Source organism: Vidua chalybeata, chromosome 3 (assembly GCF_026979565.1).
Source record: "Vidua chalybeata isolate OUT-0048 chromosome 3, bVidCha1 merged haplotype, whole genome shotgun sequence".
Taxonomy (NCBI): Eukaryota; Metazoa; Chordata; class Aves; order Passeriformes; family Viduidae; genus Vidua; species Vidua chalybeata.
Genome location: NC_071532.1, coordinates 33,881,902 through 34,170,259, shown reverse-complemented (window position 1 = coordinate 34,170,259; position 288,358 = coordinate 33,881,902). Strand labels below are relative to the sequence as shown.

Genomic DNA, 288,358 nt, shown 5'->3' with positions numbered 1-288,358 from the left:
CAGTCCTGTCTCCTAAATGCTCTGCCATGGCTTAGTTACAGAGTGGAACCTGGCTGAGAATTTTCAGATGCCTTTGTGGACACTAAAGGCAATGGAAACACAGGGAAAAAGTCCACACTTCAAAGCTGGTGATGATTTGGACTCTAAGCATTCCAAGACTAATGATGCTGCAATACTATGGAATCCTGTGTACCTGTCAGGCTGCAGCTGAGCTGGGCTGTATTTTAAATGCCCCAGTCACACACATGAAGCTGAAGAGTTGACCCTATCATGGCTTTAGAGGATGCAGGGCAGGTTTCCAGCTCTTCTTCTTTATCCATGACAGTGTTATGATGTCTCCTATGAAACACAGAGATTTCACATTAAGAACTCTTATCAGAGAAATGCAGTATGAAATGGATTAACTGAAGAGCAATCTTATGCCACATATTATGAATGAGGAAAGTTTTATACCTACTCTCACTTTGCCACAAAAGAGGGAAAAAGACCATTAAAAAAATTCTTGCACTAAAAACATTCCCAGGCACTCTTGAGTTTTTATTTTCCTTTTTTAATGAGAATTGTGCCACAGAGGCACTGGCTTATAAAGTTCATTAGGTTTTAAAAATATGTTTCAGCCTCTTGGTCAGACAAAATTAAAAATTGGCAGGAGGTCACGTGGGAAAATTCTGGCAGAGCTGAAAAGTGGTTCCAGTCTCTTCCCATGGTCCTTGGAGAAGGATTCTGGCTTTTCTCTTTCCTTATGGGTGTTGGACAAAGTTCTCCAATTCAGCCTCTGCCAGCAGAGTATTACCACTGGCTTGAATGAAAATTAGGTCATGTATCAAAATGATGAGTAGATGTGTTATCACAAACTATCTGAACTGTACCCAACTGCCCTGGCTGGAATGGTGGTCCTTACAGTTTTCCATAGGACTTTTTTATTCTCATTCAAGCCATGAGCACCTGTAGTGAGCATTCTTCTGGATTTTGCAACCAAGTAGCAGCCTTGGCTTCGTGGTTTTTCTTTTCAAAACCAAACCTGTCAGCTTTCTGTCTCAACCATAAGGAAAGAACCAAGGCCTCTTGAGGCTGTCCTGTCTCTGCCAGTTACTCTCCTTCCACGATGTTCCTACCCTCAAAAATAATCATGACGTCCAAAATAACTTGTCTTCACTGAAAGTTGTGATCAAAAAGAAATATTACTAAATCTATATTCTTACTGCTTTTTTTTTTTTTTTTTTTTTTTTTTTTTTTTTCCTTCTTCTTCTCCTCAGGACTCCACTCCATGGGCTTCAAATCACTACCTGGAAACTGCTGTGGTTGGAGCTGCAGTAGGTTGATGGATAAATCTTCTGTCCCATCCTCTTTGCTTAATCTGGGATTCTGAAAGATTTTCATGTATCGGAGAAGGTAAGTGCAAATCTTTTCCCATTTTTCCATTTTGTGTTTTTATCCCACAGCTTGGTTGTGCTGCTTATGAGGATGAGCCTGTAAGGTTTTGAGACCCAGTCAGACTTGGGGGTTCTGAAATGGAAATAGTTGTTTGTGCTGAACAGAGCCCATTACAGGTTTGGGGCTGGGTCACAGGGCAAACAGGTGGTTGAAATGTGCATAAAGAGGATGGGAGATAAAGGAGAAGAACTGGGAAAGATTTAGGTTGGACGGAGCAGGGGAGGCTTAGCCTGGCTATCTAGTCCAATGCAAATATGATGTTTTGCCTTTCTGTCTTCTGGGATAGAAAGGAATAAACAGTGAAAAAAAAAATTAAAAGTGTGGTGATGGTGGTTTTCAAATTGAAAACTACAAAGTTGTATTATTGGTGCAGAAACCTTGGCTATGTATGGAACCCAGAACTGTTGTAATATTGCCTCTCATAAGCAAGGCATATGTGTATACAAATGAAGTGTCTAGGAGAAAATCTTTTCTAGATTAAGCCAGAAGACTAACATTTGGTGCTGGAAAGATACACTTCTATGGTTTCTTCCTGATGAGTTTGTAAATCTCCTCTGAATTGTTAATTCACCCTTTCCATTTAAAATTTCAAAGGCAAAACGTTTTATTTTACCATTTTGTCTATTGCGTACATGTCAGGATGAGAAAGGGGAAGGAGGAAGCAAGGGATGGACATGGGCTCTTGTGTCTTGCTTTAAGGTCGTGTGTTAAACACAGTCCCTTTGAATTCATCTGTAGAAACTGTGTCAGCATCCACAGGGGGCTGCTGTGTCTGAACAAGACTGCTCAATTTGTTTTTGATAAAGCATAATTATTGATTGCAAGACATGCAAGTATGGGTAATGCCATCTGAGTCCTGGCAGGGAAGGTGTGTGTTATGATTTGGGTCTGTTGTTTTTACCGTCTTGCTTTAAAGTTATCTCCATCACCCAACTTTTTTGACAAACAAAAAAGGGATGTATTTTTGGGATGCAACTTAAAAAGCGTTATTTATCCTGACCCAAAGAACAGCAAAAAGAGCAACCTTGAAAGGTTTCTATAATGGTAATGAAACAATCAACACAGAAATATGAGGAAGAAATTACACCCATTAAATACATCTAGACTGATGAATGATATGATGGCTGCCTATTCAAGCTGGAAATTTTACACATGATTGAAGCTTTATTTAGTCTAATGAAATGTGCTTCCTGAATGCTGCATCTGAGTGACGGCGTGACCTAGAGCACAAAAGAAAGTATTATGTGATTAGACTGAGATCATTCTCATTTAAAGTCATTGTGATATAATTTTACATTTTTAATTAGTAGCATATACTTTTGTGTCCATTGCCTCTTTCATTGCAAATACCTTTTCAGGTCTTGTCCTTCCACAGGCTTGTTTGAAGCTCAGCACAGATTAACAGCAAAGGGGTTTGGAGTTCATTGATCCTTTTTTTTTTTTTTTTTAATCCCCCACAAAGTGGTGAATGGTGGGACGGGTGGAAGCTGATCTTACAGAATAGGCTCATCTTGTGCTGAATTTTTCCTGAGTTCCATAGGACACTCTTCACATTTTAGCTTGAAATCCAGTTTAAATACCTTGTTTGGCCCTTGAAAATATTGATAGTGACATCTTTTAAATCAGTGGAATTACAGTTATTGGTGGAGCAACTGATTCTAGAGATATTCCCCTCAACATCTTGGCTCTGGCAGCTGGGATTTCATGAGGGCTGTGGCATTATACTGACTTACATCACTGGAAGTTTGGATCTACATCCTCTACACCACACATTTCTTACCCCACCTCACCTTTATGAGCTGGGCCTTTACTTTGAAGCTGTTTTGTGTACCAGGCTGGAAGGCAACTCCTCACACAGAAATCCAGTGTTTGGATTAAAAGCTATTAAATCATGTTTGACTCGAGCAAAATTTAACATGGTTCATAATACAATTTTATGAGCTATTGAGATTTCTGGCACCATAAAATGAGTTTGTTAATGGGTTTCAGCAGTTGTTACTTAAAGTGATGTTAAAAAGTAATGAAGGGGGAAAGTGAATGCAAGGGGTGAAGTTGCTTCTTAAGTCTGCACTTCTTTCCCAGAGCATTAGCAGGGGTAAGCAGGCATTAAACAGGTTCAGTGTGCTGCTTTTGTGTGAAAGAGCTTGCAGCAGACCCCGTATTTTCAGATGAATATGAATTTGCTGACCACAATCCTGACTTTTAGCTTGTTAGTGAGGTTGACTGATGAACACCCAGGACCAGACAGATAAGCCAGGCACTTAATCTATCTACTGTATGTGTTCAGTCAGACTAAAGCTTTATCAATCATTTCAAGCTGCATTTCTAGGGCATATTGTATAGCTTCCCATTACCATAAATCACTGAATTTGGAGCCAGTAGCAATTTAACCATCCCATTCATGAGGCATCTGAAAGTGTCCATGTACCTGTAAAAACCTTAATTTGTGCCTGTATGGAAGATTCATAATTCCCTAGCACATTTTCTGGTTTTATTGCAGCCTGTAGTTGAAATCTGGGAGGGCAAAAGAAAAAAAGTCAGGAACAGCCTTTCAGCAATGGTTTTTAAAATATTTCAATTTGAAATTTAAGATAATTTTCTTAGTTCACTTTTTAACTCACTGCATAGATACCATCTTGATCTGGTTTGTGTTTCCTGCTACAATGAAAAGGATGAAGTTAAAAAAGGGTATCATAAATGTATGTGCCAATTGCAGAATAAAATCTAATGCTGAGACAAAAAAATGATCTTTTCTTAAAGGAGACTTCCCCATTTTTTGCCTGTCTTATTATTTTTTAACTTCTGTCTTTACATGTACAGTTGTGTAGGCTAATCAAGTATTTCACAAAAGGCAGCATTTTACAGGAAGGAAGGGCCACTTTGCCTGATCATTTTTTTTTTCTATTTGCAGAATTTAGGCTTCAGATGTGCTCAGACCTTTTTTGTTCTGTTTCAGTTATTGTCTGGCCTAAAATTCAAGACATGAGGTCCAATAGCCATTCCAAAATCTCATGTTAGCATTCCAAATCTCATGTTAGCACTCTGGATTGTGACAAACTCAGGTACTTGGAGCCTTGCTAAGATGGTCACATCTACAGGCATAGTCAACTGTCCAGCCACTGGTTCTGAGGAATAAATTAAATATCATGGCCTAATTTTTAGAAGACTTCATATTTATGTCATCAGAATTTAGTTTTCATCATTTTTACCTATTTTTGTACCTTTTTTCTCCTTGGTGGCCATGGTAAGTGTACATTGGTGTGGAATGTGAGAAGCTGGTGCAGCCCATTTGAAGTCGTGCAACAATTGCTTAAGTTATCAAGCCCAAGTTTTTTCATTATTTTCCCCTCAAATTACATTTTGTGGTCTATTAAGTATCATTTTCTAATAATTGGTTAAGTCTGAGTGCATTCTCTGTCATATATGGCTGGTCTAGATTTGGGCCAGGCTTTGTCTATTATAAACCTGTCAACAGATCCTGATTTCAGCTGTGGTGTAGCACTGAAGGGCAGTTGAGAAGGAGACATGATAAAGTCTTTGGGACAAATTACACATCACAAATTAATTATATGTAATGCTTGGCATAGCAGACATGAATTTGGGGCACAACCATAATACTTGTTTTTACCGCCAACAATTATCATCTGCTTTAAGTCATGTCTTGGATGAGGAGTGGATCTTGTGGTGTTACGGTAAAGGCACTGAACGTGAATAAGCAGACACCTAAGGGTTTAAGCTCTGCATGGGGAGATTAACTACTTGACTGTGGATATACTTCAGGTGCGTTCAGAGAAATTTGGTTTCCCATGCTAACTGCAGCGAACAAGGGGAAATGTTTCCATGGGTTTCCATGAGCTCTTGGATGGGGGCCCAGAGCCTGATCTCATACTTTGCCTAGAGGAGATTTCTGAGAACATGCAGACTTGGGCATCCCAGGGACTAGCAATGCCAGAGTGGTTGTAAAGGGCCACAGCCAGGCCCTTTATTTGCAACTTAAATGACTTCCCCAATGTGTTCTGGGGAGCTTTAGGCAGCTCGTGGTTTGTTTCACCTACTTAACATTACACTGAGGAAGAGTCAAGTCCCCATCTTTTGACAGATCAGCTGGTTAAAAATGTTGATCAGCTGTATAAAAGCAGAGGGTGCTTCTACACTAGGATTGAAGTTTTGGGTTTGTGGACTGTGGGAAAATTAGTTATACAGACTTTTAGGTCTCCTCTGCTGAAATGCAACTCCTGATCACTGTAATTTTGAATGATGCTTAAATGGTTTCTCAGACTATGCAAACCACAGGCACTCCCAAGCTTTGCCAAAGAGTGAAGAGTGCCTGAGAGGCTGTGCTTCTGCACAGCATGTTTCTGAGATTTGTCAGTTCTGTCACACTCCTCAGACCTGCGGAAATGAAGGGAAAGGGGTTTCCAGAGATATTCTGTTCATAATTATGAAGAAACTCACATCCACACCACATAACCTTCTAATGGCTCTTGCACTGCCACATGAATGGTAGTGAGGAGGATGTAGTTTAAAAATACAACAGAAACTTTTTTTCTTATAAAACATTTCAGGAAATCCTGCATTTTAGTGGGAATCTCTCACCTCTGAAGAACGCTGCATTTGAAGAATTTATAATGCTCTATTATCTCTGGGCTTAATTTGCAATGTACTTATGTCAAGTGAAATTCAGTCTGCAAAGATACTTCTTTCTGAGCATTCTTATTGCATAGCTATGTAAATGTTCTTATGCAAGTAGAGACGATAATTACTGCTTAAGGCTATATACATTACAAGCAGGGAATTCCTCATACATTTAAATACATATTTTAGAAGCCAATCTGGATCTGGTTTTAAAATCCAGAGTGGATTGACACCAGTTTACACCATCAGTATCTGGCCTTTTGAAACTCAGAGAACCCATTAAAAATAAAACTTGTGGTGGGGGGAGACTGGAGTTGTATCATATAGCAAGTGAGCACAGGAATGGCTGGCAGGAGAATGATATGCTGCAGATGAACTGGATGGGAGACAGATTTGCACTGTTGTAAAACACATGGGAAAAGTCCCTTCTGTTTATTTATTTTTTTCACCCCCTTATTAGTTTACCACAACCACAAGCCATGTGTTCCAGTTCCTGTCTGGGAAAAGAGGCTGGTTAGGCTGTGTTGTGACTTAGTCAAACCAGGGATCTGAAAGCAGCTGGAAAACCCCAAGAAATCCTGAATTGCTCGTAAAAGAGCCGAGGAGAATTGTTTGTAAAGCACTCAGCACTAGGAACAAGGCCACTCTGGTCATGCTGTGCTCCCTGTTCGGTGTTCGCAGCTGTAATGAAGGACATCAGCTAAAGATCACGTGGACAAAATATCTTCAATGAAAGCTTATGCCTTAAAATTGTTGGATTCATAGTGCACCCAAAAGTTTATGTTCAGTGTTAGCAGAGCAGGGACTTGTGTGAAATATCCCAACCCCTATGTACTTTGGAAAGAATTGTTGTTCTTCATGTGGATAATACTGAAAACAGGAGAACTCCTGCTTAAGCTCCTCCTTTCCTTTCTTGCTCTCAAGGTGAGAGAAGCATGTTGCTGTTCTTTATGCAACACAGATGACTTCCTCTGATACATAAAGGATCTGTGACAGGCTTGAAGCTCCCTCTGGTTCTTTCTCTTTACAGCCACTCCTGTAAGATCAAGCCTCTCACCTGCCCTCAAACAAAACCTTGCCGTATCCTCGGTAGGGATAAAGACATGTTTATGATCTGGATTATAAAGTAAAATTAATAAATTAGCAGTTTAGCAGGCTTAAAATCCAATATATTGCTTTTTATGTGGCTCATCTGTGATAAAGATGTGATGAGTAAAGTTAAGTTCTCATCTGAGCGCTCTCCCTGAGCCTTTAGAAGGCTTAGCACGATAACTGCGAGAACACAGCCAGGTAAGTGGAAATATATCTGGGAATTAGTGTAATCTTACTGCTGCTGGTGAGACAGCAATGAAATTACTTCTCACTGATAAGATTGATAAGGGTTGTTGATGCATGGTTTAAAACTTCTGTTGTAGGTTTAAATATCTACTTTTTATCCAGTGTTTACGTTAAACTTTAGCATTTTCTTCTTTTTTTTAATTAACTCTAGCCTTTTTTATCCTTTTTTTCTCTTCTGAGTGCCTATTTCTGTTTCGCTACCAGTTGTGAACTTAAAAGAAATGTTTGCATTTTGGATTTCTCTATCCCAAGCTTAATCCTTCCCAGAGACTCAAATGAGATCAAGGTCAGGTTTTGTCATTAAAGATGGAGAGGGCACATTTCTTTCCTAGTGTGCCTCAGCCACAGACATCTTATGTGGTTTGGTGAGTGTGAAAGGCTGGAGGGATTTAGTAACTCTGGTATAAAGAAGGAACTCTTATTTTATCATTTCTCCATTAAATTTGAAAGAGCTAAAACATTTAGAATAGAAGGTAATTGATGTGTGTTGTAAAGATAGACCATTCAACAAAGAGCCTTAATATTTACTCTTGGCACTAATGCACTGTTTGTCAAAGAAAATTCTGATTCCCTGCTGAAATATGTTTAAATTTGAATTGCATATATAGTATGTAATTACATCCATAATGACTATATCACATATGTGTGCACACATATTTTCTAGTGTTATTTTTGCTCATATCTGGGGCTGAGACTAAAAACACTTTCAATGACTCTGGTAACAAAAGTGACAGAATTGTTACTTTTTAACCCCAATGTGGAATTTTAAGTCATTTCCTTAAGGGGGAGATTCTGATTTTGGAGAGGGCTATTGTACTGTGCACAGTGCTCCTGGTTTAGGCGACTGGTTAGGCTGGTATAAATAGGGATCTGGATGTGTATATATTCTACCTCTTTCTTTTTTTGTGAAGAAATTAGTTTTCAGCGGTGTTATTGCTCCTCTTTCTCACACAGACTCAAATCTGTACAGTCCACATGCTGCTGAGTCAGAAAATGTGTTTGGGTGCTGTTTGCTAAGCAAGTTGTGCCCATATTTACTTCTGTCTGTGCACTTAAGGAATACAATGTTCCCGAGCATGAGAAGTTGCCTTGATTGGAACACTCTGTATGTAGAGATGCTGCAGTTCAGACCCCTCCAGGTGTGCCAGCCCCTGTTTGAGCCCGTGTAGGTGACAAAGCTGGGGTCTGTATGCTCCACGTGGTGTTCAACCCACAGTAAACAGCCCGTGGCTACTGGGCCTCATGGGAAAGGCTCCTCTGGTGCAAAAATAGGAGGAACAGCCTCCTGACAAGAGCTGGCACCTTCATGACAGCCACGTCCTTTCACACTGTGGTATAATGCAGCTCAGCGTGCTTTGAAGGCCCAGTTTGGTGGTGGTCTGGCCTTATCTCTCAGTAGATACTGATCCTTATCACAGAGTCATAACAAACTGTTTGGTGGAGTTGGAGGGGGTGAGAGAAGCCTTTGGCTTCGTTTAGAGCAAGTCTGACATGAGTATGGAGACATTCTGTACTTTGGGCAGCCGTCTTTTTTTGTGTCAAATTTGAAGCAGTCTGTAAAAATCAGTGCAATGTTAGACCTGCCCCATTTACCCTACTGGGAAAGGAAAGAGCTTTGTTTCAATGGGACGTTCAAAATGTCAGGCTTACAATTCTTGTACTCGAGGACATTGTGTTTAATGCTTTTGTGGCTGCATCTGAAAGATAGGAAATGGTGTTCGAGTGTAATTTCTCAGGCAAATGCAAGGTTGTCTTAGTAACTTGTGACCCCCCGACTCACAGTTTGAGGAGAGAAAAGGTGAAGTTATTCAGCGATTGGAGAAAAGCAGGGCAAAGTGTTATCTCAGAGCTGTGATATTTGGCTTCCAGTGGCCACAGAAACTTGACACACATCAAATGTCAAACCAGCTGATAGCAGACAGGAAGGATTAGAGTTGACACAGCAGAGCTGACCCCTGCCAGCAGCAAGGCCGTGTTTAAATGTGGCCGCGTCACTCTGAAATCGCCCCAGGCGTGCGAGCGGCGCGAACTGGAGGTGAAGGTATAGGGGTGCTGGGACATTCTCCTGCCTAATTGGGCTGACAGCTCAGTCTGCACAGAGGACAGTGTTTATTTACTCATTGTTGTGTGATGAGCAAATAGAAAGATATGTCTGCTTTAGCCCATGCTGATATTGGTGCTAACACTGTCTGGCTCCAGCTGCTGTAAGCCAGGACAATACAACACAAAAACTTCCTATTCACCATCACTTCTAAGTCTGTCCTGGCACAGATATGCAATGACCTCAGACCACAGTTGGGTCTAATAAGGAATTTATCTTCATGGAAATGTGACCTCTTGCTACCAGAGGGCTACAAAAAATACAAGTAACAATGGGTAAATGAAGATAAAGGTTTATCCTGGCCAACTGTTGTATTTTCAAAACAGTTCAACCCTGCCATGAAAAAACTACTGTTTGACATAGGACGCTGTCTGAAACTCTTAAAAAAGTTATCCAGGTCACTGTGGAAAGAACATGCTCTTGTTATTGTTTTCATAAGTGAAAACTACTACATTGATTCTTTCTTGTTTTGAATGATGCAGACATTCAATCTCAGTTTTCAATTCCCAGAATCCACTTTGGATACAGGAAAAGAGATTTCAGGAAATTCAGTTTTTCACCTAGGAATTAGGCTTTTTCCTCTCTTATCTTCCACCCTCTACACTAGGAGTTCACACTCTGTATGTGCTTTTAATCTTGACTTCAATACATTTTACTGTGGCCAGCTTCTAGTTACAGTTTAATAACTTCAGCTTTATTTTGCCCCAGGCCATATTATAATGAATAAAAAGCTTTTCCTATGATTTAGCTGACTTTATGCAGCTGCCCTTGAAACAGCTGCATAGCTTTTCCTACTGACTAGGAAGAGTAGCAGTTTACTCAGCACAGACTGATCAGCTGAATTCTACTTTCAAACTCAGTTTGGCCAAAAAAAAAATCACATGAAAAAGAATGCAGATCCATGACCATGCTTCCTGATACCTTGTGAAATGTTGATCATTCTTAAATTAAAATTATCCTCACACCCAAAAACAATTTGGACTGAATAAGGATCATATTTTTATCTGGTTCTGTATGGTACCTTGTGCAGTGAAATCTTTCATCTGATGAAGGCCTCTGATATACCCAAACCAGCTGCTTCCCATTTTCCAGTCTTATGAAGGAAATCGTGAGTGGACATGTGAAGAAGCTTGCATCAGCCATTGGTTATCTCACCTTTGACCACTCCCAGGTTGGTTCTTCCTGTGGGCGTAGCTTACAAGCAGGACTGATCCATTCAGGGGCTGCATCAAAATCTACAGAGAGATGTCAAAAGTAAATCTGCAGAGCCTGTGCATCGGTTCTGACGGGAATGATGTGCCCAGCTCAGAACAGGCATTGGGCCTTTTACCTTGTTCGTTTTGTGTCTTAAAACCTGGCATCTGGAAAGGAGTCCAGATCCAGGAGGCTGTGTGGATTCCAGCTGAGCAGACAGCGAGGAGGTTGGGTGCATAATACACACCGTGTGGGAACCTGCCTACAAATTGAAGGGTGGCAGACAGGATGGAAGAGGCAAGAGGTCAGTAGTATGCAGCTTAGGGAGCACGTGGTTTGAATGCAACTGTGAAACCTAAGACACCTCATCAATTTGTGAGGCTTCTTTAATAAGGGCCCAGCTTCATCTTTACTCAGGGAATCCCCTCCAGAATTCCAGACACATGAAAGACATTAACTCATAATGCCTAGCAGTCTCCTGAGTACCTGTTAATAATTATGGTTGGCCTTTTTGGCCTTAGAAGCTTTCTGTTACCTGGTGTTGAACCTTTTAGAGTAAACTGGAAATCAGTACAGGATGCTGAATGTGAAAGGTGTATTTGTTAATACTTCTGTGCACTGACAAATCTGAACCAAGTATATGGTTCTTACTTGCTCAGGATTAGCAAATACTGAATTAAAATGAAGAACAAGGGTTTACATGTACTTAAAATAGCAGGTTTAAAAGAAATCTTGTAAAGGAAAGAAAAAAAAAAGAGCAGCAATAAACTCCAGTCTGAGATCATACTATTAAACAGAAATATTATTAAAAAAAACCAGTTTTTAGAAGAATGAAAATGATCAGTTTGCCCAGCTGTTCTAGTAGCAAGGAAAACGTTAATTAAAAAATAAGAGAATTCTGCACACATACTATGCATCTCAGTACAAAAAAGGCATGTAAAAAAAGCAAGGCAGATTAGATCCTGGTGTAGACTTAAAAAGATTATAAGATGTGTAATAAAGATAAAGCACCCCCCCTAAAGAGTGAGAGCACATTGAGTCATGCAATGAACCTTTTATTCATTACAGCTCTGAAAAATTTGGGGTCAGTTCTCCATTCCTTTATAAAGGAGACTTAAATGTAGTGTTTCTGTAATATATGTTCAGTTAAAAGCCCTCCTCCCAGCTTTTCACTGCCAGAATGAGGTAAAGAATCTGGAGATTTTAGAACTAATAAGCCAAGCAGTAAAATGGTGCACATTTGTGTGGAGCCTGATGAGGGATGGGAAGGCACCCAGGGAAGGCTTGGCTGCTTTGGCTGACGGGTGGACACACCAGGACTTCATTCAATGAATCAACCTTGGCAAATTCCATCCACAAAAATTCAGAGAGGGGAAAAAAGGCAAGAAAAACCTGACTGGGGTTGTTACAAACTGCACAGGATGAAAGCTGCACAAGCCATCCACCTGCGAACCAACCAGTAGGAAACTGGGAAAGAAGAACTGAGGCAATCCTGGAGAACAGTGTTGGAGTACCTGGATGTCCTTGACTCCGACTGATGTGGGGGGGGGGGGAAAAATTGAAAAATCCACTTTCTCTGGGCAGGAAAGACCATGTAATTACAGAATAATGTCATACTGCGCTGAACAGAAAATCTCAGTAAGACAACTGCTAGCAAATATTCCAACTCTCACTTCTTTGGGAGCCTCTGAGGTCAGAGAGGTGAGACAGATGTTCCACACCCCATCCTGTGCTGCAGTGCAGGCCTTTCCACAGCATTGGGATGTGCTGTGGTATCAACTGGATCAGAAAAGTATTCCTTCAGATGCAAAGGTCTCAGCCCCTTCAGTACTCCTATATGCTTCATCAGTGAGAAGACTTTGATAATAATGAACCTCATTCAAACATTCTGAACACTGTCTTTAAACATACTGGGTAAGAAAAATTTAAACTAATAAGGTAGGGAATAAAAGAAAACTCTTGCATTCTTAATGTGATTGAAAGTATAGTCTTTCCTTACAGATTTAATTCTTCCTGTGAATATCCACACTGCGTTTGCAATATTTTTAAAAAACCTGGATAGAATCACACTGGAGTGAGTGTTTGTGAAGTTAATAGAAAATTCTGGGCCTTCAACTCTGATATATGTAACTCTAGAGTCCTATGAAAAATTTCATTTTCAAGGAAGCCTTGCCTCTTTATGGGAACTTTGTCCAGCTGAAAAATTTTTACTGGCTCTACTCCTCATTCCCAGTTATGGACCAGATTTGGAAATACCTGTGAAAAACAATATATTGGTTTCAAGGAAATGCATGGATGAAAGCATTGTAATGGAGGACATCCAGATCTGTTCTTACAGAAACGCTTTGTATTTACGTGGTCCGTTACTTACACGTTCTGAAGAGCATTACAAGCATAGAAAACTCCAAAAGGGTGAAAGTTAGCCAAGAAAACCAGCTGTGCATCACTTTGAGTCGTATCCCAAACACTTGGAATACATCTGCATGGCTCATCACTACATCTGTATTGCTCTACTTGCAATGTGACTGGTTTGGTCCTAGAACTACTGAGACAGGGCAGTGGAGGTATATAAAACCATGGCAGTCATGGAAAAAGGAAATTTCAATGTCTTTGTGCACAAAATTGTTTGTGTTCAGAACCAGCAAGATGGGTTACAGATGTACATCAGAGAATCAAGGCAATTCACTTTGCCTTTTACAGAGCATTCTCTTAAAAATAGTTCTCAAAGCTTTAAAAAGATGGGGACAGGGCGAGAAGGAAAAAAAAATTTTTTTTTTTTCCTGAGTGTGACTGCAGTCCTCAAGGCCATGCAAATAATTTGTACCTTTAATCATGAAGGTATCATAAGGCTGATGAGAAGTAAGGCTGGGTCAGAAAAATACAGGGCGGGAAGTTGAGAGATTTGAGTTCAGTCCCAACCTCAGGGCAGAATTCTCATGTGATCGTGGGCTTCTCGTTTGGACCCATGTTTACCTACACAAGGGAAACATAGACTGTTTCACCCAAACTGTTGCTGAAACATTGCTCTGAAATAAAAATGGTGCTGAGTCTTTCTGGAGCGCAGACCTACCTCTTCTGGCTGGAAAAGCTGTGGGCAATTTGCTTTTTCCTACAGAAGGAGCAACACAGGACTTGTTCTAAATTAGGAATAACACCTCCTCCCTCTTCCTGCAGTTTTGCTAGGTGGATTGCAATCCCAAATTCTGAGTCTGGCTTAGTATAGTAAGTATTAGATTTTAACTTTACATTAAACTATGTTGAATACATTACTTTTACATTAAATCCCTGTGAGTATTGTGTAAAGAGACTGTAGGTTTTACATCATTCTAGTGCCCTTTCTGGGTATTCTAGGTCTGGTCCATCTCAGCCACCTTCAAGCACCTTGCTGTTGTGCCAAATTTAGGACCCTCATTACACGGCTAGGCTGGTGAAGTCATCTCCTGTGAGTGCAGGTATCCTATGTTCTCTGGACCATGGACACTACCAGCTTTCTAATTGGAAGGCACTAGTTAGCAACTGATGCAGGAGTACTCTTCCAGGATATCATTGGCTTGGTTTAAGTTATCTCCCCAATGACAACAATAATCTGAAAAAGAGAGATAGAATAAATGTTTACATATGTGTAGCTATAGAAAGGAATCTGCAGAGTAACTAATTTCACATCCTACATTTTCATAAAGTTTTGTACACCAGTCCATTGTAATTGATTCAGTCTTTAACAGAGTTTGTTGGATTAAATCTGGTACAAAAGTTGGCAATTCTGAGTTTGCTAAATCTTTAAATATGGATCCATCTGGGGCCTCTTCTTCAAACAGAGTTGCTCAGCTTTACTGGAGTTGCTGGTTGAAGTCACCATCAGATTTCTGTTCCATGGAAAAAGCACTTGTTATAAATCTCAAATAGTCAGTAATTGATCACAGCCTGGAACTGTAGAACTCTCAGTGCCTAAAATAGCACATGTTTTTGGTGTGGTATGTGGTCTCAGTCCCTGTCAAGAGAAAGGGAGACCTTGGAGAATGTGAGAGTCTTAAGGAGCTTTCCACTAATAGAAGGGTCAAGGGACAGCACTGTCAAAGCATCCCCTCGTTAAAGCTGTGTGGGGAAGCAAACTGCTTTCGACCTCCAGTGTCCCAGCTGTCAGTCACAGGAGATGAACACTCCTTTTGTTCAGATCCCTGAGAAAATCCCCTGATTCTCCTCCCTTTTATGCCCCTGACTCTGGCTCCCATGCCAGTGTCCTTTCTGAGGCCTTACTGGCAGGAGTGATCAGCCATGATCCAGCAATGCCAGCCTGACTGAATTTCCCCAAAGCAAAAATCAACACAGCTTCCCCTCTCCCCTCTGCAACCTCCATCCTCACAAGAAATCCAAGGAACTGCAGGCTTCTCACGGGGGCCTGCAGTACGGCAGCTGTACTATGAGAGTTGTGGTAAAAACTGAGATTGCTTGAACATGTGAGAGACTGAATACTGACATAAGAACTTAAATTCAGTTTTGTGGCTCTAAAAGAACCCAACCAAACAATCAAGTAAAAAACAAACAACAGTTTGATCTCCGGTTTCGTTTTTAACTAGTTTTCAATGAGATCACCCTATGGCTTTTAATTTATTCTAAACATAATTTATTTTTGACGTTGAGCTCTCCATCAATTTGGTCAATAGGACAGTCTGGGATCACTGATACTTGAAGCTGTCACAATTTTATATGGATAAAACCTTTTTGAGTTATTTACCACTATTTTTTTTAATAAAGGAAGAGTAAGACTTCTCTATCATGTTGAACCAACAAGAAATCTTTAGAAGTAGCCTGATAGAGGGACTTTACAAATTTCCATGTGCTAAGAGTGAGTGCAAAGGGATTCTCTGCTCTTGGACCACTGCAGATTTGTTAACATTTTCTTTCTATAGGTTTATTATCAAAAACCTTTCTACTTAATATATATTTTGTAATAACAATTTAAAAGGATTAGTCAATCCTAATATTAAAATTTTACTGCCTTTGTAATGGATTAGCCTTTGTACCCAGCTAGATTCTAAAAGGTGTTACAGAAGCAAAGCAGTAGCAGGATGCCACAAGTCCTTTTAAATCAACTGCCCCACTCCTTGCTCGAGGCAAGTCTCTGTTCTTTGGGGAGAGGCCTTCAGGTGGAGCATTCCAGATATGCATGGCAGAGTTTATGTAGTTTGTTTAAGGCTTTAAAATAAAAAACTGTGTTTTAAATCCCAACAGTCCTTAATACCTTTGAGAATGAAAACTTAGCTGGGGTGGAAAAAAAGATATTCTGATATATGGATTAGCAATCAGCTATAAACTGAAGTTTCAGTTAAACAACCCAATCCCTGTTTTCCTTGTACTTTCTTTGCAGTTCTGTGGCATATTTTCAGGGGAACAGGCATTTAAACACTGGCTGGAGTGGGCTACAGTGCAAGTCTGAAGGAGGTTAGAAGGTACCTACTCATCTTCACTCGTAGGGCTGCTTAACACAGCTCAAACAGGGTGAATGACTACAGGAATTATCGCCTAAAAATGTGTTTATTTAGTGAGCCTATATTTAGAGCTATCCTGTCTTCAAGAGCTTCTAGTAAGCTGTCCTCCTCACTGATGAGGGTGACCCTTCATCAGCCCAGCAAATGGTCAGACTTTGAAACCTATCAGCAAACCTGAAAAAACTCAAGTTTCAAGAAGTCACCGTTGCTCTCCTCTGATTTATTTATTTTTTTTTTTTTTTTTTTTTTTCCTTGTTTTTCCCCAGCTGCTGAAGAATAAAGAATACATTTCTCAGCTGAAGGGCTGACAAACAAACAAGGCCTTGCAGCTGACGGTGGCCCTGGTATCCAGCCTGGTGTAGCAGTCTGCCAGGCAGATGAAGAGGAGGGTGGTCTAGTCACAGGCAAGTTAAAGGCAAGCAGAGTGACATCTGTGACTGGCTCCAGCCTTAAGCTTGTTGGGGAGAGGAGGTATTGTTATTGTTGATGCCAATTAGCATAAACCTCTTTCTTGGCAGTAAGTAGTGGAGGGTGCCTACAGAGAAATCCAGCTGCTGGAATGCCACCAAGTATCTGGTGGAGAACCTGCATTCCAGATGTGTAGCTCTGTGCCCCTCCATATGCTGGTACTGCCTCAGGAGAGGATACAGAAAGCTGTGGTTTTCTGACTGATAATTACACATCTCAGCATTTTAAACCTACAGGTAAAACCTAAAACAGTCCTGAATTCCTCTGGATTCAGTCCATTCACAAAATTCCTCTCACAAGGAAAGGAGGGTCAGGCTTCATCTAGGCAGTGGTAAATCAGGAATAAATCCATGAAATTACACCATCCAGGAGTAGTGGGGTACGTTTAGTCACACCTTGTTTTGAGGGCCAGCATGATTCTGATGTCACAATATTCTGCTTGCAAGATTTGATGTTCTTTAGACAAAGTTGCCTGCTTTTCCTGTTCAGTTTTCCCTAGTTCAGTTAAAGGGAAGACAAGTGAAAGTAAGAACAAGTTGCCAACACGGCAACTGAGGACAAATAAAAGCACATCATGGAGACTAAAATCACAGCTTTTTACTTCGGGGGCCCAGGTCTCCTTTGCTGTGTGTGGGTCTCTAAATACAAGAGAGGCAGGGTCCCAAAGCAAAGTGCCACAGACTGGTGCGTTCTAAGCTCCTGTTGGAGAACAGTTGTGTTCCTATTTCATGACATTTTGGACTGGCTTTCATCAGGCCCCTGCGGGTTCCTGGAGGATGGTACAGAATGAGTATCTGAGTGTTTTCCCTGGTATCAAGTCCCCGAATGCAGCAATTGGTGCTGCATTCTAGCTCTCACACATGTTGCTGTTACAGCATGAAGCTGGTTATAGGCACACAGGGCTGTGGCACAGAGGCACATGGCAGTGCCTGAGCATGTAAATCCTGCTGGGGCGGCATTGCAGTGCTGTTGAGGAGGTCAAACCATGGCATGTATGTGCTGCTTTGGGAGCAGTCCCCAAAGTGTGATACTGCTAGCCTGGGCCTCGACATGGTACTGGAGGGAGTTACTTGGAGAAGCCTGGATATGATCAGGGAGTAAAATGACAATTATATGCTATAGATGCTCGTGGTTCCAGTGTTTGAACTCACCTCTAGAGTCTCTTGTTTATCTGAGTAAAGACATACCTAGGGTGGTACAGAAGGGGGTTTCTGCTCTAGAGCTGCCTCCTTGATCTGGAATCTGTGCAGCATGCTTTTCCCAGGGTGGCCTTTTCCTCACATGTGGACATGGTTTCTCAGATGAGGACCTTTTTGTACCTTCCCAGTGTCTGAATGGAGCCCAGGTATAACAGTGTTTACCTTTTTTTTTTTTTTTTTTTTTTTTTTTTTTTTTTTTTTTTGCACATTTTGTTATGAAACATAAGAGCAGGGTATAATGCCTGCTTTATGTGGGAGCTCACTTTAGCCTCATCTCTGTGCTGTCTTTTCATCTCCCTTGTTTCTCCATGGTTGTTCTGGCTGCCGTAGTGCCATTTTTGTGAGACACTGGGTGATCTCATTAAAGGAAATCCCATAATGGCTGTTGTTAATCTTGGATGCCAAACACTGCCTTTGTCCTTTAACTTTTCCTTTGACATGTTGAAACTGGTCACTACATGACCACTTAGGAAAAGGATGGTGTTTTTCAGGGACTAGGGGCTGATTTAGCATGAGCTGCGTAGGAAACTATGGCTGTCATAAGCTTTAGTGAAATCTAAAGGAAAATTGCCATGATTCATCCACAGTTGTTAATATGACAAAGCCCAGATCCATACAAAGGAACACCTGGCCTGCTAGTGAACATATCTCTGGAGACCAGCATTTGCCCACGTTTGTTGCTCTAGCAACAAGCCTGAATGTGGATCACTATTTTTTGAAACGCCACAAGAAAGAACAGATTCCACCATGGGAAATTTTCTGTCATAAAGAAAATTATATTTGCTCTACAAACACTGAGTTCTCCCACTTTGTAAGGACTGACTGCCACTCTCTGAATCACTAAAAAACACAGAGGCCCATTTCTTGACTCCTGAGAATCTAAAGATGTGCCAAAACATACATGGATTTCATATTTTCCAGTAGCTACAAATCAGACCCTTTCTCTCAAGAAGATCCCAGTTTAGAACAGTCTCCTAGGTCACTTTACAAGCTCAAAGTGAACCAACTTTAGAAAGTAAAAAAATTTCCTTATAGGGTGAATTTTACCTCTCTGCTCAAAGCTTTTTCATCACCTTTCCTTTCTGGGTAGGTTTCAGGTGATGATTTGCACTCTCTCCTCTGCTCTCTTGCAAAATGCCCCTGTAGATGAACAAGTGTGAGTGTTAACATGGTTACCTTTGATTTTAGTTGCTCTGGCTCCCACTCCTCCAACTTTAAAAAGCTTTTAGGTGTATATGTATACATATCTATACATGTGTACATCTATATATGTACACACACATACACATATATCTATGTAAACTTAAAGCAAGGCTGAGAGGAGCTTGGGTGCCATGTGAAACACCTGTGTTACACGATGTTTCATAATCTATTCCAATGTTCTTCTGTTTCTGCTGCCTGGGTTCATACTTTGTAGACAGACCAGCTTTGTTAATTTTCCCTGTTTGTCTTCTGATTCCTGGTTTTACATTTCTTCCCCTGGTAATGTTCTGCTAGTACAATAAGGATTTTTTTTTTTTTTTTTTAAGGCTGGACAACAAGGAGGATAAAAATGGGGAGAGTGAGAGATACTCTGAATCCCAGAGGTTACTAATTTCTGTCTGAACTGGATAAATGGCTGCATATAAATGTGTTTCTTCTTCTTTCAAAAAAGGGTCTGCTTTTTTTCTGCTGACCCTGGGTGAGTCTGGAGTTACCTGAAACTGTTTGTAGCTGTTCAGAAATCGCAAGCTTTCCCACCTGAATTCCTCCCCTGTCAGCTGGAGGGGGTTTTAGGTGGGTGTTTGTTTCATTGTGCCTCAAAGGGATCCGTTCCTGTGCTGAAAGACAAGCCCAGGACAATGTTTTACAGAGCAGAAGATATTGTGAGGGACCAATTATCACATTAAGTGGTTCTCACGGCTTGGGCTGGTACTGTGTGCCAGGTTGCACATTAACTTCTTTCACTGCTTTTTACCCAGTTTACTCAACATTCTCAAGTGGTGGCTTTGTCAATTGTTTCTCCTGCTGATATTTTGACAGATGATAGCCCCCTGATGCCAGCTTAGCCCAGCTAGTAAGAAATAGGCCAATGTGAAACTCTAGACCAAGTGACTGCTTTCATGGTATGGAGGAGCTGTAGGGTTGGTTCTGGTTTGGAATTGTTATTAATTTCCATCTGAAAAATAGATCTCCCAACCCTGCTCTCGTACTCTGTGTACTCCATTAAAAAAAAAAAAAAAAAAAAAAAAAAAAAAAAAACAAATCATGGAGACTTTATTATATTTTTTTTCTCTCTGCCATACCATGCTTAAGTATCCTCTAATGAGTGTCAGGGTACACTTGGGGAGTATGTCTGAATCATATGAGCACAAATGTATTTAAAGATTTATAGTGTTTCATTGATTCCAAAAGAATGTATAATGACCAGGCAATTTTCGGTGTGGTTTTCCTATATAAATCTTACCAAAATTGCTGACACTGTGTTATTAACACTTGGGGCTGGTGCTGCTGCAAAGTGAAGAGATTTATGTGGAGGATAAAGCAGAGATCTTTAGAAAGTGAGGTTTGCTAATTCATCTGGCTGTTCATTAGTTTAAGAGCTTTCTGTAGTTTGTATATTTCACTGACTTCTTGGTTCTTTCTTCTTATGGTTAGAGATGCTCTATAAGAAAAAGATAATTAATCTTTTCCTAGTAGTTAGGGCTGAATTTTAACTATATTCTTCTTAAGTCTTTTCCATAGTTTAATCCTGTTAGGTACTGAATGCTTTCAATGGTTTCAAATTAATGTAGGAGCTGAACCCAGGCAAGCCTTATTGTTGTCAGACCTTTCTTTTCCATCCTTCAGGGGCTTTTTATTGCAAGGAGTGGCACAGAAGAGCTGAGAAAATGATGCTTAGGACTGATATGGTTCTTAATGCATATCATATGTAGACATATGTAAATGTGTACCACACATTTGTTTCCCTGCAACATTATTAATTTTAATAATTTTTAGACAGCAAAGATTTTAGAAAAGAAAGTTTATCTATTATTACTTATACCATTGTGTTCATGTTTTTTCAAACTTAGCTGGGAAGACTAATGTACATGAAACTCATTTTATTTTTTCCTTTCCTATCTTTGCTTAATTTCTCTTTCAAAGCTGAAGGACCATTTAATGGAATACAAAAAGCTCTACTTTCAGAAAAATTTAAGGACTACTAATGAGAATGAGGAAGTTTTTGTTTAACTTCCTTTTTTTTTTTTTACTGCAGAAGCTAAATTCTTTCTGAAACAGACCTAAGAATATCCAGGGAGAAGGGACAGGCTTTTGATGTGGTAGTAGGAGCCTTTCTCATCCTTCTCCTTTGCATATGTCTTCATGTGTGTATTTGTGTGTTTAGAGGTCTTCCTTACAAGGAACATTTTGCAAAGTGCTCCTGGTCTTTTAAATCATTCAAATCAGCTGAGTGTACGTCTGCCTAAAGTTAAGCATGAGTGTGGAATCAAGCACATCCTAAAGTGAGGGCCTGTATCCAGAAGCACTAAGCTCCATGGACTCGGTGTTTATCAGATAAGGAGACTCTCAGAGGTTACAGAAATTTGGGGTCCCAGAGCCCGAGCTCCTCACTGAGTTCAGAGGGAGTTGACACTGCTTTGCGTTGTTCGGGATCAGGCTTTGAATGTCTCAAGAGACATCTGCAGAAGGGTCTACTTAAGGAACTATGATTTAACTTTTATTTCTTATCATGCTGGGGTCTGGAAGAATATTTTGTGCTATCTGGTTGACTGATGGGTTTGAAAGGTCCTACTCCAGGGGGCTCTTAATTCCAACCAAAGGGAAAACATACTGGAAAAACCTCCAGCAAGGACTTTAAAAAAATCTCTTTTCTCACATATTTAGCCTGAACTAGCAATAACAACTTCGATGCAGGGCATTTCCTGAGGATTAATGACTGTCTGGGGTCATCATCTCCTCCCAGTTAGTTATTAATCCCCAGGAAATACTCTGTGCCTTGATCATTATTGCTTAATTAGCATTGAGAATGTGGGGGGTTTAGGTTTCTTTTCATGCATCCTGTGAATTGCTGGGGTGGGGGGTTTCTTTCATTAACTTGCCCTTTTCAGCCTAGATGTGAGCATGGGCTTTGCTTACAGTTTGCAGGTTTGAGAATTTAGTCACAGGGTTAAACCTTCCCAAGCAATTTGAGTTCATGTGAAAGCCCCACTAGCAGCCCACATCTGCAGCGCATCAAGAGGTGTCCCCCCCTCAGCCCTGCTGGAAAACATCGGGTGCCAGCGGGGCAGTAGCTGGAGTCTGGGAGCTGGGGATGCTGAAAAAGGGCAGGGAAAGTTGGGGGGTGGAGGAGTGAGAAGAAAAGGAAAGGAAGGAAGCTCTGAGGAGAAGTTAGGCGCTGCCAATCTCAACAAACACCTTTATCAGCCACCAAAAGAATTTCTCGTGTCATATGAAAATTTTGGAGTTGAAGCAGTCTTCAAGGAAGCTCTACCTGATTCAAATGGCCCTGACTACAGCAAGCCAAATCTATTTAGTTAGAAGACCAGGGAGAATAAATGCAGACTTTATCCGTGGAGGAGAGGAAGATGATGGACAAAGTCCTTTTTCAAACATTGTGTTGTGGGACTGAGCTCAGGAGGGTTGTTCCCATCGACCATCCCATTGCTCCATCATTATTCCTTATCAGACTGGCAGCTACAGCACTGGGAGATTCCCACTTCATGGTGTATTTAGGGTTGTTTATGGGATGTGTGACTCCAAGCACACAATTCCAGGAGTGATGGACAGAGCTTGACCCCAGGGATGCAGGCACTGCAAGTCTGGGTGCCCCCAGGCACAATGGGGTTCCATCTGTTGATCTGTTTGTTATGGATGTAATCTTAAGTATATTTTGAAAAGAAAATTAATTTTAAAAAGGAAATATCAGGTTTTCTGCTCCAAACAAAGGCATAATGGGATTTTTTTCAAGACTTTTTAAAAACATTTTTGTAGAACTCCAGTGGGGAGACAGTTGGAGACATGTAGTGACATTTTCCTAGCCAGCTGTTCTTCAGATCTCATTACCCTCTTCTGCTGTGGGAACCTCTCTCCAAGTCTCCTTGAAGGTCTTTTGGGTCCTGCATGTTTAAGTTAATATTTTAGCAATTTGGCCTTCATATTTGGGACCAGAGGTGCAAATCAGTTTCATGCCTCACAGGAAAATCCCTTACCCTAAACAAATATCTGGCCTCACAAATATTTCTATGGCTGTGGTGAAAATATGCAAACTTTGGTCCCTAAGTGCTAGGTTTTTTTACTTTCCTACCTAAATATTTGTATTTTGGGGGACAATATATTTCTTTTAGTGTTGGAAAAACCATTTGTTTGAGGAAAGGACATATTGTAAAAGGAATACCTGCTTAGTTGTTAGTTTGAAGAGTTTGTTAATTTGAAGAGATTTGGAACAAAAATGTATTTTCTTTTTTTGAAGTCAGCTATCTGAGTATTTTTGACCTTTAAATTTTTGCCTGAAAAAAACCCAAATACATACATATAATGCCATGTAAAATTAATGCAAATAATTATTTCCAGTAATTTTGAAAATAGCTTTAGAGAATCATAGGACCTCCTGGAACTGAAATAACTCCACCAAACCACATAGTATTTATAATTAATTCAATAGATATAAAGAGACTGGTTTTGACCTCAACCCTGATCAACATTAAATCTAATCCTCATTTCAGCTCTGTTCCTAAGTATGGAAAAAGGCTTTTGACAGAGTCAGTGGCCACTATATATTTAAATTCTCCATAGTGCGTCCTGCAATGTTCTCATCAAAATCTTGTTCTTGTAACTGACCTCTGACAGTCAATGTGTGGTCAATATCAAACCATAAAAGGCATGAGAAGGGGAGAGGGAATAGGAAAAGAGTCATTATGCAGATGATATATAAATGTCCATTAATGAGACATTCTTTTGTACTTTGAACTCATAGCAGAGTTTGACATTGAATAGGTCTCAGGGGTTTTAAGGCTTCATCACACATATTTTGCATGGCCTTATTCTTACCAAAGAACAAAAAGAAGAGACCTTGGTAAAAATGAGGAGGCTATAGCCCTAGATAAGATCAAAATAAAATGTATGGGAAGAAATTTCTGTGTCTGCTTGGGAGACAAAACAACAACATAAATATTCAGGGGGGTAGTAATCTGATGTAATAAGGCCAGTCTGAGTGGAAGTCTGAACCTACAGTCATCAAAACCATTCCTGCAAAAAGGAAAAGTTAAGACATCAGAGGAACTGCAGCATAAGGCGAGCATGTGGTGATATCTGACACTGCCTGTGTGCACACCTGAGCCTAGGGGTATCACTGGCATACCTGGGAAAGCCAAGGCTGTTGGAAGTCTGTGGGCCCCTACCCTCTGGAGCCCAGGTCTCACAGGTCCAGGGATTTTCATAGCTCTGTCCGCTGGCCTCTGGCCATCATAGTATCCTCTGTTTGCCTTCTCTCACCTTCTGAGCTCCTCAGAAGTAATTATGTGCCTCTCACAGAACCAGTCTACACTTCCCTGAAACACTGAGGACAGAGAATCCCCTCCATAATGTGTTAGAAGAGATACAGTCCAGCAGTGCCCTGGTTTGGGGCCTCTGGTACAGGAAGGTAAACAGGAGTCAATACAAATAACTGTAGGGGAAGGCAAATCTTTGAGTATTTAGCATGCAGAGTGTCATGGGTAGGAGCTGTCCCTCTGCCTCTGACTTCCTCACAGACTCCAGGTTTCCAGCACACCTGCTGGCAGCTGAGCCTGAATGTGCTCAGATGAATTAGTACAGAATTAGAGCAGGAAATTGTAACAGATCTTAGCTTCATTTCTCAATTTTTCAGAACAAGGTCAGCATCCTGATTAAAGCCTAATGTGAAAACACTCTGGGAACAAATTTCCATACTTTTATCCATATTGGGTAGTTATTCTGTCTCCCAGTTGCAGTGAGATGAGATCTGACTGGAGTTTTGCAAGTCTGGGGAATCAAATTGGGGAATTATCCTAGAGTTTACAGAAGAGGGTACAGACTGTAATTCCCTTTGGCCAACACGATTTCAAATTTCAAAAATACATAATGGTAGGAAAGATGTGCTAAAGTTCCATTTGGTTGCAGTATGGTTTGAAGGAGAATCTGAGCTCCCATTTTCGCACCCTTGGATTACAATGGTATTAAGCTACAGGATGGAAAGGACTATGTGAAATTGCGTACTCACCGAGGTCAGGGGAAGGCTTGCATTGCCTGGAGTGAGGGCAGTGTTTTATTCTCCATCAAACATAGCAGTTTATATTATTTTTAATCTGCTCACCTCTGGAGAAAACTTTCATTCCATACTTGAGATAAGAACATGTTACTTTTCTCTGGCTGCCTCTCCACTCACCTTGAAGGGGTCTGCTCAGAAAGCTTGATACGAAGTGCATGGCTGTTTGATCTACTTAGTGAAAGGCAACAATGCAGAGAGGATGACCTGAATCAGGGCTTCTGGGTTTTATGGGTTTTACGCTCTGATGGTGACAAACCAGGTCTGCATCAAACTTGTGAGATCTATTTCCTGTAACTCTGCTTCTCTGCCTCCTGTTTCCTCATCTTTCTTGTAAAATAGGCATGAAATGCCACAGTGTGTATACGTTCTGTCTGAATTCACCCATTTTAGGGAAGCACTGGATTCCTAGATCCACATTAAGCATACCGGTTGAGAAAAAAGTGGATAGGAATGGTGAAGCCCTTGTTTGTCTTTGAAAATCTGCCCCTGCTTATTCTGTAGTGCTCAAAAAAACCAGATTTGGGATTATTCTTTTTTTTTTTTTTTTCCCATTTTCCATTTTCTACTTGTTTTGGAATGCAAAAAGTTATCTTTCTGATGTGTACATGGTCCGAAAAACAGATATTATCATCATTTGGTTGTAGCTCTGCTGGTACAGCATGTTTTGCTTATTAAAGCAAAGACATGGTTGAAATTAGATCTGTGTGATATGTGTCATCAAGCTTTATGTACTTGCAAATAATAAACAGTTTGCAAAGCGTGGCTTGAGCTTGTGGGTTGCAGCTTACTGTCACTTCAACAGAGGTTTCAGAAGACTGCTGGCAGTGTAGGGTCTGTGTCTAAGCTGGAAAGCACCTTTGAAAAATTAAGAAAGGCACATTTCACCCACGGCTTTCTTTGTTAGGAAAGATGGACTCTGTCTTGTGGCAGCCGTAGTTTAAGTAAACATAAACTCTGGCCCAAATTTCATAACCATCATTTCCTCAAAGCTAGCAGCACTAAACCAAGCTATAGTTTGGTTTGGCTAACCCCAAAGTAGGATGTGGTTGCCAGCCTCTGGAGCCACATGATCAGGTTTCAAGCAGACGCCACCAGAACCATGCCGTTGTCTTAGTCAGGAAGGTCCTGGATATGTGAGTCCTATCGTTATGGGATGTGTGTTGCCATTGTTACGTCTCACAAATAAATGTGACCATAACAACAGGTACGCTCTAATTAAAGCCTGCCTGCTCCTTGTCCTGCCTGGGGACAGTCTGGGAGTGCCACAACACTGCTGGGCTCAGGAGGAAAAAGGTGTTAGAGAGGGAAGATTGCCAAGGGAAAAGGCCAGGTCTTAAGGAGGAACCTCATTGCTCTGTACAACTACCTGGAAGGAGGTTGCAATGAGGTATTCGTCTCTTCTCCAGCAACAAGTGACAGAACAAGAGGGAATAGCCTCAACTTTTTGCCGTGGGATGTTTAGGTTGGGTATAGGAAACATTTCTTCACTCATAGGGTGCTCAAGCATTGCAACAGGTTCTGGTAGTGTCACCATCCCCAGAAGTCTTCAAAACCATGTGGAAGTGGCACTTGGAAATACAGTTTAGTTGTGAACATGGAACTACTCTGTTAATGATTGGACCCAATGGTTTTAGAGGTCTTTTCTGACCTAAGTGATCCAATGATTCTGTGATTCTCAACAGACTTCCTGCTCTGCCATAAGCACAGGTCTCTGCACAGTGCTGCCACACCTGGAGTACAAGCCCAGGACAGCTGCTGTCTGGAGGATTTTCCCAGAGCCCAGTCATAAAGTTCCCTTTCCTAAATAGGAAGGTCAAAACATAAAAATTGCTGGCATGTGGCTGCAAGGTGCCAAGTTTCTTCCCTTTTCCTGCAGGTGCAGAGTATCCCTGTTCAGACTAACCTCCTGCCAGCTGATTTCCACTGGTGATGGGCAAGAGCTTCAGGACAGTGCCAACCCAAAGGCCAGGTCCCTCTGGCACCAGCAGCTGCTGCTGCTCCATTGCTTGAGGTGGAAATAAGCTGATTTTGTCTCACTGAGAAGAAGGCTCCTCAGGTTCTTCTGTTCTCACTTTCTCCCCACCCACTCAGCTTTTCCTTTTCTATTGCAAACACCTCAGTGAGCTGAAGGGATGAACAGATGATGGAGTCAGTGCCCCTAGTTAATGACCAGCACTATATTCACAACCTCGTTTGGTTTTGTTCCTATTCGCTGCTTCAATGGTGCCGATGAGAAGGAATTAATTTTATTGAGGACAACTCAGTGAATTAAATGAAAAACTGCTCACTTGGCTGGAAAGGCTTTGACAGACGGCACAGCAGCCGGTCAGATTTGAAAACCTTTACATCTCCTGGACGTGGGGAGAGAAGGAGGCAAGAGAAAGGAGGGGAGGGAAGGTCATTGCAGATAAGCTGCAAGGCGACTATTTCAAGGCCTCTGACAAACAACAGAGCAAGCTGCAGTCTCTTATTTTGATTCATGGGTCTCCCCTCCCTTTTGTTCCTTGATGCACTAAATCTGTTCCTTAGCCCCCCTCATTTCAATAAACACCCAATAAGAAACTAATCGTCGTATGGTGAATTAGAGAAGAAGAAAAGATGCTCAGAAGAAATGTTATGGTCATGGAAAACTCTTCTGCATTGTAACCATCTGGTGCACCACAATTACTATGAATGGGATAATTGAGTCCCAAATAACTTCTTTTGGGTACAAATAATAGCCGTCACCCTGATTTGTATTCTTCACAACAGCATCGCCCCATCATTTCACATCACATCTGCACATTTCTTTGATTGGGCACTGTGCTACCAATAAGTTACTACACTTAATTAAGCCCACATAATTCTCTTCAAATGAGCAGAAAAGTTTGTGTATAGACCAAAAAAGAAAAGGGGCTGCAAATGAGACTTTAGTGACTCCACTTTGTATGAGGTATTGAGATTGATGGTGATCCCATGCCACCAAGGTTTTCCTTCAACACTGGAAAACTGTGAAAGCATTAGGCAGCTCAACAGCTGTGTACAATCTGAGAAAGGCCTGATTTCAGACAAACATTCTCCCGGAGGTGATTGAGACCCCATTGTAGCATAATCTTGCTTTTCAGAAAGTGTTACAATACATTTGATTTGATTTCTCGGGTGTCTGGCTTTCACAGCATCATTAAAAGCTCTGTAAGAAACTGAGAGATGGAGTCCTCTGCAAAGCAGCATTGTCTGCTCCTCAAGCGTGTTTTGCTCGAGGTCTGGGAGAAAGAATTGACAGACAACAGGCAAACATAAGCCTCGGAGGAAATATTGCAGCAAATAAACATTTAGAGATCAGCTTGCTTGATGGGGAAGGATGCGGATGCAAAATCTTGAAAGAGATTTTTTTTTCTTTTAGCTGCAGTTTCCTATTTACTAGCTGAAGTAGGGAAGAGCACATTCCTTCAGTTTGCATCACTGACGTGTTATCAATTCACATGGCTTATTAGTTCTTCATGAACTCTTCACACCTCGGAATGACAGGCCACACATCCTGGCGAATAAGGCACCAGGAATGTGCTGGCGAGTCCAGTTGCTCAGGATCAAGCCCAAGAAGCCTTACTGGAATGTCAGGGTCCATGGGAGGCACAATAGTAAGCAAAGAACAGGGTTGCAAAGAGAAAAACAACTTAAGAGTGCGAGAGTAAACTCCTGCCTTGCTCAAAGATTTTTTTTTTCTTCCCAAATCAATGTTTTCTCATTCCACCCAAGCAAATCTAGAGCAGCTTGAATATGTTTTTTCAGAACAAGTGGCAAAATATCTCATGAATGCCACAGAGGTCACTTCACACACTTGCTCTGCCCCTCATTTGTTTATCTAAATGCTGACAAATTGCAGCATTTTAACAACATATCTCTGGTACTGAACTTCATGTGCATGGCTTGCCCTCTATCATTGAGCTGATAATGAGGCTAAGCATAAAGCCTTCATTCACTGCTATAAAGGCTTCTGACAGTGATGAATACCAAGTAGAAGAATTAGGTGGTTTATAGGAGAATATGCTATTGTGTAAAACCTCTGTGCCTTTTATCAACCCTTCTGCTCATTTTCAATTCCTTCACATAAGCCGTCTCCACAAGTACTTCTGTGAGCTTTCCTCTCCTTGCTTTTCCTTCTGACGAGGCTGTCTTCCAGCAAGTGCCAGCCATGATGTTGTGTCAGCATTTATTCCCAGTTATCCTCTCTGAAACGCCCTTGACCCCTTTCATGTCACCAAAATGATGCTAAACATTTAAAGTAGTGGTGCCTGAGCCGCTTCTCTGCAAGGTAATTCCTACCCCAGCCCCGTGCGTGGCACGGAGCCGCAGCTGTCTGTCACCAGGACATCTTTCTTACAACAAAAGCAGCCTTGTCTTGGCATTTCTTTGCAAAAGCATCAACTAATATCCCTTTTAGATGGGTGTGTTTGTAGAAGAGGTGACTTCTGGGATGTTTTTTTTTAAATTGCTGGCTGCAATGAATCCGATTAACATTTCATTGTTCAGGTCTGAGCTCGCGGCTGGTTCTGGGAGCTGAGGGAAATGTGGGGAAAGGATGCTAGCAGATCCTGACAGAATATCTAATTTGACTAAGGACCTCCCCCTGTGCTTTTATCCTTTGGGCCATGAAGTTTGTGTTCCTGTCTGCCCCAGTAGCACGCACCTGTGAACACAACTGTGAAGCATTTTATTCTGAACAGGATCTGGACATGTCTCAGTTTGTGCTGGTCTTGCAATGTTTTGCATTAAGCTTCATCTGTGCCAGAAGGACACGAGTGTAGAGGGATGGACACTGCCCCGGGACAATTATTTCCTACCGTCTTTACTTCTTTTTGTTTTCTTCTGCCCAAATTGTCCAGGTGCATGGTCCTTACTACTTCTTGCTGGCTATGCTGCTTTTCTTTCCATTTCCCTTCTCTGCTTTTCCTCTGGCTCCTCTCTGCTATCAGTGTTGCCTCCTGCCTCCCTTCCTGCTGTTGGCCAGAAGCCTGCAAGGTTAATGCTGTCCCTGGGCTGGAAGAAAGGCTTGTGGAGTGGAGGCACTGACAGGGACATCTCCTTCCAGTTTTCAGAGGCAGCTGGAAGCATCCCAGACATTTTCAAAGGTCCTTCAAACATGGCTGGAAGACACAGAAGTGCTCAGTGACCCATGTGCTTGCTGCCTGTCCCTTCTGCTGGCTCTTTTGGAAACCCCTGGTTATTAACTGCTTCAGAATTTCTTTCCCTTTCTGCACCAAGAATATTCCTATCGCTTTAAAATACATCTTCCCTTTAAAAAAAAATGTGAGGACAGAGAGTGGAATAGCATTTTATTAAATGTGCATGACACTGAGGATACAAAAACACCAGCATGGGATGAATTTACTAATCAAATGCAGACTTGGTCTGCATTGTAGTATGACACTGGAAAGGAAATATCTCTTCAAAAGGTTTATTTTAACTCCAAAGGAAAATTAAGGAAGAGAATGTTGAAATACAGAGGAGTCCGGGGGGTGGCAGGGAGGGAAGCTGGAGAATAATTGATGCAAGTAAGGAAGCAGAGCTTCATCCCAGGGCAGTGGGAATAGTGGAGGGTCCATCCTGCGTACAGAGTGCTTCAATCCAATCACTGGAGAGGCAAAGCAATGGTTAGAGCTGGGAGAAGCTCAGCCATTCTCCTACTGCTCCCACTGGAGGAGTTTTGGAGGTTTTGCAGTGCAGATCCTTCATTCCTTACCCCAAATGTCGCTGTGGCACTTGGCATCACAGGCCACCACCGGGGCAGGAGCAGTGGTGCAAGGACCTTCTCTTTCAGGTGCTCACGTGGCCCTGTTGAGCCCCTCAGTGTTGTCCTGACAGGCCTCCTTTAAACCGAACCAGTGACTCAACCTGGGTTCATCCTTTCCCAGTTTAGTTTTCAGCTTGGATCTGCTCAGTGCCACGGTTTATGGGCTGCTCCCACAAACTGCTGGCAGGTCCCAGCCAGGAGGCTGCAGGCGGAATGCAGCCCTGGGAAGCAGCACGTGGGGTGGGCATAGGCTCTGTCAGCTGGTGTGGCTGCTGCTCCCCCACGTCCTCTGCTAGAACCATAATTGCTTTTTTTCACAGGCTTTGGTGGGAAGTTCCAATTCTTATTGTTCATCCTTGATCTGCCTTTCATTATGATGGCTGTTGGGTCCCCTCGTTGCTGTAATGAGAACCAAGAAAATAATAACAATTCAAAGGGAAATGTGAAACTGCTCTTCAAAATCAGACATGTGAAACGCTATAGCTAAAAGATATATGTGAAGTGCTGGTTAGAGGATGCTGGAGCAAAGGCAGCTTAGAAGTTTGTTTTTTTTTCCCTCTTTCCATTATTCTCCAGAAGGATGAATTCTCATTTTTGTTTCATGCAGAGTCTCTGAGCCCTTTGAGCAGTATTTTTGTATGCTGTGAGGTTGAAGAGAGCTATTTTCACTTTAAAACTTTATTTCTTGGAGTCTCTGTTTCTTGGACTCGTGAGACATGGGATTTGGAAATAGAAACACCTTTCACCCTGTATTTCTCTCTGTCTTCAGGCAGGAAAGTCACAGGTTTACAAGTGGGAAAATTGACACAAACTATGTGGGGTAAATACATTGATTCTCTTTCCTCTTCAGAAGACTTTTCCAAATGCTGTTGGTTGGTTGGTTTTATTTCTCAGAAAGCACTGGTGTATTCCACATGGCACATCACGTTTACCATACAAGCCTCGGTCCCCACAAAATGCTCATAGGCAGCTATCCTGCTCCTTTGCTCTTGACACCACCAAGTCAGTTTTCTCTGTAGCATCTTCGCACATGTTGTGAATCCTACCCCCTGAAAATGGATGTGGTGGGGGCCTGTTGGATTGTGTTGTGTGAGAGGAAACTGTGCACGCCACATTTTCAAAGGGGAGGGATGCCTTATGAAGAGGGCAGGGGGGGTTTCTATGGATCACAGCAGGGCAACCCTGTGTGGAAAACCAGCCATTCTTGCTGGCTTCTTATAAGCTGCCCACAGAGCACAGACAATGCCAGACACATGATGTATGAATTTTATTCCTTAAAAAAAAAAGGTAATAAACCCCTTTCAAATTGTAAACTAGGTTATTTTTTTCAGACACTGTTCCTGCAACAAATTCTCTTTAGTCTTATTTATGAGAAACCAGTGACTTCTGTAAATGTAGATGGCTGAGTCCCAAGTTCTCGAGGTTTGCTGGGAGAAAGAGCTTTCAACAAAGCTGCAATGGCAATGGGTTGTCCCTCACACCAATTAATCACGTGGGAAAACTGCCATGCCTCTGTCAGAGCAGGTCCCTTTCTCAGCCGCTGACCGCAGCGCCTGAAGGCAGCAGACCCCATGGCAGGGTGGTACTGGAACAACAAAAACAGGAGTGTCATAACTCTGGCTGGGCTTCCTGCCTGCAGGAATTTCACTCCACTGCTCCTTTAGTCCATGTGGTCTCCAGCCTCAACCTCCCAAGGGGCGGAGCTAGCCCTTGGGTGCCAGGAGCACAGTGGGATTGAGCTGCACTGTGGCTGTCTCAGGCCTGAGTCCAGCTCTGCCGTTTGTACCAGCAGAGTCAGGCCTCATCCACGAGTGCCCTTTGCTTATTCTCTGCTGCTTCTGCTCCTTTGCAGAGAAACCCAAAAGTTTATACACGGGCAAAGTGTCCCTCCACTCCTCCCCCTTGCTCTCAGCAACTGGGATGTGTGTAATGGAGACGATTTCAAAGGGATTTAATCAATCAGGGTGCCAAAGTACTTCATGTGAGAGGGTTCTGTGTAATGGGAAAGCCTTTTAATGAGGAGGATATGTGCAGCTTCAGGTTTCACTGCTGGATGTGCAGGAGAGCAAACCTTGGCGCTGAGCAGCATGTGACTTCACATCCCTGTGCAGCTCTTAAGGATGTTTAAACTTCAGCAGGTAGTTGGACTCACAAAATGTTTAAAAATAAGGAGAAAAGTAGATTGTGTGTAACAGGCTGTCAGTCAGCAGAAGGACTCAGCCATGGCTTTTTAGTCTGTTTTGGTAAGGGAAGGTCAGGAAGGAGATTTGAGCCACAAGCTGATTCAAAAATGTTTTATTTTTTGTAAACAACTCCATCTGGAACTAGTAAACTTTCAAAGTCTGAGCCAGCCCCTCACCACCTCCACACACCCCAGCCTGCCTGAAATGAATCCAGCAGCAACCATTGATTTCCATTGCCTTACAGAGCTGGGATATGACCACATCACCTCTGGGCCAGAAGAGAATACAATCACTCACTCTGAGTCATTACATAAGCTAAAGTATGTGATTTATTAAACCACAAAAAGTAGGTTGTACTGACTTCGAGAGTCTGACCTGAAACCACAGGAGGAGCGACATGCAGAGTTAAGGCTGGGACTCCCTCCTGAACCCATCCTGTGGTGCCTGGGCATTGTGTGTGACCTGTGAAATCACCTCTGCTGTGGAGACTCTCTGAAAGGCAGAACACTGAAGCAAGGATGGCATTTGAGCGCTAAGGCTGGTTTTTCTTGCTTTTGTGGGCTTGAGTTGTTTTCTTGCTTTTGTGAGCAAAGTGATGATCTGATTTTCTTTTCTGGTTTGGTTGGATCCTGTTCTAGTCTTCCTAGACTTGGCCCATTACCTTGGAATTCAAAAGAGAAAATACATAAAATGATAAATAATAGGAAACATTTGGAAATCTAAAATGTTTCAGTGAAATACACAGGCAACTCTCCCAAAGAGTCTGTGTTTTATTTCTCATTTTCAGTCTCAGTGGAGCTGTATGAGACGCCACCTATTAGTGATTCCTTAGGGATTCCTTACTCTGTAGGTCACTGCACCAAGAACACATGCAGTTCCCAAAGTGCAAGCAGCAAACAGCATCTTTGGTCTTCTCTGCTTGCATGCAGTGTGCTCAGGTTGTTGCCCTGTTTCTCATACTCTGTCCCTAGGTCTGGGCTATTGGTTCTGGTTGGAGACAGGATCAGTTCTGGGGCTCGGTAGGACCCTGCCCCAGTGTGGCTGTTCCTGTGCTGTTCAAAGGCTTCTCTGGAGAAGCTGTGTGCTCCTCAGCAGTGCATTTGTTTATGGCAGAGGGGTCTGCAGCAGTGGGTTTGCATTCACAAATGTTGCAGTGCAAGGATGTTACTGAGTGCTCCAATTGTTGGCTTTTTGGTCCATGTTAGTGAGCGTGAGATGTGAGTTACAGATACTAGGTGTTTCACAGTCCTGCCATCCCACTTAGACAAGCAGACTTGCACAAAGAAAACATCAAGAATTTCTGTGCCTTAGAGCACAGAATCCTCCTGGGGGTTAGGTGGTGACCTAAGGGATGGCGATCCCTGGTGTGTGATGTTGGCATGGAAGTGATTCAGACAACACAGAACATCGTGTCAAACCTGAGCAGATCAGGGCTGCAGTCCCACTCCCCCATGAGCCTGAAACCCTGATGAAAGGTAGTTTTGTAGTAGCTGCTGGGTTTGGCTTCTCCTGCTGAAAAAGAAGCTCTGAATAAGCAGCAGATAGGACACTTAAGACTGGAGTAAGATTTTGGTGGATGTAAGAGCTGTTTTACCCACCCCTGTTACTCACATTTGGTTGTGCTATATGGGACTGTTCTGGATGAAAAGACAGTATCCCCAGCCAGGCAGCACTGACTGCACTTCAAGGAAAGGAATTACCCAGCACTCTGCCTGCATTAGACATGTTTTTGAGATTAATCATCACGCAGTTTGTCCTAGCACAACTGCACAGCGTATCCTGGAGGCATTCTGAAATGGTCCCCATTGATGTACAGGGCTTGAAACAACCATTTCCATTAGACCAGTTTTCAGTAAGTCTGAGCTCATCACACCCTGGGAGTAGAAATGGTGCATGCAGCCCTGATGCCAAAGGGAGACTCATCTTAGAAAACTTCTGCTTCTGTGATCAAAATGCCAGTGAGCTCATCTTTGTGAGTGACAGCAACACCACAGACAAGTCAGAGTTCATCCAATCCTTCCTTCACCTGATTCCTTGGTCCCAACATCCTACCACCTTCATAAATATGTTCCTAAATAAGAAAGGAGAAACATCTTTTATTTTGCTGGGATGCATATGTTTGTGTGTGTGTTTTGCTTGGGACTTTTTTTTTGTTTTACAAGCCAAAACACCCAAACAACATTCTTAAATTACAATGCCTTCTACATTACCATAACACTGAAGACCCAGTTGTTGCAGCATCTTCCATTTTCATGGGCTCTGCAAAATATGAAAACAGAACAGTACCTGAATTTAAAATGTAGGTGGCAATCTTATTCTTAGCTTGTCCATAAATAAACCCTTTGTAATCCCTTCTCCTTCATTCCCCTTCAATACAGCCATACTGCATTCCATACTCTACCCCACCTGCCATCTGCTAGGAACAGCATGCTGCTCAGGGCTCCCATTCAGTTTGAATCAATGGGAACACCAGAAGAGCCACACTGGTGTGCCAAAGGGAATATGGCACAGCCAAGGAAGGAACCAGCAGCGTGCACAGGATGATCAGGCAATGGGCAAGTCATTAGGAACTCCAAAATTCCAGTGTGAGGGTGTGAAAATATAGCCAAGTAGGTCTCTTTTCAGGTGGTCTGCTTTTTGGGAAAAAGCCCTTGGGAGATGTTTGCAGGGCACCATTGGAATCACTCTGACCCAGGGCTCTGGTCCCAAGAATGGCAGATCAAAGAAAGCACAAAGCAGAAAGAAATTAAATAGTGAACCACCAAACCTCCTGACAGCTCAAGCTCCTCCACCCTTCCTGGCCACTGCAGGCACAGGACCCTGACTCTCGAAGTGTGACATTTTGGATGAGGCTGAGGGTGGGGCAGCACAGGCTCCTTCTGCAGCCTCCTTCCACCAAATGGAAGAAACCGAACGTGTGTGTGTGATTGGGCACACTGGGGCATGGCAGGATCGGTGTCCCATTCCTGAAGTCCTGGATGAAGACTTGCTGTGTGCTGACACTGTGTGTCAGGAATAAACTCCTCCATGGCCATGCTGTCTCTGCATGGCTCTGGTGGGCTGGGGCAGGGGCTTTCTTTTAGGACCAGGTTGAGTTCCAAAAAGTGCCTGCTGCAGAGAGACAGCTGGCCAAAGAGTTTGGGGAACACATTTTCCCAGTTTCCAGCTGGCAGAAGTGATTCCTGGTCTCTGGAGGGTGATCTTGTCACACCCACCTGGACCTTTCCCTCCCTCATGCCCAGGACCTTTTATCAGGAGGTCCTAAGTGTCACCTGAGCCCTTTGGATAAACAAGGTTGTATTGTACATTGATTATTCTCATGAAAGAGCACAACAGCTCCTTTGAAGTCATTACAACCTCCTGTCCAAGGGCTCCCGGGCGGAGCACAGGGCCTGACTCCTGCTCTCCCTGGCACAGGTTTGCTGCTGCTGCTGCTGGGAGAACTCCCTGCGTTTCCATCAGCACAACAGCAGTGCTGGAATAAAGCTCTCCGTTTGTTTACTGTGCTGAGCCCCTGTCTGCAGTCTGTTCTATTAATTGTGCGGAGTCTTCAGTTAGTAAAATGAATTGTAAAATTATTCTTGGAAAAGAAGTCGCTGCACATGGGAAGCAGTTGCTTTCACAGGCAGAAGTGCTTAATAGTTGTTAATATTCTCCCCCCATGTACTCCAGAGCAGAAGTTTGTGTTTAGGATTTACAACAAAAAGCTTTTGCAGGATTTATTAGTCTTTAAAAGACATAATTTGCTGCTGCTTAGTGTTTGTGTATTTATTTGCATACTTACAGCAAAGAAATGAGAAAAATCCCCACCTCTCCCTTTCTCTACCCTGGGCTGAGGCCCCGTATGCCAAATCTCATCCAACACAGAGGTTTTCTATAAATGGGTAATAATAAAGCCCTGAAAATAGGTTTGGTATTTTTAATGGAAATGCTGACTTGACCTTAGCTATAGAGAGCCACGAAAGGTGCTGCTGTAATAAAGGAATGACTTCATCAGGAAATCAGGAAATCCTCATTCAAACCTCCAAATATATAAATATCACCATTTATTCCATTGTGAATCAAATGATGCCATGTCCTGTAATTAAGGATGCTGGCAGCCAAGTTGTATCATACATTTATTTCCATCACAGTACATTAATGGCTCAGCAACTTTGCCTTCTTGGTCACCTGCTCTGGCAAATGTCCTTGGAGCTTTGTTTCACAGCTTATTTGGTGGTGACAGAGTCTTCATTTATTCCCTACCTGAGGGGCAGGGATTGCACTAATTGCCTCGGGCCAAGTGCTCCAGAAGGTTTTATGTGCCACAGGGCAGCTACAGAACAATAAAAGAAAGTGGTGGAGCAGCTGAATGAGTTCCTGATGTGCTGATGGCAGGTGAACCCTGGCCTCGCCTACAACAGGCCTGGATGGGAATAAGTTCTCAAAAATGGACTGTACTGGCACCTGCTTTAAATAGCTTTTTAAAAAACAGCTGTAAGTGTATTAGTCAGTGGAACATGGCAAACCGCTCCAGCAAGATCCCAGTAACATCAGTGACTAAATCCAAAGATGTCCCAGCAAAGCAAATTCAGACTTAAAAGAGCTGCCCTTGGGTCTGATGAAGGCTTATCCCAAACCAGCTGAGAAATCTTCCCACAGATTTACTGGACAAGTAAGCAGTCACTGCATGGCTATGTGAATTTAACAAACTATGCACAAATACCTGGTATCCCTGTGTCATGATGTTTCCCACTCAGAATAAATTTGTAGGGCCAAATTTTGACCTCACTGAGACTGTCACTACTACTCAGAGCAACATCAGAAGTCTTACTCCTCTCTTCTTTGATTTCTGGATTCTAGCAGCCTTGTATTTCCTTCCCACGGACCTAAACACAAACCACTGCCTTGACGACTCATCAGCAAACATGCTAAAGAAGATGTCTTGATGCAGGAGAGAACAAACTTCTTTTAAGAGTTAGTAATAGAAGAGATTTTTCCAATCTCCGAAAGCTCCGTACAAGTCCTGGTTCAGTCAGTTTGCCCACTCTTTTTTTTTTTTTTTTTTTTTTTTCCCTCCAATATCAAGGGAAAGACCAATGTCTGTTCATCATTTGGATTAGCATTACACCCTGAGATCATGAGGAGTGGTGGACAAATAAACCTCTGAGGGAGTAGAGGGAGAAAACTGCATGTGCTCCTGCTCTCTCTCCCCCTGTTGAGGTTGTGAGGAGCAATGGGATTTGACTCTTTTCCTGTGAGCTCCAAGAAGAGCCTTCCCAAGGACCCTGGAGTAAATAGGTCTTGTGTGGGTGACACTATCAGAGTGGAGGGCTTGTTTAGGGAACTCCCAAATCCCTATCTCAGTTCCGAGGCTTAGTAAGAACAACCTCAGTTACAAGGCTCCACTAGTGCACACCTCAGCACAGGTTTTATGTGGGTTTCTCTTTGGTTCCATCAGCTGAATCCTTCCTGTCCCCAGCCTGTAGCTGAATCCCTTCTTGCCAGTGTTAGTTGCACCTCTAGTCCCTGTTCCTCCACAGTGCCTGGTAAGGTCCTCTCTCCTTGTCTCCTCCTGGCCTGCCTTCCTATGGGGGAATTCCAAAAGTAACACCTTGGGGAGCGCTGTGCAGTGCCCTAAGGGAAAAGGATAGGTTTGGATTTGTTCTTTGCTGTACCTGCCCAGCACTTTGCAGGTGGATGTGAGAGGATATGTGGACATTTTGGAACTGTTCCAAGTCTCCCAAAGGCCTTGAGTGGAACCATTTTCCCATGGAACTGTGTGCCTTGGTGACAGGATGCTGGGGAGGGGATGCCGATGATTGCTACCGTTATCCTTTAACCACCTGGCCAGAGCCAGCTCCCCAAAGCTGGGGATGAGTTGTGCTGTGGAACTGGCTGTCACCTGCGGGTGGGTACTGCCACCACACAGTCTGAGATGTGGGTTCCGCCAGCAGAACACACAGGGCTGCCCTTTCCCATGTCATGTTTCTTCACTCCTTCACAAATTACTTTCAAAGCCTTTCTTTAGAAATCACTGGATTTGTAATTTTACAATGTTATTTTTGTGTGAAAAAAATTTTGAAGGGTTTCTGTATTTCCAGGAGAGCAATGGTGTTTTTGCCAGTGGCTTGTTAGGTTTTTTACTTTCTAGTGCTGATATTTCTGTTGGTAATTCTGTAGCTAGAAAATGAACATGACAGAGTTGCCCTTATTGTTTTCGGGCTAAACTGAACTGATAGCCTGCAGTGATGTATTGGATATTAGATAAAGCCTCTGAAATGTTTTTAGTAGCACTCAGACGCTATTTAATTTACTAAAGAATTTATTCTGCTCTACTCTTCTAATTCAATTTTACATACTGCTGAAAGATAAATTAATTTATTGCTGAACTGAGGTGCTGGGCTGGCAGAGAAAACTGAATTGCTTTCTGAGCTAAATCACAGCAGGGTGAAACTGGTGGGGAAGGAAGAGAGCAGGATATGTCAGATGTTGATTTTATCTGCCATAGAATAAAATGGATTATTCAAATGACTGCTAAGAAGAACAAAGGTTATTTAATTTTGAGATGTAAAACAGGATGAGCATTGCAAAGTCACCTGCAAAGCATGTGAAGTGGTTTGTGTGGGGGGTTTCTGGGTCAGCTTTGATGGGCACTCTGGACTCCTCTCTCTCCACCAGAAGTTTATAGAGATTTATTTTTGTTTTAAAAACAAGAAACTATGGAATATTTAGAGATAGAGTGAAAAAAGAGATAAGCACTAGGACTTCTTCTCTGACATAAGTAACAGGATGACGCTGGTTCATCCCAGCCAGCAATCTGGTACTCCCTGGCCAGGCAAGTAATGCGCAAATATTGGTATTGTGTTGGAATTTCTACATCACTGCCTTTTGCAATGACTGCTTCTTGTCTGTGTTCTCAGTAGTCAATATTTCAAATTAACGGTGTATAAATATTTCTTGAAAGCAAATGTCAAAATCACAGGCAGCAGTGGTTTTTGTGGACAACATTGTAAATTTACATGCATTTGCAGGAAGCTGGAAACGCTCAGACCCTCCTCCAGTCGCAGCACAGGGATTATTTTTTTTTTTTCTTAGTGAAAACAAAACACAGATTCAGATTTTATCACTGGGAATTTTCTATGCTGTTTTTGCTGCAGTCTTTCTATTCCTCATGTGCCTTGGTTCTGGTTATTTACCAAATCCAATATTATACTGTAAGTACCTCTTCGAGCAAAGGATGGGGGTCCATAAAATAGTCCTTTATTCTTCTTACACTGAGTGGATGCTGATGATCAAGATACTTTAATCTGCCTTTGCCATTCGGTGTCTTTCCCACACTTGAGCCTATCTTAAAATCATTAAAAAAATCTCTCTGCAAATGTATAACCTCTTACACAAAAAAAAAAAAAAAAAAAAAAAAAAAAAAAAAAAAAAAAAAAAAAAAAAAAGTTAGTGGTTTATAGAGCTTCCTATCTAAAATTGTTAAAGGGAATTTTAGCAAGGTCTAGTAAATCTGGTTGAATGGGAAATCTTCTATGAACATTGACCCAGATAAAACCTGCTCACCAAATTCCTAACTGATGCAAATCAGAAGTCTCTGGAGTAGTGTTGCTTTACAACAGCTAATATCTATCCCTGTGCATTCGCTTTAATTCCTTCTGTGACTTGTGTAATTTAATATCTGTGAATGTTTAAGTAAATGAATTTTGTCCAAAAGGAAGTTTGCCAAAAAGTTAAAATCACACAGCTATTTTCAAGTGTCTTTTAATGAGAAATTGGTGCAGCTGTCTTGAAATCACTTTGATTTTCATTTTTTTCTCATTGCTTCAGCCTCTAATCAGAGCGTGCGCAAATTATATGACTTAGCGAAAAATCTCACAAGATACTCATAGAAAAGTCACATTTGAAAGACAATTATGGCCAAAACATTGTCAGCTGCTTTTCTGTGGATGGATGGATAGTAGACGTGAAAGTTTCTATTGCTAGATAATCCATAAGGACGTAGGAACAATTAATGGATGGCTAACAGTAAGGGTGAAGGATTTTGGTGGTGCAGTGAGAGGCAGGTCCCAGGCTGGCTTTCCCTCCAGGCTAAGCTCCAGCCTTGAGGGCAGAGGTGTTTCAGCAGGGTAAATCCTGGTCACTGCAAGGGATGGGCTCACCTGAGAGCGAGGGGAGCCCATGTGGGACCTTCAGTGCCCCCCGGGATCTGTGAGGATTGCTGGGAGCTCAGGCAGTAACTCAGGCTCTGCTCCTGGCTACACACCGAGCTCAGGGCAAGGTCCTTTAAACTCAGCCCAGGGCGTGGCAGGAGCTCCCGTTCTGCACCGGTCCGAGTGCCAGCTCCTCTGCTTGGCCCAGCTTGAGCTGGGATACCCCAAAGTGTCACACTGAAGGAATTTTCACAGTCAAAAGGGAAGAACCAAATGAATTATCCCTCAAATCAACTATGGAAACATTTGCTGTGGACGTGAACAAACGCGCTTCTGCTCCAAAATGAAAACTGGGATGGACGCGAGTCCGGATGGTGAAAGCAAAAGCTCAGGACAGTGCTCAGGCACTGCTCCCTCTGCCATGTCCTCAGCCTCGGTGCCAGGCTGCCCCGAGCCCCGGCACACGCTCGTGTGCACAGTGACATCTAGTGACAAAGGCAGTGTGGCGGGGGCGCAGGCAGCGGGCCCTGCAGGGACAGCCACAGCACAGACACTCGGGATTTTGTCACTTCTCTGACAACCCTGTGGGGTGTTCTTCCCTAAAGGGACAGAAATTCCTACCTTGCCAGGTTAGTGTTTAACCCCCCAGCAGCTGGCTCCAACACAGACACTAAGTTCACAGTCGTACCTTGGCAAAATGTACTTTTTATTCCCAGTACCATTTGTGGCAGCACTTCTTGGGCTTTTTTTTTCTTTCCCCCCAAAAACTTCTAATGTTACTTTACCTCTGGCAGGTGGATAAATGGACACAGAGAATGAGGGGTTTTTGGAGCTATTACACAGCTAAAAGGATATGTTTCCAAAAGTCGGTTGAAGAGGAAACTCTTAACAGTTCTTTTAAAAAATTATGCTTTTTAAGTATGAAAGTTTGAAAAAAAAAAAAAAAACCAACTCAACCCCATGCTTTTCATATATATTCTTTACTTCCTGAATTGTGGCTGGGATATCTCTGTATTTTGGGATGGATACACCTTTCTGCTTCAGACTTGTTAAATAAATGGCATTTTATTTAGGCCTGAGTAGGTGCTTTTTGCTTGATCACTTATTTTCACCAGGCAAACACCTCATATTCCATAAAGGCTTCCTAACTGAGCCAGGTCTGGAATGCAGTGATGGATGTCACTGACCCTGGGAATGAGTAGAGGAAAGGAAATGTAAAGAAATAACTGAAAGCATAGAAAAATCAGTGGGATCACTGAATCACAGTCAAGTGGGTGTTTCTTTTTTCTGTGGAGCCACCCTCGCTTTTCATGGCAGCCTGACTGAGCCCAGAGTTCTTCCCTTTCAAGATACATATGGGTGGTTTTCAAACCTTGTTTCTGAAATGTCAACTCTGAGATACAAAGCTCCCAAGCCTCCACCCGTTCAAATCAGAGGTCTCCTATTGTCTCGAACATGAAAATCTGGCTAATTTTAACTTAGAATGAAAATTCATTGGCTTGCATAAACAATGGAAAGTAGAGGCCCCCAGAATAAAATTGCTTGAGAACATGCTTTCTTTTAGGTCTAAATGTAGTTCCTTTGAGTTGAACGGGATCATTTAGCTGTTTACAGTCAAGATGCAAATGAAGGACGTGGTCTTCCTGCATCAGAGCCACAACTCCCTGAACCAACACGGTTAGGGTACTTATTGACCAGTGGCATTAATTTTGCCAGCTCTGAAGGAATTCATGAACACAGAGCAGGCTTTTAAAACTCAGTTTAGATATTCACACACATTTTATTAATTTTTCCTGAAGGCACAAATTAAGAGAGATGTGTTTCTCTCTGTAAGCGCTTGAAGTGATGCTTAAATTCTTGGCTCTACATGATTGATTTTATTAAAATCAAGTAAAATGCAGCATAGCAAAACAGTTTCTTAATTATTAAAGCAATTAGAGGGATCTAAGAAAGATCTTATTCCCACTGCGCTAAGCCTGCATATAAAGCCTTCCTTTCAGTTTCCTATTTCAGTTGTTCCACATTCTTTTAAGACGCCTACTAATCACCGTCTAAGCCCAGGCAAACACAAAAATGGTGAAGTGCTATCAGAAGAAAATATTGAAACACCACCAGCCTATAGTTAGGCCAGTGATAGGTTCCTGCAGTCCCTTTGGACTAATCCAAGTACAGAGAAGGCTTTTCTTCCACCCATGTGGGAGATCTGGAGAGGGAATGGATCCAGTTGAAAGCTGCCCAGTAATATCAAGATACTTTTTTGCCTGATTGCTTTTCTGCCTGTACTAGGCTGGTGCAAGAGATGGGCAGGAGAGCTAAAGTCCAGATGGGAGATACAATCTCTCCTTCTAGTGGCTGCTTGTTCTCTTGGCTAAAAGCATCCACTGCAAGGATTTACCCAAGTTCAGCTCTTCTTTTGACAGTCCCAACTCAGTCTCAGGTGTTAACCTTGTAAGCTTTACAGGGAATTCCTGCCCACCTCCACCTCTGCCAGGAAATATTTTCTGATCTGGTTTGTGCTTTTTTGAGGGGTATTTCCTGACACCCAGTAACCAAAGCGTGTGCTTTGGTCATCTGTGGATTTGGTAGCTCTCCTTAATAAGTGCATCCCACACACCTGCTCTGCCACAGAAGCACTTGGCCAGACACCGTGGGGCTGTGGAATAGCTGCAGTTGTGATAAAGTCCCCAAAGGGTCCTATAAAACTAATGGGGTCAAGAGAGTGTCGCCCTACACTGGTCCCACCATTCCCAGTGTTGTCATTTGTTTCTGTTTAAGTCTTATGCTGAGACTGGTAGTAGTTGCTGCAGTTCAATCACTAAACTGTACCTGTGATTAATAATTGCTGCAATATAAGATGTGTAAAGTTTTACCACTATGTCCTAGAGGGCTTGTAATAAGAATGACCAGTTTAAAGCCCAAGCCAGGAATGTGGTAATGAGTACATATAATAGAAATGTTAATTAAAACACTCTACGGAAAGAGAAGGGAGGGAGGGGAGCGTTCCCATGTTATCATGTGATATCCCTGTGCCCATTCACAGAAAAAAGGAGAGCCAGGGAAGCAGGAAAAAAGAGGTAGTTGTACTTCAGCTACAGCCAGGAGCTCTGGGCAGGTTTAAAATCCATCTTTAATGATCCCAGCCTGATGAGCTCCCAGTGTGTTACTACAGATAGGTCTGAGACACGTCACACTGAGAACACCCTGGGATAGCCAGCCCCAGTCACTGGGAGGGAGCGATTAGCCCGACTCACAGGCTGAGATGCCAGAGCAGCTGCGGAGGATTGTGATTGCGAAGGATTAAATAATGCAGGTGGTTCTTCTCTGGCTCGGTCCTGCTATTGCAGGTCCGTGCTTTCTAAATCAGTACTTTTTCTACACCTGAGCCTTTTCTAGTGAAAGCAGTGACTGTGAGTGACGTGGCAGGCACAGGGCCCTGTGTCCCATTCGGCCTGACAGCCACATTGTGCCAGTGGGGCACAACACCCTGACACATTTCTCAGAAGTGTATTAGATGTGTGTGAGCTGCCCTGGTCTGCTTAGGACTTCATGTGTAAGGATCACTGGGAGGGCTGTGGGAGTCTGGTACTCATCAGGAAATCCCTGTGGATTATAGGAGAGGTGCCCTAAGCCCAGGGAGCCTGAAGGAGCTTGTAAATGCTGTCATCGTTTTCTTACTGCAGCATGACCCTGGCAGGGCACTCTGAAAAAAAAGGAAAAAGATCACTTCACCTACTAAAGAAGGCCAGAATCCATCACCAAAATTCTTAATAACCTATAGAGGTGCAAGGTGCCTTCCAAGATTAAAAAAGCATGAGAGAGTCTTCTGCTTGGCTGAAGAGATCACCTCTGAACTTCAGTTGCCAGAATTCAAAGAATTCCAGGCCTTTGCAAACATACTTGGTTCTCAGATTGGAGATTTGCCTCACCAGGGAGTGGAGGTACTTGGAAAATCACTGATGTTGATGTTTAATTATAAGTCTGTTTTGAATTTTTCTCCTTTTTGTTCTTTTTTTACTTTTACTACTTTTTTGTTTTGTTATATATTTTTTCTAGTGGAAAATCAGTTCCTATAACCATATTTAATAGAAATGGTTTTATGTATGTGAGCTCTAGGATACTTCAGCTTAGCATTGGTGCAGTTTATTCAAATCTAATTTAAATCCCAGCCCTAACCTACTTGAGGCAAAATAGACTTAGACTTGCAATCCAACAGCCATCTATGTCACAGATGTGTTTTCTCCTTCACACAACAGATACTGATTTCACAAAATTCTGAAACAGGACTTAGTTTAACATATGTGCTAATAATCACTTGCAGTAGATTTCAATATACACTCAAAGTTAATTGTGTAGTTAAATGCTTGGCTGAATCATGACCTGTATAAATTATCCATTTAATTATTCTCCAGCCAAAAGAACTCTGAAGTTTTCTGTGGTTGCTTGCAGTTGTGTCTGAAATAACTGTTGGGAATCCAACAGAGAATTGCAGAGAATTGTCTGAGCCAGTTTGTAGCTACTTATCTCCTGCCTCTCCCTGTGACATCTGGATCAGTTTCTGGTAATATCATCCTAAAGGAGGATGAGAAACCCAAAGAATAAATTAAGGGGAAGTTATAGAAGTTTCCTGGGCTGTAGCTTGCTGCCAGATGGTGACTCACGGTGGTGAGAGACAACAACAACAACAGTGATTGTGGATTCATCCCAAGCCAGAAATTAAAATCTCTGCAACTAGGTTTGCATTCACAGATGAGCTTTTGCTAAATGATTTGGAGCAGAAGGTGCGCTACTCAAAAGGAAGAGCAGAAAGTATTCCAGAATTCCTCCTCGAGAAGGGGAGCATTCCAGGGGACTTGAAATACATTTCTCCTGCACCCCAAAATAACATAATGGCACGTAAGGCTTAGAGCTCAAGTTGTTGTTCTCTTTCCCCTTGTAGGATTTTGTAAGCCAGTAGCTCAGAGAAACCTGACACATTTCCCAGGATAAATATTGTTCATCTTGGGGAATAAAACTTCCACTGTTTCTGCTTATGTTTGCTGATTATATGTTAAACGACGTGCACTTGAGCAAAGTGTCATAACCCAAATCCCTCAGATACAAAGATGCTTGAAACAGGTTTATATCAAACTAGTTTTAATTTCTATTCCCTGCCTTGAAAACACTTCATTTCCCAGTATAAAAGCTCTATTTAGTTGAAGCATAGGTAAGATGGTTTTAGTGTTCAGTACTTGATTTTACAGTATTGCTGTAAAATGTATATTTTATGTTGCATGTTCTTCAAAAATACATGTTTTATATTTAGAGTTTTACTATGAAATGGTGAGCCCTTTCTACCTTTGCATCTTATTTTAGCAGTGGCTGACAGGACCACTGGATTTCCTTTCCAGTCAGGTTGTTGGTGCTGTTTAGGAGTCAGAGGCTGCACAAGGGAAAGGTGCAGTGGGGCTGGGTTGTTGCTCTGCTTTCACAAGTTCCTTCTTGAAAACGAGGAAATTGCATTACATTAAAAATTCATCCTGATTTTTGGCAGAGGCCAACTCTCCAGATAATCACAGGAATACAGGGAACAGGCAAGCTGGGGCCTGTAACACAGGGGGGTTTCCTCTTAATTTCCCAGTCTGCTGGTCTTGCAGTAATTGCACGCTGATTTATCTAAAGGGAGGAGAATGTATGTGTGCTTCTTTCTCTAACTGCTAAACCTTGCCCAGAGGTCTTAATTAGGCCTTCATTTTGCCTTGAAGATTTGGGAATTAACGTTATGGCGTCCTTCCCTTAAAACTTGTTTTCTTAATTTAGTGATTTCTTTCAGCTTATCACTAATTTTGCAGTATTCCAGCTTTATTTGCTCTGCATGGGTGTGTGTTTATAGCAATGCACTGTGGACTAGGTCATGATGCAGCTAAGTCTGTGCTAGATTTGACTTAAAGTGTAACATTTTAGCTCAGTTTTAGAAGGAAAAAGCTTTTTGGAAAAAAAAAAATCAGTTCACATCATTCCACTTAGGGTCCTATTCCATTATCGTTGTCTCTTCATTTCTCAGCGGCACAAGTTGTGGATTATTATATTTATTGCATCTGAGAAAGGACAACAAAGCAATCTGAGCCCTGCAGCATGTTACTGAGGAAGGGGGAAAAAATTAGGTAAAAATAATTCAGGGTTTTTTGCTGTCATGTCAGTGCAGTTGCACTTGTTCAGAGATTTGTGCTGTTCTGCTTCTTCGGGAAACTGATGAAGATACCAAAGGATCGAAATAATTGAGGAAAAGAGAACACACCAATGGAAGTGAAATGTTGCTAAGAAATGTTGCTGACTTTGCTTGTACTTTTTTTTTTGAAACAACAGAACTTAGTGACATTTTAAAAATGGAAGTATATAAGTTTGCTTTGCTTCTTTGAAAAATTTGAACAGAGTATTTTCAATTTTACTTTATAAACCATTTTTCAATCCATTCCCTCTCAGTCTCCTAACTGGAAGGGATGAAAAAGAGAACAACCAGGCAAAAGTTGGCACTGATGAAATTATATCACCAAATGTATATAATGACCTTGTAAAAACTGTTCCCTGGCTTCCCTGGCATCTTTTTTTTTTTTGCACATTTCAACATGTTATCAGGGGATTGGCAAAGGTGCAAATCACAAAATAATAAAACTTTAATTAAAGAGAGGCAACCTCTAACACAACTGGGGTAAGGCTGAGGATTTTTGTGGTCTGGATTCCAGGTGATAAACCTTTGCACTTGGCATAATTTTGGTAATACCGAGCAACATATATTTGATGTTACAAATTCTCACCTCTATTCAACATCCACGTGCCATCAAATTTGATAAAGATTGTATTTCAAGCTTTAACAGGGTTAATCTTTAAACTTAGGGCTTTGACTGAAGTCTTCTGAAGCTTTGCATGGGGACTGTGATTTGACTAATGTGAATGTATGTGGTCAAGCCTGAGTTTCTTCCTTGTACAGGTTTTGTTGGCGTTGTCATGTGGTGTTTGTTGTTAAATTTAATTTCCATACATGAAAGGATTTTTGCTATGGACTATTGCTATGACCTTAATATTAGTTCAGATATGGAAAGGGATGGCTCAGTGTCAAGTTGGTGAACAGTTGCTGAATTCAGTTCCTGAATTCTGATGCTATCTAGAGCAAGAAGTGCTGGATAGCTTTGGACAGTTAGTTTAAAAATAATTTATTCTCTCCTTAAATGAAAAACCTCCTTTAATAATATAGGTGTGATTGCAAGACTAAGTGTAAGCTCTGAAACATGCTTTTCTCATATATAAATACATAGTAAGTAGTAGTGATCAGTTATAGCACTGCAAGAATTCAGACACTCCTGCATAAGGAATTTATAATGTATATTGTTTTAATGGCACTCAAAGTAAGGTTTTATTTTGAAAAGAACAAAACTCTGAACTGTATCTATTCACCTGAGTAGTGGCGTTGCTTACCAGAACCTGTAATGTTGTCAGCTGATTCCTCTGATCCACAGATGTGACACCTGACTAATACTGACGTGCTGAAGAAAATGTAGAGATCCTGTTAAGAACATACTTGCACACACACACTGCCCCCAGTAATGCATGTATTAGAGGTACCCTAACAGAATTTAACTTGGGTTCTAGAACCTTATTGATAAGTTCTTCACATTAAAATAGTAAGGTGTAGTAAGATGAAATACACTGAGAATAAAATTTTGTCAGTTGAGAGGAGATGGACATGGAATCAGGCTGCATCAGGGGTTCTAACATAGGGATGGCAACTGAACTTGCCCTTGCTGATATCTCTGTCATAGCAGAGGGCAGGAGAAAGAGGCTCTAAGGAAAAAGGAAAATTACATGGGTGTCAGTCAAATTATAATGAGGAGAGAAGAGGAACAAATTTCAAGTAACAGAGAAGAATTTTTGGCTGTGGCCCAAGTAGCTACCAGGACACAGAGGATGAGGAGCTCAGTTAATTATTCCTGACCTGCTTTTCCAGGGTATTTCCACTGGCACTTTTGGGTGTTGCATAGGCCAAATTCCACTGTGACAAATTTACATCCTTGGACCCACTGCAGCTTTAGTGAATAATGTACCTGTCTTGAGCAATGTACTATTGTGGCTGTAACAGCAGCCACGGGGTTGTTTTTCCACTCATCTGGCTGAACTTCAGCTCATATGGAAGAAAGATATTGTTTTCCCTGTTCTCTACATAATTGATTTGTATATGACAAATGGCTAATCAAGTACAGGTGATAGCTCAGAAACTGAGAGATGTACTTCTATCCTTAGTATTTCTGTGAGGGTTTTTCATGTTTTAATTAATTTGTCTCCAGCATTCCCCCTCTCTACCTGTCCTTAATGTGTGGAGGTTATTGATATTTCCCTGTCTGGCCTTATGGACAATATTTTCGTGTTCTCAGTGATGTGCAGTTTCAAAGTCTTCTCTGGGCCACAGTGAAGAACATGTGAAATGAGACCAATCTCTGCATGTATTTAAACATGCAGGTTGTTCACATAGACCCAGAACAGCTTCTGGCTGGTCCTGCTGTGGATTTTGCCGGCCTACAGGACTGCCTGGTGCAAGGAGCTGCTGCATCAGAAAGGACTTTTCAAAGCAGTAACATCAGAGGCAGGGTCATGGCCAGGACACCAAGTGATTGTTCAGGTTCACCGTGTTGCCTTGAGAGCAAATTAGGAACAAGCAGTCTGCAAGCAGGAGTCGAAGGTAAAACCAGCACTGCCTGCCCTTCACTGTGAGGTGACTGTACCTTGCAGGCAGAAAGCCAAACCCAGACACTGTGCCTCACTTAAGTCATTAAACTGAGAACATCTGCTTGTTAGCATGGCAGGAGAAATAAGCCACAGTTACTTGAGAACTTCATAAAATGTGTTCCACAGGAAGACAGGAAAGGCTCAGTAAAGTTTCTTCTTTCCTGATAGAGCTTCCAGCAGCTCAGACATGTGAAGATAATTAATGTCCCATTTCTAATAAAGTTCTGGCAGTTCAACCTCCTTCCTAGATGCAATCTGAACCTGTAAATTTATCAGCCATGCAGCACCAAGGGGAAATAGTGTTATAGATCTTGTAATCTTTGTGACAGTTATCTAACAAGCCAGTTTACCAAATATCTCAGGAAGGAAGGCTGATATGACTGACATCCCCCAAGTTCCTCCAGTGTTTCTCCCTTTTATGCAGGAAGAGTTTGTTTTTAGCAGAAGAGGCTGTAGGGAATGGTGTTCTCATAAAATGTGAGGCTAAATGTTGAGTAATGCACCTATAAACAGAAAGTAATTAGTTAATATCTGTTCTTGGATAACTACAATAAGGCAGGACAGCAGTGTTTGACTGAATTGTTCAGAGAAACACTCAGCTCTGGCTTTTCAAAAGCATCTGAATGTATTTTAATTTGACGAAATGTTTCCATTTGAAGTTAGAGCTCTTTTAAGGCACCTTTTGGAAAAGTTAATGTACATATGAGTGGTCCAAATAATATACTCCACATGAATTCCCAGACTGATTTTTCTAATGTTCCTTATATGTAGCTTCAATGAGAAACAAAGCAGTAAAGGGATGCTGCTGCCATGGGTCTATTACTGGCTGAAAAAGAAGCAGCAGCAGATTGGTGTGAATGGGTGTAAAGTCATAGAGGAGGTCTGTAGTGAGGGTCTGCAGGGGTCTGTGCTGGCAATGACGAAGTCTGCACTGTTATAAAGTTATCATGTTTATGAGGAAGAGGAAGGGCTCTGTAGAAGGAGAGAAGGTTCTTACAGCAGCCTGTGGCTGGGCAGTAAACCAGCAGATGAATACAGTCCCAGTTTTGTTTTGCACATGAAATGTGCTGCTCTGGAACAAGCCCTTGGGGCTATCGTAGCTGCTTCCATCAGCACATCAGTGCTTGGCTGCGCTCAGAAAAGAAAAGCAAACCAGAAAACATCAGTTCAGCTCCACTGAAATCCATCACTGGTGTCCAGGACACTCTGCTCAACAAGAGCACAGCAGAGCAAACAGGGTTGGAGAAAGGCAACAAGCCTGATGGATGTTTTGGAGTGGTTTCCACATAAGGAAGGACTGAGTAAACTTAAGCTCCTCAGTTTGGAAATCAGGCGTGCTGCAGGGAGGAGCAGTCTGGGGAAATCCTTGCCAAAGGATGCTATAAATGCAAAAAGTTTACTTGAATTCAAGAGCAGATTGAACAAGTATTTGCAAGGCAGAACGTTTGGAGATTCACACATTGAAAAATAACAAGCTCAGAAAATCACCTGAGATGAAAATAGTGGAAAACGGGAATACATTTTGAGGTTTTTACAAAGCACAGAAAGGTTTTCTCATTACAATTAAATGGCAAAAAAATGCTATAAGGCGAATACAGAGTTCTCTCCCAATTAAGTCTTTGATTTTCTTTTAGTTTTGCTTGCAGCATTTAAAAAAGTGTATCAATAAATAAACTGCTTGTGAGATACACTTTTCATTTTGGAAATAGGCAGAGCTCATTTCTTTTCTCCTTCAAAAGCTAAGCATTGCCCAGGAGTTGAAAGGTGTTAGGAAATCATTAGCAGCAAGGCAGAGAACCTGTAAAACCTGCAGGGCCTTCTGGAAGCGCAGCTTGGTAGCAGGGTACCTTTGTGTTTGAGAGGTGGAAATGAATGCTAGAAATTCCCCAAGCTGCCCATGGATGTCCAGGCTGCTGACCAGGACCTGCTTGAATCAGGAACTTTCTCAGTGCATTTCAGCCCTCCTTGAGCAGAGCACTCCTTCTTTTCCTCTGCACACCCCTTCTTTCACTGTGGCTACATCAGGGGTCTCACCACCCTCATAGTAAGGAATTTCTTCCTTATGTCTAATGTATTGGATTTTAACACAGCCAGGCTTCCTCATAAGAAGTTGGGAAGCCTCTTCCCTACCAAGCTCATCTAATGCCTAGGTTTTTACAATCACAGCAATCTTGAGGCACTTTGCTTAGGATTCATCCCAATTGGAATCATTAATTAAATCAGAAGCAAAAATGATGTCTTTTACAGTCAAGTGTATTGTACCATTAATGTAATTTTTTTCCTTTAGAAATTGGTTTCAAACCATGGAAGAGCAGTGTCTGTCTCTACCCCAGCTGGAACCATCACATGACCAGAAATACATGTGAGAATTACTGACAGACCTACTCCATATTTTTTGGAGTGTGTGTGGCCCTCTGAGCCTGAATTTGGGGGCAAAAAGATTAATTACAATGTCTGATCTGGTTATCAGCTGCACCACAGCTCCGTTGCATGACTTGGGTGCCTCGGTTTCCCCTCTTTAGCAGCATAATGAAACATCCTGTATTCAGCCTCCTGCCCTGTCAGCGTAGTCCATGATGTGTTTGGGGGAATGGCTGCCTCAGTGTGTCCTTGTGCAGATGGCCTCACTCCTTACTGAGAACTTGGGGCATAACACTGGATATAACATTATGTAAATACTGGAGTCACAAAAACATCTTTATTGCATTCATGATTCTACCCTGGAGGCTTTTTATTTGGCTAAGATTTGATGAAAGCATTATCATCTGTCTTACACAGACCTCCAGAGCTTTACAGTAGCTGAATCTAGTGGGGAAATAAATTTTAGGAAAATAATAAATCCTGACACTACAGCACCAATAGAGGCAAAAGCGTTGATAGTGTCTGTGGTTGAGAGCAAAGTTGCAATTGCCTGGTGGTCGTGGTGTCCTGTCAGAGCTCTGTAAAATATCAGCAAGTTACCTGTGAGTCATGCCTGGCACTCAGAGCCCCACATCCTGCCCCAAAGGATTGCCCTGTCCCCTGTCAAGGGAAATACCTGGCTTCTGAGGTTACAGAACACAGTAATTCAGAAGGAAAGCTGAGCTCTCAAAAGCTAAAGCCAATTTTCAGGCCTGGCTGTCATTCACTGAGGGCGCGTTCCCACACAAAGCCTGGCCAACAAAGGGATCCTTGCACTGCGCACACCGCATCGCCCTGCCTCCCCTCTCAGGGAAAAGATGCCTCTTTGTGCTGGAGATAAGTGAAGAAGGAGGGTTTGCAGGACAGCAGAAAGCTATACCAGGAACATCTCGACTATAATTCAATCCTTTATTCACACTGGCTCCCAGTGTGGGCCACATTAGCAGCCCAATGGCACATACTGTGGAACAGTATAGAAAATATTGAAACAAATCTGCTGAATCCAGGGAGCTTGGGTTGATTTCTTTCCCATACAGTAAATGAACCAACATTGTGGCTGAGGTTAAAGGAAGGTCGGTTTAACTCGCCGAGATTGCAGCTGGAGAAGGCTTTTTTAGCTGTGCCTGGAACCATCCCCCTGACCTAAAACCCCATAGTTTCAGCGTGCAAATTATGTTCTCGCCCGCACGCTGAGCACCTTAGGGTAGAAGGGGTTCCCTGCCAAGGAGTCTGCCTCGTGTCCCAGGGAAAAGGCTGAAGGTTTTGTGCATGTCCTGCCTCAGTTCTAACTTGCTGCCAAGTTACCGTCACATGAATTCTCTAAATCAGGGTTTCAACATCTCTTTAAAACATCTCCTTTAGCCTGCAGTGCACTGGAGGCCACGGGGGGGTCCAGGTGAGCTCCATGACTTTGGTTGTGAAAACAAACTTAAAAATCTTGAGAGTTCCCTCCTGATCTTTGGATCTCTGGCTCCAGTAATAATTAAGGATCAGTTTTCCTGTGGAGTTAGAGGTTTACTCTGGGAGGGGCTGTGGCTTTGGGTGAACCGTAGGTTCTCTTTCTACCTTTTCTAAATTGTCTTTAATTACAAAACTCACTAAGTAGCCAGCAACAGTGAAATCCCCAGGAGTTCCAAATAGCTGCTATGTGTCTTTTTCTCACATTTGCAGAGATTTAGGACGTCTGCCAAAGTCATACAGCAATAAAGGATCTTAAATAGATGAAATTAAATAATATGCCATCAAAGCTTAGAGTGCCCTCTCCTCCAGTCCTGCTGCTTTATGTGCTCTTCTCCCTCTCCTGACTCACTCTACCTCCACACTCTGTTGTTTGTAGTTGTCTGTTCTTTATTTTCTCTCTCATGTTTCCTGTTTGCCCCTTCTTTTTGGGGTAGAAATAGGCAAACTGAGGGAGCCCAGCCTGCTACCTTCACAAAGTTCTTTGCTGTGGCTGTGTCTTTTCACACATAAATGTGCATTCCTCAGTTTTCTATCACTGTGCCTTTCCCATTCCTTCCTTAACTCCTCTCCATCTTATCTTCATGTCCCATTCTTTGCTCCTGCATGTTTTATGTTGCCCTCCTTGCTTTTGCTGGGAACATCCAGTGTAGGCTGATGGCTTTGCACACCCATTTCCCTGAGCTGCCCATCTGAAACCTGTGAGTGTTTCTCTGTGTGTTCATCTGTAACTGATTGGCCCCGATTTCTGGGCCGCAGTGCTGCGGGTACTCCCATCCATGCTTTGTTCTGTGCAATTAACATGGTTACATGGGCAGTTGTGCTAATTGTGCCGTGTACAGATGACTCATTAGTTCTGCAATTACGCATTTTCCTGAAGAGTTGCTGTGGAGGGGGCCCTGATAATAGTTTGGCAGCCTGAAATTTGACCTTTGCTTGTTTATCATTTCACCATGAGTAACTTGAAGGCCAAGTGCTTCTTTTTAGCGCTATAAATGAAACATTTTTTTGCTTGGCCTGAGACTCCGGCCACGGAGAATGGTTCCAGCTGTCCTGCAGAGCGGCTCCATGTGAGCACACAGATAAGAGTGCTGGATGTGGCCTCAGTTTGGAATGATTTGTGCCTTGCTCAGAGCACTTGAGTTGTCCCACTGAAGTCAGTGGAGTTATTTCTGTTACTGAGGAACAGGAGTGACTTAAGTCCCTTCCTGAATGTGACACCTAAGGGAGCTGACAGATTTTCTTCCTCAAGCAGCGGCCTTTCTTACACTACAGCTGTTGCTGGATGTGAAATCTCACTTTTTCTAACATATCCTGGGAGGAGCAGATTAGGAGGTGTCGAGTTTACCTTCCCAGCTGTTACTTTACACCAGTTGTTTGTGAGAAACATGGGCAAAAAAAAAAAAAAAGGAAAAAAAAAGCAAAAAGCAGAAAAGGATTTTTGAGCCTGTCATGCAGTTTTCCCAAATCACCTGCCTGACTGCATCTCCCAGCTCTTATAGGAGACCAGGAAGGGGGAATTAGTCAGGTTATACTGACTGTGAAAGGGAGAATAGATCTGCTCAAAGATGCTGCTTGATCAAAAGGATGCAGTGATAAGATAGGAGACATAGAAGTCTGGAGAAGTGATGCAGACACCTGTGGCCAGATGGGAACAGAGTTAATATCCCACTTAACCAAATGTTTGGGGCTCAGCTGATAAGCAGGGAAAACAGAAAACAACTGTGCACTGATTTTGCAGCAAAACTGAGCTATAATGGTATTAAGGCTCTTGAGCCAGTCTTGTCCTGAGTGTGATTTCAGAGTTGGGTCAGACAGAGGAGCCCTGGTGAGAAGGTAGAAAATCAAGTTTGTATGAATTGTACCAGATTGAAGAAAAACAACAACCCTGTGTAATTTTTCAATACTTTTCTTTGCCCTAATCTGAAGAGGAGAGGTGGGGATGTGATAAAGACTCATTTCAAGCCAGTTTTCTGGTTATATGAGAGCTCAGCACTAAGGGAAGGTTGGTGCTTCCTCAGAGCCAGGCTTGGTGGCATTGTCAGAAGGCTGTGTGCAAAGTTTACAGGTTTGATAATTCCAGGGCAGGGTCATTTGGAAGATTTTGGAAGGTTTGTCTATTTACTTGAGCATACGCAGTGATTTGAGGTTGGCTTCAACTATAGATTTCAAGCTCTCTCTTATGATAAAGAGTCAATATATGAGTGGTGTAGCACTATGATTGAAAAAATTACTTTCAATTTTTGGTTTTCTTCCAGTTTTTGAAAGTTAAAGGGCACACTTAAGGACCCCAAAGAGCTGCCTACACTGTGTTCTTTAATGTTACTATTACTACTGTCTTTTCACTCATACATGTGTATTTATATGTATGTTAAATAACATTTAAGGTTTTTATTCAGATTAACCTAAGATATTCCATGCCACAGCATGAAAATTAAGATATTTTAACTTTATCAGACTCCCTTGCAATTCATACTGTGGACCAAAATTTCATTAACACGGAATGTTTTGAAATAGAGTGAATTTCATCTCCTGCTGGAAATGCTTCTAAGGTTTTCCAACCCACTTTTATTAACTTATATCCATTAAAAAATTATCATGCTACACTTTCCCATGTTATAATGCCAGTTGCATAACTTTCCCATGTTATATGCCAGTTGCAGCAACTGGCAGCAATGAGATATTAACCCAGAATATGATTAAATTAAGAGAATGGAAGAAAAACAGAAACTTGAAAATAATTTGCACAAAGGAAATTTTTGGCAAACCAATCCCAGATTTATTTTTGAGGGATGGGTTGTTTGTTTTATTGTTATTTGTTTGAATGTTAGCAGCAGGAACCTGGATCAGAGCCTTCAGCAAGGTCCTCTTGTGATTGCTGCCCCACACCAGCCATGGAATGCTTCCAGCATGATCCCACTTAAAAAATTAGGGGAGAAAAATTCTGCAATCCAGAGAAATTAGGGTGTCAGCAGTCACTGGCAATTATGTTAAGTGAGATATTGCACTATTTTCCCCATTGGCCTCTCTTCCAATTGCCAGAGAAACATCAGCAATAGCTTTACAAGATCTTTTAGAAGTGAAAAGGATAAGCTGTGAACATATTTAAGAGAATATTTTTGACTATTTTTCAATTTCTAATAGTCATTACTAGAAGCGCCTGCCTATTAGTATTTCTTAAGCTACAGAAAGGCTTCTCCATCTTCAGTAGGTTGTACTCACACAGGGAAAGTACAATGAAACTTTATATCTCCATCTGTGCAAAGATGATTGGTGACCCATTGACCTCAGTTTTCCATTTCTGGTCTGCTAGTGTTTATGTCCAATTTGGGTTTTGTATTTGGACCAGGAAAAATGATTTTTAGGAAATTCTCCCTATCCTCTGGGAAGATGATTCCTTCATAATTTCTCCATGTCCATCCAACTGGAATGATTTTCTAATGCTTCTAGGTTTTCTTTATTAGAATTTCTGAACAACAAGTTAATCTGTTTTTATGAACCCCTCACAATTCCCGCATAGAAACGTGAGCAATCAGGAGCTGATCCCACAGGGCCTCTCTTGCTTCTCTCATTACTTCTTGGCTTTATGAGTCTTTCCTGTCTTTGGAGACTTTTTTCTATCAGTTTTACTCTGTGTCTCAGTGAGTTTTGCCAGAAATATTGGCAGGGGGAGGTTCAGAGTAGCTCCAAAACCAGGCACTAGCTCTGTATGATACCTGAGCTCCTCCCAGGGCCACACCTGCCTTGCTGGCACCTCTTTAATAAAAGGTGTATTGGTGTGATGGCACCCTACCCTGGTGAGCAGACCCCTCAGCTCCTCAAAATCCTTCACTTTTCCTGATTCCCAACATTTTTGCCCAGCCGACATCCCCTCTGTGCAATGACTGATTCTTCTGCTGAGAGCAGTGCAAGGTGCTTTGCAAAATGAAAAGTCGTTGCCTTGCATCTGGCATGAGCCTTTGTGTGGATCACAAGGCACTGAGACATGTTCATGGCAGACATATCTCCCTCCCATCTTTATCCCCATGGATATGTGCTAATCATTTGGTTGCTGCAGTCCTGACTTTTGGCTGCCCCGGTATCAAGTGACAAAAGGCACACATTAGCGTGATCCCAGATTGTGTCTGTCACCCAGGGTCATGCAAGATAAGCCACCAGCTGTCCACTCTGCCCAGGCACGGTACACTGGACATTAATTAAACGGGATTCAGCACATGAATTCAGGGTGCCAAGGTGCCTGGGCTGAGTCGGGCAAAATGCACTGGCCAGTGCAAAACGCATTATGGCAGCTCCCAAATATTTTCAGAATCCGAGACATGAGGTTTAATAAATTAGAGGATAACCAGATAATCAATTTCTGACGTGTCGGAGAAGGGATCCAAGTGCCTGAAGGCATAGGTATTTAACCAAGGGAATACTTGGGGTTTTGTGGGTGAAAAGCTTGATTTGTAGCAACCAAAAGCTGAGTATTTTCTGGATCATAAAAAGTTGCTTTCTAATCCAGAACCATGCAAAATAATTTTTATTTTTATCTCACTTAACAAAAACCAAAATCAAGCTTCTATCCTCTTTATTTCTTTTCCAGTTCTTGCAAAGAAATCAATTTATTTTTCTGCTCTTAGATGAACAGCAAGCATGGTTAGGGAAAAATATATTTTTGCCAGGAAATGTCATCTTTGCTGTGGAAATGCCTAAGTTTCTCCATGAAAATGGAATTTCCCTTCAGAAGTAATTTAGCAAATAAAAGTGATGGGTTTGTCCAGTGGCTGGAATTATAGCACCTTCCATGTGAAAAGGTTTTTGGCATTAAGCCTCCACCACAGAAAACTGAACAGAGCCCCAAGTAAAACTCACACTTGTTCCTGACATGAAACCAACTTCCCAGTTCAAGGAAGGTTTAAGTGCCTGTTCATATCAATGTCATGAGTTCTTTGGGGATTTATAGGTTTTTTAGAAATTGCAAAAGAAAGGCAAGTTTTTAAAATAAATAGTCTCTATCCTCATTGCTGACAAACACAGAGATGAGAATGTGCTGGGATTCTCTGTGGGACATCAGTATTAGGAGGATGTACCCTTCAATACCCTTCCTCTACCAGTTATTAATTCCTTTACAGCTAGCCCTAAAAGCTCCAGGTAATAACATTCAAATGGTCCTCGTCCCCGAAAAACCTAGCACAATTCAAGGCAGACAAATAACAGGGAGGAAATTTTTTTTTAAAAATGGTTTACTGTTATCAGTGTGTTGGAAGGAGGGGAAGCAGAGCACCAAAATTTCACTGGATTGTTCTGAAGGCAGAACTGACCACAGGACTTGGTGCCACCTTACCCTAAGGTCACACTCCTCGTGCTTGACATTGGATTTTCTTTCTCCCTCACCTTCCTTAAGGATTGGCCTGAACATCTACAACACACTTTGGATTCGTTTTTTTCTGCACGTATAAACACACCACCTACCCCTGCTTTGCTGTCAGTCCCAGTTCTCTTGGCCTTTCTGTGTCCTTCAGAGGAAAACTGAGCCAAGGGCAGGAACATTTTGGATGTTTCCACACTAAAAAGCTGTCCTGAAACCAAGCACTCTTCTGATAGCAATGTAATCTGCACATCCTGATGGATTTACTCCTTGCCCCTTCCCCTGGCTTGTCCAGATGTCCCTCCTTGATGCCTTAAATGAAGGTTATTACTCCCACGCTGACATCAGCCATTGATTAAAGTGCAGCTTTTCAAGCTGGAGGGAGAAGGAGATAGGGGAGGGCAATAAAACCATAGTTCATTGTGTTAAAGCAGGGTGACATCTCACTGAGAATCAGGTGTGAGCTGGATGAACTGAATAATAGGCTCCGGTTAGCACTTTGTGAGCACTCTGCTCAATCAAATTAAGACAGGAGGCGGGCAGTCAGCACTGCACATTCATCTTCCACAAGCACCTCAGAAGATCTAGGATGAAGGTGTGTGTCCAGGGGTACATCCACAAACTCTTCAATCCAAACTCACTTTTCTCCCTTTTCATTTTTTCAAAGCAGTAAGATTTCCTTCTGAAGCTGATTAACTGTTGGAGAAAAAAAATTCTGTTTTTTTTTGTCTTCCAAAATCTCATCTACACTTTTTGAATTACAGGAGTTTTCTTACACAAAAAAAAAAAAGTAGTGTTTCCTGAGTCTTTGGCATTCTTTTCATTCAGGAAATTCAGTGGGAACTTCAGCATTCACATAGAAATAGATGTGCATAAACACACAGTAACTGAATTTTTCCCACCCCAGACCACAAAGGTGTTAACACTTTTAACCACTTTGGACCAGATTTCAAGTGTTGCTGCTGCTGTGGAAAGAGTGAGACCCCGTTTACATGAAATGACCTCTGCCATAATTCTATCCAAATAGTAACCTGGGAATGCAGGCCTCAGTACAGCTATTTGGGTGAGAATTTCCTTGTTGGAATTTGTTACCCTGGACTTTCAGAAGGGAATGGTGCTCTTGTTATGCCTGCAAGACAGGGCAGCCTTTTGGAGCCTAGCAGCCACAGCGAGCAGCAAGAGTTGTGTGCTCCAGCCAAGGAGTCCAGGAGCCCCCTGGAGCTTAGCAGCTCCACAGGGCAGTGGGAGTGAGCGGACCCTGATGCTGCCAAGCCTTTTTGATGTTAGGCTTGTAAAGCAGCCATGATGTATTCCAGTTTGGCATTTCGGTCCTTAAAATTTTATGAATGTAAAGCTTGAAGGAGGGAAGCTTTAACTGGCTGAAGTCTCAACTACTTTACCATTATAGTCATAAAATCATCTATGGTGTAGTGCAGGCTGTGTAGCCCTCACTGATGAGGAGAGCTCCCAAAGTCCAGAGCACTGGCTTGACCCTTCTTAATGACTTCAGCTGTTCTGTGTTTTGTGCCTTCTTTGTCCACATTTGTGCTCCATAGTTTCATGTGAGATTCTGCTTCTGTGTGAGAGCAAACTTAACTCTGACCTACACTCATAAACTCTAAAATTTTACTGCTGGAATTGGGTTTCTGTGCTTGCTTGAAATAAATATGAATATGCTGATATTTTGGGACTATTGCAAAGAAAGGAATTTCAATAAGGGTTTTGGCAAGCTGGAGTTATGCTTCATGGGTGCAGTAAAAATGGCAAAGAGTTTCTGTAGGTCTCTGAATGTCTCAATTGTGGCCCAGATGATTATTTCAGCACTGTTGCTAGTTCTTGCTTCAAAAAGGATTTGGTCATCCTTTCCCATCTAATATTTAAATACAAGTAAGGAAAAAAGGGAAAGCAGCACTCCCCTGTTCTGCTTCTCCACCATTAGAGATGAATCAGGTACCTCACGAGGCTCTGCAGGTCCCTGGTGGTGTGTGTGAACCCAGGCTCTGTGTTAGGTTTACTCATCTGTAAATGAATGATACTGCTGTTACCCACTGATAAAAATCCCACGGAGAGTGCTAAATCTTTGCCTGGTGCTTTGACCCCTCAGCTCTTCACATGCTGTCCAGAGGAAGCCACCTTTCAGAGGAAAAAAAATGCCCTGCATGATGGTGATGAGTTTTAAAGTGTCAAGTAATCATTCCCAGATTGCCACAGGAGCAGCATCCTGCAGCAGGGACTAAGTTCTGTAATTTTTATGTCTACCTAGCACTGTGTATAGCACCGAACTGCCCAGGAGGCAGAGTCTCTGCTTAGTGAAAAATAAACTACTTTTGTCTGGCTGTTCACGGGTCAGGAGTACGGGAGAGAAGAGGTCAGAAATAGTTCATATTTCTTTTGTGCTGGAACTGAGCAGACACATTAATTGTCCTCTGCCTGAGGCTTCTGGCCAGGGGCTATGGGATTTGCACACATTGTTACTGGGGCACTAATTGGGTGATCATTTGAGGACTACCAAGTGATGCGAAGCTGCTGAGCCACTCTGCCAGTGCTGATCCTCATGTCTGAGCTGCTGTCAGCTGTAAGTACTTATGTCAGGTGGCAGCTAAAACCTCTCTCTTCTTTGGAAATCCAGGCTCTGTTCTGTCTTTTGTTTGCCGCCCCCCCACCCCCACCCCGTCCCTCCCCCCAGCACTGCACTGTATTTCACACCAACAGAATCAAGTCAAAAGTGGCAAAGAATGAAAATAGCGGTGGAGTGTGCATCTGCTATACAACTGGGCTAAGTGTGAATCTTAACTTTATTCTGAACTTCATACCATTGGTACAGGCGAGAATAATGCATGTACTGCACCGAAAATGCAGAAATTGGGAAACATGGCTTGCTCTCTTATACAAACACCCCTTTATAGGCAGCAGTGCCCAAGCACTCCAGTTCCTGGTAATGAAATCCAATCAACCAGCATTAACTCAGCACCTCAATACTTGTATTTTACAGCCTCACTAGTCCTTGTCCCTTCAAGTGCATCTACTCCCACAGTCATACACGTGCCCACTGCACCTATCACCCAGGATTTTCCAGTCAAGCTGGTAAAACCTCACACACCTCACCACACACTCCCAACAATTCTCCCAACCCCTGTTCCTTTATCCAGCAGTGCAAGTACACATTCCCAGAGATGGACCTGCCAAACCAGCCAGGGTTGCACTTCGGCCTCTTCACAACTGCTTGGCTCATTGCTTGTTATTCTTGCGTGCACTTATCCAGTGCACAAATTATCTCAAGTGTCAGCTTCTGCAAAATAGATCTTGAAGCAGGAATTTGGTTCAAGTTAATTGCAAAGGTGGAAGACTATGACATAATTTCTGTCTCTGAAGACAATTCTTACACACGACTGTACCTGTACTAATCTGAGTGTATGCTTTCTCTCCTTGAGTATTACGGTTTGTTTTTTTTTTTCCCCCTCAAAATTTTGGCCATTGCAAAAGGGAATTTCCTTCTCTGTTTGCTAAGTCTCAGAGTATACCAGTGTGCCAAGAGGACTTTGTTCAAGAAAGGGGACGTTTTTCCAAGGAGATCTGTCTAGTTTTATTTTCTACAAGCTGCCAATGTTCTGGCAGTACAGTGTTAATATCCACCAGCCTCTCTCACTAATACATCTTAGGGAAACAGTACTTGATTTACAATTGTATTTTTTAAAAACGTTTTGAAGCAAGCCCCTGACACTCACAAGCTTCATCCCTGGCACCTATTTCTGATGGTCAGAGGTCTATTGTGTGGGCAGTGACCGAAAAGATTCCTATCAGCTCTAATGCAAAGTGGGGAAAATTCTAGGCTAGATTTTGCTCTGTGAAGCGGTTTCCACACACACTTCCCTGGACATCTGGTTTCTAAGCTGCATCCTATCTTGTGCCACCCCTCAAATATTTGGCTTGACCCTTTTCAAATGGAGAGAATTCAAAAGCCACCTGGACACATTCCTGTGTCACCCGATTTAGGTGACCCTGAGTTGGCAGGGGAGTTGGTCTTGGTCTCCAGAGGTCACTTCCAACACTAACAACTCTGTGGTTCTGTGAAATCCATGGGAAAATTCCTGGAGGTTTCAGTAAGAATAGGTTAAACCCTTGAACAAACTTTGGGAAACACTTGCTGCTTCTAGTGAAAGCACATCTCTCAATTTCAGAGACTGGCTATGGATTAAGATACTTTTAGAGATAAACATGTCAGAATTGAGAACTCTCTACTGGGCTGACTTGGCTGCTTTAAGCTGCAGTTATTAATTTTAAGCAACAGAATCAGTGTAGGAAGATCTTAAAGGAATGTGGTCATCAGGTCTGAATGACACAAGTACAGATCAACCACTGTTTTGAAGTTCTAGGTCTGCACCCTCGGGGTCAGACCACCACCAGTATCAGTCTGACTGTGCCCTTCTGTTGCCATAGTTGTGTTGATTAATGTCAAATTAAATTCAGGTTTCTTTACCTCCAAAGTCCAATGGCTAAACAATAAACAGCTTTCCAGCAGGAAGTGATACCTGTTATGCTGGAAATACTCTTTCGTAAAATGTTTTGATCTTCTGTGATAGTCCCTTGGAGCATCTTCCAGCTGGCAGGTCAGGGGGTTGCTGAGACAGAGGTTACATCTAAACAGTCATCAAAGGTCTTATTTTCTATTAATTTTCCACTTGAACCTATTTGGAAAAAAAAAAATTGAATATGAACAGAGTTTTCCAGGGACATGTAGAAAGGTGGTGACAGAGACTTTGATGGAAGCTGTACATTATTGTTCCATGACTGCTCTGAGAGATTCATGTGACCACAGCCAGTAGCCCTGGAGTGATACCCTTGCTTGTGATTTCAAAGCATGCATCTCATGGCTGTCTTACTGGAAATATTTTATTTTACTGTTGCAAGGCAGTATTTGGATAAATCCCGCTAAAAAAAAAGGTGCTATTTTCTACTGTGGTGCTTTAAACATATCAGTCACTTGTCCTGAGTTCCCACTGTTTCCAGTGTTGTGATATGTGGGTAGATCAGCAGGTGCAGAGCAAGAACAGTGACAAGAAGGTTAAAACAATCTTTGAAAGCAGACAAAAATCTAAAATACCTTACTGCTTGGTTTTAAATTTAAGAGTTTAAAAGTGAGTACTGTGAGTGGTAGGGGAAAAAATAACAAAAATAAAAATAATTAGGAAGATAAGTTATTGAAGAAAAAAAAACCCAACTAAATCATTAAAATGGAAGGCTAAATGTTTGAAAGAAATGTGCTAAGACCTCGTAGTTAAATGGTTCATTTTCTGTTCCATTAAAACCTTTCTTCCACAATAGTAACTGGCATTTGCAAAGTTCTGCCTTAAAGGGATGTTCAGGTACTAAAGGAGAAAGGATCCAGAGGCAGGTGAAGAAAAGGGTTACAAGAGAATCGTCCAAAGCTGTTTTGCTCATTTACACATTCAAAAAGGTGGTTGGTTATGTTGCATTCCCAACTCTGCACATGCACATAGAAAATACTATATCAGAAAATATTTACAACTGTTAAGAGTTTAGAATTTTTTTAGGCTGAATTTTATAACCAAAAATATATTTTATTTGGCCCTAGGAGTTAAAAGAGCATCGTGCTGGTGCATTCTGTCTTCAGGGTCTGAAGGGATGGCAACACACAGCTCTTTGCTGCTCCTGAGACTGAGGTTAAATATCTAAATATTTTTTGCTCTTACACAGCCCTTCTTGTGTGGCATCTGATTCCAAAGCATTTAGCTGAGTAGATTATTTATAGCAAATCCACGGATGGGGGGCCATGTAGCTAAGGCAGATCCAAGAATACAAGAGGCTGCAATACCCATGAACATAAAAGAGCAAGTTCTACTTTTCATCCCTTAGCCATCATGAAGCTGTCTCACTATAAACAAAAGCTAGGTCTTTCATCAGCAAAAGCAGCACTACTCACCAATGAGCCATTCATTATCCCATGTTAATGGTGTGGGTTGATCCATACTTTTTCCTTGTAGTGTTGTCTGGAACAGTAATGAGCTTTAGGGACATCAAGCTGAAGTAAAACCAATGAGGTATTATTGTCTAAAAGCAGCTAAAACCTGGATGTGAGTTCTTTCATTAGGCATTAGAAGTCAACTCCTGGGCTTAAACAGCCTTCTTGGATAGAATCCTCCCATAGATCAGTACCAGCAGCTTTCTCACGTTGGTTGCCCTGTGTTCTGGTCAGCTGAAGCTCTCAGTTGTGCCAGTGTTCCCCAGAGCCCTCCTGGAGGTGCTGATGGCCATGGATGGGAACAGGGATGTCCCTGTAGTCCTGCAAGGGCCTGACCGCACAGCCCACAGTGGGCTTTGGCTGAGGGACATTGGCATAAACATCCTGACCCAGTCACCCAGCCCCAAGGAGAGACTGTTAAACAGATCACACTGAATTTCTCGAGGCTCCTGGATTCTCCAGTGTGTCAGAAAACAAACCTTGAGGCCTCTTATGTGAGCAATCATTGTGTCTATGGAATGTGAAACATTTCCAATTTATGAAGGCAAGCTCAGTTGCTAGTACTGTACAAACACACACAAACACCATATGGAAATAATAAATGTGTTTATGGTGGAGATCTGTACTTCCTTTATTATTCTAGGATTTTGTCTGGATTTGAAACAATTGATAAGAGCATTAGCTTCAGTCTTTCATTACTGACATACTCATAATACTGACTTCACCTACTAAGGCAACTGTACTCCTTCTCAGCATATATTCCATTATTTTTAAACATACAAAACATTTATATGTTGTTCATACAAAAATATGCAATATTTAGGAAGTTAAATGGCCAAACTGACATTAAGTAGTGCTCTCCAATATCCTCCAGTTCTTTTAACCTTTGACTGTGGAATTTAAATTTTGACTCACAGAAATTCATACACTGGAATTCAGGAGAGGGGAAATCGTCTGGTTTGTAAACTTCTTAGTTCTCCTCTTAGTTTCTGAGGCAGTACTTCTAGTTTTGCAGTTTAGGTTCATATTTAGTGTAGCCCCAAAGATGCATTTTTAATGTCCTGGATGTCTCCTGTGTCTGGTTGGAGTGGGGTTGTACAAGATGCTGCAGCTGAACAGGAGGTGCATTGCCCATGCCCTCCACTCATGAAAAGGTAACATGCCCTTTCTGCATGTTTTCCCTATTTAAACACAAGCAATTACTGATATATTTACCTAAAACTTACTAATATATATAAGTAAAATTTATTTTCTGGGAAAATTGCTCTTTCAAATGGATTTTGAAATGTCTTTGTGAATGCAGTATTCCATGTCAGGTTGACTGTAACATTTCATTTGTTATGAACTGAACTTTTTTCCTGTCTTTTTTTTTTTTTTTTTTTTTGTCTTGAAATAGTTACTCTGTGTTTGTATTTCAGATTAATCCATCATAGTTTGTCAGTGATTGAAGAGAATCAGTTTCTTGCCCAGAAACAATAATTTCCCATCCCATAAAATGCCTCAACAACACTGTAAGTGTGGAGATCTTTACGAAATGTCAGGGTTTCTCTGATGAAAAACCTATAGATTTTTTTTTCCAACCGTTGGAGATTTTTCACTCAAGCAGTTGGAAACAATGTGAGCTTTTAGACACAAAATCATCCTTGGTCTGTGAAGGGTGTAACACCCTCTTTCCATTTCCTTCCAAATTAATCTGGGCAAAGGGATATGGGAAGAGCAGAGTTATGATTTTGGATTTCCTACAGGAATGTGTGTGAAATAGATGTGTCAGTGGAACCACAAGGTGTTTAAAAAGTATCATGAAGGATCTGTGGAGGGTATAAATCCAATGTACAGCTTCTATAATCCTGGAATACTGTATTCACTTAGAATCTCTACCTTTGGTGCTTGGAGAGCCTTGAGGACACTCAGGGCTCTTAACTGAGTGCAGATTCCCATCCACACACTAATCATTCATTACAGAAACTCCATACAAGGACTGGGGAGAAGGATGAAGCCCATTTTTAGGATGGGTTTATTTTTATCTTTTTTTTTGGAAGCGTTTATTATCCCATTTTTTAATACCTCCCACCAATGAAAGCTCAGAATGACTGAAATAGTACAGTCTGTTGGAGAGGGTTCTTCCCCAGGAGACTGATTTTATTTTATTATTACTGAAGAGAGCAGGAATTCATTAAGCCTCAAAAAGTGGAGGAACTGGAACTTTCCTGCCAAGGTAGACATATTCCCAAGCTGCTCCAGCCCCTCCTGAGAAGCTCTTTTACTGACTTTCCCGTGTAGGGGAGAGACACAATTTTGTCCATATATCAGCTGACAAATAAAACAACCAAATTCAGAGAGGGGGAGGAGAGGAAAAATTTGCTCAAAAATATATTTAAAGGCATGAGCTTTCCTGTAGTGAAGTTTGTTTGGTGAGAAATGGATCTCTTGCTACAGGCTCCAATTTAAATTGGCTGACCTAGAAGGAAGAAAGTGCCTGGGAAAGAAAGAAAAGCAAATAAATAAGAAGCAAATAAAAAATAGGTTTTCTCTTTCCCACTTTTCAAAGGGGGTAGGATGGGAATTCTGTGTCCTACCTCTCAGGGAGCCAACAGCTTTATGTTTGTGCATACCATGGGCACAACAGGAATCTCACACGATGGAGTGTGTGTTCCTTGTTCCTTACTGATGCATGCTAATGACAGAAAAGTTAATTAAATCAGGCAGTTGGTGTTTGCCACTGGTTCAGAGAATGGAATTCTCCAAGGTTTGGTGGCCCTTGAGCAGATGGCATCCCTCCAGCCGGGTTTCCAGCCTCTCTCAGAGCTACAGCTCACCCCTGAATTTCTACTTCTTGCTCTCCAGATTCCCACTAGCCACGTGTTTATCCCCCTCCTCCTCCTCTTTCTTTTCCTCCCTTTCCCACTCCCTCTATTCCTGATCACTCCAGCTATTACACTTGTCTCCCAAAGTTCCTGCTGAAATAACATTCAGCTGTAGTGGTGCTGATGATGGTCATGAGGAAAGCAGAGCAAGATAAGCCAAAGCTGAGTGAAATATCCCCTCTTTGTAACACACAGGGTTGAGAATTTGTTTGGCTTATAAAAGGGGACAGTCTTGACCTTAAAGCAAACCAGAAGTTTCTTCCAGACTTGAGATACCTCAGAATTAAGGAATTTCCTCTTTCCTCGCTATCTGGATCTTCTGTTTAGTCAAAAGCCCTTAAGAGACTGTTCAGTCATGCTAAGATCTCATGAATTTTAAAGTTTTGCCTCTGTCAGAGCAGATGGGTACTGGCAATGCTTAGCAGTGCAGTCAAGAGCTTGGCAGGCATTATTACACCTGCACTGTCTTTAAATTGCCTTTCTTGGGTGTGGTGAGACAGGAATTGAGATTTGAGGAGAGGTTCACTGGGAGCTGCAGGGTTTTTCGGCCAAGTACCACTAACCCACTGACAGAGAGCCACAGTGACATGGCCACCTCTGAGCAAGCTGGATCAGGGATGTCTGTCTGATACACAGTCATGCCTTTGAGCTGCAGGGCTCTGCAGAGTTCATAGAGTCACAGCTGAATAGAAAGGCTGATTAGCATCCTACCCGTTGGGCCACCTCATTTCCATCCATGCAGTGAGAGGAGGCAGTAACAACCACGCAAATGTGGCAATAACAGCACACAGGGGGGAGCAGGAGTTCTGTGTCTCTTCAGCAAGACACTTTTCAGCCAGGAGGTGCCTGCTCATGTACAGGAAGTTTGTAGAAGTTGGGAACTCAGTTCTTTTATTTGAAGTTCCATAAGTCATTCCATAATCGGTTTTGTTTGTCTGGATGAGCAGAAGGGAGAGATCATGAGCAGAGGGATGTAGGCTGTAACCACGACTGGCTGTGACTTCAGGAGGTGCCATAAGGCCAATGGTGACATTAAACTCCAAGGCAGAGGGAACTGGGGAAAGAAGAGAAGCACCCAGATTTGCCTTCCCTCCCTGTGTTCTTGTTACACCAGGTTTGTGAGGTGTCACCTCTTTGAAGGACTGATGTGTGCACTCGAGCACAGAGAAAATTTTCCCTCCAGTCCTCTTTATTAGGAAGTTTTGGTTCTCTGCCCAGTGGTTAAAACCATGCTACATAAAAACAGAAACAAAAGGGAGTTGATATCAATTATTGCTTGAGGCTTCAGTGACCCTTCACCTCCCTACAACTGAGCAGTGGCTAATACATAGAAGTTTGTAAATTAGGCCACCTTGTAGCAGAATAATACATGGGACTGTGTTCAGGAAAGTGGTGCAGAAGCATATATATATTCTACTTTGTGGTTGAGATGGGAAACAAAATTGCAAAAGCTACTCAGCTCCAGATTTTTTTTTCATTCTCTCTGCAGCCTCAAGCCAGAAGAATATTTTTCCCTTCCGGAAGCGAAGGGAAATAAAGGAGGGGAGTTAATAAGCCACACTCTCAGCGTCTTATTTGCAAAAAATACTTGAAAATGACCAGAAGAGTGACTAAAAGTCAAAATAACTTGAAGGGAGAGGTCTTGACAATTATGTGAAAGGAAATTCAAATGGTCAGGGAACACTGATTTTTCAAGGACACTCTGATGTCCTGACAGAAGCAGAAGCTTCATCCCAGGAGTGGCTCCTTTATGCAGGGTGGTACAGTAGAAGAGAGTAAGTTTGCAGATGGAAGATTCGGTGATTCAGCAGATGGCAAAATAGTGTTGAGCTTTTGGAATTGAACCTGTTCAGTGTCTAAAAAGCCTTTACCTTTTCAGCTACTGCAAAATAATCAAAGCAGTATTTTTGTTTGCTAGGAGAAGGTAAGAGGTTGCTGTAATTCTTAATTCATTTTTAGAAGAGATCACTAAAGTAATGACAGGGCCAAACTGGAGTTTCATATTTTTCCTATTCGCAAAATGAAGGGTGGTTTTGTTTCAGCCTGTCTGCCCAGATTTGAACTTGTTTAGAACCCACAGTGGGATTTAAATAATAGTAATAATAACAATAACAATAACAATAATAACAATAATAAAAATAATAACAATAATAATAATTATAATTTTTTAAAAATCATCCAGGGGCCTCTTTTTGCTTGCTTTTTGGATGCTGTCCAAAATGGCAGAGCCCTTGCAGGGCCAGACTGCCTCCAAATGAACTTACAACCTTTCAGCTGTTTGGGCTGAATATTGGCTCAGTTGTTCATGGGATGCTTATGCTGACAGTCCCAAACTTTTATCTCAGACCTGAACCTCTGAATGTCAACCTAGTCTTGTTCCAGGTAAAAGCTGGCATATTATGGATTTTGGCCCATTTTTAACCTTTTAAAGTCCTGTTTCACTTGCAATGTAATGATGACACAGGCCTTCACTTAGCAAAGACATGTAGAAACACAGCTGCATTAATTTGAAAACGATTTTGAAACAGACCCTTATACTCAGGTTTTGGTATTTGTATTATCTGATCTGTGTTCTTGATAAAACCCCTGTGAAAAATGGTGCATGAAAATGATAGATAGGAGATGGTACCTTCACTTGTCCTTGGCTTGAGGTAATAAGGGAACCCACCAGACCTTTGCTGTGATTTCACTGTAAACACCAGAAACTAATTTTGGTTTGTGTGCGGGTGTGTGTCTTTCTCTGCCCTTCCCCCACCATTCCCCTTCTTTCCAGTTCTGCAAAAGAAAGAATCACGATGAGCATTTCTGCAGAGGCTGTTCGGACTTGCCCAAAACATCTGTGCCGGCGCATGCGCTCCTGCCCACGCAGCCTCTGGGCAGCCCTCAGGCTGTGACCTAACCCCATCCTTCTCCTGCTCTGTGCTGGGCTGCCCTTCCAGGATCTCCAACTCCATGGGCACGATGGAGGTTGGCAAGCCACAGCCTGGGATCTAATCCCAGCTCTAGGCTGTGGGATGCAAGAAATTCACTGTCAGCATAAGCATCCTTTGCCCACAAGGTGGGTATTTAATGTCTCTACAGAACCTAGCACAAAAGAAGCAAAATTCATGTTATTAAAGTATGAATATCGTGGCTATATATGGAGAAAACTGCTTTCTGATGGTGGCTGGCTAGGGAGTTTATAGCCCATGACCAGAACCATCTTTTCTTTTAGACCTGATGCCTCCCAGATAACTAGTATAATTTTCAAAAGTTGCCTTTATTTGTACTACATGTTCCTAAAACTCTTGACAGAGACCCCATAATTTCAGGAATTAGTCCAGACATGTAGTAAGATTTAGTGCTTCTGTTACTGATTTATGGACAAAAAGTTTTGTCCCTTGCAGTTTTTGGGAGAAGAGATTTGGATGTGCGCACAATTAGTCAGTGTTGCTATGCTCTCTCATTAACAGTTTGTGGGTGGTAGTTTGTAACATTTCTTTTGTAACATTTCATTTCATTTGTAACATTATGTAACATTTATTTTTCTAGATTTGGGAGTGCAGGACACTGGACTGGTTTTGCTGGTAAAATCAGACATAGCTGTGGTATTAGGAATTATTCTAGACACAATTCTTGCTGTAGCTGTACTTGCTGCAGTACACAGCTGGGACTGCTGCACACCACAGAGGCGAACAAAAATGGCCTTTGCTTAAAATGAGTGTGGAGAGACTCCCATAGGAAATGTTTTTGTTTTGTTTTTTGAAATCTGTGTGTGGCATAGGAAAGGAATGGGTGGAAGAATGATAACAAGAGAGAGCATGTCTGTGGGAGAGATAAGATGGAAAAGGGCTGGTAAGCAAAATGCTCAAAGTTGAGCCCATGTTTGCAAAATCATGCAGCCTTTAGAAAAGCTGATGCTCATTTGGTTGTGTAACTGGTACTGAGGTCCTGGAAAATCCAGCCCTCCAAATTAGCAAGATAAGAATTTGTGCTCAAAAATCCTTTAGTAAGGATTCTCCTTTCTCTGTGTTAAAAGCCATGAAAACAAAGACAGTCTTGCTGGGCAGATTCTGGGGGATTTGTTTCCTTTTTATAAAGAAACAAATTCTGACTGTTTTTTCCTAGTGATTTATACATGAGCCCCATCTTGTGTGTTCTCTCCCAAACATCTTACTGGCTGTAGCAGCAAAAAGGCATTCAGGTGCTCTGCCTGCAGAGAGCTTCTTTTCCTTTAAATCCCAGCAAAAAAACGAGAATGGGTGGCAGTGACTGATTGAATAGCTTTTGAAGTACAATACATACATATGCGTGCTTTTTATGTATATGTATGCGTTAAATATATATTTGTGTGTGCTTTAAGACTTACTGGGCATCCGCCCTTGGGCTCTGCTTTCTATGATTAACCTGATTAGCATTGCAATTATAAATACCTGGTAAATGTCTGCCTTTGATCTAACCCACCTGTCACTCAATAGCCTTTTAAACTCGAGGTTTCCTCTCTCCTTCTTGACATTTGTCATTGTCTTCCCTCTGAATGCCTTCCTTGCAGTTCTCAAAAGCTGGCCCAAAAGCCCTAGGAGGGGAGATTGGAGTATCAAGTACCACACTCCGGGCTCAGAGGCAGCTGCCATGTTCTAAAAGGTCTCTTTATTCTTTGCAGCCACGGCTTTGCCCAAATAACAAATATTCACTTCCCAACCCCTTTATCTTCCGTGAAAAAAAATCCCCCAGAATAACAATAAGTTCTTCCCTCTTTCCAGCCTAGCCCAGTGTACATTAATACACCTTGTAATTGCTTGTCTCTATCGGTTTTAGTCCTTTGCCCTTTTTTGCTCCTTCTTTTTGTACTTCAGCTTCATCATTGATCCTATTCACTCTATTCCCAGCGCTGAAATCCAAATCCCATATGCCAGCAAGGAATACTCAGCCATTCATGACAAATTGAATGGCTCAATTTAAAGGGGAAGATAGCACCTCATCTACTGTTACTATTCACCACAATAATCTCCGTTGCCGTTCAGGGGAGACAGCGGCGTGTCCTGAGTTCAGGGACAGACTATGCTGATCATCTCTGCCTTGAAAGGACTCCAAGGAGCGTTGCACATGACAGGGAGTCACCTTTCTGCCTTTGAAGGTTTTTATGCATTCACATGGAGACAATGGTCAACACTACTAAGAGCCCAGGAATGCTGTTCCGTTCACCCCCGCCCTGGCACGCTCCCACCCCGCTTGCAGGAACATGCCAAAAAATAAGTCAGGGAGGCTGAAATAAGGCCAGATCCTCGGCTGGTAGGAATGGGCTGTCAGCATAAACACTTCTGCTATGGGATAGTTGAGGATTCAGGGGAAAAAAACAGACTTCAGTATTTTAGCAAATGCTGCACCAAGGACAGCCTCATCAGATGTAAGCACCCGTCCCACTGCCTTCCAGGTAGCTCCTGATGGGCTCTCCCTTTGGAGTCTGGGCTACAGAAAGAACTCACACAGGGAATAGGAGCTGCCAGTGGTGCTTCATCTATACCCATGGTGCCAAAGTGTCCTAGGTGTCAAAATCATTTGTCCAAAGTGTCAAAATCATTTGTTGACAGTTGCTATGATCAGAAAATGGACCTCTCAGCTGAAGATGGGTATAATCAGGAAAGAGCCGGTGCTCCTTCATTACTATTGTTTTTTCATTTTTCATAAGGTAACTGAAAAACCAAAATTTTCTCTGTAAAAAAAAAAAAAAAAGTCTATTTATTGGTAAATTTTGCCCACAGGGATTTAATTTTGGTTTTCCTCCACTGAAAATATTCTTCTTGCAGAATTTAACTGTATACTTTTCAGTCAACATGATTCCATTTTTTTCTTGCTAAAAAAGTTTAGGGCTTTTTTTCCCCATGCATCATTGGTGCAGCTGTGTAACCTACATAATTATGATACAGAATTTGGTTTTGGTTTCCTTTTTCCCTGTTAACTTCATTAGCCATAGCACAGAGGACCATAAATCCCCATTTGCACACTGTCAGCAACTTGACTATGCTGCAATACCAGAAAGTGGGCACAGAGTGGAGATAAAATTATATTGGTTACAAATAGCAGTGCAGCACATTGATTTCCTGAACTGCAAACAGTTGCAAGAACCATTCTGGTTTGATGTGTTTTGTGGTGGTATTATTCCCACTGGAGAAAGTTATGTCTTGGTGGGGTGAATGCCAGCCTTTCTCCAGAACCAGCTGTCTATAGCAATCCAGCTCACAGATGTTTTGTTCTGCTGAGAAATATTAGGGAGAACGGAAATCAGTTCCAGACCATGTCCTTGTTTTGCAGGTGATAATGTCTCTCCAGGTCTTCTAATAGTTGGGGGTTTTTGGGTTTTTTTTTTTTTTTTTTTTTTTTTTTTTTTTTTTTTTTTTTTTTTGTTTGTTTGTTTGTTTTTTTCCTTTTTTTTTTTTTTTTTTTTTTTTGGCCACCTGATATTTTTCCTTATGTTTCCCAAAAGAAGAGCAGATTATTAGAAGCGCCATCAGCCTGCCAATTGTCCGCTCACAGCTCCCACTCAATTCTGGCTATTGCAAGATGCAATGAGGCAACCAAGCCACAGTGCAGAAATAAATGCTAATGCAGACTAGGGCTCTCCAGTAGGATGTTCCCATTAAAGACTAGTTCACAGGGCTGCAGAGCTCCAGCCAGCTGAGTCTAGACTAACCTGGGAGGCTTGGAGAGCCTCAGCTTTCTGATCTTGCATTTCTGAATGAGAACTTTTGTTTTAAAATATGACTTTGAAGTACAGTGAAAGATTTTATGTTGCTAAGTCCATGAAGAATCATCAGGGAATCCCAAAGAAGATTGACAACCAACCAGTGAAAGGAGGAAATGCTGTTTTCCCAAGAGATTTCTTGTAGGTCTTGGCTTCTGCTGAGCTAAACACAACATGGAAATACCCTTTGTCAAACTACTGTCCTATCTCCAGCCAAAATCAGGAAAGGATATTTTGTGAGAAAAATATATAAACTTATATTAGCTAAACTTTTGTAAAGATTCAGGAATTTGGGTTTTGGATTTCAACCAGTCTGTGCTTCCTCCAGACCAGTCTTATCCTCTACATCTCAACACAGTTACTATGTTTTGTATAAGGATAGAATCTGAAATGTCAGCAAGAGGTGTATGGGTCCGTATAGATCTCATTGTTGTAAGCCTTAATTAGGTCTGGATGACAAATCACAGAATTACAGCATGCTGGTCAAGAACATTGCTATCTTGTTATTTTTTCTTGGTTTTAGGCTTTTGGGGTAGATACACCCTGCTCACATTTGATGGCATTATTCTACCACCGTGAGGGCTGGAAATGTATTTATTTATTTATTGCAGCCATACCTAAGGTTTTAAAATAATCTTCTATCTCTTTTCAGTCATAATAAAACCATTAGATAAAATGCCTCTGGTATATTAGCAGCTAGCCTGAGGCTCAATATTTTAGTTTCTGCATAATACAAAACCTCCACTTCTTATTGAAATCCTCATTTTCCCCCACTTTTAGCTCAGAACTGAGATTGAAATCATTAAGCTCCCTTGAACTGGGTAACCTGCTCTTCCCATCTGGAAAGCAGATATTGTGAGCCAAAACATTTATACAGAATTAGAGAAGATGTTCCTCACTCTAAGCCTTGTTTCATTGTTTCAGCTCTGTAAGAAAGGGGAGGAGAGCACCTGCCTTTTGAAGGACACGGCCAATTTTCTTTTGATCTGTTTTCCAGACAAAACTCAGTGTAAAGGCCATCCTCAGGCATTGCAGACATGGCCAGTGAAATGCCTCTTCAAAGGGTGGAGAAGATAGAATTAGAGCATTGATTCATCTCTCTGTGCAGGAATGGTTTGCTAAAACTCACTTCATGCCATCTTTAAATTACATATAAATACAAAGAAATGATGATTTAGCAAGTTAATTCAGGCTTTTTCTTCTGGGTAATTCCTGCATGTGTTTTCTGTTTAGCTCTTTTTGAACTTTGAACAGAGTATCCTTGAGGTATTCTTGAGTATAGAGCTTGGAAAGGTTCTTCTAATCAAAGGTCTTCCCAAAACACCTGGGACAGCCCTTTGCACTGAACCTGTTGACACGTGGTGGGAATGATGCCTATCTTTAGGATAACCAGCTTGATGGATAGAGTCTGAGTGATGGAGGTTCCAAAGCCTCCCTGCTAATCTGTTCTAATTTGGTCATATATAGGGCATTAATATGCATCTCTGTAGGTAAATCTAGCATTAAGATCAGTTATCTTTGTCCCTAAATAAAGCTGTTCATATTACAGTGCTGCTAAGCCACCAAGGCTTACCCCTTCCCTGAGAAAATCATGGTATGTGAAAGATTCCACTAATGCAAATACTGACAGACAATCCAAACATAAAAACATTAGGAAGGATTTCCATCCTTTATAACACAACCCTTCTTGCAGCCTCATAGTTGAAGGGAGAGCATTGCCCCCATAAACAGACAGCTGTGAAATATCTTCATCTTGTCCTCTGAAGTGGACTGAACATGGACTGAAACAGCAGCTTGGAATATTTCAGTTTCAGAAAATTCTGTGATTTCTCACCTGCAAAATCTTCCCTGTGACTGCTAAGATGCTGTTTGGCACTGTGGGCAGCTCTAATGGCTCTTAATGGATGGCGTTCATGGGGCCCTGAGAGCTGCACAGAGCTGCTTTAACACACTGGCCCTTTGTAGGGCAAAAGCCAGGGGCTCAGCTGGTGCCTGCGGAATTAGGAACAATTAAAAATGCTTTAATTGAAGTTAACAGAGCCACCTAAACTTACCACATTTGAGGAGCCAGCACAGGCTGGGCAGTACCTGTAGTTAACAAGACTCAGGCTGATTATGACTCAGGGGCAGAGTGGGAAAATAGCAAAGTTTTGAACAGTATCCCTTTTTGTGCTGCAAGCAGGTCAAATGCTGTCCCATTTTTACAACCCAGAAGAGAGGTAGAGTTTAGGAGCACACAAAAGCCCCAGAAAAGGAGTTAGGTTTTAGGTCACATTTTCATAGCCACATTATTGAACTATACCCCTGAAAGACAAAAGAGAAGGTGATGTCCCAGCATGTAGCTGTTGCTTAATGATTGTGCTGTCGGTCTGGGGAGGGCGGAGTGGCAGGTTGCTTAACAGTTTTACATTTTCCCATGGTATAATACTGGTGATACAGTTGGCTATAATTAAAGGGTTATATAAATAAGCCATTGGGAAACAAATTAATTTATTTCCTTGGTAAAGCTAGTTATGTAATTTGGGGCTTGCACACTGATCTACTTTCTCTTTGAAGCACTCAGCCCCCCACCCCCTCAGACCTGGTTCTCCTCTCCCAATTGTTTTAAAATAATTTCAAAACACGTCAAGGAATGCAGATGTGAAATGTGCTGCAGCTTGAACTTCCTTGAGTAGCAATGTCCTTAATGAGAAAAAGCTGGAGAGCAGAGTGAGATCTGGCTTGTAAAACAGTTTTATGGCATGTTTATTACAAAAGGCTCTCAAATGGACAGAGCAGGAGTGCACAGAGGTGTTTGTCCCACTGGGCCATGCTGGACAGCAGCCCCCACCCACTGCCCCCACTTTAGCAGGGAGTGGGAGAATCCATCACCTGGATCTCATTTGGGGCAGCTTCATTGGCTTTGGGGATGCTCAACCTTTTTGTATTTACTGAGGATCTGGCCCAGTTCTAGGGATGGCAAAAGGAAAGATGGGCTGGTTCCTACCCCGAGCAGAGAAATTGCCCTTCTCCTAGGAAATGATAAAATATCATTAGAAGTTCCATTTTACAAACCAAAGTATAACCCTATGTTTTCCTCTTATGCCTGTGTTTCTTTTATGAGCTTCTAAGTGGCATCATTAAGCTACTCTCCATTCTCTTGCCATATTTAATCATGTACTTTTTTTTGCATTCTCTTCCCTAAAAATGTAGGCCTTGAGCAGTAGAAAATTTTAAACAAATTCCAAAACTTAAATTTTGCATACAAAACTGTAGTACAGAAAAAAAAAAAACCCAACAGTTTCCATGAAGGCTATATGTGCTAATACTAGTTTCCTGTAATTAGACATTACTTTGGCTTCACAAGGAAAAAAGACAAAAAGAAAAGGAGAAAAAAGGGGGGAAAATAGCATTTAAAATCTTGACATAAATACCATTGCTGCACTTCAGACAGCTCTTCCAGGCTTCAGCTGGGAGATTCAAATAAGCTTCACCATACAAAGGGAAGTGTAAATCTGTGAGATTTCTGGTGCTGAATGAAAAGGCATAAAACATTAAATTAGTTATGAAACATACCTCTTCTCCTCTGACATGAATGTCCAGCTATAAAAATCTCAGCCCTGATCTCTTGGACTTGCCCTACTTGACAGAAGAGGAAAGGCAGTGCTGGTTTGCTTTGGTTTAGATTTTAAGATTTCTAGTCTTAGGATAATTCCAAGTCCTAGCTGGGTACAATAACTTCCTTTTAAACTTTTGTTTAATGTAGTGCAGTCACTTCACAGCGTGTGCCTCAGGAATGAACATCAACCAAAACTGCTGATGGTGTTTATCTTACACTACAGGGAAGCCAATGATCAAAGCAATGTATATTTTAATCAGAACTCTTCCCAAAGTGGCAGCTTCCACTGCCAGCACACTGCTGGTGTGTCTCTGCTAACTCTGCAGAAAGAATAAAGGAGAACAATTAGTGACAGTCTGGAGGCAAATTTGAAGCCGTCCAACAGAGCTTCACATCACTAAAGTGGATATCAAGTGGAAGACTCGGATAAAGCTGGGCTGGAGGCCAGACTGTGTTTGTCCCTGGTGGATTCTGAAGGGAGTGAGATCCATTGTTTGCTCACAGAGTATCTGTCATTTGAGCATTTGGAGGTTAATGGCTTTGATTTTCAATTTCTAATCATAGACTGCAATGAAGAGGAAGAAGTTGTGAATTAATGAACAGGATCGTGGTGGGTTGGGCTTTTCTGTGGGGGTTTGGTTGTTTTAGTGGGAGCTTCTGACTGCCTACAGCCAGCATTGGATGCTGTGTACACAGGATAAGAGGCACAAAGGCTCAACCCCTGATTCTCCCCTGACTTTATAGAAGAGCCAGGCACACACCTTTGGTGTCTCAGCTCGCCAGTGTCCAGAAATTGCCTTGACAAACTTCTTAGTAATGAAGTTTTGGCTCATTCAGCCCAGTCCTCTCCTCAAGCTGAGCCTAAGGAGCCCTGTTGTTTCCTTGATGAGGTTTCCAAAACCATTATGGGAATGTGCAGAAAATAGGCAGTGTTAAGACTGACATGAGTGGAATAACAAGTTTTTAGGCATTTATGGGGTTGAGACTGGGACTTGTGAGATGAGAAATGGTGGTTTCCTGTAAAAATCACTCACAAATTTGGACAAATTGCTTAAACTTGCTGTCCTTACTGCTCAAAATTACCTAAACATCTGCATTAATCCATTTATCTTAAAGAAATTTAACTTTAATCATACTTAACTTCAGTCATACACTTGTGTCCCAGTTATGCTAATAGCACTCAAGTATGTACTTGAGTGTCTCGCTGACTGATGTTCTTCTGAATTGCAATTGTGTCTGCCATTTCCAGGGATGTAGAACTTCCCCTGAAGGAGGAAAGCAAGATTATGTGGCTGACTAGGAACTACGGGACTGCTCACATTTGTTAAATCTTGGTAAGAGCTTTCAAGAAACTAGCCTTGTCTTGATGGCCAAGGACACCACTTTTCCTCTTTTTTTTTTTTTAAGATTATGTACAGAAAATAATTTTTAAATAAGTCCCAATGTTTTTTTCTTAAAAAAAAAAAAAAAACTGGGAAACAGATTCTGGATCTTCAGTTGAAGAAATGAAGTGCTCATTGAGTTACTGCTTCAAGGAAAAGTCTTGAAATATTAATCTTCGTCTCTGTATTTGCATTCTTGAGATTTAAAATAACTTTGAAGTTTTTGTTGAAAGATCTGGAAAATAAAACTGCCCTTTGTCTTATGGGTCAGGTTTCAGCACAGCCTCAATCTGGCTGCTGGCTTTTGAACGTCTGAAGGTGCTGCTGTGCTTGGACTCGGCATGACTTTCCTCTTGGAAGAAGAGTAGCATTGTAAGTCATGTATAGGATGTGTTTTTCTACTTGCTGTGGAGAATCTGCTCACAAAAGAAGAGCCAAAAATATTTTGAGCGAGGTTCTATTAGTTTTCATAGTTGATTAAAACTCGAGGCCCTGTTTCTTTGTGGAAACAGTATCCACTATCCATCAAAACAGCCCCTCTAAGCTGAGGGCTAAATCACCTCCTTTGACAGCCATTTTGTTAAAGCTTAGCCTTAAACTGAGGTGAGAAAATAAACTGAAGATCCTTTGAGGAAATTTTTCAGGCTTGTATGCAAACTCAATATCTTCATTATGTCTTGCTGCAGCTGGCTGGGTCTCTGGTTTTATATGTCTATTGAAACAGCACCATGAGTTAAGCCGCTCATGGCTCCTGGGTATCACAGATGAGGAGCCTGCTGGGGCACTGAGCAGCACTTTGGCAATTCCCAACAAAATCTGAACTTTTGATCTTATGGTCTTTGAAATGAGATGGTTTTTAAATTTGCAGCAAGTCCTGCACACCTTTTAGCTATGGGCAGATGTGGCAGTGACACAGATGAGCCATTGCCTTCCTAGGAGGTAATTCTCACATGCATCTTGTTGTACAGGCAGCAAGAGAAGATGCATCCTCAGGAAATCACAAACCTTGCAGGATGTGTTATTTTCCATCAGCAGTAAGCAGCACTGCCTGTATGCAGTACAGGGAGGACAGAGCTGAAACAAGACAAGAAGAAATGTTGCAGAAGTAAAACTGCCTCTAAAGCTCCTTTTAAATGCACAGCACAGGAGGGAACAAGTGGACACAGATTATGATGAAACCTTTTGCTTCCTGTGTTTGGCATTCCTTGATAGCTCCTGATGACTTTGATTTCCTCTCCTCCATTGCAGTATCAAAGAGTAAGTAGGCTGAATGTTATCCAATTTGATCATTTGAATACCATCCTTTTTAACCTTCTTTTGTCCCTTCCTTCCTGCCTCCCTTTCTTGGATAATGTTTTGCTTTCAGATGCTGCACCAACACAATGCTCTCCACATCTCGATATGCCACAGGGGAAATGAGCTGAGTGCCCAGTGAATTTTATTGCTGCAGAGAACATGGCAGAACTCATCACACTTTGTAGCTGACACCTTCCTGTGGCAGGCTCAGGTAAAGGACAAGGACCCAGATCTTCAAATATGTCTGGTGGTTCTGAATACTGCAATGTTTTGAAATCAATTTCCCAGCTCTGGTGAGTCCCACAAAGCTGAAATTACCTTTCCTCTTTATTTCCTTGAATACACTACAGGCCTTCTCTCTTTGTTTCCTTGAACCTTTCAAGAGTTCCAGCCTGACCACACTTGTGTTGTACTATAGAGTGCCTAGAAAATATAGATGCCATAAATAAGTAGGGAAATTTTCTTATTTCTTATCAGGTATGTTCTCCAGTGATAGGGTTTAATATATTTTCCATTTTGCATTTATTTCCAGGAGAATCCCACACCAACTAAAACATCAATCAATTTAAAACACAGCTAATGAGCTTTCTTTGTCCTCTGTCTCATGCTGGAAAATCCCACCTGATCCCTAATTAACAAATTGATTTATTAAAAGTATAACTAATGGCCTCCCTTTGTTATTTTCTTCCAGCTGCAGAATCCCACCTGATCCCAAATTATCATATTGATTTATTTAAAATTAAAATATATGTATTGCATAGTTTCTTTATCATGCCTGCCTCAGACATATGTTCCAATTAAGTGCTGATTTTACCCCTCACAGATCAAATACTTTCAGAGAAAAACAGTTGTTTAAAATGCCACATTGTCCCTCCCGGTGTTCAAATATTTGTGTTCTTACTATTGAGGTCAATATGAAGTCACTTGGTAGCAACTTGGAGCATCAACCTTGCAGATCCATTCCAAGAAACCACCCTCCCCCTGGTGTGAGTGGATCTTTGCAGGTGACTGTTCATAAGTCTCATGCATCCAGTGTTTTTGCTAGATAATGGATTTTTCTCGAAAGCACCGCCAGTCTCCAGTGGTGCTCCTGCCTCACACAGAATTACCAGCCAGACCAGGGGGAGCAGAGCAGGACTTGCATGCCTGGCTGATTTGCCTCTCGTTAGCAGCTTGTGACAAGTTTAGCTCAGTTTGGAAGTGTGTGCATGAATAGCAGGAACTCAGAAACATCACTCATCACCAAGCTCTGTCCTTGGGCTTGCAGCAATGTGAACACATCTGCAGGCGGCATGAGGCCATTACATCCTGGAATGTAAACACCGAGGCCTGCTCGGCCCTCCTGCGTGCAGTGCTCCACAGAAACAAGCAGTGGGCCACTCGCTGCAGACAAAGCCCTCAGAGAGAGGAACTGAGGAATAACGGGCTGGATGAAGCAAGAGAGAATGACATGGTCTTTGGCAAGAAAGATGTACTTACAGGTTATGTGAATTTCTTGCATCAGAAGAACAGCAGGGAAACGTCCCAGTCGTGCCAGCCAGCCAACCTCCTTGGAGCACAGGACAAGGCAGCAGGGCCCATCCCATGCTAATAAACCACCCCAACAGACATCCCCTTTTCCCTCTGAGCTGTTCCTGAAGCTTTGTTATTCCTCTGGTCAATAGAAAAGACAATCAGACTGAATTCCAAGGGAAAGAAATAGGCTGCTTGTCCCTGCTCCCAGGACTGGCACAGTAACCCTACAGGGCTAACCTGGTAACCCAGCAAGCTCTTGAAGCTCTCTCTGAGCAGTGCAGTGCAGAGACCCACCACACCAGAGCTGTGCAAAGCTTGAAAAGGGACCTGAATGGGACCCAGCACATCTGCAAAGAGAAATCTGAAGCACTGTTTGCAACAAAGGACCCGAGGTGTCAGCCTGCCCTACAGGAATGCTCTTGGACTTTGGAATGTTGTTCCATGCTAAAGTGCTCTGGTGTTCCCAAGGAGGGGTGGTGATCTCTCTAGGGCAACACTAGTCTGCTTTTGTCTTCCAGCCCCTCACTCAGGTTCCCAGAACAAGGCTACAACATGTCTGGCTCCATGACTTAATTGAGTGGTAAGCCCTTTATTTCTCTTGGCCCAAAATTTTCTCTGGCTACTATCCTAATAGTGAGAGGTCTTAGTTAATGCTATCCATTTTCTACACATCTCCCTCGCAGCTTCCTAGAGCCTTACAGGTTTATTTCTTTAACATGAAGTCCTGTATGCAGTTGTGTCTGTGAACAAGAGTGCAGCTACATACATCAGGCAGAAAAATGCCCCAGCTTAAAAATTATTGAAAGGGAAAAAAAGGAGCTAAATAGCTTATTTAAAATCTGCCATGTTTCTTAGCACAGTTTGAAGCAGAAAAGGCACTTCATTCTAGTTCCAAGCATGAGAAGAGCGGCATCCAGCTGCTTATGCTTTAATATGTACTTTTCCTGCTCCCTCCCTACGAACAATGTGCACACGTCATAGATCAGATAGGAGAGAAATGGGAAGTTCCTCTTCTCGTACAGGAATTTAGACACCTGAATTCCCATCACATTTGTCTTACAACACAGGGCTTTGCCTCCCTGCAAGGCTCTCCTGGCCAGCCCTCCTGGCAGGTAGCTTTTTTTTTCATGTAGTTATCCCACAGTGAGCCAACTGGGAGACCTGGGAGCCCCGGATCCATGGCTTCCTTGCCTCAGGGCTTCAAACACACAGCTCATACCATGCTGTGGGCTGGGCTAGGATGGGTTTTTTCCCCAGCTCCATCATGAGTGGTGCCATTGTGTTGAAAGAAATGATTAGAGCTGAAAGGGGAAGGCAATCATGGGTGATGAGGGATGCTGTCTGGGAAAGGAGGTGCAGGAGACACCTTGTTTTGGTTTCTTCCCTCAGATTGTTTCCATATTTTGTTTAAAGATGATTACATTTGAAGCATGTAATTATTTTCTGGAGAAGGGATCTTTACTCTTCAGGCAGTTAGAGTCATTCCCAGATTCCCTTCTGTAAGACCCCTCTTCCTTCCTCTAGAGCCCAAAAACCTCAGGAAGATCATCACAGGTGCCAACAACAAAGACAACTTGTGTGTGTCCAAGAACCTTCTTTGGTGTTTGAATTCCCACTCCAAGCCCTGGGTGTGGGATACTTGTCTGTCATTGTGCCTAACAAAGGATAGGTTACTGTTGATTAGAAAAAATTCCCAAAGTATGAAAGAGACCTTTTCTATGAAAATTTCTATTTCAGCAGTCATCTCCTCTTACCTTCTATGGTTCTATTTATCTCACAGAAGTGAATTACACAAAAAATACTAAAGGAAATGCATGACTGCCAAGCCAGTTACTCCACATATTATCTTATTAATCTTAATTGACATTTCCTTGTTTGTCTTTTCTATTTTTCTGTGCTGCAGATTTGCGCAGCCCTTTTTTCTCAGTTCCAGTTGATGAGTCCAGAGAAAGGCACTGTCTGTTATCCAGCAAACCACATCTTAGTGGAAGATTGCTTGGAGGATGTTTGATACTATAATATCTGAGAGAAAGTATCCAAATGAAACCATAAGTAATAACCAGTAGCTTTAAGTAATGAAACCTTGAATTTCTTCTCACCTTTGTTTCTGCCAGCTCAGCTCCAAGTGTGATGCCTTTATCAGATATTGGTTCTTTAAGACCAACCTCTATTTTCAGCCATGGTCTGCCTTTGATGCACAGCAGGAAATTATATCTCTCCCCTCTTGGCAGTCCATCTGTGTGATAATGCAAATCTCATGGACAAAACGTCTACCCAGATTTTCACAATAAATACAAAAGTTTTTCTCGTTGGGTCAACCTCCCTAGAAATCAAATAAAACCCATTTTTCAGCCAGTTTACTTAGGCCCAACTGTCCTGCCACATTGATATAGGAAATTCACAATTGCATTCCCATCCTTCAAAGCTTACTCACTGTGAGACATCAGTTCCAGAAACTGAAATTTCCCAAAAGCCTGGAGACATTTGGAAGAAAGAGCTCACCTGTGCTGAACAAATCCTTTATGTTACCACATCAGCAGTGATGAAAGCATGTAGACAAAGCAGTGCTTAGTAAATTAGTGTTGTACAGATTACCTGGTTTGGTCCCACCATGTTTAAGCAGGCAGCATGTTCTTCATGTCTCTGGAAGACCCAAAAAGAAAGGCTGCTAATAGTGTCTTTGAGCTCATGAAAATTTTTGGAGTTTGAAGTATGCTCTCCTGTGCAGTCATTTAACACTGTTCCAAACTGCTGCACCTGAGTGCCATGGGTGAAAATAAATTTCACACACCTACTTTGTGCATCTTCCAAGCCCACAAAAATGCCAGCTTCTTTTAATAACCTGACGATACTTGGGAACAGGTGTTTCAAAGCTGAGAAAGCTGCCTTTGGGAAACAAACCACAAGATTTACTTGGTAAGTTTGCTTGGATGGAACCCTTGTGATCTCTGTTCAAGACTTGCCTTCCAAGTCACCTTTATCTTTCACATGCATTTCTTCTACTGCACAGGTGCCTGTGTGAGCTCTGTCGCTGTGGTATTGGAATGCTTAGCCCTATTTTTTGGATATCTCCTCATTTTCCAAGTGAGGAAACAGACCACAGTAGTCTGAGTATTTTGCCCACAGTTGGTCAGGAGATGTGGGGTGCAGACCTGAACTGGGCTCCTAATTTCCAGCAAAACTGCTTTTTGTAGTGTTAAGGAAATGGAAAAGAGGAATCTCTGTTGTTACCATTTAATTAAGAGATATTAGGAATTCTGAAAGCAGTTAAATATGCAAGTAGAAATGTTTATTTTCTGTTCCTTTGAGAGTGCAGACACACAAAATGCCCGTATTTCATTGCTCCTTTGGAATTATGGTCATTTCATAGGTGTAACTACTTATCTTCCCACAGGTTTGATGTCAGTAAAGTAGTTTAAGATCTTCAGATACAAATTGTTTTCAATCAAAGCATAATGAATAAGTTTGTCTAGTGCAAAACATGTCAGATTTCATCAAACTAACAGGAAAAACTGGCTTATTGTCATTAATGCACCAAATAGGGGCACAGCCCAGTTTGTTTCCAAAGCAACAAAGTTTTGGGTTGTCATCTTGTCTTTCTGTGGAAAGAAAAAAGTGCAGAGCAATAATTCCCAAGCCAACACCTTCCTGGTGGTGTCATGGCATCTTCTCTAAAGAAACAATAAATCTTTTTGGCCCTCTTGCAGATGGCTCACTTTTGTCAGAGGGACTTCCAGACCCATTTGTTGATGGTTCTCAACACTGAGCCCTCCACCTCAGGAGGCAAAGAAACTTTCGTCCCCAGCAAACACTATAACTGGACCCAAGAAATCTATGCGGTCTTCCATGGGAGGGTAAAGACCCCTTTTAGTGGGGTTTCTTACAGTGTTCCCCATTATTCTGCAGCAAGTAAATCACCAGAGAATCACAGGGATGTTGCTGGTGGCAGATGTGCTCTGACACTGCTCAGCAGCAAGAAAAAAATGTGGCATGGTCTGCCAAAGGACTGCTCTAGATCTTCAACGAGCAGGAAGGGAACCCAAGCTCTATCACCATGAAAAGGCATTTCTTCATCATCAGATAGTAGAAACCAGTCCCATTATGTTCTCTTCTCATGTTTTGAGCAGAGCGTTGACAAAGGAGTAGATTTGCCCCAGAGCAGCTAAAACCAAAAACCCAAGAGGTCCTCTCCACAGGCATTTTCCTGGCGTTCTCTGACATGCAGATTGACTGATAATATCACCATAACAGCTGTTATCTCAAATGTCTGCCTCCAGGCAAATTAAAGAAAAGCCAAAACACTTGAAGAGATGAATAAAGGAGGCATTTGCCAGTAATTTGCTGGCCCTGGATTGCCTGCTGTCAGGGGTAAAATGAAGCATGTTTGCTTTATAAGAAAATTACAAAGCTGTCATCCCTGCAGCTCATACACACAGAGCAATGGAGAGTAACACCATTGCCAGGACTGAAGAAGGCAAAAGGATTGTTTTTCCAGCCAGAATCCAAAACAGCCTTTCTCAAGGGTATGCCTGAACCTTGCTGCCAGGGAGAAGCAGGAGCAGGGCTGCCCCCAGATGAGGCCAAGGAAAAGGGACCCCTATGCAGACAGTGCACAAGCACAGCTGCTGCAAACATGGCAAGTGCGTGAAGTAGGTCCAGGGTCCACCCTGGGGCCCCAGCCAGGACCAGCTGGAGATGGGCTACAGGGCTTAATTTTGGATAGGCTCCAGCCATCTTCTCTAGACTCTTAAGCCATGATTACTTTTCTGATGCTCTGGGTGAAGAATGATTCTTCCGAAAGAGATCAACAAGGTTCTGAGGTGATGTGTCAGCTCGGGGTAGTGAGTTTTTCACTCTGGTTAGATGAACTGGAGTCTGCACCTCTCCGATGCAGACACAGATGCTTGAAATGCCCAGTCTGAGAAATGTGTAAAAGATCATTTCAAGAAAGATCTCTGCGCCAAGCTGAAGTCAAAGCCTCTAAATGCTCTTGTCAGAGCTCTTATTGAGGGAATTAAAATGCCTCTGGCAATATTTGAGCTATTAGAGATGGGGTAAGAGAGTAAGGGCTGTTGTTTTCAGTGTCTGAAGAACATACTGACCTCCACAAAAGAAGACTCACAAGTTTATAGGAGGGTCCAATTCTGGACTGTACCATAGCTCAGCAAATCTCTGCCTTTATGAAAAAAATAACTCCCCTCTGGATTTTTATCCCTTTAAAATGTGTTCACATGTAACAAGCCTGACTTTTGCTGGAAGTAGAATTACTGCAGAAATCTTCAGTATTTTAGTGAGAAGGGGGTACTACTAACCATAGAGCTTATATTGAAAATCCATCTGCCTTCTGATTTGAGGCTAAGACAGGCCAAGAAAGTCCCATGGGCCTTAGGAAGAGAAGTATCAGGGGAAGGGGAAGAGAAGGTCATCTTGGTTTTGTTGGAGAGGGAAAATGAAAGCTTTACAGATGTTCGGGGAGTAGGAACTGCACCATTTCACTGATGTCTGTAGCTGGGACGTTTATTTTGATACTCAGACTTTTAACATTACAGAGTGCTAACCACGGCATAAAAGATGTCCAGGAAAGGCTACGAATTTTCAAGATTTAAGATTAAATTCAAGAAGCAGCAGTAGTCTAGCTAAAACAATGGTGAGGAAGTGAGCAAATCCTGGTTTGGCTCCTGCTTCTGACCCTGGTTTTGAAAGTGTCAGTTTTATTCTTTGTATATGTTTCTCAAGCCTTTATCATCTGTTGCGTGATGGTAGCAGATCTTCCCACTCAGGGTGCACCTCCATGAGTATTTCCATTCTGGTTCATAATTCAGATCAGGAGCAAGCTTTGGAAATGACCCTGCCACCCCTTCTGCTCACAGTGCCTGGGTTCACAGGCCAAGCAGGGCACAGCCCTGTCCCACCACCCCACACTCTGGGCATCTCCACCGGGACAAAAACAGGCAAGGTGGAGCCAGAGAACTTGAGTAAATCCCCACAGAAATACAAGCATAACCTGGTGACGTGCCACACTTCTAAACGTCTCTTTGTGTCACTGAGGCCTCTTAAGAGGACCCGTGTGGTTTGAAATGGCAACTGAGGGACCTGCCATCTGGACAGCATCACCTCATCTCAGCCCTTCCTGTGACTGGTTCCTTGGGACTTGCCAGGAAGGAACACTGGTGAATGGCATTTCCAGGAATGGCATTTCCCAAAGAAAAAGCCCTCTCTCTACTCTAAAAGTTGAAATTATTTGTTGTAATTCCTGGAAAGTGATCCAGTCTAAAAAGTCCTGGCCATGCTTACAAAGATATGAAAACAATCATGGTGGAAGTTAAAAAAAAAAAAAAAAAAAAAAAAAAAGGCAAAGCTTCAAAGCTTTAAATTCAGGACTGTGGAACTCTGGGCATTACCAGCATTTTGTAAAAGTGCCCTGCCATGCTTTCTTGTAGAAGTGTTTATGAAACTCTGGGCAAACCTAGGTCATTTGACTCTTTTATTTGGAAATAATACAAAACTCTGTGGTTCTTGTTTATCATCTGCCAAAATTAAGGGAACAATTGTACTGGGGTCCCTTGAAGCGTCAGGAATTTCAATTTACTAATTAAGGTTCAAGTGAGGTTTAAGTAGAACTGGAAAAAATTCTGCTCAATGTTTTTTATGACTTCTGAAATGTATACAGATACAGCCTCCATGTCTGTGCAGTATTCTGTGATACATATTTGAGCTGCTGGGTCTGCAACATGAATGAATAGAGAATTTTAAAATATACATTGCTGAATATTATGGGAAGCACATACCGTACTTTTGCTCAAACTCTGTCCTTGCTATTTTCATTGGAAGCCTTGCATAATATTGGAAATGCTATCAAGCTGTATGTCTCAAAATTACAAGCAAGGTGCTTTTCCATGTTGAAGTAATTTGGGAACAAAGTCATTGGCATAATTCATTATGGCATATATAAAATGGTGACAGAGAGAGTAAAAGAAAGCTTTGCTGTTATTATCTTCTGTATTTTTTTAGTGCACAGCACCTGTCCAGAGATGTGAGGACTTGCACAGTTTGTAATGTATGGATCAAACTCTCTGGTGGGCTAGGAGAACATGGCTGCATTGCAGTCCATGCATCTGAGCCAGTTCCCACCACTTTTTTTTTTTTTTTCTGAAATGAAGCAAGCAGTGCAAGGAAGTCAAAGGTGCCTTGAAAAATCAGAAATAATAATATTCACTAATCAACAGCATCCAACCCCCATTTTGTCTGCCCACAAACCCTTGTCCTTACTGTCTCTGTGAGACTATAAATTGATCTTTGTTACATGTCCAGAAGATTAAAAATAATCCAGGCTCTCACAGAACACAGAAACACATCGCTCATTCCAGAATTGAGGAGTCCTCAGGGAGGTGCTGCTTTCAAGTTAAACCTAGATAACTTTAGCATGAGTGTCGCAGCAATCTGAACCATGCTGTGTCCAGGGGGTGATTTCTTGGGAATCACTTTCCTGAAGTTTCATAGATATTGCCAAAGAGAGTTTTTTAAGAGAACAAAGTAGATTTTTCTTTGCACTGAAGTATTCCCGGGAACTTTCTGGGTGGAATTAGTAGAGGCCTCATCAACTGCAGAAGCAGAAATTTCATTTAATATTGGATTTGCATGGTACAGTGTAATACTTCCTTGGTCTCCAGGGACCTGTAAATATCCCCAATAGTTCATGTGCCAGAACATCGATGCTGACTGCATTTTGAGGTCTGATGTTTAATTTCTGTCTCTTCAGCCAAGGCAGATCAGCATTCAGCAAGTGATTTACAGGTTTCCCAACTACTGTCAGCCAAACCACCGTGCTCTGGGATTCAAACAGCACTAAGGAGTCAACCTGCAGGGTGCCACAGCATCTGCAGCTGCCTCAGGTGAGCATCATTGACTCAGCTTTTCTCATCAGCAAACGGGCAGTCACTGAGCAAAGAGAAGCTGCCTTTTGGCACCTGAAACTTTTGTGCTGCCCTTAGGGGTACTACGGTTTTCATGCTGTTCATGCACTGTTCAGTGCATGAAAGTTTGTGCAAAGCCCCTGAAGTTGATTGTCTTCTGGGGAAAGAAGGGTGACAGGATTGCAAAGACATTCAGAGCTTCTTCACACTTCTGTCACAATGGCTTTTGGGCTCTGAATAGGTTTTTGCTGCCTTTGAACACAGTTTCTGTCCTCAAAATAGCAGCAAATAGCAATCATCAGTCTTTCAATGAAATAAGTAAGATTTTGAAGCACTGCTTCTGGGTTAAAGGAAAAGGTTTTATTTTATTAGAAAACTTTGTCTCTCCTCTGAAAACTGTTTCCAAAAACATCCATGCACAAATACAGCTAGCACAGTCATCCCTTTGCACAGCAAGCTCTTAGACACTGTTTTCCTTCTTCCAGATGACTTTCATAGCCCACCTGGGAAATAAATTACTGGGCAGTGCTAGAGTTAGTAAACCTACATACACTCATAAAAGTTCAAACCAAAGTGTGATCATAAAGTACTTATGGGTCAGTAATCACACCCTTAATTTTCAGAAATAGAGTAGATGGTATTATCTGGAGAAAAAAAGTTCCTTCTTTTTTCTTTCTAAATATCCTGTTATAAGCTGGTAATAAGTATAAAAATTAGGACCTGGTTGAATATTTGATGAAGCCAATCTAAAGTCTTTACATTATTCCAGAGTACTTTGGTGGGAGCCCTTCAAACTTTTCTATTCAGAACAGCACCTATGTCATAAGGACTTCATAAAGTCCCAGTTAAATTGTCCCTTTCTGTGCTACAGCCTTGAAGGTAATCATTTACTTAAATGCTTTGGAGAATAAGGATGCACTTTGAGCCAAGCATGGACCTAAAATCCATGTCCAACAGCTTTAATATTTAGCAGGCCACGCTGTTTGTCACACAGATTTTTGCCATTTAAGTTGTATTGGTTTGAGCTTTGGAAAAAAGGGTCTTTCTAGCATGTTCTTCCAAAAATGATATCCAAGAACGCTGGCTGGAGGCAGTGTGCGGGATTATTTCAAAAGCAGACTTTTGTAGAAAGTGATGTAATTCTCATTTTCCTGGTCTGCTCTTAGGTTGTGCTGCTGCTGTTGTGCATCTGAGTCCCAGTGCTAGAAATGAAAAGGTTCAGAGAATCATGACACCAAGGAAAGGCCCAAAGCCGCACTCTTCTCCTGAGAGCTTCTCTTTACTCAACAGTTTTTCCTCTGAGCATGTTCCAGTGTTTCTGCACTCCCAGTCCACCTGCAGCAGCCAGGGCCAGCCAAAGCAGGCTCTCATAGCCTGGCCTTCCTGCTGGGAGCTTTTCACACCTTGAGCAACCTCCTTTCCAGCAGATCACAGGTGTTCTCCACATGGCGTGAGCAGGTGAAAGCACAACTTTGCCAAACCATGATGAAGTTTGGTAGCTGAAACACAAAATCCACGTTTGGCCTGAGATCTGAATCTGGCTCTCTGCTCCATGCTCTGCTCCAAGCCAAATCAAACTGCAGCATGTCATGAAAACCAACAGTGCTGTGCTCTGATCGTGTAAGATCACGATCAGCATCTAGCTCCATACTCTGAGGAGGAACCTCCTCCCTGTGTGTGAAACAGTGGTGCCAACGCCTGACATGTTAGGTAGGAGTGGTAGCACCCTGAGAAAAATTCAAACACCTGAAAGCTGGCCCTTAAAATTCCATGGGGAAGGCACCAAAATGCTGTGAAGGATTGGAAATGCAATGAAATTGCTGCTTCATGTAGCTTAAAACAACAACCCCAAACCACGAAAGAAACACATGAGCAAGAATTATGAGTGGTTCAAGTTCTAGGGCAAAGCACTCCCTTGCCTTTTTGGTTCCTAAAATCTCTTATTATTTAAGAGCTGCCAGGCAGACAGAGTAATTCATCCAGACTATCTGTGCTTTTTTTACTGGGAGGGAGAATGCAAAGGATGTGTTCTATATTTTTCAGGAAGTGTTCCTCACCATGGAGGCAGCTCTGCTGCTCCCTCATGAGCAGTCTCAGGACATCTGTGGTGTGCCAGCCCACCCAGGGCTGCCCAGGCAATCCTGCTCTCACACTCTCTCTTGTGCTCTTGTTTTTGTTGTTTTTTTAACAGTGAAGGATTTGAATTTTTTCTTCTACTGTATTTGGCACTTCTGGTAGAGCCTTTGACATGGAAAAAGGCTCATCTTTCAAATGCCTGTGGCACTCTGTGAAAGGTGATTTTTTAAAAATCCATTTTATTTTGCTTCCTGGCAGTGATATCAAAGGAACAATCAGTGCCTGAGTTGGAGCCAACAATTTATTTCCATTATCATAAACAGAAAACAATGGCATGCTGCCTTATTAGTTATTCACTTTCCAAGTCAACAGCCTCAGAGGGTTGGGATGAGATCTAACCAGAGATACACTTTGATGTTTTCAGTTTGGAGAATCGGTCTCCTGGCCAAAATGCTGAGTGATGCCAGTTTTGGGGAGAAGAAGGGAGGGAAGAAAGGGCAGAGGGAAGGGACAGAATCCCTGAGAGCACGGGGGGTAGCTACTGGAAGGGCTAGAGTTATGTGGCAAGTTTGTGGCTGTTTCTAAGAAAGCTTTGGAGGGTGATTGTGCTCCGTGGTATTCCCACACCAGAGGTGACAAAAAGAGCAACAGATGGGCTGATTGCAGTGCAGTTCCTTTGATTTATACCCCTCAAGGATCTAGTCCAGTGCACACTCCAAGTCTGCTACTGTGCTGCAGAGCAGCCACTTCTGTGGGGTTTGCAGCATGTGCTGTGGGAGCTGATGGAGCCAACCCAAACCAGATGTGCACCGCAGCCCTGGTGCTCATCCTTCCCTCCCAGAAGCAAGCCCTAAGTCTTCCAGCACTGTCAGATAAACTGTGCTTTGTAGGAAATGCTGCTGGGAGTAATGAGTAACAGTGCTTGTCACTGTACTTCGTTGTTTTAGCACTGTTTTAGCTCACATATGCAGAATATTTTTGTTTTACATACCTAATGGTACAGAGTATTTATGGAAACTTATCTCTTGTAGGTGGAGATAAATATGAAAGGTAAACATTTGCTCTTTTTCTGTATAGAAAACTGTGATCAACTTCTTTCTCAGTGTCATGATGCCAACAAAACAAAAAAAAAAAAGTCACGGGCTCTTCATTACCTTGAATCTGTTTCACCGTCATTTCTGGAACAATCAAAATGTCTGTATTATTGAATAAGATAGAAAGTCTGAATGTGGGGCAAAATAGTTGATCATTGCTTGCTTATTAATCCTGTCTCTCATGGACAAGCCACCTTGGCTATTTTGGATTCTTTTCTGACCAAAATACAAACACATTAAACCCACTTCTGCTTTTCTCACAGAATTGATGCTGTGACCTGTCCAAGTGATTTGCAACAGTAACCAAATTAATAGAGATCACAGGAACTGAAGTAGATCGTTTGCTCTAGTGGAGAACAGCCTGTGCTCTGTGGGGGATACATACTTGCTCCCTACCTGTACACCTTTATTTTAAGGGAATTTCTGTCAGGATTCTTTAAAAGCTTAAGAGGATTGCAGATTTCTCCAAAGCCAAACAAAACTTGCCTTTCTCAGGAGAAGCAAGAATACTTGAAACATATTTTAGTAAAGGTTTTTCGTGGTGATCATAAACAATTATATTTCAGGTGACCAAGTATAGCATAGAAAAATGAAAGTACTTGTTAAGAAGATATGTCTCCTCTGAGCAAAGATGTTCAGTAATGGTTTTGTGATTGTTGTTGGTAGCCAGTCCTGTCCTTATGGAGGAGATAATCTGAAGCAGGTGATACTGCACAAAATATCAGTTAGGAGCTCACTGGGCCACAAGAATCTGTGGGGATGGCAATTTTCAGAGAGCAAGGTCAGCTTACTGGAGCCAGGCTGCAGAGAGTTTCCTGAACTGTCACTTTGCAGAAATACCCACGTGGAATGACCAGCAGTGGCAGCCTGTCGCTTGCAGGGGTCAATTTTCAGTGCAAAATAGCACTGTCAGATCCTGCTTGAGCGGTTTCCTCTCCTTTGAACCCTATTTCTGATTGCCAGATGCTCAGTCACCGTCTGGCCCTCATTCTTCCAGTCCTCCCATAAATGGAAGTAAATTTCCAGCAAAAGCTTCCTTGGGGGCATAAGGAAATTAGAGAAAGAATAGACCTGGAGTCCTCTCATGTAGCTAGATGTCCTCCAGTCAGACTCTGCAGCCAAATTCTCTTTCCTGTGCTCAGTTTCAACATGGTCAGCCTTTTCCCTAGCCTAGAAATTCCTGCTCCTTGCTTTATTCCAGGGCATCTCCCTTCAGTGGAGGCATGTGATACCTAGCCTTGATCTTCCTAACCACAATAAGCCAAAGCATCCTACAGAAAGGGCTGTGCTTCTTGCCCTTCTGCTTTTTTATGACTGCCTTCTGGACAGTAATGGATGATGCTGGAATTCTTTCAGCAGACATTTGTGTTTATCCTCCCTCCTCCAAACTCAACAGCATTCTCTCTCTCCCATGCTCTTAATTTCACCCCGTCAGCTCAGTCTTTCTGCTGGCCCCTGCTCATTTCTCAAGCCAAGGCTCTGTATGTTTGTAGCCATAAAGCCCAGAGCGTGTGTTCCAGCACGAAGGGATTTCATGACTGAAGCCAGGCTGTATTGTGCCTCCTCGCTTGTTGAACGAGGCTGGGCATGAGGCAGTAAACACTTCTGCTGAGGAAGGTGCAGCTGGAGCCACCACACGGCGTAAAGGGGAACATACCTACACTAACTCCAAGAAAATATAGAGCTGGTGTTTCCCAGGGCACAGCAGACACCTCTGATTCACCCTTCTGCTTGTCCTTGCCATGATTCAGTAAATATCCTTATTAATGTATGTGGTGCAAAGGCCTTTATCGATCTCTCGCTGCCTTGCCTCTAAAACCTTGCAAAGAGGCAGAGGCAGGGAAGGGAGGAATGTTGTACCCTCCATCCCACACATGTGCAGGGCCAGGCAGCAAAGCCTTTTGGCGCTGTGCTCAGAGTCACTCCGAGGATCTGCTGAGGAAAGAGGAGCAGACAACAGGTATTGTGAATCTGTAATTTCTGCACATTCTTTCGCTGCAGAGATAAATCCCACAAAACCCCACAGAAACCTGAACAGACACATGGATAGATGACAGGGACAATGCCTGCTCTTTTTTCAGTCATGCAAGATTTCTCCAAAATCTGTTTTATCTGACTGATAGTGGACAAAGCTTCTCAAATCTGTAGTCAGTGCTATTTGGTCAGGGCACAGGGGTGAAAAGCCCAGCAAGTCAACAGAGATTCCTTGGAGTATCTTTAAGATTGTGGATCTTATAAAACAATCCCCCCTCATTAAAAAAAAGGGAAAGAAAGAAAAGAAGCACACAGACTTACCATTGCTGAGTGTTTCTTTAATAGAATCAGAAACAAATTTGTGACCTTGTGGCCCAGAGGTGGGAACACCATCTATAAACTTGCCCAGACATAGAAATGCATTCTGCCTGTCAGTAGGAGTTTGCCATTGAACATGTATATAAAAAAAGGCTGGTGTTACATTAGACCAACATTTTTTAAATGCCACAGCTCACTTTATATGCCATGAACCTTGTTAATGCTGCTAACAAGAAAATTAAAAACTCAAAGCTATAAAAATAGGAATGCCACTCCTAAGTAAATAAATATACATGAGAACCAAATATTCAGATACAAGCTCCAGAGTGGCTCATGTCCAGGGAGGGAGAAAGAAAAAAAACCATTAACCTGAGTTGTTTCTGGGGCTATAAAAGCTCACTATAGTCAGCAAAATTGTCTCCCGTTGAGTCCTTGCCTTAATTTCACAGGGTTCTTGAGAATTCCACAAGATAGCATGGAGGAAATCAAGGAGGGTGGGCAGCAAGGAACATGCCAAGGAAAATTCTGTCCAGGAGACTGGATGGGTCAGGGAGGTGGGATATTTCTATCTGACTCAAGAACAGATTGTTAATGTGGCAGCAGTGGGGAAAATGTTTCCATCAGAACAGGCCACCAACATATCTTGGCCTCTACTGTTGGCTGTGCATCCAAGTTAATAGACCCAGTTTGGGCCTGTAAAACCCAGAGTGGGGTGTATCATGCATCTTTTTGACAGCCTGGACTCTGTCCTGGCCCAGGAACTAGAAATTCCAAGGTTTGTTTTTGTCATTTACCTCCTAACTACATCTATTTGGAGTTGCTTATCAATGCAACCTTTTAATCCCAAAATGTAAGAATTGTGACCTATCCTTAAGGTTGGGCCCATCATACCTATGTGGACTCACATGTACTTAACACTGGCAATTAATTTTGTCTTCTTGTCCTTGCTTGTGAAAAGCAACCTTTTTCTTTTCCTTTCTTTACCTCCTGGAAATTTTGAATAGTATATCTTAAAAGATAGAATATTTACACACACAATAGACTATTGTTAGCAGATTTTGGCAAGACAAAAGAATACATAACTTATGCACTTCTGCATATGAATCTAGAGAAGGTTATAAAGTGAAGAAAAGTGGGAAAGAAAAAAAGGTATTCCTTTCACCTTTCTGTGAATGCAGGCTTTGGCTTTTCCTGAGGTTTCCCTGACCCAAATCCATCTGGTGCCAGTGCTAACTAGAAGCAAGTCCCCATAAGCCTGATGGGCCGAAAATTAAGAGTAGTCTCAAATCTTGCATTATAGTGTTAAATGTTGCATTGATAAACCACTTAATGCCCAAAAAAGGACATTTTTAAACCTTTGTGTGTTTATTCACTTCCACAATGACAGAAAAAGCGCTCCTGCTTCTTGTGAGGGAGAAAAACCTCAGTCCTCCAAGGCTTTGGTAAAGCCCAGAACACTTCAGAAGAGGGTTGACTGTCTCCATACAGAGATTATGTGGACAGTTATAAACCAAATATTAATTAAATTGATAAATGATTGAAATAATATCTAAGTAAGAGGAAGGGACGATATATTAGGAATAAGTTGTTGAGGAGTGAGAAATGTAGGACATCCAACTGAGAAATCTACTCATTGTATTGCTAATGAAAAAAAACAACTATTTTCTTTAGTTCTTCAGAATTTAAATCAAATTTGATGCATCTATTTAGTCCAATTGAAGCAATGACTCCCTTATCTACAAGATTCAATGTAACCTGCTCACAGGAGAAAATTTAATGGGAATTTAGCAGGAATATTTCACTTTCAAGGCTACTGGTTACAACTTGGTGAAAAGTTTTCTCTTTCCCCCTTTAGTCTCAATACTGGCTGTGATTTATTAAGATGTATTTCAGGATAACATGCTGAGATGATGATTTTTGTTGGAAGGCCACACTCAAAATTGCACTGAAATTGGATGCAACATGGGAACCATCGTAATCAGGAGCTCACCACTGAGGCCTAAGAACAATTCTGTGGAGGGTCATGTTGCATCTTGTCTAGGGCTTTCACAAATTAAACATCCATTTATATATGAATTTTAAATCAAAGCACAACAATCCTGTGCTTTGATTTAAAGCACTTACATTTTTCTCTTTCTCTCAAACATGGACTATGTTCAGAGTTCTTATTTGAGTGTACACCAGCATAAGTCATGGGAAAGATGTTTTCTTCAGCAGTCAAAACATCTCTGTGAATGCTGCTAAATTTCTAACACAAGCAACTGGGTAAAACTGGGATGGCAAACTGTTGAATTGTTTTTATTGTTTTATTTATAGGCCAACCAAGGCAGATGTGAAACCTGAATTTTCCAATGGGATATACTGCCACAGGCAGTTTTTTCACCTAGATTCCCTCTTTCCTTTGCCTCAGGAGTTTTCCAGCTGGGTTAGGCAGGCCCCAGTGTTTCTGCATATGTGAGGTTTTCTCTCTGCAAATTGTTGCCTGTTCAGATTTCAGCACTGAGGCTTAAGTGCTGATGATAAACTTTATAATGAGTACTGACTGCTATTAAAAATCACAGGAAAAGAGAAAACCTAGAGAAGGAGGAAAACACCACTAACAAAGAATTTTATTCTAGTTGATTTTTATCCGGGGAATTCTAATATCATTCTGTAATTGCTCAGCTAAATAACATCCCTGTTCCAGAAACAGGGTGGCTTGCAAGAAAATTCAGTAAGTGAGATTTTCTTGTGCATTACAGGAGGGCCTGAAGCCTGTGAAATTTCTTTGGTTATAGAGCCAAAGTACATAATTTCATTTGTAAATTCTCTCCGGTGGCACACTGCATGTTCTCCAGGTGCTGCACTAACAATTCCATTAACTGCTAATTTGTCTGTCCATGAGGCCAGAAATAGCAGGGGAAAGGACAGAATCTGTAACTCTCTCTAGATTAGAAGACTTTTTTTTGTATTTATGCATGTAACTGCTTGGATCCTACTCAGTCCTTACAGCTCTGTGGTTCCTGCATCCCGCCTTCTTCAATACAATTAAAATGAGGATGATGAAGAGTTTTTAGAAATATTAGTCAAAATTCACATCTACAAACACCTTCAGTGCAGCTTATCTCCAGTAGTGAATAAATTATTATTATCGAATCTCCAGAAATTGGGTCTCCTACCTTGATTCCTTCCTCTATTTCATTACTTACACTTAACATTATTTAGTGGCAAAGTCTTTCTTCTCCCGATTATAATTTAGGAACCTCGCCCTGAAGACATGGACAGCCCTTCTCAATGTGTTCTTCGCTCTCAAACAATGCTGAGAAATGTGAAAAACTTTTCAGCATGAGATTTAGTCTTGGGACCAAATTCATGTTCTGTAGGCAAAGGAACTATGAGAGAAAACAGATTTCTTCAAAGTCGTCTATCAACAGCAGGGTCCAGTGCAGAGTTTAGCACTTAGGAAAGAAGCAATTTCTATAGAGACTGATTCTACTCATTAATGAGTAGAAAAATAATAGGAAAAGTTCTTAAAGTTGGAGTTCATCTACTGACATGGCATCTTTGTTTTTTTTTCCCTGAACTCCCAGGATTCAGTATCTTTATAGCATTTTAAGTGGTCAGTGCAAAACACCAGTTCATGGTAAGCTGCTCTTCTGATGCTTATGGTTATTGGAATTCAGTGATACATTCTATTAGCAGCAACACAAATTTGTATGTGGGTGTGCAGAGCCATTGTGTCCAGCAGGAGGGTTGACTGGGTAAAAGGAGAGGAAAACATAATCTTTTTGTGCTTCTGGTAAGTTTCCATAAGTGGCTCACCCTGCCTGGATGGGGTTTGTTATTTGTGGAGCAGTGGCTGCTGGAGAAATGCCGTGGCAGCCAGTTCAGCCCGTGTGTTTCACAGCAGTGCATGGAAAAGGCATTTTCCTCATTTATTTCTGTCAGGGATAGGGATGTCCATTCTCCCAAAGTTGAATTTGCTCTTCATTCTCATCTTCTTTTTCCTTTCCTTGCTGAAAGATTCAGCATTGCCTGTGGTACCCTTGGCAAAGACACCTTGCCGGCAAAGACACCTTGCTAGCAAAGACATAGCATGGCAGAGGCTTGATCCTAGCCTGAGGTCTTTCCTGACACACCCAAGTGGAAAAGAAAGTTTTTCAGTTGTCATTCAGCTCCCCTTTAGTCTGTTTTCAAAAGGAAAAGGAGAAAAAATGAGAATCTCTAGTAAAAGGAGAACAATAATGTTCTTCATTACAATATTCTCAGAACTTTTTTCGTCTTACCTTCCCTTGAGTTGTCTGAAAACATCTCCATGCCTCAGGACTGCCTGAGCAGTTCAGTGAGGCATTTGTTCACAGGTGGTATAGGAAAAGCACAACCTGCCAATCCCTCCTTGCACAACTGCCTGTTTCTGCCCCAGCAGGAATGTTGGCCATCCATGTGTGAAGCATTCCCAACAGTTGCCAACGAGACTCCACAGGTGGTGTTAGGATGAGAGGGAGGGCTGGCAGAAGGAATCATTTAAGAAAATAATTCAAAGAAATAATTCAGGCAGGTCCAACTGACTCTGTCACAAAATCTGCTGCTCCAGCACAGGTCATTGGGAATGATAGGAACCGGCCTTGGGAGAGCAAAGCTCAGCAATAATGTCCCAGGGGAAAAGCTGTTGGTGCTTTGTACCTGCAGGGCTTTTGTAAAAACCTTTGCCCAGTCCATCCTCCTGCTGCCTGGTGCTAATATTAACAGAAATATTGGGATAGACATACCATGGGTATGGTCCTGTCCCACTGGTCTTGGAAATGTCTTCTGTTCCATGGGAGCCTACAGGTGCCTGGTGTTGGTAAGTGCAGCTGAGGTTATATCACCTCTGAGGACAAGGGACCAATTTTTCATTCATTATCTCTTAAAACCTACAGGGAAAAGACCAGAACCCACAAAAGGTGCAAAACTGAAGAAACTTTGCTTCTGTTTTAGGCAGCTTTTCTGCTGTATCCCAAGCTTGCTACCACCACTTCTCCTGCGGGTGTAGATCAGAATGATGTTCTTGAGGGAAAAGTCATAACTTTTTTTCCAAAATAAATTAAACAGGCTTCTATCATTTCTTAGTTGGGAGACAAACCTAACTATGAGAAGTTCTAGGTTTTGGGAGAGAACTCTGAAACTCTTTATTTTGAACTCTTTAAACTTCCAAATCCATCTCCTGAGGATCCCATAAACGAGTGACAGTAAAAATAGATCAAAGAGATGCAATATGTGGTTAATTTGAAAACAAATCCTTGTACTTCAGATGCTGGACTCTGATTAAAACTGATATGATAACAGTGGTGAAGAAACCCTGGCTTCATTTCAGCCAACACGTGGAAGGGTTTGGAAAACATTAACTCATAGCTGGAGCCCCCAGGGAACATTGAGCCTTTCTTCCTCCAGTGGTGCCATTTTTTAGCAGAAGAAACCTTAATTTGACTCTTATTTTCAGGGGCTTAAGCAGGAATTTGGTCTGAGAGGACTGCGCAGCTTTCCTCACCAGTGTTACTTGCTGTGTTTTACAAGTCCACGTGATGGGCCCGTGTGTCTCCATGAGGGCTGTTTACAGCATGATCACAAAGATAAATGAAACAGGGTTAAAGCTGTTAAATTCCAGTGTCCCCTCATTGCATGGCAAGTCATGAACTCTACAGAGCAAAAAAAATTTGGATCTGAAGTGCATCTCTTCTACTAAAAGCATATCGTAATTTCAATGAAAATATTTTTATTATTAATTTTTGTACCTATTTATGAAAACTGATCTGACATTGTAAATTGTTCTATAAATGCTAACTGAAAAAAAATTCTCAGTTCTGAAACCAAAAGAGATGCATTTAGATCATCAAAAATTTTATTTCACTGAACTCAGAAATAAAGTTTTAAAAAAAAGGAAACCCACCTCACAAAAAACCCACCTCAAACCCAAAGTAAACCCAAGCAAATAACAACAAAGATGCTCCTCTAAACATTTGTTGTTGTTTTTTTTTTTTTTTAATCTTTCTTCCATTCTGGGAGTGGAAATTCTACAAATCCACTCTGAATTCAGGAAAGGGAGGTTCTACCAAGCTTTCCGAGCTGAGGGAAAATACAACAGGTAAAATACAGTGACATCCAGACATTGCTGTGCTCAGTCACGCAGCTTCCTTGGAAGATGCTGCTCTCATCCAGGTCACAGCAGTGGGACTGGATGCAGAACACTTTCACCAAAAGGCAGAATTTACAAAAAGTGAATGCAGACAAGCATTTAAAATTTTTAATATCAAATGCTCTCTCTGTGTCAAAGCATTAATGGCTGGAGTGTTTCCTTCACATTTTCACTGAGAAAATATTTGTTTCTTCTGATGACTCACTCAGATTGCTGCTTCAAGAACTGATCAAAGGTGAAAGGATTTGTTCTGCCTTTTCTAATTTATCTGCTGAGCATGCTTGTTTCTAGAAAACTTGCTCATTGAGTAGCATTTGCTCCACTTTATTACAATATTCTGTTTGTTAGGCTCTTTTTGCAGCTCAGTCCCTGGTACGAGATTAAAAGTTTTAAGTGACACCTAATGCCCTGTTAAGTTGCTAAGTCCTGCAATAGCATCTGGAAATTATATCTGTCTCTCTAGGTGGATTCTTGGAAGTGAATTCGCTATAAGTGTAATTCCCCCTTTACTTTCCTTCCCAGCCTTATCTCCTTTGAGACCTGACAGGCAAAAGTAAAGACAAGTTATGACACAATTGATATAAAACCTGTGTACATGTAAATCTAAGTTACTGCATATAAAATGAAGGAAAATCATAATTAGAACTTCACTGGTATATGTGATAGGAAACCTGGAAGGTTTTTGTTCCATCTTGCATTGGAAGCATAAAACAAGAAAATGGCAGGTAATGGGAATTTTGATCCAGGCAATGAAAACCAGAGATGTACACCGGAGAGAAGAGCGAGACTGAAAAATTAGTGAATAATCCTATTTCTCTGAAAGGAATTAGCTTGATTAATATTACACAGACAAAAGTTATTACAGTTTGTAAAGGGCCAATCTGTGGACAAATGTTTCAAAAGGAGCTAATGTTGGACAAAAGTAATGCCTGAATCTTTGTATCAAAATAACACTTCCATATTTACTTCCAGAGTTACTTGTTAAAGTTTGCCAGCATGTTTTGTGTGGGTCAGAAGTAACGATTTCTGGGAGTTTTGTTGCTTTAAAATATATGCAGCTGAAACTGCCTGGAGAAATATTGGTTGTAGATTGCTGGTTATTAAAATGTTTAATAATTCACATTCTTTATGTAATATATTATTGACTATACATTCAACCCACACCACGGTGGAGCAGCTGACATGGCTGGAAGCCACTTGGATCCCAGCTCTGAAATGGAGGGAAGGATTTACATCTAATCCCCTGCATCTAAAACAGAAAGCATTCGACTTCAGGAGCCAGGGCAGCAGCACTTTGATTGTGGTGGAGGAAGCTGGGACATTACAGTGCTTGAGGATTTTTTTTATGGTGCTGCAGGGAGCAGTGCCAGGCTGGGTTTGACTTCTCACTTTATCTAAATTGTTCTCCAGAATTAAGACCTGCACTGTCTTAGTGCAGGAGTAGTAAAATCCCAAACATGCAGACCTCAGTATAACACAGCCAAGCTCCATGTAAAGACTCTCAGTAAATCAGCCTGGCTGCAGCCAAACCACATGTAAAAGCAAGCTGTGAAACAGCCTCAACATGGCCAAACCACATGTAAAAGCATGCTGAAAGGCACCCTCCACACAGCCAAATCGCACACAAAGCCGCAGAGCAGAGCACACAGGCTTTACGTGTTTATTGGAATAGCTCAGCGCCGTGGAGAATCCCACCACAGCAGTCACCTTCTCTCCCACCTCAGGTTTGAGCAGGCAGACCCACTCCCAAGTCTGAAGCCATCAGGTAGGAAAGGTGGCTCAGAGTTAAACATGGTGTAGTGGACTCAGGATCAATCTGATCGACATTTGAAAGAGTTGAACCTGCAAAAGGATCAAACCCAGAAAGAGCAAAAAACTAATTTTTTCTTGTCTGATTCAGACAAAACTGGTATTGCTGAGTGATTCCCACAAATACATCCTAATAATGTCCCTGACCACTTAGATTAAATCAGTCAAGGGCCAAAAAACTCCCCCCGGCTCCTGTGATTAATCTTTCCATCTAGAAATGAGCGAGATGCAATTAGTAAGTCCATTTTCACTTGTCCAGACTTCAAAAAGCCATTTTATTAGATGAGAGGGAGAATTATGAGAATTGAGCCTCCAGTTCACCCATGTTTTGTTAACTTGCCACACACTGAGCTTTTAAATGGCTTTTTGTTACACATTTCATGTACTATCATCCCTGCAATTCATTTTTCATGAAATATTTGGGGGGGGTACAGACTTTTTCTCCCAGTGAGACTCAAAGCACTTCACAGAGGAGTTCAGTATCATTATGTGCATTATACAGAGGCATGAAATGACCTGTCTGATGTTGTTCAGGAGGTCAGCAACAGGCCTGGACCTGGAACCTGCATCTTCTGAGCCCACATTCTAGCGACTGAAGGTTGGTCTCAGTTATCTGCTGCAGAGAAAAGTCCCAAAAAGGGCTGCTGTTTCTTTCCTTAACAGAAATATGGCAAACACGCCCTGTCTGGGGCAGCATGTTTCTGACATCAGTACAATACCCAGTTCTCTGAGGGCCAGCAGAGGATTGTGCCGGGAAAAGCTGCTCACAGGAGCTGGTGGAAACACATTTATGGGCGTGCTCAACAAACAAGGGTTCCTTTGGTTTTTCCCCTGCACTGTTCTGTTTGAACATGTCGCTGTTTAATATGCCAGGAGAGAGTTTGGGAACTGACTTCTGTAGGATAATCCGGGATTCCTGGCCTTTGGCACACGGTGTGGTTCTTGAAATCAGGGTCACAACTTCCCCCTGTGTAAAGCAAAAAAGGCTTGACTGGCTGAGGTGGAGAACATGAGCACATGTATAAGTTGAGGCTTTGCCTAGGGGAGAAAAATTTGGATTCAGTGTAAGAGGATATTAATATACTAAAACCACTTTTAGATTTAAAAATTAATTTATTTAATCAATAGACTTTTCATTTTCCATTTCCAGTCCCCTGGCTGAGCAATCTGTCAGGATATCAATGCCATAACTTATTTACACGCTTTGCTAAATCCTCTAAATGTAAGATTTGACATCTCATTTTTCTTTTACTCATTCCAGGCTACCTTTTGCAATCGTGCCTGATTGAGCATTACCAGGAAATGCAGTAATGTGGAGCCAGACTGGTACTGAGCAGTACAAGCTAAGGTGCCTGGCTGCTTGCCCTGTTCTAGTCCCAAATATAAGCTATGACCAGCTGAAAAGAGGGTTCAAGAGCAAGTCTTGAAGCATGATTTGTTGTCACACCTTTTCTACTCCTATGGAGAAAGGAGGACATGATGAATATGATGAATTCATCTGTCTCCATCTCTGACACAAGCTGGTACACTTGGTAGAGGACTGAGAATATTATCATCATCACCATCATCATCATCATCATTATTGTTATGGAAGTGTTGCTATTTAAAAGCAGAACAGAAATCCTCTGCAATGTCTTAAAAGGCCCATTATTGACTCTATGAAGTATTAGCCACTGTATTTATCATTAACATATGACACACTCATGCAAAATATTTTCTCAGAACAGTAAAAATACTCAGGGCAATATATGAAATAAAACAGTCCTAGGTGTAAAAAGTGATCAGGAAAAGACCAGTGGCATTATAATTATTTAGCACAGCAACAATTCTGACTAGAGGGAAGAAAGAGAGAGCAGGGTGACAAGTGAGAGAGGGGAGCTATTGTATGGAATGGAAATCCTGGGTAAAATCCTGAAGGGAGTTTGCCATTATTTGAATTGGGTTTTTAATTGTTTTAAGAGCAGGAGAAAAAAAGGTAGAGAGGAAAAATGCACAGAAGTGTTTAAATGTGGAAAATTTGCTTTTGCTGTCTGGTATTATATTCTGTTCATTTCTGCACCATATTATATCTGTATGTGTGCTTTTACATCTCATTATCTGATGGTCTTTAAGAAAATATGAGAACTTGAGAACAAAAAGCCAAAGCCCACAGTTGCTCTTGCCAAATCTTACCTCTTTAATATAGAAAGATAATCATGAACACGTCCACTGTGTGCTTAAATATATTCTTTCTGTTTCTCAAATTATAATTAGCTTTTAACAATCCCCACCACCACCAAATCAACATATATAAGTATTTTCTTCTGCCTTTATAAAGCTAAAGGCTCTACATCATAAGGTAGATTCCTGTCTCCCCAAACACTTGTCACTTCAGTACTCCAGCACATTGCTCTGGATAGAATTCTTTTTTGCCACTTGCGATTCAGTGGGAAAATCTTCCCTAGACCTCAGCAAACGCCCCAAGCCTGGGCCTGATTTGGCAAGGTCAGACTGAAAACATCTCTCCACACTTACTTAGAGCAAGGCACGGCTCAAACCCTGCTTTGTCCAGCTGTCAGAGGCCTGAAGTGGGAAGTAGCTCAGGCACAAAGACAGAGAGATTGATCAAATAGAAATACATCCATAGGAACTTGGGGGCTGAGGTGTCTCGGATCCTTCTCTCCAGGCTTTTCAGCAACCATCCCTGCCAGAAATATAACAAACACTCATTCTTTTATTAGCCCCTTTGGTATCTAATTAGGCTTGGTTTGACAGCTCCAGCTTCTGGATTCCTGCTGCAGCAGCCTGCTCCTGCTTGTATGCTCTTAAGATAGGAGTCCGTGGGGGTGGGACCTGTTAAACACAGGAATACTGGGGAAAATGGCCTCAGAAATGTCCCTCTTCAGTGGGAGGTGGGAAAGAAAATTCAGTTGAGCTACTCTACTGCTCTCATGAATCCAGGAGAGAAAACCCATGAGGATAACTTAGGACTTTAGAGAGAGAAAATTTAGGAGTTCAAAGTCACTGTGTCTGTTTGAAAACAAGGCCGCTTCTGTAATGCCTTGATCACCTCTAACTGATTCAGAAATTAAGGCTATACCCCACACAAATCCTAAAATCTGGTAAAAGGTGCAGAGCCTGATCACCAGTTCTTGGGCAAGAATTGTACAGCCAGAACTGAGGAAATTTTGTTTCCTGATTTGTGAACTGAAAAGATGAATTTGGGGTGAAATAAATAGGAAATTCCATGAAAACCCATGTGCAGAGTATTTTCTGACTGGCTGCAAAAGGCTATCAAAATTGGAGCAAAACTTTACTTCCATCTATCCTTACTTAAAATGCAAAAATGCCAGAGCATAACTCAGGACTCTACTTGGAAAGTGGAGAGATGCCCTGAACTTTGAGTCAGGAACAAGAGAAAAACAACAAAAGTATAAAAAACTGTGGTTAGGAGTGTTCTTCCCCATTTAAAGGCATCCTAAAATCATCAGTGACCTTGAGACAGAGAATTTCTTTTCCCTTAAACTCTCCAATTTCTCAGCCAATCTTCAATCCTTAGGGTGTGCCCTTTGCCTTCATCCTTATTTCTTGGACAATCTGATCTATTTGCCTTTGGGGCAGATAACCTCAAAATGTTGGCACTCAGGGAAAATTGAATGGATTTGCTTCCAGAAGGGAAAATGCCCAAACAACAAGGAAGTGCTTTTGAATGTACTGACTAATTATCCCTGCTTCTTTTTTAATTTATCTTCCATTGTTTCATACAGAATTAGAACATTTCCAGAAGTATTTAATGACCCCATTCTTATTCTTGAATGATTTTGCTTCCAAGTATGTAACTTGGATATTGGGTACCCCTGAAAACAATTGGACCCAAGACTACCAGTGGCTTGGAGACTGCTTTATTCTGTGTGTCTCACCACCAAATATTTCTGAAAGATCACTACCAGACTCACGAGAGATAAGAGAGAGCTTGAAATCTCTACTTCATAGTGGTATTCTTTATAGTACTTCTCTCAGTGGCAGGCTTGCAGCAATGTTTTTAAAAAAAGGTAATTAAGACATTACTTCAATCAAAGAAACTAATCAGAATGAAACACTGATTTCTGTCTCCTGTTCTGTTTCTCTTTGCATGGAGAGTAGTTGCTGATATGTGTGCTGGACTTCTAATCCTTTAATGGGGGCACAGGCTTTTGAAGACTCCCTCTCAAAGGTGCTATTACCAAATATATGCTTCTAATTTAACTTCTCATGCCATATTACAGTAGCCTGAAGCAATTTTAGGTGTTGGGTTTGTGAGAAAAGCCCAATGTTGATGTTTATCAGATGACCTTTTAAAGGGTAATGTGGGGGTTATCCACTGGCATGATTAAGACCATATGTAGGTGACTTTTCCCAGGCATTTCTTCCCGCTTTTCAAAATCCCATCTATTTTTACCCAAATTCAACCAGGTACCTTTCATCTCTGGTATGTTCATGGGCATGAAACTGAGACTGAAGCAAAGCATTTACTCCTTTGGAGTAATTTCTATTAGAAAAGTCAGGAAAATTTTCATGCATGAATATCTAGTGTCAACACAAAGCTATTGTAGATAAACTCCAATTTACTTTCAGATATTTACAGCAGTTTTCCTTTCCCTCCTCTGCTGCATTGTCCCTTTTTACAAAGACTTCTTGAATGATTGTGGAAAAGTGACTTTTCTCTGTGAGATTCACCTTTTAGTGACTTTGCAGAGATGTCCTGCTATGAAGCTGCTGAGAGACAGGGATTTGAAGAATCCATTATCTGTGTCACAGACAAGGACAGAGGACAAATCTCTCTTGATGTTGTGCCTATGAGAATATTATGTTTGCCATTTTGGAAGCTCAGTATTTTCCTCATGGCTCATTGTCTTGGTAGAGACTAGTTGCTAATGTTTCCTGCAAGTCTCTGAAAATATATTATTAACATATATTTTGCTTTATTCTTTTTTTTTTTAGCTTTTTATAGACTGAAGATCTTTCTATTTGTGGGTCTCAGCACCATCAGCTGGCGCTGCTTAAAGAGATGCCATGGTAAGATTCACTGCAAAGCACAGGTGGAGATAAAAAGGTGAATATGGTGCTTAGATGTGAGTCAGGAAAGTGGGTGATGAGGCAGGAATTCACAGGAACTATGAACCCTTTTAGGGGGGGAAACAGGGCAAGCACCTTATGAAGACTTCAGGTTTAAAAACTGCACTTAAAAGGACTTTTTCAATGGATTGGGACTTTTGTTCATGTAAGTAGTTTTTATGATTCAGTGTTTTGAGGTAAGGTTACAGCCTGGATTGTCTAAAATAAATGCATCTTGGAGCAGTTCAATATTGAGAAGCTGGTGATATTTTAAGTTTTTCTGCCACAGATTTGCAACTTATTATTAGAAAGTATTAATTGCTCCTCTGCCACCAACCATCCTAGTGCTGAGACATGCTTATGAGATACAGGTGAGAAAAAACTCGAGACTCAAAATTATGTATGTGTTGCCTTCAGAAAGAAATTAGGGGAGAGGTATGTGTGATATCGTAAAAAGAGAAAAACCCATTTGTTTCTGCTGATGTATTAAAGGGTTTTTCCTAAGTATCAGATACTTCTTATTAAAGCTTAGTTTATGTGAAGGTAAACTGCAGTCAGACTCAAATTCTTGTACTTAATTATGACGTGACACAGTGAAAAATTGGGACTGTGACATAAGAGCAAGGGAAGCCTGTCACTCAATTCCATTAGGAGTGCTCTGACCTAGTGCTGTGTTTACAGCAGAGAGTGGAGTCCTGGTTTCCCTGGGGGCAGGATGGTTGTGTCTCACAATCAGGTGCCATTTCATGACCACCTTCCATCATGTATCAGCCTGGGGTTACTGAGGGCACAGGCAAAATCAGGGCACTCACATCACAGCTGCTGTGGCAGCTGATCCTGCGAGCCCTGCCTGTTGCAAAGGCCAAAACCCAGCTTCCCCACCTCTCTTCCCATGGGGGACAAAGCCGGTGGCGATGGTGGCACATCCTGCAGTCTGAGCACTGCACAGGAGCCGTTGCTTCGCACGGCCAACATGCACTCATGCTGAGCCACAGGAGTGGGCTTGGGAGACAGAGCTCCTCCCTGGCTTGCCCTGCAAAGGCAGAGAGCTGCCCTGCCAAATTCAGGGGCAGACCTCCTTCTGGCTTGGGCAACACCAGCATTTCACCCAGCTGATGGCTTGCCTCCGAGCCTGCGAACCTAGGGCAGCTCATGGCTTGCCTGTTCCAGAGGACTGAGAAGCTTTCAGGTTTTAGAAGGGTTTGTGAAAGCGCAATAACTGGGGAGGCCAGCAGTCAGATTTTGCCTTTTCCATGGTGGTTACAGTAGCTCCTTATCTGGGAAAACATTGCACAGGTTGGGGCTTTGCTGGAGGATACTTATGGATTTCCCCTTAGCCCAAATGTATGAATTATGTTCAAATAGCATGGGAATAGCTTGTCCATAAATTCTGGTAATAACAGCCATGAATATTATCTCACCAGTTATAATTCCCTTCCTGCCTGTGCTCCCCAGTAGCTTGCAAAAGCTATCACCATAAAATTTAGGGTGGGATTTAACATGGAAATTTGGGCTCCTTAATATGAAAGAAGGCTTTGAAAAACTCAGTCTTAGCAAACAGCAGCTAATAATAATGATAACAATAATAGAGATAAGCCAATTCATATCTCCCCACCCAAAATATTTATATAATGAATTAGTTAATTGTATTTTATCTTCTGATGGGTGGGTTGGTAGCCTTTGCAACAGACCCGTAAGAGCTCTCATGCAGCCTGATGCCAAGAATATGTGTTATTTCATATTCTGTTATTTGCTTTGGGTTTAAGGTGTTGAGAGGAAATTCCCCAACAATCAGCCCTAAATGGTTTTGCAGTGAGCGAGTCTTTCAGTCCTTGAACATCACTTAGTAGAGGAGGGGGGAAAGAAAAAAATCCCTTTATTTGCTTTTTGTAATTCAGAAATTTGTCATCTACCTAGAGAAAAGCATTAAAAAAAAAAAAAAAAAAAGCAAGCCCAAACATTTGAGTGTACTCAAATTAATTCTGAATTCTGGTGTCACTTCATCTGCCTAATTGGGCCTAAAAATAGTCTGTGGGAAGGAGGACCAGCAGCTTTGAATGTCTGAAGCAATTAGTATCAATTATTTCCCAATGTACCAGTCGCAGTGAAAGGCCTTGCCTGAGTGCCTCCATTAGCCAGGTGTCAGAGCTCTGTGTTTTCATTCCAGGCTTTTCTCTGGGAACGGGCTGTGCGCGCACCGAAAAGCACACGGAGGAACTGGAGCCTTGGCAGGAGCAGGAGGGTGCCCAGAGCAGCTCTGCAAGGAAAGTGAGTGCCTTCACTCCTCTGTCATCACCAGTCCCTGAGAGCCATCACCACCCACCAACAGTTCCTTGAGATAAGGCTGAGCCAGCTGGGAGAAGAAAGCCTTTGATATTCCCTGCCTTGCTGAGTAAGTATGCCGTAACAATAATACTTTGAACTTTTACAGCACCTTTTCATACCAGGGGCTGAGTGCTCCACAAACATTCATTCCCCAAGCCTCGTACCACCCATTTGAGGAAACCATTTTGTTTTTCATTGTACCACTTTCTCAGGCCAGACCTTCCAAAGAGCTCAGCACTCATTTTGCTGAGAAAATTATGGCACTGGAGAAATTATTTTCTTTGTGTTGCCATTTTAGATACCTGTGGCCAATATCAGTAATGTTTACCCAGCTCTTGCCCCAAAATGCTTACAGTTAGACTTCTTCAGGTCTGCAAAAATTGAGCTAAAAAACTTGTGAACTGCTTTGTCTCCTGCTTATAACCCTCAGAGCTCCCTGATGAGAACTTTTTTGACAAATCAAAATTCCATCAACCCTCCACCCAGTTTTAGTGAGACCCTTTTGTTGTCTGTAGCCAGATTTCTTTTTAGCTGATGTAAAACCTTACCAAAAAAAGTAGATACATTTGTTTTGTTCATCACAGGTATTTTCTGTGATGCTCTTCTGTTTGGAAACAGAGCAAGAACGTACTTGTCTCAGACACAGACATACAATAGATAAATAAAAAGAGAGATGATACATCCCAGATAGGCATTGTTTTGTGCTTTGCTTCTGCAGGCAACAGGATTAAACTTTGATTTTCATCTCCTGTCTGCATTCTCAGTGAGAAAATGCAGTCAAGGCCAATGTTGTAGTCAGTCTATCTCTATGGAAAATTGATTTCAAAGTGGTGCCAAATGTCAGTGAAGAATCACAGTTAAGGTTTTCACAGTAACAATAACAGATTCTTCCAGAGAGGGTGAGCTAAGAGTGCACTCTGCAGCCCAGAGGAAAATGCAGGTGCTTTGCAGCCACTGGTGCAATCTGGGGAGTACACACATTTTATTTTCTGAAAGGACATCACCTGTACAAGCATTCACAGCTTTCATCTCTACCCCTGCCTCTTGTCTGGCCAGAGCATCCAAAGGGTAAAGCCTTTACATGGGATACAGCATTTGAGTCCTGCTCCAAAGTCAAACAATCCTCTGATGCCTTCAGCTCTCATTTCCCCTGATGTGACTGAAAATCCATAAATCCCTTTGGTCTGTTTAATTTTGGGGCAAGGTAACTATGTTAGCTGGAAATACAGCTATCAGCTTATTCCTCTTCCTAAGGTATGCCAAAGTCTCTGGTCATTCAAATCCCATTAATCTGAGGCAGGTAATTCATACACTTGTTGCAGCGACCCCGATCGCTGAAAATTGAAATGTAAACTTCAAACATAAGGTTGCTTATCCAAGCCAAGTTTCTAATCTTTTGAGATTTGCCCATCACAAATCATAAGTGCAAAGTGGAAAAAAGGGGAAATTCGGAGTGATAGAGCCTAGCTAAAAGCTATCAAATACATCATCTCTTCAAGTAAGGTTGGAATAACATGGAAATGGGATATATAGCCTGATGATCAGTTGCACTTCCATTAACATATACCCCTGGGAAAAGAGAGAGACACTAAAACCTAAATGTGGAAAAAAAAGAAAAAGAGAGAGAGACAGGCAGAAGAAGCAGAACTGTTTGAACAGTCTTTGAACTGCTGGAAAGATGTGCTCCCCACATCATTTTCTTAACTTTCCCTGTAAATCAACAGCTGCATTTCTCATGGCTCATGTCTGGAGTGGGCCCGCAGAGGTGGCTGGGCACACAAGAATAACACTGACACTGAGGGAGGTGCAGGGAAGGTGCTAATCTTTTGCCACCTGTGTAGGTATGTAATCACTTAACAGATAATCTCAGATTCTGTAAAGACAGCCATTCATTTTAAAACACAGATGACTGCTGCCGGGAAGCTGTGATCAGTTTATAATTCAGCTTTAGCTCTCAAAAAAGTCCTCATCATTAAGGTGAAAGATCCCAGATTTGTGTAAATCAGAATAGCCCCAACTTCCTTTCAACCCAGAGCATCAGTGTCATCTGACTGAGCTTCTCTGTCACTGCCACCACAGGGTGACTGTCCTCCCTGGACAAGCTGTGCATCAATAAGGCAGCGGAAGGTGAAATGCTAAAAATCAATCTGCCTCTAATTAGTGGGATGAATAGAAGTGTTCTAGGGAGATGGCTCGATGAGGGGGTGAGAAGATGTGTTAAGAACTGGTTAAAAGAGTGATTGAAGAAGGATGTTAATACTTTTTTGTCAGATAGTTTGGAATAAGCTTTGGAGGACTTTTGGATAATGGTGTCTCAAGTGAAGAGTGTCACGTACACTCCAAGTATAAACACTGCTCAATAAAACAAGCTCAGGGGAGATGTTTTGTGTGAGGCAGGTGCCTTTATGTTTTTACAGATTTCAGACAGTTTTCAAGTAAGAACCACACATTTTCCTATAATGATCACGGGTGTTTGTAGTTGCACTGGAACTGAGCCACTGAACACACACAGATATTCCATAGGCATAAGATATGTGTGTATTTATGTTTGCCTGTGCTCAGGCACACACAAGCCCACACAAACAGCAGGAGAGCCACTTATACATATTTATCTCCCTTTTTCCCACTAGGTAGCATATTCATTGCTGCATTTGTAGCCCAAATTACTCACAAGGAGCAAAAAGTGATTTCCCTATAAGCAAAAATAGAGATGAGGAAATGTTTCACTCTGGATGCAGTGAGAATTGTGGTATTGAAGCAGTTCTGGAACAGGCAGTGTGGACACAAGAAGAGGCCTTTTCCCAGGCCTGAGTACCTTGCATTTCTCACAACACAAATATGGCATTGCTGCTTCTGGGACCAGGGCCAACTCATTGCAGTGCAACACTCCAGAGGGAGGCAAGGCAATTTGCCACGACACCTTTTCCATCTTGCTACCTCACTCACTGCTGCAGTTACAGATGGCCAACATTTATGTCTTAAACATTTATCCTGTAAAATAGAGACTTTTGTAGGAAAAGTATTTGGTGCACCAAAATATTTTCCTTAAGTTTAAATTTTCATCTTGTTTAGATCTTCAGGAAACATTTTGAAATTTTAGATGTTGCTTTTTCTCCTTTTTGTAACCTTCCTTCTGCCTCACACTCTGTTTTCTGAACACAGTAGGTACTTGCCAATGTTGAAGGCTTCGGTGGGAGGGTCATTTTATCCTTTTTGTTCCCGCTTATTTTATTATTCTTACAATTATTCAAGGCTTTACCTATATTCTTAGTGTAGTGCATTAAAAGTTTGGCTAGCACAGGATCTCAGCTTTGTATCACACCTCTGCATTAAATAAGTACAAGACAAAAGATTATATTAGAATTATCTTTTTTTTTCTCCTTTACCTGAAGTCTGTAAAATTACTAAATAGATGTAAAAATAGATAAGCATTTCTTAAATTTTTTTTTTTAATTGAGGTTTTCAATGCAGTCAGTGGCAGATGGAAACTATTACTGAAAAAGAAACAGAAGTGAAAAAGTTTACAAATGTTTTGGGTAGAAGAATACAATTTGTCTCAATTTGAATTCTGAAATATAAACAACTTGAAAATTAAATTAGTATTTAGAAAACTCCACTTATTGTCCCTGTGCCTTGTACGTGCAAGTTGAGGGCAGGGTCTAGATGGCCTTTGGCTGAAAAGCAGCACTTCAAGTTCACAAGACACCAAGAAACCTCATCTCTTCACACTCAGGTTACACCCCAAAAACAGGCCAAAACGAGGAGCTTTGAAATTCCTGATGAGCTGGAATTTCTGAGAACATGTTCTTATGAATGCAGCAGAACATATTGCTCCTAAAACAAAGCCTGTCTGCTCAGAGCTCCAGATTCCTAGGCCTGCAGCAGTCCTCAAGGAATCAAGATGTACATGTTTTTCTGCTGAGTGTATTTGAGATGTCCCAGTTTATTTTTGACAGGACTTGTTGCCAGGTTCAGTGTCAGCATCTGGAAATCGAGATGAGATCCTTCAGCACAGTGAATCTGTATTTTACATCTTGGCTGTTTAAAAAAAAAACCCTGGAGTGGGTGGACTTTGCACCTCTCTGCTTCAGGTAGCCAAGATTCTGTTTAAAGATTATATTAGAGATTTTGACTGATTTCAAGGCTCACCCTGAATCCTACATGTGTCTCGTGCTTTTTGCTTGTGGGTTCAGCATTTTGTAGTGACCCAAACTAGTTCCTGCAGAGGTACTATGTGAAAAGGGATGGGTTTTGCATGTCCTTCTAAGAGGTTCATAATATTAAGGAAAAGCTTGTTACAAGAAAGAGAATATACAGGGATGACAAATAATTACTCTCACAGAATATAAACGAGGTGCTTATTCCCATGCAGAGAAGTGGATCAGCTGTTTCACTAGGAAAGGTCATGTTTTTATGTGTGTCTTCCTATGACACCCATGGGTGAAGCTCTTTGAGAGCAGTTCTAGAAAGCTGCTGTTGCATTTCTGAGCATCTGAATGATGGTTATACCACCACGTGTACAAGGTGGTTAATGGCCACTGTAGGATTTTATAATTTGTTGCTGTTATCAGAAGCTGATGGTTTTGGGCCATCAGCGTGACGATGGGAAAGGCTGCCAGGGGTATGGCTCTCCCTGTGGTTGCACCCTAGCCCCCAAGAGCAGCAGGGCTGGGGGGAGGAACACAGGGTGGTGGTCACCCTGGTTATCCCACTGGGAGCGGGAACGGCAGCAGCGGCTTTGCCGCGGAGCAACGTGGGAGGAAACGCAGAACAATCAGCAGGGAAATCCAACCCAAAATAACAAGCTGGCCTTCACAAAAAGGAAAGGTCACTGTTTGAAAGCTACTATTTGAGAGCTGGGAGGGGTTAAAAATTAGTGAGTGGAGGCAACTCAAGTCCTCGGCGGTTCCAAAGAATTCCTTTTTTATAAGGAAAACAATGCAGGAGAACAATATGGATACTTTTGAGGCAGTAGATTTTTTTTTTTCCTTATAGAAAATAAATTGGAACTGCTTCCATAAACAAGAGGCATTGGCTATAGAAGAAAGCGGGAGCTTTTGTGGAGATTTAAAAATAACCAAAAGTAAGGAGTGCACTGGTAAAGCGTTCTGTTTTCTTGGCATTGCAGGGAAAACACGACACAGCCTGAGTGTTTGAGGAAGGGAAAGGCTACAAAAGCAGATTGGGAGACATAATGTGGTAAACTTCAGATCTGCCAGATTTTGTTTTGGTAGCCAATGTTTGATGATAGGTTACCACATGATGGGAATTGGATTGCAGACTTTGCCAACTCTTTACCCAAACATCTAAAATCTTTCAAAATGTTTTTCTCCAGCAATATTCCAATAAATTATGCTTATTCCAATACATTATGCTTATTCCAATAAATTATGCTACCCATGTACTGTGTCCCAACTCAGTCTGGTGCTTAGAGCTGCCCATAACTGAATATTCATGAATTCCAGACAAACATCATGGTTTATGGTGCTCATGCTGTACCTGGCAAATAAATTTACCACACAAACAAAGCACACTCAACTCCCACAATGCATTAACTTCTGCAGCTTTAACTTTTTAAAGGAATTTACTTAACTTTTTTTTTTTCCCCAGTTGATAAAGATAAAGCAATGTTGGTGGTGTTACCTGATTCCTGACCTCTCTAATTACACTAGTGCCAGCATATCCTCTGCGGCTGGAGAGGGTTTTTGTACTCGGAAAGCTTATTTTATTTTTTCTGGATGAAAATAAGCTGCCCAGAATGCCCTAGTACACAGCAGTAAAACACTTGCTTTGGTCAAGAGAATCTGGTGCTTAAAAGTAGGGGTTTTGTTTTATTTTATTTTGCTGTGGGCAAGTCTCCAATGACCCAATAGTCACAAAAATGTTAATATTACAGCCAAAAGGTCTTTACCAGATAGATGTTGAGGGGAAAAAATACACTGATATTTCTGTACTGGCTATTTGTTTTGATAAATTCTAGTTTAATTACTCTCTATCGGTTTCACTTGGCCTAAGTGGCTGTATGTTTCTTTATTTCCTTCTTCCATAACAAACATAAAATTGCTGATTAAAGGTTGACTCTTTTAATCTTTCAATATCAGTATCCAACTTTCCTCTCCCTAGTAGTTGTACATCAGTCCGCACATTTTAGTTTTGCTTTGACTTTTGTCATCGAACATCTCTGAAGTTCAGAGTTACTAGAAATTACTTTTAGGATACAAGTTTTGTCATGTAAAGTTTCTCTGGCAAATTGTAGCTTGCACCAGTGAAAAGCTTACAGTAACTGGCCATCTAAACCTACTCCAGCAAGCTTTAAGCAGAGGAGGGACAATTGTAACCTGATTTCTTTAGGATAAACCTCACAGAACGAGGCAAGTAAAGGGATCCAAAGCGTCTGAGGGGGAGCTGTTAGACTGCACAATCAGCTTGAATCCTGGCCTTGGGAAGAATAGCCCTTAAATTCAAGATAGACCCTTTGGTACCCTCAAGTCAGCACAGAGGATCCCTCCCTTGGGGCTCCATGGGATGGACACACATCTGCAGCTGGGAAACAGCAGAGGAGCTGCGCTGTTAGCAGAAAATTTGGGAAGAACTGCTCTGGTGAAATTTGGGATTCGAGTTTAGGCATCAGTCGTGATGTTAACACTGGCACAATGGCTCACTCACTCTCTGCCAGGCTGGTGTGGCCTCAAAGGCTGTCCCTGCTGATGGCAGGGTGTGTGAAGCCTCTGCTGAGCAGGCAGTGGTATCACCCCAGAACACCTCCTCACGGCAGGGACGGAGATGGACCAATCCCAGCACATGGAAATGGATCTCTCCAGCTCAACACTCAGGTAAGTGACCAGGGAGCGTGCTCAACATGAACCAGGTGACCTTCACATCTCCAGGGCTAATGATTCTTGCACCTTCAGAGCTACAGTATCGCTGAGTTTTTTTTCCCCAGACAAATACTCCCCTTGGAGGCTGCCGTGACCTGTGCACTAGAAAGCCTGGCAGGTGATCCAATTGGTGGGAGGAGGGCAGCTGCAAGGAGGCAGCCACCAGGAAAACATGAGAGTTTCAGTGGTTTCTGAGGCCTGAGGAATGGGAACATGCCCTGAGCTAAGCAAGAGTTAAGCACAGCCATACAGAGGCCTGGCTGTTATGATTTAAGGTAGCTTAGTGAATATCTGTAAAAGTAGGATATAGAGCATTGTGCAGGAGAAAAAGAACTCTTTATGTAAGACATGACCTGGGGCATCATGCCAGGCTATCCCTTCCAGATTTGGAAGGATTCAGTGTTTTGTATGGCATGATGGAAAGTTTTGAAAAATACGATTTCCTCTTCAGTGCAGATCAGATGAGTGACACCTGGCAACTTGTGCACTGCCACTGTGTTAACCTGTGTGCCTCTCCTTCCCACCCTGCTCCATGGGCACAACATGGGAGCAGCAGGGACAGGTGGGTTTGACCTAGGGAATACAGGAGCTCTGTGTAGATATCTGAGCCTGCAGCCCCAGGCTGCAGCAGGACCCAAGGTCTGCACACACCTGTGTACAGGTACTCTCAGAGACATGGGCTGTCATGACTGAGACCTCAGGACCTGGCAGTACCAGCTCGGAGAACATCAGTAATTTCCAGCCTTTTATTTTGTCTACATTTCCAGTGTTCAGTCAGCCTAATTACTACTGGGCCTTTGCCCATCATGTTGTGAAATGCTTCAGGGGCTAAAGGAGGAAAAAAGGGAAAAAAAAAAAAGATTAAACGGTGGTCTAAACCTCAGGAGGAAGAAGACATCTGTCAGGACAAACTCTTAACAGAAATGGGATAAAGAATACTTGTTTACTAAATTTCACATCTGTAGCTAGTTCAAAGATATCTCACAGCCCTTCACATTAGAAGAGCAAAGGAACAACAGAAAAGCCCTCAGCCTCACCCATTAAAAGCAGCAGCTTTGTCTGCTGTAGTGTGGCAGGCATTCATAGGTTGGTTTTTTTTCTTTTGCACCCACCACTGGCTGAGGAAAGTTCTTTCCAAGGTGATAGTTCCACCCCTGTATTGAAATGTGAGCAAAGAGGAACTTTCTCAATTGGATTTGGGTTTATTCACAGCACTTGTAAAGAGTGTGAACATAAAGATAACACGTGCAGGGAGTGTGCTGTGGGTTACCACAAGTGATAAAGGATTTTAGGACAGTGACAAAGCAGTTTCCCCTTCAACATACTGGTTTTTTTGTGGAAGAATTATGTGAAAGCAGAAAAGTTACAATAGCACTGCAGTTCCCTGCACAGAAAATACCCAAGTAGGTAAAACACAGCAGAGTGGTGCCATTCAGCTGCACCACAACTGAGAGCATCAGTTAAATGGGGAGGACTGAACAGCTCCTCCATTTAGCGAACACAATAGTAATGTCAACCAGTATCACCCTTTTCCAGACCACCGGCATGTGCGTGGGGACAATAAGGGTTGTATTTTTCACAGCCAGGTCTTCTGAGCCACAACACCTCCTGCTTTGGGGTGGCCACTGCTCACTGATCACAGTGAAAACAAAATTGTTTACAGGCACTCTGCAAAATTCCCACCTTGGATGCCACTGAAGTACAGCTTTGGCTTTCAGGCATCTCCCCTGCAACCTGTCCCTTGTGTCATTTCTGCAGGGGATTCATTATTAATTAATTACTTCCTTTTTTTTTTTAATTTCCAAAGAATATCAGTTGACTTTTACAGTTTCTTCAGTGCTCCCCAAGCTTCATATCACACCTAAATGCGCCTGTACTTCAGCTTAAGGGAAAATCTACACATAGATTGAATTTTGGAGAAAAAGATTTGAATGTTCAGCTGTAAATTTATCTTGTGTTATGTCTTCTGGGTCCATTCATATTGTAATTTGCAAATGGCAAAACAGTGTTGCTATTTATTAAAAACAATAGCACCCTCAAAATGTTGATGGAAAAACAATGTTTCAGGGGTGATGAATCTGAAAAATAACTCCCACATCTTCCACAGGGCCTGGGCAGAGAGAGGTGGAGCTCGGCTGTGGAGTCCCCTGATCCTTCCACGGGTATTGGCATCTGCAGCACCTGGGATCCACGGCACAACTCCTTCCTCCAGAGGCCAAAGCTGAGCCTACAATTTCAAGCAGGATAATCACCTTTCCAAGGCAATAACATGCAATTCCCAAGAGCAGCTGGTTAAGATAGCTTAAAAAGCAATGACAAGAATGTGGTGAAAAGTTTGGTCCATGAATCCAGCTTCTGGACATGGTAGGGAAGAGACACCTTTTGATAAAATGTCAAACACTGTATTTTTTATTCTTTGTGTTTGTCTGTGCTCCCACTATGATCACCCCTTGAATTATTATTTTTCAAAAAGATATCTGGGAAAGAAATTATGTTTATTCAGGGAGAGCCATAATTTTCATCTGTTTAAAATGCACCAGGTATGTTTTAAGCCCTGCAAACACATCGAGAGCTCCAGAGTTTGTAGTGCAGTTTTCTGCACCACTGATTTATTCTATTTTATAGTAACCATGCCCTGGGGTACCAGGTAGGCTCAATACTAGGAGTGGGAGAAGCAGACCTGAAAGATGCTTTGGGTACAGCCCAGACAGGTTTTATGCAGCCCGCAAAATCTGGCCTTGCACTACAAACCAGTCTGCTGTTGCCATCTGCTGGAAAAATCCCTAATGGATAGTTCCAAACGTGGGGAGGAGTATCTGCTCCTGTTACAGAAATACTGGGGGCTTTTTGTGCTTTTTAAGGCAGGCTTTTTCCCCTCTAGGTCCATGTGATCTGCCCAAGAACAATGTGTGCACCAGGCTGTTACCACTCTCTGCATGGTGAAACACCTTCAACCAAGGCCAATCTAAGAGCAAAACAATTCTTCCAACAAAAGCCTGCTACTAGAGAAGCAAAAAATTATCCTTCCAAAGGAATTCACCCTTCCTCTCCCTTACACCTCTCCTGTTTCATCACACCATAGAATGGTTTGGGTTGGAAGGGACCTTAAAAACGACCTAGTTCTAACCCCCCTCTCCTGGGCAGGGACACCTTCCCCTCGACCAGGTTGCTTTGCTGTGCCCCCAGATCTGTCACCTGAGCTGAGCAATCCCCATTCCACACATGTTCATACAGAGACCACACAAACTTTGACACAAGGAAAAGTCCTAAAGATCATGTTCATCCCAATACATCAAATCTAGAATTTATTTCTTTCCACACTGTTTGCACTTATTTCTTTGTCAAACTGTCACACATATAGAAATATTTCTGCAGCCTGTTCCTATGGGATTTTCAGGGGTATTGGATATAATTTCCTTTTTCCTCAGACATCTTCTCCTTGTAGCAGGAGTCTTCAAAATCCTTTCCTCCTCTTAAAGACTCTGTGGCTCATCTCATTCTGTAGAACGTATGAGCACATAATATTGTGGGACAGGTGAAATCCCTTCTCGCTTGCAAGCAGCCTTAAGCCATACTGTTTGCCACAGGCATTCTTAGCTCCGTGTCATCAGGCCCCAATCTAATCTGTGAGGTGTAATTGCCATGGCATTAAATCCTTTGCCGGTGGCTGATCACTTCCAGCCAGTAGGATTACAGGGCCCGGAGCTGGTGCTCACAAAGGCAGGAACGGTTTAGGAATCGTGGCTGCTGTTGCTGACAGGGCTTTAAAGTGTTCTGCTCAACGGAGGAGTCAGTGAGGTGTGAATCCTCTCCTAGCAGACCTGAGAATAGCAGGACCCATGACTGTGCTGTCTCTAAGCTACACTTATACTGCCTAAAAACTATCCTGCAATGGGCTGTGGAATTCCAGAACAAGGAATGTTTAGAACATAAACCCTGGCCAGGGGTGACAGGGACTGTTTCAGACAGCATAGGGAATTGGTGCCACTTTGCCTGGTGGAGAAGGTGTGAAAATGAGTTAGCCCAGCCCCAAGGCACCATTGGCTGTGTCCACTGGCCTCCAGCTGGCTCAGCATGAGGACAGAGACAACCTGCACCTTTACAAACCTGTTTACTATTTAAAGACCCTCTATTAACCTTCACTAGCAGAATTAAGCATCTTCAGTTTCAAAACTACCATACACAGACCCCAAGCATCTACTGTAGCCTGGAGGACTTCTAGCACAGGAGAGGAAAGAATCTGCATCCTGCACCATCCATACTCTTACTTGGTGTGGAAATTGTAATGATATTATTAAGGTGTGTCCTCAATATGTCTCTTATTGCCTTGTCATTCGTGAAGCCCGAGACTGACTTGCCCTAGTTAGCTTTCTGATACGGAGGAGCTGAACTGCCAACTCATATGGAAGTTGGTACACTCTGTGGAGTGACTTATCCTGTAAAATTTTTGTCACAGAAATTCTGTCACTATGGCTCTGCTCCATAAAGAATTAAATGGCCTCATTGTCAGCAATTTTTATTTCTGCAGTAGTGTAAAAATGCTATTTTAATGTTACTTATTATTTTGAAACTTTAAATGATAGCTAAAATTACACCTGAAAGCTAGAAAGAGCAAATACATATAATACTTCTCCCTCCTTGTAGGATTAGTTTTCATTCAAAAATATGCTGATGTGCTTTTATGTATTTAGTGACCTTTACAGATTTATTCTCTAGGTTTCATGGAATCATGCAATAGTTCAGGTTGGAAGGGACTCTAAAGATCACCTCATTCCAACCCTGCTGCCGTGGGTAGGGATATCTTTCACTGGACCAGGTTGCTCAGAGCCTCATCCCAGAGCATCAATGGGCCTTGAACACTTCCAGGGATGGAGCAGCCACAGCTTCTCTGAGCAACCTGTGCCAGCCAGGTGCTAAAGGAGGAAGAAAACCCTTCCCATCTGGAGCAGAGGCTGCTGCAGCTTTGTGTAACCTTGTGTCACCAAGTGTGTGAGACAGGAAGGCCCTTTCCATCAAGGGATAACAGCACTGAAAGATATTTTTCAGGAAAACCAGAACAGTGGAACACCAAAGTAGCCTTCGGTTCCTCCAGCAGATTTGGGAACAAATTGAAGGAGGAGCAGAGCTGGCCTGGTGCCACAGCTCTGCATGCAGTGGGGATGGAGAAGCTGCAATTATCTGTCTTTTTGGCCTGAGTTTTTAAAAATAAGGCACTTTTCTGTAGTTCCTTCTCAAGCATTACATAAAAGTTCCCCTTGGAAGTCCAAAGGCAGCTGTTTTCTTAGCAGAAGGAAGTCAGGAAGAGGCAAAGCAGGCAAAGACATCAGAAAAGTCTGAATAAAAAACTTTTTCCCCCTCCTAAACAGCCAATTTTGAAGCACTCTGCAGAGATCTGCCTGGGAGGAAAAGCAGAGCCAGCCACTGAAAACTGATATGTGAGCTCTGGTGAGGACTGCTGCTCCCCCTGCCTTGGTGTGGGAAGCTCCCGAGCTCCCATTCCTGTGGTGGGAGTATTTCTCCTCTCATCCAGCCAACACAGAGGTAACAAGCAGGTAAGTTTTAAGTAACGAGATCTCCCAAGTAAGAAGTGATATGACAAAAGGTAGTGGCCTCAAGTTGCACTAGGGAAGGCTTAGATTGGATTTTAGGAAAAATTTCTTCACTGAAAGGGTGGTCAGGCATTGGAACAGGCTGCCCAGGGAAGTCCCCATCCCTGGAGACATTTAAAGGATGTGTAGATGTGGTGTTTAGGGACCTCATTTCAGGGGGGCTTGGCAGTGCTGGGGCAACAGTTGGGCTCAATGACCTTAGAAGGTTTTTCCAACCTAAAGGATCCTATGGTTCTGAAAAGCCTGGATCCCTCTGGCTCTAACACAACACCTGGATATTGACAAAATGAGGCTGGTCATAGACATTGGAGGTCCCTGTCCCACAGGGAGAGAACAAGCCACTGTCATCTGCACGGAGGGTCAGACAGCAGTCAGTGACTCCATCCCTGCCTGGGGCTCTGTGTGCACCCTCGGGGTGGACACCTACCCTCGTGTTTCCCTCTGGGATCCGGGAAGAGAACCAGGTCCATCCATCTGACAGCTCCAGGGCTTGCAGGCTTTGGGGCTTTGCAGTTGTAGTGCCTCGTCACAATGCGGCAGGGACGTGACACTGCCTGCCATGCTTCTGGCCTCAGATCCTTGCTGCTTTCTTCCTTATCCGATATGGATTTATCAGCAATCTTGTCTTTTCTTTGAAACTGTCCTTGGGATAGTTCAAAGAGAGGGTAATTAGTTATTTCAAAGCCTAAATATTTTACCTATTTGCACTCAAGAAAAAAGACAAAAACCTGCTTTTCATCCTTCTGCCTAAAAGTCATTGTGACATGGGGAAGTGAGGAAGGGGCTGGCCTGCGTCAGCCTCTGCTAAGCCTCAGCTCTGGCTACTGCTGCTTCCAGGTTAAACCCAAAAGCTGTCATGATCAAAAAAGCAGGCAGCCCTTCTGTATTGAGTCACAGAGACCATTTCTTCCTAAATAACTCAAGATGGGAAATCATTCTTGTAGCTTCAAAAGGAAAAAAAAAAAAAAAAAAAACCATACACACATATATAAGTGTGTATATATACATACATTTCCTTCAGTGAAGAAGAAAATTTTAGAAATATCATGTCATGTCTGGATTCCTAGAGAAGATCCTTAACTCTGGGCTTCTGAAAGCAAATGTCTGTGCATTTATAGGACCCTTTCCCTTCTTTTTATATGTCTCCCACAGTAATCTTCTACCCTTCCACATGCCAAGAATTTTGTGATTTTGCTGCTCTGCTCCCTCAAGTGTGTTGCAGGCTGCATAGCAGGGAGTGAAACCTTTGTCACTGCTCATCAAACATTTTCATACAGAATTCTACCTCCACTGACAAAATTAGACTTGTGTTAATAAGCTGTTAATAACCGTCAGGTAATTATTTAGTTCATCTCTGAAGTCCCAGCTGATCATTGTCTCCTTATGTTTGCTTGCCTGGCAGTCTTCAGGGACAGGGGATTTTCAGGTTTTTTAATCTGCAGCACATGCAGTGAGAGATAACTCAGCTGTCACTCTGCAGAAAACATGCCCCTCGTGCAGCAGGAGGTATCCAGAACAAACTGCTGACACTCAAATCCAGCTCTGCACAAATGGATATGCAGGATGCCTGCTGCTCCCCAGGCTGGAACCAGACCTCAGCGGAGCACAGCAGAGGCATTGGCACAGCAGAAGGAAATGAGCAGAAAACGACCCAAGTAGAGCAGATAACATTAGAAAATAATGGTTTCTGAGCTGCTGGTCACTAGCACATATTTCCCCTTTCCAGCACAGTGCAGTGGCCCAAGAAGGGATTTTTTGCGGGTCAGCTGAATGTGCTCCTGGCTCACACTGAGACTCTGAGATTGACCTGAAGTTTACATTTATTGGAATAGAGGGTAATCAGAAGTTTTCTCAGCTATCCAAGGCACAGACCCATGGAACAGAGTAAGCCTGAGCTCCTGCATGCTTGCTGTGAGCCTTGAGACGAGCGTGTAGCATTGAAAACTTGCAATTTATTTAAATATGCTAAGGAAACCAATTCTGAGGTGCAAGGCAGGCTGGGAGGGAGGGAGAAAAATCCTCTCTTAACATGTGGCAATTCATCTGTGAAACTCATCACAGCAGGACTGTGTTAAGACTGAAAGTGTAATAAGATGTGGAATGAAATGGAGAATCTGATAGGTGACAAGAGCATCCAATACACAAGTGCATGAATTTTGCTTTTTTTGGTGTGGTTTAAATTCAAAAGTTGTAAGGAATTTGGGAACGAGATGGAATGTTTTAGGAGAAGAAGAAGAAAGAGAAGAAGTTGTTGTTGTTACAGTTCTGGCAAAATCTTTTGTTCTAGCTAATAAATTATTTTTAAAAAAGGCAAAAAAATGGGTTTTCTTTTCATTCAGTATTATATTCTTTGGTGGTTATATAGTGTGTTATTTTTTGGTATTATTTACTATGTGTATTTGGTTTTGGAGTGAATATAACTTTAGGGATGGGTGTGTTTGTATTTGAGGTAGAATTAATTTCAATAGTTTTTTCTTAATAGGCTTTTGATATGTATTATTGGGATTTTGGTTTTGTTTATTGTATGTATAAACATACAGATTTGGTAGGGGCAGCTCAGCTGCTGGAGTTCTGAGTGTTAATTTATTAGATGGCTTTTGTTAGACGCAGTTTTTCATTTTTGAAAGTTTTTTTATGTAGTGGTTTTAAGGTGGTTTTTAAGAATTTATTGTACTGTTTTATTTTGTTTGCAGTTGGTGTATGATAAGGGATGTGGTCTACTTCTTGAATGCTATGCTTTTAGTGTTGATAAGTTTCGATTTATTTCACATTCAGTGTTTTTTATTAGTTTTGTTTTTGAGGACATGGGCATTTATATGGTGGGATTTTATAGGAATTTTTTTAAAATTCGGGTAGTGATAATTTTTAATATTTTAATAGTTTAGATTTTCTTTATTTTTATGTTTTAATTAGTTTTTAAAAATATTTTAATAGATTATTGGTTATTATTTGTGAATTAGCATAAAGGTAGACCTTTGGGGTTTTTTTTAGTAATGTTTAGGATCAGTTGTACAGCTTTGAGTTTAGTGAGTTGGTTTGATTTATTTTTTGGGGTTTTTTTGTTTGTTTTTATTAGTAGTTATTTCATTTTAAATGTGTATTTGAGTTCTTTGGGTTTTTGAGATATTGGTTTAGGAGGAAGTTTATGATTAGAATGTATGGAGGTTTTGGGCTAGTTATAATGGGATTTTTAAATTTATTTATATTTAGGGCTATTTGAGTTTTTAATAGGGTTAAATGTTGTGGGTTCTTTGTTCTGCTAGTAATAGAAATAGGTTTTGAATTTATATGTGATGGGATTAGTGTGTAATGTGTACTAGTGCTGACGAGGGTTTCATATTTTTGTGGTTCTGATGCGTTAGGTTAATGAATTTATAAGGTTTAATATATAGTTTAAAATATAAATAAATATAAATTTAAAAATAAATATAAAATTATAACTGTAAATCTAGAAAACAAATAGATAAATATATAAAACTATAATATATATTGTTGTAACACATTTTATATAAAATATAGTCTATTTTATGTATACAAAATATAATAAATAAATAGAGATTGTAAATATAAAAATATTTGAATATAGATTAAAATAAAGTGAGTTTTTTTGGGGTTTTATTAGGTTATAGGCAGGGTGTTTTTATAAATAATATATAAATCCAAATACACAAATGTATAATAAATAAAGTGATATATAAATAGAAAATATAAATAAATATAAGTAATAGAAATATATAATATAAAAATATTATATTATAATATAGATTATGTATAATATATAATATTTATAAATATAATGAATTAATATTCTAAATGTAAATGTGAATATAATTATGAAAAATATACATATTTTTAAAATTTAAATATAGCTTAAATAAAAATATATAGAATATAAATAACACTATACATTGATATAAATTTTAAATGTAAATGTGACTATAAATATGAAAAATATAAATTTTTTTAAATTTAATTACAGTTTAAAAGAAAGGGGTTTTTTGGTTTTTATTTGGGTAGAGGCAGGGATTTTATTTTAAACAATATAAACATTATTGAAATAGAAATCTAAATACAGAAATAGATAATCAATATATAAAGATACGTATAAAAATATAAAATGTAAATGAACATAAAAGAAATAGGAATAGAAGTAATATAGAATATAAGTAATAGAAATAGAAGTAATATAGAATATAAATAAGAATCAATATCCATTATGAATATAAATATGAAAAATATAAAAATAAAATATATTTAAATATAATTTAAAATAAAAAGGGTTTTAATTTTGGTTCTTATTGAGTTAGAGGCCGGGGTTTTCTCTTTTTCGTGCGGGATGTTTTGGGGCGTTTCTCCTAGGGGATGTCCTTTCTTGCCCGCCTTCCCCGCCGCAGCCCCGGCTGAGCTGGGCGGCAGTGCTGCCGCCTTGTGGACAGAGAGCGGTACTGCAGACCTCCCCGACAGGCAGCGGCGTGGGCGCCCGTCTCTGCCGCGGTCCTGCAGCCGCCGCCATGTTGGGAGTGGCCCGGCGCGGCCCGTCGAGTCCCTGCCGCTCTGGCATACAGCTGTAAATGAACAAAACTATAACTAGAGAAACTAAAAACTAAATAGAGAACCATGGAAATGGCAATATCAAACGTGGATGTGAAATTTAAATAAAATAAATTAAGAGTAATAGGACATGCAACGTAATATTACATATTACTACAAGATATAATGTTTAATATCCTTTATATGTTTCTGTGAATTATAGAAATATGGATTATAAATAGAGACATGAACGATGTAAAAATAGAAGTGCAGACATATATACGAAATGTATACAGATAGATAGGGAAAAATAAAATATAAATAAGTACAAAATAATATAAATAGATACAATTCATAATACAAATAATACAGTATATATCTTATAATGCTGTAATGCCGTAATATATAATAGATCTATAAATATAGTACCTCAATAGATTATAAGATGACATGTAACAAATTATAAATGTAAATGAATATAAATATGAAAACTATAAATATTAAAAAATTTAAATATGGTTAAAAATAAAGACTTGGTTTTTTTTATTTGGTTATAGGCAGTGGTTTTATTATAAAAACATAATTAATATAAAAAATAGAAATCTAAATATAGACATATAAATAAATAAATACATATATAAAATATAAGAAAATCTAAGTATTAGAGGTAGATATAACATAACATATAATAGAAATAATAATGTATATACATGATTATATTGTAATATATGTTATATACATCTGTAAATAAAATACATTTGTAAATATAATACATTAATAGAAACTATTGATGTATTATATATATCATATAGATGTAAATGTGAATATAAATATGAAAAAATAGAAATCTAAAAAATATTTAAATATAATTTAATTAATGGGGGTTTTTTTTTGTTTGGTTAATTTTTTTTTATTTGGCAGGGCAGGGCTTTTACTATAAATAATAAAAAAATAAAATAATTATTAAAATATAAATCTAAATAAAGAACTATATCATAAATATATAAAGATATGTATTAAAATATAAAATAGAAATAATTATAAGTCTTAGAAGTCGACAAAAATATATAAATAATACCATATCTACAATATCACATTAATATGTGATATTAATAATAATATTATTAATAATATATATTATTAATAATATATAATATATTATACTATATATAATATAATAATATATTAATAATATATTATTAATAATATAATAATAATTAATATTATTATATGTATCTATAAATAAAATACATCAATATAAAAGACAAATGTAAATGTGAATATCATTATGAAAAATATAAATAAATAAATATAATTTTAAATAAAATGGGGTTTTGTTCTTATTTGGTTAGAGGCAGGGGTTTTATTTTAAATAGTACATCATTAATATTAATATTATACAGATAGAATTTGGTTAAAGGCAGGGTTTTTATTTTAAATAGTATAAGATTTTTAGGAATATAAATCTAAATATAGCAATTTATAATAAACATATATAGATATAGATAAAAGTATAAAATATAAATAAATATAAGTAATAGGAAGCGATGCAATATAGAACAGAAATAACATTATACATCAATATACATTATAGATCTAAATGTGAATATGCAAAATATAAATATAAAAAGTTAAACATAGTTTAAAATAAAGGGGGGGGTGGGTTTTATTTGGTTAGAGGCAGAGTTTTTTTTAGTTTTCGTGCGGGTTTTTGGGCCATTTACTTTTGAGGATTTTTCCAAGGGGATCGCCCCTGTTCTGCCTCCCTTCCCTCCGGGCGAGCGGCGGCCCCCGGCTGTGGTCGGCGGCAGTGCCGCCGCCTTGTGGACAGAGCGCGGTACTGCAGCCCCCCAAGCCAGCGCCCAGCCCCTCGCCGCTGGGTGCCGGGGGGGAAGGACGGCTGCCGAGCGAGCGGCGAGCGGGGCGGTGTCTGTAAATAGAGGGGAGGGGGGAAGGAGATTCAATGTGCAAAGGAACACGGTGACTGAGAAGAATGGCAGCGGCGAGGGCGGCCGGCCGGGGCCGGTTTCGGCGGGCGGCGGAGGCGCGGTCGCAGCGCTCACGGGCCGGGGGCAGCGGGCGGGGGAGTGAGCGCCGTCGGAACAGGACTGCACCCCCTTTCCCAACCCCCGCGCACACCCCTTCCACACGGTGGAAGCGACCGCGTGCCGGAGAATCCCGCCGGGGCGGCGTCCTGGCTTTCCTCGCTCTTTCTGCCGCCCTCTTTGGAAGGTCAAGCGACTCGCCCGTCCCGTCCCTCCGCCGCCCATCCTGCGTCCCTGTTTAGTCTCGCCGCCTCCCCGCCTCCTCCCCTCACTCCGTCAACTCTCCGCCGTCTCCACTCCCACACAAACCCCCTCCCCCCTCCCGGCCCCCCTCCCGTCCAGGGAAATGGAGGAAACCACGAAAGCATCGGGGCAGAGCAGCCGCTGGAGGTGCCCGAGCCGTCTCCCTGCCCGCAGGGCCAGAGTCGCCCACAGCCGTGAGCTGACAGGTACGCAGCATAGGCGGCTCCGGCACGCTTGGCCTCGCTATGTTCCGTGCTGCTGCCAAAGGAAAGAGCAAGAGCTCCAAAGCCCTGAGCAGAGCCCTGGGGAATGGGAGGCGAGGAAGGCTTGGGCTAAGGATGGATTGAAACTGGGCTGGCTGTTAGTTCACAAAGAGACATTTGTCATCCACGCTGCCAAAACGAACACCTGGTACATCCTAGGTCTGCCTTGTATTTCATGTGTTTTTATTTCCTATTTGTGTCATCACAAAAAGAAAGGACGGAGCAAATGGGACTGGTTCCCACTGTTGCTGTGTGAAGGCTTTTTACAGGCTGCTGTATTGATGTTATCTTTTTTTCACTCCTACCTTGGCTTTTCCCATCCTTTTCCTGTGGCTGCTGCACTGGGTGTCCCCAGGAGAGCTGGACAGGGGTCTTAGGAGTTGCTATTAATTCTGATTTTTCTGAAGGTGTATGGAAGTGTGCTATCAAAACAGCTCTTTCTCTCCTGAAAAGCTTTCCACCCATGTGTCTCTATGTTTTAATCATGTAGCCAGATGCACTAAGGTTTTTACTTTCTAAGCCAAAACCTGTAGCAGATGACTGTTTGCTTTGTGAGAAGTGGCATTTGTGCTGGAGAGCTGCAGTTGGGAAGAAAATATGGACTAAATGTGTGTTCTGGGGATGGGCACGGAAGGAAACTCTGACACTGTCACAGCATAGAGCTCTGACCTTGGCCAGATGGGCTGGTGAGTATTGAATCAATCCCTGCCTCCTCATGAACAAGTTGTTTCACAGAGACATTGGCAGGGACAGCTTTTAGCCGGCTTTAGTTCAGTTTCTTTTTCACAGGTTTCTGGGTGTTTTGATCCTGACATCACCAAACTCTCAAATTTGCTGAATTGGGGATCTTGCCTGTATGACCCATGAAATGTCCCAAAAGCTGATTGATGCCTTTGTGCTCCTGTTGTGTTCATTTGGGCTGTGCTTCAGGCTTCTCTCCCTGGGCTCTTGCAGTTGCTGTATCTCTTGGATGCCGTGCAGAATGGAATCAGGCAGCCAAACCTCAGGTTCACCTTCTCCCTGACCGTCTATGTTGCTCGTGTGGCACAGCAGATCCTGAAGCCAAGTACTGGAACTTGCTGTGTGTGTCACTGCCGGGGTGAAAAATAGAGCCTTGAGGAGTGTTGATCTCCTCACCTGCTTTGTGCTCATTCACTCTTGACTGAGCTTTTCCTTCTAGGGAAGAGAAGGGGAAGGTGGGCAGCAAATGAATGAGCCTCAGAGCAAAGGCCTTCTGCAGTTGCTGGGCTGTTCTCCCGGCTTGGAGCACTGCACACTCACTACAGCTTCCACGTATGGTTGTCCGTGGTTGTGGATTGGGAGCACTGTCCTCCTCCACCATGCCAGCTTTTTCTCTTCACAGAGGAGCACATGTACATAAGGGCAAACAGATTCCTTCTGTCACACTAGTATTTGGACTGAGGAAGGTACCAGGTTTTTTCCAGCTTTTCCACAGTTCTGATTTTGAGGTAAGAGTTTCATTTTAGGTATCCAGTAATTCTTCAGAATTATATTAAAAACAGCCGTAAAAATACAATGAAATCTCATTCTCCCATAGGTAGTTAATTAGAGGCATCTTTCTTATGTTTCATATTGGAATTTAAAATGTTATTTCTGTGGGGTTTTTGTTGTATTCTTAATACTAACACACAAGGACTTGTGCTGTGTATGCTCTGTGAGCACAAGAAACAGAATATTCTGCCCCGGCTAGCTACAATTCCTCTAGATTAGTAACTTTGAGTTCAAGTGAAGTATTTTAGAAACAGCAGCTTCTAAAATTCCATGTTTGGGCTGCAGACTGACTGTTCCTGATGGATGTTAGTGATTAAATTTGATAGGAATGGAAACTGAGAAGTCCAGAACAAGCTGTGGTAAGCCCTGAGCTGGCACTCAGAGGGAACCAGGGTTTTGTGCTCTTAGGAGCAGGTATTCTTTGGAAATGTCTGAATGCCTGATGGTGGTATTTTTCTTTGTGGCTTCCCATAGAAAACAGAGTGTGAGTGGATCCTCAGATTTCTTGAGGAAAGGCTGTGTAACAAACATTGCTATGAGCTTTATGACTACCAGAGGATTTTCCGGGTCATTCTTTACTTTTTCAACAGTCCTTTGTGTGACGAGGGCTCCCAGGTAAGAATTTAAAAAGAAAGTACCAAAAAAACCCCAAACCACAGAAGCTTGCACAGCTTTGAGATCTCAGGTACAAAACAGAAAGGAACAGCTGTCTCTGCCTTGCTCCTCTTGAAAATCTGTTACATGTTGTTTTTGTGTATGTGTGGAGGGGGAAATAATTGCTTGTGTCTAAACCAGTCCCATCCTTATCCCTTGAAACTGGGACAGGTTCCTGCCATCATGGACCCTTATGTGGGTGCCGCAGTTTTGCTCCTGCAGTCAGGGCCTTTTCTTTTTTTGGGGTCTCTATACCCCAGAGAGTGCATTCATTACTTGTACAGTGCTTCAGCAGGAGGGAAACTCACATGCCAGGAGCTCTCAGGTTTGGGAGCATCCACCCTGAGTATTTCAGGTATCAAAACCTTGGACAAAAAGATATAATTGTCTTGCTACCTGAATACTTCTTGTAAGAGCAGCACCTGTGGTATGAAGCTTTGAAGGGAAAATGTCTTTCCTTCTCTGGAGTTGCTGAGAGCTGGTGATGTTCATTTTACCTTGAAGTTGATCAGATACCAGCCAAATTGCTAATTTTAAGTTAGATAATTAGATCCTGACTGTAAAAGAACAAGTTTCACTTTCTGTTTCAAGAGTCATATTCTGGAGATATTACAAAGTGCTGCCCATGTCACCAGAGCTGCCTATGAGCTGATAGAGGATCACAGCCTTCTCACATGGGTCCTGCACAGCTTAGAGAAAGTACAGGAGAAATGGAAACAATTTTCCTGTCCTCAGTAGAAGTATTATGTGGCTGAAGATGAAAGGAAGTGTGACAGACAGGGAGACGGGCACCAAGGGCTGTACTGGCAGAACTTGCTGAACTCTGAGGTGTCCCTTGTGTTTTTGAAAACAGAATCAAGATGCTTTCAGGTTGTGATAGGAGGGATGATGGTGGGGGGGGGGGGGGGCTTCGTGATTTGGAAATCACTTCCTTGAAAAACTGAAAAAGCAAAATGACACCTTGTGGTGGTGTCTTTACCTTTTAAATTTCAAGCACCCTCAGTTCACATCCTGTCACAGGACCTGCTGCACAGGAAGTGGCACAGTAATGGATTTGACCTGTCTAGAACATTCCTCCTCCCCTTGCCTCTCCCTCATAAAAAAATTTGTTCTGCATACATAGAGTGCCCTGGCAGGTTCAGGCAAGTGCACCAAAAGTCCACTAGAATATGGTCCCCTGTAGGAGATGGACCAGCTGCTGGTGAGGATCTGCCTTTCAAATGTGGTTTTCTTTTTTTTTTTTCTTCTTTTTTTTTTGTTTTGTTTTGTTTTTCAGGTTTCTGGAGAGCAGGGTGATAAATAAAATTATTTCCTTACTCCATACTCTATGGCTAATAAATTTAGGAGACAAGAAAGAAACAAGAATCAATCCCAGGAAAACAGGAAACTTCTTCCTATTCAGCTTGTAAATGAATTTCTGTGTGTTTTGGTCATGTTAATCAAACATATTCGCTAAGTCCTATGTTTTGTTTTTTGTTTTAGTTGGTTTGCATTTCATCCTCTCTCCAGTTTGAACTTTATTAAGGCTGGGAGGATTTCTTTATCTCTGCTAGATGGATGGCTTTTTTCACTTTCAGTTTGTGTGTTGAGTAGTGAATTTGGATGAGATTTCTTTGACTGGAGGATTTAGGTGTTTGAATAAATGGGGAATAAAGTAAAATGTGATGCACAGTTGCTGTCAAGTCCTTCGTCCGTAATTCTTGGCCATTCTGACAGTAGGGATTAAGAACTGTAATGATGCATTCACATGCATGGCACTTGTGTTTTCTTTTGACAGGACTAATGTAGATCTGGCCAAGCTGACTTGAGTTGTTCGGCACCCTCAGCTCTGTGCTGGAATACCATGCTGTTGTTGTGGAGGCTTTTAGGGAGATGAGGCGTTTCACAGTCAACAACAGCGTCCTCTCCAGCAGGGAGCTGCTGCTGCACAAGTGGAGCCTTGTCAGCAAAGACCTGCAGCTGCAGGAGGACCTGCAGGCCCTGGCTCAGAAGTACCGAAACAAAGAATTGCTAAGTAAGTGCTGAAATACTTCAAGGAAGGCGTATTTTGTTGTACCTGTTACAGACCAGCAGTTCAAATGAGGCAAACTTCTCTGGAAGTAGGATTAATACCTTCTGTCTGTCTGATGTACCGTGAGGGAGGAGGAAAGGAAATGGAAAGGCATTTTTCAGATCTTCCTTGTGGTGATTTCGAACCTTGACACAATTTGGAAAGTTTGGAGAAACACAGTTTATGAAGGGAAAGAGCTTTAAAATGAAACTTAGTGGCAAATCTCGAGTCAGATTTTGAAAAAGGGTATTTTAAATGAAATCTTAAAAGAAAAAGCAGTGCCTGGAGGCTTTGTGCTCAAAGGTGTGAATCATTCTGAGCGTGGATGGGGATCTGAAAGTGATGTGTAAGTAAAAACAATAAATAAATAAAGCAAGCAAAAGTTAATAGTTGGCATCTCTTCTTGTCACCAGTTTTGAAGAAAGGAAAAAAACAGGACTTGTGTGACTTGTTGTCCCTGTGAACAAAAGGTGCCAGGAACTTGGGAGTGGGAGGTCTTAAAACAACGCTGATTTCCTGCAGCAGCAGCAGCTTTTGGTGCACATTAAAGCTTCTGTAGGTTTGTTTAAATGTTCTGTATCAGTTAAGAAAGTATCATGTATTTAAGGGATTCTGTAAAAGCTTTAGCTTTTCTACAGTTTTTTCACTCTTTAAAACTCCTCAGAAAGACATGAAGAGGGTTTTTGGAATGCTGTCTGTAACTTACTGCATGTGTGGGTTGTGTTGCTCCAGGCTTCAGGAGCTTCTCTTGTCCCCAGGCTGGGCGATCCAGTTTGGAATAGGGTTCCAGCCTGGAGTCCCTGGGAGCTCCCAGAACCCCTTTGAACAGTGCAGGCTTCATGAGGCTGCTAAACGAGGCTAGTACTTGCCATTTTAACGTCTGAATCAACACAGGAGAGCACCTTACTTGCACAATTTTGTCCCAGGAAAATCCTTTGGAGTATCTGATGTTTGTTTTGGTGGTGGTTATCTTCTTACAGAATTAAAGAAAAGAACAAATCTCAAGCCTCATCTCATGTGTATCATCACACTTGGAAACGAACAAGGTGGAAGAAGATGACACTGCTGCAGACGTGGAAATGTCTGAGCTGGAGAAGTGCAGAGAACATCTGAATTCCATACTTGCCCATTGGGACTGTGATAAATGGATGTGATTTGTGCTGAATAAGTTGTACTTATATCAATAATTTGGGAAAATAATTGGAAAAGTATATGTGATCAGTGTTATGAAGCAGATGGGTTTCTTCAAGAATACATGTGGAAAGTAGGATGCAGGAGCTGGATTCAGCCTTGGGAATGGAGGAAGTCAGGAACTGACTCCCAAACCAAAACTGGCATCAACTGTAGTTAAAAAATAACTCCCAGAGCAGGATCGACCTTGAATATTAATGAAATTGGGACCATTCCAGATAGGGAACCTAAAATAGTGGTCTTATCTATGAAGTAATAAGGCTCAATTGGAACATAATGCATCAAGCTCAATGTGCATGCGCAACCTGCCAGGTCATTCAGAGGACAGGGAGGAAGACCTTCGGCCTTCCTCCAGGAAGACCTCCGAAGAGACCAGAACAGCCCCTAGCAACAGTAGGAGCATGCGCTGTGCAGTAGAGTGACAAAGATTTCAAGAAACGAAAATAGGAGGAACTATTGATGAGTATGTATTAGCATACCGTATAAAAGTTGTGCTTGGATTCTTTTGCCCTTTGTACGGGTGGCAGGGTGGAAAGCCCTCCCTGTTTCGCTTATGCTTTATCCGAACCATTGCCATATAACTCTTTGTAACCACTTTGTTGTATTTGATTGTACCCCAATTAAAAATTGCCGCTAAATTTCAAATTTTCAAATTGGACATATGGGACCCCATTCATAACAGGACCCTGTTTTCCCAGCACCACCCTCCACACAGGGAGGGGGACCTTCAGAACCAGTGAACCTGGGGCTGAGGCAGTGGCTGTCACCTGTGCATCCACTCACACTGGATGAGTGGCTGGTGAGGTCCCTGGCTGGGCAGAGACCCCTCGGGGAGCAGGACACGTCACCAGCGCCGTGGTGGCTGTGGAACCACGTTCTACCACACTTGGCGGCCATGTGGGAGATGCTCAGGGATGAGACACTGAGGAACAGCCTCTTCCAGCTTTACACCTGGCTCTGCCAGGCCAGCAGCACCTCAGCTGGGCTCTCCAGGTAGCTCAGTGGGCTCAGTTCCATCATGCTCCAGCTCATGGAGGAGCAGGGCCTGTCTAGCACCTTCCACGAGCTTGTGAAATCTTGGTGCCTATCCGCAAAGGTGAAAGAGGATGCAGACAAGACAGGTGACTTGTCCTGTTCTTATCACTTATGTTACGAGGCAGTGGTGGGAGAAATTCCAATTTCTAGGAAATTCTGTTAAATCAGTTCTCCCATATCCACCCAGGCTCATGGCTTCCCAAAGCAGAAGCTGTGTCTTTGGTAGGATGGGGGCAGGGGTGGGCAGCACAGAGCATGGTCACACTATGAGGTTTTCTGACACTACAACACTCCCACTCCCTCTAAGAAACTTCCCTTTCAGGGACTAAAATGTAACAAAAGGTATAAAAGAAATATAATTCCAAGAGGGAAAATAGTCTGCAAAATAACCAGCTCCACGTGGGCCTGGACGCTGATCCCTATTGTTCATCAGTGAGAGCATCTGACAGGTCAGATTTCCAACTGCTTTACCTAACAGGAAACTGGTTTGTTCCTTCTTGTGAGTAGGATCATTGTGAGTAGTAGCATGGGCAAAGCCACTCCAGATTTTCCAGCTAGGAAAAGAGTTACAGAACTCTTTCAAAATATAGTCCTGGAGGTACCAAGCAGCTTGGCTTGGTAATACTGTGGGGAAATAGAAGAATATCTGTTCTGATTTTTCTCTCATCTTTCTTCCACAACTGTTTTCTGTATCCCTTCACGTCAGGGACATGTGGCTTGGAGCACAGGAGCCGGATTTGTCACTTAGCCATATCAGGTTGGTGCAGGTTACGATTACAGGGTGACTCGGAAATTCGGAAACAAAGGGAAGAAACTGTTATGTCTCTTAGCAAAAAAATTTGCTATATCAGGACATTAATTCAAGGAAATAACGCTTCATCTTTAATGTTCTTCTGTGCTTTGTCCTCATCACCATGAGCCATGAAAGTCTCCTGAGCTCTTCTCATATAGACCTACCTTGTTTGGTCAAAAATATCAGTATTTTATTACTGGGTGCAAACTCAGGGGGAAGATTTTATTCAACATCTCTCAGTGAGACATTAAAGCTCCAATTTCCCTTTTCTTGAACAGTTTGAGAGACAATATTACTTATGTAAATTTTATTACAGGCATTTTTATCTTTTTGAAGAACCAGAAAGACTGTTTGTGCATGTGTGCCCTTAATATCCGTCCTCTCTCTAATACAGGATGGGAAAAAAAAGGCTGCAGAGCTTCCTACAGTGGGGTGTAAGTGCAAAGAATGAGGAGACAGAGATTTAGTCACAATAATTTACTTTTTCTTGGAGAGCCTGTTTGATTTCATGATACCAAAACCAGTATGAACAGAAGACTGGACTCGGGAATCACAACGGTCTTCTTGGGTTTAAAAAGCTTGAATGGCACTTCAAGACATTTATATCAGACCTGATTTATTTTTATTAATCTTTTTTTTAATTAAAAAAAAAAAAAAAAAAAGCCCTGATCCATTGCTGCTGCTGCGATGTGTGACAAAAACCCATCTTGCCTCCGCTTGGAACAGGTGAGAGATGGAACTAAACCCCAAAGGATTTTCTGCTCAGTGATTATACGTGAATTTTATTGGGAACTCTCTGTGAAATCTGATACATTGTTCTGGAATGTGGACATGAGGGTAGTTGAGCATGCCGGTCCAGATCTGCAAACATGCAGTGCCAGAGCGAGAACCTCTGAAATGTAAACCAGGACTTATTCAATTGAATCATGACTGTGTGCTGTGCCCAGGTCCTTTGCATAAATAGTGTACGGGGAAAAAACAGAACTGCACAATCCTTGTGATATGTATAGAATTTTGGAGGGGTTAAATAAAAATGAGATGCAAATGAGGGAATTGCTTCTACATGTAAATATTCTTGTCCTAAAGGAGCCATCAGCTCTGTCCTGAGAGTTGAGTTAAAATTATATTTCTTTAAAGACCCGCAAGTCTCTTAGAGGCTGCAATTTGGGTCATGTAGAATGAGCTGCCATCGGGAAATCTGCGAGCCGAGTCTAGCTGAGCTCGACCGAACTGAGCCGAGTTTTGCCGAATGGCCGAATGTAGACGAGGTGTAGCCGAAAATACCCGTTAATAGCCGAGTGTAGCCGGTAAGAGCCGAGTGTAGTCGAAGAACCGAATCTAGCCGAGATTTTCCTATAAGAGCCGAGTATAGGCAAAAAAGCCGAACCTAACTGAGTTTAACTGAACAGAACCGAACGTAGCCGCGTTCAGCCGAGGTCAGCTGCACCAGTCTGAGATCAGCCGAACCTTACGAGGTCGGCCGAACCGAAGCGAACCAAACCAAATTTTACGACCCCGGCGGAACCGAACCGAGCTCCGCCGAACCCAGCCTCCTGCTCTCATGACCATTAATTAGCGCGAGCGCAGTCGCCGCCTAATAAGCTCTCCCTAACCGCGCGCTCCGTTCGTGTCCGTGCGATGGCCGGGCCGCCCGCGGGACACGGCAGCAGGAGAACACCGAGCTTTGCGTATTTAACGTGAGGCGGTGCCGCTTCCCCGCGTGGTGCCTCGGCCCCGCCAGCGCTGCCCTCAGGGAGGCGAACCGAACCGAACCGAGCTGCGCCGAACGCACTGAGCGGCTCCGAGTTCGGCCAAAGCGAGCCCAGCGTCGCTGAAGAGGCGAATCTAGCTCAATGCAGCCGATAATAGCCGAGTTTAGCCGATACTAGCTGAATTTAGCCGAAGAGCCGAGTCTAGCCGAGTGGAGCCAAACCGAACCGAGCTCCGCCGAGCGCAGCATCCGGGGCAGGGCGGGCTCGGGGTGGAGCCGGTGCTCTGTGAGGCTTCCCCTCCTGTCCCTCTCCCTACCCCTCCTTCCTCCTCCCCGTATTCCCCTTCCTTATCTCTTTCCCCCATTTCCCTCTCCCCGCCAAACTCGGCTCCTTCCTGTCCTGTCCCTACCCCGCTACTCCGTTCTGTTCCCCCTCTCTCCCTCCTCTGTCCACCGTCCCTCTTCCCCCCCCCCCCCCAGACTTTCCCTTCCCCTCCCGCTTTCCTCCGCAGTTCGACCTCCCTCCCTACCCTTTCTCATCCCCTACTATCCCTCCTCTCTTCCCGTCCCCCTTTCCTTCTTTCCCCCGCAGCCGTGGGGCTCGGGGCACCGGAGAATAAAGTCCAAAGGCCGGAGCCCGGCGCCCCTCGGCCCTGCAGGAGTCCTCGCACGGATCCCCCCGTGCCGGTCAAACACACCGCCCGACACTGCCGGACCTGCGGCTTTCCCAACATCACGCTGAGAGTGGCCCCCGCTCGGCACCAAGCCAAGCCGAACCGTGCCGTACCGAGCCATGCTGTGCTGCCGCGTCCCTGCCGTCTCTGCCACCCCCTCTTTCTGCCCATCGCTTGTGACAGCGAGGCCGGGAAGGAATTTCAACCCTTCTAGGGGCTGCTCCCCCCTTTCTTGTTGCAGCAGTCCCTTTCGGGGGGGATGTACATGTGGAAAGGGATTGAAGGAAGTGCTGTGCTGCTGTCCAGGGCAGTTTGACTCGTTCTGTGCCTTCTTTGAGGGTCAGGAAAAGGGGATGAAGACTCTGGACTCTGATGTCATTTGGGGCACCCCAAGGTCCCTAGGAGGGGGAGCCACACTGCGGTGGAGAAGTGGGTGGGTGGCGAATGAGGGGGGTCATGCTGGGTGCCGTCCCCCAGAGGGACCCAAATCTGCCACAAAATTCACAGGGAGGGGCGGGTATAGAATACCAAAACCTGTCCAGTGTTTCGGTTTTATAGGTATTGGTAAAGAATAGGAATTTATGGCTAAGCTCATTTGGAAAGAAACCCTCTCTCTATCCACTAGTTTGTATACAGGAATGTAGGAAACTCTGACTAGAGATGGGTAGTAGTTTTGAAAATAATGCCATAACGTTTTTATCTGGGAATCAACCAAGCAAGTGCCCTGAAACCGTAAGAACTGCTGCAGGAACTCAAGGGAATAGAAAGGGCTCTTTTGTACCTTTTGCCTCCGTTCTCTGCCAGTCCCCATATCATGCCGCAGTCTCGGAAGAGGTGTTTGTCATCCAGACTGCAATTGAAGACCTGTAAAATCCTAGCTCTGCCTTTTGTTTAATGTGTTTTTATTTCATATTTATGTCATCACAGAAAGCAAGGAAAGAAATGTGACTGGTTTCCACTATTGCTGTGTGAAGGCTTTTTTTTTAAAGGCTGGTGTACTTACGTTCTCCTTTTCCACTCCAAGCTTGACTTTTCCTCTGCTTTTTTGATGTCTGCTGCATTGGGTATCCCAAGGAGGGCTGAGTTCCCCAGCAGGGGTCTAAGGAGTTGGTGCTGATTTTGCTTTTTCTGAAGGTGTATCAAGGTGTGTTACCAAAATGACTATTTTCTCCACTGGAAAGCTTTCCCTCAATGACCATCAATGCATGTAAGTGTTTTAATCGTCTAACCAGACGGACTAAGAAAAGCCAACACCTGTTCAGTCTGTGAGAGGTGGGCTCTGTGTTGGAGAGGGAGAAGTGCTGTTGGAGAGTAGCAATAGTGCCAGGTGTGAGCTGTGAGGATGATGAGGGCTCAGAGCAGCCCCAAGTGTGAGCTGTGAGGGTGATGAGGGGGGCGGCTCCTGCCGGGGGCTGTTTTAGGGGGTTTGACTAAGCTCACTTTTGCATGGAGCTGCTGGAGGAGAGGGGTTTATGGGGGGCTCCCCGGGGCTGTCTCATGGAATCACGATGAGAGCTTCAACAGGGTCTGGGGGAGCACCTGGGTACACTTGGATATGTGGAGCATTGCTTAAAGGAGGTGCCGAGGGACAAACCTTTGTGTCGGGAGCTAGCAGCTGAACAGGTGAGCCCCTGTGGACTTGTAGCGGGGACTTTTCTCTTTTCCCTTTTCAATTTCATTTTGCCAATCCCTCGCTGGTGCCCCCAGAAAAACAAAATGAGGATTATGAGGACAAATGAAATTCAAATTGAGGGAAGCAAGTTCTCTTCCATTATTATCTGTGTTTGAACTGGGGGGGTTCCCCCTTCACTTGTGGTTTTAAGGGCAGACTGAAGGAAGACCTGCCTTTTCCATGGTGTTAGGGGTATCAAGGGAGTGTCAGGGAATCCCTGTGTTCTATTTTAAATGGAAAGGGAAAAATATTGTTGTCATATTATTGGTTTGATTTGAGGGTAGCCCCCCTCCCCCCATTTTCGTCATCCTAAAGTTTAAATTGAGGGAACAGCCCTGTTGTCCCTGCTTTTAAAGGGTTTGAATTGAGGTAAAAATCCCCCTTTTACCATAATTTGAGGAAAATCCCTTATTTTCTGCTATTTTAGGGGATGAAATTGTAGGGGAGAACACATTTACTTGCCCTTGTGGTGGTTGAAGTGAGCTGAGCACCCCCTGTGGCGTCAGTTTCGGGGCTTCAATTGAAGGAAGCTGCAGCTCTCGCAGCGTTTGGAGGGTTGAAATCGGGGTGTGCCGCTGCATTTGAGGGCGCTTCTTCTGCCCCTGGCCTGGCACCAAGTGTTCTCGCGCGGGAGCCCTCCTGGCATTGCCTGGGGACTTGCTGAGGTAAAAGGGGAATTTGGCGCGGCTGGGCTGCCGCGGGACTGCTAGAGCCGCGCCGGTGCGAGCCGTGCGGAGCCGAGAGGGGCTTTTGCCGGGTCGGTGGGCGGGAGACGCGGCACGGGCGCTGCGCTGGTCCCGGCTGGTGCCGGCCACTCTGTCCGCTCGAGGCGCGGGGCTCGGGCGCCGCCGGGGCCCCCTGGGCCCGGTACTGGCCCCACCGGGCAGGGGGGAGAGGGCGGGGGTCTCCCGGCGCGGCGCCGCCCTTGCCTGCGGGAGGAGCCGTTTTCCTGCCGGGAGCCGCGCTCCGTCCGATGTCGGGAGCGCGGGGCCGTCCCCGGGCCCCGAGTGCCGCTGCTCCCGTGGCTCGCGTGGTCTCCCCGGTGCCCCTCCGCACCGCGGAGCGGCGCCAGCCCGGGAGCGAGTCCCGGCAAGCGGCGCTGGGGGACGCTTGTGGCTTGTCAGCTTCGGAGCGTGCTTGCCAAAGTCACTGAAAGGAGGAGAGAGGAAAAAAACTCAGCCTTTTTGTCTGTGGGCTTCGTTGGTGTTGCTCTGTAAGCGAGCCAAAGCTTTGAGTAATACCGTGGGCGCCTTTTGGAAACAGTGTTCGATGCATTTCGCGCTCTGTCGTGAGACCTCCGGGTCTGCCTTTTTTCATTGCTGGGTCCATCCAACGGCAGGGGCGGAGGTAGTTGATGGGGTGTGGCGAGAGTCTCTTTGGCATGGGGTTTGTGGTGGTGGTTTGGTTTTTTGTATCGGAATAAAGTATAATAGTTTTAGAAGAAGAAATTATAGTTTTTGTTTTGGCTAATACATGAGACATTAGGTAAAATAAGTAAAACCAGTTTTTTTTTCTGTTGTGTTCAGTATAGTTGAGAGAGAATTTGGGTGAGGATGATAGAGGATATCCTATTATAGTATCATTTTATTTTCTTTTTTCCTATCTTTTTTTCCTATTTTCTATAATTTTATTTTCTTATATTGTCAGCTTAATGCTCAAATTAATATATCTTAATTGTATGTATACATTTATATATGCATACAGGTAAGTATACTTAGTGGCAGTGCTATTTAATAAATAGTGGCATTTATATGAAGTTTTTATTCAATTTTTGGTGGTATATAGTGTCTTATTTTTTGGAATTTTTTACTATGTATAATTTGGTTTTTGTGTTTTTTTTTGTAAGTTTGGTACAACAGTGTTTAATGATGGAGTTATTTAAGGTATGATACTTTGTAGTTAATTTTTATTTCTTTCACTTATGTGTGTAGGTTAAATGGGGTTGTTGAGGGGCGAATGGGTTTTGTTGGGGTTTTTTTGGTGCTTTAGTTTACGGAGTATTTTTTGGAAGGGAATTACAGTATTCTGAGTTGTTTGGTGTTGCTGGTGGTGTGTTGTTGAGGTGGTAATTGGTATTTGTTGGGGTGTTTTTTAAGAGTTGTTATAGATGGTTTTAGATAATTGAGGTCAGGTGTTTAATTGTTTACTGATTTTGGTTTTATAGTAGTTATTTTAAATGTTTATTTGAGTTTTTTGGGGTTTTGAAAGATTTGTTTTGGAGGAAGTTCATGTTTAGAATGCATGAGTTTTCAGGTTATAATAGAATTTTTAAATTTTATTTTTAGTGAATTTTCTTATGTTTTATTACAGTTAAATTTTGTGGTGTTTTCGTTACATTAGTAATAGAAATAGGTTTTGTTTTATATGTTGTGATGAAATTAGCGTGTACTGGTGTTCAGTAAGGTTTTATATTTTTGTGGTTTTGATGTGTTAAGTTAATGATTTTGTATAGTTTAAAAGACATGGGTTTTTTTTGGTTCTTACTTGGTTAGAGCCAAGATATTTTTTTTTTTAGTTTTAGGGGGTTTGTTGGCATAGATTTCAGAGGTTTTATTAAGGGGATTGGATATGGGGTCTTTGCTATTATCTTAGGTAGTGTGGTTATGGGTAATTGGAGGGGATTTTTTCTTTGTGGAATTTTTTTGAGTTTTGTTTTTTTTAAATTTATGTATTTGTGTGGTTAGGGTAGTGGTGTTTCTGCTGCAACTCTTAGCATCCATTCTTGTTTGTGTGCTTTAGATGATCCATTCATGTTATGCTGAGACTCCCTCACCAATGGGCCAACAGACCTGGTTCATCCCTCTCGTAGGAACTTGGGAAGTAGTACATGGCTCTGAGATGAAGCCTTGACCTTTTCCATTTGAAGGTGTCACCCAGGTAGCCTTCAGGAACGGCTGAGGAGTTGCTGAAAGTTGGGGAACTAGTGAGGAGCAGCCAGGGTCCACTCAAGTTTCAGCAATGCCACATCACCTTGTTGCCTCTTAACCCAGGCACTTGCCTGACGCGTTGGCCCAAGGAGCCGGGCATTCTTAGGCGAATGGTGAGTAGCAGAATTGTTTGGTTTTCAACTGCTGTGCAGCGAAGATCATGCAGTAAGGTTTGGTGTTCTTGATTGTAGCTAATCAAGAGACAAGAGCCCGGTGATGGCAGGAAATTCCCAGCAGGCGAGGTGGCCTTCCTTCGCACCTAACGTGGATTCTTATCCCCAGATGTCTGAGAGATGAGCCAAAGAGGGGATGAAAGCAAGCTGCCAGGAGGGATTTTTGAGTCAGCTTTGGAGGTGGGGATGTGCAAGACATGGCCCCTTAGGCCAAATAAAGGAAAAGTCTTGCAGTACTGAGGTGCTCAGGGCAGAGCAGTCCCAATGCATGTTGTGTTGCTTCTCTGTTGTGCATTCTGTGTCTTTTGGGTGTCTCGTGTCATATGTCTTTTGCTTTAGCCCGTTGAGGGGCTTATCAGAAACTTAGGTGTCCATCTTTGCATCTCTGTGTTCCTTGGCCCAGTGCTGATTCCTTTGAACCTTTGACTCGGGAGCCCCAACAGGCATTGGAATTGCATCTCATTTTGAAGCGTCCACTCAGATGTCTTTTAAGGTTTTGTTCTGAGCTGTTCTCGAAAGCTGTGCATTGTAAGGATCCGTTCTAGTGGATTAGGACTTGTAAAAATGCAAAGATAGGTAGAGGATTCTGACCACCGGACTTGTGGGCGTCCATCTTTGCAGTGTGTGGAAAAAGTCATTCAATTAGCATCTTGTTTCCTCCAGGGTTCTCTGAGCATTGTCGGCGTGTTATTGGTGTCACCTTGGTCATGTCATTCCACGTTGCTCTTGCCAAGAGTTTTCTCTCGCTGTTGCATCCCCTTGTTTGTCATGTCCTGTGTCACTGGTGGTGTCTGTGTATTTGGCCTGGAGCTGCTCTGATGTGCTGCATAGCCTGGTGTAGGTATAATAGGACAAGTCCTGGGGCCTGGAAATTTGTGTTGTAGCTTGTAGTTGGACTCTAGATGGGATTTGTAGATGGACACAAGATGTCTGGAGCTGTTAAGTTATCCTGCAGTGCTCTGACTTTTGTCCTAACATTCTTTCAGATGCAATCAGATGAATTCCATGGCAGAGTGCCCCATCCCTGGTGAGAAGGTTCTCCTAAGAAGATCAGTCACCATTTGTCTTTACAGGGGAAGCATAAATGATGACTCTGTCTTACAGCATTGTTCTTTGTCTTTATTTTTAGGAAGTAAAGCCAGATATTAGCAATTGTCAAGGTAAGTGGACAAGGTGAGCAGTGACTGGCAGACAGAAGCAGTTGTTATTGCTCAGGTCTCAATTTCTGGTGCAACTCTTAGTCTTGTTTGTGTGCTCTGTTCTTGTTTGTGTGCTTTAGGCAGTCCACTTGTATTACACTGAGACCCCCATAGCAACTGGCCAACAGACCCCATTTGCCATTCTTGTGGGAACTTGGAATGTAGTACACAGCTCTGTGCTGAAGCCTTGACCTTTTCCATTTGAAGGTGCCACCCGGGTAGCCTTCAGGAACAGCTGTGGAGTTGCTCTAAGTTGGGGAGCTAGTGAGGAGCAGCCAGGGTCCACTCAAGTTTCAATAATGTCACATCACCTTGTCTCCTCTTAACCCAGGCATACCATGCAAAGACAGCATTGAGGTCCAAGTGAGGCCCAAACAGGTGGCCTGAGGAGCTGGGCATTCTTAGGAGTATGGTGAGTAGCAGAATTGTTGGGTTTTAAAGCTGCGCAGCTAACATTGTGATTGATGTTTGGTGTTCTTGATTGTAGCTGATCAGGAGACCAAGGGACCATAGCTAGGGGACTACAGGAAATTCCCAGTGGGCGAGGTGGCCTTCCTTTGCACCTGATGTGGATTCTCTTTCCTGGACGTCCGAGAGATAAGTTGAGGGCTATGACCCAGAGAGGGGGTGAAAGTGAGGTGCTGGGCAGCCTATTTGAGTCAACTTTGGAGATGGGGATGTGCAAGACGTGGCCCCTTAGGCCACATAAAGGAAAAGACTCACAGTACTAAGGTGCTCAGGGCAGAGCAGTGCCGATGCATGTTGTGTCACTTGTCTATCGTACCTTCTGTGTCTTTTGGGTGTCTCACGTCACAGGTCTTTTGCCTTAGTCCTTTGAGGAGTTTATCAGAAACCCAGGTGTCCCCTTTTGCATCTCTGATCTCTGTGTTCCGCTGCCCTATGCTGATTCTGTCCAGCCTTTGACTTGAGAGCCTGAACAGGCATCAGTGTAAACTCTGCTTCAGAAACATCCAGTCAGATGTCTTCTAAAGTCTTGTTCTGAGCTGTTCAGGACAGCTTTGCACTGCAGTGATCCATTCTAATGGATTAGGACTTGTACCAATGTGAAGAAAGGAAAAGGATTCTGAACCCTGAGTGGGCAGCCGTATTCTGAAACTCCAAATGGCGTGGGATGTAACCCAGACCCAACCTGCCACCACATCGAATTTGGGCTGGCTTGACAGTCCCAAGTGCCCCCTGCAAACTGACATCAGGAACCTGGCCTGGCGAGCTTTGTTTCACAGGTAAAAGGGCTGGTGTTCATGTTCAGGACCCTGTGGCCCTGAGAGAGTGGCTGCCTCCAAAAAAATCCGAATGGTGCAGGATGTGTCCCAGACGCAAATAGCCACCACCTGGAACTTCTTGCTGCCCTGATAGTCCCAAGCGCATCCTGCAAAATGACATCAGGAACCTGGGGTGGCCAGCTTTGTTTCCCAGAGAAAAGGCCTGGTGTTTGTGTTCAAGGGCCTGTGGCCCTGATTGGTTGGTTTCCTCGTGAGACTACAAACGGTGCAGGATGTCTCCCAGACCCAACCTGCCACCATGTCCAACTCGGGCTGCCCTGAGTTTTCCAAGCGCCTCCTGCAAACTGAGATCAGGAATCTGAGCTGGTGAATTTTGTTTCACAGGGAAAAGGGCTGGTGTCTGAACTTGTGCAGCTGCTCCTTGTGCTCTGCTCACGTGCAGGTGCAGCAATGCTGCAGCAGCTGTCATGCTCTTAGGGAGAGCTCTGGAATCTCCTCCTGGCTACCATGGACTGGAGGAGGGATTGTGTTTGGGATCTGGTGCAGTACTGTCATGTTGTGGGGAATCCTTTGGTCTCTTTGATCGTGAGGGAGTAGGGCAAATGGAATCTAGATGAGACAGTGATCAAACAGTCTCATGCCAGGCCACGTTTTCTCCCACCTGCTCTCTGAGTTGAGCGCACTAGTGAAGCCTGTGGAGCAAATGAGACCCAGCTATGATGGAAGGGCTGTCTAGGAAGGAGTTAGATAAAGTCCGTGTGGGCATTTCTCTTTCCGAGGGGCTCCTGGGAAGACAAGGAAGGGTGTCCCATCTCACATCATTTCCTTTTTACCTTCAGTAGCTGTACTCCAATCACTGTGTACAAGAGTTTACTTGATCCCTTTCATGCCAGGGAGTGCCAAGAAGTTAAACCTTGCTGGAGTCCAGCCCTGCCTGCCTGTCTTGGAGCAGAGGGGAAAGATGAAGAATCTGGGTGGGGGTTGAGTCAAAATGGCATTTTGCCACTTCTGATTTCCTCCCAGCTTTTGCAGCAGAATGACAACTCCATCCCTGCAAACCACTCCGTTTTGCAAAGCACATGTCGACCTTGCTGGAAGCTCAGGGTTCTTGAAGGGGCTGCTGCTGTCGGCAACAGGAGCTATTGCTAAATTTTTCATGTTACTTAACCCCCCCTGCCAAATGCCATCAAATGGCTGCAAAAGGACACAAAAAGATTACCCTGGATGAAGGGAGGCCAAAAGCTTGGAAAAGGCTGAAAGAAATGCTCCAATGATGACAACAACAAAACTATTTATTTTTGACAGCAAATGAACACCTGTCGCCCTCCAACCCTCTCAGACTGGCAGGCTGAGCGGTGCCATTTGCATGGCATAAGGTGCTGGCAGCCTGGGGAGAGAAACCAGAGAGCCACGGTCAGTCGCAGAAGGCTCCTGTCCCCCGTGTTCCACCATGGCCTGTGCCCAGGCCAGGCTGCTGGCTGTGCTCAGAGCCCAAACATCCCAACCCCTTCTCTGTTTTCAGAGAAGAGCAGCGTGGCAGGACACATTCCACCTCCTCCGCTTCAGCATGGCACAGCAACCTCCTCAGCAGCTGCAAGAGCAGGATGCTCATGTGCCCGCTGCTGTCTGTCCAAAGCCCTTCTGCCAGCTGAGCTGTGGAGCCAGGTACCCACCTCTGGAGACCTGCCAGGAGAGGCAGGGCTGATCCCTCACGAGGTCCTCATCCTTCTTGAAGGAGATGTCCCCGCAGACTGTGGCCCCCCCGGAGAAGCGCTGGCACTGGACGTGCTCCATGGATGGTGCAGGTGCTTCCCCGTCTGATCCTGGCACCAGGTGTAATCTTCCTGGGAAAAGCAAGGAACAATTGCATGAAAGTCAATTCAAAACAAGACAAGAAAATGTATCAAAGGTTATCGCTGTATCACAGGCCTGGGGAGGGTCTGACCATTCCATGTGAGAATTAAATCTCCCTATGGGTGGGGAAAAACCCCACCTTTCTTGCCTGTAAACCCACCCCTTCCTCAAGGGCCCGCAAAGCAGACCAGCTGGGGCATGGCTTTGGAACCCATCCCCCTCTGCTGCCCCCCATCCACATGGATGGATGCTTCTCTCAGGCTGGCTGTCCCCGCTCCAGCCTGCACCAGGCTGGCTGGCAGAAGATGTCAGCAAGTCCAGGATCCAGCTCCCCTTCCACAACATCCATCCCATCCTGCTAAAAAGCAGCTTGGCGAACATTGGAAAAATATTCCCCACTGCTGCCGAGCTGGGAACCTCTGGGACATGGCCAGGCCGAGCCCTGCCATGCCTGGAAACACGAGCATCCCCCTGTCCCTCCACCGGCTGGGGGCTCATCTTGATTTCATCAGGGCACAGAGAGTGTCCTCCAGGAAGGGAACGCATCCAAAGCCAATCAGCTTTGCCCTGCCAGCAGCCAGCTCGAGGATGCTGTTCTCAGCTCCACATTGTGCTCCAGAAGAACGCACCAGCTGTGCCTCAGCTTGTGGGGACATCACGATGCCATTGAGCTGCAGGGGGATGCTTCCCCTTTTCCAGTCCAGGGCAACTTCACCGCACTGCCACCTATTCTCCAATAGGACAGGGAGCACTGAGCCACTCCTTCCACAACTCGCTGGGGACCAGTGGAAGCATCTCCTCAGCTGCGCTCTCTCCTCCATTCCGCAGACGCAGGGAAACGCTCTGGGGTTTTCTTCCAGCGCCACAAGACACGTGCAGCTGGTACTTGCTGGGCTCCTGGATCCGACTGTGCAGAGGGATGGATCTCAGCTGTCTCCTGGGCCACGTGGGGGTCCTGCAGCCAAGAATGCTCAAAAAGGCCTTCCAAGGATGGCCTGTCTGTGGGCTCCATGGATAAACACTACCTGACGAGGTGCTGGCACTCTGCAGAGACAAACCAGAAGCCGCTGGTCAGCGGACAAGGTTCCTCTCCATGCTCTCCCGGATTCAGTGGTACCCAGGCCACACTAGGAGTGCTTGGAGCTGCACCCAAAAGCTTCCCATTGATCCTCCCTTCTGCAGGAGAGTAGCACAGAGGCACACGTGCCACCTCCTCCAGCTAAGCCCAAGAGATCAACCTCCTCACTAGCTGCAAGAGCAGGATGTTTATGTGCCAGCTGCCATCTCCCAACCTCGTTCTTCCTCCTGTGCCTTGAATGAGCATCTCCAACTTGAGACAGCTGGGGCGGGAAGAAAAGCTGACCCTGGATGATGTTGTCATTGCTGTGGAAAGGAAGGTGCCCACAGACCAGGTCATAGAGCAGGATACTCAGGGACCAGATGGTGCCTGGCTGGCCACGGCAGCTGCCGAAGTGGCTCCACTCTGGTGGGCTGTACTCCGGTGTTCCTATGGGACATGGGCGCAGCTCATCAGGCCGATGCTGCTCCCTCCCTCCCTCCCTCCCTCCCAGCCAGCTCCCGTTCCACAAGAGCCAGCCCCTGCCCCACCGAAAAGCAACTTGGCTGCAGCCGGCTGAAGGAGGATTCCCCCTCTCTCTCTCCCTCTTCCCCGTGCCAGCAAAGGGGGGGAACTTCCGCTGGGCCCTGGCTTTGGGCTCACCTGACATGCGGGTGTAGAACGTGTCCTGGACGATCATGCCGCACCTGAAGTCGATGAGTTTCGCCTTGCCGGTGGCCAGGTCGACGAGGAGGTTCTCGGCCTCGATGTTGCGGTGCAGGATGCCGCGGCAGGCGCGGTGCCGCACGGCCTCCAGCACCTGGCGGAACAGCCCCCACGCCACGGGCTCCGTCAGGAACCCCTGCTCGGCCAGGAAGTACCAGAGGTCCTGACAGCGCTCCGGACGCTCCGTGACCAGCGTGAAGCCGTCGGGCAGCTTGAACCAGTCCAGGAGCCGCACAACGCTGCGGAAGCCAGGGCATGACACCAGCCAGGGCAGTGCCAGCTCCAGGGGCACAAGGGTGCCGTTGTGCTGCGGGGGGACCACAATGCCGTCAGCGGGGCCAGTGCTGCGCCATTGGGCACCCCCTGCCCGGCCCCACCGCTGCTTGCCATTGCCCGGCCCAGGACGCTGCACGGCTCCCGCTCACTCCACGCCTGCTCCCCTCGCAAAGTCCCAGCTCCCACCTGCCTGGCCTCGCCTTAGCCCTGCCTGGCACACCCCGCCGGCTGCTCCCTCTGGCCCTGCTCACTCACCAGCCATGCCCACTCCGAGATGCCATCCCGGGACATGTGCTTGATGGCCACCTGCAAGCCAAGGTGAGTGGTGGGCTGAGCTCTCCGCCCGCCACCGTGCCCCGCTGCCCCGCTCCAATCCGGCCCCGGCCGTCCTGACAAGCATTTCTCAGGTCACCGTGTGGCCCGACAGGGTTGGAGGGATTCATCACCACAATCTGAAGCATCAAGTTTTGATGAGGGTGAAAAGCCATGGCCTAGTGGAAGTGGGCCATGTCCTCAGGCCTGTGGGAGAATCACAATGCAGATCCTTGTGCTACTGATTCCATTTCTTCCCTCTTTTCTTAGTGTCAAGGTCACTTAGGTTAGACACGCAGCTCACAAGAAATGCTCCTCTTTTTCTGCACAATGAATACAAGTGAGATTATATATCCAAAATCTGTGTTCCCCTATTGTCAAACTAACTGATTTAAGGAATTTCTAAAGCACTAAACTTGCCTCCTCAAATATTTACTGTGCAAGGCAAGGAGCACAGAGATACGACTTAATGTTAAAAGCATTGCCCAGGCAACGGTCTTTTGATAAGTTCTGCCTTGAGCTTTTCTTTGGAAGATCTGAAAGGTTCAATGTTACTAGCAAAAGCTCCTGCAATGGCTGCTGACCAACAGAGGAGGGCTGGCAGCTGTGAAACAAGTGTTGCCACAAGCAGCAGCAGCTTATCCAGGGCAGCAAATCAAGAACTGAGAAGGAGCTGATCTTAAGGCTGAACTTCATTGAGCGTAACCCGGCCTGGACCAAACACACTGAAAGGTTTCCCCTCTGGCCCATGTCTCAAAACATCAGGCCAGCTGTTTGACAACTCAGGTTGGTTTGGTGTCAAGGAATTTCCCACAGAAATACTAGAATTGTCTTCCTCTGTGCCTTCCCCTCAGCAGCCTTGGGGATGTTCCTGTGTGAAGCCATCTGTCTCACACATTTTGAGACAACGTACAAAAGGACAATCTGCAATAAGTCAACTCCTCTAAAGTAATCTAACAATCCCATTCCAGCAATAGGAAATAAATACTAATAGATGAAAGTGGGAAAAAACCCAACTGTTTATTAACAAGCAGAATGCCTACAAAGCAAGAAAAAAGGCCAGTAACTTCTAGATCTCAAACTGTCAGACCTCACTGTCCCCCCACTGGAGCAAAGACCCGAAATGCCAGAGGAGAATCCCCCCATGACATGCGTTACAAGATGGCGCCGGCTTCTCTCTCAGGAAGATCAGGAGCTATCGCGGAGCTCAATGGAACGTTCACAGCAGGTGAAGCCCCTCGGTGTCTTTTCTCCCTGGTGTGACCTTGGAACCTGTCCCTGGGGACAGGGAAATGCTCTGAATATACTTTTGATTTTTCAGTGACAGTCAAATAGAGAATTGTTTTGAGGCAAGTGTTGTAATATTGGGTTTGGGTGTGTCTGCAGGGAAGAGAGCAGGAATAAAGCCCTGCCACAACGAAGGAGAACTTTGCATGGCTAATTTACACCCTACAGATACATATATCATATCAGCCCACTGAACACTGGGGCATCTAATGCAGAGTGCAAAGCCTCTTTGAATAGATAGGAGAGATGAGACTTGAAGAAATAATTTTGCAGATGCAGAAAAAGGGATGAGACCCACTGGTCCCATGGCTCAGGCTTAGTTCTGCCAAATCAAGCAGGACTAGTTTTATCTGCTCTGTTTAGAATAACCTGCCCTGTACTATTTCCATTATGAAAATTTTGAATTGTCAGGATCTGCCAAGATCAGAAATGTTTTGAGGCAGATGATGTTTATGTTGGGTTTGGGTGTCTCTGCAATAAAGCAAGCCGGGAATAAACCCCTGGAACAATGAAGCAGAGCAAGAGTGGAATGTTTGGATGGTCAATTTGTTCCCTACAGCTCTCGGCCAACTGAATTCTGGGGTAATCTGCTGGGGAGTGTAAAGCTTCTTTTACTTCCACCGTCTGGTGCCATTGATTGTGTCCCACCACTTTGTTTGATGTGAAGAGAAATAAACAAAATCCCATACCAACAAGCTGCAACCCAGAACTGAGTGGGAATTACAGAAATAAAGGCCTTGAAAAGTAGCTTTTTGAAAGGGTCTACTTCTGCTTCATAGCACTGGGAAGTGCTCGGCTTAAAAAACTAAAGTTAGGTATTGCTTGGGTCTTGGCTCAGTTTTGTGGAAGTTTAGAAAGAAAAGAAAATCTGAGATAAGAAGCTTAGGATAATTGGATACATTTGGCCCCTGTGCTTGCTTTCTACCTACTTTTTTGCAGGATTGGCTTCTCATCCCCAAATGAGTGACTGGGAAATAGTCACCCCTGTTGCTTACTTCTGGAGCATAAGTCTCCTGGGAATTATCATTCAAAGAGTAGAGAAACTCGCACAAGTCCTAGTCTCCTTTTTGCTGCAAGGAGTCTAAGTTAAACCTATCAGAGGACTCTTAAAATTACTAAGAATTTATTTAAGAGGCTTTAAGAGTTATTAAGCTTATTTGAGGCTATTTTTACTTGTTTGTTAATAGCCTCTGAAAAGGTCACAACAATCTTCATTGTGTGTTGGGAGAAGACAGGTTGCAGAGCCACTCATCAGTCCAGGGAAACTGGGAATACACCAAGCATCTCAATGCCTGCTTGGAGCCCTTTGCTGTGGTGTTTGCAGTGGTTGCTCTTCTGTGGAAAAGCTTAATACAGTTATTTGGCTGTCAAGGGAACACTGTGAGGCTGAAAATGGGACATCATATACTTGCCTAGGCTAGCAGAGCTCAGAGGTGCAGTACATGCTTTCTTCTTCTCTTGGCTCTTGGTAGGATAAATAGTTGTGAAGTACTGAGTTTTTCAACATGAAGAGCATAGTATTTCATGTGGGTTTTTAAAAATTGTCTATGGTGTATTCTAGGTTCTTTCTTTGTTTTGCACTTTTGAAGGGTTTTAGTTTTGTCATTTTTTGCACCCTGTTTCAAGCTGTTGTTGATATGTTATTTGAACTAATATGAAACTTGTCTAAGACTCATAATTAGGTAACTATTTACCAGGAGTCCTTTCTAACTAGAAGCTCAGCTGCAGAGCACTGTGGTAGCAGGGTCTCCCTGATGCTCCTTGTTTCCTGACTTTTCCACATGAGAAACCTTGCTATGAGAACCTACTTGCAATCCAGGTCCTTTACAATAGTTAAGATGTGCCTGTATATGCATGTGTTTCCCCTGAAATATAAAGGTGAGAGGATCTGCATGGGTATCTGGTTATTGATGAATTCTTCACTATGCAAAAAAATCCAAAAGATGTATTGCCTCGTGCCCTGGTTGTCCACATTAACTGTATTTACTAGCAAAGAGACACAAAGCTTCCAAGCGGAGTAAAACATTCCAAAGGTAAGGCCATTACATTGTACTGGCAGGTTGAATTTCCAGTTTGGATGTAAGAGATACTGAACTTCTACTAGTTATAAGAGGGGGTAAGGCTGCAGTGAAGTGGCCCCATAAGATTGACAGAGTCACACTTTAAAGCCAAGCAGCTGGTACATTTGTTGGTTTAGATTTTCACTGCAGAGTCATTTCTGCCTTGCCATGTTATCTGTGTGTCTGCTGGAATGCCTGGGAAGTTTTGTTCACAGCTTTATAGCTACTGCTCTGGGGAAGGATGGTCTTTGTTAGCATCCTCAGGCTTTGACTTGGGTTCACTCATATCCTAAGAAGCCAGTGGTTCAGTAGTTTTAATGAATGAAGGTCAGCCTATTGCATTGAAAGCTTTCAGTTTCTCCTTAATTGCTGTACAATCAATTAATTTGTGCCTTGAGGATAGCTTTACTAAAGCAGGAGGGATAGATGTGGAGTAAGATAGGCTTGTCACCTCATTTTCCTTTGAAATAACCTTGATAAAGGGTGTGTTCTATACAGTCCAACTTCAGAATTTCTCACACTATTACTTAATGCAATCACAGAGTTGTATGTTAGTAAAGAAAGAAAAAAAGAATAAAGGAAGAGATGTAAGAGGCCAGATTTTGAAAATCAGAATGTCACTGAGAGGAGAACAGTTAGGGGCTGTGAGGGCTGTAGGTAATTTTGTGCTAGAAGTGGTGGAACAGGATAGCTGCAGGGCAGGTATATGTGAGATGAATGGAAATGGGATCGGAAATGGGATAATGTGGTCCTGGGCCTTGATCACCTTGTCCTACTGAGTATCTTCTCTCTCTATGTGCACATGTTTTCTTTTGACATTAATGTTTTAATTATTGATCCAAAAAGGACTGTGGGCAAGAAATGCAAACTTGGGATCTTGGCCCCCAGTTTTCAGGTGATCCAGTATACAATTGTGAATTTGTATGAACGTTCACCTTTGCCTGAGGACAATGTGGAAGTGAGCCCCTAATCCATACTGCAGATGCTATGGATCTTGCCCATAGGTTATTACCCAGGAAGATCAAAATCACTTTTTTAAGTTTTACACCTGCAAAGTGCATCTCCACAGGCTGTAGTCATGATAGCACTGAGGACATTTGATGTGGAAGAATTAATGATTTGCTAATCTAGCAGGTTTTCTCTTCAGGAGATACTGGCAGTTCTTTACTGATGAGACATGACAGTAAGAAGAGGTTACTTTATCTCTGTGTTATGGTTTCTTTCCTTCCTATAGCAAAGGTGATATCTTCTCAGAATATTTCTCTCAATGGTAAAACTTTATAAATAGTTATGACATGCCTTGAATGTTAAAAGGTATGGCAGTGCTAGCACTTCAATATGCTGAATTTATTGATAACCTGCATAGCATTCTCAGCCATGTTGCTCATCACAGAATATTCTGAATTGACAGGGACTCACAAGGATCATCGAGTCCAGCTTCTGGCCTTGCACAGAACATCCCAAGAGTCACACCATGTGCCTGAGAGTGTTCTCAAAACACTTCTTGAGCTCTGTCAGGCTTGGTGCTGTGACCACTGCCCTGCGGAGCCTGTTCCACTGCCCAGTCACCCTCTGGGTGAAAAATCTCTTCTTAATACCCAGCCTAAACCTCCCCTGACACAATTTCAGGCCGTTTCCTCAGGTCCAGTCACACAGAAGAGATCAGTGCCTGCCCCTCTGCTTCCTCTGACAAGGAAGTTGTAACTGCAATGAGGTCCCCCCTCAGTCTCCTCCAGGATATCTGAGGTAGTTCTTGAAGTCAGAAAAAAGAAACTGGAGTGTGTGGTGCCTTAGTGTTCTAGTCATCTTCAGATGCCAAGGGAATGAAAAGACAACCCCCTTAAAGGTCTGAGATTTGAGTAGTGTCACTGGAAACAAGGGCAGCTGCCAACTTTTTAAAGGTCTGCAGATAAACTGCAGCACAGAGCTGTTGGCTGCTCTTTTCACAGCCGTGAAGAAGCCCTGGCTGGAAACCCGATCCTGCTTCTCTCCGAGCTCAATCCCTCTGCAATCTGACTCCACTGCAGTGAGTGCACTCTGATTTTAACCCTTAGCACCAAGCCACTGCCCCCTGAGTTAGCTGTGGTTTTTACACAGCAACTCTACTGACTACAAGACTCTCAGCTCGACCTTAAATCAGGGGGGGGGGGGGGGGGGGGGGGGGTGGAAGCACAGCTGACCTATGCTCTGGTCTATCAGTGCCCAGGCTGGATCTTGTAGCCTAAAAAAAGACATATTTGTTGAATGGAAATGCAATCTAAGTTAATTGATGTACCACCAATACACAAAACAAGACAAGCTTGTGCTGGGATGGGGGAAGAGGAAGCAAATGGACTTTTTATAGTTCAGGGCACCTAGTTAGTGCACTAAGAAATGCATCAATAGTATAATATTGGGCTAAGATTGAAACTGGTTGCATACAGAATATGAGAGATCAGACGCATACCTTGTATATAAAACCTCTGTTTTATTTACATCAATAAAAAATAAATGTTTAAATCGAGCCTGGTCTTATAAAACAACTGTATTCCAGAAATGCTGTATTTGTGAAAAAAATGAACTGTTGACCAAAAACCTGTTAAAAAACAGTTTTGTTTTAAAAAATGGAGAGGCAAACTATCATTTCCTGCATACTAGAGTTACTCTCAATTTCATGCTTGCAATACAAATCAAAGGTAAACACATTTTTTGCAAGAGTCCTGTACATTACTGAACTAAAGAGAACCTCTTAACTACATGTAATCATGAGTTCACATTACAAACTTGCAGATCGCTCCCCCAGAAGCTGTCTTGCATTCAATGAGCAGTTTGCTGCAGCATCCTTTAGGCAGCATCAGAATCCTTCAGAAGCTACAGTCTTTAGGTGGGACTGTGTTTGCAAGGAGCCTCCTGCTGACCACAGCCATTGTCAGAGCCAGGAGGGATGAAGTGCCAGGATGGCAGCTCATGTACACATCTTCAAGGGAGCCTGGTTTTGGGCAAAGATGCTTCGGCTGACTCCATGTCTAGAGAGCACATGTGGGAGGAGGTTTCCAGCTTGACTGCTGAAGTGAAGTGTTGCCCCATGTGCTGCTGTAGCAGAATCTGTTTCTTGAGAGATGTAAGGAGATACTTTCTCTTATTCCCCATCAGGGGTGCTGCGAAGTTTCAGCATGAAGGCATAAAGAGCTGAACTGATTGCAGTAGCTGAGGAGAAGCTGTCCTCCCACTCTGCTCTGTTTTCCTCTGCAAAGCTGCATTTAGGCATGTAAAGTGCCAGTTTCCTGCTGTCATGTCTCTGGTTTGCTTCTCTTCTGGGGGGTTTCTCCCAGGGGAAAAAAACAATCCAAAATGCATGCAAAAATGCATTTGTATTCTTACCCAGGAGGGAGAGAGCTGCACTTCTGATGAGGGGGAGGACAAACTTGCAGAGTTTATACTGCTGGCAAGCTTTGCAGTATCTCCCTGGTGATTTTGTACCTTGAAGTGCATGGCCTGTATGATTACACAGTGGATTGGCTGACATCTGTATGGCTATGGCTGCTTGGCCTCTTTAAGCTCACAAACCCCTGACCATCCAAAGCACCTGTTCACTGTGAATTGCTTCTCTGTATTCAAACTCCCACTTTAAACATAATAATTAAGGTTTCCTTGTGTCTGTGGTGCAAAATGGCACTGTACTTGGTGAAAGATATTTGCGGTTAAGGCATGGGACTAAAACTCAGGAGGAGTTCAGTATCTGGAGAGTAACCTTTGTATTGGAGAAGGTGAAACTCCCTTCCCCCATCATGAAGGGTAAAAATGCTGTGTTGAAGGTGAAGTTCCCAGATACCATCTTGATGAAAACTGTTGGAAAAGAGTTAAACTCTTCCTAACAAAGTATGATAAATTTTTTTTTTAATGGATCTTATTCTGTACTAAAGTTGTAGATGAAATATCAAATGAAACTACATTAATTAAAAGCTGCATCTTAACCATGACGACATATTAGTTAGGTGAGGAAGATCCAGTAATTTTTGAGACTGTATTCCAGTGAACGCTGTAAAACCTAAGGATCAATTGACTGTAAATAGCTTGCATCTTTATTAACAAGACTCTGTCTAGACTCTCCATTGAAATCAAAATAAATACCCTCAAACTGCATAAATCAGAAAAAAAAAAAACATAAAACTTTTTCAGGGAGAACAGGATTCTCTATGGTGGCATTTTTTTCTTTTACAAAAAGAAAAATAAAAACCCAAACCTCCAAATTTGTCCTTAGATGCCTTGTGATTTATAATGTTGTTTGATTGGGTGATTGCAAAACTACTCTAATCAGGATTAAGTCTTGTACCCTGGAAACTAGAGGTGATAAGATTATCTGGTAATCAAAGGTGATTTAGAAGATCAAAGGCTTTTTTGAGGGAGTAAGATCCCTAATTTTTTTCCTTCAAAAGGGATTGCTTTGTTTTAACTTATATATGACATTATTCTCTCCCTTTGTGTTGATAAACACCTAGGATAAAAATGTGGCTTTGCTGAAGCCATGGATGTTTAATTACAGTAACACTCAATTGGTTCAGTGTTTTACCTCCCTCCTGGAAAAGCCACAACAGCCCTTTTTACAAAAACTGTGATGCCTACTCAATAAATAACATGCTGAATACTGATAATTTGTTTTAGCTTTTAAAAATCTTTTGTCTAAACTGGGGAAAAAAGGACTTGGCTATAGGTCCTGTCTTCATCAACCAAATTTGCCTTAGACTCACCCAGCTACAAAGCGTTTCTTTAGCTCCATGTGGATCTCTGAGCAAAACCATGGAATGAAAGGAGAAGCAGCTGGCTGGTATTTCCTTAGATTGTTGAGCCCAGTTTGGAGTTTTTGATGCAATACCATCATACAGTTTCCTTGCAAGAGAAGATGAAGTCGTGTTGTGGAGGCTTGGGTAAGGCTGTTTCCTCCCTCTGGGGTCTCTGGCCTTGCTCATGCCTCTGCCTCTGGGGGTGCTCCTGCTGTCAGTCCCTTTGCAGCCCCTGGCCCACGACGTAGAGCTCGGGGTGGGAAGCAGATCTGTTGGACTCTTTGCTTTCAGGAATGCCAGAGCTGTTCCAAGAGTCACCTGCTTTTCTAGGGTTCTTCTCCAAGCTGCAGAAGGAAAGGTGCTTAAGAGGCTAATGAATCGTGACTTTGTAAAGCAGCACTGATTAGACCACGTTAACCCGCAAAGCACAAAGGCTGCATGACACTGTGTCAGTCATTCCCCACACCCTGTCACTCCCCACACTCTGTCACTCCCTTGTCTCCTCCTGAACATGCCCTCTTTGTGTGCACCATCCAGATTTTACTCTTGTCATGCCAAAGGCACTGTACTCTTCCCTCCCAGACCTCTCTTGGGAAGAAAACATTTTGTATGCTTAACAGGGGATCAGTGTGATACTGGGTTTCCCTGCAGACAGGAGCAGATTTGAGTGAAAAGTCTTGTTTCAGACTGCTAAGGAAAGGAAAGGTCTTACCTCTGATGTGCATCTGCCTAGCCTGGTTACAGTGATTTCTGAGCAAGCCAGCATGACTGTGGGAGGGGAATTCTGCTATTATACATCTGCTTCTCTCACTCTGGTGACAGGAGCACTGAGACACAGAAAGTGCTCAAATTATGTTCTTGAGGTTGCTCTGGCACTCCCTAGGGGTGCAGGGACTTTATGTATCAAGAATGATCATAGCAGTGGATCTAGTCATGGGTATCTCACGCCCTGTGCCTTCCTGCTGCAGTGTGTGACGTGTGCCCTGTGTTGCTGCAGCTCATTAATGTGGTTTAAGCTCGACATGGGGAAATATTTCAGAGCTATCTGGGAATCATGACTGTATTTTAAGTGTATAAATTGCTAAACTGAATGAGCTTTCAACTACAGACAAGCTGTTATGTTCCTACTCTTAACTGCTAGGACTTTAATGATTTGAACTGCTAAATGAAGAGATTTGTGATACATGCCCAGTCATGAAGCTAATCCAGATGCAAATGTCCCCCAGTTGCAGAAGGGCTCATTTGGGCTACTTGCTTTGAGCCTGATTCAGTCAACCCAGTCCATTCTCAAGTTCTCATTAAACAATATGTTAAAGACAACAGCATTTTCTCTCTCTGCTCTACCACTTAGGAGAGGAGCAGTCTCAATGAAATACTATTTTGTTAAGGTGCACACACAGAAACCGTGTTACAGATTAACAGAATCTATGAGCAGAGCAATTGTACATGTTGTGAGATGAGATGCCAATAATTGCTGATTGCTGTCAAATGACCAAGCTTAGAAACCTGCCACGTTACCTCAGTCTATCCAGCCACAGGCTGGTTAAATAGGAACCAGCTGAACTGACTTGAGAACTGAAGTTCTTGTCAGGTAAGATCTAAGATTAAAAGAAAAGCTCCAGTTCGAGCCCTAGATAGGGCTACTAATATTTTAAGTCCTGATATTCCTTATAACATGGGATGGGCAGAAGACATGCTTGTAAAAGAGTGGGTTTTGCCTTCTAGGAGAGCAATGAGTGTGCAGGAGATACACAAATCCATGCACGATGCTGACATTTAATGCCCATCAATGCAAGCTTGCAAAATAAGATGGACACTGCCTCTTTTTTTTGTGTGTTTCTGTTAAAAGGGGTGTGTGGGAGAGGCAACTCAGCTGCCTCTTTTTGCTTGCACAAGCTCTGCCAGATTATCTTTGGCAACCTACTTCTTAGCAAACGGATGTTTTAATTTGGTATGGGAATATATATATATATATTATATCCCTGAGTTTGTGAGCCTGGGAGAAACTGGATAACTCACTGGTCTTCAGAATGTTTTTCCTATGAAAGATTGATAGTATCTCAGGGTTGACTCTGTGTCCTCTCTCTTCTACTAATGAAGCTGCTAATAACACAGAAAAATAACACAGGAAAACACCACACAGACCAAAAAAGGCATTGCTATATTTGGAAAGAAGAGGTAAAGCAAGGGGAGGAATGAAGGAAAGGAGACTGACAGCTGTGTGGTAATGGCTTGTGAATTTGAGACCAGATGCAAACATTGCTACAATGAGGAAATTTTGAGATTTTCCTCTGGATGAATTACAAAGCAAAGAAAGTCTTGGCTGTTTAGTAGACTTGGAGAAGAAAGATGGATCAAAGTGTGGTGCTTTGTCTATGAAAATACCTGCTAAAAGAGAAGGGCTCAGCATCTGCACAGGGTGATGTGGTGCTCACAGCTGTGGCAACCACCCCAGTCCTGAGCAGGAGGAGAGGACCTGAGTGATGTGAAGAGCTCTCAGAGCTTTTTCCCCATGTTCATTCATAAAATGGTCCTTCTCTGCCCATCAGCCCATTGGCTGTGATATTCATTTTAGGCCATTCAATGCAAGGTCCATAAAATTTACTCCAGGCAGCTTATTTTGGGTATAATAAAAACATACAGTTGTGCATTGCATCTTAAATCGGTGTGTGTGGTAATTAATGGTCTAAATTTCCCTTTGCTTATGTTGATATAAATTTGGCATAACTGACTAGTGCTACTGTTGGTGTTCATTGGGATAAATGATGAGCTAAATTTGACGTAGGATGTATTTTGTTCTTCCAAGATACTTATAGATCATAGCATTAGGATACATGACTTTTTTCATTAAAGGTATGGATTTTATTTACAGTGAGTTTTTTTATATTACTCACTATACTCTGACAGACTATGATAGAAAGATAATACACCCCATTGAAGTATAAATTAGCTAGCAATTTATAATAAATGAATAAAATGCATCCATAAAACTGCCTAGGCTTTTGTCTTGCAAGGTTTTAGATAAAAATTCTTTTGAAAACATCTATTTCTGCTGGCAGGCACCGGAGTAGACAAAGCTGACTTCACACAGTACATAGAAACAACAGAAAACCCAGCAACACTGCACAGGAATTTTAGGAAATATTCTGTCAGACTACAATGTAATATTAGAACTGGGAATGCAAAATGGTTTACATTTCCCAGTGTTTTTTACATGCTTAGTTTAACACATTCCTCTACTGCCAGCATGGGATACTAAGTTCTTATTCTGTCTTTGGGATGGGAATGCCTGGAAATCTGTCTTCAATGCCCATGACTGTCCCTGTGCTCACAGAGCCCTGAGTGCTTGTGCACCTACAAGTGCAATTTAATCCTGTTGGGGTTGATCTTGCAATCCCTATCCCTCCTCAAGGGAATGAGTCATGTGACTGCAGCTCTTCTGGGGCAAGAGCAAAAATACTGCTCATGTGTGGAAAGGTTACCAGAGAAGCTTAAAGCTTAATTGACTTACACATCCTAAGATGCTAAGAAACTGGAATATCAACACTGTACTTCCAGGCTGTTACACATCTTTGAGTATTCCCAAATACCCACTTCTATTTACTGTCTGGCTTTATGATATTTTTTTTCTTAGGTGATAGACAAAATTTAAAGCTGAGCCCATTTTTTTAATAAGAGGCCACCACTTTTTGCAAACATGGAACTGGGATGTGTTGATGTTTTGATATCTTTTTCAGAGCAATGAATCTCCAGTAGCCATGGGATGCTTTTGAAAACTGGGCTTGAGCTGTGGACCCAGCAGACTTGACATCAGCACCTAGGTATGAAAGTGTGCACAAGAAGCTCAAAATTCCAGCCTATAATTTTGTCCACACAGATCCTTGCCTATATATTATCTGTCTCTCATTCTTGCCAGTTAAAACATTCTCCCACAGCTTTCAGATGAACAGTTTATACTGGATTAGAAGCTGATGATAGAACAACACCCCTCCTCTTGGCTCAAGCCTATTGTCTCATGAATATTTATGTTTATAACCTGAGGGCTACTTCAGAGCTTGTTAAGAATTGAATGTGGATGCCCTTAGCCCCCACACAAATGAGGGGAGTTCTGTGCCGTGAAACCAACACTGAATTTTCCCTGGGGCGCCTGTCACAGCTTATGTGTAAGGGTAAAGCTTGAGCAAGCCATGGAAAGTTAACTCTTTCCTTCAATCAGACTGGTAGTCTACTGAAATCTGAGGCAAGAAAATAGAACAGATTATTTCAATTGGAGGGGACTGACAATGATCATACAGTGCTATCTTTGCCCAGCCATCTTTCCTGCAGGTGAACAGGACACCTTTCCGAGAAACCTCTTAACAACTTTAAATTCCTATCAGAAGTTCAGAAAGCAAACACGGTGCTATAGGTCTGCTTTTCTGGCATGAAGTTCCTTACCTTGCTTGGTTAAGTGCAGGTTCACTGCCAGCTGTTAGAGGAGCTGGCAGATGAGGCTGGACCCCTGAGCGGCGGTCAGAGAAACTTCTCCTTATGAAGGGCTGAGGATTGCTGGTGCTCAGGGACAGCCTCCTGGTCCGGTCACCGGGCTGCCGGAACAGCAGACTGCTCTTCTGGGAATGTGCTGCAGCTTCAGGCTGTCTGGTCACCTCGGCAGTGCACTTGCTGGGTACCACTGGAGGTCTGGCTTCAAATAAGGAAGAGGTGGCCGGGCAAAATATGGAACGGATATTGCTGCCCCTCTTGGAGGAGGAGAGCTGGTGCTCGTCCCCAGCATCCAGCCCAGCTCTTGGCCCCTTGTAGGAGCGAGATGGGGAGGCTGGTGGGGAGGGGGTGGTGGGGAATGGAGTGGGGGAGCCTGCCAGCCGCTGTGCTGTTGGTGAGCTTTGCTTGTGCCCCACAGGAGGGCTGAGGGGTTTTCGCTGTGGTGGTGGAGAAGGCAGCTTCTTCTGCAAAGGTGGGCTGGGCACCCTGGGGCTGGAGGGTGGACTGGGTTTCCTCTGCATGGTGGGTGAGCTCGGTTGCATATTGCTGAAAGCCTGCAGAGAATGTCTGTGATGCACTGGGGGGCTGAAAAGCCGTTTCTCAGTTGGTGAAGAAGGAGCAGTTCTCGTTGGGGAGACCCTCCTGGTGAACAGTGAGCCCTTCTCGTTGCTCCAGAGTGGATCGGGAGAGCCGTGCTTCTGGTGCGGCACTGAAGGCGCAGGTGGGTTGGGCCCCTTGCTCTCTGAGCTGTTGCTGGGTGGGTTTGAAACCCCACTGGGATTCTGAAGAGGAATAATTTTATGGGTTTGCTTGTATAAATCTGCAGCCTCTTTCCTCTGGGTTTCCAGTATTTCCTCCTGGCTGGGGATGCGCACGTTGGTAGGGTTCAGCTCCAGAGAGTACCTGTACAGTTTCTCATCCCCTGACCCGGGGGTATTTCTTAGACCTTTATTAGTCACCGCACTGGGGCCACTAATATTTTTGCTTGGCAATAAGTCAATGGACTGAAGGGAGGCTTTCATTTTGGGGGAAACTTGTGATCTCTTAGCAGCATGCAATTCTGGTTTGGTGGTCTTTTTGGCATCTTCTGAAGAGTTTCCTTCTATTCTTGTAGTTTCTTCAGGCTCGGATAAATTTTCAGAAGAAGTGTCCATTAACATTTCGGGTGGTGGTGGTGGCAGGTTCTCAGTGTCTTCATCATTCTCTTCCTTTGTGTTCTTCTTGCTTAATTCTGCAGGTGGTGCAGGAAGGAAGGCATTTGGAAAGCTAGAAGAAACATCATTGGTGTTTGTGTCTTCTACTGGTGAAATACGATGCTTAAGATTTAAAGGTGCCAGGCCCCTCTGAAAGGGAGTGGTGGGTGGGATGACTGGAAGTCCAAATTTTCTGATGCACTTTATTGGTCCTAAGGATCTTAGAGGTTTGGCTTTTGCAAGATCATCAGTAGGACTGAAGGTTTCAATCAGCTTTTTGACAGACTGCCGGGGGGCACAGCTGTTGCCACTCAACATTTGTGCTGCAGAAGGCTCATTTTCTTTGCCTCCTGATGTCTCCTGGGTAGGCACAGTAGCTCTTTCAGGCTTCCTGACTCTCTTTTCATTCAGCAGAAGGACAGGATTTTGATGAGATGTGAACAAAGGGACTTTATCCTGGTTAGGCAGGATGCTGAAATTTTTTGAGAGGCCTGCCTTCAGCTTGCGGGAGGACCTAGATGTAATTTGATCATCCTGCAAATAAGGTGCTGTTCTTGATTTCCAAAGCTCCAGGTTGTTAGCCATATCCTTTCCATACAACATTTCCAGCCGTTTGCTGAGCTCTTTTTGAGTCCTCTGAAGCTCTAGGAGAGTTGGGTCCTCTGCCTGGCTTCTGAGGGACTCTTCTGACCTGGACCGTCGTTGTTTCCCAAACCTTCTCTGTCTGCCTGTTGCTGTACTGGGCCTCTTTGCTAGGACTGCTCTTCCACTCTCATCCTCTATCCATTCTTTACGCCTGGACTTAGCTGGGACAAACTTGATTTTTTCACTGATGGCATCTTTCATCTTCAAAATAATTTCTTCTGTATCTGCATTCTCTGTCCTTTTGATGGACTGCCTTTGAATGTTATCAGTGAGTGCAGGTGAAGACAGGGACCTCGGCAGAGCATCCTTCCCCATTTCTGATAAACTTGTGCTGTCATCATCCTCCCCTAGCATGCTCTCTTCTTCATCATCGTCATCATCCTCATCCGAAGGAAAATCTGTTGATTCACAGATTTTGAAATGTTCACCTTCCTGAGTAGAATCAGACTGCAAGGAATTGTAGGAACGGCTTTTGCTCAAGCTTGCATATTGGGACATAATAGAAGTGCCTTCTGCTACTCCACCCTGACAAGAAGTTGCTTCCCTGCTTTGTACAGATGAATGAAATATGTCTTTAAAATGCCTTCCATGAGCACAGCCACGGGATGCAGCCGTGCCCATGCTCACACGCTCCGCAGTTCCGATGTGCTTTCGGGATGGATGTCCGTGTGCACAGGAGTCACCTGGCTGTGCTCCATGCTGGCTGAGAGCACTGAACTCTTTGAGGGATTCGTTGTCCACACCAATGCCACTGTCTTCAGAACAGAGAGTCCTGTCATCACCGTGGGACTGAGAGGGTCCCATGGTTGAGGCTTCGAGCAGCTTTACCATCCGGAGCAGGTGCTCATCAAAGCTTTGCTTTGCTTTCAGTTTGCCTTCCAAGTTGCTTGCAGCAGACTGCAGGTAGCTGCATGTCTCCTGCAGGGCGTTGGATGTGAGGGAGGCCAGCATCCCACTCACCAACTGCATTTTGTTCACCGTGTACTGCAGTAGCTGCTGCAGAAGATCAGGGTGCTCCTTCAAATCGTCCTTTTCTGCTGGCCATGCCAGATTCCCACCTACATCTTTGAGAAGATTTTCCCCATCGTTGGCAATTTCTTCCAAGAGCTGGTTGATTTCATCAAAACGAAGTACAAGGAAGCTGATCATCTGCTGCAGGAAGAGCTGAGTTTGGGTGGCCTGGCTGGCCATGTGCAGAATAGTTTCATACTTGGAGAGGTTGGGGTGTAAGTAGGCGTACGCACTCTGGTGAGCCTTGACGAGCAGTTCTGGGAAGTCTACCTTCGTCTCTGTCTCACATGGCGCCAGAATGGACTTTTCTTTACTTTTGTTGGGTTGACCTTGCTTTGCTAGCTTATGGGTTTTTTTCTTCTTTCCTTTCTTTGGGATTTGCTTTGGGGTGTTTTGATTCTTGTCATCCCAGACAAAAGCTGATGCTTCTGATTCACAGGAGGTTTGCTTTCTGATCTCTATGGACTCAGTGATGTGCTTTTGAGACTCAATCAGTTCAGACATAACGACTTCAGCATCTGTGGCTGTCCTCTCAATTTTCTTGTCTTCCCTGGAAATCTGGGAATCTGAATGAGTTTTGGAAGATAACTGCACATTATCATTTTTGTCCAGCTCTGAGAGTCTATCCTCCTCCTCTTCTTCCAGGTAGTCCTTCCTCTGAATCCCATATTCATCAATATTGTAGCAAGATGAACCTTTAACCAGCAGAGGGATTCCTTTATCTCGTGAATCAATAGGCAAAACACTTTTGGGTTTATTCAAAGCCTTAAGACCATTTCTTCCAGCAGTACTGTCAGTCTCACTGCGAGAAGGTGTGCAGCCCATCTTTTCTTAGTCTTTATTTTTGATCAAAAATCCGGAAGAACTAGGGAGAACACACATAAAAATCAAACTCACTGTGTTATCCTGAGCTGCAGACTGGCCTGTGTCTCAGGAGTTTTCCATCATGGTCCCAGTTTTGTTGTCAGTTTCCTTTGTTGTTCGCCTTAAACTCCCATGTGCTTATTGCATAGGGTCTGCTCTTGAAATTGTGCCTTGTTCCATTGTACGTTCCTACTTGGGTTTTCTTCTTTGATTCAAAAAAATGAGTTGCAAGTGAGAGCTTGGCTGGATTTAGAGCTAATGGATTATGAGCACTTGCGTACCTCACTTCTGCCCTGACAGATGTCCTCTGCAAATAAGATTTTAAGCTCATTAGGGTAAGCAGGCTCTAGCCAGTCAGCACCAGTGTTGTATTTATAAAGGCAGATTTTTTTGGGGGTGGGCGGGGGGGGGGGGCAGAAGGACTTGGTACCTGTCCCAGCTTTTTTCGCTTGCTGCAAAATCATAACATACAATTGAATGCAGAGATCCAAAGGAAGAGGCTGTGTTTTGAAGCCTTTTTGAAGGGAAACTATTTGAACATGGCATGTAAGCATTATTAGATGCTCCTTAACTAAGAGAAGGGTGACCTTGACCATGGATGTACCTGTTGGAGAGTAAAGACAGGAAATCAAATGGGTCAGAAATGCCTGTTAAGACTTCTGCATTGAGAGTCTTCAAAATTTTCCCCTACTTGCAAGTGACAAGCTGTTTGCTTTTTCCTCCTAAGACTCCCAAACAAGATTTTGCAGTTTTTTCCTTCCTCTCAGATATCATTCTTGAAAATTATTTTTTTTCCCTCTAGATAGTTTCCCAATCTGAAAATCCTAACTGTACAACAACAGTATTTGAATTAAGTAATTCAGTAAAATAAGTTTTGCATATCTTGTTAAGACAGCATCTGAACCTAGTGGATCCAAACTGTTTATTTTCAAATTAAAATTAAAAATTGAATGAAAATTCTTTTTCTTCCTTGGTCTGAGTGTCTTGGGATAAAATTTGAACTCACAAAAGTGACTTGCTTACTTTTATTTCTTTTTCATTTGCCAGGGCTTAGGTATCTTAAATGCAAGGCTTTATGAGCTAAAACTCTAAGAAAGAAAAAAACCTAAGAAATTAAAAAAATATAGACCCATATCTGAAAAAGGGAAGGGAAGGGAAGGGAAGGGAAGGGAAGGAAGGGAAGGGAAGGGAAGGGAAGGGAAGGGAAGGGAAGGGAAGGGAAGGGAAGGGAAGGGAAGGGAAGGGAAGGGAAGGGAAGGGAAGGGAAGGGAAGGGAAGGGAAGGGAAGGGAAATAAAAACCTGTTGTTTGAATCACTTCTAAGGTCAGGATGGTATAATACTACTCTGAAAGAGAAACTAGGGAAGCCAAAGTAGGAAATGGATGAGGCAGAATATACTTTTTTTTACTTTTCTAAATATATATTTGTGAAGGGGGGCATGTGGAAGCAACCACTCCCAACCTTCCTCTTCACTACTCAGACTGGTCAAAATGGATTTGCTTTTTAATTTCCAGACACAGCTTTTGTACTGAAGGTGGCCCTTCCTTGGTGTTGCAGGGGTTACAGACAACAGTGGCCAACTCAAACGCTGACTAGACGTCTACAGCTTCTCTCTAGCAATTTCCACCTGCATGGTCATGTATATCTTGCCCAGTTCTGACAAATCTTTACTTGCTGCCCAGCCTATGACACATTCTGACTTTAAGTAACTGCTCACATGATTGATTCCTCGGGGCTGGACTGCAATCTGTGAGGGAAGTTGTTATTCTCTGTAGCCCTATTGTTCAAATCCTTTTATCTTTTCAGCAGAGGCAGCAAAATCACCTTGTTTTACAGGCAAGAAGGCACTACAGTGATTCCCAGGAAGATTTTTAAAACTCTATGTGCTTTTTCCAGAGTAATTTTTCAGGAACACATACATTGCACTGAATGTACATGATGACATAGTCATTTCCCACAAGGCTTCTCTGGGAAGCATCAGGCAATAACGTCCTGACTCTTCTTCTGGCCGTCATTCAGCTCAGGCTCTGGCTGCTTCTGCGTCTCACCACAATGTGTTTTCTACAAAACCATTGCAACACTTTCTGTATTCCCTTTCAGGCATGTATCTAATGTGTTCAAAGTGGGGAAGTGGAGCAGACTTAGGCAGCTGCTTCATCCTGGTGATGCTAATGGTCAGGGTGCTGTAGCCCTCCAGAGTTAGCCTAGGAAAACTCAGGAGGACAAGAAAATAGCCTTGATGTCCCTCTGCTGCTCCGAGTGTGACTGGAGAGGCATCTCTATATAGCTCCTTAATATTTGTGCTATGAAATATCTGGTGTCTTTTTTTCATAAAGCAGCTCCAGCAGCTCCATTGCTCACACTGGGAGTTCTGACAATTAACTCTTTGTGTGCTGGTGGTAGTATTCAGCAGGTTCTTTTTCTTCCCTTTGCTTTTGAACAGTCATGTTAATTTTCTTTGGATTTTTTTTCTACTTATTTTCATACCATGCATTAACATCTTACAGGAAATAAATGTATGGTCAAAAACTGCAAAATTTCAAAATCCTGGTTTATGATTATGAATTATGCAGTCTTTTATTATTTTAAATACTAATAATAAGCCAATACACATTTTATTATTTATTTATTACTAAATCAAGATCCAGGCTCATAGAAAATGTGTTTTAACAAGGAATCTGTTTTATCCTGGCTTTCATTACTGTCTGCATGTATATGCAATATGACTATTTAACGTTGCACCAGATTTATTAGGTTCTGTGAGATCGTTGCTATGCCTGTTTCCAAACACTTACGTAGCTGCATTTTTCTTATCAATACTCTTATTACCAACTAGGCATATATTACTTTATACTTCTGAGGCACTTCAGAAAAATCCCAATGCTTTACCTCACAAAAATTATAAGGAAAATACTTTATCTCATGATCATACAAAAAAGAGAGGATAAAACAGGTAATGCACATAAATGATTATGCCAAGTCTTAGAAATCTAAGGTTTGTATTTGTGGAAAAGAGGTCACTGAGGAATTATGGAGAACTTGAGTGAAAACAACAAATTTAAAGAGCTATTTTACTCTCAAAGAAATGCCCTTTTTCTTCTTTTGTGTGAACAAATTGAATATAACCAGGGAGCTGTTCATACTGTTGGCCTAGATAGCACTAAGTAAATAAGAAATAGTCTCTTGCTATTTCAGCTTCTCCTGCACAGCTGACACTCGTTTGGGATATAGAGTGGGTTCTCTCCTTTCTGTAATCACTTGCAGAGATACATAGGAAGCTTCATTTTGTTTCCCCGGTGGAAACCTGTTGACACTGGTAAAGAATAGGAGTACTATGGTTTGAAGAACATGTAGTTGCAAATAATTGAATAGAACCAGTGAGTCTATACAGAGCTTTTACTAGTGGTGATGGTACAAGTGAAAGACAAAATTCATCTTGATTCTGGGCCAGTGATAAACATCTCAGAATTGGATGTATTTTTTTTTTTTAATTCTAACTTCTAAGTAAAGTGTGGTTCTATCTGATTGCATGAGGCAATAAATGTGACACCAATGCTTTCAAAAACCTGTTTTGCAAAAACATCTGGATTTTTTAAACAATTAAAAAAAAGTTCTTGAAAACAGCTAGGAAACCGGCTTCCCTCTCGAGCAAAAAATACTTTATAAAGGAATTAATGAAGGAAGAAATATGAGTAGAAAACTAAAGAGAATAATTCTGGGGAGTTTGCCGGCACAGGGCTGTTGCTATATTCAGGTGACCCAAAGGGGTCAAGAAAAATTGCGTGAGTAGTGTCAGCAGTAGTTTTGTGAGATATATTTACATTTGTGTGTTATTTTTGGAAAGTGTGTTCTAGTCAGTTAGTCAGAGTTTCTCTTTGCTAGGCATTCCATCAATATTTTAGGTGCTTGCTATCTGCCCCAACCAATGCATTCACTGCTGGTTTCAGTGGGTAAGACAATGACAGCCAAAAGATGAGAGTTAGGACAAAGAACCGTGTGAAACAGCATGAAGTTTTAAGCATAGATTTCCAGAGTTATGCAAATCTAGAAAATTAAAAGGAGAGGGTTCCACTGGCCTTGGCAACAGTTACATTAGTTCTCATGAGTGAAAGAAGGTTTGTGGTTGTGGAGCAATTTCAAGGCAAGTGAGTTCCTTTCAGGTGAGGGACTGGCAATTTAACTGGTTGGCAAGGGCTGCAGCACTTTCTAATGGAAGGTGATAGTATTTATTTTGAATCTAGAAGTGAGGTCCAGGAATTTGTGTTCCTGAAAAATATCCCAAGATGCTACAGAAAAGAGTGCAGCTATTTAGCCTTATGCCTTTTCCAGTTCCCAGTGGGTTTCCCTACCTAGAGCATCTCAGGCTTTCCCTGAAAACTGAGGTAAACACAGGATTCCTCCTGGCTTTCTCTCAGAGAGTCTCTCTAGCCATAGTGTGTGTGCACAATCACTGTCAGAACCTCCCTGCTGCCCTAAGCCTTGCTCCAGAGTGGCTCTGCTTGAAGCTGCAATGCCTTCCTGAGCCATTTCAATGATTGTTTTCCTCCAATATGTAAATCTCTGGAGATGAACTGGTTAACAATGCTCTATTGCTGCCTGAAGAAGAGACAAAAAATGAAATAATATTTCAGTTGAAACAGGCTTATTGCTCACAAGCATTAATATCTTACAGGAAATAAATGTATGGTCAAAAACTGCAAAATCCTGGTCTATGATTATGAATTATGCAGTCTTTTATTATTTTAAATACTAATAGTAAGCCAATACACATTTTATTATTTATTTATTACTAAATCAACATCCACGTCTTCCTCCCGAGGTGGTCAGAGCTGGTGCAGCCCATTGTTTTGAGTTCTCCAGGTGTTCAGCAGCCTTACTGCCCATGGCAGCACCAAGTGAGTCAGACAGGATAGGCTGAACAGGCTTTTTATCTTCATTCATATCCTGGCTTGTAGGAGTGGCTGAAAAAGACAATGTGCTAAGGTACATAAAGTGGTTTAAATATATTTTCTTTTAAAATTTCCATTTTAGGGCCCAGAGGTGGAAGTCCAGACAGGCAGGGGTTTTGTCAGGCAATGACATCCAGCCTCCTCTGCAGCTGCAGCACTCAGGACTCACTTTGAGCTGAGATGTTTGGGGTTCTGCCATTGCTGGCCTGATCAGAAGGATCTTCTAGAACCTGCAACGCTTTGTTAGGTACTTGCTTTCATTTTCTAGCATAAAAAATAATCACACACAGTTTTGTCCTCATATTCAACACCACCTTTGAATTCACACCCCATTTTCTGTGGTTTATGGCAGATGGCAACTATATCCTCTTCTCAGCTTTCATTTTGCTGCATCAAACAAGCTGTGCTCTGGTAACCTCCTAAAACAGACTGCTCTTTTCCTTGGCTGTGCTGACAAACCCTCTCTAGGCATGCTGGATTAGCTGCTGCTCACTGAAGAAGGGTGCTCACAGCAATATGTGATTCCTCAAGGAGATGGCCAGGCCTGCTGGCACAAACATTTCACTTCCCTGCCACAACTCTCCAGTTACACATCCCAAGATAAGTGTTGGATTTTTGTGCCGTTGCTTCATATTGGTAATGATGCCCCTTGTGTAGCTGCCTCGCGTCCTTCGGTTCCTCAGTTACTTCCATACAATGCTCCCACACCGCAGTATTTTATCAGTTCATTCCTTTCTAACAGCAATTCTTTCCTTTTTGCTTTTTCATCTCATCAGTTTGCTGGTTTTTTTTTCCTCCCAAAAGAACGTTAAAGGAAAACATGAAACAAAGATTAGTTCCAAGGATAACATCCCAGGATGTCATCAGTAGCCTCCCTCAGCTCAGTACTTTGTATTTAACACTGTTTCCCCCTGGGCCTATGCTTTACCTTTGCTGAAGTTCTCCCTAAATTCCAGTTTTCTCCAGGAGAACTGCTAATAATTTCCATTCCAGGCTCTTCACTGAAGTCTGTTATTCAGTGTCAGCAATAAAACATTTTCTTTGCCCAGAGCACCGAGCATCTCAAAAAAGGCAAACACTGACTGCCAGTACAAAGCTCACATTTGATCTTGCTTACATGCTTGTCTTTATAAAAAGAGTTTGAACCTAAGTAGCCTTGAGGTGAAAGTAGAAGGCCCGCATTTTCCTGGGACATTTTCTCTTGTCTTTTCCAAGGTATGGAACATTCTAAGAAGTGGAAGAATTTCCTAGATTTTTTGTAGCCATCTGATACCACGTTTACTCTCACAACTGTAATTCAATGCTCTCCTTCTTTCAGTTTTGGAGTCTCTGGGAGCTGAAAAAATTTGCAACTCTTGACCTTTCCAGCACTTCACTTGAGGAAATTTCCACTTGCCACTCCTATTACTTGTCCTGCCCCCACCCCTTTTAACACCATCACTGGAAAAACAACACCAAAAACCTGATTGTAAACATCAGTTATGTTTATTTAACAGTGACCCACGCAGAGCACAAAAACATAGCAGGACTTGGCTGAGGTTTTATCCAGGTCCAATGGATATGCAGCCTGGGCTCAAACACGAAGGTGGGTTTACCACCGTAGGCGTTTCCCGGAGAGTACCAATCTTTTGGGATTTAGATCCTCAGTAGATTTCACAGCATGGGAGGAGCACCCTTTCAAAATCCTCCTTGGGAGTTCCTTCCCCTGGCTACTGAGACAGCCGGGGAGTCCCGACGCCTGCGCCAAGGGCTGAAACGTGCCAGTGGTGCCGCGTGGCCTCCAGCCCGGTTCCTGCCCGGTTCCAGCCGCCGGTCCCATGCCCGCATCGCTCCCGCCGGTGCGCGCGTTCCCGCCGCGCGTTCCCGCTCCCGCCCAGCCGCCGCGGAGGGCGTGGTCTGCCGGGCGGGGCGGGGCGCGCTGGCCTCCCATTGGCCGGAATGGTAGAAGGGGCGTGGTTTGGTGGCGATGGGCGGGGCCTGGGCCTCGCTGTGTTGCGGGCGGGCCCGGGCGGCGCGCGCTGCGCTCGGCCGGGAGCAGGTAGGGCTGGGGCGGGGCTGGCGCTTCCCGACGCTCTCCCGGTACTCTCTGGGTGCTCTCCCGGCGCTTTCCGAGCGCTCTCCCGGCGCTTCCCATCCTCCCTCGGCGCGTAGTGGGGGGCGGGGTGGCGGTACAGGGGCCGCCGCAGCGGGTGGCCGTGGCCGGCCTGGTCCCCCCGCCCGGCTGCGGCACACGGGCCGGGGGCGGGCGCGGCCCGGGGCGGTGTCACCGCGTGTCCCCGCGGCGTCCGGAGCCCCCCGGCTCCGGGGGGTGCGCTCTGGTAGCGCCCCGGGAGAGCGGGGCTTGCCCGGGTGCTGGGAGGTGACCCGGGCAGCTGTGAGGGAGCAGAGCCAGCCCGGAGGGTGCGGGAGCTGAGCTCCCCGGCACTGCCCGCGTGTCCAAGCGCCCGTCCGGCGGAGGTCACAAGTGTGCGGGTCTGGAGCATCTTTCTTATGAGGAGAGACTGCGGGAGCTGGGCCTGTGCAGTCCGGAGAAGAGAAGACAGATGGGATCTCATTAGTGCATATAAATATCTCCAAGGCTGGTGTCAAGGGGACGGTGCCAGGCTGTTTTCAGCGGTGCCCAGCGACAGGACGAGGAGCAATGTCTGCAAACTGAAACAGAAAAAGTTCCATCTCAGCGTGAGGAAGAATTTCTTTACACTAAGCGTGGCAGAGCACTGGCACAGCTGCCCAGGGAGGCTGTGGAGTCTCCCTCCCTGGAGACATTCAGACCCCACCTGGACATGCTCCTGTGTCACCTGCTCCAGGTGACCCTGCCCTGGCAGGGGGTTGGGCTGGATAATTTCCTGAGATCCCTTCTAACCCTTACAATTCAGTGAAGTGAATCTGTGAAAACCCTGCCATGTTGCAAAAGGGCCCTGCACACCACCCAAATCTTGGGTTTACCTATGTGTGTGTGGCATGTCTACCACCTGTGCTGTAAATATTCTGAAGTGGGCAGCTGGTGTATGTGCAAGAAACTTGTTCTCTGAACTTAATTTTTCTTGAGCACATCTAAATACATGGTAAGGAGTCCATTATATATAATTGTTGTCAAAAATAGCATCACATTTGTGACAGGTTCAGCTATCAAAGCCCAGAACAACTGTAAGTTATAGCTTGAAGTGCTTTAGCATTTGCAGATTTTTACAGCACTTGCAGGAAAGCTTTGTGCTTTAACACAAATTACAAACTAGAGTATATGAAGAAGTTGGATTCTCTATTATGGAACTTTTTTATATGTATCTGCAGAGCTACCATGCATTGCTGTGTAATGTATGGATATCAAGAAACCTGTAGTTGCTGTTCAGTTTTGTCAACAAGTGGGTGTGTGCATCTTATGACTCTTTGAAGTTTTTTTCCCCTGATATTTCTGCTTTTTCATTTTCAGATATAATTCACTTGGAAGAACATATGGCTGGCAAATAGTAAGTATGATACTCTCTGCTGTGCTAAACTGTGCTCAGTGGGAGCTCGGCAATGCTGTGAACAGAAATATTCTGTCTTTTCTTTCATGTAGTTTCTCTAATAGTTTGTGCTCTAAACTCTTTTACTAATACAGGAAAGTCACTGCTCTTTTGGAAGGCCTCCCATTCCATTGCACCAGGACTTTCCAGCTGAATCTTGGTGGGAAGCATATCTTGGGTATTGTTACTACGTCAGGCAGTTTTGTTTTTGCTTACAAAAAAACTCATAATGAGGATGGCGTGGGGATGCCTTTTCACTTCCTTTGAAATAGTTTTGAGCCTTTCCCTTTGCCTTTCCAGCTGTGTGTGTGGTGTTAGCTGGCTGGGAAGCTCTCACAGCTGAGCTGGCAGCCCCTGGAGGTGGTTGTGGGTGCAGAATGTGTTGTCGTGACATGGCATGGTTCGGTGCTGTGTTGTGACACGTCCCACGTTCTAGAGCCAGCTGAAAGCCCTGCAGTGTCAGGGGCGGCACACTGCCACTGGAGGTGCTGGCACTCCTGTGGACATGTAAATTCATTCTTTATGGAGTTGGGTCAGCATCTCCATTGTAGCCCTTGGGACTTTGTGCTGCCTACCAGATAGCACAGGTCGTTTCCCTGCCTGCTTCGTTTTGGCAGAACACAGATGGTGTTCTTGTCTGTGGCCCTGCAGAATAAAAGATGCCCTGGCTACTTGCACAGGTTGTGTTCTGTTTGGTGTGCTTTCCTGTGTGCCATAAACACTCTTGTGTTAATTTTGAAATGGCTCTGTTGATTTCAAGTTCCAGCAACTTACGTAGTCCTACTTCACAAAATCTCACCTTTTCCTGTTACCAGCTGCTCAGTCAGGTCTGGCTACTTTTCACTGTGCTCCTTTTGTTCCCTCAGTGTAGGATTGTGCAGGAAGCTTTTAATTTCTATTGTGTCTTTTTCCAGCTTAAGAGGCTCTGCTAATATGTCTTCTATATTCATGCATATTACTTGTTCCTTTGTGCATTTTGTGAGAGCTCTGAGGTGCTGCCTGTGAGAAACTTGTGGATTCGTGTGTTTTACAAAGCTTTGTTTTGTTTTGCAATAGCCTCTGAAGAAATATCAGATTGTAGCAGATTTATTTCACTGTTGCCCTTTAAAAGCAATTTAATTAGGTATTTGCAGCTTAAGGGACTTCCTAGTCCTTCACACAAGAAAGCTGTCATCTTTACGATGGCTATTAAGCCTTTGAAATGGCTTTTAACTTTTCCTGACTGTAAGAAAATATTAATTGAAGTAATTAGAGATATTTTTGGCCTTGTTGAATAAAAGAACACGTAAGCCAATGCAATTTGATAATGCTGTGGGAAAAAATAGTCCTGTCCTTCCAGTGGCCTCCTCCTTGATCTTCATGCCAGAACATGAATTTGTACAGCTGTATAAGACTAAGGAAATAAAGTTGTTGGGAGAAAAATGAGCATTTTTCATGTGGACCTTTATTCCCAACTTGAGCACAAGGTGAACTGTGTATGATGGGCAAGAAGAGGAGGCTTTAATTTATTTATTTCAAGATTAGCATCTGCTAATGCTAAAATGTTTTTTATATTAGCATGAAGATTGTGAGGTCCCAAGCAGCGTGACAGATTTATTTGGGGAAATATCACACTAAATCTACTCATATAGCTTGTTGTGTGTTAGATACAAAAACCAAAATAAGTCTTTTAGTTTTTCATATTTACTTGGGTATAAATTAAATGTAATAAAACCAAACATTCCTTCAAGCTCCATGGCTTCTTTCTGTCAAGCAGGCTGGCTAAACAAATACCTGAGAAAAAGCACTGTATAGCAATCTCCAAAATAAAAATGTAAGTTCTTAGTAGAAATGCTGCTTTTACCCTAAGTGTTTAATAATGATCATTCAAGATGCAGAATTTCAATTTTTCAACTGATCATGTCTGTTTCTGTTAAGAATAATGATTTTTTTGTTATTTGTTAATGAATTTGCCTGATAAACTGTCTTACAAGTGGTAACCAGCTTTCCACTCATCTCAACCTGTGAACCATAACTAGGATGTGACTTGGGCTGGTTGTTAGATTTTGTCACTATAACTCTACAGCCATTTAGTCTTGATTCTCTCTGCTAGATTGCTGTAAGGTCTGGGAAGTTGACTGGAAGCAGCACGAGGGTGAAGGTTCCAAGGCTGTGGTAAGTGTGCTATTTTAAACCTTCCAGGAGAAGAGCTGGGAAAGGAGCTGATACGGAATCGTGAGTCCAGGAGTGAGTCACTCGGGGATGAATTGTCTGCAGCTGTGTGTGGGAAGATGAAAGAGCTAAGAATTTAAAAAGAGGAGGCAGCAGTAGCTGGCAGCATGTTCTTGCTCATGGTGAAGGGAGGGAGGGAGTGTGCATGCAGAGTATGAGGGCAGGTACTTGATGCTTCACATTTTCATAAAGCTGTGAAACTCACTAATCCATTTATCCTCAGTGTGTGTTTGCTAATTAGAACATTAATATTTTCTTTACTGCTCAAGTGGGAATATGGGGAGAAATATGATGTTTTCCATTAGTTATGTGCAAGTTTAGTGGTGGAAGTCAAAACTAGAAGTTGGCTAACCTTGACACCATACTCTACAAGCTGTGTTAATGTATTAGTTTGTAAGAATGTAATGGCAGTAATAGTTTGTTTACAAATTTAAGATTATAGTCTCATTGTTCATTATATCTTACTATGATAGAAGCAATCCAAAGTATTTCCAATGAGGTTATTTATTGATTTTTTTCCTCCTAAAGTGGCTTTCTAGAAGATGACCATAGAGGATATTCCAGAACCTTCCTTTGAAGGAGATTCCCTCATTGAAAGAGAACGATTCTTATTCCCAAACTCTGAAACATCTGTTACTTTTTCTGTTGCTGCAGCACCAATGCCTTCGGACTGTGGTATGTACTTTAAACAGGAAATCAGTTTGTGATCAGCAGAGAATAAATTTGAATAATAAATTTTAAGAAAAGCTGTCAACTCTTAATTATTTATTTACAGAAAAAGTTTTCTTCTTATTAAATGGATTCTCTGTTAAATGAAATGAAAGATGAAGACCTATGCTTTTTCCATTTTTTTATTGCATACGCTATAAATTATATATTTTCCTTTGTACAGTTCTGTGCATGTGTGCTCATGTTTGTACTTCTTTCACATGTTTTTACATCACACAGATGTAAAATTGGAGTAAGTAAGGAAGTTACATATTACTCACATTTAAAACTTCTAGAGTTACACTTTTTCTTGTGCTTTAGTATGTACATGATGTACTAGAAGAGGGTATTTCTGTTGGAAGTGTATGTTTTTGTGGTGGTAAGGACTGTAAAGTGAGTGGTAGAAAATTATACCAAGTATCAGTGATCAGCTGTCAGAATAATGTTTGTCTTCAGTAACTGTCTTCACATGTAGAAATGATAATAAAATCTATAAAAGTATATAATGTGTTAAAATGTCACTGTAGGTAAGGAGCTTCACTGATAGCTGCAATTATAATGCCTTTGAATGTTGCGGAAGATACTAATAGCATCTATATACTTTAAGTCATTCCTTCCACCTCTGTGTTTCCCATGCATTGATTAGAGCAATCAGCTGTATTCAGGAAATATAAATACATGTAATGTTCTGTCTTTGACAGACTCAGCATTCTCGAGACCCATTTTATAAGTTAGCTCAGGTTGGGAATGTAAGTGTTCCATATGATATATTTCAGTGCATGAAGGTGTCATTACATGCTTTAGCCCTGCTCTCATCACTTGTCTCTCCTAGTCTGCTATAAGTACTGACATGATGTATTCCATTCTACTTTCTTATTCCTTAGATAAAGTTTCCATTTGCCTTCTTTAAACATTGTTTTGTTGTGGTATCTTCTAATAACCCTATGATCTCACTGCTATGTGTTCTACCTGGTTTCTGCCATATTCTACTCATTAAATAAAAAAAAATCCTTTTATAGGAGATTGCTGTCACCTGTGTAACAGTAACATTGTTGAATCTGTGTAAAGGAGGTTAAACCATGGCAGAGAGAGATTCTTGGTCTTTACATTCAGTGCATTTATTTTTCCTTCCTGGGTACTGTGATCAATACTTGGGAAAGACAGAGGGGGAGAAAGTAATATTTTAAGGTATCTAGATGCCATTGCCATCCTTTCATGGGATTCATTGCTTTAACAGGTTTTCTGTAGCATTGCTTTGGTTTGCAAAGACTACAGCTGATCACCTGTTAAGCACTTAGGGTGGTTGTTATTAATCCTTGATGCAGTCTCAGATTTTTACCCTACCATGCTGATGGCAAGAGTTGATTTCTGATAGATAATTTGGATCAGGTTTGTAAACTCAGTACATGCTTTTTTTTATCTGTTGATCCAATCTAGAGGTCAGGTATTCTGTTTTTGGGGAAAGGTTGGGATGATTCACCCAGGGGTGGTTTATGCCATGCCACACACCCAGATGGGTGATGGTGTGTGTTGCTTAACCTGTCTGTCCTGTCTGAGAGCTGTGAATCTGCAATGGATGTGAGCTGAGTTGTACATTTATCCAAAACCTATTTAAAAGGCAACTCCCTGATAGCTGCAGCAGGGTTAAAAGTTCAGTGTTTGTCATGATTCATTTGCTGATGGCAGTAGACTGTGCTTTCATTCCCTCTCCTCATAGCCACTGCTATCCAGATTCTTTCATGTAATTTTCCAGAGCTGGAAGAAATTCCACAGATTAAAAATAGAGGATATGTATACACAAGCACACAAATACACCTGTGAGTAATGTGACATATACTTTTACAATAAGGTGTTTTAACAGTTTGGGTTACCTGAAAGAACACGAGGCTTAAAATCTTCAAAAGTGTTTTTTTCCTGGTCATGGTTTGGTGTCTTAATTTTTGAAGGTGTTTGTTTCCTGCAGCTGCCACCAGCTGGGATTGATGCATTCATGAAATACTGAAAATAGCAGAGGATGCCTTCCTGATTAGAGTGTGTGTTTATATTTTAGTATGTTCCATGTAAATTGTGATGGAAGAAGAAGAAGATGTTTTCTCTCTGCTGTTCTTTGCCTCTGAGTTTGAAAAACTAGATGCATGTTAAACATCAAGATTTTATATAAAGATTCTTCTTTTTTAACAGAGTTTTCCTTCTTCGATCCCAACGATGCAGCATGCCAAGAAATACTCTTTGACCCCAAAACATCAGTTTCTGAATTGTTTGCCATCTTAAGGCAGTGGGTTCCACAGGTCCAGCAGAATATTGATATTATTGGGAATGAGGTGAGATACAAATGAAGAACCTTGAGTGCTCTCAATGTTAAATATTGTGTTGACAGTGAATAAAACCAGTTCATTCAGAAGCAGAATTAATCATAAATGCAGATACAGTTTCTTCCTTTAACAAGTAGTGACTGATCATGCCTTGTATTCCACATGTCAGATTTTATTTGGAAAAAGAAAGCTGATGGATAAAATTCAGTACATTTGCATAGATGGTATAAACAATGTTTCTCTCAAGGCAATTGTGTCAAGACCCTTCACCTTGGTGTTTCAGTTTCCTACTTAGTAGTAATCCCAAACTCAAACCTGAAAAATATATGAAGTTACTGTTAAAGCCTGACCTTAGGGGCAATATTTCCAAGGCATATTTCCAAAATGTGTTTCTAGTATTTCCATCCTACTTTTTTATTTTTCTTCTGGATTACAGATTTTTCTGGGAAAGTGTAGTGAAGACTAACCTTACCATATTATAACTGGGGGCTTCTTTTTGGGGGTGTGTGGGAATGGGGTGGGTAATTGTTGAGAGATCAAAGAAGGGGAGAGCTTCATAAATAATTTTCTCATGCAGTTAACTGCTTAACTTTTACCTTTTTAGCATGTTAATTATATGTTAGAAGGAGCAATATAAAGAATTTTTTAATCTGTAAATAATGAAGGTTAATTATAATGCTATTTATTACATTTGTGTATGTTGCTCAGTTCTACAGTTAAGAGTCTTTTCTGGCAGGCTTCTTTGTTACTAGCCATTGCAATGAATCCAGGAGTCAATATATCTGAAGTAACTTAGGAAATTAGAGATATGCCAGAGCTAAAATGTGCTCATTTTCCACTTGCCTGTCAGATCATTAAAAGGGGTTGCAATGTGAATGACAGAGATGGACTGACTGATATGACCCTCCTGCATTACACTTGCAAATCAGGGGCTCATGGCATTGGTGAGTAAAAAAAAAAAAAAAAAAAGTCATTATAGATGTAAAAACTTAATTGACTCGCATAAGCTTATCCCACTGACACTTACAGAATTTTTCCTTGCAGTAGATTTTTTTTTTTGTGCTTGCTTTTATCTCTTGTAGTGGCTGTGAGCAAGGAGGATGCAGAACTGCAGCTGTAGCCATGGGGAGCAAGCTGAGTTAGTGGTGTAGGTGTTACACACAGTAGTACCAGCTGAAACAGATACTTCATGTAGCAAAGGCAGTTTCAGACTGAGATGCAAGCTGCAAGTTTGCTATGGTTTTTGCTGCAGTTTTTTTACAGGAGAACATTTAGGTGACTGGCTGTTATTTTTGTTTTGTTTCTTTCACCCTATTCATGTCAGAAGAGAGCAATAGACTTTGTTTGCATTATTATGATCATAAATACTGGAAATTAGAGCACATTTAAAGCTGTTTGAACACCCCTATTAACTTTTCTGTGTTTTGTTACGTTTTTGTTGACCTGAGCCCACTTCTCCTCTGAGTTTGAGAGAAGTCTGGTATAGGTCATCTTCCTTAGTGTTGGCAGATCTTTTAGCATAAACTTCAGCATTGTGATGTGCAATTCTTTTTCGTCTATCAGATACTAAAACTCCTGGGTTTGATGGCTGACACAGTACTTACATTAGAGAAAAGCAGATAGTGTTATACACTAGAGATTTCAGCTCTTTATGATAAAGGGCAAAGATTTCTGTATCCTAATCCTAAAGAAAAAGGCATTGTAATAGTTCTGCTGTGAGCTTGAAGGGCTTAATGTATGTTTTGTGTTACACATAAAAGTGTATGTGTTTTCTGAGGTCAAATAAAAAAATCACTAATGCATACTTAACAAAAAATACCCTGCAGGTGATGTGGAAACTGCTGTAAAATTTGCAACACAGCTTATTGATTTGGGTGCTGACAGCAGCTTGCGCAGCCGCTGGACAAATATGAATGCCTTGCACTATGCTGCCTACTTTGATGTTCCAGAACTGATCAGTGTTATTTTGAAAAATGCCAAGCCAAAAGGTAGGCATTGTGACCTTTGTTTCTTGTAGTTGTCCATATTTTGTAGATCCTAAGCTGGTGTATTGTGGTCTGTAAGTCTGGTGTTCATTTATCCATTATACGTAAATGATTTCTTATTCTTTTTTTCAGCCTCATTGGTTCGTTTTTCTCTTAAGCTATTTTGTAGTGCTTTACTGTACTGTTTCCATTGCTGGTTTTTAAACTTGAGTTTTGTACAAGACAACAGAAGTTTCAAATAGACTGGAAAGCAAACAGGTTAATCTTAAATTATTGAGAACTAAGAGAATGTTTGCAGAAAACCAAAGATACAACTATTCTAGTAAAATCTTGTAGGTTTTAATGTTGCTTAAAATTGAGAAGTATGTTTGAAATGTGGGGAGAAGGTTAAAGGAATAGTGGGGATTTGGCAGTTGCATATCGCAAACCTGTGACTGAGGCAGTTTTGACATGCTTGTTTTTCCCATTTCTCAGCTATGTAGAAGGTCCTGTTCAAGGAACATTTTGGCTTTAGTGTTTGGCATAAATAAATAACACCTTTTGGAATGATACTGTGAAGGATTGGTAACTGGAGCCCTATTTATACTAATGCACATAGAAATACAGAAATGGTTCTGATTAGAACTGTTTGTTTCTAATTTGGTCAGGACAGCAAAACCAGTAAGGAGCTTCATCATTAAAATTGTACAAATGTGAATTTGTTCTACTGAATATCCTTGTGATTGTGCTAGTTTGCAAAAGGATTTTTTATTTAGGGACTCTGTCTTAGCAGTTTGGAAAGCTGGTAGGCTTTTGGAGTACGCAGGGCTTGCTTACCACATCTTGAGTCTCCATGGAGGTAATTGCTAAGCAGTCCTGTTACTGGTGTGACTTGCTTAGGTGGTGACAAGTGTGGGTAGGTAACAAAAGACAAAATCAGACTGCACAGTAGTTAAGTCCACATCACATTTCAGTAGCCTGGCTTCCATAATTTGCATCAGCAGTTTAGGTCTCCTTTCAGACCTTGTTTGCATTTGGTGTTCTCCTCCTGTGCAGTTCCTACAGAAGGGATGGGACTTTGCTCAGATTTCCAAGGAAACCACTCCAGTTACTTGGCAGTTGGCAATTCTTGGATAAGCAGATGATGTTTTTAATCTCAGGAAATAGATAAAATTATTTGCCCTGTGACATGGAAACGGTGGATAGTCTGAATTAATAGATTAATTTTAGCTCCATACTTCATCAGGTAGTTTGCAGAGAAGAGCATACGTAGAAGGCGAGCATGGTTTGGATGCTGAACCAAACCCTACTGAACTGGAGAAAAAATGGTTGTTAATATATAAATAACTTTCCAAGACAGTGGTGTGCTGGCTCTGAGACACCCATTGTGAAGCACAGGTGTTTCCTTTTGATTTACTGCTAAACTGTATTTCTTTATGATATGCTGTAGTTAAATTCTTCATACAGATTTACTTCTCAGTTGTTACAGGAGAGAGCTAGTTTGATCTTGGATTTTTAGAGGTTTTAAATACAAAAATCTTATTATTTTCATCTAGATAGTTTGGGGGTAATTACCAGATAACATTTGATGTGTCTTTCTTTCTGTCACCTCTACTATGCCTACTTAGATCGAAGCTGTAAGAGAACTGTTCAGAAAATCTAAGCATAAAGCTTGCAAGTCTGAGGAAGTCACACAGTCTAACTCAAAAAACAAAACCACACATCAGTTATTTTTTGAAATAGGAATACTTGCAGCTTGATGGCTCAGTAGCTGATGTTACTGACCAGTATTTCTGCAAATTGGTTTCTCTGTGTGCAGAAAATATTTGGCTGTATTCTATGGAAGTTTCAATGGCTGTATACAGCTCCTCAGCTTCTAGCTGGTTTTAAACTGGTGACGTCTTCTGACCTTTGATACATAAAGGGTACATCTGCATGTGTAGCTCTCATTATGACTGAGGCATGTGAATGCAGTCTTTTGTCATGTTTGTGTTCAATCAGTGCAATTGCAAAACTGTTAAATTCTGATTGCAAATTTGTTACCTTTGATCTTTATAAATTGAGTCAATTTTATTAGTAAGTATGAACTTTACATGTCTATAGAGACATATAAGTGTGTATTTTCTATATTGTTGATGTTTTATTTGTTTATTTAGTGTAACTATATAAGGATGTTGATGCAGTTGGGATATACTTTGTTTATGGCATTGTGAGAAGGGCTAGTGTTTCTTGGGATGGAGACTGATACTGGAAAGTATGATGAGATTCTTCAGCCCTGAGGTGGAAAGTTTTATGTTCCTCACTGGTATTTCAAATTGGAACATGATCGTTAATACTTGTGGTCTTTTGGCTTGTGTATTAAATCAGCTGGCATTTTTAATTAACAGTCCTATACCTAACTGACTCAAAATGACATCTCTCTTGTGTAATTAAAGAGAGGAGCCTCAGACCAAACAGACATTTAAACTCCAATCTTCTAGAAGAGTAATAACTTCATAGCAGATTGAAAGATATATTGGGAACAACTGATAGAAATATTCATTGTGCTAAATCACTTCCAGTTGATGCAGTGCTCCATTTCCAAGCTATGAGTGCAAGACCCTTCAGAGTGCAATTCTTTGAAAATAAAGAAATTACAACAATCACCAGCTCTTACTTCATTCTTGGCCATTAGTAATTAAATCAGTGTAAAGCAAATGTATAATCGGTTTTCCCTTGCCCTACTGCCTGCTCACAAAGGAAAATAACTAGTTGAAGGTGCATCTCATTTTAATGTTTGTCACCTAGAAGCAATAAAATAGAAATGTTTCTGAAACATTAAAAAATTATTTTACTTGTAAACCTGAAGTTACTCACTTGTTAATCTTGGCACAGTAGATTGGGCACCCTGAGTAGCAGCAATTTTGCAGTTAAGCCATCACTGTTAAAAAATGAGTGAAAGTACACGCTCATCTTCCAGGTTAGATTGTGGAATGAATAAACAGCTGCAAATAAGGTTGATATTCTATGTAGAATTACTTATATGCATTTGGTACATAAATAATGGTGTGTCTGTGTAAATGCTAACATAAACTGTAAAAATGAATGTCCTCTCAAGGAATCTGTAGGGGGAAATGTTCATGTAACAGACTTGCATACCTCACATGTAATGTTTAATTGCAGATGTGGATGCCACCTGTAGTGATTTTGATTTTGGAACAGCTTTGCATATTGCTGCATTTAACCTATGCACAGGAGCTGTCAAGTGTTTACTGGAGCACGGAGCAAATCCTGCCTTTAGGGTAAGGAGCTAGATTGTAGATTCACCAGAAGGTGAAAAAGGTACCTGGAAAAACTGAACAGTCTGTCCAGGATTTTGACTAGCTAAAGGTGTGCTATATGGAGTGAGAATGCCTCAGAAAAAGATATTTGCAACTCATAGTGGATGATTTTGTATGCTTTGTCCTACTTGTGTGTTGAAGTTTGCATTTTTTTGTCATGGTCTAGTTCATTTGTTAAAATAATTTTCAAGAGGTTTTTCTGTTTGTTGTTTGCGCTTTCATTTATTAATGCTCATGGGTGTCTTGTGACAACTGAGTCCCCATGGCAGTGGGGGATCTTTTCAGAAATGGAGGAGTGCAATCTTTGCTCTCCAGAAATGCAGTGTTGTGCTTAGCAGTGAGCCTGGTGTGAGCATGAGTAATTGAGAATGCATAAACATCACCTGCCCCCCCAGTAACCTAATAATAGGCACAGGTTATAGTGCAAAGTATTGCTAATATGTGTCTAGCCACAGTCTTGGGTTTTGACTGAGTGCTGTGTTTGATTTGGTTATTTGGGGTTTTGTTGTTTATGTTTTTTGGGGGGAGAGCTTGGAAGGTTTTCTTATTTTAGCAAAACCAGTATCTCAGTTCTCCATTTTCAAATGCAGGGGGTTATTTTAAATGAGAAATCATAGTTGTTTTAAGGGTACTCAAAAGGAATTATTTAATGTGGCACTGTTAGTGTGAAATCTTCTGGAACATTACTGTCCATACAGTTCTTCATGATAATCAATCTAGATCTCTGGAAAAATGGTGGGTTTCTTTTTGTCTCTTTATTCAGTGTGCATGAATGTGTCTCCAGTTCTCTGGCAGCTATTATGTTTAGGAGTCTGTTGTCACAGGGAATGCTGTTTTGTAGTTGCACAAGCATTCTGAGCTGGCAGAGGTGGCTGTGCCCTTGAGAAGGGAAATCCTGAGCTCCCCCTGAGCTTCCACTTTGCCTTCTTGCCACTGCTCTGCCCCTGCTTTGTGTTGGCACAGAGGTTTGCAGGGCACCTGCTGGGCTGAATTGTGGGACTGATGTGTGACCAAAATAATCTCTAATGTCATGACTATAAACTCAAATTCCCCACTCAACTTTAACCCAGCTATTTCCCATTTTTAAGGTAGTGTGATTTTTACTTACAGAGTGATTGGAGATTTTTACAGAATGGTGGGTGTTGAATTGCTCAAACCTGCAATAAAGTTTTGACTAGAGACTGTGTAGAGTTGGATTATTTAGGAACAGCAGTTTAAATTCTGAGTAAGGATTATACTTTTCTAGCTTTGAGATGGATTGAGAGGGGGCTCAAGAAACATTTAACTTCCAGTCTGTTTTGAAGGGACCAAAACAAACACAGTCTTACTCTGCATCATTCCTTCTAGTAATGTCTGACTCCAGGGGCTCAGCTAAGACAAATTTGGAAGACTGAGAAGATTATTTTGCTGCAAACATTGTGAAAATGGGCAGACAGCCAAAGCTCCACACCAATGCCTTTGCTAAAGAGTGTAGGTAGAACTGTCCCTGGAGCAGCTTGACAGTACCTGCTGTCTGGGCAGCTGGCCTGGAGTTGAGGTTAACTCCAGGGGAGCTGGTGCTCCAACAATTTATCCTGTCACATAGGACATGCAGGGAATCAGTCATGGCTCTCTGGGAATGGGACATGTTTGGAAAGGACTCTGTCCTTAATCCATCTCTCATAGGATAGTCTGTGTCTAGATAAACCTGAACAGTTTTATTGAGGTACTCATGTGAGCCATTATATTTGCATATTCTATACATGCAACATACTTTTTAATTCCCTCTTACATTTGGAATAAGCCTCACCAAGGAGCTAGCTATATGCTGGGTAAAGATAGATTTTTTGGGAGGAGTTGGCATTTTGGTATTGGCATTACAGATCAGAAGTCTGCCTTGCTTTCCTGATTCTTGTGTTCAGGTACACAGATACGCACAAGTGTCTTGTTTCAGGTTTCTGAGTCCTAATAATGTTCTTAAATTTGAAAATGTGGGTTACTTGTCAGTTTCAAAAATGACATGTTGTACATGCTAGCTGATCTATCTAAGGATGTTTTGGCATCCTTACTTGGAAATGTGGATTTTTTCATAGTTGTTTATATTCTAGGAAAAACATCTGATAAAGAGGATTAAACACTTCATAAAACACTGTGGTTTCACCTGATCAGATTTATCTTGTAACAGCATTAAATCCTGTTCTATGTTATGTTTCTACAGAATGACAAAGGGCAGATTCCAGCAGATGTGGTTCCTGATCCAGTAGATATGCCACTGGAAATGGCAGATGCAGCAGCCAGTGCAAAGGAAATCAAGCAGATCCTGCTGGATGCAGTGCCTCTGTCATGTGACATCTCCAAAGCCATGATTCCAACCTACGACCACGTCACAGGCAGGGCCATGCTTTTATCACTTGGCCTGAAGCTGGGAGATCGTGTTGTTATTGCAGGACAGAAGGTATGGCCACCAACCTGGCACTACTCTCATAATTACTGGAGAGTCCATTTCTTTACCACTTTGGAGACATACCTCAATTTGAGGGTCTGAAATGCTTTTTGCAAGGTGAGATCTCTGGATGTCAGCAAGGAACTGGTTACGGAAAGTAATATGCTGAAGAGTTGTGTGATAAAGTCATTACTATGAAAAGCACTTTTGACAGGCATAGGCTGCATTTTGTGTCTTTAAATAATTTTTAACAGTCTCATATAGTACATCAGCATGGCTCAGCTTTTATTAACGTTTTTGGTGTCACATCAAAGTGATGGTAAAATTTGCAAATTACTTTGTGAGTTGCCCAGCTTTGTTAGGAGTGTGCATTTGTGAAGTACTCCTGATAGTTTCCAGAAGTCAGGGAAAAAAAACCTTCAGTTCTGCTTAGCCTGTAGTAACCCAATTTCACTGGTGCAATGCAGCTAAAATCTTTGAAGCAGTGCTGTGCCAATAGGGTTGTTACATGGTTCTGTGGAAGTAGAGCGATGTAGCTAATAGAGGTCCAGCTTAAATGTGAATAGCTTTTTAGACGCTACCACGATAGCCACCTTTCTGAAAATATATTTGAAAACTGTAAAATTAATACTGCATTCAGTATTCAGACTTTTTATTTGCTCTGCTAGCAAGGGATCTCAGTGCTGGAACTCTTTTAGAGAAGTACTTTTGTCCTGGTAAATAATGAAAACATTTGTGAGCAAAATTTTATATTTGAATAGCTTTCACTTTAATAGCTCTCCTAATATAACTTCAGATTTATAACTGTCATAACAGAACGATTCTAAAGTGATCTCCAGCAAGAGTGTGAAGCGGCTCCCATTGTGTATTTTAATTTGGTGTATTCTTGAAATTGGGTCAGGGGAAGCAAAGGAATCACTAGCTATGCAGAAGGCATTTTATCTGAAGTATGTACAGAAAGCCACTTGTTCTTTAAAGACAGAAGTTTCTTTATCAGAAATAACAGTGGCAGCAAGAGGAGATAATGTAAGTGCAAGTTAATGGAGGCTTTAGAGCAAGACAGTGATTAAATTGGTGTTCTTGTGTATCTTTCCTTTAAGTAAAGCCCACAGAACAGTTTGTGCTGTAATGTGCTCACTGTGCATGGATAGAGTTGCTTGGGTTTGATTACTTTTATTCTTCTAATTGATTATGCTGTTGCAGTGTTTTTTAAGGAGTTGTTGGAAGCTATTTTTGTGCTGCCAAAGGCCAGCTTGTTTTACTTTAAGGGAGCCAAATCTGTTCTAGAGCAGGTGGGAAGAAGCAATGTGATTGTGCTTTTTGAACTTCCATTTCCACAGCAGCTTTTCCTCCCTTCCTTCCTTTATGTGCGAGGAATTGTTGTGCAGTACTCCAACATTGCTTCCCACCCCTTTTCTCCATTTGCCTGAATGGAGAAGTTGTCCTCAGCCCTGCCTTCCCCTCCCCCTTGATACTCCTAAATTCCTACAGGGTGGGGCAAAAGTGAAAACAGGATGAAGGAAATGGTGCCCCCTTTTTAACCTTCTCCTGGATCAGTTCTCAGTCTGCAATATGGAAGCTGGGATGAGGACACTTGGAACAGCAGCATTTTTGGGGGCTATATTTACAGGTTCCTGTTGTCTTTCCTGCTTCTGCAGTCTCCAAATATGTCAGCTTTAATGAGGCTTGAAAGCCAAGCACAGTAGATGCCAGAGGGAGAATGGATTCCTCTCTTGTCTCCTACTGCGCTTGTCATTCTGGTTGCCTTGCAGGGTAGGAAGCTGTGTAAGCAGGTGTTCATGTGTATGTGATTTGGGGCCCCACAGCTCCACCAGCTCCTGCTCTGCTAGATTAAGTGTCCATTTGGCTCACATCTGATGAAATGAAAGTGCAGGGAGACCAGCAGCTCAGAGAAAAGTGCTCCTGCTGTGTCTCATGCGAGAGAGATCCCCTGCTCCTTGCTTGTACAGGTCCTTGGGCAAAATTGGAGCTGCAGTTTTGCTATCTCCCACCTCTGTTTAAGATACTGGCTGTTCTCCTCTCTGCTCAGTTAAATGCCCTTTGGCTGGTGCCTGGAAAGTAAGTGGAGGAATTGTAGGAATCTGTGGGGCTGCTTGGCTGAACTTCCCCTGGCTGAATTTGATCCCAGTGTTGATGGCTAAAAGGCCTCAGTCTAGATTAGTGTAACATACCTGCCTATAACAATCAAGTTTAAAGAGATCTTCAGCACAAGAGAAGAGGCTCTGGGTCATATTTATTTCTTTACAGACATTAGCAAAGAGTGCCTGGAAGGTTTTATAGTAAAGAAAAAAAAAAGTTTCTATCTGTTTACTCTCTGAGGGTTGGATTAAACAGTGGAGTGAGTCATAGTGTAAAGTGAGCTAATATTAAGGTCACATGAGATGAGGAAAACTGAGCAACTGAAAGATCAAAGATTTTTATTACTAAAACTAATCTAAAAATCAAATAGAAAAATTAATTTAAATCAATGTTAAATGCATCTCTTGTAGTTATTCCTCCCCTGTTTGGTTGAAGTGCGTGAGCTTATAATGTATATTTGTGGAGAATGAGGTCTACCAGCAAGACTGGTCTGTCTTGATATTCTTCACATGCTTACCTGTTCAGAGTTTATAGTATTTATTGAAGCAACAGCAAATGTTTAAAACATTTTAAATATTTAAAACATTTGCTGGCTTTTAAAATTTTGTTTAATCATAAGGAGAGAATAGAAGACTTAAGAATCTTTTCCAAAGAAAAAATTAATTATGCTCTGAAGTTTACCCTTGAACCTTTGCTATATATATATATATATATATATAAAATATATATACTTGTATATGTATATTTATGCACACACAGATTTATCTAATATTTCTATGGAACCTCCAGTTCAGGAAGATACCTAACCCAGATTCTGGAATTATTCTTGTATAAAAAGTGCAAGTAAAACCTCACGCTGGGCATGTGCTCCTGTACCTTGCTGACCTTGAGCTGTGTCTACAGTGGTTCTTACTGTCTAATTCTTGTCTGTTGTGACATCTGTCCTTAACCATGGCTGCTGTTTAATGCAAAATATACACAGGAGGAATAAGACCTTTTGGAAAATGTATTGAGTGGTGTTGAAAGGTAGGAATGTGAATAAGTGAGGGAAATGATGTTTGCATTTTTGTGATGAAAAGCTTGGAGATGACTTGCAGTCTCTTTCATAACCGATACTATTTTCTCATGAACAATACTTGTTCAATAAACCCATTCTGTGTTGATGCTTTTTCTCTTAGGTTGGTACCTTAAGATTTTGTGGCACAACGGAATTTGCCAGCGGCCAGTGGGCTGGTGTAGAGCTGGATGAACCAGAAGGGAAGAACAATGGAAGTGTTGGAAAAGTCCAATACTTCAAGTGTGCACCAAAACGAGGTATAGCTTTTGTTTTCTTTTTTCTTCAAATTTTAAACCTCCAAATTTTAAAGTGTACTGGAAGGTATGAACTGTTTGGGAGGATAAAAACAGGCAGCAGGTTCTGTTGCTTTTCTTTATAGTGCTTTGTTTGATTTATTGGTTCTTTAGCTGGTCCTAAAATTTTGGCTGCAACTATTTGCAAAATGACTGAAACAATCAACCAGTCAAAATTTCTGGTCATTTCCTTGAAACTCTGAGATTTCCTGGTTTTTCATTGATACATTGTTGAAACGACTTGTTTGTACTGTAATAATAATAACCATGTTTCTTTACCTGCTTTGTCTTGGTAAGACATTCCTGCTTGTAGTTGTTTTCTAACTTTGAGCTTGAAGTATTTTAATTGAGGTGCCATGGCCACACAGGGCACACAAAGGTGTTGTGGTTTGTAGCATTGGAGACTGAACATTACTGTTAGGACAAAAAGGAGATTCTAATTGATAGTCTGAGTGTTTCCAACTTACTCTGTTCAAGTTGCTTGATAAGGATTTTGTTTTCGCTGTTCTCTTGAGCTTGTCCTTCCTACCCTGCAAGTGCTTTGTCAGCATAGCAAGTTGTGATGGTGGCTAAAAAAACCCTGAATTAATTTATGTGAGAGAGAGTAGCTGCAAAGTTTTATTACTTTATCATTACCCATGGTTCTTTGTTGGCACATGCAATTTTTTCTCCAGGTATCTTTGCACCCCTTTCCAAAATAAGCAAGGCTTCTGATCACAAAAAAAGCTCTGTACGAAGCTCTTCAGTGCGGTCTTCGCCTTTGGTCAAATCCAGGAAAGTAGATGTGACACACATAACTTCCAAAGTGAATTCTGGTGAGTGTTTTCTTGCATGTTGACACAGGATGGAGACATAGTAATCTTCAAGAATTAGTAAATCTTGGTGTTAAAATTCTTGTTTGGAGTTAGTTCATAGACTGGGATATGGTGATAAGGTATTCATTAACTCCATGTTGTCCTGTTGGAAGTTCACTAGCCTGTGGAGTGGTACTGGAATGATGTTGTGCAGAGAGCTGTGATTACAGTGATCTGATGTACTGTTGACAGTTCCTACTCTTTACATGCTCTATATAGAAAACCCTTCACCACAACATTTATTCTTGAGCCATTAAAGTAATTTCTAATTGGCTGTTATAACACTTAAATGTCTCAACTTAATGAGGTTCTATTTACTAAGATATTCCTGGAGAATTTTCAAGGAATGAAAATCTAGTAAATAATCTATACACCTTTATGCCTGGAAATTGAAGAGATTTATTTTCTGGCAACATGATAAAGAAACTATTTAACTAATTGTATTTTATCTTCTAATTAAATTATCTGAGTAAAACCAGTGCCAAATTAGAAGAGAGAGGTTGTCCTTGTAACAAGGCCTCAGTCTACTGATTGGAGTTATGGGCTCAGTCTCTGGCTCTGGTTTACTTTCTTAGTAATTTGCTCAAATTACTTAATCCTTCTGGGTAAATTCCCTCCCTGTGGAGTGAATGATCCATGTTTTCTGACTGTTTAGGTTCCAACGTGAACAGGCTCTTTCCTGCTGTGTGCAGTGCTGGCCATGCTTAATCTGGCTCCCTGTGTTTGGCTGCCTGTGTAAAAATGTCAGTAAATACTTCATTGGCATTTCTTCTGTCTTTTGAGCCTTGTTTAGGTGACTCACAGTAAGGCAGCACAGCTTAAGGGATGGAAGATAACACACATTCCCATTGAATTTACCCAAGTACCCTAAAACACTGCACACTTTCCCTGTAGTATTCAGGGTATAGAAACAATGCAGCAGGCTGGTGCCAGGAAAAGATGCATTTTGACAGCTTTTTGGATGACTTATGTAACTTTTCTCTGCATAGGTTGAGGGGGGAGTGAGTATCTGTATTTACAATTAGCACAAGATTCAAGCTATTTATAAATGGGCATCTTGCATAAAAAGCTTATTGGGGTAAGCAGCAGTTTGTTGGGAGTCTTGCTCAGGAGCAGATCCAAGCTGACTTCTTCTGTTAATTATTTTCCAGTGTTTGATTAACTTTGTTGTGAACTATTTGTAACCCATTAAACTATAATGGGAGACATTTTTCCTTTGTCACTGACCTAGTTCAGTCATAACCCACCTTTTCTGTCCCAAAGGTGTGGCTCTGTCTTTGTAAAATTTAAACATTTGATACCTTGCTTTAAGGTAGAAATCAGGGTGAGTTAACCATCATCTACTGAAAAGAGCTTACATCCACTGGATGTGAGTGTCTGGAAGCTGCTGTGTGCAGGGAGTCCTTGCACATAATTTCATTGGGATTAGTGTGCCTGGCTGATTCGCTGGCAGGAGTGGGGCAAGGACAAAGCTGCAGAGGCAGAACTTGGGTTTGCAGTGTTTATGTGCATCACCAGGTCACATTTCTTTCCTTTAAACTTCCTCCCTGGATTACATTGGTTTATAATTATTCAAAAAAATTATATGTTTTTTGTAGAGAAAGTTATAAGATGCAAAGTAAAATAAAATATTGTATAGGGGTTTTGAGATTTTATTTGGTTCTACTGGATTTGAATAATCAATCACATTGATGAGAAAAGATCTTTTTCAAGTTTCTAGGAAAAGGATTACTGAGATAAAATTAAGAAATATGTTATCAGTCACAAAAAAATAGTTTTTTGATTTGATGACTTAATAGCCATAAAAGTTTGGGAAATACTCTGCATTCACAAACTAGTTGTGAATGAACTAAGCTGTGGCTGAACTAAGCTGAGAGATGTAGTTAAATAAAACAGATGTGATTTTTCTTTCATGACAGGGAGGGGATAAATCATAGATAAGATTCTCCTTCATTGAGTTAGAGTAGGAAACTGAAATGCAAAATGACTATTTGCAAATTATAACTTAGGTGAGAGTACGAGTTCCTACACATATCACAACATTGCTGCTCTGAGAGTTAGGCTCTTCAAAATCATACTGGCATGCTTACATCATTATTTGTAGTCTGAATGAAGATTTGATCTCAAATGTCTCTCAAAACCTTGATGTGTAATCTTTAAAGCAGAAATTATGAAATTAATACTGGTGAATAGTAGACCTTAAATTCTATTAAAGTGAATGTTATAGATATCAATGCTTGAAAGATTTAAATAAAACACCTTCAATATAAAAATCAGTATTTTACAGACCATTTGTTTATAGTTTGGCAAGATAGTTTGGACTGGTTTAATGTGTTAAAGGGTTTAATATCTGTGCTTATCCATCAAAACAGTTCTGCAGCTCTTGTTTTACCCAAGTGTCTAAGGAATTGTACAGTTTTATCAATTTTTCCATGCATCCAGTAATCTGCATAATCTGCAAAAATTATTTTTGTATGTGACTTTCCTGTAAAATTATTGTTACTTGTTAGGATGTATATATTTAATTACAGATATTCTTTTTATAGGCCTAAATATTGCAAAAAGAGACAGTGCTTCTGAAAACAACTTTCTGACTGCCAACAGGGGAAAAACTATACCTGCAAAAGATGGTAATGAAATAATTTAAAATTTTTTTTTAACATCTTAAGAAAAATTCTTTGTATGGTAGAAGCAGTAGTATTGCTGCCCTACCTCTGTAAAAGCCCTGTATCTACACTGTAGAAAAAAGTTGCCATGCTTGTTTAATTCAAGTCTCAAGCAGGCCGTAGGTATTTAGTTTTATAGGAGCAAAGTAATTTGTGTGGATATTTGGCTGGTGTTCTGTGTTGGTTTGGTAACCACTTCTGTCTGAATACTTGGTCAGGAACATGGAAGAGCCCTTAAAGCTGGCTCTTAGTAAATGATCCTTGCAGAGGATCTGCAGAATTACCAGCTGAGATTTTTGAGGGAGACATTTTGCCCTATATTGTTGCTGCCTAGATTTTAATATTCTGTTGGCATTTTTTTCTCTCCTCTGTCTGTATGTTCATGCTTCTGTAATAAAGTGTTACCATCTAACAGTGCTTAACAGTCTTGGTGGTGTGTCATGGCAGACTCACAAGAATAGGCTTCAAATATGAAAAATGACACTAGCTTCTAAAGAGTGCCTTCTGCATGTGAATCATTCTCTGCAATTACCTAGTTTCACAATTGGATAACAACTTCTACCACAGCAGTACTTTGCTGAACTTGAAACACAAAGGGGCCTCACTTTCAGCTGTCTTGAACAAACCCTCAAAGTTGTGTCTCCTTCGAGGTTTTGTCTATAAAATCATACTCTACGTGTTGGTAAAAGCAGTGTTTCTTTGGAATAATCTGAAGTGTGAATTTGAATATGCCTTTTTTAAGTCACAGAATCACAGAGTAGTTTGACTTGGAAGGGACCTTGAAGATCATCAAGGGTCATTAAAGATCATCACCCAACTTCTCCTGGGTAACCTGTTCCAGTGTCTCCCACCCTCACAGTAAAGATTTTCTTCCTAATACCTGATCTAAGCCTCCTTTCTGTCAGCCTGAAGCCTCTACCCCTTGTCCTGTCACTGCTTCCACTTGTGAAAAGTCTATCCATCTTTCTTGGGGGCCCCCCCTCAGTCACTGAAAGGCCACAATGAGATTTCTCTGGGGCTGACCAACCCCAGCTCTCTCAGCCTTTCCACATAGAAGAGGTGCTTCACCCCTCTAAACATCTTCATCTCCTCCTTTGGACATGCTCCAGCAGGTCTGTGAAGGAAAGCATCTTTTTATAGCTTCTGTGAGTGAACAGTTGTGAATTCAGAGAAGACAACAGCTGGATTTATAAGACATGGCTTAGGAGTAAAGACTTGAAATTTGTGATTATGTGATTAAAAAGACAGAAGATGAAAGGTGTAAAACTGGAAGCTTTAGAATACAAGGGATGGTATAACCCACTCTGCATGTGTAGTGGGAGTAAAAAACCTTGATCTAAACTGGTGGTGACTGAGGTTTTTTATTAGCGGGGGAAAAACCCTGTAACCCTAGGGATAATTATGTGGTGAAGTACACTACTGAGGAAGTCTTGAGATTTCCCTGATGGGAAATTTTTAAAAACAGGCCAAATACTCACCTGTCAGGAGTGTTGTAACAAATAATTGTTTTGCCTGAAGGAAAAGGAATCAATTATATGGCCTGCTGAAGTCCTTTCTGCTCTTCCTTCTCTGATGCTGTGATTTCCCACAAAATTAAGTATCTTGATGACAGGTTTAGTTGGAGCAGTTCTTGTTGCCTCCCTGTAAAAATGGTGGCCTGACCTCCAGTGAATCCATCCCTGGACTGGCTTTTAAATAAGTACATGTAGCATGTGTTTACAAATGCACACATGTTTATACCCTGGACGTGGAGCTGAAGTTTGCCTGTTTAGTCACTATTTAGTCAGTAATTTGCATTTTCTTTATTGTAGCCTAACTGCAGTGAATCTCCCAGACTCTTCAGATTTCTGTCCTCAGCTTTTGTTTGGATGCACTACCTTTGCCTTTCCTCAGTTCTTTACTGTTTTGCAAAATTGGAGAATTAAATTACATTGAACAAACTAACCCTGCGTCAATATCAATGTGTTTGCCAAAACTAATGGATTAAGCTTCTCAAAAGTCTGGAAAGTTTGATAAGCAATATTATCTTAATTCCTCACATTGATAAGTTGAGGCATAGATGTGTCTTGCTGTACTCTGCCTCATTTTGGGCAGAAGGGGTTAAGAAAGGGAAGAAGACAAGGAGCCTTGAAAAGCAAGCAGGAAAGATGAACATTAAGTCTTATTGGACAGTTTAGACTTTAGGGTTTGTAAATGGAAATAAAAGTGATTTATTTCCCATTCTTGTTTTATAGTACAGATTTTAATATTAATACAGTATGTAATGGAATATAGTAGGCTTCAATCCAGGCAATAATTCACTCACATAACAATCACCTTCCTTTCATTTCGTATCAAATCTTTAGTAGGCTGGATGCTGAAAGGCTGGTGGTATGATCTCTTACTACTAAAGTTCATGTATTTTAATAAATATGCTTGGGACTGTTTAGATGAACTTTCATAGAATAATAAAGATGGGCTTTTAGAGACCTTTTCTAGCACTCAGCTATCACCATATTCCCAAGGCAGGGTCCTGTGCACCTGTGTCATTCGTGACAGGTGTTTGTGCACATGCTGCATAACAATTTCTAACTTTGGCTCTTTACTTTGTATTCTGCTGCCCATGGAGAGCAGATAACTTCCATATTGCAAAAGCTTTCCTTTCTGCCTAATCTGTCCTTTTCCAAATTAGAATCCCTGAAGAAAAACTTTAATTTATGTCTTTAGGTTTTCCTGGGTACAGCAGCTCTTCCTCTTCTACTGCCTCCTTGGAAGGCAAATGGAATTACTCCAGGAAGAGGAACTCAACGAGCAGCAGTAAAAAGGCCCTGACTAGAGTGTCTTCTGGCTCATCTAAGATTAGTTCTGGTATGGTCTGGTGTATTTTCACAGGGGGGAGTTCACTGCTGCCTTAAGTACTTCTGTAGAATTACTTGTGTTGTTTCAGAATCTGAGATAGTTCAAGAAAGACACTTGTGAAGTAGTTTAACCATAAACCTAACTTTGGCAACTTTTAGAGGATTTTTTAATGTCTTCAAGATGCAAAGTGTTTTTATAGTTGGTCACTGTACCTTTTCAGAGCAGAGAAAAGGCTGTAGTCCAGTTTTTGTGCTGCACAAAGCAAGTTTTTGCCTAAGCAAAATTTGTGTGCCATGTGGGGAAGGTACACTGTTAGGGATAAATACTCTGATCACTAATCAGTTGGCTTGCTATTGAAAACTTTCTTAAAGATTTAATCTCACTAATTTCAGATCTTGTTTTTCTCTTGACCAGGGCTGTATAGTTCCCCAACCGCGAGGAAAAATGCTTTTGATGGAGAAATCCAGGTTGGAGACAGAGTACTGGTGGTGGGACAGAGAACAGGCACTGTTAGATTTTGTGGGACAACAAAATTTGCACCAGGTATGTGCAGTGCTCTGTGTACGTTGTCAAATCAGTATGGATTTGACGTACTGAAAGGAAATCCATCTTTTCCCTCACTCCTTCCAAAAGAATTCTAAATTTAAATTGGTTTGTTTCCAAGTTCTTTCTGTCTCTCTCTCTTCCCCTCTCCCTCTTACGTTTCACGGAATATTTTTTACTTTAATGCAACTGTCAGGAAAAAATAATAGTTTAAAATGTGACTTCTTTTGTCCACTATCTTGACTTATGTAGGAGAGATACTTTGATATTAAAGTTGTAGGTATTACAGAATCACAGAATATTCTGGGTTGGAAGGGACCCACAAGGATCATAGAGTCCAACTTCTTAACAAAGCTTTCTGAAAATCCTCAGTTTAGTCTCCAAAGGGGTATATGGTTTATTGAGATCACATGCATTTACTCCTTACTTTTCATATTAAGTTTTTTTGACACAGCTTGTCTCTTGCAATACTACCAGTCTTATGTCACGTACCAGTCTCATTTCTTAATTTATTGGCATCTTTAAGAGGGTAATTGTGAACATTAAAATTTTAACTAACAAACGTTTAGGTCACAAGATCAATAAAGTTACAAATATCTCAAGAAGCCCCAACCCCTACCACAGTTTTCTCATCCTTCTCCCTTTCAGCTTCTCCCTTCCCCTTGCTAAAAAACACTTTGCAGTGAAGCCAAGTGCTGTCAAAGGAAACCAGTTGTTCTGAATTGTGGAAATTAATTTTGAATCTAATACTGTCTTCTCTATGGCCCTATCTATAATCTTACTGCAAGAGTAATGCAGAAGCAGTTGGTAAGTGTTGGTGTGAGCAGCTGGTTTGGGTGAGGGCTGTGTGACTGGCAGTACTCTGTCGTGACACTGGGTGGCATCAGCATTTAAAAAACCCCGTCAGGATGCAGGGTCTTGGTATGAGCTCTCTACTTGTTTCATCCCTGCCCCGTTGCCCAGTTTCACTGTAGACAGCCCTTGCTCAGGTACTGCAGTTCACTGAGGGTCACTTCAATGTCATCACTCTCTGTGTTGTTGCTGACAAAGTGATCAGGGAGAAAAGGGCTGTTTCCCACATACACTGACAACTGTGAAATCAGAAAGCTGTTTGACAATGTAAAGTCTCCTCCCTCTCTGCTTTAAATCAGGAACATAATTTTTTGGAGGAAAACACGCTTTTGGAAGAAGTGAGGATGGAAAAATGACAAATCATCACCATTTGCCAAACCAGTAATTTATAGAAAATGTAACAGATGCATGTTTAAGTATTTCAGTTCTAATGTGTAGCAAAGCTCTGGAAGTTATCCAAGGTTTGTTCCTTCTACTGCAATGCAGATCTTTATTTAATTGTAAAAGTGGGAAGGGGAGAACTTCTGATATACTGAGCCCTTCTAATTCATAAACTGTCATTCTTGAGTTTCGTGAGCTGATAATGAGAATTACGGTTTTATCCAGTGCCTTAGTACCAAGTGACTCGAATTAAATTCTGAATCTTCTGGGGATGGATAGCATAAGGACTACTAATGGAGTATGAAATTTAGCACCTTTGTGTAATTAGCTCACATTTATCACAGGTTATGAATGATCAAGCTCATTAACATCTTGCTGCCTATTCAGTGTTCTGTAGAAGATTAATTGATGGCCAGTTCCAATTTTTGCACCCTTCTCTTGGTATCACATGACCAACCTTGCAATTTGTATTAATTATAACTTGCTAGATAGAGAGAAAGAATGAATTAATATCAAAACTTTAATTTTACCGTTGATGATCTCAGATGAGGCATAAACCATGTGGTCAGAGGAATGAAGAGGGAAATGTGAAAGAGCAGTGCTGCTCTTTGCTGTCTCCTTGTTGTCCAATAGCCAGTTGTGCTCAGTAACATTCTGTTTTCACTTTAGTGTGTACATATATATGTATACGCAGATATATATTCCTCAAATGTTTTAACTTTTTTGTATTAATTAAAATGTCAATTTTACTGAAAGTGTATAAAAATGCTGAGATAATTAGATTTATTAGGGTATAATTCTTGCATAATTGCATAGATAGCTATTTTATAATTTTCCTATTTACTGTTAGCATCTTGACATTTTCTGACTAGAAACTGTTTTCCTTGATGTGGGTGGATGCCAAGTGTGCCAGTGGTCTAGATGAAGAAAAGTCTGCAGCATTTTGTTCAAAATGCTCTGACTTTACTGTTTTGCAATGTAGGGTTCTGGTGTGGAATTGAATTGGACAAGCCCCATGGGAAGAATGATGGCTCTGTGGCAGGAGTGCAGTACTTCAGTTGCCTTCCCAGATATGGCATATTTGCACCCCCATCTCGTGTACAGAGGTGAGCACTGAAGCTATTGTCATCTTGGGGTTGCCAAATGATTTCTTAATACATTTCCAACGTGGAACAAATTTTCAAACAGATACAGAAGATACAAATGTTTTCTTCTGCAAATGTAAATTTATAACCTACATTAAAAATCTGGTGGTTTTAGATCAGCTTTCTGAAAGCAGAGTGTGAAACTAGAAATGCATCTTCCTCTGTTTCTCTTGCAGCTACCTGAAGTATTTTTATTCCAGGGCCTCTGGTGTTTATTAAACCTTACTTTTCTGACCCAATCCTGATGTGTTCTGCTAAATTCAGTTATAAAAGAAAATTGCCCTTGGACATGTCTGAAAATGCTCTTTTTATCCCACCTAACTGCATGGAGGATCCAAAGCATGCACCACTTGCTTGCAGTCTCTTCCTTAGATTCCAGGAAGAGCATCCAAGGAGTTCTGTTCTCTTTCCTCCTCTGTTTGTATGTAGTTACTCTGCCAGACATGTTCTTGCTTTCATTTCTCTGAATAAGCCAGCTCAGGCAAACTCTTAGGAACTTGCCCCCGAATCATACCTGCTGTCTCAATGAGTGAGAGGCAAGTAACTCAAATACACTGACTTTCTCCAGGCACTTCTTGCATAGCAGCCTGAGTACAGCAGGAATGCTGGTGTCTCTTGGGGGCAGATGGAGAAGGAAAGAATCAAAACCTCATCAATATTTGACAAGAAGCCAGTAGGTTTGTTCAGAGTTGAGTCAAAATTACCTCTTTATTGTGTTACTGCTTTTCAGACTGACTGGTTCTCTGGATTCTCTCACAGAGACTTCATGGAGTAAAGGAACTCACACTTTTCCAGGTAGGAGTGGGAGACATTGGGATTTAGGTGAGGCAGGACCCACTCTGCAGCCAGAACCATCTGCACAAAGCCAACTTCTCCAAAATCACAAGATATTTTCATGGACCACAAATGCCAGTCTGGCTGCTCCCTTCCTAAAAATCTATCCTGCAGAAGGAACTGTGGAGTACTGTATTGTTCTTAACACTGCTGGCAGAAAGAATTATGTCAGTTACAACTATTGGCAGTCTTCCCTTATTGCTAATACTTCCCTTAATGCTAATACTGCATTCTAATCAGAGAGAAAGGGAAATGGAACCTGCTCCTTAATACAAATTGAGATTGATGAAGAGATCAGTAGGGGGACATCCCTATGAAATTACTAAAACTTGTGTGAGGTACTTGAAGTAGTTGGTTTTCTTTTCCTCTACTTTAGTTTCTTGTGAAAAGACCTTCAAATTACCCTTGTTTGGTTTGTTTAGTTTAATTTCTGTTTCCTCTGAATAGAATAGTTTCCTCTGAAAAGCCAAACATATTATAGGCATATATGTTCATGAGAAGTTTCATCATTTAATTTCCAAATTAGAGGGGAGAATGTGCAGCAAATGTAGTGGAAGCAGTATAAAAAATCCACAAAGAATTATGCGTTCATGAAGGTGTTCTTCTTTTTCCTTAAGAAGTCCTACACAGCTCATTAATCTTTCCACTCAGGTTTCAGACGCAGTCTAAGCACCACTTCTGCATCTTCACAAAAGGAGATAAACAGAAGAAATGCCTTTGTTAGGTGAGTATTATGAGTTTCATGTGCTTGGGTGAGCTGGCTGTTAGCTTTGCTCCAAAAAACCCCTTAATGCATACAGGATATCTAGACCTTTGCATGTTCTTGTTTTTTCCCAAAATAAACCAGTAGTACACTGTTTTTCCATGAGCATCCAGGAGTACAGTCCTAGAATTCAGGTTGGCATTAAAGTTGTTTTCCAATCATATTCTCCAAATTCTTGTATTTTCACACAACTGGGTGAAGTTCAGAGGCTCTTGGTAAAGGGCTTCACTTTGCTCTGGTGATCCTGTCTGACACTTGTATGTTAAAAGTTGTTTCAGTTAAACTGTTTTAAGCTCCAAATAAAATGTTTTGTATGGCTTAATTTACCAATACTATCACCTGCTGTAAATACTGCAGATCCTAGCATCGGGTGAAGGAAATTGCTTTTCCAATACTTCAGAGTGCCAAGTATAGCAGCCTGTTACTGTTATTTCATGGTTTGTTAGTTACATGAGATCAAACCCAGTTTTTCTAAAAAGGGATTTGAGGGTGTGTTTTTTCCCCCACGCATTTCCTTGAATTACAGATTCGCCCTGGATGTTTATAACAAAGAAAGGACATTTTTTGTTCCCTTTCCTTTCCCACTAGATCCAAGAGCTCTGTGTTGCGGCGCAGCTGGAGCAGCAGCACAACAGCTCCCTCTGAGGGGCCCGTGAAGCTGCACGAAGGCTCCCAGGTTCTCCTGACCAGCTCCAATGAAATGGGCACCATCAGGTACATTGGCCCCACTGACTTTGCCCCGGGGATCTGGCTGGGGCTGGAGCTCCGCAGTGCCAAGGGGAAGAACGATGGCTCCGTGGGGGAGAAGCGCTATTTCAGCTGCAGGCTGAACCATGGTGTCTTGGTGAGACCCAGCAGGGTCACCTACCGTGGCATCAACGGGGCAAAGCTGGTGGATGATGTTTGCTGAGCCCACAGCGTGCTGCTCACAGAGTGGGGGAAGGATTACTTTAAAGCACAAAGCAACCCCACCTAGAATGCAAACTTCTTTTGGAATCTCTAAGCCTGCATTTGCATTTTACATATATAAGTATATATGTATGTGTGTGTATATAATATATATATTTTATATAAATATATATATATATATATATAAAACAGAGAGATAAAAAAGTGTTCAATCATGCTAAGAAGTAAAACCACTATTGAGTTTCTTGTACTTTAATGACCTTGCCTGGAAGGTTATTAAAGCATCTTGGGTTTAAGATGCTGCATCATTTGAAAACCATTCCAGTTGGAGAACAGAGTGTCTGCCGCGTTCTCTAAAGTTCCTGTGTGGTTCATGCAGTATTTAGAGGGTTTTTCTCCATGTAGTAATGAACTGGAAATGTTTGTGCATTGCCTGCTTTTGACAGCGGAGGTGGTTGATGGGTGGTATTAGCCTGGTTCCTGGGCACTTTGTCAATTCCAATACCAGCTGCTAGCAATAAGAAAGGAGGGGGAAAAAAAAGCCAAACCCCTGCCTTTTTTCAAACAGTTGTGGAGTATTTTTGCATTTTATCATTCAGATCTCTCTTCCTCTTTCCCCTTCCTCTCCATAATGCAGAAGGGCTGATAAATATGAAGATTTGCCCCTCTCCTAGTGAAGAGCAGCAATTAAATAAGAAGCCTTTAAAAAGCACAAGTATGCTGCATGTCAGTCTGTACAGTAACAAGCACTTTTTGTTCTGCATTTGTAGAAGGAGCTACATACAAGATGCACTCTTTAAAATAATGCACTTTGCACTCTCCTGGAGAGCTTACCCTCATTTTTAGAGACTATTTTTTTGTTTGGGGTGCTGCAGGCAATGAGTATCACAGCTGTAAAACGCAAATAAGCCAGAGAGGAATACATAATTCCATTATCATAAATATTAAGTCTGTGTAAATACAGCAAGGTAATTCCTGCCAATGGTATGGAACCGGTACAGGGTTTTCAAGCACGCTGTTGCCATTATTTGATTAGTTTCTTTTTGTTTGCTTTGGAACAGTTTCCAGTATAAATTTATTTGTGAGATCTTGTGATGAATTAAGGATAATTTTAGGTACAGCACTGTAATGGGCCTTTATGTGACATCATTTGTGTATCAGCCTTTTAGAACAGCTAATCTTTTGTCCATGTTGTAAACATAGAATGTATTTTAATTGCTCAACATATGTCACCATTATCTTAACTGGATGGGTTTGTATTCCAGAACAGTCATTTTACTCTTAAATTATTTGCTTGCTCTTGCCTACTTGAAGAAGTGATACTTTAAATCATAATATCCTATTTTTAGACAGAATCCTGCTGCTGTAACCTTCTTTTAAATGTTTAAATTCTTTTAAATGTTGCTGTACTTATTTTTCCTGATTTAAAATAATGCATATTGTATTCGAACTCAGAGGAATTTTTAATTGGATATAAAAGCTATAAATTTAGAATGTAAAAAAAAAAGTAATGCTTTATATTTAGAGATGCAGATATTCAGTGACGTACTGAACTTTACTTTGTCTAATATCTGTTTCCTGCTGATATTAATAAAATGAAACCCTATTAAATAGTAGAGCAAAAAGAATTTTCATGGGGTCTTTATAGAATGTACATTTCTTACTTCTGTTCTTCTGTACAAATTAAGTGCAGGGAGTTCAGTGTGCAACTGCCAGCTGTAAACCAGAAGCTTTTCTCTCTCCTGGCTGTTCAGCACAGAACTGCCAGCTCCAAACAACCCCTTTGCACAGCACTTTGTGTCACAGCCTGGTGCTCCTGGGAGAGCAGTGGAGTTTCTGTGAGGAGACACTCATTACCAGGAATGCTCTCTTTCCTGCCTGACCAGATGGAATGGGTGGAACTGCTTTATCTGAGGGGTAGCTGGAGTTCTCCAGGAGGTAGGTATGGGAAGAAGTGTGTGGGTGAGGCAGCAAGCTAGGGCAGCTTGTTGGAGTCACAGTATTTCTGTGTGGTTTGCCTAGCACAGATGATTCACTGGGAGCTTGTTTCTCCTGCAGGGTGTCAAGATGCACCTTCCACAGCTCTGTAGCCCCAACGCAGTTCAGCTGGAAGTGGGGTCTTGGCCTGGGCCTCACTGAAGCTGCCTGATGGGTGCAGGAGAGGGCACAGATACCATCTGGTGTATTGTGCTCTACCTTCCATTTCAGCTTCAGCCAGCAGCACATCTCTCCTGGAAGCTCTGGCTGTAATTGGCTTGAGTACTGTAGCTTAGAGAAGCAAGTCTCACTGTTATCAGGATGGAGCTGTTTTGGTAGCTCTCAGAATCTTCTGCCAGGAAGCAAGAAGCACTGTAAATTTATGCTGTCTGAAACAGAAATAAATCAGTCCATTCCAGAAAGGATTACTGATGGCTCTCTTCAAGGTGATGATGGGAAGGGATTTGTGCTTCCCTAAATCCAAGGTAAGTTGCCATAATCCTTTACTCCAACTCTTGCAGGAGGACACTGTGTCATAAAGAAAATTCTGAAAATAAGTGGCAGTGAAGTTTGAAATTAGGTGCTGTGCAGAGGACTTTACTATCACAGCCCCTGACTGGTTAGAAAAAAGCCAAATGATCCTCAAAGTCCCGAGAAACTACTTAAATGAAACATTGTGTAGTTTATAAATAAATAAACAGATGGTCCCCAGCAATTCTCTGCTCTCTATGCAGACTCTGAGAGCTGAGTCCTTGTCCCACAGCATCTCTCGGGTCCCGATAAAGACAATGTCCTTCAGTACTCTTAGCAATTAAATCTTTCAGGTTTTCTTGAACACTGGAAAGGAGAGACCACAGGTGCCTGTGACAGGGGGAGGAGAATTTTCTTGAGGTGTCCAAGGATGAGGAATTAATTTCTAGGGAGTTCAGCTCAGCTGGACTCAGTGACTCTTCTGCAGATGGTGACAGTAATGGTTTTCTGGGCAGGGAGCCTGTGCCTTCAGAGTGCTGCTGGGCAGCAACATCTGAGGCACACAGATCCAAGGCTGGCTCTGCAAAGCTGCAAGACATAGCGTGGTTCTTCTGACAAGTTAGCTCTGTCATCTGTGAGAGGTGGCAAATCCAGCTTTTCTGTCATGGCTGTTTCAGAGTCCAGAGTTTGCAGAAGCCTTGTCAAGGACCAGGTGGAAACTGAAACTGTCCATGAAAGCCACGCAGCAGAGTACCCACCTGCATCCTCTTCCCTGCCTGGCTGCAGACTGACAACTCTGGAAGAAAGGGGAATTGCAGCAGAGATTTCCAGCCAGTGCCAGATCCAAACCAGGCTGTGGTGGCTGGCTGCTACCAGCCCTGTTGCTGGAAGAGTACAGGAGAGCTCCTTTTTGAGTTAAGACAGGGAAGAAAACAAAGGAGGGAGAGGAGAGGTGCCTACCTTGTTAACCAAACCACAGCACTATCCTGCAGTAGAATGAGCATGTGAAGGAGAAAGTTTGTAGGAAGTCCTAATTTCAAGGAGGATTTCATGAGAATGCAGCTGCCTGGGCCATAAGAGTGATATGGGACAGGATAAAAAGTGAGTGTTTCAGGGCAGGAGCTATCTCTTCCTAGAATAGTCACAAGATTCAATAGTGTCATTTTCAATACTGAACATGAATTAAAATACATCTTATAGGTAGATCTACCCTCAGTCCAGACTCAAAGGCGTAGATACAAAACACCCAAATGCTATCTTCAGCCATATCCTTTGTTCTCTTTTTATACTGGCCAGTTTGCTGTGGGTAAAAGCCAGCCTTTCTTGTGACAGAGGGACAGGCACCTTCCCCTATAGGAAACTTAGTGTGTAACACTGGCAATGTAAAGAAGTCTGGAACAGCTGTTGTGAATCCAAAATGTAGCTCAGGGTACCACCAAACCTACTCCTTAGGGTATTCATCACCTTAACACTTCTGCAACTTTGTCAAGTAAAAACGGATGTCCAGAGACATCTGGACATTGATCCAATCACTGCACAGCCCAACACGGAGAAATCCAGCTACTGTCACTTTATTTGTCTTCATGCCTTGTGGTTCACTACACTTGTTTACAATACAAATACACTATTCAATACAAAATACTCAATGACCATATATTAGTATTTTTCTTCATAGTATCCCTGAAGTGCACAGGCCCTTCCTTTATAAACAATGTTGCATAAACAGCTGTACATGAGACACTCCTATAATGAAGCTCGGTACTAAAAGAAGCCAGGAGTGGACATTTAGGACATTTCCCTGTGATGGGTTTAACTCTGGGACAGACGAACAGTGATGGCTTTGCTGCTGTGGAAGGCTGTTTTATGCTATTCCCATGTCAAGGTTCTCATCCCCCAGAAGCTAGGTGCAGTACCAGGAACAGACATGCAAAGTGGCACCTGCCATTCCCTGTTTCAGCCCTCGTGTGCCATGCTGCGGCTGTTCCCCTGTGCAGGGAAGCCGGAGCAGCCGCATCCGACACTGCTGTCTGAGACTGACTCGGCCAAACTAATGCAGCCCTGGGGCTTCTCACTGCTGGTCCCTGCACCTCCTCTCGCTGTGGCCAAGCCTCTCTCCCACCCCGCTCCCTCACTGCGCCTCTGGGGAGCAGAACCAAACTTGCTCCTGCCCTGCTTCATTCCCAGGCACGTGGTGGAGAAACAAGGTTCAGTGGCACAAAGGGAAGATGATGGGACAACTGGAAAGGTAGAGAGACAGGCATCTGAACCTAATTTACCTCCAGCAGCTCATGGAACCAGAACCTGCTTATCTTCTATAGGAAACCAGGTAACATCCACATGGAAATAAGCCATTTTCAGAGCATAAGCCTAGGGTTTTTCCCCAGCTGTGCTTTACATCCTGTAGATCATACCGCTTCCTGCTTTTCCACTGCAGAATGAGGAAGACATAAATCAGAACATCATTATTACCAATGCAGAAGATTAACGGTCTTAAAACAAGTTCCTTTAAAATATACAGTGTGTCAATAAACTATAATCTAAAAAATAAGTAATCAACAAGAGGGGCAAGAGGGTTAAAAATAACTTGAATTTGTTTTCTCCTAGCATGGAGGGGTTTGATAGAGGAATTTGGGATTTACAGAATGCTTTGGTCTGGTGAGCCCTTGGTGACTTAAATCCCTTCTGGTCCCTGCAGCTCTGAGTACTGAACAGGTGAATCATCGTAGACACAGAAATTAAAATTTCTGGTTCATACTCATGGCAACTGCAGCCTGGATACAAGTAACAGAGCACCCTTTGGTCCAAGCAATTAATGGTAGTATTTGTTTTTTAAGAAAGAGGACAGGTGCCAAATGCTCCAGCTCTTGTTTCTAAGTGAGAAGATTTGACTAGCATCAATATTTACAGAACAGTTTTTGAAGTACTGTGCTTGGACAGTACACAGGGTTACCAAACTAAATGCTTGCTGTGGAAGAGCTCAGAAATGGTATGGTTTAAACATTAAAAATAAGCCCAAACTGGATTTCTCAATTCCAAGAGTTAAGAGAGGGGGATTAAAAAAAAACAAGCAACAGTAAGACAAACAAACCCCAAAGCTCCAACCAACCAAGAAAATCCAGACCATTAAAAAACCCACAACAAAGCATTTTGCACTGGAGACTCTAGAGGGAAGCTCACTTAAAAGCAGTTGCCAGTGCTGAACAGTATTTGTCTCAATGCACTGTACTCAGCAGAGTGCAGAATTTCAGTAGTAATTCACCATTTCCCCTGATCAGAATTATCTCTTGACATGTTCCATAGCTAAGAAGCAGGATCATGTTTAGCTCCTTCATTTTCTTACAACTCCCATTCTGTAAGAAAATCTATGATAAAATAACTGCACAGCACAAGTTCAGAGCATCTCACCATGGCTGGGAGAGCCTGCCTTTCACACCTACAGACTTAAAATCATCTCTTGCTGCTTGTGCTTTTTAAGTTTCTTTAGAAATTCCACCTTTAATGTCATAACCTGGCAGCTTATCTGCATTTGTGCAGCATCGAAGCTGCTGCCCCAGATCCAAGAATTCAGCTAGTCAAAGATCATTAACTTAGCAACTTTTTGTTCGTGTGCATTCTTTTGGAAACACTCATCAGTAAACAGGTCAAGCTTCTGCCCCCAGTAACTTTGTAAGGCAGCAAAAACTCAGTGTTCTCCTTTGCAAAGAAAGGCTAAAGAAAACAATGAGGAGCTTCAGCTCTTCTGAAAATGAGAAAGCTGGAATACTTAAATGAAAATTGCTATTATATGAATAATGTACTAGTGTAATAAATTGTTCAGATAGTGCTTGCCTCCAGAATTAATCAGCTTTCCTGAGACTCGAGAAACTACCCCAATGAGTTTACTGAGCTAGAGAGAGAGAGAGAGACTGGTGTGACACTAACACAATCTGAAGCTAGACAGAATCCCTCCCTAGTGGCTATTTCACAGCAAGAGCTGCGAGCCTAATAACCTTGGAGATGACACATACCCTCTCAGCTCGGCCTAAAGAAGCCTGTAAGTGTAACCCTTGTTATCCCCCCTAACCCATGCAGCAGCAGTGGGATGGAGCTCTAGCAGATGAACATGAAATTCAGAGCAGCCCCTGATCCAACACACGAGCACAGCCTGTTAACCAGTCAGCACATCTGCTTTTGGCTTTGATCTAAAAAAAAGATTTAATTCTGTGTATCAGAGGCATAAGAAAGGGAGATTAGGAGAGCACACTACGGCTCCTCCCGCAGTGTGTTTTGTACAAGGGGGGTGGCCTAAGCCAAATCCTCCAATTTCAATCTGCCCATCCCAAACTTTAGGATGTATAGGGATTCTGGTTTGTTCCCTTATGAAGACAGGAAGCTTACCTCAATGTTTGGATCCAGGCCAGACTCAGGGTGACTTCACTGAAATGAAGAGTCTCAGACTGAAGAACACCTTCCCACTCCTTTGCTGATGCTCCAGTACTCCCATTTCTATGGAAATAAGCACCCCTTTTTTGGATAGTGATCATGCTAAAACAGCTCCACTCAACCCTAAGCTGAAGTTACTAACACACATCTTTACACATGAATTATTTCCTACATCTATGTTTTGACAATACACTTAACTGGAATATTTTTCATGCACGGGGTGTACAAAGTGAGTCAATGGAGTTTGTCCTTAAACCACTATCATACATGTATTTTGTCAAAGGAAAAAGGACTCTAAACCCTTCAGTACAGACAATATCTGGTTTCCAGACTGTGACACGATGTAGTCTTCTGCCTTTATGGCGTTGTTCATACAGTGTATGTCAAAGGCTATTTCAAACCTTCAAGGTATGCAGGTGGCTGGTGAAAGTCTCTCTCATGACCATGGTCCTTTAAAGCTTCACCTTGATTCCACTTGATACTTCCACATTCCTGATGAAGGGTATCCCTACTTTTGTAGGACAGAATGAATTTGAAAGGGCTTTACTCAGTTCTGGTGCTTAAGCATAGGTGAACAAAAACAAACCAAAGAAAACCCCAGCCAAACAATGCCCACCCCCTAAATGCCTCTAGCATCCACACCCACCCTCTGCTTCCTCTCCTCTCCCCTTCAAGTGATGCAGTGTGACCAGGGTTTCTCCATTGCCCTGCCAGCACTCCCACAACACTGTGCATTCAAGGACTTTCGAAGACTGGATTGCAGCTGGAACAAGACTTGAGAATGTGCCAACGCTTCACCATTCAGCACTGTCGTATTTTTTCTTTTTTGGTTTGGATAGAGGACACTCTTCCCAAACCCACTACGAGCTCTGCCAGCAGCAGGAGACCTCCAGGTCTTCCACAGCAACGACAAGTTTGGCACAGAAAAGCCCAGACATGGAACACTCATGGCAGTGAGCTGCGGCTTGACACGGAAGCAGAGGACGCACGACTGGGAAAAGCTCACAGAAGGGGCATGACGACAACCATGCGGATGAGTTGATGCAACAGCAGCTGGGCCTTGCAGTTAACAACAGTTCCCTGCATCCTCCCTCCCCCTCGTTCCTTTGACTCTACTGGGGCTCTGGTGGTTTGAAGCCTCTCGGGTTAGTAGAAATTACAGCGTCAAGGGTGGCACTTTTGGAGCAAGTTTGCACAAAATAGGAGGTGATGCTGTCTGATGCCTTGCTCGTGGTGTGTTGGGTAACAGGACATCTCTTCAAGGCTCAGGGGCCATGGGGAGGAAAAGTCAAGAGAGGGTCGAGGGCTCTCAGGGCCCCTGCTGGGTTATGTGGCTCTTGTTTCTAAGGACAGGGTCCTCGTAACTGCTAGCGCAAGGTGGTGTGGAGTTTTCCAAGGGTAAGCCCTGCTGCTGGTATCCATAGTTGACATTCCCACAAGGGAAGTGGCGGAGCCTAAAGAGAGGCACTTCTTTAACGCTTGCAGTTAGGGAAGATGGCTCTAAGAGCAGGGAGGAGCCTGGCAGCCTGCCAGTCACAATGTTGGGCCCCACAGTACAGTTTCCTTCCTGTCCCAAGTTCTCCCTCTCGGGCCTCTCCTTCTGCAGCAGAGAACTGTTTTTGCTGGCCTGCTTCTCTGCAAACCAGGAGCCGTAGGTTGGATTCCAGAGGTTGGTGGGCTTGTTTCTGGAGCCCTGGCTTTTGTGAAGCTCGGAAGGGGGGTTGGACTGGGCATAGGCCATGTTGATGTGTCCCCCCCCCGTGGCTGACTGCACCTTCCCCGGCACTGGCTGTTCCAAGGCTCCCACTTTCCCTAGAGATTTTCCAGCAGTGACAGTTGACGGCAGGCGTGGTGGAGATGGCAGGGTTTGCTTAGCATCCTTTCTGTCTTGGTGTGTTGAGACCAAGAGAGGAGGAATTCCTTCTGGATCATCAGGACGCATTGCCACCTTCTCCTCCTCCTCAGCCGGTGGGCCATATTCTACCGGCAAGGCGGTGTTGATGACATCGGGATCCTGCCAAAGGGAACAACGGGAATTTCTCAAAGTCTGCAGCCATCACACATCTAGCAGCTGTCATGCTATGATCTCAACACATCCCACCATCCAGAGCGCACATTCCATGAGGAAGGGATGTGCAGTTAGGTGTGAGATGCAACAGGATATCCTTAAGATCCAACTCTTTAAAAGAAAGTAACCCTTAAACTCACCATAGAAAAGCAGAGGCACAAAACCAATGAAAAACATTTTTTATGTCCAGCAAAATTTCCTGTGGGAATGTTTTTTGGAATCTCTATCATCTCAGAGTTCATAACACTCTCAGATAATATTGAGAAAGGTAGAACCATGTAAGTATTACCTCCACACAACAAGGGAGGAATGGGAATGCAGAGTGAAGACAATACTGGCAGATCCCCTGAAGCCCGAATCCACAGGGACTGTGGTTCTGAGCTATTTAAGCAGTTTTGAAAATTAAACTGAGAGAAAATGCAGTGATCCTGGCAACCTTTACTTATTGCTATATGCCATGGCAAGCTACAGATAGCAGAAAAATATGCCTTCCAATCCCAGGATCCAAACACACATAAAAACCAGATCAAGCTTCCCAAATAGCAAGGGAAAGCAAACTGACTGAAGCGAACAACAGTGAAATCATACAAGGAGCCTGCGCTGATGCAGGCAGGCAGAACATTTTCCAAACTGCTCTATTCCTCACAAGCCAAACTGGTGGTAAAAAAAATAAGTAAATCAGATTTTAGCCTGGAAAGCTAGGCACATTTTTTCCCTGTTGTCTAGCCTAAGAATCCCCACTCCTTTAGCCTGGCCATCTCTCCATCTGCCTTCTCCAGCGCTGTCCGATTCAAAAAAATTGCCAAGAGCTGCTGAAACCACCTGCAAAGGGTGCTCTGAGCTGGGACCATTTCTGTTCAGTGCTGACTATGCCTTAAGGGTAAACACTGGGATGGAGTGGCTGGGATGAGGCATGTGAAAGCAGTGCGGGTGCTGGCCTGTCTTTGCTCTTTTGCTTGTTGGAATCTGCGCCTCTATAAGCAGAAGCAGAACTACTGGTGTGCTCTTTGTAAAGCTGTGTAAGTCTGTGTCAGCCTGTGCCTTTCAGCAGCAGAAGACAAGAAGGATCAAGCACCTGATGAGGTGAATATGCCAGCCAGGGGTCCCAGGCTGACATCAGTCTCCCTGGACTGCTGACTGCAGTAGTGCAGTGCTGCCTCCTCCTCTCGTGTCCTGGCTTGTCTAGACAGCTCCTCAAGAAAAACCCCCTCCACCCCTCTCATCCGAGGCGAACGAACACCGATACCTGAGTGCAGTACTCAATCCTCTCCAGGATTATGGCAAAGTTTGGCCGGTCTTCAGGCTGGTGCTGCCAACACTGGGTCATAATGCGGTAGCTGGAAGGGCAGAACAGGAGACATTTGTGAACAGCAGATCCCGTGGGATGTGACAACCACTCATGGCAGCTTGGGAATCATAGACATTCATCACCATTCTTGCTTCTAACAAGTGAGAGTTCTCTGCCTTCCCTGGAGCTGGACAACTGATGCACTGCTGACCACTGGAATGTGACTGCCAGTGGGGTGAAATCCACAGTCTTTCAGAGAAATTACTCATCCACCTGAAATCCCTTGGACAACACACTAAAGGTAGGCAGGGCTGCAGATAAAGGAGCCCAGTTTTCCCTGCCAGTGAACAGTCTCATGTATTGAAGTTTCACAGCTAACCTAAGATAGAGAAATAGTGTGCCATCTTTAACCAAACAAGCAGTGGCCAGGACTTCTCAAATGAGCCCTGAATTATTCTCCAAAACAACAGAAAAATTAAATATTAGAGGAATCACTGGCACTAAAGTTTAATAAGGCAGATTAGCCATTGATTAGGTCAATCTTAAAAGTAATTAACTTTTGAGTAGAGAAAAAGCATTTGAAACAGAAAATTAGTTGCATGAATATATCAAAGTTATAGTCTCATACACAGGGCCAGGGCAGTTTTTAGGTGGATCCATCCTTCCTCCATTGGTGACAAACTCCAGAACCTCCTGGTTGCTTTTGCTGGGGTAGGGCATGTATCCCAAAGAGAATATCTCCCACAGCAATACGCCAAAGGACCTGAGTAAAGAAGCAAAGGAAAACAAAGTGAGGGATACTGGAATGACCGTCACCAGTGGGCAATGACCTTAGGTTCAGTACCATCAGTATTGTCCTTTGCAACCTTTGATCAGGCAGCTGGTGGAAATTCTTCTGCAGGATTCAGACATAAATAAGCTGCACAATGGTAACAGTGAACTTTAAAACTTTTAACAGATACCAGTAGTTGACTGCTAGGTGAGTGAAGCCTGTGATATAGGTAAGTAAATATGGCCGCTTTGCCCTTGTACTCAGCACTGCTCACCTGGAGGTAACAAAAGTAAAAGTCAGGTCATCCTTTTCTGAGACACTGACCACTGCTGGAGAGAGCAGCTTGGGCAAACTTTTCCTCTGGAATAGCTACCCTGCAGGAAGTATCCTGCTAGCAAATCCCCACTGATGCTCTGAGGCCCACAGGTCCCACATGTCACTCAGAGTACAATGAAAACACTCCCTAGCAAACACAGCCCTGGCCTGGGTGCTGTGGCCTGCAAAGCCCTGGGGACAGTGGCTGGGACAGGACCCCCTCCAAAGCATTCACCTGGTCAATGGCTTGGAAACCACAATCCCATTGGTTAAAACTGTAGAGAGATGTGCAGCAATGGGAAACTCTTCTGCTTACTGCTGAGACAAGCAGAGCTCAGCTACACCAGAGTGTGGATCTCGCCCCTCTGCTGGGGCTTGCTCAGAAGCTGTGTCCTGGCCACCAGCTCCTTCCCCCTCCTGACACTCCCTGAGCTCTTGCCTCCTGTTCACCCAATTTTCCTCCCGACCTCTGGCCACTCAGGAGCTCCAAGTGCTGCTGTAGGCCAGGAGAAAGGCAAAACTCACAATGTAGGACACCCTTCTCCCTGACTGGCAGCATGGATCGTGCCTGCAGCCTCCCATGCTGCTTTCCTCAGTGTGGGACTAATGGAGTAGCACCTGCACCTGCTTTGCTCTCCCTTCTCTGCCTGCTTACCCATCCTGCAGCACCCACCTCTGCACAGGTCTGACCTTTCTGCTCCCTTGTCTCCTCAAACACTGCTGGCTCTGAAAGACCCAGCTTGTCCTTTTAGTATGTGAGAAGTGAACAAGAAGGCGTGTTTTTTTACAAAACATTCACGGTTTACAAAAGGGGTTCCAACACAGACAGACAGGACAGCGGAGGAAAGGAAGCGCACCATGTGTCTGTTTTTGATGTAAATATCCCTTCCATGAAAGCCTCAGGAGGCATCCATTTGACAGGCAACATTGCACACCCACCCTTACGATAGTAGCTGGCTCTGCAAAGAACAAACAGAACAAAAGAATCAGCCAAGAATTCAGAAAATGCCATCAATATGGGAATTTTGCAATTGCACATATTAAAATTATGAGGCAGAGGAGAGACTAATTTAGGTGGAACAATCTAAGTGCTGGAATGACCTGTTTCTTCTCATAAAAGAAGTGGAAAAGAGCAAACCATGGAAGTGCTGTTTAATCTACATCACTTCAGGCCTGATCTGGTAAAGCAGTTACCCTCATCCTCCTAGGGAATTACTAACACAGTAACTGCTGTTGGCAGAGCTTCCTCCTGCCCTTTTCAACCACAGCAAGATCTCCTCACCTCATCTCACACATGGTCATCTTGGGCATACCCAGCAAGAATAAACCAAACCTGTCCCATATATACCCAGTCTAAAGCACTGTGAGTAAAATCCAAACCTCTTTGTAGGAACAAGGAGCTTGTTGAGGAGGATGCCAGATCATTAGAGCTGGGACAGTAACACAAAAATGTTCCTGAGACAGGAGTTACAACAGCCCTTTGGAGTCGCTGGCATTTAAAATAAAACCTGCAAGCCCCAAATCCCATGCTGGCAGTTGCAGGAGGCTGCTCATGCAAGCTGGCATCACTGATCACAACAGCACAGCCTGAGCATCCAAAGGGTATTGCTGGACACAGAAACACATGCAGGCTTCAAAGGCACCTTTGAAAGCTCAGCACCAAAGTGATCATCTTAGCAATGGGTTCTGCTGATTGTGTGAGGGTGACAGATGCTACTTTGTCCCAGCAGAGCCCCATCTCACAGTGGGGCTGCATGGTGGCTCTTTGTAGAGGGGAAAAAACCCAAGCAGCTCTGAAACACTTGGGTTTCTGAAGGTAGAACTCTGTTTGCAGCACCTCAGGCTGTGATACTGTCAGAGCTCAAGCTAAGCAGAGGCAAACCTGCCTTAGTAATTGCACAGGAGAATCCCCAAGCAGGAAAAAAAAAGAAGGCAAGGCACTGGAATAAACTGCGCAGGTGACTGAGCACGAGGCATTCCTTCTTCTGAGTCAGGGCAAATCAATTCCTCAGCGCAGCAGGATATAGAGCTGCACTTCTAGAGGCGCTCTATGGAAGATGAGACATCAAACTGCAGCCCTGACTGCTTATGGTCATTAAAGATTTTCTGGCACTTCTTGCAAGAGCAGAGGTAGTTAACCCTGTGTCCTGGCTGAATTCCAGTTTGAATACATTTTCCTGACCTTCTTCTACACCTTCCTCCTTTAGCTGCAGTAAATTGAGGAAATTTACTGATGACACCAAACCAAAGGTGCAGGGGTAACATCAAGGAGAGAGATTAAACTCAGAATGATTTGGGATCACAAAACAAAAGGACACATCAATGCCATTCAGCTTGGAGAATGTAAAGAAAGGAAACTGAGGACAGAGTCTAAGAGGGAGGAAAAACATCTTCCATGACCATTAGACTTCACTGCCCAGGAGAAAACTGTCCAGGACAGTTTAAGGCAAACACCAGGAAGGCATCAGCTGGGATTCACCAGGCTGGGACCTCTCCACTGTCGCCTCACCAGGGTTACATAGAGCAGCACAAGAGGCTGCACAAACACTGCTCCTCCCTCAGTGCAAGTGTCCTCCCACTTGCAGGTACCCTGGGCTTGGCTCTGCTACCTGTATATATCCCGGGCCATTCCAAAGTCTCCAATCTTAGCCACTCTCCCAGGCCCTCGACAGGTAAGGAGGCAGTTCCTCGCAGCAATATCCCTAAAAGGAAAGGGAAGAAAAGAAACAAAAAGAGAAGAGCAAATTAATTATTTGACAGTTTTGCTAGTCAAAAAGAAAACAAAATATAGTAGCTACTTTCCTGAGCTGCAGAGAACCGAAACAGCCAGAAAAGTCATGTTTATGCATAACTGCAATGTCCCCGGTTCCAATCTATCCCCACAGCAGGAACAGTTTCGTTCTTTAAAATTTTTTCTTTAAGCTTCACATACCATCTTCCAGTTGAAAGGGTGGGCCTCCTGTGAGCCTCCCTTCACCCTGAGAGTTATTTTTATGTCTCTAAGGAGTGCAAGAAGAGGAGCTGATTTCAGAATGTACTAGTCCCAACATCAAGCTGTCTGGGGAATGATCCACTGATCTGTTCCTATTGTACTTGTTCAAGTGCTGTCAAAAGGCTGTTGTACTGCCAGAGACAGGTGTCAGAACACTGCCAGAACAGTGTGCAGGTGTTGTTCTGAATACTGAAGCTGGGGGCCTGAACCTGTGTATGCAGGTAAAGCTCCAAGCTCCACCTCTGCTGGGCTGGAGTAAACTTTGAGGTCTGAATAACACAATGGCACAGCTTGTGGGTGACTCTCAGAGCTGCAAACTGCCACCTCTTTACTTATCTCTACTCAACAGGCAGATTTTAGAAGCTTGCCAAACACCCTGTTTTGCAGGAGCAATGGTCACCTGATGTTGCCCTTCTGGCTGTGCTTGTACAGGTGCTCTTGGAGAGGGAGAAGAAAAGGCTTCCAAAATGAGCAGACAAGCACTCAGTAAAATTCATGACAGGGAGAGCTTTAAAGACTTCTGTCACAAGATTGTGTCCATCTTCAGAGTAGCCAAATAGGCTGCACAAGTGCAGGCCCTGAGACAGGGCTCAGGATCTTTGGCGAAACTACAGACCTTTGCCGGCCTGATTTATAGCAGCTCCTTCTCTTTATTGCCTCTATGATTCTGTCTACCTTGTTCAGAGGTATCCAGCCACTAGAGTGCAGCAGGACACAAACATATGGAGCAGGGCATTATGAGCCCGTGCTGGCCTGTCTGCCAGGCTGGGCTCACCTACCTGTGAATGAAGTGGTTCTCCTCCAGGTACTGACACCCACAAGCAATGTCACGGGCCACGTGCAGCAAGTCCAGCATGGAAAGGGAGGAGGGCTGATTCTGCCAAAAGACAAGGAACACATGGGTTAAAAGCAGAAATATGGTGTGATTTGTCGCTGCTACAGCGCTGGGAGCTCTCCAGCAAGTGACAAAGGGATTAGGAAAATGCGCAAGAGAGAGTTCATACCCATGAACTATGAAAGGATGTGCAGACACGACGTTATACAGATCCCAGAGACACAATCAGAACAGACAGAATCAGCTGGATCTGACTTTCCAGCTCCATTGGGATGCCCCTGTAAGAATTTCCCCCACTTCTCATGGCAGATTCTTCTGAATTTTCAGCTCAATTTTTGAGACCTGTAGCCTGAACTGTTCTTCGCTGAGTTTCTTTGTATTATTGCCAGCTCCTCTCTAAAGTCACCTTGAACCATGGGAATGACATTTTGTATAATGGCATGAGTCACATTTGCTCTTTCCCTCCTCCACATTTGTGTAGGTTTTATCTTGCCCCTTAGAGCACTGACACAGTTTTGTGTAGCCAATGGCTATGGAAGACTAAGGCTGCCAACTCCTTGTTCCTGCCACTGATGAAGTCCACAGCCCCTGCCAGGAGGAGCCAGATGCTTTAGTGGAAAGGGCAGGATTCACACTCAGTCCCTGAAGCCAAAACACAGCTGCTGCCCTGAGGTGTGAATCAGTGATGCCTGAGGTGTGAATCAGTGATTCCTGTGGTGACATTCAGTGATCCCTGTGGCCAGTCCTGTGTGGGAGGGGGAAAGTGCTGCTGCCAGTGGAGTGATGAGAAACAACTGGGTGGCAGTGACTGCTCATGGCACAACAACCACTTCACAGCTAAGTTTTTATCAGCCTTAGATATTGAACCAAACCAGCTTATCACACTCCTTGGCTCTCTCTTAGGACACCAACCAGTCAGCCTAGTCCCCAAAAGGCACACTGTGGGAGGGGTTCCTTCTCTCCCTTGGGAGGCAGCAACAGTTTAGAAAAGGTTGCCAATCAACTGCTGCCCTCCACCCCAGTTGAGCTGTCTGTCAATGCTTAGTATTCTCCCCAGTTCCAGAAAGTTCAGTTGTTCTGTTACCCCCATTGGCTCCTGTTTGAATACCACTCCTCCTCTGTACCCCGATTAGTTCTCTGTATGTCACCCCACTCTGTCTCCCCCCTTTACCTGTTGCTGTTGGCTGTTTTGTACCCTAACCACGCCTACTCCTTTGCCCTTAAGACCCAGCCCCGCCTTCCCTCGGGGCTCCCAGAGTTCGCTCCCTTCTGGAGAGTTCGTGTCCCTCGTTTCACCCTCCTGTTTCTGCGACGCTCCTGAAATAAAGCCTCTAGGAATAAAGCCACTTCGGAGCCCTCTCGTCCTTACGGTGAAGGTATCCGGGTCCCGCCACATCCTCCCCGCGGACCGGCCGGCTGAGGGTTTTCCCCCGGACTGGCTGGGCACCCGGGTGAAGCCCGGAGGACTTGTATTTTAATACAAGTGGCGCACGAACGTGGCGACCACTGCCCTGGTCACCGAGGAGCGTCTCCCGTGAGCGTCCAGATCCGCGACCCCGCGCTCCGGGATTTCAAGCGCCGTTCGCCGCCGCTTCCAGGGGCAGCTCTACTTCTATTGTTTGAAGGCTTCTGCCTCCTGGCGCTGCTGATAACTCATGGAGATCTGACCCTGCAGCTTCGGGGGAAGCACCGGATTTCACGAGATCGGCAGCACTCCACCGCCCTGCCACAGCTTTCTTCATTTTGCCGCGTCCCGGTGTTGGTGAGTTTCACTGCTTGACGCGAGCAGTCGACGCAGGCTCTTTTTTTTTTCTTTTCTTTCATTTGCTTTGGCCGGGGATCTCTCTTGCAGCGGGAAAAATGGGCAACTGCCTTTCCCCTGCACGACGGGAGTTTTATATCAAGTTAAGTCCGCCCTTGTGTTGGGGAATGTTTCCTTTAAAAAAGGGGTTTTGAAATCTTTTGTTAATTTTCTTTTTGAACACTTTCCTGACGTCTCCATGGATGATGTCTTTTCTGTTTCGTTTTGGGGGAAAGTTGGACGTTACATTTATGATGTTCAAGTTACGGGGAATTTTAAAGTGGGGAGATTTTTTCCAATTTATGATTCCATTTTTAATTTAGTTAAATCGAAAGGGGAAAGTTTGGGTCCCAGTTCTCCTACCCCTCATTCCGCCCCCCTCGCTCCTAATCCCACTTTCCCTAAGGGTGGATCGGGAGACAGATCCTGCCAGAATGAGGCACAGGGTTGCTGCCGTCTCCCTGCTGCCTCCCGTGCCACCCACATTGGAAAAAATTAATTAAGCTTCTCCTAACAAAGTATGATCTCAGGGAGGTGTTAGGAGACGGTGCGGAGGGACTTGAAGCTTTGGCAGGGGAATTTAGCAGACCTGAAGACCAAATCCTCCTTCCCGAGAATTTGTTAAGTGACATAAGGGACGCTGGGAAGGAGGCACTGCTGAAAATCCCCGATGGTACCACCCCCCTCAAAAACTTTTCATCAGTTCTTCAAGGCCCTGATGAAACTTTAATCAAGTTTGTGGACAGGTTAAAGGAGGCCATCGACAGGCAGATTGAGAACATTGAGGCCCGAGAAGAACTTCTGCGAAAGATGGCCCTGACCAAAGCCAACCCGGAGACCAAGAAGATCCTGAGAGCTCTTCCCCAGGATCCGGAGCCTACCATCGCTAAGATGGTAGAGGCGTGTACCAAGGCGACTTCGATGGAGCAGACAGTGGCATGTGCGGTGAGCAAAGGGGTGGGGGAGGCGATGGTAGACCTGATGAACACTTGCTGTTTCGACTGTGGCCAGTTGGGCCACATCCGAGCGAACTGCCCACACTGGCCGCCAGATAGGTCTTACCACCCTTACAACCCCTCCCCGAGACTAACATACAGGAATCCCCGCTTCCATCGGCCGGGAAACGGAAGGCAGAGCGCGATGATGGGCCACGCCATGACACCAAATGGCCCATCCCAGCACCCGGGGCTGCCATCTTTCCCGGAGAACCACGGCCCCAGCGGTACACTTCTCCGGATGTCCGCAGCCAGGAGGACGGGCTCCGGCTCCTCAGAAGAACCAGGCAACTGAACTGCGCCCGTCGCCAAGTCCTCCGGACCAGCCTTCACGTCATGTTTCCAGATGAGGACTTGGTTCGCGTCCCAGCGGGATTCCTGCCACCGCCCTACTGTGACTACCCCACCACTGTTTTGTTGTTAGGAGACACCGCCAACACGCCGGATGACCTCACCATCATCCCAGAGGTCGTCTACTTCGAGCCGGGGACAGAGCTCACCGTCTCCGTGGTATGTTACCAGCCTCCGTTCTCATTGCCTAAGCGGTCTCCTTTAGCCCTTTGCTACATCTTGCATGTCCACACAGAAGACACCGGCATGGACCTTTCAACGGACCTTTCTTCAGATTTGGACTCTTTGGCCTTTCTTGTGCAAAACGTAAGCAGACAGAGACCTATTATTAAGACTTCTTTTGTTTTACAGGGAAAGTCCATCTCACTAGACCTGATGGCAGACACCGGCGCGGATGTTACCATCGTTCCCCAGGCAGAGTGGCCTCGCGACTGGGAGCTGGTGTCCCCTTGTGGCACAATCTCCGGCGTGGGAGGTGCTGTCAGCTCCTGCCGGAGCAAACATCTGGTATGTGTGGAGGGGCCAGAGGGTCAGGTTGCCACGATTAGGCCTTTTGTGGTAGCTTCCAACATCAAATTGTTAGGTAGGGACATTTTGTCCCAATGGGGTGCCTGACTTGACATCCCTAGCCCTGCATGGGATTTTTAGTCTGGGCCACTGCAGAGCGCACCTCTCCACCGCTCAGTTGGAAAACTGACACACCGGTGTGGGTGGACCAGTGGCCCTTACCATCTGAAAAATTGAAGGCGCTCAATGAACTTGTGGAGGAGCAGATGTGCCTGGGGCATTTAATACCTTCCACCAGCCCCTGGAACACACCTGTCTTTGTAATTAAGAAACCCGGCAAGGACAGGTGGCGCCTGCTCCAAGACCTACGCAGGGTTAATGATGTCCTCGAAGATATGGGCCCCTTGCAACCAGGCCTTCCTCTCCCTCCATGCTGCCCCGGGATTGGCAGCTTGCAATCCTTGACATCAAGGATTGCTTCTTTAATATCCCATTGTATCCCGGAGATGCTCCCAGATTTGCCTTCTCGGTTCCCTCCATCAACCGAGGAGAGCCATATAAACACTATCAGTGGACCATTCTGCCCCAGGGATTGAAAAGTTCCCCTGTGCTCTGCCAAACTTTTGTGGCTCAGGTCCTTTCCCCAGTTCGTCGCCTCTTTCCCGAGGCAATCTTTTTGCACTACATGGACGACATTTTAATTTGCGCTGCTGATGCGAAATACCTGCGAGCAGCATTGGAAAAGACAATAAAGACCATCAAGGACTCAGGATTCCAAATTGCGGAGGAGAAGATCCAGCTGTCATCCCCCTGGAAATATTTGGGCTTCCTAATCACGGGAAGAACCGTCGCGCCCCAGTCCCTCACCATCAAGGACAACCCTCAAACCCTGCGGGACTTGCAGCAGCTCTGCGGCACCATTACGTGGATCCGACCTCTCCTAGGACTCACCACAGAGGAGCTGTCGCCGCTGTTCCAACTGCTGAAAGGCAACGGCGACCCGGCATCCCCATGCCATCTCACCCCGGATGCCCGTGAGGCCCTGGAGAGAGTTGCGGCTGCTATCAAGTCCCGCCAGGCACATCGGGTCGTGTGGTCCCTCCCCATCAACTGTGCCATCTTAGGTAAGTCCCCGAACTTACATGCCCTCTTATTCCAGTGGGACGACAGCCAGAGGGACTCGCTCTTAATCATAGAGTGGTTGCTCCTCCCACATCAGCCCGCAAAAACAGTGACACCTTTTCCGGAATTGATGGCAAAACTTATTATCAAGGCCCGCCAGCACCTTTGGACCCTCGCAGGGTGTGACCCAGCATGCATTTACTTACCATTAAATTTGGACCAATTGGATTTCCTCTTACAAACAAATGAAAATTTACAGATTTCGGTAGACAGCTATCCTGGTCAAATTTTAATACATTATCCCAAACACAAACTTTTTAAAGACACCTTGTATTTGGCCCAAAAATCTTTCAAAAGTAAGATTCCATTGAAAGGTGCTCTCACGGTGTTCACCGATGTGTCAGGTAGATCCCACAAGCTGGTGATCACCTGGAAGGACCCGGACAGTCAGAAGTGGGAGTCTGACATCCAAATAGTTCAGGGTTCCCCCCAGATCGCTGAGCTTGCAGCGGTCGTGAGAGCCTTCAAAAAATTTCAACAACCTTTCAATCTCGTCACTGATTCAGCTTATGTGGCCGGGATAGCAGAAAGGGCTGAACATGCCCTGCTCAAAGAAATTCACAACAAAGCATTGTACAGCTTGCTCTCAAAACTCATTTGGCTTATCTCACACCGGAAGCAACCATATCACATTCTGCATGTTAGGTCACACACAGACCTGCCAGGTGACATCACTGAGGGCAACCGGAGAGCAGACGCCCTGGCGATGTTGGCCACCTCCACCTCTGTAAACCCTACAGTTCTAAGACCTACCCTGCCAGATGTCCACATGCAGGCTAAGATGAGCCACGCCTTTTTCCACCAAAATGCTCCGGCGCTTTGCCGTCAGTTTAAAATCTCCAAGGAGCAGGCGCGGGCCATCTTAGCCACCTGCCCCAATTTTCAATCCCACACCTTACCATCCTTAGCGACGGGGGTTAACCCTCGGGGACTGGGGGCATTGGAAACCTGGCAGACGGACATAACACACTTTCCCTCCTTTGGGCGGCTGAAGTACATCCATGTGTCTGTAGACACGTTCTCGGGGACAGTGTTTGCCTCCACCCACATGGGGGAAAAAACAAAGGATATCATCAAACATTTATATATGGCTTTCTCCACCTTGGGAGAAAACAATCAAAATCCCCAAAACAATCAAAACAGACAATGGACCAGGGTTTGTGTCCAAACAATTCATGGAATTCGTGCAACAATGGGGCATTGACCATATTACAGGTATCCCACACAACCCTACAGGACAATCAATTGTGGAGAGAAAACATCAAGAAATTAAAAAACTGCTAGAGCAGCAAAACGATTCGGCCCTTACCACAAGCCCTGTAGAGAGGTTGTGCAAAGCCCTATATGTTCTCAATTTCATGAACTGTTCAGACTGCGAGCCAAACCCCCCGATACTACGCCACTTTCATAATAACACCAGGGCGCAGTTGAAAGAAAGACCACCAGTGCTCGTTAAAGACCCTGAGTCCAGGATCATCAAATGTCCGTACCCGCTGATAACGTGGGGGAGAGGGTATGGTTGTGTCTCCACAGAACAGGGCCCCAGGTGGATCCCAGGCAAGTTTATAAAACCATACCGGGAAGACATCGTGAAAGAAAGCTACCCCCCGGACCACTCCCCCGAGACGTTAACTCCGGCCGATACCACCGTTGCCTGGAGTCGGAGGAAAAGGAAGGGAAGCAGACCCATCGACGCCGCCACCAGGACTTTGATAACTAATCGATACTTCCCACCGGCTTGGACAGTTTACCCCCTGACCCCATCCCCAGCCATTCCTTACCCTTTCCCGTCCTACCACTTTCCTCGCCCCCCTTACCCTCACACCTGACCCCACATTTTTTCTGTTTCAATGTTAATTTAAACGGGGGAGGATGGGGATTTGAAGGGACCTTGGTCTTATTTTCTTTTTGTATGTCTGAGTTATTAGATTACCGACCACCCAGATGGCAATTACATCAGCCAGAACACCCTGCAGCGACCGGCTCCCTGCAGCTGCCTTCCTTACCATCTTATGGCGCCACCTGGCAGGAAGTTGGCTCATGCCACAGCCCAAGGAAAACGTCTGGGTCACGCTGGCAAAGTCTATAGGACAAGAACAGCTTTGCATGGCCATGGGCAGTGTAGACAATCCGTTGTCTACATGCCTGGTGGGAGTCCCCCTGTCCGAAAATGATTTTCCGTTCACAGGGATGAAACTCAACCCGGCAGACTCCTGGATGAGTTGGATGAGGACACTACCACAGGCACCACAGGAACCCCAGGAATTGGACCTACTGGGGTCCACAAGGGTCCACTTTTGTATTCAGTTTTATACTAAGGCCCCACAAACAAAACCAGGGAAAAACATCAAAGACGTAACACCAACAAATAGAAAATACATCAACGAGTGGTGCAATTACACAGGCCCTGTGTTGTCTAAGTCCTACCCATTCCCTAAGGAGCTCCTTCGGGGTGTGTTTCTCATCTGTGGGGACAGGGTGTGGGCTGGGATCCCCTCCAATATCAAAGGGGGTCCCTGTAGCCTTGGTAAGCTTACGACGCTAACCCCCAATAAAACCCAAATTCTGGATTGGAAGAAGAAAAGTCAATTGGCACGGAAAAAGCGATCGTATGGTGAATTTGACCCAAATTGCGATTCCGAAATTTATGATTGGAGTGAGGAAAAGAGGGTCGCCGCTTTTATTTTTCTACCATGGTACGCGGCAGCGAAAGCCCTCGGTGAGATTTCTCACCTGGGGTGTTGGATGAGTAAGCAGGCCAACGCTACGTCTGCCGCATTATCAGACCTCTTGGCAGAAGAAGAGACCACCAGGCACGCCACCTTACAGAACAGAGCAGCCATCGATTTTCTGCTGCTCGCCCATGGCCATAGCTGCAAGGACTTTAAAGGGATGTGCTGCTTCAACTTGACATCGAAGAGCACATCCATCCAAGCCAGCATCCAGCAGATCCAGGCGTTAGTCAAAGACTTAAAGACTGAAACCAGGGCTGTGGACGCGGTGAACAAGACCTTCTCCCAGTGGGGTGTTCCTGGGTGGGCCATGCCAATCGTTAAAGGTTTAATTTGGATTTTGATTATTATTTTCTTAATTTCTATAGCCTTAACTATTTTTAAGAAAATGTTAACGAGGAACTTGGGGAATGTTTTTTAATAAATCAGAAAGGGGGAATTGTGGGAGGGGTTCCTTCTCTCCCTTGGGAGGCAGCAACAGTTTAGAAAAGGTTGCCAATCAACTGCTGCCCTCCACCCCAGTTGAGCTGTCTGTCAATGCTTAGTATTCTCCCCAGTTCCAGAAAGTTCAGTTGTTCTGTTACCCCCATTGGCTCCTGTTTGAATACCACTCCTCCTCTGTACCCCGATTAGTTCCCTGTATGTCACCCCACTCTGTCTCCCCCCTTTACCCGTTGCCCATTGGCTGTTTTGTACCCTAACCACTCCTACTCCTTTGCCCTTAAGACCCAGCCCCGCCTTCCCTCGGGGCTCCCAGAGTTCGCTCCCTTCTGGAGAGTTCGTGTCCCTCGTTTCACCCTCCTGTTCCTGCGACGCTCCTGAAATAAAGCCTCTAGGAATAAAGCCACTTCGGAGCCCTCTCGTCCTTACGGTGAAGGTATCCGGGTCCCGCCACATCCTCCCCGCGGACCGGCCGGCTGAGGGTTTTCCCCCGGACTGGCTGGGCACCCGGGTGAAGCCCGGAGGACTTGTAATTTAATACAGCACACCTGCCCCTGGGGCTCTCACACCACTGCACAAATCAGCACAGCTTTTCCAGTAACAGGGACTGCTGGCTCTCCAAACCATCTGTTGTAATGAAACATGTCTCCAGATGCATGCCATGCTGTGCTGGCCATCCCACCTGATCTAAACCACTGCAAACTGGGACTGGAAATAAGTCCAGGCTCTGCAGCAGCCAGTAGTTAAATAGTGGTCATTGGCTGGTAAAACTAAAAAACAAAAAACAAAAAACAACCAACCAAGCAAAAAAGCGCAACCAAAACCAAACAACAAAAACAAAACAAAACAAAACAATCCAAAACCAAAGCAAAACAAACCCCCCCCCCCCAAAAAAAAAAAAACCAAAAAAAACCCCAAAAAAACCAACTTAATGTTCTCTGAAGATATTAGGAAAAAAAACCTGGCCTCAATACTCGACTAATGAAATAATTTGAAAATGGTGCATCTCTGTGTGAACAAAGCCTGTTTTGTTCAATGCAGGGCCATAAACCAAAATGTGATCTTGTTCCATCTGCCTATATCTTACTATTTATACAGTATAATTCATTGCATATATATATACTTCACTGATTTTTTTAAATACTGGACTGCATGTCCCCTTAAAATTTCCTCTTTACAAGTAACTATTTTCTGCAAACATAAAGCATCTCTTTCCCTGCCATTTTGTAGGGAAGGGGGAATAATCTCTTTTACCTCTGTGAGTTACAGTGACTCACCAGCTACACAAGATGGCTACAATAAGAAAGAATGCACATCTTCTTTTTCCCTTGCTGGGCATAACCAAGGGGAAATTAATATCTCAATCTACCCATTCCCTGCTCTTTTGAGCAAGGGTCAGAAACCTGAAGTGAAAACTGAGTAAAAAGCCCAGTTCTTTACTCTGCAGTTGATTTCAGACTCAGGCTATGTTGCAAAGCAGTCTGTAAGCTGAAGCCACAAGCTGATTTGAACTGTGTAGCTTTTTTCTCATTTTCCTTTTGGTGTGTTTTTTTTTGGTTTTTGTTTGGGTTTTTTTTTGCTTTTTTTTTTTTTTTTTTTTTTTTTTTTTGGGTTTTTTTTTGGTTTTTTTTTTGTTTTTTTTGTTTTTTTTTTTGTTTCCTTTTCTTCCTTGGATGAATTCCTTCCACCTTTTATTTGGCTAAATACAATCCTAAACCAGATGTGACTGCCCAGCCAAGGACAACTTAGCCATGTAATCTGTTTGAAAAATGGAGGTTTGGGATTCATTTTGCAAGGGGGCAGCCTTGAGACACACCAAAGGATTTGCTGTACAGCTTTTGCTGTATGAATGCCCAGATGAATGGATGATGCCAGCTGCAATGCTCCACTGCTCAGGGCAGTGGACATGCTGGAACCACTGGTGTGACACCTCCCAGGTGAGGCTGAGTCTTGCTAAAGGTGAATGAAATTCTGTGTACTGTTCAGTGTAATCACTGCTCTGTGCAACAGGCTGCACAGCACAAAGGAGGGGAATCATTTATCCATATAAATGGATAAATGATATTTCTCTCCCAGAGCTGGGCTTTGATTGCTGTGCTGTGTGTCAGAAAGATCAGCACTGAAACTCCCAGAAAGGACAATTTTGCAATGCTCATACTGAGCTAAGGCTCCAATTCCAGAAGTCTCTGAATCTACCAGATTGCCTCTCTGCAGATGAGGGGGAAGAGGTAATCCTGTAATAGATGTGAAACTCTTAGAAATGGAACAGTGAAAGCCTTCAGGGTTGTCAGCCATGGACTCATGGGGAATTATGAATCTGAACCTTATGGTGTGGACCTAGCTGGCATAAATCAAGACATTCCATGAGAATCACTGGCCTTGTAGCAGTGATGTTGGATGGAGACACGATCATTCTTGCTTAGAGTCCAGAAAAATCATTACATGTTGGCTGACCTGAAACTTCATTTTTTTACACGAAGAACGCAGAAGAACAACATGCAACAGTGCTGGCAGCATCTCCATCTCTCATTAAATTTGATCCTGTGTTCTGATACCTCCTGCAGTTGATTTAGCTTTCCATTTCATGTTCCTTGCAATGCCTTAAGTCCCTCCCCGCTTCCCTTCATTCACCTTCTCCTTCACCATTCCCTCTGCTCCCTCCTGCTTTTCAGTGTACAAGTGCATAGCAGCACGCTGCATGTATCTTGCTCCAAGCCACACAGGGTGTAGCTGGCCAGTAGTAACTGGTGGTCTCTCCAGCATGGTGCTTTCTTTTTCCATAAGCCTTGGAATTAGTGCCAATTTAATGTCTTTAACACCTCTATTAAGTCTATCAAAAACTAGCAAATGAATTTGATGTTACTGGCAAGGAAGTGCAAAGAGCAACTGGGGGATGAAGGTAGAGACTGAACACGTAAATCTCTTTTTTGCAATTAGGCTGAAAGCAAAGTACGTGGGAAAGACAAGGTAGTAATAGAAATTAGCTGGAAAATACAAAAGTGGAAAGAAAATAAGGGGAAAGGCAGTAATTCATATAGCGCTTACTGCAGAGTAAGAAGTGCATCTCTGCCATCCAGTCAGATAGGGCTTGTGTTCAATTAATTCCTTTTGGAAGAAAAACTCATCAAAGCCTCTTTACTCTGCACTGTCCCTTGTCTTTCCTTTCCTTTAATGGCCCTTAAAAGCTAGACATCCAGCCTGCTATGCCTACCTTCTGCCTGTCTTCCCTGAATGAGCAATAGGAGAAACAAAGCAGCTCAGGGAGATTTTTTTGCACATTAAGAGCTGTGCAAAGACACATCCACTAGCACTGAGCCACAGGCCATAGGTACAGAGACTCTGTCACACCTCGAGTGTATGCAGAGAGTAAATCCACTTCCAGGGCTAGGTCCCATACTTCACAGAGCACAGTGCCCTGCACACATCTCATTTCTCATCAGTCATGGTCTCCTTGCCTCGCAGTTTGTGAGCCAGCAGTCAAAAACGCACCAGAGGCTGATTTCTCAGCACTCACCGGTGCCATTGAGCCCTCAGAAGCTGCCCCAGCAGCCAGATAATGAATTACCCTGTCATTCTTGCCAGGCAGAGACCACATGGGATGGCTGCAGAAGCAGGGCAAGGCAAGGGGAAAGAAGGTATTAGAATGGAGCAAAATTGTGTGGCTCTGCATCCACACAGAGTCAGGCTACCCACATTCACCCAGCTGTTTAAAGAGGGAATGGAAACTGCATTTCTGAATCAGTTCCAGCTTGCAACTACCCATGTGCATTTGAAGCTCAGCTTTCCCAAAGTGTGGGAGGCATGGGACAAAGCAGAAAACAGAGGCATCAATCCAAGGCCTGCTTCACTCCTGGGAGCAAGTTAAATGCAGAAACCAGGGATAATGTTCAAGTGGACAGGAACAGGCCTTGTGCCTGGTAGCGATTACAGTCAGTCTCAGGTAACCTCAAACAGGTTGGGAAAGACAAGTGTCTTAGGTTGGAAATCGGGGTGTGTATTCTATTCCCATCTGTCAGAGGTGGGGCAGTTATCTTCTGTTAATTGGGGTGTTTTCTTTATCTCTTCCATAGCCAATCCTCGCTCCAGAAAATATCTTCTGTTAATGGGCCAGTGAGTGTCACTGCATGGCTGATAAAATTCCATCACCCCATTGGGAGATGCTCCACCCAGGGGGAGGAGCCAAGCATTCCTACCTGGATAGAATCTGAGATTTGGAAGACCACAGGCAGCCTTTTCCCACTGGATTCCCAGAGGAGCAGCTTTCTTCTCTACTGGATTCCCAGAGGAAGACCAGGCCCATCTCCACCACCACTGGACTTTCAGAGGAAAACCCCACCCTTCTACAAGATCCAACAGAACCACACCTGTCACTCCAGGAGGACTGCAGCTACCATTTAATGGGACTGCTGCCACCACCCTGACCCACAGGGTGTCAGGTCACATTCTGACTGTGTCAGTGGGTGTTTTTTGTTTGTTTATTTGTACTATTGAATTTGTATTTTTAGTTTTCCTACTAAAGAACTGTTATTCCTATTACTGTATCTTTGCCTGAGAGCCTTTTAATTTTAAAATTATAATAATTTGGAGGGAAGGGGTTTACATTTTCCATTTCAGGGGAGGCTCCTGCCTTCCTTAAGCAGACACCTGTCTTTTCAAACCAAGACAAGAAGGAAAGAAGAGGAATGGAAGGAGCGACTGTGAAGGCAGAAAGAGAAATACTAAGGAAGCAATGGAGTGAACCATCAGCCTCTTCTGCCATGGGCTTTCACAGGGGTTGCACACAGGATCCTGCTGATAGGAACAGAAGTCGTGGTAAGGAAGAATTCATGACTGAGGTAGGCCCAAACAGAAAAAACTCCTCAGATCGGAAGGCTCCCATGACTTTATCCTGTCAAGATTAAGGGCTATTTCATCTACAAAAGCAGCTGGCTTATTTTACTGCAAGTAGGTAAAAATTTCTGCTGTGCAGGACTAGTGTTCTGGGTAGTTCCTGACAAGATCTGCACTATCACTGAGCTGGCTTCTCTAATTTAAGCAGCCAAACCCTTTCCCCACTGGAAAAGGTTTTTTTTTTGTTTGTTTGGGTTTTTTTTGCTTCCCCCCCCCCCCCCAAAAGAACAAATCTCAAAGGTAGGGCAACTGGATCTCAAAGGTAGGCAAACTTGGTGTTTCACCTGCCCCTTCCACATCTTGCACCGCCTGGCCTGTCAGTTTTGAAGAAAGCACTCACCTGGAAGCATGTCTTGTCTGTGTCATTTTACACTGCACTGGGTGAGAGTGGAGACCAAGCTGCAGAACAGAAATTTCCCCATTCACCTACCACCAAGTGCAGCCCATTTGTAGGAGCATCTCTGGGTGCTTCAGAAAAACAACCTGTATTTATAAAGTCCACTTGCTCAGATTTCAGACTTTCCTTTCTGGGTGTTTAGCCTCCTTATCCAGGAAGGAGCCACTTCATTGTAATCTATTCAAGACTGCAGTACTTCTGAGTCTCACAGACCATTTTATATGTCTGAAAACCACACTGCATGGAAAAAATAAAAAAGTTGATCTGTTGCCAGACACCTTAAGGAAGAATCTTATTGATACCTGTTAGGCCAAATTTGTGTCTCTCTTGTACTCATAAACTTCAGCATTTTGTCCCCTGTCGAACTTAGAGACAAAGTATGAAGCTGGGTCCTGGTCTTAAACTTCAGCAATATCTGTGTGACTTTCTGACCCAGAGACTCAGAGAAAGGTTTATTCTTCCAAAATACTGAATTCTCTCTAGAAGTCATAATTTATTTCTTCCACATTTCTAGCTGACTGTCTCTTCCTATTGCTGCTGATTTCAGTGGGGAAAATCTTTAAAACTCTGGACTAAAGATATTTTCTATTAAGCTGACAGCTCCAGGATGGATTGTCTCCTTGCCTATGCCAAACTTGAACTGACAGATATCCACAGAAATGCATCTGACCAGCAGTTTAAATAATGGGTTTATTTTTTTAATATTACTAGCTCTACATTTCCCCCCAACCTGCCCCCAGCTGGTGAGAAGAAGGTAAGGTTTGAGTTTAACATTTTTTTTTTAGACTTTGCTTTTGCTCTTTTTTTTAGGTAGTATCTGCAATGTTATGTAGCAAAGTCTGGGGATGAGGCACCTCTGCATAGCCCCAGCAGCAGCTGTTCCCTATCCTCCTGGCTCCTGCCTCCACAGTAGTCTTACATCACTGTAAGATGATGATTTTCAACAACAGAAATTTTGTGACCATCTAAAATGCTAGGAAATAGTATCTGCATAGATGAGCTCTTTTATAGCTAAGTGTTTGCCTTGTGGCAGCAACTCTCTAAATAAAACACAATTTCCTCTTTCCTCACCGGTCTAGGCCGTGTCTCCCTCAGGAAGGATTTCAGGTCTCCTCCAGCCATGAGCTCCAGCAGGATGAAGCGGGGCAGGGCCTGCAAGCTCACCCCGACACAGCGTACAATGTTCTGGTGGTTGAACTTGCTGTGGAGACAGGGACACCCAGCTGTGGAGCAACTTTGACCCAAAAAGCATAGTAGCAGAAAACATTCAAACCTTTTTGCTGCAGGGAATGTTTTGCTTTTTTGCTTTTAAATAAAATAACAAATCTCAAAGGTAGGGCAACTGGATAAAGCTAAAGCATTACCCCTGTATTCTGTGTCTGTCTGGATAGTGTAGGGACAGACAGAGGTGGGGAAGCAGTGGCTTTTGGCTGCTTTTCCTCTCCCTGTTTTCTGCATTCTTTTTAGGCTACAGCAAGACTTGTTGGACATAGGAAGCAGAACATGTCTGATAACAGAGAAAAGTCTGCTCTTAATTTCCCCATCCAAAAGGCAGAAGTTGAGCTAGGGCAATGTTGTTCTAAGTAACACACTGACATGGGGATCTGCTTGTGGGGGATGTTTCTTGAGGTCAAGTCTCTAATACTTCCTTATTTCCCCACCTCTCAAATATGATGGGAAAGTAGTTCCATGGGTTCTGGGATTCAGACACTGACATATGACATGACAGCAGCATAAAGTCAATGCCATCTGTTAGTTTTGACTAGTCAAACCCAAATTCCTAAGGTATGTTGTCCTCTCCAAGAGAAATCAAAAAAATCTTATTATCAATTCTAATATCTGGGCTTTAAATTTTTCACTTTGAGTAATGAAAACCAATGTGAATCCTTTTGAAAATTTAGGTTTTAATAATGTGGTGCCTCTTCATTTGTAAGAAGAACAGAAAAGGATTGTAATGCCTATTTGTGCTGAAACTACTGTATAGATGTGCTGAGAGGACACCACCTATGAAGAACCTTTTTTCTTTATTTTGTTGAGCTTTGCAAGCCTACACAAGCAGTGTTGATGTGATTCATACACACCTAATAATGAGAGCTTCCATGAGGAAGTCGAGCTCATCTTGCTCTGAACACACTTCTGGCAATGTCTGGAAAAGAAAGAACAGGTTGACAAGGAGAAGATACTTCAACTTACTGATGAGAACACCTAGCACTAACACTGTCTGCAGCAATCCTTCTTTCTTAAAAGAAACCTCGCCCTAAGACAACCACTAGAGCATTGTTAAACTAGACTGTGAAGCCTGTTGAAAGGTAAATATCGGAACTCCTGGCCCACTAATGCTGCTGTCATCCTCCTCCCAAAAAAGGAAATAACCCAGAGTGCACAACGAAGTGTTCAACATATGGGACTCTGCTGTATAGAGGATGAGGAATGAGATCACAGCTCCTGAGTTCTCTGCAATTCAATGATCCTACCTATCTGCAAGACTGGGATCTATAACCAGCAGCAGAACTGTGCTGCTATTGTAATCTCTAAGAGAAAACAAGCCAGCTATATTGCTGAAGGCCTGGAGAACTCCATCAGGGTCTCTTAGGATTTAGCTTCACATCCAATGCATATCCATCCTGTAAGTGAGTGGTGAGATCCATGGAAAACCAGGCATCTCCTACTTGCAAGGTCTTTGATGTATGTGCCAGCAGCTTTTGGCCCTGTGAAGATTTTTGGACAGATTACCAACCAGGTGTAGCATGGGGAGGATGGACAGAGGATGGATTAATTCTCATTCCTGCAACCTACTGTGGCTCTGTGGGAAATCTTTGCCTATTTACTATTCACAGACCTCTTTCAGTAGTCTCACATACCCATATGCTACAAGCTGTACCATTGCTGTGATGGATTAAAGTGTTGCAACAGAGCAGCAGTAATTCTAACCACATCCTTCAGGACTTATAGCAACGCTTCATTCATCTTCATTGTTACAATGCATTGGGACTCTTGGGTGAAAGGTGCATGAAACCATCATGATAACTCATACACTGTCACTTACTTTCACAGCCACCTGCAAGGGAGTGGGGTCGCTGGGGATCCCTGTCACCTGACCTTCATATACCTCACCAAAGGCTCCGTGGCCCAAACCCCTGGACAGACCAGAGAAGACAAGAAGGTTTTACTACAGAGAACACACATTATAACACTGTGGACACAGCTCACAGAACGGGCTCACATTTTTCATGGCAGTGTAACAGGGAGAACTGGATATTTACTAGACCTTGGTGAGATCTTTCATGAACCTACATTTTATTTAATTGGAAGGGAAAGCAATTCATGGAAGTGAACATTCCCCAGTGAAATTGAGCTGCTGGCATTGCAGCACGTAACAAAGAGCACTCATCTGTGGCTTTGGTATCAGTGCTCAGTGATGGGTGCTCCAAAACAGATCAATAAAGACAGGACTTTAGTCTTGGTGTTTACACACCCTAAACACATTAACAGTTCCCCTGATATTTCTGCATCATCATTAAACAAAACATTGAGCAAGAAACTAGGAGGCACAATGATTCTCAAAAGACCTGAATTCTAAACCAGATAACTTTTCCTGATTTATTGTATGATTCTGGGCAAGTACCTTAGCCAGTAAATGGTGATGGCACTGCTTTGTAAAGCACTCAGCTCCAGGAATTTGTGCTGAGAATTGTTTCTGGCAGTGATCATGTTATGACATGTACAGTTTTATTTTGAGTAAGATTACAAGAAAAAGAGAAAGGAATAAGAGTAATCATACAATAGATCCTGTCCTGTGTCCTTGTGATACAGATTTTGCATACCTGTCTATTCAGTCCTCACTCTCTTAACGTTAAGTCAACTGGTACAACAGCAGCTATTTCACATCAGTGGCCTGTCATAATGACATGGTGAAATATGGCAGAGGATGAGGCTGCACCCCAAATCCTGAGTCCCTCTTAGCCCTGCAAGGGCTGCACATTGGGCAGTAGTATTTCCAGCCTCTTAAGAGCCATGCCTGCATCTCAGTCTGGGGAAAAGGCTCTCAATAAAGCTCTCTGCTACAGCATGCACTCTCCTGTTAGAGCCAGGTCTGGGCTGAGGGCTGCATTGATTCTGTTCTCTGCTGTATCAGTGGACTGCTTTTGCATGGGCTGTTGCCCTCCTGTCCATATGAACAAGGAGGAACAAACTGCTCTGCTGTTCCGTAAGCTCTGTCTGTAGTTTTGCCAGGATAGAACCAGTCTGGGCAGTGAAACCACACTGAGGACTCATGTTGCCTGTGACTCAACCTCTTTGTGTAATAACATTTTGTAGGTATCAGCTTGAGACACCATTCTTGGCTCTGCCTGACCAACCTATTACAAACTGAGGGGATAAGCTGGATCTTTACAGCTCATAACTCATCCTCCTTCCAGAAAGTCCACTTTCTCTTCCCTTGTCAATTCCCAGCTGTATCCTCTGCTATCTGCTTGCCACATTTCAAAAATTCTTTCAAAGTCCAAGTGACAACAGAGCAGCAGCACAGGGTACACTGGAAACCTCCAGGTGCAGTCCAGCAAGATGTGCAGGTAAGGGGGAATGAGATAAGAGACAGCAAAACATTGCAGACTGCATAGACTGCTCTGAACATTTTTTTTTTTTCAGCACCTTAAGATTCCCAATTTTCCAAGGACTCCTGCTTCTGCTTTTTATTTTTTGTGTAACACTGCATGGTAACAGGGTACTATTAGATTCACAAGTATCCTGCAGTAGAGCAAAGTGTGCAAGAACTCTGAATTTTCAAGTTTTTCTTAGGAGACACTTTAAAGCTTTTCAGAAGTTCTCGTCTAGATGTGATTATCTTGCTGGCTTTATATCCCTGTCTTTTTAATACTGTCTGGCATTTTCAAATCCATTCATTTCCTTGCTATTGCACTTAAAGATGTCATTGTCTTTACCAAAGATACCATCAAAGATTTAAAAGAGCCTCCTACAAGCTTCAGCCATCCCAGAATTTCATCAGTTCATGGCAATGGGCCATTCACTGCATAGCCTGTAAAAGATGTAACTGAATTACTGGTGATGACTATTCAGTTCTCCTCACAATCCCAGGAGATGAACACTCCACCTGTAGAAGGTCAAGGTGAATGCCAAAATCTAGTCCCCTCCACATGAGCCTAACTACTGCAGCTTTACATTTTATGAAAAAGGGGCACGAACCTAAAAGTTCACAAGAATTTGCACGTGCCTGCACAAAGCCGTGCGTTCACACCTCTCTAGGAGAGCCGGGATATGTGGGTGTACAATGTGAAGGGTGGGGAAGGCAAAGACGAATTTACCGGATAAGGGAGATGTTTTTTCGAGGCACCTCTTTAAGGTCACTAATGGATGTGGTTTTTCCTGCAAAGCAGTAGTTGGGGTTGTAGTCGGTCATGATGGTGGAGGTACGCAGTTTGCTCAGTTTGTATTCTGGGCTCTGCAGCTCCATCTGCATGGCTTGCAGCTCCTGGTGCTTGCGGCGATACACTAAACACAGAGAACACAGTTAACCGCGTCCAGAGACTGGATTTGGGACAGCCCTTCTCACTGGGACTCACTGTGGTGTGGCCAGGCTTCAGGGAATCAAACCAGACAGTGACACTGGCTTATTTCTGTACATCAAATAATTACAGATAGAAAATGGGATCTGGAGATATCCAGGAATCTTTGATTTACCCATCTTACAAAGAAAGAGGCTTGGTCATGGACTGTCTGGAAAAAGTAAAATTAATTTCATTTGGAGAAATCTCAGATTTCTGATGGCTTTTTAATGCTATATTTAGTTTAACCAGACCTTCCAAATACAAGTCTAGTTTGAAACTTGTGGGAGGTGAGGTATAACTGACTTTCCTAAATCACACAGAAGTGACTAAAGTCTGAAATGAATTATTGCATCATATTGTTCAAAATCAATAGCCTAAGCTGTTTCCTCAGAATAACACATTGTACATAAAAAATTAGCTAATTTTCCAAAACTTCCTCTGTTTCTAAACAACAGAGTAGGACCACATTTGAAGTCAGTTCATGGAATGTTATATTACTTGCATCACTTCTGCTACACCATTAAAAACCACACCTTGAAAGAAGACATCCTGAGGGTATTCCTTGAAATAGTAACTGATACTGCAGGATTTTTTCTAAAAGAAGATGACAATCATGAGCAGGTTAAATCACTATTGATTTCTGTGGGAGCTGGATTGAGCCCAAAGACTGTGACAGTAATAGTTATTGCATCTTCTCCAGCAGATGTTGCTCAGGGGAAAAATTTAAGGGGTAAACATGGACTTGCAAAGGCAGATGGATGTAATGACCTATCCACAAACCCTTCCTGTCCTCCATTTTCCTCCTCATTGCCTTTGCTTTGATTTTTTAAATCATTGCCCTTTCCTGAGATGGAAATGATAGGCTCATTGGATGGAAAGAGGATTACTCTTCTACTCCTGAGAAGTATTTAGTCATTGTAAAAAGCTTCTAGCAGGACAGAAATCATAGATGTAGGACCATGTGCATGCAACTGATAACTCCTGAAATTATTAAAACCAAAACAGCTGTGCCAATTTAATTTCCCGCTCTTGGTTCATCCCTCTCCTTCCCCAGACCACACACAGTGTGGACAAAGAAAGGTGGCAAAGGTGTGGTTTCAATCTCTGACTCTTTTCATTGATTCAAATCTTCTCTGCTTGCACCAAATGCAGGTGAGTGATGAAAATAAGAACATGCAGAGGTGAAAAATACCTTTTAGAATTTCAAATGAAAATGCCAAGAATACCCACATCCTACTAAAGGAGCAGTTTGTGAAAGGGGAACCTATGTGAGAGTTTGAGCTTAAATGTCATACATTAAGAGGTGAAATCTGTACATAGGCACACAAATAAAGAAGATTTTAGGCATTAAACAGCACCAGATCTCACAAAACCAGAAGCAGCTGTGTTCTGGCAGCTACACAGTAGAACACAAAAAATAATGTCTCTTTTGAGATGCAGTCAGTAACTGAAGCCTCCTCGAATTGGTCACTGTGGTTAGAAACAACTACAGAAATCTGAAGATGTGTGTGGGAAGGTGTCATTAAATACAGCAGTAGCTCAAAACCTGAATCCTTTTGCCTCTCAGGGCCCAATTATCCCTAGCTCAGATCCAGCCCTCATATGAAAATATCTTTTGCAGAGAAACACTCACCTATCATGATTCCTGAAAAAGCCAAAATTAAAGCAGCCACCAATGCTGAAGTCACTACAGACAAGACCAAGGAGAAAGGGAGACGAACCACTGGCTCAGCTGGAACAGAAAGAGGGAATTACATGTTTGCAATCATCTTCCAGGAGCCACCTTTTTTGCTATGAGATATTTTTCTGCTGTTCTTTCCATTTACTCATCTGCTGCTCCAATAGTGTAGGAGGAACCTCTGGCATGACCAGTTCTCAGGATCTATGACTTCGCATACCTCACTGTTTCATTTTCCTCAATTAATATCAAGCCATTAAAACAGATGGTTCACTATCAATGAATTAACATGTGAACTCCCTGGGTGCGAAAACAAGACCATAAAAAACAGGGGCAGGAGGTTGGGGGTGAAAAGAACATTACATTGTTTGGGTTAAAGTGCTGCTATCAATGCCAAATCACAGCAAAAGCAGGAGGAGGACTGCAATATATCATCTCCTAAATGCATGTAATCCAGGCAGAAAAACCTGATAACAGTGTATTGAAACGGTATCCTCATGTGGGATCATACTATTAAGGTTTACTTCATCTTGACAAAATGACCATGCTTTTTACCCATCTTACAGGCAGGAATGGTAAAAACACAACAATTTTCCCATGCCAGTGACAAAGCTGAAAGCAGGATCCCAAACCCCTGGAGTGACCTGCTCTAACTGCTGCACAAGAATAGGAAGTAAACCTGGTAATGGAGCTCTGAGTGCCTTCTTTTGAAAGAAAGGCAAGTACGAGCAACGTATTTAGTTTTTCTCAGAGAAATCTTGCACAGAATTTCTCACAGTTTCTGAACTTTTACCTTGAATGCCCAATTCCTCAGGAATATTTTCCTTCACCTTGCACTTTTTTTTTGTTCTTTAAAGAACTGGTCTAAAATTTAAGTTCAGCTGGAACATTCTTTCAGCGAGCAAACTTTCAGGATTTCAGAGCAGACTCTAAACACCAGCACAAGCAGACACAAATTTGACTCTGCTCAGATCTGCCCAGGATGCCAAACATACACTGTAGAGCAAAGCAGTGCTGCTTCTCAGTGTCCCAGTCCTCAGTGTTGATGAGGCTATATCCTGGCAAAATAGTTCTGCAGCATACACCAGCAGGAAAGAAAGTAACATTCAACTGCAGCCAGGTTTAAGAAACATTAGACAGCACTTTCAGGACGTCTTACAGTCCAAATTACAGCCTTTGGCCACATATTTTCTGTACAACATGTTAGCAGTACTCACACACCTACTTACCTGTGCAAGACACACCATCCTCTGCCAATTCTGTGCCTGGCTCACAAAAGCAAATGACTTTTTGACTCTCAAGATCAACATGGCACTCGTCCATCTCACAGTGACTGCAGTTAAGGTGCAGCCTAATTTCCACCTCTCCATGCCCCTCTGTCACTAAAGAGTGGATGAAGAAGCTCAGTTAATTACTGTAAAGACCATTCTTATAATTTCCTTGGGCTCGCCCTTTTCTTTCCCAGCCTTTACTCCCTCCAAGATCAATCACTACAATATCTTCAAAACTTTCTGGCTGAATCCACCAGGCCAGAGTGCATCTGTATTTGAAAATACTTCTGGCTGTTCTAAAGGAAACTTTTTTTTTTTTTTAATGAGTAGATTTTCTTTGTTGTTTTCTGAACACATTGCAAACATATCAAAGACACTGACTTCTGGGAAAACACAGGTTGGATTGAAAGTATTTATCACTCCCATGCACTGCTGGGCAGAACCTGTATATTTTACCAAGGGACACTCTAAGGAACTTGCTTGTCAGCAAATAGTCAGGTGTTTTGTCTGGTTCTTTCCTAAAGTATCTGAGTTATGAGGTTCTGCTATCACTTTCCTTGGCCAAAATGATTCTGTAGGCTGGTAGACTGTACTCCTGGGAGTGTTTCCTAATAGGCTTGATGCTTCCTCTCCCTGTTTTTCTCCTGCTACTTCTGTCTATTCTCTACTGTATTTTATATACTTTCTGCCTCCTCATGTTCATGACACTGAGCTGTACCCCAAAAGGTTGTAAGGGGTCCTATTATTTTTAAAATTAAGTAAGTCCACAAAAAGACTTCTGACCAGTATGAATACCTTTAAGTGCTGGAGTGTATAAAGTACCAATTGGATTAATAAAGGACACACCATCCTCCCCATCCATCTCTGGGTCATTGTCCACTGCAGCATTGCCACCTATGTCAAACCAGAAGTTACCTTAACAGACTGAGGCTCATAAAACAATAAAACACAGATAAACATGGCAACATGCATGAATTCAGCCTATTTAGGCAGGCATCCAAATGAAAAAAGAGAAAAATTAAAGCACTTAATATATAGGGAACATTTAGCAAGTTGTGGCATGAACTACTGGACTTTATCTCTACAACCTCAATTTAATAATGAAGCTTGTGACAGTCAATTAATTAGCTCTGTATAGGTAGACTGTTGCAAACTAAGGCACAAACTTCATCTTTAACCATTTGGATGCTGTGAAACATACAAGCCCTTGTAAAAATTTATGTAGCTAAGAGACTGGAAAGCACCAGTACTCCAGGGCTAAGTTAGTACCCTTGCTGATCAAGGCATGTACTGTGTCAGCAGAGGGAATGAATAACCTGATATCCTTCCTCTCCTTTGCACCCTAAAAGCAGGGTGGTCCACCAGGAGTGGGGACTGAAGGAAATTATGAGCTGCTCATTTCTTCTTGAGCATATGGAACATACCAGAAGCAAAGTATGGGCAATAGATAACAAATATTAGAAACATATATATTTTGTACTTCAAGCATGCAACGATTCCCCCACCCCACCCAAAAATAGCTTTTTCCCTTTAATTGTATTCAGTGAAATAAAAAAAAATCATGTGAGTCATTCTGTTGGAAAAAGAAGCATTACACAGGAACACTGGTACAAAACATGCACTTAATAATTTAAACTCATTACTTCCTCTCAAGATTTCTAGTCTACCATATACTTAATTTAAGCTGTGGAGAACCAGGGGTTAAAGAGTCCTCCACAGTGCAGATGGCTGCAGAAACTATGTGGCCCAGGAGACTACAGGTTAGTAGAGATCTTGAATCTGGCCCACACCAGTTGTAATCAACATAATGCCATCTGACAGCTGCCCTGAGACACAGAGGCACACAAAATTAGCTCCTTGTTGACTGAAGTCATATTAAGAGGGGTGCTGGCTGGCAGCCTGAGCCTCTGCCCCCAGAGACCACCTGTGAAGGACCAAGGCCCACCCACAGCAGGGCAGGGGAGAAGCTGCAGCATTCCCCCTGGTTGCCAGTCTCCAGGACCAAAGTCCTCCAAACACAGGTGCTGGCAATGGGAGCACATAACTGTGGCTCCTCCTGCTCCAGCACTGCCACCCCAACATGAAAGGCTCAGGAATCACAGCAGGATCTTAATGTCATGTTTTGCAGAGCGCAAAGCCAGGGCTGCAGCTGAAGGACTGGCATCTGGCTCTTTGCTCAAAGCCTAAATGAGTTCATCTACTGCTAAAAAGGCAACACACAGACATACTAGTACATAACAGTCAAATATGCTAGCTACAGGAGAGTTATCATCAGTATTTTGCTGATCATTAGCACTAAAGGAGGGGAAGGGACACCTTGAACACGAAGCCACTTTACCTATATATCCTCCGCCTCCTCCACCTGAGGAGCACCCCCCTCCACCCCCTCCGAAACCCCCTCTTGTCTCCCACCCCCACTTCTTCATGGCCTGGGGGCAGGATCTTCCTCCAGTAGCACCTTCCAGCAAGGATTTTCCTGACCACAGGAAGGAAGTGTTATCATTCCAGCCACCTCCACCACCTGCAGTTGAGAGAAGAGAAACGGCACAGACAGGGGTTACTTTTTGTGTAAAAAACACTGGAGGGATCTACAGGACAAGTATCCATTCAAAACACCTCAGCTGAAAGTCGCCATCTGCATCTCTTTTCACCTACCGTACAAGGACGAGTATATTCTATAGAAAAGGTAAAAAGATATCCCTACCTACTCTCCAACCACTTCTTTCTGGTTTACAGAGCCTTCCCCTTCTCTTTGACTAAAACACTTCCAAAAAACCCCAATGCCAGTTCTGAATTTATTGTAAGGGGTGTGAAAGCATATCCCACTCCTACTCTCCACACAACATATTTACCAGTCACTCAATTTCAGCTCTGCTGCTTGTTCAGTCCAAGGTCTCTGCACAGAGACTTCTAGACATGGTGCAATTATGTTCTTTCTGCATAAGCCAGAGAAACTCTGAGTATGTCCACACAGCACAAAACAGTGCAGGGACCAGGACAGTCACACTGGCACTGCAAACTCCCACATCAAAAATCAAACAACTTTGTTTATGAGAGGTACTGCACTATTTTGGGGAATGTAGCCATTGTTTTAGCTATACCATCTCTGATACCCTTATTTACTCCAAATATCCAGTACTGTCGGTACCTTCTATTTGCATCTGTTATAACCCTCTGCTCTCCCTGAACTGTATTTTCATGAGTTTTCCTCACCTTCTTGTGAGGAGGAGGAATCTGGGAGTACCACATATTCACAAAGGTTTTCTTAAAAGGAATAAACTTTCCTTACCTGCAGCTCCTGAATTTCCATTCAACCCTGGAATAGAGGAATCATTCTCCAGTCTTTCTGGATGAAATGTGTCCGTTTTGGCCCTGTAGGCCCTGCCACCTCCCCCTGCTGCAATTATCAAGGGAACTGGTTCTCCATTCTCCATCTTAACAAATTCAGAAATAAAGGCAATGTTCAAGCTGAGTCAGACATGTGAATGGAAGTTCAGCCACATCATAGTTACTGCATGTTGCACCAAGCAGGCATCTAGGGCTGCTCAGCACTGCACACTGTCATTGCATTATTTATGCATGCACACCCAGAAAATTAATGAATAGAAAATTAAAGAATAGTCCTAACAAGTTCTGCTACAGGGAACAGCAGCCTCAGTAGCTCTATGAATTGTATCTACCATGGTAATGGCTCTTAGAAAGCCTGTAACAACCCATGTGATGACTTCTATCAAAGGAAACAGCTAAGGAGCATTGTTCTGCACAGTGTCTCCCCTGAGACCAGTGTTTGGGATGAGTACTGCCTCAGCTAGCACAGGACAGGAAATATCAGTGGTCCACAGCTACAGGACTGCCAACAGAAAACATACAGGCTATCCTCAACTTTCCTTGTCAGGCTAAATGTATAGCTGAAGTCTCACAATGCCAGAGGTGAATGAAGTCCTGCAGAATTTGCCCTTTGCTGTAGAACTATACTTCAGCATCTCAGTTTTTATTGAAAAAAACCCAACCCAGTTCAACCTGTTATGTTTGCAAAGGATACTCCAAGCCACTGAAGCAAGTGTGGACATATTGAACAGCAGTTCAAAGAGGTGTGAAGGGCCAACCCAAATCCCTACATCTCTCAAGTGGAAATTAAGGATACCCAGAGGTCACTCTGTGGACCCTCTCCCTGAGGTGCATAAGGGATTTTTCAGAGGCAGGTGGCAGGATGTGTTGATGCTGAAGGTGCATGGGGACTGTGTTTCCATACCTTGAATATGTAAGTGGCACCGCCCCCACCTCCACCTCCTCCTGCCCATTCATTGACACTTCTGTTCACACGAATCTCTTCTTCGATCACATTGTTCTCTCCGATGCAGACTTTCTGGATAACATCATTTGTCTGCAAACAGAACACCAAGTCTGAATTCAGGTAAGAAACCCCCATTCCCTTGTGCATACAGAGGCCTCATAAACCCTTCACCATTCCCAAAGCAAGAAATTGTCTTCCAGTGAAATTACATGACCAGAACCAAATGAACGATCTTCTAGAAAAATCTGGCTTTGTTCCAGATTGAAAGGCAAGATTCTATTTGCCATCTGTATGGCAGTTGTCTTCTGTTAAGTGGGTAGTTTTCCCTATCTCTTCCACAACCAACCCTCTCTCAGGGGATACATCTGCTGATAATGGGCCCTTGTGAGTGTCACTGCATGACTGATAAGAACTATAACATCCCATTGTGAGATGCTCTGCCAAGAGGGAGGAGCCAAGCATTTCTACCTGGATATAATCTTGAGTTTCTGGAACACCAGATTTTCTGCACTGGATTTCCCAGAGGAACAGCTGCCTCTTCCACTGCCTCTTCAGAGGAAGACTGCACCCTTTTCTACAGGATCACTGCTCCAACAGAACCACACCTGACACTTCATGAGGACTGCAGCCACAATTCCCAATTCAACTGCTGCCAACACACTGACCAACAGGGTGTCAGGTTGTATTCTGACTCTGTCAATGTTGTTTTGGTTCACTGCATTGTTTATTTTATCTTCTTAATTTTCTTCCCTAATAAAGAACTGTTATTCCTGCTCCCATATTTTTGCCTGAGAGCCCCCCTTAATTTCAAATCTATAACAATTCGGAGGGAGGGGGGTCTACATTTTTTCCATTTTAGGGGAGGCTCCTGCCTTCCTTAGCAGACACCTGTCTTTCCAAACCAAGACAGGTATTGTAAAATGTAGGTGAACTTAAAGGGAAGAATGATGATGTCTAACTCTAGTTTAGAAGGCTGAATGATTTATTATAACTATGTTATAATATATTAATATACTATATAAAGGAGGATACTAAAACTACATGCTATTTTTGCTATTATACCTAACTACTCACAACTCGTGACCCTCTTGCTAGAGTCCAGACACAGGTGGATCTGATTTGTTATCAGGTCTAAACAATTCTTACTAGACTTTAATTAAGCAATCACTCCAGGTAAACAATTCTTTAAGTACATTCTACACGAGAAAAACATGGAGTAGAAATAGAAATCTTTTTCTCTTTTTTTCTCTTTGTACACGTCTATAAAAAATTCTAAGAGACAAAAAAATGTGCTTACCAAAGACAGGCTTTTTGCCTCAACCTGCACCAGAAGAATTTGTTGCCATTTTTAATTGAATTGTTTTGAAGCAAGCTCAGTGCTGATACCTATTATCACATAATACAGCTCCATAAACCTTTAATGTACAAAATGTAGCAGAACTTGCTGCAAATATTTCCCAGCAATAACAGTCTGTATTTCACAAGTGGAGGAAGGGAGTAACTTGCAAAGGATGTGCTTTGTCCCATGTCACAGGACAGCCAAATGCCAGATACAGAGAACCCAAGTTTGATGACCTCATTTCCTGTTGGTTGGGCCAAGCAGCCAATGTGCGTCTCTGATGATCTTAGTAGCAATTTTACTGCAACTACCAATGCCTACGAAAAGAGCAGCAATCCCACCTTTGACTTCAATGTTCCCTGATGTTAATCAAAATACCTCACTAAAAAGCCTCCACATTTCCTACTTAGCATTTTTCCCTTCTATCAATTATCATTGATCACAGTTAGCTTTCTGTATTAGGTAATCCCTGAATTCACTAACTGATTTCAATCAAAACATTAAACTACCATTTATACCTACTTCAGGACTGTGACCCAACTATTGTTTTGGCTTAAAATTGAAGCACTAAAGTGCATGACAAGCAAGACCCTGCTGTGAGCATTTTCAAGTTGTATAGTGCTGCTAGCTTATTTTACTTTACAGGTTTTATTTCAGTAACACTATCTTGTTATATTGCACATATGATGCACACTGAACTCACTAAAGCAACAACATTTTTAAGGGAAAATGCACAAACATTTGTTATTGTAGGATTGACCTTCTGTTTACTTCTACTTTCATGTATGTGTTTTCTTTTGGAAGAAGAACTTGATAAAAGCATACTCAAATTACAAATTATTCTGCTGACCACAGAACATGTTCTAAGTTGTGCCAGAGAATGAGTGGCACCCATTTTGTGTGCAGATTCGCCTAAAGAACTAACAGTCCTCCTTTCCCTGTTTTTTCCCCCTCTCCTTAATTGATTTGGAGTTGGGTGGGAATGATTAATAAAATGACAAAGTCAATGACCCAAAGGAACCACTAGATTACAAAAAAAATAATCCTTCATGGCAAAGACATAACTGATTACAATCCAATCTAGTAAAAGTCCCCTCTATGAGTCAATGCAATCTCTTTGCCTCAATGAAAGAATTACATTAGCACTCAATAAATTGTCACTAAGATTACAGTGGCCTGCAATTTAATGAGTCCATATATTACCCTCAGCTGGAATGTCCTAGTTAAAGATGCTGGATGGACGTTTGAGTTAGGCCATTTCTCATTTCAAAAAGGCTTTATATTAATGGTTTGTTTGTAGATATGTGTAATTCTAGTTTTAACATTATTTACTTCAGCAGCCAGCCTTGAAAACCCCTTTTACTTGTCTATATCCTTTAACCCGTCTCTGCTCTAACAGACTGCTAAGCTTTCATCTCTTGGATGCCAGCCATTATCAGCTGAGAAATGCACATCATTTAAATGTCCAGCTCAAACCTGTAGGTGAAATTTCATCAGAAAATGCTTTGTTTGCTCCATGAGAGTGTCCTATTCCCACATCTTCCTCCAAAGAATACTAAACAATTAATAAACTACTGTGCATGCAAATAGTGTTCATCTTTCTGTCAAGACATTTGCAGCAAGGTTTGATTAGTGACATAAAAATCAGGACTGACCCAAAAATGATTGATTTGTATTTCCTATTCCCATATGGAGAATAACCAAGCAGGCCCTGTGATGTGGGTATCTCTAGAGGTGCAGAGTAGATGATAATGGCAGGGCTGGGCTCAATAGTGGAACAAGAGCAAAACCCTGCAAAGTCAGCCTTGAAGACTGATTTCCAGAGGAATGGAAGGCAGGGTTGTTTTTTGTCTCCAAGCCCCCACACAGGTGCTCTGAAATACTCAGATCAGTCAGGAACCTGTTGTGTATTATCAATGGGGCCCAAATGTTGAAAAGAAGCAAGCACAGGGACATGGTGCTTCATGTTCTCATGCTCTCCCAGTAAAACTGTACCTATTTCTTCACTCCTATAGCCCCAAACCCCTTGAGGACAACGTTTTTCTGTGAAAAGACAAAACTCCGTGTATTGGTAGAAGGGATGAAGGCAAAACAGAAAGGCAATCACTTACACTAGGACAAGCATCTTCTCCTTGCTGTCCCACCAAGATATACAGCGTATCATCCTTCTGGAGGTCAAAAATTCCCAGCACAGACACTCCGTGGGACCGCACCATGGTGTTCTTCCCTCCTTTCCCACCTGCTGCTCCATAGCCTGAGATGCTGCAGAAAAAAAGAAAACCAGAGGTTGCCACCTGAGTTGTCCCAGGCGGGTGGAAGGAAGCACAAACCCCTTCAGAGCACTGAGAGTTTTGCACACCTGAACACAGTGTCACAAAGCTGTGCTCTGAAGACCTGACATTCTAAATAAATCTAAACCCAAAGCCTGAAGATTGATTTTCTGCTCTGTTTGAATCTGTGAGCTTGGGTAGCTACAAAACAGATCATTTTACATTGATTATTGGGCAAACACAGCTGAGAACAGAGTGAGCAAGTCCCTACAGTTTCCAGCTTTAATATATGAAACACATCTTCTTTCCCAGAAGGCACATCCTTGAGAAGTTTGCAGCAAGGAAGAGAAAGAACAGAAGCAGGAGAGCTGGTAACACCAGGACATATGGCTAAAGAGAACATTAAGCATGAGATTGACAGAGGGAGATTTGAGAAAGTAGACAGCATAACTGGTCCTGATAGCACGGACCAGATGGAAAACAGCTCTCTTATTCCCAGGACCAGAGGAATACAGAAAGAAAAGTAGATGGAGATGACACTACCTGCAGTAAACAAGGAAGGCAAAAGCTCCCTGGCCAAACTCATGGTGATCAGGAGCATCTCCCTGTCTCCAGCCAGGAGTGGGCAGGTTACACACAGGCTGCTGCAGTCTCAGTTAAGGCTCTGGGATTTTTATTTCAAACAGTGAAGATTCAGAGGTGTTTACTGTTGCTGCTGTACCCAAAGATGTGGCTGTAACATAGTATTTCTCATCTCCTCCCTCTCCCTTTTTAACAATGGGCATACTTAAAGCAACTTTTAGCAAAGGATTTCAAAGCACTTTTAAAAGATCATGATAAACCACACATCTCTGCTGCAACAAAACACAGTTACTCAACTTTCTGAGCAGGTGAATGATAATACAGCAACTCAGTTTAGATCTGAAATAAGCAGGTAATTCTCCACTGACGTTAGCAGATTTCCATGTATTTTTATGAGGGCAAAATTCCACTTGGAGCACATAACCAGAGACTGCAGTACTCAGAACTCAAAAATTGCTCTCGGCTTCCTACCAGGCACAGCGTAGGTGCTCTGCTTTCACACCTCCTTTCCTCCAGCACCTGGCTGCTCTCTGTGCCCAGCATAGTCCTGCCTGCAAACAGGCAGTGTCTCATAAAGCATATTAGATCCTGGCAATGTGACATGATTATGTTCATGCCACTGCTGATAACCAAAACAATCAGTCCTCAGTTAGGCTGTACCAGAGCCAGCAGAAAAAGTGATGGACACAGCACTGGGCCACCCTGAACAGATGCTGCACGAATCTGAAAACTGAGTTGATTTACTGCAGAATTTTGCAATGGCTAATGAGATGCACTACCAGACACAGCAAGCTGGCAGGGCTAATTCCCTGCCAGTAGGGGCCATACTTTTCCATGTAAGAACAGATTTTGCATACAAGCAGTGATATCAGAAAGTTCGGGAAACCCAGTCTGGCCTCACTCAAAGGCTGAAGACAAATAAAACCCAGTATATTCAGGTGGCAGTCATTCCCTATTCAAAATGGGTGTCACTATTTAAACAGTTATCTTGACTTCAAACCTTAAGAGGATCCCTTTCATTAGGAACACCTTTCTTTCGGAAGAAGGAAGCCATTTAACCATACTGGCCCTGAAGAAAGGTTCAGCCCATTCAGAGCAAGAACACAGAGTACCTTCCACTGCCTTCCTTCTTTTCTTTTACTATGACACTTGTGGGATCTGCAAAAGAAGTCCACGCCTTCAGGAAGAGTCAGGATGTGCAGAGTGCAAACCAGGGCTGGAGAAAAACATGCACCCTAACATCCAGGTGATGGAAACACTGGAGCTAGTCTTGACAGTATGAGAAAATGCTGTGCCTAGCCTGGCTGACACAGAATGACACTTTTTTGCACGTCACTGGGCTGTGTTCTTGTGCCACCATAAGGAGGAACCATAGAGAAGAGAGGACAGTGGAAGTGATCACAAATGGGGCACTCAGCAAAATGGACCTAAACCTCTTCCTTTAAAAAGGGAAAGAAGTAGGATAAAGGATGGTAATGTGTAATTTATTACAGTCCACTTCTCTCATACTTGGTCAGAAGACCTAGATGACCAGACCTTCTGAATGCTTAGAAGGAGATCTAAACAAAAATATTATTTTATAATGTTTAACTTCATTATTACACAATGCAAAGTCCCATGAGAGGGAACCAGAGCATATAAAACTCCAGTTTTCAAATGTGGGCACTACAGTGTGTGGCCGCCTACCCAGACCTTCACAGATGGGGTTTTCAGGGTGTGGTTGGTTTGTGATGGCAGAGTTTTGTGCAAAATTGAGCTGTCTGTATTTTAATAACGTATATTCTGCCTCATGTTCACGAAATCAATATCCTTCCTGAGCAATTACCAGGAGTGTACATTACACAGTGTAAAACACACTGATATGGCAGAACATCAGCTTTCTCCAGAGCCCAGCAGCCAGCAGGAGAGTTTTCTCCCTGTGTCAGGTGTTTCAGCAGTGCCCATCAGGAAAACTTACAGGACCCACACTACAGCAGGACCACAGGGCAGAACTAAACACAGGCAGTAAGTCCAGACTCTGGGAAGCCCTGGAATTGATATTGAAACTTGACATTTTCCTAGGGCTATGCTGTGCTGGCGGACTCTGCTGCCCCTTGAGCAGACCAGAGTCAGGAAGATGTCAAGTTAATTTAAGCCCACAATTGCCTCCTGCTTTCCCCAGGCCGTGAATTTTCTACTATAGCCTTAAGAGGTGCAGAAAAGAATGTCATCCCTTTATATATATGTTATGCACGACATTATACATCTATTATCTATACAGAACTTAAAAGTCTGTTAGGTCATTTATAGGACTTAAATAGACAGGTCATGCCTGCAGGGCCCAGGGGTTGTATTGTGCAGCAAAATATCAGCCTACAGTTGCACAAGAATTCTGGCTCTTCTTGGACTCTGATATTAAAGAAATGACAGTGCTGTAAGCTTTTGGGCTGTTTTGCCTCTTCATTTTTGGGCTGTACTTTATAACCATATTTACTGGATGCTGGTTCTGAAAAATTCTATTCACCTCAGGCAACTCCTTGTTGATAGCGGGGTAAAGTATCATTAATGCTTTTTGCATTACCATCAATCCTTGTAGAAATAGGCACTCAGGCAGAACTTGTGCCTAGCCTAGCCAGTTTCTCAAAACTGCTTTGCCCTAGACCTCTATTAGAGACTGACATCTAGCCTCAACATTAGCATTCTTTTTCAATATAAAAGAAAAAAAAGACATGAGATCAGAAAATTGTAACTGAAATTTGTTCAAAGCCCTCAGTGGAATGTTTTGGTCTACAATCCATGATACCATCATTGATTTCAATATGGGATGCTGCATAAAAACCACCAGTAGACAGTCACTGGTTCAAACTAACAGTTCTGCTTAAAAAATTATGCATGTAATGGCTTCACGTTACCATTCAGACACAGTGAACTACACTTCAATTGTACTTCTTTCCCCAGCAAGAGCAAAAAGAAAAAAATGATTAATAAAAATCTGATTAAGTAGCATTGAACTGTATCTGATCACCTCTCTTTGAAAACAGCTCCACAGGGGGATTTAAGTGTTAGAACCCTCAGTATCACAGAGCCTACTATTTAGGTGGCTGGCTTCCAAAATCAATTCTACTGTGGTAAGCCAGGCTTACAAGCTCAACTTGCTGTCTCTAGATTCAAAAAAGTGAAGATGCTGAGCAAAGGTTGGTGCGAGCTGTCCTGTAAGAAATGCCAACACATGATTGTGCCTTCCACGCCAAGTGAAGGGTGGGAAAAACTCACTCTGATCCCAGGGCTCCATGAATGACAAATGGGAAATGCATTCCTCTTGGTATGGGGAGGTGAAAATGCTTCATTTTCAGCTACTGATAGAGCTCTCCCAACCTGTAACCATTTAGGCTAAAGATTTGCGTGCCTCAGAAATTTTCTTCTCTTTCACCAAAAAAGTTGCATCTTCCAGGGAGCAAATCTGAGATGCGAGAGACTGGAAATCACAGGCTCAGTGATAAGTAAAAACCCCAGTAGATGTGGCCAAACTTCTGAATGTAATACTTCAAAAATGCCTGGCATCTATCTGCAGCTTGGATATGTTTGAACACAGATACATCACGACAGTCTGAGACAGTTCCCTTACCTGTACGTGTTGGTTGCTGGTACTCTCCAGATCTGAATGCCTTGGAGAATTCCTTCAGCTCCCACCACCACTCTGAGCTTGGAGTTCCTGTAGGCATCATTGCACTGGCTCTGTGTGGGGCCATAGGGTCCACTGGCACCACAGGTTGTGAACAACCACTGATCTGAAAGGAGGACACGTACAAAGCATGACCCCAACATCCAAGGACCAAGTAGTTGTTCTGCTCTTTAGCTGCTCTGCTTCTTGGACCAAGAGCAGAACCTGGCCCTGAGGTTTTAACCCAAACAAATACCCCCAGAATTATTTAAAAAGTCTCATAGTTCTGTGTATCTCGGTATTTGACAGCTTTTCATCAACATCTCCAGAAATCTATTGCAACAATAAACATAGTTTTATTTTTCCTAAGGCTCAAAAAGGCAAAGAGCACAGAGTAGAGAAAAATCCAACAGAGTCCTCCCAGTTTTAAGTTCTGCTCTCTGGCTGTTAAGTGCTCATTCATAATCTCAAGGCTGGTGCATTCTAGCCCTTTCAGTTTCTAGAAACATTTGGTTATTGAATTTATTTTAAGTGGGAAAGTAACTGTTAATTAGATAAAAACCTGTAAGTACATAATTAGATAAAAACCTGTAAGTATAACACCATCACAGTGATTAAAACATAACAATAGATTAATTGAATTTTGAATAATTATTTGCTCACAGGACACTCAAATTAAGCTTCAGAAAGCAAAACACCTGACTGAGGCCTGTAAAATGAGCATCCAGCACTGCATTTTCCAGGCCAGATCTGTGGGTGTAAATCAATGCCTCCCTATTACAGCCATTTTCATCAATTGGAAGTACTGATCCTGTAGAAATAGATTTCTAGAACAAGACTATGTTAATTTGTGTTTCAAAAATATCTCATTTTTAAAATTTGAATACATAACGGTGGCAATTATGTCATTTTCCTTAAAGATTATTTTTAGGAGCATTGCAGTCCCAAGACCGCAATACTTTTGTAAAACCCATCTTGTCCTATTTTCTAGTATATCAGGAAATACTTCATATATAATCAAAACTAAGATCTAGATGGTAAATAAGCAGACAAAGCATTTTTTGTGAACATGACATGATTTATCAAACATACTTATTAATAATCTAATATACACAATCTAATAAACGCCATTAGGTAGTTCTACTGCCATTAAAGAGAAAAGATTTGGAATCTGAAGTTTTTTCTACAAATTATGTTGGTCCAGTCAGCTTTCCACAAGGCCTTCTCAAAGGGCACCATTTCCTCACCAGCTTCCACAAAAGCAGTGCCACACATGGAGCTTCCTTCAGTGGTGATACTAAATAGTTCAGACAGGGCATTAATTGGACTCAATGTCCAGGAGTTGGACTCAATGATCCTTGCAGATCCCTTCCAATTTAGGATGTCCTATGATTAGCTTGACCTGCTTCTTGGAATTCAGAGCCATTGTCTAAGCTGACGTGGTCTAGAAATGATAGTCTGCACGTGTCTGGATGAGCAAGGCCAAAAGTTCTACCACTGTTACTGGAGAGGTTCACCCTCCAGAAATACAAGAAAACACATAAGCTTAGCCAGAAAAAAAGTCTGAATTACCTTTTCACAAAGTAATCTGGAAGATCAGCTAAATTCCTTCTTACAAAAAAGAGTTCAGTGAATGAAATGGATTAAAGAATTTGACAGAACTTGAAGAAATAAAGTGATTGGTATTTCTGAAAAATGTTGGTAATACAGTGTTGTGCAAAATTACCACTCTGAAAGAAAATTTCCTGATCCAAGTACTGCTGAGAGAATAATACCATCTTTCAGAAAAATTTACACCACCCCTTCTCAAAACTCCCCTGCAAGGGTCCCCTGGATTTTGTCACTGTTACTTGTTTCATTTACATACTAATTTCACTTATTTCTCCAATCCTTTTGCAGTAGGTGGCAGTATGAAATCTTAAAATGATTAGACAGCAAATGGAAGAATTTTCCTCTCCTCCTTTGCTTCTGATGTACCCCCCAAAACAACAGATAAGAGGGTATAGGCACCTAAGGAAGTAAGGTCTAGAAGTTACTAAAGCAAAATGCTTCAGTAGCTCTGAACAGTCTGGCACAAGAAGTTACTTGTGTTTATCCTTGCAAAACCTACCCCAAACCCAAAGGAAAATCTCACACTAACTGGAGGATGAGAGACTCATTCTGTCAGCTATCACAGTGATTTAACATTGCAATACCCCAGCGGGCTTAGCCACCTGCACTGAAACATATGTTTAGTAAAGCAGGCAGGTAAGTGGAACAATAAGAAGCCACTTGGATGCCTCCAGTGAAATATCAAACATGTTCCCAAAGGTAGATGCAGGTGACCTTCAAGGGGACAATAAGCCCAAAACATGAGAGAATCAAAATGGAAAACTGGAAATGATAAAACCTAGGACAGACCACAGCATGTGCAGACCGCTGCTATGGTTAAGCTTTCATTTCTGTTTTAGTCCCTTGAAATAATACACGTTTCTTAGGTATCTGCCTACCTGACCTTGGCAAACTTATCTCTAGACAATTCCACATGTAATACACAGCACAGCTGGACCTGAAACTGGCTGCTCTTGGCTCCCACTCGGTTCCAGGGACTGGGGATCAGTGAACTACATCTTATTCCAAAATGCTTTGAAATGGCCATCTGGCTCCTTAAAAGCCCTGGCTGAAGAGAAGGAGAACGTCCTTCTACTGTAGACCTTATGCCTTCAGACTCTGAACTGAAGGAACCAGAACAGCTTTTGTATTTTCTGCCTTTAGGGCAGACTAGAGAGGGCTCACTTCCAGTGCAGAGGCAGTATCAGAGTAAAGGCAAACATTGCTGGCAATTTGAGATTAGTCGATCTACACTAAGATTTTAGAATCTGGTTTTTCAGAGCTTGAGAGGACGGGAATGAAAAACCACAGATATATTATGCCAGGGAGTACAATGCAAGGAACCTGGAGGCGACCGAGCACAGGAGGTGGTATCTTGGATTTCTGAAGTGGTCCTGTTGTAATGGATACAGCGGTGTATACAAGATTGTCTGTAAAGCCTCTCAGGTACTGCAGGTGCTGCAGCCAGTGCTAGCAAGAATATTTATTTGCTTTATTCAGGTAGATGGTAGACAAGAACAGGAAAAGATGTGTTTCAGAACTAGCAGAGCTGGGTAGTGATCTTTGCCCAAAACATTGCAGGAGGAAGTCTGGCCCAAATGAAGTCCATGGAGAGACTGCACCTGATTTAAACCAGCAGGGATTTTAGTAAAACCTACAGCCAGGTGTTGCACCATCTCCTCATTTGTCATTGCTGCACTGATGTGCAAACAGCCCTACTCCCGTTTTTAAATACTGGAAGCCAGTCCAACATGGAACAGCTTTGTCACTGAATTAAATGGGACATAATACCACACAGGAAGATGCCACCACTGCCCCTCATTTCAAGATAATTAGAACAGATGGATCTTAGTTACAATTCTGGATACAGATTAAAATCCCCACACATCCCAACGCACCCCCCACCCCTTACACATTTCACAAAGCCAACTCTCAGTGTGAAGATATAACAACAGCCCAAGAACTGAAACCACGAACCCAGCAGCAAAACAGAGCACTGGCTGCCTTAATAACCCACCCCTACTTTTTTAAAAGTAAGATTTCACTCCCTGCAAAGTATTGATTTTCTCTTGATTCTAGAAATGACTGCAGCATGTCTTATGAGCTCAGAGAGAGCATTTCTACAGGTTGCTGCATGCCACAGCAGTTTACAGTAATTCAGTTTGAAGTATTATTTTGATCTCCAAAGACTAAAGCAGCAGCACTGAATCGAAAATCCTTAAGTAGCTTGGTGAGGAGCATAGATTTTTTCCATCTGTGAATAACTGTGGTCTGTTGCATAGTGCACAACACATCCCTCCTTCCTTCTGCAGTGTGTAGCAGGATAACACTGCCAGCACCTCACACACCAGGGGAAGAACAGCAGGACTTTCCAGGCTAAACCTCCCCCAAAAACTAACAGATTGTGGAATTCTGCCCAACTTCACACAAGTTACATATACCCAGTGTCCAGAAACAGCTGAGCATTCCCATGACAAAAAACAACATGTAGTTTAATGTAGGGTCCCTATATATTCTGCAGTTGGTAGCTGCAAGATGCTACCCAGGTTTAAAAAATGGAAATCTCTGTTTGGATGGGCAGGGGGGGAGATAAGTGGAGATCAGAGTGAGATTCAGATTGGAACTACATTTCAGTGAATAATTTATACAACAGTTCGATTTGACAGAATCCTCCCCTTTAAAAGAAACATGGCAGAGGGAACATTAAGTTTCTGCCTGTTCACCCACTCACCTGCCCTCCTGCTCCTTGGCAAGCTCCCCAACACACTGGCAAGGTCCCAGAAGCAATATTTTGAAAAAAAAAAGAAGTCTTTTGGGCTCTATTAAAACAATTGGAAAAAAATTTCTTCCTTCATAACTTTTCTTTCTGTAATGAATTCACAGATTGATATATTTACACACACAGTCTCTCATCCATTTGCACAACAAAAATTCTAGGTTTCACACAATTTGTCTAGATATATGAAATGCACAGCAATCAAGGTGCTGGATTTCAGCCACAGCAAGAGGGGAGTGATGTCCTTTGGAAAACAAAATGAACAAAACCCCACAAGACTTAAAATGACTGATTTGTTTGAAGCTCTGATACTACTTGCAGCCCTAGGCAATGCTGCTGCAGGCACTGTTGCAAATAACAACCAGCATCACTGAAGAGAAAACCATGGAGCAAAGCCTAAGGCACATTTGTATTTCTAACATAGAAAGCAATTTCCTTGGCCCATGTACAGCACATGAACTCCATGCAACAAAACAGACAGAGGCATTCTGGCTATACCTCAAGGGTCTAAACATATTAACTGGCATTTGTCAAATCAAGCTGGTTTGAACCTAGTTTAAACCCACTGCCAAGCAAAACTTTTGTGATTTGAGGAAATTGCCAACCAAGCACCATGGTACTTGGCTTGTTTTGGAACCTAGAGTAATGTGATAGTGAAATGCATCAATGCTTTAAAACAATATGTAGACAGTTTGTGTAACTTGCTGTGACAACCTCTATTCAGACCAAAAGGCTATTTCTGCTTCCAAGAGAGTAAAAATCCACATTATTAAGTGCTATAAATTCTCATGTTTCAGAGGCATAAGAACCCCAGTGGCTAAACTTTTGGATGCTATTAATTCTTCCTCACAGGGTCCATTTTACCTCTTCTTTTCAGGCAGATGTCATCAAGCTCGATGCCATGACCAAGTGAAATGTTTGCTTCATCTACCTGTAAAAACTTCCACAAGCTTCCCTTGCCTGGCAATATTTGGCCAATATGGGAAATCAGAGGCTTACAGGAAACTGCCCACAATAATCTTCACTAACATTTGCCTGCCACTGGCACCATGGGTTGTGTGGAGAGCTGTAGATTTTACTCAGTGCATGAGCAATCTCAGTTATTCCAGGGCTGTTATACCAGTAATTCCAGGGCTGGTCCATGCTGGAAGCCTGTAGGCAAAATACACTACAAGCATATATAAGAAACATGCTCAGTGAGGTAAGGATTTCAATTTTGCTTTGGGTTCTGCTGTTTAACAGTGTTCTATCAGCAGTAATTGGAGATTATTACCTTTCCCAGGATTGAATTTGTCAGAGATTAATGGGGCAGGGGTTGAAAGATGATGGTAAATGGCAGAACTAGGTTGTGCTCACAATCACAGTCCCATATCTGTTAAGTGTGTCTACAAAATGGTATTAAGGGGATATAAAATGATCATAGAAATTAGTGAGTCTTGTCAGCAATATGAGAACCAGTTACTGAGGTATGGCTAGACTAAGAGAGGTTGGCTTTTCCACTCTTTCTGGAGTTACTGTTTCTATCTTTATTTCCTAAATGAGGGCAGCAGTGGAGCACTTGGATATGTCTTTCAGTTCAACAGGAGGAGCATCTGCAGTGATGACAAACATATGCCAGATCGATCCTGAGTATCATTTCAAATAAATACTCAAAAGCTTGATTCATGCTTTAGATTTTTCTTAAGTGTTTATAAATAAGGAACACTATGAACACTATCAGGGCATTCTTGTAGGAAATTGTGGCCAGTGTAAGAGGGTAAGAGCACTACTGGCTTTGGACAGCAATGAGAATGCCTTGTTTCTTGCCACTTTCTGAAACCAGGCACTGACAAAGCAGCATGAACAAAATGAATTTCTTTTCCCTTTTATGATTCACAAAGAATTTTCCATAAAGGGTGTTAAGTGATACACACTACCAACCTTTTTTGGAATTTTTTTTTGCTCATAATTACAAAGGATGGTAGAAATGCATGTTAGGTAACAAAGACCAAGTTGGATGGAGGCAGAAAAATTATTTAAAAACATTTTCTGAGATTTACAGCAATTTGTGTACAATTTAAACTGCCATTCTTAAGAGTGAGTGGCTTTGAAATGTAGGTCTAAAACCTGTGAATTGCCCTGTTATTTCAAGTGCATGAATAACTCTAGAGAGCAATTATGCCAATTCAACTTTGCTAGGTTGTATGTGGTTGCATGCTGATTTTCAGCATTGCACCGTTGCTATTTTCAATCCTACAGAGAAAGCAAGTGTAAACACTGCAATAAAGAAATTCATACCTACATATTGTGAGATCCCTCCGTTGTGTCTGAACATTTCCATCTCTGTTCAGAATGTTACTTTTGTTGGAGGGGGGGGCACTGGGCTGTTATTTACTGTGTTAATTGATGCATAATACAAAAATACAATTCTGCAGATACCTTTATTGCATTATACCAACAGTTCAGTTAGTATAATTGCATACAAAGAGCAACCAAATGTAATTTTCTTTTACTTAATACTTGCTCCGCTGTCCCTTTCAGCTCCTTCATCTGATTAACTAATGTGACTGAGGGTTCTTCCGAGAAACAGCCATGGAAGTACTCAAAACAGGACTCTCCCTGATGGAAAACACAAAATCTGTGCAACCACTAAATGCTGTGGGGAAGAGACTGGAGGAAAACAGTAACCCAGTCTGGGTGAGAAAATGGTTTTATGGAAGTTTCCATGCAAGAAACCAGGGCTGCACAATGGCTGGTGGATGTGCAGAGCAGAAGGGACAAAACAATGCAAGATTTGAGGGGAGAAAAGGTTAGTATTTTTGCACACTGCACAACATGCCAGTTCTGTAATGTGTGCCCTGACACAAATAAGTTGTCAGTGGGACAGAAGAGAAGCTGAAACATCAAAAGAGAGGCTATCCTCATGGTATTTAAAGCCTATTCAGAAGCACCAGAAATCTTTAATTAAAGCTTGATTGCTCTGTGTCTTGTTATCTCCTTTTGCCTACTGAGAATCCTATTTTGTCTCCTTCAGCTTCTGTGATAGTAATTTGTTTACCTCAAGTTCCTCATTATTGCTCACTGTATCTTTATGTGCCCGAATTTCCCATATTCTAGCCTTGTGTATAAAAGGAAATTGCATTGGTTTGATATAAATTGACTTTTTAATTGGTAGTTGAATGATAGTATGGTTTGAGAAGCTTTCAGTTTTACTTAATCTAATACCTAACCAATTTAAAACCAAAGCCAAAGTAAGCCTGGGTTTACAGCAGAATGAACAGCACTGAGCCTTTTGTACAGATTTAACCATCTCATTGAAAAATCCTGGTTCCATTAAAGCTGATTCAATCTTCTGGCATATGCAGACGTTGTTACAACTGTTTTTCCAGGCTGCTTCTAGAATCAAGTTTCACCTGCAACCTTTCAGCAAGAAGCTGGTATTCCAGCAAGTAACACATTATTAGTTAATTGAAAAGGAAAGCATTTGCACTGCCCTGTGAACATCTATCTAATTGCCCCCTTGCACTGCAAGTAGCTGTGTGATTTGAAAACCACAGGAATTTTTCTGTGTTGGTCCTGGTCATCAAGGAACTTGAGAGAGCAACAACACCACATTAGTTGTAGACATTTCAGGTCTTATTCTACCCAGTGTGTTCATTATCCCAGGTGAGACACACTGCAATGGGTAACACATTTCTGGAAGCTTTAGGGTGTTTGACAGCGTGGCTGTATGGTGTGTTTTGAGTCTCCAGTGTGCATGACCTGGAGGCACTCTGAGCCACGACCAACAGCAGCAAGGCTGAAGAAACAAGTCAGTAGGTACAGGGCCTGAGAACAGAGAGGACAGGGGGGCTGGTGGTGCCAACCAGCACTTCTGCTGAAAATGCAGTAAAAGCAGCAGATGTGTATAAAGGCTGTGCTCAGATACAAAGGAGCAAGTGGAGAGCCCCTGCCCTTGGAAACAACTGAGCTTGTTTGGATTTAATGTTGTGTAAACAAAGTGCTACCTGTCTTTCAGACTGTAGCTCCTGGTGTGAAGGCTGAGCAGGCCTGGGGACTTAGGGAGGGCATTTTATTATCCTGTTGTCTCATCAGCTTTAGGAACACAGTTCTTTGTTTTAGTAAGACTTCTTAAGAAGGAAATATTATAGTATGCGATGCATCACACAAGTTAAGGATCCTATTAACTGTAATTACTTTTAGCTGAGCTCATATTGGTCAGTGCAGTCTTTGGGACTTCAGGGTATGCTGATGCTGTTGGCTCACTCACACAACAGTAAATATGTGCCCATCAAAGGAAAGGCCTTCTCAGACTCAGCCTGAGGTTTCTTAAATGCATTACGAGATGCAGAAAGAAACAAGATTAAAACCGGGTAAAATACATAGCCCAGGGACCAAACAAGCATCTGCAGCATTTCCTGACAGCAAGCAGGGCTCAGCAACACAAAGGAAAAAGAGAATTTGGTGCTGCAGAGACCCTCAGAAATGCAATGGCTTTCACTGCAAGAAGCTGCTACTCAGCTTCTCTGTTTCTGCCCTGTCTACTCTGAGGGCACAAGGGGAGAAAATTGCTGTAGGAGTAATTTCAAACCCCAAGGGCTAGAGACAATTTTAGACAGACTGTGAACAAGACCAAGGATAAAGCCCAGAAAATAGGCAAGCTGTTTTAGATTGGAATTGCCTTGAATTTTCACCCCAAGGTCATCACAAATTATTTTAATTGCTTGAAGTACCTCAGTGACCTTCTCTTCTACCCTCATGCAATCTGATTCCCTTTATTTCTACTATCCAAGCTTTTCTTTAAATTGAATTCCTCAGATAGGACAGGGAGCAGAAGAGCTAGATGATGTCAAGTCTAGCGACAAGTAGGAAATAACAAAATTCTCACCAAAAATTACAGCCACAGGATTTCTAGCCCATGCACACTTTACATTAACTTGCATCTAAAATCTAATTTTTTTCCTGTTGCTAAAACAGTAGGTACCCTGGAAGGAAATGTATAGCTGCCTTAGGAAACTACGTCACCACCTGCAGAAAGTCAGCCAGAAATCCATAATCTACCCCTGCCTACAGATCCTACCATGAGATCACTGACCCAAGAGCAATACTGAGAGCACTTAAAAGACAACTCCACTTACAGGCAGGAAACAGAGATACAGATATTGAAGGGAGGACTTCAAAGATCTTCAAAGAGAACATATAAAGATACTTTTGTAAATTATACCTTTGTGACAGCCCAAGCTCACACACAGCATCTGTGTGTGAGCTAAACAGAACCTTTACAGCTGAAGTGCAGCTTCACCCAGCCCAGCATCCTCTCATACAGGCTCATTGCCTTTGTCTGACTCTCTTGAGGCTCCTGACAGTGCTTCTGCACTTTTCTTGCTGTGTGATGCTCAGGGCATAAAATATCAGTAAACTCCATGTGATGGCAACTCAGCTGACCCTGCAGGCTGTCCCCTCAGCCTCTGCTGCCAGAGCTCACTTCACAAGAGAGCTCAGGCGGCAGCAGCTGCCCTGCTGTGGCAGCATGGAGTGGGCTCACGGATCCAGCTTTTCAGGGAGACTTTGAGGGCTCTCTGGGGCTTTTGGCCACACTGACCAGACTGCTGCCAGCATCAGAGCTAACACTGTTAGTCCATACACGTCAACAGAACACTGCAGACAGCAAAGTGAGACACAACCAAGAAAAGAACAGATGCAAAGAACTCTTCTTAGGCAGAAGAGTGGGAGAGGAGGCAGCAGGAACAAAACCCTAGGCTGACAGAGCAAAGGAGGCATTTATCAGCCCTGCTCTCTAACTTAAGAGGGGTGGTATTTCAAATTGGCAGGTAAGTAGCTGCCCTAATTGAGGAGAAACAGCTGCACACGGTGCTGAGGGTTGCAGTTGTAATAAGCACTTGTCTCTCCTGTAGCCACCCCTCACTTCCATGGTCAGCCCTGCTGGCCCAGGTAGGTTGGAGGTTGTGGCTGCTTGAACCAGTTAGGAAGAGAGGCTGGCAAGAAGGAGGGAGGGAAGGAAGCAGATTCAAATGGAAATACACCTTTAAGGCCCAAAACAGATATTGTGAATATGTGGGAAAGCCTGGGATAGGAGAGAGGAAAACATTTGGGAGACAGCGATGGGAGGGTGAAGGCAGGGATGGGAACTCTTGCATCTATTTGGCTCACACAATTACAGAAGGTTGGAAAGAGGAGCTGAAGGGTAGGGGAGAATAAAGTAACATGAACATACAAGACTGACATTTCTAACTAAGTCCAGTACTGTACTGTTTCAAATGGACAGTGAATATTTACTGAAAAAGTGAGGCTGTGTTAGTTCAAACCAAGTCTATATCAACTAGAGTTGGGTGTTCAGGTTAATAAATGCTAAACTCAGTCAATCTGGACACTTCACTTTGATTTCTGCCAATATTTAGATGACCATGACACCAAACACACTTATCTTACAGTTTAAACTCAAGTTTTACTTCAAGAGGCCCCCTCTGGTTCTTTCACCAGCTTGCAGTCTGTTACAGTTAAAATCAAGTTACAGTTAGCAGCTAAAGGTAATTCCTTTCTAGAGCATGTGTTGTGTTATTTCCAAGGCACTTGGGAAAAGCTCTAAAAAAAGGCTTTGGGGGAAAAAAATGCATTTAGCCACATCTAAATGAAATCTGTGCTAGTTGGAAATCTCTCCTATCTGATGATACTTCTCAGATTTACCTGCTGGATCAGAAAAGGGGGCACTGCTGAGCTGAAGATTTCCTAGGAGCTTTTGTTCCCATCCAAACTTCTTCTGGCCACCTCTACTGGTGAGCAAATTGTTTGAGTCTGGAGTGGTACCTCGAGGTGTCTTCTCTCCACTGACTAGAAAACAAGAAATCACAGATTGGTTTATGGCTGAGAGCGACTGAGTCACTATGTAATCCAAAATTGAACCTAAAATAAGGGCTGCAGACTTCTGTGCTGAGAATAAGAGCCTGCAGTCACAGTGTATAACATTATTAAAAGAAATGGGCAGATTTACTTTCCATTCTTGTTACAGAACTGAGACAAAAGGAAAATAAACAGGAATGAGTGGTAGGCAAAACATTAAGTGAAAGAAGACACAAAGCAGAAATACAGAAAACAATCTTTAGCAACTGCTATAAAATTTTTTTAGCCAGTAAAAGCAGGAGGAATTTTCTTTAATTCTATCCTAATTTTAAGACTCTTTGAATACTGTAACTTGAGGTATATTGCACAGAACCCAAGAGGTATTACTGCATAAATGGAGAGACTCATGCCCCAGGCAATGCAAATTAACGTAACACAAAGCAGATGAAACATTCTGACTGCAGAAGTGGTTTAGAGGTGTTCAGTCCAAACAGGGCTACAGAGGTTGAAGCTTCAAGAGTAGAAGAAAGGATGTACTTAAGTTCTGTTGCTCAGCCCAAGGCAGAAGTTTAATTTGTTCAGAGCAGCAATTCTCCAGCCCTCATGAAAGTTGTTGGTCTGAGGTACGGAGTGACAGATCATTGAACACATTTACAAATTAAGCAATTCAGAATGCATGAGATTATGAAAGATGAGTCAGACACAAATATTTAATAAAAATCTACATGTGCCGTCAGAGGTATAATCTGGACGTATTCTAGAGGCCAGTCAATCACAAAGCCAGGATCAGAATCCAAATTTTTCCCCAGAGCAGTAGAGTGTGAAGATCCTAGTTTCTGATTCAGACTTAAATGCACATCAGTCTAAATAAAATAACCTTGCTCTAATTTAACTGGAGTATTGTGCCCAATGTTATTGCAAAGTTAGTGTCAATCATAGGATGCCTGTCTTTTCCCAGCCAGTGTCCAACTGTCATTCATTCTGATAACTGTCACACAGCAAACCAGGTCATGTCGAAATCTATAATCACAGACTAGCTTCTGCATCAGCCTGGCTGGACAGGTGATGGTTCTGCCTCAGCTGGAAGCTGATCTCCCACACCCTATGTCTCACTACCCACTTATGCCAAACTGGGAACCCGCTCCCCTCTCGGCTCCAGCAGTAAGAGGTTCACCTGAACAGGGTCCTCTGCCTAAGCACAGTGATTTCTGACACAGACCTTTACCTTTCAAGAGTCTTTTGAAGATAATGACACCCAGCCCGGTCCCCACGGTTTCCAAATTTCAATTACATGGCAAATAAAAGACAAGTCACTTGCAGATAAAAGGAAAACTTACTTGTTAAATAACAGTCCAGACTAAGGGAGACATTGTCAAAAGCAATAATGGCATCAGAGCCTTCTTCCCATGAAGCAGTGATCTGAAACCAAAACCTGCACAAATTGGAAAAAATGGGATTAAATTCTGCTAAAGAACATGAAATTCAGAGCTCTTCACAATTAAAGCAGCTTTTGAATGGCGGAAAAAAACTTTTCACATATAAAAATATTAAATTGATAGAGAAAGCATCCTCACTTCTAACAAGGAAAGATGATCTGAGGAGGGGAGCTATACAGTAATATAGGTGGATAGAATTAGAGAATATTGCCCCTCTTCCCTCCAGACAAACAACCTGAAGGAAGCAGAAGTGTGTGTATGCATGTTGTCAGAAAACAAAGTCCCCTGGATTCTGGGACAAATAAAAAGTCAACCAACCAAACAGACCCCTAAGAGGTTTTATTCTCACAAGTGATTTACACCCTAAAGTGTTAAGAAAAATATGTAGGCAGGGCTCCTGGAGTAATTTGGAGTTCTTAAAAGGAACTGACAATCAATGGCTGAACCAATTTTAGAAAGTATTTGTTACTGATGTGCTGTGTAGGGAGCAAAGGGTGTCTAACAGCCCTGGCAGTCACAAGAGAGGAACTGAAACTGAGTAGTCCACAGGAAGAGCAGAACTCATTATCTCCTTAGAGAAGCTGAGGAGGTTTGCCTTAAATTGCTTCCTGATTTAAGGAAAGCTGGCTTTTGCTGGGAAGTTATGCCACTCTTACATTACCAGAAGAAAGATCATTGCAAATTCACGCTCAGTGATATTACAAGTCAACAGGAAGAACAAAACTTATCCACAACCAAATACTTCAAATCTGACAGTACATTGACCACGCATTAATTTTGTGTACTCATGGATTTAGGTTTTCTCTAGCTTAGCAAGTTCATGTTCTCTCAATGCATATCTGCCACATAAAATCATAATACTCTGCTTAGGAAAGAGAAAAATTTCTGAAAGCAGCCAACCATAGCTCAGCAGTCAGATAAAATGCTCAGAGGTTGCATCAAGACTATAAAAACAAGAAACAATCCTGTGATGTAGAACAAGCTGCAAGTGAATATGAAATATTATTTAAACCTCATTCTCTGTTGTATCTTGATGTTTTACACCAGCAGAAGTTAAACCATTCGTGGGTTTCTTTAATGTAGATCTATTGCTGGTGCTTCCTGCTCTATATTTTAGAGATAAATGCTCAGTCAGAATGTGAATTCTTGCAGGTGTTTCAGTTCAGACAAGAAAAATATGACAGAACAAGGCATTTTTGAGGAGCACCCCTATTTATTTCAAAAGGCTTTAGAAATCCTGTCTCTTCCTTGCAGCAAGGATCTAAACACTAGCAGAATTTCTTTTCGTCTCAAAGACTCTAGTCCTTTCTGCATGACACTGGGTCTAAAATATTTTCTCTCAGCTTTGTGTAGGTTATTAGCATTCTTATATTACTCTTGGTGATTCCTACTGTTTCTAAATACTACCTCTCCTTTACCAGCAAGCCAACCTCAAAACTAAAATTCCAGTGAAGCTGCCCTGGTCATGTGCATATTTACTGTGGGACAGCATATTCCTGTGTTTTCAATGTGGATTTTGACTGAGACTCCTGACTCTGTCAGCAAATGCACCCAACTTCCATGTTGTCCTCCGACAGCAGGGCAGCTTTCCAGAGGGGACAGTGAGGTTTAGCAAAAGCTAAAACAGACCCCAGAGATATTTGTGAGGATATTTTGAGGATATGTAGATTGGAGTGTCATCGTCTTCTGCAATTGGTGCTCTTGCTAAGCTACAGCTGGGCACAGAGTCAGAAAAGCTGACATGACCAAAGTAAAAACTCCAACCAGAAAAACTCCTGTCAGCCTCCAAAAGGTGCAAAAGGTTTAGAACACACCATAGTCCATTCACAACAGAAAAGATTTCTATAGTTATGATGTTCCTCCTTTATTTCTGGTAAAGAAAAGCAATGATGTTCCAACACTGAAATTTCTCACTCCTTGGAGAGATGCATTGCAGATATGGAGAGACTTCTCTAACACTGACTTTTTATGTTCTAAAGACATGAGCAGCTGCCATGAAAGACCAGGGGACTGACACAAATAATAGTGGATGTGGTGAAGGAAAAGTATACCTAGCATCAAAGGCAACTCCAAATTGCAAGACACAATTTTCCTTGCTAAATGATCCATCTTTATCAGCTCAAAAGGTGGCAGCTCCATCCATACAAGTCTGAATATCACAAAAGCATATTTTTAGCCTTCCCAAATCCATAAAAAGTGCAACTGCAGCCTGATGCTGCCAGCAGTCTCACAGTTCTTAGTTGGGATACCTGAAACCCCTTGTGGTTATGTCTAGGAGGAGAACAGAAGGGAACATAAAATCCTTGGATATTAAATTGGCTTCTGACTGAATTGGCTGCCTTCCCCCTGTCTCCCTCCCTCATTTGCTCTACAGCTGATATACCACAACACTTCAAATGAAATTACAGGCTCTAGCATAAACATTAGCTGTTCAGTTTGAGACATGCAATACAAGACTTAAACAAAAGCTGTTGGACACACACAATGGGCTCTGAATCTACTTTTTCCTACATGTCACAATGCCAGCAACAGAGATGACTGAGCTGTGTGTGAAACAGGTCCTAAAGCACCACAGGTCACATTCTGGTGTGTTATGGAGAACCAGCACCTACTTCAGGCTGGAAAATACAGACTGTAGCTCAGCAGAAGCTTTCCTTCCCTGTTGTGTGCTGCTGAAATGCCCAGGAAGAGGTAGAGTGGAACCTGGCTCAGCTGCAGGTCTTTCAGATGGCTCTGTGTGGAAATCAATGCCCTGCACACAGTGACCATCGGTGCTGCATTGAAGGGACCAAGTCTGGTGCATTTGAGCCTCACCCTATTTCCTCAGGGTGCACACTAAATGCCACTTGCAGACAGGGACACTTTGATGTGAATTTGTGTTTGTAAGGTGTTAAACTGAGGCTGCAAGCAATTGCTCTCTTTCAGCTTTTCCCTCCAGTACTGCAGACTTTAGCTCAGGGAGCATAAGAGACAGATACCTCATGAAAGACTACAATGCACCTTCTTTCTGCCTTCAGGCAATGAAGCACTTCTAAAAATATCTTCAGGCAATTTCCTAAGATTCATGCTCCAAGGTGTTATGCATTGATGCACTTTTCATGTCGTGCCTCTTCAGTCAATAAAGGGTTGTTCTTATGAGAATTATCAAATGTTCAGCTCCTAAGACCTTGAAGGCATGATACAAACCAGTATTTCTGTCGTTGAAGGGAGTGCCTTGTAACATGCCCATATCAGAATGCAATAGGGTGCTTTTTACTTCTATTTACAGTTCATTCAAGTTAAGAGATAGCTTTGCTGATTTCACCTGCAGGAGCACCGGGACCAGAACTCTTGAGAAATTTCCACAAGTTCATCGGGGCTGAAAAAAAATTACAGAAATGCCTCCAAAATACAAAAATTCTGTGAATGCTGAACACTATTAGGACCATCAGTGTTGCTTGGGTTGCCTATTAATCTTATTTTTTGCTAACACGAAAGCAATTTCAGTACGAACCTTCTCTTGAGACCAGCATTTCTGCAACAAATAGTTCATCATTTTATCTTCCCTTGTTTAATGCCACTATTAATTTAGAAATATGATGTCTTTCAAATTCCATTGAAAAAACATCATCAGTTAACCAACATTTCAATCATTAGCTTTGGTGGCTTTAGCTTAATGGGCTAATTAAGGGAAATTTAATCAAAACTCAAGATGGAAATGTCACACATCAGTGAGATGGAAAAAAACCCCACAGACAATCTCATTCCCTTGCTCCCTCTCTTTTTTTTTTTTTTTTTTTTTTCCTTTCTGTTTGATCCCTGAAACCAATGAACTAACTCCCTCTGACTTTGGTGGGAGCTGACACTGGAGCAGCAGCAGCAGTTACTGCAGTGACTCAGAACGACGCTGAGGTGACAATCACCACAAACTGCTGTTTGTGCACAGATCAAAGAGGGGTAATGCTGCCTGCACACCCTGTATCTCCACTGCCCCCAGCACAGCACAGATACTGGTCCACAGCCATGCACAGACACACCCACTGCAAACACAGATGCTGCAGTGAATGGCCAGGAAAGAACATTCCTGAAGGCAATTATACAGGAGCAGCCAAATTACTGCTGGCAAGTTTGTCTTTGTTTGTCAACTTTGTGGATTAATAAATCCCTGCAATTTCTTCATAGGGAAGCCAGATCCTCATCAGATAAGTCTGTGTTTGTAAGCTAGATTTCTTCACAGGATTGAAAGTATGACAGCTATGAAACACTTTAATGACTTGGATATTAGAAAAATTATGACTTGAAGACTGGTGGAAATGACTTCTTAACTGTCTCCTTTTGCCCTACTCAACCTGGAGCTTAGCTAGAGAGAGGATTCCTTAGATGTGTAACGATTGAGAAGTACAAGTTGCACCCTGCAGAGTTGAGTGTTAGCTGAGCTGTGAAAGCAAAAACATACAAAGGCCTTTTAAAAACAAATTCTGTTTGAGGCAAATACTGTACCAGGAGGACACCCTCCCTCTCCTCCTTTCAATCTCCTCTCTGGGGAACATCAGCTCCTCTGTTTGAAGGACACAAATTTTAAATACATTCAGAAACCACTCAAGGGTGACCACTGCTCAAATATTTAAGTCACAGATAAGAAATGACACAAAATGAGCTTTTTTTGGTTTGTATCTTTGGTCCCATCTGTGAAATATCAATCCAGATGAACAGTTCTTTGAAAGCATAATTTAACTCAGTTAAATCTGACCAAAAGAGAACAGCATCAAAGCTTCTGGTCTGTAACCTCTGCCACTCCTCAGGTATTTTGAATCTTGGGTTTTATTTCAGTGTGGTCAGTATTTGAGCTTAGTCACATCACCCTGGGTTTTCTGTTCAGCTCGTTCTTTTTGATTACTTTTTTTTTCTTGATTCTAACAGAAGACTGGTTCTCCCCAGAATATTTGGGACTTATTAGAGAGGGAAATGCAGAACTAAAAGTGTGAAGATGTATTTACAGCTATGTTGGTATAGCCTCCATGAGGACAAACTCTTTTGCTCACATCATCTATCCCTACATCTTCATTGCACAGAAATGTTAGGTTTTGCATGTATTCTATTTTCTTCTGATGAATGGGAAATAAAAAACTCATTCTCATTGCATTGAAGATCTCTGCAAGCTAATTTTGTGCCAATTCTACAACTCCCTCCCTTCAGTAACTACTCTGAATTTCAACTAAATATTGTCCCTGGCTCATACAGACAGTTCAGGTTTTCATTATCCAGACTCAGGCAGCTGCCTTCATGCCATTATTTTGGAAAGCTTCATAACCATTATTTTTTTTTTCTTTTGATCATAAAAGACAGGGATTATTAACCAAGATTGAACGTTAATCTCCTCTGTACTCAGTCCCCCATGCAGTGACATGAACATGGTGTGTCTGTATGTACAAACCTCATTTCATAACTGGTAATGTTTTGCCTCTGATGGAGATGATATCTCTCCCTACCTAGCTAAAATAATTACAGCTGAACCTGCTTGAGACTAAGGTATTCACAGAATGGAGAAATTTCAGGTCACTAACCTTTGTACATTCGGGTTCCCATTAACTTCTCTGTTACAAATGATGCATTGTTAGCTCACTTCACAAAGGAATACTCACTATTTGGGATAAAAGATGCATTTAGAGGAAATAAAATTATTTGGAGAAATATAAGCATGTTAGCCAAACTCAGTTACAGTGACAGAATTGCCATGCAGGAAGTTACTTAATAGCCAGTAATAAAGATTGAGATTCAAAGATGTTATTAAAGACAACTATGCATGTACAAAATCTGTCTCAGGTACTCTGCACACACTGTCTCCAAAACCTCCTTTTCACATGCACAGGACAACATTTTCAGAATAACTCTTTCAGAGGAGTCACAGACAGACATAATTAATGCTACAGGGCAGAAGAGCAGTGATTTGGTCTCACTGCTTTTAACAAAGTAATGTGTGGTGGCCTCAGGGCAACACAGCCTGGGTTTGTAGGGTGGACGTAAGACAGACTGAAGACATCTGGGTGCAGATGTGACCACTTAATATATATTCACAGAATATTCTGTGAATTAATATATACGTGGTAATGTGTAGGCAGACACATGACTACCTTGTGTGCAGGGTCCCCGTTTCTTCTTAGAGAATGGGAAGAAAATTCAAGGATAACATAAGTTAAACAGGCCTCTGGGTCAAAGATATTGCTAAGAACTTTCCTTTTCCTTTTCTTTCCAAATGGGAAACCTGACACTCAGAAATTTAAAAATAAATTCTGAAAGAAGTGAGAGGGAAAGACAGAGCAATGCCAGAAAAAATTACTGGACAATAAGAGTGCTTAGCCACAGCCAGTGGAGATACAGGGGTATGAGATAAGACCATTTCTTTTTACTGCTGCAATGAGAGAGAGGCTCCCCACATGCTGTGGCTGCCATTGAGACCAGAGCTGCTGAGGGAGCCAGACAGAGCAGACAATGTCACTCCCATGGACTGAAAGGGAATCCCACGTGGATATGGAAACCAAAACCTAACGAGAGCCAGTGTAGTTTGTAAAAACCCAGCAAGTCAGCAAAACTGGAATAGGTAATGAGGCCAGTTAAAACAAAATAGAAAGTGCAGTTGTTGGGACGTGAATTCTGACTTGTTGCAAGAGAATATTACCCTCTGAGGTAACTGCTGTCTGTAGGCCTTTCTGCTTTCTTCTTCAGGAAGCTCTCATCCTTACCCAGCCTTCCAGGTAAGTCACCTTACTGATCCCTTCCAACATAATAAAATTCTCAATCTGTGCTCAGGAGAAGGTCATAAGCAAGAAAATAATTTTGAAGCTCTCTGAGCACTATGGGACCAAAAGAAAATTGGTTTTTCACTTTCTGAACATGCTTCCCTGCTAGAAGGACATGACCTGGACTTGCTATCAGTGACAAGGCAAATGGTGCTGCTATTCATGACTGAAAATTTAATTTCTAGGAGCCTCCTCTTATTTCTTCCTCCATCTGGCCACTACTAATAAAGACTAGCTAAAAATTTAGATGTTGTAATGCCAAAAAAATTGAACTCAAGAAGAAAGGAAACCAAAGAAACCTTTCTAACCAGTAAACACATTTAAATTCTTTTTATATTTCCACACAGTCTTCTTCTGTCATGAGACTGCACTGAGGTGGGACAGGTTACTATTAATATTAACTATTTTTACCAGATTCCCCTTACAGAGGTTACAGTGAAATCTTTTAAAAGAAAAGGACATGGTTAGTAGAGAATAGAGGCCTTAAAAGTCCAGAGCTGGGCTGGGCTGGCTCACATGGACTCTACTTCCAGGCAACTTCAGCCAGGTGGTAGAGGAGCCATGCTGCTACACACGGCTGGCCTCAGCTTCATCAAGAGAGCAAAAATCAAGAAATTTAGAACTTGTTTCTTAAAGCATTAATTTTCCAGTCAGGCTTCAGCCTATTAGAGTTAATCCTTTTCTACCTCTCATGCTGCGTAGCAAACAGTTGCTAAGTGTTGGTGATAATGAGCACCAGCCTAGAGCAAGCTCCAGAGAATCACTTAGTTACATGTGATTGTATTTTATCTGTGTGCTGTACCTTGACCACACTGTTTAACTAACAGAATGTCTAATTATTAGCTACACAAATCATTCATCTTCAATTACATCAGGCTTCTGTTTGCTCTTGCTGTCACATTCCCACAACATTATCATTACTAAAATTTAAATTTACATGTACTAACTAAAAGCAAATATATTCAAAAAGCAAGCCCAAACTACCGGCTACAACATAGTTTTCAAGACTGTTTCCTACTTGCATTTCTGTGAAGTTAAAAAAGAACAATCCTTGACAGGCTCATCACTTTTCACTGGAAAACAAATAGTAATTTTCCATCAAGTAAAACAATTTTACAATAAGGTAGTTCTCTACTCTACCCTCAATCCAAATGTTGTAGTATTGCACTAATGTGTAAATTCCAGTAAGTACAAATAACCATTTCTCTAGCTTTCACTAATTTGTGTGGGTTATTTGATTTGCAGATAATGCATCCTTTAGGGGTAAGTGGCTCTACAGGGGATAACAAATCACAGCAAGGATTGTTCATTCATGTTGAGTATATCTCACTGGCAACTTGAAATGCAGCCCCTCTGGAGGTGCTGCCTTTTGCCTCTGGTGGGCACAACCCGTTCATCCAACAATTACAGGAGCTCTTGCCCACAGCTAGCTTCTTTAGTTGTAGCTGCTTTGATGGCACATCCTTGACCAGGCCCTTGGCCCTTCCTCCCCCATGCACAGAAGATACCAAGCATTTGGAGTTGGGTTACAGCTCTGTTCATCAACTCTGTTGATCAACACAACTCATGAGCTCTCAGGATTGTTCTGCTAACATCTGCCAGAACAAAACCGGGTAGATAACTTCAGGAAGATGTAAAGTGCCAGCACTTCAGCTTCTTTCAAGTCCAAGCAGAAGAGGTAAGACATCACACAGGGTGAAACTGTCATTGCATGTGTCCAAGGTTGCCCAGGCTAACACAGAGCTATAAATCTATCATCCCTCAGTCACAATTTTACTCCTATGTCTTACTCCTCCCTCTTTTCTGTTATTGCCAATTCACCTGAAATGTTCTAGCTGTGATTTTCTGCCAAAGTATAATTTCTCCCAACAGCCTGAGGGATATCAAACATTTAAGAAATGTCTGTTTCTAAAGATAGAGCTGATCTAATTTCTTGGAAGTCTTCCTAATGATTCTTTGAAGTGCTGTAAGCCAAACATGGAAATTATGGCTAAGTAGCTTTTAAACAAGCATGCTTTTGAGCCGTTTTAGAGCATATTATCTTGTTATTAATAACACTTTCCACTCAGTTTCCCAGTCACAATGGAATGTGCTTTAATTTGATGTGAAACTGGTACCCTGGTGTGCTTTACTCGAGAGCTTTACTTCTGTGCGGTGATTTGAACTTTCAGCTCCTCCTGTAGGAATATCTGCAACATCGTGGCTGTAACATAGACTCTCACAGCTTCTGACACAGGAACCACTTAGAAAAAGACAGACACAGCAAGCTTTCAGCAGCACCATCACTGTGTTCAATTAACTACTTCTTACAGTTCAATAAAACTGTAATTTATCTCCATTTATATACTGGAGTCTCACCAGTACCATTTTGGTTCATACTTCCATAGAATTCCTTCCTAATCTGTACAGCAGTCCACATTTCCTAAGAAATACATTTTGAGATGGTAAGAAAGATACTTGCAGTACTTCCAAGTATTTCCAAGTCTCTTCTTTCTTCCCAGGAAGGATTGGTTTCAATTAAATCAATCTTAGAGGAAAAATTCATTAACATAGTGCAGTTTCTGTGAATAAATAAGGCCAAAAACTTTTCAAGAGACACCAAAACTTCAAAGTTTTCCTTGCTTATGTCTTAACCTCCAACAAACTCCCTTCCTTCAGGGAACCCATCTGTCTTTCTCTGTAAGCAATGGGAAGTAAGCGTGTCAGCACCTTATACATAACAGTCAGCACTGTGTTATCAGCTGAATCCATGATTTCTCATGAAGCACTACTAACCTGACTCCTAAGATCAAAGTGTTCTCTCTGACTGTGCAAGCAGAGAGAATTTAAAGGAAAGCAGTAGTACAAGGGTACAGAATAATTCAGGTACAAAACATTCCCCTGGCAACACTAGGAAATAAATCACATAAATAATAATGGCAAAATAAACCATTCTTCAAAGGAAACACAGCTGAAGGGAATGAAGTAACCAGGTATTTTTACAAATGGTGCTTTACCAGTGGCTGCACAATAAGCTTAATGCTGGCATTTTAAAAATCTTTGATGCACACATATTAATTATACATTCAGGACCAAAGCATTGGTGTCCTTGCTGTATTTGCAGCCTTTGTGCATCCCCAAGTACCAGGAAGATAAAAGACATTTTCATATAATGTTTGTTCAAAGTTCTGAGAAGGCAAACTACCCCTTAATGAAATCCATTATTTCTAGGGCACAGGTTTCCAAAAAGACAAGGGATACCAGTGCTCATGACACAGATGGTAGATGCATCTTGCAGCCTAAGGGCCAGGGCAGTAGGAGGTGAAGTATGTCTGTGCCTTCTCTAGAAACATCACATGTTAAAAGTAAACAATGGAAGAGAGTATTCCCTTAAAGACAACTGGCAAGAAACAGCTAAAACAACACTCTAAATAAACATATGCTACCAGATAAACCTTCTATGCTTAAAGCCAGAATAGAGCCATGACTGGCACAGCTCTTTATCAAGGTGAGCTTCTGCTACAGCTAACACAAAGGATGATCCATCAGATGGTTTCTTGTCTGATTTTGCAGCAGGCTCTTTTCCTACCTCTTCACCCTCAGATCTAGACACATTGAACACCAGGGGCTTTGCTACCCAGAAAAAATATCAGCTATGGAGCTCACATCCAACTCTAACAAACCACAAGAGAGCACCAAATGTGCAACATAGAACGGTATGCAAAGAGAGTGGTTCCCAGTCAATGAAATGGAGACACGGAAGTTCAAGCACCTTGCTGTAGACTACCCATGGAATCAGTTTTTGAACCAAGACTTTGACTTGGGAGTTGCAAAATTGTGTGTTTTGGCCAAAATAGTCAGTTATTCTCATTGTCTGCTTCCAACAGAAGATGCCTCACAGAGGACAAAGCACTTCTACTTGAGGGAACAGCTTCCAGGAGCAATGCTGGCCATTTTCATCACTGGATAGCTAGTGCTGACAGGACTGATCATCATGCAGGAGAATGAGGAGAAGACTCATACCTATCCAGTATCTCTGGGAGAGGTAAGATCATCCACTGCCATATTCCCAAACCCTTGCTGTTCTCGGAGTGCCAGAACATCCAGCTCTGCTCTTTTCCTGTCTTGTTCTCAACCAGCACCAGGGATACATTTCCCAGCAAGACACCGTGGATGAGCCATGACATTCGTAGCTAGAAGAAATAGAACATATGAGATTAAACATCACAAACTTTATTTAAAAGTTAACAAAGTTCTCAATTCCTCTTTCCTTGCTTTCCAATCACCAAAAGGTTGATTTTCCCATTCTTATATAATCCCTTTAGGAAACTCCACAGATGTGGAAGCCTGTAATACTCAGTATATGCTATTAAACATTGAAACTACTGGCCTTTTTAGTTTCCTCTTTGTAAAGTTGAGTCTAAACAGTCCGTTTTAGCTTTCACATATGTGGTTAATTTTACAGGGATAAGATCATACCTCTACTGTGAGCAGTACAGACTACACTCCCCTAAGATGCCACCTAAGAGATTCAAGTTAAGACTAACAACTTATTCAGTAATAAATTTTTATATTCCAGCATCAGTAGCAGCAAAAAACACAAGGAGAAGACTGCAATAAGCAGGCATCACTAGTAATCACATCCTCATCCCCCAGATACTCTTTTCAAAAATCAGTTTTTACTTTCCATCCAAGTTTCTGCAGATTTTTCAATTAAAGTTTAGTAATAATTCGGTGGGTTTTTTATTAATTAAAATACTTCAGGGAACCATTTTTCTAACATTTTTGTTATGATAATGTAATTGAATCCATTTCTATGCATTTATCCCCATATGTAAAATTATTTCATGTAGTTTTCTCATTTTATGACTTTCTCTCTCTCATTGTATAAAAAGAAAAACAATTTTTCACATCAGGCTAGCTTCACAATCTATAGTATATGAACATAGTCCTCTTATTTTCTTGCAAAAAAGAAGAGAAGCTAGCCCTTTGTTGCTAAAGAGCAAAAGTAAAATACCCATATACATTGTATTCAGGAGCTGGGTTTCATCTCAATAACCAGTAGAGGTGAGAATGCTGAAGGAATGAGTTCATTAAAGCTACATTAACGCTGGATGTTTTGGACACAAGAAAGTGTTCAGCATAGTATCTAGTATCCATACATATTAAATAAAGCACTCTATTTTTTAGCACTTCAAAGCCACCACCAAAGCCAGGAGGCTTGGAATTCAGTTTGTATTTTACAAAGGAACACCTGATAACATTACTTCCTTGCTTTGATAGCACAGAACATCCATATCCATTTCTCAGCATAAAACAAAACTGCTAAATTTTGCTTGCTGTTCCTATGTCATGGTGTAAGTTTGTTCTGGCAGCTAAATCAGATGTAGGCATCAAAATGACAGAAGTGTTGATATTAGTCCTAGTTTATGATCACAGTTTTGGAGTGGGTGGAACAAAATTCTGGATATCCATTGTATTAATTATCAGTTCTGAATTTGGGTAAACACTACAGTTCATCTGCCTGTCTCCAAAGCAACAAAGAAAGAAGTGACTTTATACTGCAAAACAGTGACAGAGACTGAATAATTTAGATGGGGCTCTTCTCTCTTTCCAGTCCAAAAATCACTAGACTTGCCTGGAATCCATTGTACTGTATGACCCAAGGATTGATAAATGTACAGATATGCCAGTTTGTGTCTGTGAAAGCATTTTGTTACATTATTTTGGCCACACCTCCCAAATTGATGTGTAAGATTTGTAGTGGTCCAGCAAACCACTACAGGTGCCCACAGCATTTCTGGGGACAAGCTGGTCAAGTCTGGACAGTGGTCAAGTCTAACTTCCAGCTCACTCCCACCACAGTTCTGGGAAAGGATTCATGGAGTCCCATGGCTATTTCCACAGTGTCAGGCAGTGGAAACCACAGGATCAAGTGTGAGGATTTTCACCTCCCAGACCAGAACCAGAAGCAACCAGAAGCAACACTGGTGACAGAGGCTGCTGACAAATGTTCATGGCTAATGCCTTCAAACTTGGTGTCTGCATGGCTACTCCTAACAGGTGATAATCAAAAAAAAGAACTTGCTGGGTATTCTATATTTTCAAATACCTACAAAGTGAGGCATTTTTTAGTGGGAATTTAAAGTGAAAATTTATACCTTTCAGACCCAGTAAAGTAATTTTCCCTGAGGAAACTGATCAGGACTTAACTATTTGTTTTAATAAGTTTGGAATGCCAGTGGATATTTAAAACCCTCCACTTATACCAGAGAAAGCAACACCTCTTACCGAGAGTCCACATGTCCACTTTCAGGACCCAAGTGCCAACTCCCTGTGCAACACACTACGTGACATTTTTAATACAGGTGAGTTGGAGCAACTTCACTGTGCCATTTTGGTAGTTTAAAATTTGAAAGATAAAGCTCCCACTAGGTGGAAGCTTTCAGACCTCTGTCTGTTTTGGAGACATGCCAGAAGGTAAGAGACAACATCTACGTGGCCAGGAGTGAGGGAAGAGCAAGCCTTTGATAGCTGTTAGCGTAACACTAGAGCAAAAGCTGAAGCAATTGATGAATTGGAATGAATGCCTTTGCACACATGTCAGCTGTTTGAAGGAAAGAAGTAGCTGGCAGTAGATGTGGGAGATCAGCTCATTGGCAAAGTGCAATATGCAAACTCTAATGAACTGGCTCTGAGTGAATCGACTGGCACAGTGTCCAAATGGGCATTTTTGGCTGTGATTTCCATGGTTTCTAAGCTTCACAGCAGGGCAGTCCAGGTCTTTTCACACCTGCTGAAGTGAACCAGAGCAGATGATGAGCTGGATACCATAGTAAAGACTTCTGAATGGGGCTGGCATTCATTCTGCAGAATACAGCATCAATGATGGCAGATGGCACTACATCCACAGCGCACCCTGCAAGCAGAGCAGTGGCACATTTGGAAAAAGCTAAATCTGGGCTGTTGGTGGAATACCCCAACATTGTGCATCAAACATCTCCCTCTGTGTTAAACTAGCAGCAAAATATTCAGAAGCTAGAAACATCACTGAGAAATTAATTAAGCATAGAAGGTAGGCAGTGGCTCAATGGCACCTTGCTTTCTGGCTTTAGAACCCACCAGAGCTGGTGATCAGCTGTTCATATGCAAACCCACTGATTCAGTAAATGAAATGGTCTAAACTGATCTGGGGAAAATTAACAATAGGGAGAGCCCATGGTAAATACACAGCATATTAGGGCAAAACTCAGGTCAGATGGCTACATGTACTATACTGCAAACACCATATGGAAGGATGCCTTCTGAGAATCCCCTTACCCTCTGAGCTGGTGGAGTTTCTGAACTGACAAACAGGAGACTCAATTCATCCCAGAATGAAAAAAAAAAACCAAACAAAAAACTAATCCTTATCAATATCAACAGGGCTTGGCAGGTGAATAAAAACAAGGAAGGTAGATTTTCCAGCACAAGCTGCATAATTTCAAGACCACTTGAGAACTGAGACTTCCATTTTACTTCCTTATGCAAAAAAAAAAAAAAGAGAAATAAAATACCAAGAACTTTCTGGGTGAAGTTTGAACTTGCCTGACCAAGGACCAATGACACACACTTGCAGCAGCATAAATAAAACATTCTGCAGTGCTGCAGTGACACTGGAGAGCTGCTGTTTCTTTTTCCTCCCTTTCTGCATGTCAGTGATGCTGACTATTAGCATTATGGTCCTACCTGGCAGGAATTGATATTTGGCCATCTTTAACACAAGTGAAAAAAGGAACTGGAAAAGAAAAACTTCAAACAGGGGTTGGAGTAAAGTATTTTTAAGAAGACAGAGAAGAATCTACAGGCATTTTGCTCCCAAGGAACTGCAGTAGTTGGATCTCACTGGTGGCACACTGGCCAGCAACATCTCAACACTAGACCACAGGTTTTCATCTTGTGAGACAGCACATCACTTAGTTCTGATGCCCCTAAGCCCTTGCTCCCCTCCTCCATGATGCTCAAAGGAATTGCTCAAAATTTGCCTGACAAAATCAAGTGGATTCTTGAAATGTAGACATTTTTATTCTCCTAGAAAACATTACTGTTTCCTTGGGTTTTCTTCACTGGAAGAGAAAGAGTAGAAATTTTTTTCAGCTGTGAATGCACTGACCCAGTAAATGTAACTCAGGTATTAGAGAAGCTTGGAAAACATCTCATTGTTGAGGAGAAACTGAAGCTGCAAATTGGAATATGATTTGCACAGAATTAGGCAATAGCTGCAGACACCTTTGCCAAGTCTCAGTAAGCTTTGTACATGAATATGAGCTATCTTTGACATGTGAAGTTTATCATACTGACGATATCTTTTATTTTCTCACTAGAAATGAGAAATGGGTGCACACAACAGTACAAGCAAAAACATCTATTACCACTGTTCAGCAATTCAGTCTTGGACTCTTATGAATAATAAAGAGGATCAAAAGGTCTTGTTCCTGATCTTTGGCCAGATCTACAACAATGCATGATAAGACTCTCTTGTAGTCTGCAGACACTTCTGCTTTAGATGAGGACTCAGGTGTGAAAGCAAAAACCTTTTGTAAATGATAGAATTATAATTAACTGATCTGATTACGTAGCTTTAAAATACCTAGGCAGGCAAGAGAATCTCGAGTTTTATATGAACAGATTCTTCCATTATTTATTCTCACATTATTTCTTGCTTTATTTCAGAAAACAGACAAAGAAAAATAAAAGCAAAAACAAAAGAGAAAGTGTTCAGAATTTTGCTGTCAGAGGACTGTGGAATGACCATCATTCAAGAGATTTCAGATGCTATAGACCGTCTGCTCCAATGACACAAAGGCCAGGTGGGAAAGGGAGCAAGAGAAGACAGATAACAGTAAATAAGCTGTACAGATTTTAAAAACAACATTTTAAAATAAAAAAGTATGATAAGAATATTCTGCCAAATAAAACACATGAAAGGCTGAGCTAGAGGCATATCTATATTGCATTTTTCATGCTTGTAAATTTTCAATGTCAATGTTATTACTATGTATGCTTCTAAGTTATTTAAAGCTCAAGGAGTAGAGGAGAAAAAGAGGCACACTGCAGGTGTAAGCATGGGGCTCAGAATGCACTCAAGGAATGATTTATATTATTGACTTACATGCCTTGAAAAAATTGCAACACTTCTGCATAGAAAAGAGAACTGAATTAATAAACAGAGAGGATGAAAACATCTTTATATCTGTAAACCTGACTGAGAAGGCAAACTTCAACTATACTGTTCTATATCAACATGTTGTATTTATTTTTGAGAGAGAGTACATTTACATTCAAAAAATCATTTCAGGTGTTAAAGAAATCTGGCCCAGTTTAGTACTAACTTACATAAAATAATGGTGGCTTTCAAGAAACAGCTAGTTGAAATGTCAAAATAGCATCGGAAAAATATTTTCATTATTTTAAACACAGCCAAAAGCACAAAGCACATTTACTACCACAGGAATCTGTTTGTGTTGTTTTCCAGCACAACTATACCCTTTAAAAAGTTTGACCCAGGGCCTACCAGGAAAATGAAACAATCTGGTTCCTAATCACAGAGCAGTCCCTCTTGCAGAGTCACCTTCCTCTATGGAGGTGTATGCAATAACATTTAAAGCTAATTTCAAATTCACCCCCACGCAGGAACAGCAGCTCTGCTGTTCCTCTCCTTCTCTGACAGCCCACCCCAAAGCTGCAGCTTGGCTTTTACTTATCAGGCATGCCACTGAGATCCTGTCACAGATTCCCTCGAGCTGAGCAAAGCACAGCCTTTCTCAAAATCATTCTCCAGACTGCTCATGTTTCTGGAGTGACTTCCAAGCAGAAGGAGTAGTAACAACCCACCACAAAATGAAATCTTGCAGGACAGATGCAAGACTACAGCCCAGGCAGGTACAATTATACCAGCCTCTTGCATGTCTTTATGAGAGAAAGCCATGCACTCTGGGAAGAAACAGACATGTTTCCTATGATCTACAGGTACCACAACATCCTTCAAGGCCTGAGGATGCAGACATCAGGGAACAGCTCTAAAAAATGGAAGGAAAAGCAAATCAGCACACATGACTGCACCTGTACAGCAAAAATGCTGGACTGAGGGAGATGGGATTGCCTTGTTGTCTCAGACATGGAGGGTCAGAACTGAGTCTCCAGTTTCCACACAAAGGTGAGTAATCCCTGGGCACCTGCAACACTTCTGCCAGCTGTCTGACTTCTTTGTGAAGTACTGAGGAGTAGGTGGCCATGACAGCTTGGAAACTGTGCACATCTAGGAGCTATCAACTGTGGCAAAGCACTTAATTTAGCCTTGGGTGGTGTCTGAAATGACAGCACTTCCCTTGGATTTAACTGCAATGTGGTTTCCTAGGTTCTCAAACACCAGTACAGCTTCTAATGACATGCACATGGATTTCTTCTGCAAAATGAGGAAATGCCTATCCATCCCATGCTCCTCTTTGCCCTGTCAGCCTTGTACATGCCAGCTGATTCCCACTCAGAGGAGGGGAATCTCAGTGTGACAGAAGGGGCAAATAATGCTGTGCTTTACTGCTGGAGCTCTCAAAACTCTGCCTTTCAAGCAGACCACTGTTTGGCTTAATTCTTTGCACTTCACGTACATTCCTATGGTCAATTACACGTGCTTTGCTTCCAGTGAACTTTTACATGTGGGTTAAAAGGTTTTCACTCTTGATTACTGTGACTGTTTGGTTCCAGAAGCATTTCCTGAGCTTTTCGTTGCATCTCCCCTCTCTGGCTACTTCAGGGTAATAGAGCATCACTTCATGGACTATGTGAACCACTTCCTGCATTTACCCAAGATTTAGCAGAAGTGCCACAGTTTCCCTCTTCCATACAGAGTGGGTTTTAAACACAGGCTTAAAGGGGTCAACAAGCAAAGGGCTCTACTGAAAGTGCAACATGTAAAAGATAACAAAGGCTGTCTGGACTGCAAGCAAGAGAGATTCTTTGAAGCCAAGATACTCCAGCCAAGATTTAATAAAACAACAAAAGGAAAGAGAAAAACTAACTGAACCAAGAATGAAGGGCAGCATCACAAACCGACTGCTCTGACCTGCCAAAACCACTAAAGAACAAAGAAAATGAAAATATAAGGCTGCTCAATACAAACAGGAGAGAAGTGCAATACAAAGCTATACACAAAGTGCAAGGCACATTAGGGCCAATCCCAAGTGTGGGAAAGTACAGGTTGTGTTGATTACAGTATCTCCTGTGTGCATTTTTATCCTTTTCCCATCTTTTGATGCATGTGGGGCAGTGCAGAGTGGGTGAGGCTGATGACTCCTTTCCTGAGCTAACAAGGAGCCTCCCGCAGGGCATGGGAAGGACAGGCAGCCCTGTGCTGCTGGCGACTGAGCTCAGGCTGCAGGGAGCACAAAGATGGAGTGTCACACCAGTCCTGCACTCAGTGACACCTCATATGCCAAGCTCATCCATGCTCTGGTGTCTCCAAGTGCCAACACCACACCACTGCATACAGCTGCCCAGAACCTCAGCAGGGAAGGTCTTTGGACCAGGCTGGTCACTCACCTCCTTTTCCAGTCTGCCACAGTGTAAGATTAAACAGCCAGGCTCAGGGAGGAAAAACAAGCCTGAAGCATTAGAAATTCTTTGTGACTGGTACTCACTGTGGACTGCTTGGCTGCTTCCTTATCAGCTTTGAGTCCTGGTTTCATGGCCACCCTGGCCAAACCCCAGAATCCTCCAGCCTGCTAAACAGCACTGTGGCAGGTAATGTTCCTCATCCTGAGGCTGAAGTAATTAATTCCTATGAACACCTCAGGCTAAAAAGCAGGGTGTCAACTTCTGCTGTGGTGGGTGTGATTGGTCTAACATGACTGGATAAAAGAAAATTAAGCGAGAAGGGGAAAAAGTAATAACTGCATTGAACAGCCGGTGCTCCAGAGCTTCCATGTAGCAGGGGAGAAGAGAGGGGAGTCAAAATTATCAAACTGGGGATGTTTGCTGACCTTCTTGTTGCTCTCAGGAGAGCGAGCAGATATCTAAAGGATCATGAGAGCTGGATGAAATACAAGAGGAAGGGTAGATTTATGGCTGGATCTGATGGTGGAAGAATAAATGGGTCTAATTCACACACACACTTCCTGAGATCCCTTTGCAACATGAATTTTGAGTATTTTCTGTGGGATTTCAGCTGCCAGCAAATCTGTCCCAGCTGTGACATGCCAGGTAAAGCTGTCAGCAGTGACAGGTAAAAGAAAACTCATCTTTTAGTGCCTGAACTTGAGCCAGTTCAATCACAAAGTGGTTGAGGGTGAATAAATACAGGACAGCATTACAGTATTTTCACAACCTCTTTTCTGACTATAATTTCACTATTAGGAAGTTTGTTGGCACCTATTGGAAGAATAAGTGCGTAAGGAGGCATATCTCCTTTCTCCTCTTCTGTTGTGTTGAGAAGTGGAATTAAATTATTCTCTGCACAGACAGATTGTTCCAGTAAAATAGAATTTGAAGCCACCAGGGATCCACTGAGAAGGGAAGCTTTTACACTATATGAAAAGGCAAGAGACAAAACCCTTGCCAAAACTCCTTCACTCTTTATTACCGACAGCTGCAATGCTGGATGCGTCCGGATGCCTTTTGAGTGCCAAGGGGAGTGACGAAGGTGGGATGGCATGTGAGCAGATGAAATACATGGCAGCTTCTCTCCCGACGGCAAGTTTAATTATTTGCAGTGTTGTATACACAAGAAAAAAAATACACAGATATTGGGAAATCATTCACTGTGATTCCTGTGTCGGGTGGATTATGAAAAACACTTGTTCTTGCTGGTCCATGGCAGAACAAGGCCTTAAAATATTCAGAACCTGCCTTTGTCACAGATGGGAGGAAAAACAAGGTAGAATGTATTTCAAAGACAGAGAACATGAATATATCAAGAGAGCAAAACCAGAGGCGCTTTGCTGTATGAACTGAGATATCCAACAGAAGTGAACCTAAAACAAACTTTAAGGCAAAGAAAGACCTTCTTCTGTATAGTTTCATTCCAGAGAACTTTATAACACATCCCTTCTTGTCCTTTCTGCATTTTAAGATTGCTGGAACAGATTCTTTTGTCTATTCAGTGCTCAACCAACAAACAGCTGCACTTCATTAGTATCAGTTTTCCTAAATCCCTCTGCTCCAGGATCCAGAAGCTTATGGGAGATTTCTGAGAGACCGTGAAGATGTGAAATGCTTTAACTCACTAGGCATGGTTCAAAGCCATAAGTCAGAAATAAATCTTATCAGTGATTCTACAATCTTTGAGGCTACAGAATAAGAAGATGCAGACAGGTCATCTTTCTGAAACTGCACTTTTAGGGTTAAATACACCTGACTCAGAAATGGCAACAATGAGCAAGGTTGTCTGGCAAGCCTTGATGTAGGCTTAAGCTGATGTCTTGTGACTGTCAATAGCTTTTCTGCTTGAATATGAACCTGGCTCCATTCTGGATGAATTTCTCTCTGCTGCTGATAACTTCAGCACTCCTATGAATGAGGACTGGTAGTTTGAAGTGCAGCAGCATGAAGAGCTGCCAGCCCAAATCCCAGCTGTGCTAGAGAAAGCATGTACTGCCTTTTCTGAATGGCTCAGGGGCAGTCCTGAAGCCTGTTCTGTCTTGGATGTTGCAAATATAATGCTTGTTCATGCAGTAAGGTTCTTCCTCTCTGTATTTATGTAATGCTGGCTGCCCTACCCTCACAGCATACACACCTAATTATGAAGATTGTAATACATCATGTGATGCAATGAGGACAGGGTCTGATAGTTTTTTCAAAGCACATTTTGTGGCATTCAACCAGATAACCATATCTTTCCCCTGAACAGTGGGCATAAATAAGTATGTTTTATAGAAAATAAAACCAGAGATAATGGTTGCCTTGCTACTGACCTAGTACCTATATTTGAAAACCTGAGTAAAACACACAACAAAAGCTCTGTAAATTGCACAAGAAAAGAAAACATTATGACTTGCCTCACAGGGGGAGTTCCTCAAAGGAGCTGGAAATGCCGTGCTGGTCATGACAGTCTTTGCTACTGCTGGTGCCTTGCTGGTGTTAAGGAGGAGTGCACAACCTGGATGAAAGAGAAGGAAGAAGGTCAAACTGCAGCACTCACCTTTGGGTTTCAGGATTTTTGAAACCTGCCCCAAGCCTATGTTAGCTGGCTCCTACCAGGGTGGAATTCCAGGGAGCAGAAGGCTTTTTCCATTTCTTAGGGATGCAGTTTCACTTAGCTAACAAACATACTCAGTAACCACATGAGTCTATCCACCTTCCCCCACTGCTACCTTCTGTTGCTCCATGACTTCAAATTCATCCTCCTTTCAAGGCAAATAATAAAGTGTATCCTTTATGAACAAAAAGTAACTTGGAAGAAAAGAATTTATCTTGACCAAAACCAAATAAAAATACAGCTATAGCTCTTTGCTGCTTGAATAATTTCTGTTAACAAGAGGAACAAGGGCAGTACTGGGTTTTGTCTCAGCAGCTTAAGCCTTCAACTGTTTGTATAGGAAGGATTAGAAACTGGCATTTAGGTAGGAGAACCAAACATAGTAATTGTACATAAAAGTGCAGTTCAAGGGATCATGAAGCAAAGAGAAGAAAAATTAGGATGTGAGCAGGGGAAAAAAACCAGCAGTACAAAAAACCAGAGAAAATAAATAGGAAAATCAGGAATAAAAAAACAGATCAGTATGGTAGAGGATCAGGCAGATGAACATCTGGTATGAAGTTTTTTCGAAGGGGTCAAGATCTGTATTTGCTGTCAGTGGTGGAGACTGAGGTACCCTTTTGTACCCTCAGGACAAAAAGGGAGGAAGGCAGTCTTTTGCTCAATGCACTCAGAGTGGAAAGATGGCATTTGAGAGTAGAAAGCTCTGTTTCACTGGAGGCTGAAAATGTAAGTACACAGGAAAGCTTGCCTTGTGTTTCATTCCCTCTCCTCACCATGTGTGTATCATTTCTGCTCTCTGCTCTTCGTGCTCTACACTTACTCTTTACTCTCACACACCT

General features: G+C 42.5%; 3 protein-coding genes and 3 long non-coding RNA genes across 9 annotated transcripts; 4 read left to right on the top strand and 2 right to left on the bottom strand.

Moving 5' to 3' along the window:
• Positions 1-82,177: 82,177 nt before the first annotated feature.
• On the top strand, positions 82,178-91,983 carry LOC128785885 (uncharacterized). Its single transcript, XR_008430081.1, has 3 exons — positions 82,178-83,108; positions 90,288-90,420; positions 91,608-91,983. It is a non-coding gene; the product is annotated as an uncharacterized LOC128785885 (long non-coding RNA).
• Positions 91,984-109,597: 17,614 nt separating this feature from the next.
• On the top strand, positions 109,598-116,621 carry LOC128785840 (uncharacterized). Its single transcript, XR_008430051.1, has 3 exons — positions 109,598-109,672; positions 111,104-111,328; positions 116,390-116,621. It is a non-coding gene; the product is annotated as an uncharacterized LOC128785840 (long non-coding RNA).
• Positions 116,622-130,542: 13,921 nt separating this feature from the next.
• On the top strand, positions 130,543-136,874 carry LOC128785603 (uncharacterized). Of its 2 annotated transcripts, XR_008429947.1 has the most exons (4): positions 131,620-132,298; positions 132,816-132,956; positions 134,773-135,009; positions 136,026-136,874. It is a non-coding gene; the product is annotated as an uncharacterized LOC128785603 (long non-coding RNA). The 2 variants fall into 2 exon arrangements; XR_008429948.1 differs by lacking the exons at positions 131,620-132,298; positions 132,816-132,956 and adding an exon at positions 130,543-130,772.
• A 23,336-nt stretch (positions 136,875-160,210) lies between these two features.
• PCARE (photoreceptor cilium actin regulator) lies at positions 160,211-168,152 on the bottom strand. The gene is made up of 2 exons (XM_053939767.1): positions 164,434-168,152; positions 160,211-160,340 (listed from the first exon to the last, which is right to left on the bottom strand). Exons 1-2 carry the CDS (start codon positions 168,150-168,152, stop codon positions 160,211-160,213), a joined length of 3,849 nt encoding a protein of 1,282 aa, XP_053795742.1.
• A 6,959-nt stretch (positions 168,153-175,111) lies between these two features.
• CLIP4 (CAP-Gly domain containing linker protein family member 4) lies at positions 175,112-207,164 on the top strand. Of its 3 annotated transcripts, XR_008430231.1 has the most exons (20): positions 175,112-175,178; positions 176,571-176,607; positions 178,739-178,800; positions 179,386-179,532; positions 181,747-181,886; positions 182,728-182,821; positions 183,704-183,865; positions 187,004-187,122; positions 189,359-189,595; positions 192,862-192,997; positions 193,708-193,848; positions 196,434-196,517; positions 199,260-199,400; positions 199,806-199,934; positions 202,150-202,273; positions 203,043-203,107; positions 203,798-203,870; positions 204,498-204,623; positions 206,573-206,756; positions 206,877-207,164. XR_008430231.1 is itself a non-coding variant. In XM_053939487.1 (19 exons), the coding sequence occupies exons 4-19, from the start codon at positions 179,400-179,402 to the stop codon at positions 205,490-205,492; spliced, it is 1,941 nt and encodes a 646-aa protein (XP_053795462.1). In that variant the 5' UTR covers positions 175,112-175,178; positions 176,571-176,607; positions 178,739-178,800; positions 179,386-179,399; the 3' UTR covers positions 205,493-206,452. The 3 variants fall into 3 exon arrangements, 2 of the variants coding, with proteins under 2 accessions (XP_053795462.1, XP_053795461.1); XM_053939487.1 differs by lacking the exons at positions 206,573-206,756; positions 206,877-207,164 and adding an exon at positions 205,456-206,452; XM_053939486.1 differs by lacking the exons at positions 206,573-206,756; positions 206,877-207,164 and having other exon boundaries at positions 204,498-206,452.
• A 1,667-nt stretch (positions 207,165-208,831) lies between these two features.
• On the bottom strand, positions 208,832-277,428 carry ALK (ALK receptor tyrosine kinase). The gene is made up of 22 exons (XM_053938901.1): positions 277,310-277,428; positions 266,433-266,527; positions 264,943-265,086; positions 253,857-254,019; positions 249,512-249,662; positions 246,020-246,151; positions 245,057-245,201; positions 244,226-244,288; positions 242,563-242,661; positions 241,726-241,878; positions 240,452-240,550; positions 238,576-238,762; positions 236,301-236,391; positions 235,336-235,400; positions 234,326-234,455; positions 219,903-220,000; positions 218,741-218,833; positions 216,989-217,090; positions 215,673-215,807; positions 215,003-215,093; positions 211,644-213,702; positions 208,832-209,694 (listed from the first exon to the last, which is right to left on the bottom strand). The coding sequence occupies exons 1-21, from the start codon at positions 277,387-277,389 to the stop codon at positions 212,998-213,000; spliced, it is 3,021 nt and encodes a 1,006-aa protein (XP_053794876.1). The 5' UTR covers positions 277,390-277,428; the 3' UTR covers positions 208,832-209,694; positions 211,644-212,997.
• Positions 277,429-288,358: the final 10,930 nt, after the last annotated feature.

Bases quoted from the DNA above. Each gene is read 5' to 3' on its own strand.
- CLIP4 (XM_053939486.1), top strand. From the start codon at position 179,400: ATGACCATAGAGGATATTCCAGAACCTTCCTTTGAAGGAGATTCCCTC. The intron at 187,123-189,358 runs GTAAGGAGCTAG...ATGTTTCTACAG, and splicing joins GAGCAAATCCTGCCTTTAGG to AATGACAAAGGGCAGATTCC. The intron at 189,596-192,861 runs GTATGGCCACCA...TTTTTCTCTTAG, and splicing joins TTGTTATTGCAGGACAGAAG to GTTGGTACCTTAAGATTTTG.
- PCARE (XM_053939767.1), bottom strand. From the start codon at position 168,152: ATGGGCTGCACACCTTCTCGCAGTGAGACTGACAGTACTGCTGGAAGA. The intron at 160,341-164,433 runs GTAAGGAACTTC...TTCCTTCTGCAG, and splicing joins CCTGCACTTAACCAAGCAAG to CTTGGAGAAGAACCCTAGAA.
- ALK (XM_053938901.1), bottom strand. From the start codon at position 277,389: ATGTTCTGGCACTCCGAGAACAGCAAGGGTTTGGGAATATGGCAGTGG. The intron at 266,528-277,309 runs GTATGAGTCTTC...CAATTTGTGCAG, and splicing joins CTCCCAGAGATACTGGATAG to GTTTTGGTTTCAGATCACTG. The intron at 236,392-238,575 runs GTAAATTCGTCT...TGGTCTGTCCAG, and splicing joins AAAAACATCTCCCTTATCCG to GGGTTTGGGCCACGGAGCCT.